The 243,034-nt window shown below is 33.0% G+C and overlaps 11 protein-coding genes and 2 non-coding genes across 21 annotated transcripts; 8 read left to right on the forward strand and 5 right to left on the reverse strand.

Annotated features, from left to right (window-relative positions):
- The first annotated feature begins 6,699 nt into the window (after positions 1 to 6,699).
- Positions 6,700 to 23,349, forward strand: LOC140046510 (syntaxin-binding protein 1-like). The gene is made up of 16 exons (XM_072091175.1): positions 6,700 to 6,850; positions 10,923 to 11,051; positions 11,619 to 11,695; positions 12,296 to 12,374; positions 12,710 to 12,813; positions 13,285 to 13,518; positions 13,908 to 14,038; positions 14,400 to 14,504; positions 15,439 to 15,502; positions 15,927 to 15,992; positions 16,315 to 16,534; positions 16,644 to 16,753; positions 16,914 to 17,015; positions 17,617 to 17,708; positions 18,696 to 18,850; positions 20,168 to 23,349. The coding sequence occupies exons 1-16, from the start codon at positions 6,823 to 6,825 to the stop codon at positions 20,230 to 20,232; spliced, it is 1,761 nt and encodes a 586-aa protein (XP_071947276.1). The 5' UTR covers positions 6,700 to 6,822; the 3' UTR covers positions 20,233 to 23,349.
- A 602-nt stretch (positions 23,350 to 23,951) lies between these two features.
- LOC140046511 (uncharacterized) lies at positions 23,952 to 50,672 on the forward strand. 2 transcript variants are annotated; one of them, XM_072091177.1, is made up of 16 exons: positions 23,952 to 24,036; positions 25,326 to 25,388; positions 28,437 to 28,464; positions 30,309 to 30,432; positions 33,163 to 33,264; positions 36,042 to 36,179; positions 40,272 to 40,367; positions 41,092 to 41,325; positions 42,678 to 42,826; positions 43,191 to 43,289; positions 43,703 to 43,769; positions 44,069 to 44,153; positions 44,600 to 44,724; positions 45,208 to 45,258; positions 45,741 to 45,934; positions 46,341 to 50,672. In XM_072091177.1, the coding sequence occupies exons 4-16, from the start codon at positions 30,319 to 30,321 to the stop codon at positions 46,588 to 46,590; spliced, it is 1,704 nt and encodes a 567-aa protein (XP_071947278.1). In that variant the 5' UTR covers positions 23,952 to 24,036; positions 25,326 to 25,388; positions 28,437 to 28,464; positions 30,309 to 30,318; the 3' UTR covers positions 46,591 to 50,672. The 2 variants fall into 2 exon arrangements, with proteins under 2 accessions (XP_071947278.1, XP_071947277.1); XM_072091176.1 differs by lacking the exon at positions 28,437 to 28,464.
- A 1,614-nt stretch (positions 50,673 to 52,286) lies between these two features.
- On the forward strand, positions 52,287 to 118,925 carry LOC140046512 (rap guanine nucleotide exchange factor 1-like). Of its 5 annotated transcripts, none has more exons than XM_072091180.1 (20): positions 52,287 to 52,470; positions 92,593 to 92,807; positions 101,769 to 101,829; positions 102,206 to 102,317; positions 103,523 to 103,789; positions 104,624 to 104,821; positions 105,134 to 105,750; positions 106,541 to 106,767; positions 107,152 to 107,261; positions 107,876 to 107,996; positions 108,292 to 108,364; positions 110,212 to 110,383; positions 110,733 to 110,915; positions 111,283 to 111,367; positions 111,829 to 111,923; positions 112,142 to 112,220; positions 112,443 to 112,544; positions 112,915 to 113,012; positions 113,659 to 113,790; positions 114,114 to 118,925. In XM_072091180.1, the coding sequence occupies exons 1-20, from the start codon at positions 52,458 to 52,460 to the stop codon at positions 114,247 to 114,249; spliced, it is 3,096 nt and encodes a 1,031-aa protein (XP_071947281.1). In that variant the 5' UTR covers positions 52,287 to 52,457; the 3' UTR covers positions 114,250 to 118,925. The 5 variants fall into 5 exon arrangements, with proteins under 5 accessions (XP_071947281.1, XP_071947279.1, XP_071947280.1 ...); XM_072091178.1 differs by lacking the exon at positions 52,287 to 52,470 and adding an exon at positions 71,711 to 72,642; XM_072091179.1 differs by lacking the exon at positions 52,287 to 52,470 and adding an exon at positions 91,309 to 91,505.
- On the reverse strand, positions 88,535 to 91,002 carry LOC140047966 (uncharacterized). 3 transcript variants are annotated; one of them, XR_011845005.1, is made up of 4 exons: positions 90,659 to 91,002; positions 90,041 to 90,211; positions 89,844 to 89,912; positions 88,535 to 89,730 (listed from the first exon to the last, which is right to left on the reverse strand). XR_011845005.1 is itself a non-coding variant. In XM_072092996.1 (3 exons), the coding sequence occupies exons 1-2, from the start codon at positions 90,965 to 90,967 to the stop codon at positions 89,871 to 89,873; spliced, it is 351 nt and encodes a 116-aa protein (XP_071949097.1). In that variant the 5' UTR covers positions 90,968 to 91,001; the 3' UTR covers positions 88,535 to 89,730; positions 89,844 to 89,870. The 3 variants fall into 3 exon arrangements, 1 of the variants encoding a protein (XP_071949097.1); XR_011845004.1 differs by lacking the exon at positions 90,041 to 90,211 and having other exon boundaries at positions 88,535 to 89,084; positions 89,329 to 89,730; positions 90,659 to 91,001; XM_072092996.1 differs by lacking the exon at positions 90,041 to 90,211 and having other exon boundaries at positions 90,659 to 91,001.
- Positions 118,926 to 118,968: 43 nt separating the features above from the next.
- Positions 118,969 to 127,451, reverse strand: LOC140046514 (STING ER exit protein-like). The gene is made up of 7 exons (XM_072091183.1): positions 127,303 to 127,451; positions 125,077 to 125,191; positions 124,126 to 124,167; positions 123,491 to 123,632; positions 122,983 to 123,072; positions 122,736 to 122,825; positions 118,969 to 120,054 (listed from the first exon to the last, which is right to left on the reverse strand). The coding sequence occupies exons 1-7, from the start codon at positions 127,421 to 127,423 to the stop codon at positions 119,989 to 119,991; spliced, it is 666 nt and encodes a 221-aa protein (XP_071947284.1). The 5' UTR covers positions 127,424 to 127,451; the 3' UTR covers positions 118,969 to 119,988.
- Positions 126,539 to 126,693, reverse strand: LOC140048156 (U8 small nucleolar RNA). The gene has a single exon (XR_011845062.1). It is a non-coding gene; the product is annotated as a U8 small nucleolar RNA (small nucleolar RNA).
- Positions 127,452 to 129,199: 1,748 nt separating the features above from the next.
- On the reverse strand, positions 129,200 to 129,356 carry LOC140048154 (U8 small nucleolar RNA). Its single transcript, XR_011845061.1, has one exon. It is a non-coding gene; the product is annotated as a U8 small nucleolar RNA (small nucleolar RNA).
- A 4,808-nt stretch (positions 129,357 to 134,164) lies between these two features.
- LOC140046769 (sodium- and chloride-dependent neutral and basic amino acid transporter B(0+)-like) lies at positions 134,165 to 140,091 on the forward strand. Its single transcript, XM_072091491.1, has 12 exons — positions 134,165 to 134,297; positions 134,717 to 134,848; positions 135,151 to 135,502; positions 135,978 to 136,110; positions 136,684 to 136,818; positions 137,231 to 137,334; positions 137,655 to 137,779; positions 137,976 to 138,088; positions 138,636 to 138,764; positions 139,060 to 139,275; positions 139,565 to 139,729; positions 139,912 to 140,091. Exons 2-12 carry the CDS (start codon positions 134,743 to 134,745, stop codon positions 140,089 to 140,091), a joined length of 1,758 nt encoding a protein of 585 aa, XP_071947592.1. The 5' UTR covers positions 134,165 to 134,297; positions 134,717 to 134,742.
- Positions 140,092 to 143,464: 3,373 nt separating this feature from the next.
- Positions 143,465 to 150,019, forward strand: LOC140046519 (zinc finger MYND domain-containing protein 19-like). Its single transcript, XM_072091189.1, has 6 exons — positions 143,465 to 143,628; positions 144,409 to 144,468; positions 145,156 to 145,327; positions 145,517 to 145,650; positions 146,546 to 146,662; positions 147,432 to 150,019. The coding sequence occupies exons 1-6, from the start codon at positions 143,578 to 143,580 to the stop codon at positions 147,573 to 147,575; spliced, it is 678 nt and encodes a 225-aa protein (XP_071947290.1). The 5' UTR covers positions 143,465 to 143,577; the 3' UTR covers positions 147,576 to 150,019.
- A 2,886-nt stretch (positions 150,020 to 152,905) lies between these two features.
- LOC140046515 (uncharacterized) lies at positions 152,906 to 174,999 on the forward strand. 2 transcript variants are annotated; one of them, XM_072091184.1, is made up of 7 exons: positions 152,906 to 153,029; positions 155,348 to 155,568; positions 159,760 to 160,031; positions 161,889 to 162,189; positions 162,417 to 162,573; positions 172,756 to 173,206; positions 173,940 to 174,999. In XM_072091184.1, the coding sequence occupies exons 2-7, from the start codon at positions 155,444 to 155,446 to the stop codon at positions 174,158 to 174,160; spliced, it is 1,527 nt and encodes a 508-aa protein (XP_071947285.1). In that variant the 5' UTR covers positions 152,906 to 153,029; positions 155,348 to 155,443; the 3' UTR covers positions 174,161 to 174,999. The 2 variants fall into 2 exon arrangements, with proteins under 2 accessions (XP_071947285.1, XP_071947286.1); XM_072091185.1 differs by lacking the exons at positions 152,906 to 153,029; positions 155,348 to 155,568 and adding an exon at positions 158,639 to 159,376.
- A 524-nt stretch (positions 175,000 to 175,523) lies between these two features.
- Positions 175,524 to 183,729, forward strand: LOC140046770 (uncharacterized). The gene is made up of 6 exons (XM_072091492.1): positions 175,524 to 175,675; positions 176,289 to 176,548; positions 177,404 to 177,704; positions 177,787 to 177,943; positions 182,715 to 183,165; positions 183,509 to 183,729. Exons 1-6 carry the CDS (start codon positions 175,524 to 175,526, stop codon positions 183,727 to 183,729), a joined length of 1,542 nt encoding a protein of 513 aa, XP_071947593.1.
- A 4,517-nt stretch (positions 183,730 to 188,246) lies between these two features.
- Positions 188,247 to 196,794, forward strand: LOC140047967 (26S proteasome non-ATPase regulatory subunit 5-like). Its single transcript, XM_072092997.1, has 7 exons — positions 188,247 to 188,422; positions 191,634 to 191,778; positions 192,245 to 192,487; positions 193,261 to 193,513; positions 194,669 to 194,857; positions 195,413 to 195,522; positions 196,223 to 196,794. The coding sequence occupies exons 1-7, from the start codon at positions 188,247 to 188,249 to the stop codon at positions 196,616 to 196,618; spliced, it is 1,512 nt and encodes a 503-aa protein (XP_071949098.1). The 3' UTR covers positions 196,619 to 196,794.
- A 15,346-nt stretch (positions 196,795 to 212,140) lies between these two features.
- Positions 212,141 to 236,939, reverse strand: LOC140046776 (uncharacterized). Its single transcript, XM_072091504.1, has 6 exons — positions 236,785 to 236,939; positions 225,517 to 225,746; positions 215,636 to 215,936; positions 215,129 to 215,285; positions 213,881 to 214,328; positions 212,141 to 213,654 (listed from the first exon to the last, which is right to left on the reverse strand). Exons 1-6 carry the CDS (start codon positions 236,937 to 236,939, stop codon positions 213,434 to 213,436), a joined length of 1,512 nt encoding a protein of 503 aa, XP_071947605.1. The 3' UTR covers positions 212,141 to 213,433.
- Between the last annotated feature and the right edge of the window lie 6,095 nt (positions 236,940 to 243,034).

Here is a 243,034-nt window from a genome sequence, read left to right on the forward strand (position 1 = left end):
GCATTAGTGGTTTTCGAGATATAGGACAACTGTAATTTTTTCCCCTTATTTGCATATTTTATTTAAATTGTACTACTAATTTGCATACTTTTGAGGTGTGTGACAAAGGTGTGATTTTGGGAATTACAAAGTGATCCTATGCTGGTTATTAGGAACCTATGTCTGGGTCATTTGAGGGCAAAATAAAGTCTCTACAGACATTTTAGTCACATTGTATATGCAAACATTGGGAAATGGGGTCGAAGGTCAAATGTTGTACTTCCGGTCATTTTTTCGTAAAATGTTTCATTAGAGTAAATATAAATATATACATTTTGAATAGATCAGTGAAAATATCAACTCTCTCGGACTAGTAGTTTTTGAGATATGGTAACCCTGTAATTTCACCCTAATTTGCATATTTAAGCTAATTTGCATATCATCGGGATGAGTGACAGAGGTGTGATGCTCAAATTTTGATCTCCTCATCATATATGACCATTTAAAAAAGAAAAATCTCTGTTTGCAATTTGTTTCACTTTGGGCTGTTTTTTTTTGCTAGATTGACTAGCCTATATCTATCTATTTACCTATTATTTATCATCGTTTTTGGTTGGATCTTTATTAATTTCTTTTGTTAATGTTTCTAAATATTTAAACATGTAGAATGTACATTGTGCCCTTAATTTAGTGTAACTTTTATAAACTAACTGACATATGTTTACGACGAATGGTAAAGAGATTTCTATTGTCAATTTCTTCGTCGTCGTCGACAACCGTTTACAATTTATAATTGTGGAAAATCGAGAAAAAACTTTTATTTATTTATCTTTTTTTTTTGTGTTTTTACCAATCTGTAAAATGAGGACTTTAAGGATTTAAAATAAAATACAATTGTTGATGTTTTTAAAAATGTTTGTTTCGCTCGATGGTGTGTTGTGTACAAGGATGTCCAATGCTGTACTGTACCAATTAAATATACAAAGGTTCCGATCCCTTTTACAAAACTAAAACATTGATTACATTATCAAACCTTATGTGAAAAAAAAATTTGATGTACCACTACCATATTTAAGCATAATCACTACCATATTTGGGAACATCACACTTGTTTTTGTCAAACTAGTTTGATAGTGTAGACAGAGCTTTCGGTATAATGCATACAAATATACTGTAATGTATAAAGGCTTTGGTGGAACTGTGTGTTAAAAAAAGTGTGATGTGCCCAAATATGGTAGTGATATGCTTAAATATGGTAGTGATATGACATCGTCATGTTCATATACGGGCACATCACATTGTTTTGTCACATAAAGTATTATAGTGTAGAGAGAGCCTTACAGTGTTTTTACCTAAAATCTTTTGCGTCCATAATCTTGATATTGACTTCTGTCGATAGCTATTGTAGTGCCCTCGGAAATAAATATACATGAAAATGAAGAATTATAAAATCATAAACAAAATATAACGCCACGTATATGTAAATAGTTGGTTAAACTTTCACTTAGCTGAAATAGGCTTATAAGTGATATTACTTAACAAAATGTTGACAAATGGTGCTTACGTCATCTTGATGTGTAGTTCTGGTTTGACAGTGGTGGCCCTCGGCAAACATCAAAAGAAAAAAAAAAGAATTACACAAGTTATAAACACAACCGGACAAAGGTTTTGGTGAAATAGATAGAATAACGCTCTGTCTACACTATCACACTTGAACTGAAGTGTGATAGTGTATAGACCGAGCTTAAGACTATAGTTGTACAGGTGTGATATCTTACCTAAATTGTGATGTTGTTGATTTCTTGTTGATGTTTGGTAGCGCTTTCGTCAAGTATTCATAAAAAGGGAAAATAATTTATCAGAAATAACAAAATATAACGTATAAACGATGTGAAAGAGTCAGTAACATAGTAACACAATTGTGATTGATCGTTCACCTAAAATATGTTGTTGGAACATCACCTTAAAGGAAGATATAAACAAAATAAATATATCCATTTTGGTGGATAAGTTCTGGCACAACTTTATTGTTCTTACCTAAAAATTAAATTAAAATATTACTAACACTATCTTCATGTCCAGTTGTAAGTCGTCGTACAGTAGTGCCCTCGCCAATAATATTGATGAAAAGAAAAATGAAATGATTTAGAATTATACAAAATGTTCACTACCAATACCTTATTTATAAAAACACAAATTGTATTAAAAGAAACTACTTCGAAAAAGCTAAGTTTTAGAAGCTTTGTTGTTATCTCTATGATTAGTAAGGCTTGGTTCCCACTAGCGACGCCACACAAGGACGTAACGCAACGCAGGTGAATTGACCAATCACAAGCGATGGCTTATTCGCTTGTGATTGCTAACTGTCTATAACTTCGCTTGTCATTGGTTAAAAGTACGCTTGCGTTGCGTTTACGTCCTTGCCTTACGTTCTAGTGGGAACCAAGCTTAAGTAATTATTGTGGTTGAATGGTCTTACCTAAATCATCTGAGCATATCAGTCAGATTCGTGATGAAATGAATGGTAAAAAAATACAGTAATTTAAAAATAAGGTATTTCTCTTATATAAAAGTATACATAATCTTAAAAGTAAAAACATATTATCTTAAATACAATACAATTAATAAATTTACTTATAATGGGTTAAGGGATTGTCACTAGTTCACGTCATTTTGGTGGCAAACCTTAAAATAGAGAAAAATACAATTGTGTTAATTAGGAAAAATATTAATGAGGTTCTTCAATAGAAAGTGCTTTTAATGTTTCTCAGACAAATTACAGCTATTAATCATTGAAATGTTATGAAGAGTTATAGAAAATCAAATTTATAGTCGCGTGCAACGCAACTCTACAGCTCACTATGTCGGGCGGTCGGTTGGTCGGTCGGTCGGTAAACACTAACTTGAGCACGCGACTGCAGCCATGTATATATGGCCTTGTTAACTAAATATTGTAAAAATTATTTTTGTAGTTTCAATTCATTAAATTGAGAAATTATACCAATTAATTAACAAATTGTGTGTACTTACTTTAATACATACTTACCGTACCAATAGCAACAAGTTCATTTTTAAAAATATTTTTATTTTTACATATTATTATGCGAGTTTATCATATTTATTATTAAAATTTAAGTAAAACACACATAGAGAGACGTGACACAAACAATGATGATGTTTTTATTTTCATGTTTTTTTATATTATTTATTATGATTTTTATATTATTACTATATAGGCCTATTATTCGTTTAATATTATCAATCACTATTATTATTAGTTGTGTGTGTGTTTGTATGAATGTTAATAATTATTAACTGGTCTAAAAGCTCGGCATGTTGGATTTATCTTTTCATTTTCTATAATGGTGTTCAAGATGTTGATTACACGATCTAGAGAAAGTCGATCATCCGCATCAAATGCTGCACACGCTTCTCCAAGGTTAATCATCTCCCTGCTTCTAATTGATAATGCTAACATCTTCATAACATGACCGACGGAATACACGTCACCCTTGACTGAGTCGCAAGCACCATCAAGGTACTTTTCTGGTGCTACATCTGGATAATCTTGGTGGAACTGTAGGGCCTCGGCCACCGATGAAAACTTTATCTGCCTATTTCCTCTTGGGTATTGTATTCTGCATGCCATCCCGAAGTCTGTAAGCTTCGCTCTATAGCTGGTTCCATCATGGTGGACAAGGATGTTTCTAAGCGCTACGTCATTGTGAAGAAGTCCTCTTTGGTGGATTGTATTGAGGGCGATGACAACTTCTAATGTCATAGACATACATTGAAGCGCACTTAAAGATGGCCGTCCAGTTCGCAATACATGCAAAAATGTTGTACTGGACATGTTGTGAGTGTTTCCAATAAACTCCTGTACCATACAGCATACGTGACCTTGACGAAAAACGCCAAAGACACGAGGAACAGAAGGTAGATCATCTAAGAACTTCATGACACGTGCTTCTACCACCATCTTGTCCCATGCTTCATCAGGATTGTTATAACTGTTCAAAAAAGCCGTCTTAACTGCGACGAGGTGTTGATGACCTGGAAAAAGATTGGATAACATCAGGTCAACACGACCAAAACTTCCCTGTCCAAGACGTATGGGATTACCAAGGTCGGAGACACTTCCGCTATCCAGTAACCTCACAGGCGGCAGCATTTCCGAAAGTTTTGCTATAGGATCTATATTGTTACGGACGGATGTTGGTGAAGTGGTGGTGGTGTTACTTGTCGATGAAGTCGAAGAACCATTGACGCTACTGGCAGATGATAATGGCCATTGTGATGACGAAGGTGATGGCACACTACAAAAACTATTCTTTTCTGGTGGTATCTCACCGGGTGATAACGTGGATGTTGGTAGTTTTAAAATACGCTGGGCTGGAGAAACGGTAGGAACATGTTGCCTTCTTGGGGGAAAGACCTCTCCTCTGGGTGTTACTATCTGGCCAGGAGAATGTGCGAATGTCGATGACCGTGGCCACAAAGACGATTGTGAGGTTGTTGTTGATGATGATGATGATGATGGCGACGACGACGACGATGACGAACTTAAGTTGCTATCCGTTGATGATTCATCACTTCTGATACAAAGAAGATGAAGCACTGCTGTCCAAATCCTTCTAAATACTGACTTTCTTCTTGTTTGCTTGGGTGGTGCATCTTGTTGCGAGCTACTTAAATCGAAACGTTATAATCATGAAAATAAATACCAAAGATAAACGACTTCAATAAATAGGCCTAACTTATACTATAGAAATAAAATAAGTCAATAATATTATATGTAATGTGCTAAATTAATATAGATATTAATTTGGAATAAAATAATACTGTGTAATATTAATTCATTCATTCATTCATTCAATCTTTTATTTCGGAATCTCTGGTCCATAGAAAGTAAAAATTACATATAAATAAACTAAACAAGACTAATTAGTACTACTCATCTCAGGATGGCATTCCACCCGGAGAGCATCTTCGACTTAACTAAGACGTTGCTTAATAAATAATAAAGCCTCATTAATTATATAATTATTATTATTTCTGTTACTCCTCACTTGACCAAAACAATATAGCTAGTAGAGACAGGGGAACATTTCATTTTAAATTTCCTGGCTCTCGTCACTAGTACTAGGCCTAGGCCTTTTTAAAATAAGGCCTACTACTATGTAGGGCCTACTAACTTAACGGCCCAGTTCTATGGCCTCCTAAGTAGGCCTATACTATTTATATGTAATACAAAAAAATATGCTAATATTTTGTGGCCTACCCGGCTCCAATTGAGTGGTCCTTCGTCGTAATGATGTCTTGTTGAAGCTCAATCGATTTGTTAGCCATGTTTGGTTCCAGTCACTTAGTATAGTTTTCGATTCGAATTCCGTGCACGCGTTTACTTAGCAACACAATTTGCGAAGAGCACACACAGTGTAAAAAACAACTGACAGAGAGAAATCTCACAGATTGTTGTCGATTTTTAGGTGGCCGATGCGCTGCTTATATAGATAATTTTAAGCGCGCGTGCGTGCACGTTCGAAATGCATCTTTTTGTTCTATGCGTGGTGAAAAGAACGGTCGGAATGTTCCATGGTTGCCATGATACACTTTTCGAATTCCATAGATTTTCATGTCGGAGTCCTGTCCACATTCACATTTTAAGCCAAAGCACAAGTGGTTTTAATGTTCATATTAGGCCTATGGCGTTAGGCCTATGTAAAAAAATGGATGGTATCTTTCAGGTTGACTTGCTGACTAAATTGAACATTTCAACAATTGAAAGAAAGGGGAACATTGATTTCTCAAAAGAACCCAGATAAAGCCCCTCCCTCCCACATCCCGCCCCCGCTATATACTGGTAAATAATTTTTTTTTAAATCACACTCACTCTCAAATTACGGCCGAAGCCTAGACCACCCATTTTTAAAAATTAATGTTCTAAATAATGATCACTCGTCTTATATAGGCCTACCAACTCTATCAAAATATGTGGATTTATCGGAATAACGCCGACTTATTGTGGAAGGGACATCGCTGCTATAAAAACAATTAATGGAAGACAATTCCACAATTATTTTCTTGCGTTTGAGAGAACCTAGAAGTGTTCTCATTCTTCTCGTTGACTTGTTTTACGTCTATACTTAATATTTCGTCTTTTCCAGATCGTTAACCCATGAACCTATTAGTATAAATTAATTATAAATAAATAGGTCCATGGTTAACCCATGTACATGTATATATTTTAATGTTGACTACCGTACTTTATATTATCCTTTAATTTCTATTGAATGATTAAAAAGAATGCCACCAAAGTTGGCCTCTGTGTTACTATATAGTTACCGAATCAATTACAGGCCTCTCGGGTCAACGAAAATGCTCGGTGCTTATTAAATCGTTTTGATTTTAATTGTTGAACCACTTCAACCATATAGGCCTATATATCTCGACCGGATAATAATAATAAAAACATTTTCAGCAACACATGACAATAACCCACATATCATTATTTAGACTTTTACCATTCGCATCATTTGGTCCATTGTTTGGTGTAGAGCCCTTATTTGAAATACGATTTTTTCTGCAAAAACGAGAACGATATCAATCATAGTTTTCTTATATAATATAAAACAAAAGACGTTAGAAAAGTTTTCAATCTTGTTTGATAGTGGGTGCTTAAATTTCCCTTTCGCAGCATGCACGATCTTAAAACCCGGGTTTATCTCTAATTGGCATGGTGTGGTGTGGACGACAATGCCCTTTGGACGAAAAACACATTGTGTGTTAGAACGCCCTGTTTATGAATAAACATAACGGTGTGCCCATCCCCAGCCTAGAATCATGTCGCTGAAAGCGGTTGTTGGAACGAGTAAGTATCATTTAAAGAACGTTTCTGTTATGTATTAGTATTGTTAACATCTAGTTTATAATCTTAAATTGTTTATTGATAGGTTGTTGCAATTTTAGCCATTTTAGAAGTTGCAAAACTAGATAATTTGTCCATTTACATGAGGTGATATTAGCGCGTTACCGCCCTGTCATAAACATTTACCGATTCGTGTCAGGCGAGACGACGCTCTCGTTCCCCGTGATTATTCTCAACAACCTGCTTACAGCGATTGAAGACTTGGGCCTAGGATAATTTGACATTTTAAATATACATGGATATTGATAATTTATAAAATAAATAGCAAACAAATGTTGTTTTTTCATATATTGTCTCATATTATGCATTAATTAAGTTAAACTGCACGTTGTATAATGTATTGACTGAAAATAAAAAGGGACAAAATAGCCTAGTTTTAGGGCCAGGCCTAGCCGAGCCTAGGCCTAGTACATTCAATTAGCCTAGACTAATATTTAATGCCTAAGAAAGGCTTATCTACCTAGCTACAGGCAAGCATAGGCCTTATAATTTACTATTTTTTAGACCTACAGTAGACATAGAAAGTAGTAGCCTTAATCTTTTACTCGCCATCGTCAATCTAAATCAATCAGATCTACTAATATTAATAAAGTAGGCTACTACAGTATAAAATAGGCTACTATGTATAAAATGGCTAGTTGGGTAGGGTGAATTTCAAGCCCTTTAATCAACATTGTAGTTAATGTAGATGTGTATTTTCTTATTTTCATATTATGCTTTTTAAATAACTAGGCCTATCGAATAACACTACATTATGAACTTTACTGTTTAGAAGATGTAGTTTTGGTGAGCTATCTATGCATAGCTCTCAATGTTTTTCTTGATTTTCTACACATGTATGTATTCTCAATATTAGTACTGAGGATGTACAATAAAACAGTAAAATTGGATAATAAAAAACTTCATTCAAAAAAATCAAACTGCTGTAATCAGTCTACAGTACTGTAATCAGATAGGATTACTATAAATCTTGTTGTTTATTGCTGGTACTGTAGGTTTGTACAGTAGACAACATCAAATAATCTTATTCAATTTTAGTCATAGCAGATCTATATACTAACTGTTTAACTTGTGACTATAGTAGAATAAAATAATTGGGGTTTGAATGAAATAGAACAAACTATGAAAGAAACATCAGTAGACATCTACAGTACCATAATGTTAATAATAATGTATTCAATTAAATAGCTTAAAATAAAAAGGATTCCTAGACGATCTCATCTATGAACGCAACGGTAACGAGGCCTAACGTTCCTTTACTTCGGTGATCTGGCGAGAACCGGTGTTTTAAAACAATACGGTATCCTCAGCAATAAACTGATTGCTAATGTAACCTTTAGTTTATTATTACTGAGAATGAATTAATGTTATTGAACTTGATGGTGTACCTGTAGATGTCTAAAAGACATTTTATTGTTTGTCAGTAGCGTGCGTTCTCCCTCCCATTTTGACAGCTAAAATAAAATTATGACATACCTTTCGATACTTTTGACAGACTATTTTATGTTAATGCTTTTTATTTGACAAATTCTTGATCCGACCTGCTTGTTTATTACCATACAGTATAGTACCCAGGGAAAAATTTCATCTTAAAATTTCGTTTAGCAATATTGCTAATAAAACTGATGTTTGAGTCGAGAAACATAGTTTTCTATAGTATATTTTGCTACACAATTGTAGAATTGTGTAGCAAGAAGGTTGTTTTGTATAGCTTTTTGCTTTGCTACACTGGCGAAATTATTCCCTGGTACCCCAATACATATAATGGTATAGCTTCAAAGATGTTTGTGATTTTGCTTTATTACAACTCACTGTAGTGTAAAGTTCTAGTATATTCTTCTCAAGCCATCCATTTGGTTTTATAAAAATAAAGGTTCTTGGAATTGTTGCTTTTAAAACATTTTTAAACCAGAGATTTAACCAGAGATTTAACCAGGCAATGGTTTGTACTGTATATACATAATTGTGTAGACTTAGAAATATTGCTATGTAATGGCTGGCATATAATTGACCTGTGTATTGATGTGATATGAAATGCTAATAAACTTGACTCCAATAGACATTAGAATTATGTGTGTCTTTCGTGGTCCGCAATATTTACAGAAGGGTACCTATAGTAAATATTTGACCAAATAACAAAAAACATGTCTAAACTGAATCTAACAATCTGCATATAAAGTCAAAATATGTTCCCAAAGGTATTCACATGTACAGGAGTAATATAATCTTATTAAAAATTCCAATATTTAAATTATTATTTGTTGGGATATCGTAGAGTATTGTCGTCGATGGTAATTAGATAGCCCGTGGTTTGCTATGTTTTTCTTACATTCGCCATTCAGCTAGCTTAAGATGAAATATTGATCTGCTCGCTGCTGCTGCACATTGAAGTCGCTCAGCCGTGACTGCATTTTAACTGTAGCAATTGTGCCAGTACATAATAATATCATCTTGAATAATCATATTCATCCCAATCTCATTGACAAATTCACTGTAGATATTATAGTCGTGATAAGTTAATTTTTTTATAAAATGCTCAAATTGATTTTTTAGTAGTACAGTATACAGTAGATTACAATTAATTTCTGTCTACTCAGCTAATATTTGTATACAATGTACTGTACAATAATTGAAGCAATAAAATTATATTCATTACTGATTATTATTATTAATTGAATAAGATGGTGTGAAGTGAGGAAAATTTGGATTGCTTTTATGATAATATGTTGCAGCTCAGTCTATGATATTTTGCTATTAATAATCAATTCAATATTATCTTTCCCAGTGTGGGTGTGTGAATATTTTTTATTTATTACTGTATGGTATGATAATATATTTTTAATTAATATCCAAAACTCGCCATGAATGGTAGATAAAATATCAATCATAAATATAATGAACTAAGTTTCAGACTGGAGAGGCTCGGAATTGATTATCAGTAGAACTAGAAACAGTTACTATTTTTTTATTAAAATTTTTCAATGACCACAACAAGCAATTTACAATATGTTAAAATTAGAGAAATTTTCATTTGTGAAATACTGTACCTGTATTGTTATGAAAAAAGTTATAAATCTTAATAAAAATCTTAGTTATTAAGAATGCTTTTTGTTTTTACTAAATTCATTTTTTGTGGCTTAATTTTATTCAGTTAATATAATAAATTCAATAATATTCTATTTTGAGTATATTAATTTCAGTTTTTTCCCCAACTTCTATGGAAAAAATTGATTGATTGATTGTTTGAAATGTAAATTGCATTACCAGACTTTATAGCTGACTGTAATTTATCACCTACAGTACTGTGTGTAAAGTAAATAAATTACATGACATATATGGTTCATAATATAGGCATATACACTTGCTAATTAATGGCGAGATTATTCGTCCTAGAAAGTTGCAAGCCTGACTGAGCATCCCCTGGTTGGGGTGGCACATTTTTATGACGTTTTTTTAATGCAATTAAGTTGGTGTGAGTTTAGTTAGGTGTTTTTAATTCAAATAGTGACGTATTCATATGATTTAGATGTGTATTACACATAAATATAACACTAACAGTAACACATGGGTGAGGTCTTACTACCACTTTGGCTTACAGGCCTGAATAATCTTATTTTATTCTTAGTCTGTATACTAAGAAGTGGCATACTAGCAATGATATAATGTTTCTACAATTACTTGTGAATGAGAACCTATTTAGTATTATTGGTTTTTTTTTTTTTCACAATTGTACTATCAGGATTGATTTAAAGTGAATAAGCATTCCTAGACTAAGTCTTGCTTTAGGCTTAGGGAGTAAAGAAACAGTAGCGATTTACGACCCTAGCACTAGAACAGGATTAAAGTTAACCCAGGGATTATGGAAGGCAAACATGTTAAACAGTAAGCTACTGTACAGCTGTCAGTTGGAGGACATCTAGCCCCCACCTTCCCCCCCCCCCTCTCTCTCTCTGCCTTGATCCATCCCTTGATTGTAATTGAAATTTTAAAATATTTCCTATTTTCTGTTTTATAGATATTCTTGAAGTGATTAAGTCGGTGCGGAAGAATAAAGAATGGAGAGTATTGGTGGTGGACAAGCTTGGAATGAGGATGATATCCTCCTGCTGCAAAATGCACAACCTGACAGAGAATGGAATCACCAGTGAGTTACAGTTGTACCTAAGGTTACTAACAGATGGCTTAAAATGAATAATCCTGTCCGCAATTGATGTTTTAATTATGTAGCCTTAAGCTCTGTCTACACTATCATACTTTATGTGACAATTACATATGGACACGATGATGTCATACAGTATCACTACCATATTTGTTGTCAAAATAGTTGATGGTCTAGACTAGGCTTTACAAAGAGCAAACAAAATGAAGAAAAAAATAGAATAACTAGGCTAGGCCTATGGAATCTATTATTTGAACGGGACAAACTTAGTTTTTAAGTTGGAAATTAATGTACAGTGCAGTATGTTATCCTTATCATGTACATTTTGAATCATTCACCTGTTCTGACAACACTAGTTCTTGCAGTGTATTTTAACATACATACAGTATGATTCTCTGCTATAGCTACACTGGTCCACAAGTGTAAACTTTAAATAGCTCCTTTTAAACACAAATACTGTATTAGTTATCAGTGATTTAGCAGAAATACTATGAAATAGTAATATTTTCAGCTCTTATACAAATCTTTAAAACTTGTGTTGCTTGTTTTTAGTTGTTGAAGATTTAGCTAAAAAGCGTGAACCACTGACAACAATGGAAGCCATATACCTGATACAACCAAATCAGAATGTAAGTTATATTATTTCACTAAATAAAATTGTATTAAATCAGGATGAAATTAATAATATATTATTTCATTTATTTTTGTCAGAAAAGAACAAATACATTACAAAAACAAAAGAAAAGAGTTCAAAATCCAAATGACTGGTTAACCAAAAAGCGAAATGAATCACTATCAAGTGGCGAGCACCAAAAGGAAAAATTATACAAATACAATAAAAATTCCTAATAAAACATTTAAAATCTAAATATATGTCTTTTTAAGCTATTATAAATAAACAAACATTAAAAATCTAGGAATAAAAAGGTTTATATTTTTTGACTTGCATATAGATATTTAAGACTCTTGATAAAATGTTTAAAATCTATGAATAATTCGCCGTGAACATCAACAGGTAACAAATCCCAAAATCAAAGTTTTCATTCTAGAACAGTAGAGTACTATTTTTATACAGTATGGTCATTTCCTCTACGATAAACTTCCTACAGTAGGAGTGCTTGATTTATTTATTTGTTTTGCTAATACTGTATGTCTATTACCTCATACTGTACAGTACCTGCTATGATGATGTTGATAATCGCTAAAATCATTACATTTTTTCCCCTCAGTCTGTTGATATACTGAAGAAAGACTTTGAAAGCATTCGTAGCCTACAATACAGGCTTGCACATGTCTTCTTCACAGAAGGTAAATTTAGTAGTAATAAATTAAAAGATCTTCTTTGGTAAGCAAATATTCAGGGGTCACCACTATTAAAAGACACATTTTCATTACAACCCTACTCTATGTGGACACTTGAGTGTTGGGTCATGAAGGGGTTTAATAAGGTATTTTACTGAATCCATGGAAATATTCATTTTTTACCTAATTTCAAAAAATCCATGTGTAAGGTTGGTCATTTCTGTAGACAAACTCTATACATGTATGTGTTAAAGGACAACCATATTTTGACAAAGTATTAGGGATGTACCTATGATTTCGCCGAGCGCTCTTGCCAAATGAGTTTTCACTGTTTTTTTTAGCTTGTCCTGATGACTTGTTTACTGATATCTGTAGAAGTCCTGCATCAAAGTTCATCAAAACTTTAAAGGAAATCAACATTGCTTTTCTTCCATGTGAAGCTAAGGTAAAAGTATACAGTAGGACCCCTTCTTCTGTATTCCTCTATTCAGGGAATATCCCTATTATTATGGGACAATTTCCTGTGAAACGAACAAGGAGCCATGTGTTTCTACCCTTCGGCCAAACTCTATTCAGAGGACACCCCTAATAAGTGAACACTTGGGTCAAAGACACTTTTTCATGTTTTTTTTTCATAGCACCCTCGGCTCACACTAACAAAAATATTGTTTCGCCAATAAACATAGGCCTAGCTTTTTGAGGCATTATGGCTGAGATGCCAATGATACAAATGAGATGCAATAACACTAATATTAAGGAGTACATTTTGTTAGGTCCCCATCCTGAAGATGTCCCCTTAATACAGGTTCTATTGTAAATGTATCATGCGCAACATTTATCCAATAATCTTGCCTCAGGCTTAAATGGGTTTAAATGAAATTCGAAATTATTTTGGGTATTTTTTTTTTTTATATAGATTTTCTCTTTAGACAATCCAAGCAGTTTCAGCACACTGTACAACCCAGCCAAGACTAGCCATTGTGCTAGCACTTTGGAGAAACTAGCCGCACAAATCGCCACGCTCTGCTCAACTCTTGGTGAGTATCCAAGTGTGCGTATACGAGGAGAGTTTGAGCACAATGCTGAGCTTGGACACATCATACAATCAAAGCTGGATGCTTACAAAGCTGACGACCCCACCATGGGAGAGGTAGATCTTTTTTAATTATTTACTGTCTGGACATTTTTATGTCTCTTTTTCTTATTTTGCTAGCATTGCGAATAGAAATCATCCAAACATGCCATTCTCAAATTTGTAAAAATAATTATTGTCTGTTTAAACTTCATTACTAACTGTATATTTTTTTTTTCTCTATATTTATGTATGTATGATTCTTATAAATTATTCAATAAGTAGAAATGATTGGGCGTATGAATGTAGGTATTTGTTTATATTAAAAATAAAAACATACTCTTGATTTCAATTCTCTTTAAATGAATAAATATTACATTTGTGGCACTTTAGTAAACAATATGAAATTGATTGTAAATGAAAATATTGATTATGATATTAATATTACTGCTTTGTTTTTCTTTTAGGGAGTTGACAAACATCGTTCACAGCTGCTGATCATCGACAGAGGATTTGACCCCGTGTCACCACTTCTTCATGAGCTTACTTTCCAGGCTATGGCATATGATCTGCTCCAGATTGAAAATGATGTGTACAAGTAAGAGATTATGTCAAAATTATTGTACTGCAGATACTGCAGTACCTACATTGTTTTACTGATATTGAATGATTGTTTCAATGTATATGTTTATGAGGTAGTCACTCCAATAAACATAATGTACATATATTATCTTTAGTAAGTGAACCAAATCCAATTTCATATAGTATGTTTAAAAATATTGTAATTTCTGTTCAGAATATACCAAGGATGACACAAGAAACTGAACTAACAAGGGTAGAGGCATTAGCTTGAGACAGCTATCTTATTTTGTGCTATTAAGCAAGAAGCTAAGTCTCTCATTGCACCCCCCATAGTGGTTTAATGCACTTATAATAATGATATTGAAATTCTTTTAAAGGTATGAAGCGCCCTCACCAGACATGCCAGACAAGGAAGTATTGTTGGATGACAATGATGAATTGTGGGTAGAGCTGCGTCACCAGCATATTGCTGTTGTATCTCAGTAAGTTGATACAGTATTGAAGATGACAATGATCACACTAGTAGGATATAGGATCCAGTGATGATGAGTGACCACATAGGAGTATGACAATGACCACGATAGTAGGATACAGGATCCAATGATGATGAGTGACCACATAGGAATATGACAATGACCACGATAGTCATCCAATGATGATGAGTGACCACGATAGTAGAATATATGATCCTAGGATGATGAGTGACCACATAGGAGTATGACAATGACCACGATAGTAGAATATATGATCCTAGGATGATGAGTGACCACATAGGAGTATGACAATGACCACAATAGTAGGATATATGATCCTAGGATGATGAGTGACCACATAGGAGTATGACAATGACCACAATAGTAGGATATATGATCCTAGGATGATGAGTGACCACATAGGAGTATGACAATGACCACAATAGTAGGATATATGATCCTAGGATGATGAGTGACCACATAGGAGTATGACAATGACCACGATAGTAGGATATATGATCCTAGGATTATGAGTGACCATGTAGGAGTATGACAATGACCACGATAGTAGGATATATGATCCTAGGATGATGAGTGACCACATAGGAGTATGACAATGACCACGATAGTAGGATATATGATCCTAGAATGATGAGTGACCACATAGGAGTATGACAATGACCACGATAGTAGGATATATGATCCTAGGATGATGAGTGACCATGTAGGAGTATGACAATGACCACGATAGTAGGATATATGATCCTAGGATGATGAGTGACCACATAGGAATATGACAATGACCACGATAGTAGGATATATGATCCTAGGATGATGAGTGACCATGTAGGAGTATGACAATGACCACGATAGTAGGATATAGGATCCTAGCATGAATATCCTCTATGAATATATATTTATTATCTGTTTTTTTCCCATCAAGGGAGGTGACATCAAAGTTAAAGAAGTTTGCTGTTGATAAACGAATGAAATGTAAAGAAGATAAGGTAACATTTATTTAATTGTTTTGTACTTAAAATATATAATTTTATTTTATACTAGAGAAGAAATTCCTGGCCTCGAGTACCTCTTCCCCACCCTACTTCACTCCACCAGCTTTAAACTTTCCCAGTACAAATTCTGGTCAAGTAGATACCACATCAATCCTAACCCACAAACCCTTTGTGGCTGTTTTCAAATGTAATGTGTAGAATTTTGGACACCAGTTTGTCCGCTCAAATGTTCAAATTGCATATAAACATTCCCAGTACAAATTGCAGTCATTTTGATACGCCATTTTTATAAATCCATGCTGTAGGATAAAAAACTGTATAATAATGTGTATAATAAAAAACTTTCTCTCTTAGTCATATTCTATAGTTAATGGACTGTTTTTCAATATTTATAAAAATGTATTCGCATTTATTTCAGACTAGTGTCAGAGACTTATCAGTGATGTTGAAAAAGATGCCTCAGTATCAGAAGGAATTACGAGTGGTAAATGTTTATTTTAAGGACATTAAATCATTTCATAAAACATCATTTCAGTTCAAATGTCTATCAACTGTCATCTAACACTACATTTTTTACATATACTTAAATAGAAAGAAGTAGGGCCTGTTTCTCCTTCAAAAAAAAAATTATTATGACCGTATGAATAAATTACCCCAATTTCTATACAGCAGAAACGGGACAAACTTTTAATAACCAGTGAAGTGACATCAAGTGTATCATATTACACGAATTATTTATGGAAAAAGAGCATGTTACTCCGCAAACGAGAGCTTAATTGATTATTACTTTTATTATATTTTATAAGTATTCAACTCAGTTGCGATTGGCTGAAGACTGTATGACCAAGTTCAAAGGTAACGTGGAAAAACTTTGCCGTGTGGAGCAGGATTTGGCTATGGGAACAGACTCTGAGGGAGAAAAAATCCGTGACCACATGAGAAGTATTGTTCCAATTTTACTGGACCAAAACATAACTTCAATGGATAAGATTCGCATTATTTTGCTATACATCATTGGCAAAAATGGTAGGTATTTATTTTAATTAAATTTCCACCCAGACAATTACCATCCAGACAATTACCACCTAGACCCATTAGAGCACTACACTTTGTTCATTTTAATTTATTTCTTAAGGAATCAGTGAGGAGAATCTTGCTAAGTTAATACAACATGCCCAGATTCCTGAGCCAGAGAAGAATATTGTGACCAACATGAAACGTCTGGGTGTACAGGTCATATATGATGTAAGTGCTTATCGAAAAATACTAGCACCCTTTTACACTATTTTTATGTATTCACTTGCTAATCAAACACTTGTACCCTTTTCACACTATTGTCAATATAATTATAGCCAATGTAGCCTCTTTGTATTGACTCGTATTAAATTTGTTAACATTTTCACAGCCAAAATTCCGGAAGCCTAAAACGATAGAACGAAAAGAACGTGTTTCGGAACACACTTATCAGCTTTCACGTTGGTCACCTTTGATTAAGGACATAATGGAGGTAATTCTTTTTTTTTTATAAATCAAACTAATTTATTTCTGAAGCAGAATATGTAATGATACTATAGGCACTGTGTGTTGAATTAATAATAACATCCATAGTATCATGGATATAAAGCTAGGATCGCAGTACAAAAATAAATACTGATGAATATTGTCCGACAAGAAATTGAATCATCAATGTCGCAATGAATGCGAAGCATGAAACATTGTTGAATATACGTCTATATGCTTACATGGTAGGTTACCACTTGTGACGTGCAATGTTAAGTTCTTATGAAACTTTCAACCAATATGTTATGTCTACGTCCTTGCAATGCATCCTAGTGGAAACCAAGCTTATGTCGAAAACTGTGTAAGTGCCACAAGCAACTCAATGCAACTGTGACTAGTTACAATCAGTTTATGCCGACCTAAGCGTTTGTACACTGAATCGTTTCACTTCAGTTTGACAATTTGCTCAGCTAAATGTATCCCTATGAAATTTTAATGGCAATTCCCCTCACCTCATCAATGTTGATTAGTATGTAAAACCATGCCTTTATTGTAACCCAATTAAAGATTCAATTTAATCAGAAGTTATTTGATTTGTATTTTACCAGGATGCCTGTAATGACAAGTTGGATCAGAAATTGTTCCCATATCTGTCGGGTAAACCAGCATCATCCGGTCACAGTTCATCTGGTACCAGAAGGTTAGCTACTTTATTATCTATCATATAACTAAAATTTGTTTTATAAATGTAGTAAAAAATAAGTAAAATACAGAGTTGTTCCATTTCATTTTGTGTGGACATTGCTATTGGTATCAAATGGCAAAAAAGGTTTTTTTTTTGTAACATGATTTGCTAGTATTATACAAATAATGAATGTTTATGAGTGCAATGGTACAAATAATGGCACGAGGTGAATGATGAAAGGTTATATCAACGAGGCAAAGCCGAGTTGATATAACCTTTCATCATTCACCAAGTGCCATTATTTGTACCATTACACGAATACAAAACATTCATTATTTGTTTTATATAACATCTAGACGTTTTTTTTTCGTACACAAAAATGTTTCAAAAAGTACTATTTAACGATCGTTGAATAGTGCGTACTATTGCACGCCATGTGACCCACATTCGTCCAATCAAATGACAGGAATTTATATAGGTGTTATATAAAATTTTATATATAGTGGGCCAATATTCTATTAAAAAGATCTAGTTAGACAATTTACTGTGAGTATTATGTAGGTTTTTTAGAACCAATGCACTATTTGTTGAATATTGCTGAGAGTAGCATTTAAATACTTTTGACCTAAAGAGAGAAACAAATCAATAATAATAATGGTTCACAAAATGTCAATGCTGCCAATTGTAGCACTCTCTCGTCTGTCCAAGACAGTGACTGTATATATCCAATATACACAAAAGCATTTTGTGTATATTAAAACTGGTTTATAGTCCATATCCGTAAAGACTCATTCTTCAGTGAGCCTTGAACAATTGTCGATGTTATGGCTTACGGTTACACTTTCTTAACTGCTCGGCCACTGAATGTGTCAAAATTTTTACAGCACTTCTGTTTGTAAAATTCACAGAACTTATCTGTATCACTAATAAAAGCAACCGATTTTAACACATTTCTATTAATATTGTCAGTTATGTAATGTTGAGTGATTTCTTTATTTACAGTGCAAGATATGGGCATTGGTCAAAAGGTCCAAGCCGTTCAGAACATCGCAGCGGCCCACGTTTGATTGTATTCATTCTTGGTGGTATGACTTACTCTGAGATGCGTTCTGCTTACGAGGTCTGTAGAGAGTTTAACACATGGGAAATCTACATGGGTAAGATATTTCATTTGCCTCTACTATTCGTCCGATGATACTCATATGCCTTTTTCTTGCACTATAATACTCTATTACTTTTATTATTTTTCTCTCACTATTATACTCGTAATATAACACTCGTACTATAACATTCATACTATAACACTCGTACTGTAACATTCGTACTATAACATTCATACTATGATTTTCATACTCTAATACTCTCACTGTTATACTCTTACTATAACACTCGTACTGTAACACTCGTACTGTAACACTCGTACTGTAACACTCGTACTGTAACACTCGTACTGTAACACTCGTACTGTAAAACACGTTGTGTAACACACGTTGTGTAACACACGTACTGTAACACTCGTATTATAACACTTTTACTAAAATACTCTCATTATTATTCTCTCACTGTAACACTCGTACTGTAACACTCGTACTGTAACACACGTACTGTAACACTCGTACTGTAACACTCGTACCGTAACACTCGTACCGTAACACACGTACCGTAACACTCGTACCGTAACACTCGTACCGTAACACTCGTATTATAACACTTTTACTATAATACTCTCATTATTATTCTCTCACTATTATATTTGTACTATAACACTCATACTATAACACTCTTACTGTAACACTCGTACTGTAACACTTCGTGCTATAAGACTCATGCTGTAACACTCGTACTGTAACACTCATACTGTAACACTTCGTACTATAACACTCATACTATAACACTCGTACTGTAACACTTTGTGCTGTAAGACTCATGCTATAATTCACAAATCATGTACTTGCACTATAATAGTGGATTATGCAAGAGTTGACTTACCTGAATTATAATCTAGATTATGCTGTGATATGCATAATGATTCAAGCCGAAGGAAGACGAAGTATAATATTCATACTATAAAACTCAAACTGTATAACTAACTAACAGTGTGAGTGAGTGGCCAAGCGGTTAAGACAGTGGAACCGTAATTACGTAGCCATAACATCGGCAGGGGTTCAAGGCTCACTCACTCCATGGTTCTGGTGGTAGAACGAGTCTTCTCGGATAAGGACTATAAACCGTAGGTCCAGTGTACACATCTAGCTCGTGTGCACTTTAAAGAACCTAGTACATCTTTCGAGACGAGTAGGGGGTTACCCCGGTGTATTAGTACATCACAGCCACTGATTACCAACTGGGCCCTCTGGGAGACCAGTCTTTGACTGAAGAGGTTGCCTAGTATAAATATAAATTTCAAATTTCAATCAACACTTGTATTATAATAACTGACAATTTAATTGATTTATTCCCTTTTTTTCTTTCAGGCTCAACACACATGATCACACCAGAAAACTTTCTGTCAGAGCTGTGTGACTTAAGCAACAGTTGAACATTTACCAATCATGAACCATGATTCTGACCAATCACCTTCATTGGTTTTCTAAATTGTATCTTTCAAATCCACCAATCAAAAGATGATTTACCACCTTATCATATGGTGTATATTACATACATATATATAAATATATACACATTTATTTATGAATAATTCTAATTATTAACAAAATTGCATTTTCGTTATTCCTCTCTCTTCCATTCCAGTTTTTATTTACTATTTATAGTTGTTCTATGAATAATTTTGTTATATTAAACTCTTTATTATATTATAATGTTTAATGACTTTAATAGTACAGTAATTAATTATATTTCTTTGTTATATTATAATATAGTATTATAATTTTAAATCTTTCATGTTATTGCATAATATTGACACATTGAGCCATTTTTACATGTCGATGATTTATTCACAATGATTAACGAAAACTACTATTGTAGCCATGAGTGAAGGACGTGATTGGCTGAATTCATTCCAGTATTAAATATGCGTTGGATTGGTTCTATGTGTCATTAACTGTTAGTTTTAGTATTTTGATTAAACTAGATAATGTAGTCTATTATTGACTATTATATAAGAGCTATGATTTTAGACCAGTTAAACTTAATGTGCAATAGTCTTCTAATATAAGAATGTTCTGTACCATTAATATACTGATTATACGATGTGTTCTTATATTTTTCTCTTCATATGTAATTCTAAGAATTGATAATCTTTGTTAAAAATGACTAATTGCAACAGTACGTAGTAATAAGTAGTCCTGTTTTTTCTTATTTGCCAATGATTTTGTAGTCTAAATAAGATGTTTGATACTTGTATGTAAGTGTAAGCAAATGTTATATGGACAGAAAGTTTTAGTTTTATTCTCTTAATAGACCACCTGTTAGATGTGCTGTATCATGTCTAGTGACAATAAACAACCTGCAGTATCATGTCTGCTGCCACATGGACTACTGTGGGACTGAGAGAGTATTTAAAGGGTTGGTGTAAGTTGATATTTAGTTTTTATGGATGTGCCTGTTGCTGTCAGCAGACACGATACTGCAGGAATGTTATTGTCACTAGACATGATACGGTACACAAATCGGCTGTCATTTAAACTGCTTTCTTTGTACTTCTATAGTATATAAATATTATAATACGCAGATGGAAATATTAACACGTATAGAAAAAATTGTTTCCTATACAGTAACAAAGAACACTGTTACACAATCATCTCACTTTAATACGACATAGAACTGAATTTTGCTAGAAAGTCATGAAAAATTAACTTATAAACCCTTTCATTGCAATTGACAGGGATAGTAAGCATCGTAAAGGTTCCAATTACTTTAAAAAATGAATGAAATATCAATACATGGATATTAGTATACAGTATGTGAAAAAAGGTATGCAGGTTTTGGTTAAAAGTACTTTATAAATGAGTACTCACTATGTAAATTATTATATAAATACACAAGTGATTGAGAAATGTTTTTCGTGATGAGAAAAGAAAGCTCTTGTATTAAAAGCAATACTTTAAATGTTCTTAATATTGGTTAAGGCATGTTATTGTTTATATACTGTTGCTGTATAGAAAAATGTATATGTATATACTCAAAATAATATAGTAAATTGTACTAGTCTCCTTTTAGAATAGCGTATTATATGCTTGTAACTGTGTTCTACAACTGACAAATATTGATCCGATATATAATTGTAAACTCTACAAATATATAATAGTAATGTTTAATTTTTACATTTACTTTATTCAAAATATATTAACAATATTATTGATTGATGTTATTTTTTCATTTGTTTTGAGAACATTTATGTAATTTCCTCATTAAAAGTTTGACTTGTGTATAGTTTCATTAGAACAATTTATATGGAAACACAATTCATAGATTTTAGGTATTAAATTGTAGTAAAAATTCAAATATTTAAGTTCAAAGGTTAACATAAATAGAATATATTGTCTTATATTGTTAGTATAGTGTCAAGTCACAGAAACTGTATATTTTAATCGTGACCTAATCACATTTTTCCAACAGCATTTCTTCAAATATTCATAACTTGTATTCCACATGTGGAACAGTTAAATCACTTTATGAATATGCAAATTATATATTTGAATATCTGCTTATATGCAGATTTTTTTTTTAATATTGATCTTTGAATAATTATGAGATAAATGAATTTTTGAAGAGGTGTTTTTCAGTAGTTTGTCAAAACCCATTTTCGCAAATTTAGCTCAGGAGTGGCGGAGCTAGTTAAGCGGCCCAGTACCAATATGTGAACGTACTATTTCCGAGCATTTAGATGTGTAAATTTGACCAGATTTTCTTACCTCAACAAAAAGGGCAAACTTGTTTGGGCTGAGGTTTTTGGAGACTCCTCATGCTGTTCCAATCGATAAATGCCTCCGCCACTCCTTTACCTATGTATTGTAGGTAGGTATGTATATCTCGGTTTACAACTAGACAATTTAGAATATCTCTTATGTCTATCAAATTTATATAGTATACTGTATACGGTTTATAGTTTAAAGTATTTGTTTACATTTCAATTTTTCAGAATTTCAGAATTACAAAATTATTGTCTTTGTGAAAATGCTTTTATTGTCGTTACAACCTCAACCTACTCTGTGGCTATGTTAAACAAATCAAAGTATTTGTCCTCTGTATTTAAATCATTCATGAAATATAACCACTTGTTGGATATTAAATATAACCACTTGTTGGATATTAAATATTTTGTAGATTCTCAATCATAGAGGAAAGTACAGAATATTTTTGTTTTATATTATAATATATTGTGCATTTTAAAATTTCAACAAAATCAGCAGTGAAGCTATTAACGTCGCTTTTTGTCAAATCTGCATTATTGCGCTGCCACTAAAATATCATTGTTATAACTTATTGCATAATACAGCCGTAAGATATAATATGTATATATATTATATTGCATCTTTTAAATATTTCAATTATTGTTAATAAATATGTTTAATGAAATTATGCCCTATAGGAAATCCAAATACACAATATCTGTAAAGATATTAATTTAGATAAAGAACAAATTGAGTGTAGTACTTAATATGCAGGTTGCTATTAATAAATGTAGGTCATTGAATTTTGTTCTTTTTTTTTATATTGTATTCATTCGCATATCACAACATAATTATGCTGATATACAATTGGCGTAGGGCCTGTTTGATTGAGATTTAATTTGATTTTTCTGACGTTCCAGATGCCAATTTGGCTGGTAAAAAGGCATGTAATTTTTATTGTAAATTTAATTTTGTTTCCAATTTTTTTACAGAATATGACCTTTTTTTTCAAATAGAAAAAAAAATTATGTGGCCTCAAATTTTGATGAGCGAGTGTATTTAAAAATGTTTTATTCGACCTAATTAGCCACACTACAATAATAATATTACAGTATTGATAACATGCCTATCATGATTTGGTTTCATTTTTTCAATTACAATTCCTTGTATTGAATTGAGTTATTGAATCAAGTAATATTGATGTCTATGTTATTTCTAAATTTTATAAATCAAAAACTTTAAAACATTGCAAACTTAGTATAAAAATACAATGATTCGCCTATTTATCAATCCACACTCTATATCAAATAGTGTGTTTGACTATATCAAGGATACCGCCCCCACATTTGAAATCGTGACCAAAAAAATGACACAATCGATCGAATTGCAATTGCATTGAACTTTTCACGGACGATCGACGACAGGCAGCCGGGGAAGATATTAGAGAATTTGTTTGTCTTTAAAATTGTTACCACCAGGTTGTTTTAATTGTAAGTTATGGTATTTTATGAATCTATTTATGTAATACTTTTAATGCAAACATATAACATTTTTACCTTGTTGAAGAGGCACGGACGCCATTGATAAACAAAAAGGTCACACTCCGTGTGATCTGACTGAGTGAGCAACCAGGAAGCCTACTAGCTAGGCCTAGGGCCCAACCTGGTGAATCTAACTGCCGAGGCTAGCAGGAGACTAGGCCTAGGTATGTTTTAGAACATTATAAACGGAACACTATTAATGTTAGGCCTAAACATACACACACCAGACCTAGTTGGCATTTGATATATACATCTAAATCTAGTATCTATGATATCTGCCTAGGCCTACCTACTAAAGTACTAGGCCTAGACTGGTAACTAGCTAGAGACCTCTTTTCGGTCTAATCTTTACCCAGTAGGTAGGTCCTAATATCGCCAGTTTTAAGCCTGTTTTCCTGTCGTTCGTTAAGTTGCGTTGAGTTGCGTTAGGTTGCATTGAATGGCTAGATTCGATTTTACAGGAAAAGAGGGTAAAAAATCAATGTTACAAATCGTTGAAATCGTTAAAGTTGAAACCAGTTCAACCTTAACGTTACGATCTTTAAAACTGACCAATCAAATGGTCCACAGATTACGTCATTGCAGTTTGTGAAAAAATAGGTACGCGCTGACAAATTTTTACAACGCAACAATGTTTTTCACCTTTTTTGTACACTTTTAAGGTCTAATATTAAAAAAAAACAAGTGCATGTCAAATTAAATTATAATATTAAATGTCTTAATTAAGATATCAACGAAAGCATGTCCTAGGCTGGGTTGAAGCATCAAAACCTGTAACTTTTTCAATTTTCACGCGGGCCCGGCTGCGCATGGCCGGCCTTGGTTTTGTAATACTTAACGTCCGCGTGTCCCAGCAACGACTTGAGGTAACCAAGTTACTAGAAACAAGTTAAAATCGGTTAAAATATTGTTAAACTTTTCATTGTCACAACACGTCAACAACAAAAACATCACTTATCACAGATGGCGGTCTTCATTTTCAGTTTTTTTATATTAAAAAATTAATAAAACGTACAATTAAATTAATTAAATATCACAATAACATTATATATTATTTAATGCTATTGTTACTAGTTAGCCATGTACCTACTGGCCGATACTGGCATGACCCGAGACCTTTAGTAGGAGGCTACTAATTGAAAATTAATGCATATGTGTGAGCTGTACAGTAGGCCTATGTTTAATTGACGGATCTCAAAACTCAGCAAAATATTAACGTGATAATTCTTTTTTCTCAGATTTTTCACTAGATACCTTTCAAATGTAGGCTGTTGAAACACAATATTCCAAGTAATGATAACGTAAGTAGAAAAGAAAAGAATCTAGACATCTTTGTTTGGCAAAGGTGGAGGTAATCATTCTCCACAGGGCTGTCATGAGTTTTTTTACTCAACCTAATTAATTTCAGCGTCACACAACCAAGAAATCGATAAGTTACAGACCCTTACTGTACTTTTCGTTTTGGCAGTGTATTATCAGTACTACAAATGTCTTCTTATAAACCTTTTTTAAAATATGGTGCTACTGCATTTTCATACCCACTGTACCTACTACTAGATAATCTTAGGATTAAGTTCAGTTAAGAAATTGCAGTATTTAATTAAACGTTTTCTAAAGAAATTACATGTATTATTTCAGTAGATTTCTTATTTTTATTTCATATAATCGCAGCCCACGAAATTCAGAAAAAAGAAGGTCGGCAAAAAATTGCCGACCTTAAATTCGCCAAGGTCGGCAGTCTCGGCAGTTCTAAAAATAGAAAATTCACCCCAACCAAGGCCTAAACCTCTTGCTAACCTAAAAGGCCTAGCTAGGCCTAGCCTCCCTAGCTATATGTTATGCAAAAAGAACTAGCAAAATTAACTAAAATATAAAAACCTAACACTAAAATCTACAAGATAAATTCTATTTGATAATTAATTGCTGAACATCATGGTTCTGGAGCTAGCCGTACACAGAGCATAGTTGCTTGCTTGGCATGACAGGGTATTCCCCTACACAGGTCTGTGGCGCGCAGCGCTGTGCCCAGCAGCCAGCTTGGTTGATAGGAAAGCATGCAGCTCACACACAAAATGATGTAATGGTTGAGTGAATTCAGGGATCATCTTAATTCCATGGTTTGTTAACTAAACACAACATGGTGGTGAATATGCCTGTTAAAATTTCAATGATACGATCCCTTAAAGTACCATGTTGTTGCTAGGAGGCTTGAAAGGAGGGATCTAGCCTAGTTTCTAGGTCGGCAATCTCTTGCCGTCCTCTGACAATTTAAGGTCGGCAATAAGGTCGGCAATTGCCGATTGCCGACGTGAAATTCGTGGGCTGTAATCGGCAAAAGGCATTTGAATCATCAAGACTACTTACATGATCTTTTTAGCGATTATTTTCCCTTTTCACCTTCACAATACATTCACTATTTTACAATTAAATAATTAACAAGTTGAAATCAGGTTTGAGTAGTGTAAAAATAATGTAGAGTGCTGTTTGATAGTGTGAACTACCAAAGTTGTAACATGCGCGTAACACCCCAAGTATAAATGAAAGGCCCGAAGTCTGTTTTTTTTTTCTAACTAAATATTATAGTCGGTCAAAAGAGGGAGAGCATGGCTAAGCGCAACCAGGGTGTCATTACCAAACTTTTGCTAGGCAATGTGAAAAAGGGAGGAGATAGGTTTTTAAATTTATTTTTTTCAGTTGTACTGTAGGTTATTTCTTTGTGTTGAATATTTCAAGTCTTTAAAAAATATTTGAAGAGATATAAAGGAATACCGATGATAATGTTCTGGACTTAATTATTCTTTTTTTTTTAGAATAGTTTTTTTTATGCTTTATGGTAAAATCACTTTTTTTTTTAAACTATGTAACTATAGCTCCACATTTTTGCTTTTTGAGTAAGTACTATAGTAGTGAATTAATAACAATAATACTGTAGATTACTATTATTATTATGCTATACTTGTGACTATGATAGTAGTAATGAAATATTATGGTGTACTGTTGTTCATTCAAAAAGGTGTACTTTGAACCATATTAATAGATTACACATCTATCTTATCAGGCAGATGATGATAGTTATCCCTTATAATAACACCGCGTGATCACCCCACACCATGCTTACAAATTAATGAACGTGCAGCATTACTCACACCAAATTATACCCTGCTCAGTACTGATTTGATACAGTGTGCCAATACTGCCATGCTACTTTACTGAGATACTCAAGAAGTTATCTTAAGTATCACTTATTACTAATTACAGTACTGTAGTGCTCATTTAATGAAAATATGGAACATTGTGCCACTTTCCATAGAAGGCCTACTGTAGTATCACTTTCCTACAGTAATAATAGTAGTGTGCCACTTTGCTTAGCATTGTGCCACTTTCCTTAGTAGTATGCCACTTTCCATAGTACAGTAGTGTTCCACTTTTCTTAGCATTGTGCCACTTTCCTTAGTAGTAGTGTGCCACTTTCCAGTATTGTGTGCCACTTTCCATAGATTAGTAGTATCACTTTCCTTATAATAGTAGTGTGCCACTTTTCTTAGCATTGTGCAACTTTCCTTAGTAGTAGTGTGCCACTTTCCAGTATTGTGTGCCACTTTCCATAGATTAGTAGTATCACTTTCCTTATAATAGTAGTGTGCCACTTTTCTTAGCATTGTGCCACTTTCCTTAGTAGTAATGTGCCACTTTCCAGTATTGTGTGCCACTTTCCATAGATTAGTAGTATCACTTTCCTTATAATAGTAGTGTGCCACTTTTCTTAGCATTTTGCCACTTTCCTTAGTAGTAATGTGCCACTTTCCAGTATTGTGTGCCACTTTCCATAGATTAGTAGTATCACTTTCCTTATAATAGTAGTGTGCCACTTTTCTTAGCATTGTGCAACGTTCCTTAGTTAGTAATGTGCCACTTTCCAGTATTGTGTGTCACTTTCCATAGTAGTATTACTTTCCTAATAATAGTAGTGTGCCACTTTGCTTAGTAGTTGGCCACTTTTTTTTACTGTAATTTATTGTGCCATTTTCTACTATATTGTTTGAAACTCAATCATTAATCTTTTTTATTCTTTTCTAAAAACATTTTTCTGTTGATTGTTCAGAACATAGAGGCGCCCTGCATTTTGTGCTATTTTATGAACTTATTATTTTATTTATGCTATTGTTCTTGTACAGTAATGTCCTTCTACTAGTAGAAGAAGTACAACTACTTGCTATACAGTAGTACCATGACCTTACTAACCATTAAATAATATGTACAGAAGAAGGAAAAAACACACATTATAACTTTCTATACATGAACTTCTTTTTCAATCATTTTACATTGTTTTTTTTTTACATTCACTTTAGTCCATGGAAACCAATCATCTTGTAATGAGTAAGATTTTATTCATTTTTTTAAAGCTTGCATTTTTGTTTTCTTTTTTAGGGGAATCCCACTTTCATTTCCACTTTCAATTTATAATATACAGTAGGTAAAATCAGTGAATACAAATGTTTCTATTTAAAAAATATTAGAACTTAAACAAGAACTTACACTTTAAGTCAATCTCAATCATTTTTCTTTCACATTAGCCCATTTCTTTTTTTGCTATTAAATTGCTAAAAATCGTCCCAAACCACTGTTTATTTTTGTATACTTTTCTGAAGAATTAATTAAATAATAATACATGATTTATATATTTTTTTCATGATGACTTTTGCATGCTTTAGTTCCTTCAACCTTTACAATCCTTTTCTACTGGAAACATTTTACTGACGCAATGTTGCTTTTTTTTACTTTTAAGCTTGCTTAGCAAATTAGTCTTTTTTTTTTGTCTTTTGTTTCATTTAAATAGTACCTATTCCCAAATCTTAACTGATCATTTCCTTTACACAAACCTATTTGTGGAAAACAATACATTCATATGGTTTTTGCAATGCAGGAATAACCTCTATTTTTACAGATAAGACTATTGACACAGTCAATTGTATGTCTAATGCCGTGTTTTGCATCCACAACAACTATGCTCCTTCATTTTGTTGTCTTATTGGCACAGAAATCTACTGTAGGCCCAATGCTGATAGAAAACGTTAGATGCATCATTAACCATGCCAATATAAAATAATTGCATAAACTGTTAAACATTTATGCCATTCGCAGGGTTGGCTGTGCCGATAGTCACAAATCCTATGTTAGTAATTACCATGTATTAATATAATCACAATTGATTGTAATAAAAGATTTGTTGAACTTTAACTCTATTTTAATACATACCACAACAGGACCAAAATGTTGTGGATGATCCGAAATTAAAATTTTAACTCACTCAGCAGTGAGTTTTAATGATCAATGCTTCTGCAGATTTGCGCTTCTGTACTGTTTCAAATGTTGTTGCAAATTACTGTACGACTTTTAAACAGAATTTTTCATTATCGTGATTTCATTTCATGTCGCAGTTTAATTATTTCAAACATCTGAAAATGAAAATTTCAAATTGTTCATTGTTGAGGTTTTTATGAAACAGATGGTTTTTTAAATGAGTAATTAAAAATGTAAAAAAAATGGAATTATTAATATTTAAAGAAGATGAATTTAATTCAGTCACAGTTTTAGTTTAATTGACTGACTGAATGACTTGAATGACTTTAGTCTGTGTTAAAACTATTTACAGTAAAGCGTGGTTCCCACTAGCGACGAATTGACCAATCACAAGCGATGGCTTATTCGCTTGTGATTGCTAACTGTCTATAACTTCGCTTGTCATTGGTTAAAATGCTTGCGTTGCGTTTACGTCCTTGCGTTACGTTCTAGTGGGAACCAAGCTTAAGTAAGATAGAAAATCTAACATTAAAGTGTGTGTATAATAATAAAGGTTGTTAACAAGACAATTTTTGGCAATTTTTTTCTCAACTCCAGATACTGTGTGAATTGAAAATATGAACAGAAACTGAATTGAAGTAATAGATTTAATATACTAACTATACATCTGTACATTGCTTAGTGTAAATATTGTGTTTAATACCAATTGTGTTTAAGCATTTAACAACATTAATTTGGTGTACAACGTTGTTTGCACCGTATTCAAATGAGCTGTTTTATACTCAACCATTTTACGATATCAGTAAATCTGTAATTTACAATTACACTTGACAAATTTCCCTAATGAAATCTATTATTAATATTATAATAAAACAAATGTAGTGAAAACTAATGAAATATTTATTTTAATTTGTTCATAGGGTCTCAAGAATGTGGGAGACAATGGATGCCTTAATGGCAGTATTCACTACAGATAATACATCAGGTTGTCCAACGAATTGCTCTGGTCATGGAGATTGCTTAGACGGCGCATGTATTTGCATGGTAAGTGACCTAGTGCCATTATGCACAGTGTAAATGTAATTTATATCGCCCAGCGAAAGTACAGTAAATAAATTGTGTAAATACAGTAGTATAGTATGGTAAACGTATACTCTTTCGTATGCGTACAGTACAGTAGGCCTACAATTGAGAAGTGGGTGAGAAAGTTGTCATCGAAAGTAATAAGTCTTCGTTTTTTCAAATTTGCATATATTATTTTTACCGTTGCACATTATTATTCATATTTATACATTGTCCATATTGCATCTTTTCATTGAATTTGTATCCAAATCTTGGCTCTACAAAAATACAGATATTTACTTGCACATACTGTAGAACACAATGCATGCAGTAACTAATGGAAGTTGTAATGTTATAGTAATACGCTCTGCCTTATATTGAATTATTACTGTAGAATATCAATGTTACTGTACATCATCGGTGGCTGTGTTTACGATGAAGATTGTTATAAAACTACTGCACTGTACGTACCTACAGTACAGTAGTAGTACAGTACTTTAGCAGCCCGGCCACAATGCTTCAATCAATATCTTGATTTTCTAGGCTTACATTAGGATATTCGCCAGCAAATAAAATGAGAATGCTATAGGCAATAAGACAAAATGAAATACACAGAGATTTTCAAAATACATTTATATTTATTTAGTTAAAATTGATTAACTTTAAAAAAATTTTAGTTTAAACTGAAGAAGCATTCTAATGGGTTTTATCTGTACATTAAAAAAAATGAAATTAAGTAAACACATGCATTGAATTTGTATTATGCACATGACATTGTGTATTTGTTTATTATTTCACCATAACCACTTGGTATTGGCTCTTGGCCAGTAAATGTATTTTTCGCCTACAGAGACGCCTGGCTGGCAGGCCATTTTAATAATTTAAATACTTAATTTTACTGTACATGACTTTTTTTTCTGTACTTTGAACTACTGTAAGAAGTCTGTTTACATTATTTATTTATTTTTATGTTCCTCCTACTCAAATAATTGAGGCTAACTTGTTTAACAACCACTGTATAGATACCATTTTTATTTTATGGATTAACATACTGTAGGTTAACCAGGGAGTTGTAAAATAAGAACTCCCTAGGGCCCTGTTTCTGCTGCCAAGAAAATACTGTATTTTATACGGTATTTTTTGAATACCGTATATATTTATATACCGTATTTTTTTGGCAGCAGAAACTGCGCTCATAAAAAAAATACCGTATTTTGTATACCGTATTTTCCCCACAAAATTTGTGGATAAAATACGGTATTTACAATAAAAAATACCGTATTTTTTTTTACCTGTGACATGAGGTCAACATCGTGCTTTTATTTTCTGTCGCTGTCAGCTGTTTTACACACGTGTATAGATATATTCGGCGAAAATGTGGAGCAAAGACGTCACAGTATAAATCTGTGTGGGGAAAGAGGGGGTGGGGAAGCTAAAAGGTAATAAAAGGGACAACCACATTTATAAAGACATTTTTAAAAATAAAGCAGCAGGAGTACAAAATAGACTTGTCTCCAAAGCAAGTAAATTCAAAGCTGAAGAGCCTGCGAAGCAGTGCAACATTGCAAAAGACAATAACTCGGGGAGGGAACCAATTACTTGTCCCCATTACAATGTTTTCTGTGCTCTCACAACATCTCTATCACTAGGGCTAGGCTGTTGAAAGTGAGACGTAAAACTTCCTTTATTGCGACTTTTAATTATCGACCAAATAAATGAATGGCAATTTGGATAAAAAGGATGAAATTTAACACGACCACCCAAGAAGTATTGTTAGCAGAAACGGGGTACTAAAAAATACGGTATCAAAAATACCGTATTTTTATACTGTATTTTGAGCAGTTGCAGCAGAAACAGGCCCTAGGTTACATTATTATTTTTTATTCTTTTGTATGTTTTGTGGTTCACCAATTTAGTACTTAATAAAAGGAAATGGTCAATATCTTTGACTTACTGTATACCATCTCCTCTTTAATGCAATTCTCAGTATTAATCAGTTCTTAACAAAAACCAAAGTGTTCATTGTACTTGTAGGAAATTGATGGTAATAAAACTAAACATATTTAACTATACACAGTAGATTATAACTCCTCCAAGAGAACCTTTCCTTTAAGACACATCTACTAAGAGAATACTTTCCTGTTCAAAGAACAAAGGGAAGACAAATTACTTTTTTGGGGTCCTGAAGTACAGTATCCCCATAATACTAATAGTGGTTAGTGTATTTACTGTGCACTCTTTGTATGTACAGCAGTACTGATTTGATGGTAATTCATTTGTCACAAAAGGTAACATGTCTAGTGCAGTACCCACTGTACAATAGTCATCAGTTTAGTGGGTTAAAATAAACAATCTTGCCTAAACTCTTGTGTATTAAAAGGTAGCATGCATTATTATTTTGAGATCTTGTTATATTTTCAATAATTATTGAAAAGATTGCCATTGAAGCAGAATAAGATGATTGTGGTTAATACATTATGTTAAAAGTTCACTCTTTTATAATAAAATAAAAACCCACAATCAACGACAACAGCAGATCTAACCCTTTGGTGAATGTTTTTTTGTGTTCTTTCTCAAACCACTCAATGATATCATGATTGCTTTTTCACTCTCAGACTATGAATTGAAAGAGATTATTTCTAAAAAATAAACACATGTCATTATTTACAGTAATTTTTTTAGGTAGTTTGAAAAATTATTTTTATCTTTTAGGTTCAATACAAAGGAGGTGAATGTGAAAATGTTAACAGAGGTTATTTCATTTCCTTTGGTTTTATTTTCTTTTGTCTCTGCTTAATTTCCACAGTTCAACTGGTAAGTGTATTAATCATTTTACTTGCATCCAACAGCGTTGATGCCAATTACACAATATAACATAAACAAACATAAGAATACAAAAGATGTCGATAGCAACTACAACAATGCATAAACCGTACAAAATATAAATACATTAAAATCTCAATACAGTGAGGACCCAACAAAGCCCAGAGGGGAAGCAGGTTTAGATAATTTCAATGCAAAATATATGGCATAATGTTAAGTTTTGGCACCTAATTTTTCGGATGGGTTTAACTGAAAATGTCAAATATAAATTTATTTTCACAATAAAAAAAAATCATACAGATATATATATATATATAAATTTATGTAAGGGCAAAATTTGGTAAATCGCGCATTACTTAATTAATTTTTACTCGATTGGTATTTAAAGTTGGTTTGTTCGTTCGGTACTGATTTTAACCACCTAACATAACCCTAATTAAATGGAGTTAGATAATTAGTTATTTATTGACAATTAAAAACTGGTACAATCGCTTCGCTCGTGTATCATCTAGTAATAAGTGCAAAATTTGGTAAATCGCCCATTACTTAATTACTTTTTACTCGATTGTATATAAAGTTGGTTCATACGTTCGGTACTGATTTTAACCACCTAACATAACCCTGTTTACTACTTAAATTGAGTTAGATAATTAGTTATTTATTGACAATTAAAAACTGGTACTCTTGCTTCGCTTGTGTACCATCTAGTAATAAATAATATAACAAAATTGTTGTGCTGAAAGATAAGGTTAGGTCACACATTACAAACAATTATTTTAGATTCGTAATAGTGTCTATTCCTTCCGCAGTAGTTCAGAGTAATGAAATAGGACAGCCCTGGTATAGTCATAGTAGTAGTTCAAAGACCTGCAGTAATGCCACCACTCAATGTTACACCTTATTCTCATTAAGAGTGCAATATTAAAAAACCAACCAAACACTCTGTCTTCATCCTATACCTACTGTATTAATAGCTATAGTGATAGAGAATTCTCACCTTTCATTCCCATGCCAGTTAAAAGTACATCAACTATGTTAAAGTTCATTTAGTGTTCAAGGGCTAAAAACCAATAAATTTGGCTTCATGTTCATTGTTATAAAGAGGCATGTTAGTATTTCTTTGTTCCAATCAAACAAAAGAATACACTGGTAGATAATAAATTTAAGATATTTTTAAACAAATATTAATAATAACGCTTTATTGTAAGACTATTCTATTCCCTGACTTTTGTGCACAATTTTTCAATTTGCACGTCCACATGTCAACTGATACCATATGACATAATTTCTATGATGCACATGCGAACGTCAACTGCCAAATTTGAAAACTGGACTAAAAAGTGGACCTATGACATCATAAACCAACATCCCTGTTTTGTTGTGTAACAGTTAGATACTGTAGAACCAAATAAAATAGTTGAATACAGTTTACTGTACCTGTACAGTATTTATAAAGTAACAGTACTCGGCTGGTATACAGTATGACACTTAAACTGAGGTGGTGCATACAAAGTACAATTCATATACAAAGGTAATAAACATATGTGGTATAATAAAATTCATTAAAATCTGCAACAGACAATATTACATTAGTTAGCTGATAACATCTGAAATCGTTTTCTTCTATCTTCATAATGCTATAATATAAAACTTGATGTAAATTAGGTCAAGTTAAAGGAAGCAATGTAAAGAGTAACGATCATTTGATTAAATCCCTTTAATGATTTTACCATGGTAAAACAGCTTTAAAAAGCCATGATGTACAGTATTCAATGCCTTATGCAAAACAGACACTTCCTTTTACTATATTTCCCCATATTGTAAACCAATCTGTAATGTGCAGTAGAACACCTCATTTGAGACACTACTATTCAGGGGACCCATTCCCATGAAACAAACGAGGATGAATTATGTTTTAACAATACAGCAAACCCCTATTAAAACCCTACCTTTGGGGCACTCCTATTAATGGAACAGTTAATATATGTTTGAACACTATGGCCAATCCCTATTTACACTTTTGTGTACATAATTACTCTTTAAAAGATATTTTCACAATGACCGTTTTTTTATGTATTATTCAAACTGAATGAAGAAAAAATGCAATCTAAAGCTTTTAAGTTATAAAATATATGGCCTGCTATGATTGTTATCTTTTAATGGTATTTAAAATAAATGTCAAAGTATACATAGTATGTACTAAGTGAACGTTGACACATGAATGTCCGTATAAAAAGAATTAAGGCAGTACAGTATAAAAACTATTTTTCAATCATTAATTACCCTCTATCAACAGTTTATAATTGAGCAATTTCATACCTGAAAGTATTGGTAATTTGTCATTTGTTACAAAACAGGAAAATCAATACATCTTATACAGTATAAATCAGACAGAAGTTTTACTGCTGAGTTGATAAAACTACTACTATACTGTGTCATGTCAAACAAACATAGATGGTTCTCTGCAAATGACAACACATGCCAGTATCATTTAGTGCATTAAATCTTATTCAAGCAAATTTAAAGTATTACAATCACTCCAGAAGAAGCTCAATAAATACAATATTTACAAATATCATAAAATGTAAAAAAGCAAAAATTTATATATACAGCATGTTATTGTTACGCATAAATTCAAAATAAAAAACAATCTTCTCAAACTATGTGTAAATAAATATACTACAGACAGACTAGTGTAATAATTTAGATTACCAAAGCAAATGATTATTACTTGTACTGTAAAATATGTAATTTATTTTCTTTTATAGATTTTGTGCATCAAAGCAGAGTATGAAAGATCCAAAAATCGGTCACTCGCCAGTGCTTGTCGTGTTACAACGCAGAAATTGTTGTATCTCATTGTAATGATAGCGACATTAAGTCGTGGTCTATTCTTTAGCTTACAGGTAAGATTTTGTGTCATTTAAATAATTTCCGTGCCCTTTTAGAAAAGGGTTCCTCTTTTAGAAAAGGGTTCCTCTTCTCCAATTTGGAAAAGTCTTCACCTATCACAAGAACAATAAATAAACCAGGAAGGTTATACCTCCCTGAATAGACATTCATATACCAGAACTGTTTTAAGCAGTGGCATAAGGCAGAGAGAAAATGCCCCTAGATTAGCACTCCAAGGGGCCCTCCAACGCTGGGTAGTTGCATTGTAGACCTACTCTGGGGTACTTTTAATTCTGGGACCCCTGGGTTTATCCAGTGAGAGATCATAGCTGTTATTCTCTTTTCAATGTGTAAAATATAGTATAGCAGCTAGACTATCCAGATAAGCTCCACAACAAGTGTTATTAGTACAGTATTTATGACAGGCAAAAACCTCCTATTAACTGACATGTTTTTCACAGAAAATGTCTTATTTTGTTATATTTTCGATGGCCTGTATAAATTGAATAGGGTGCAAGCCAGTAATACAGTAAAATTGATTTAACAACCCTATCGTCATGTTAAGTATTGGTTGATGGAAAATCTGTTTACAGCACTGATAGAGTTTTTGACCAATACCAAAATCCAGACATATGGCTTCTATACAATCTTTCCTTGTCCTGGTTTAAACATGTTGGTATCATGTACTGTATCATATTTGGTAACACAGTATGATGCAACAAACTGTCTTTAATCATGTGGTTTATACTAGGATGACATCATCGTAATTGATATGACCATACAGTAAGTAAATATTAATAAGTTACGCCATTGGAAGGAATGAATTAAATCAATCAAGTGGAACCATAACGTAGACACCACCCACATAACAACACACATGTTGTGCCACCCCCCCCCCCCCCACCCCCCCCCCCCCCCCCCCCGCTGAAATGAAATTATGAGCTACAGTACTGTATTTTTGGCAGACTATTTTTATGTTGTGCACCTCATTTAAAAACATTATGGATCTGCTCCTGATAAACATACAGTAGTAGCCTACTCATTTATTCCATTAAAAAATTAATTAATCCATGATAAAATTAAGACTACATAATGAAGAAATCTGTTATATGTTTAAAATGGCATAATGTGTCCAGTGGTTGATAGGCTAAAGGACTGAATTACATTCATACAGTAATTTTTAACACAGCTTGGGTTAACCACAGATTTTTCTGGTAATGGAATAGGAACATTGTCTTCTCAGAAATGACTGACTACACATCCTGTATTGTACCATAGAGATATTATAGTTCACTATAATATCTCTATGATTGTACATTAGCTATAGGCCATCACTATCATACTGTATCTTTTTTCCACTCTCATTTAAAATGTTGTCTTAAAATTGTATGTTATCAACTTTGATGCAAACCTAGGACCTTTGATTGCCTTATCATCATCTAATATCTATTCAATTTCAAGGCATAATTGAGTGATGTACAGTGTACAGATATACTTTTATGAGCTTGATGCAATACTGAGAGGTTTAGTCAGTTTCCTGACCATATTGGTAGGGTTCCAAATCATATTAAATTGTCGTTTTAAAGATCCTGGGATAAAGTAGGTTTATCAGAAAATGTATGCGTGAACATTAATCCAATGTTTTCATGTATACGAGTAAAGTAAAATGGATGCTTCCAAATCATGGAGTACTTCAAAATGTGTACTGTAGTTAAGTACTAGGAAAAGACTATAGAAATGGAGCTTATGCAAACAAGGTATTTCAAGAGAATTAAGTACTCATACACTTTAACATTAGAAATAGAAGACAATGGAATTAAAATATGGTACTTACAAGAGAATAAGACAGAAGGGGAGCCTATCTAAAACAGGCCATTTTGAAGGGAACAATAGACAGGGGACTTTGGAACTACTGTATGTACTGTTTGAACGAAAGAGTTACTCAAAGCTTATATTTAAAACATACAAGAGTAATATACATATAGAAGAGCGTGTAACATAATATGCCCCGATGGTACCTCGTATGCTGATACCCGCATATACCTTAACATCATCACTCTATCTGAACGCCGCGAGAAGTTGTCAAGAAAATTCTTTGATAAAATGAAAAAAGAAGATCATATATTACACTCTCTCTTACCTAAACCTCCCACACACAACCATCAGCTCCAACGCGTTAGATCGTTCACCCTCCCCAAAGTCCGGACACAACGCACAAAAAACTTCATTACTTTCCACGGAGTTTTCAATGATTGGGGAATGATCAGTAACTGAGTTATGATAAGCAAATTGTGAACCTCTATTGGTTTGTGTTACTGGATGTACTATGATGGCCATTGAAAGACTGATTTGTGGACTGTGTTATATTTTAGTATTACTTGTTTGGACTGTGTTATACTATGTGTTTACATATTTACTATTATATGTATGTCAACTTCATCACTGCTTACTTGATGCAATAAAGGAAATAAATAAAATAAAAAATAAATACATAATTTAGCTTTAAACAGTGGCAAGTTTTAGAGAATTTAGAGAAAAATCTGCTCTTTAAAATATTCATTTGTGAATATTGTATTTCAATGGCTTCTGTTCCAAATTTAGAGTATAGAATTTAACTCTTCAAAAAAGCCATTATTTGATCTCCTCAAAATTTGAATTACAATTTTGTATGTAATAATGTACAGTATATTTATGCATGAATGTACTAGTAGAGAAATGAGTTGGTGCATAAAAGTAAATGTATTCTTAATACTGTACGTGTTAAGCCATTACATACAGTATTGTAAAGTATGCATATGTGGTGTGATAATATTGTGTATGTAAGCCATTCTGTTCCACTACCACCTACTACCCTACAATACATTAATGAAGTAGGCTTCACAGAAAGCTATAACGTATGGCTTCTTACTGTATTAAATTATATTTCTTTTTAGTGAACACATAATTGTTAATTATCAATAATTATTGGCCCGTATTCATGAGGGATTGTCTTTAGTTGTGGGTTGTGTTTTTGCTGCAAAATAATAGTTTTTAATTATATTAATTTAAACAGAATTTCTGCTGCATTTTTTGCTCCCCAAATAACTAATATCCGTATCATCAGGTACTGGGTGTAATGATCCAAATAAGCATACCAGATCTTTTACATCCTACAGTACAGTAAAGTAGTTTTTTTATTAAACGTATTGTACATAAAAATTACATAATTTTGCCTAATTGTACCATTTACACTCTCTTAAAAAAAATTTAATTCAACCTATTATTTGAAACTTTTGTGTCTCTGCTGCTAAAGATATAGATAATTTATTCACTCACTATTTAAATTATGTATTTGCTCTCAATCAAAACAGGCCCCTGGATTTATAGTTAATCCTGTTTTTATTTTAATACCTGCAATTGAGTTTCCACACAGTTATACTATTGGCCAAAAGAGAAGGCCTAATTAATTGATTTTCATCAGCCTTGATCATTTTAATCTATTATTACATAATATTATATAATGAATTAATTCATGTCTATAGCAACATATACTAGCAGCTGCACTACAGTAAAATACATCCTGTTACTCTAGCTTTACAGTGTAGGCCTTATGACTGACACACTTATTATAAATTTGATATTTTGTCAGCTCAGACGGAGCAGTCAACATAAAGGCATTTTTATTTTTTTTCATCAATGAATTCTCTCTACATTTATTTGTGGTTGTGTGATCATAATGAATATTCTTTGTTAATTGTTCAAACATTACGTTTTTTCAACAGTTAGTTGCAAAATCAGAGTAAATTTTCAGAATATACTTCCTCCTCAACACAAACTTTTGAAATTATTGATCTTTTTTTAACACATCTAATCATGGGATGGAATATACTATAACATGCTTATAAACTAGGTTTGGTCTGTTTTCAAACTTTTTAGAAAGTGGAGTACATTTAAACAGTCGTAAGTTACAACCCTGGCAATAGATCTTGATTGAACACTGGACCTTGGGATTGGAAGGCAAGCATGTTTTTCCAGCCAGCTACAGTTCCAATTTTAAAATCCACTGCCAAATATGCTTGGTTTCATGTTCTTTTGCTTAAATACTAATTTTGTAATTTCTTTTATAGAACCATGTATCTATGCAATGGGCCAACAGCATCATGAACATATATTACCCTTTGCTCCTATCTGGATGTTCATTGGTCGTATGTTTCTGGGCAGAGGTAAGTTTCTCTCTTTAAACCAATCAAAATGGTGGTTAAAAGAATGAACAATCTTGGTCATATGTTTTTCTCTCTTTTTCTATTTCTCTGATGTATTATTGTACTGTATGTACATTGAGAACACTAGGCCTACAGTATATGAAAATATTTGTAAGTAATTCTTAGGTGCGACTGAACCCCACCACCTCCATATCACAAAGCCTCACCACCGAACTTGCACTGATGGCTAGGGTTAAATTTGAGCCCAAGGAAGGCAGTTATACTGAATTAAATTGGAATTGTGACACAGGAAAGTGTTCCCTAATAATAGGGATTCCATTGAATAGCGATGTTCAAAAGAAGTAGTATTTATGTTAACTTCAATAAAATGTTGTTATTCATTTTAGTTGATACACTAAGAAAAACTTGTTGATATGAAAAATTCACCTTGATTTTTTCATACTTTTTTTATTATTATTAAAATTATCTTGTTTTTTGTACTGTAAATGTGTTTTATGAGTGTTTTATATAAAGATGTTCATTTGTTAATATTCAAAAAGATAAATCTATAAATCCTCAACAAATCCATTAAGTGGTGAATCACATTATGTTTGCTGTTGAAAGCAAAAACGATTTTTTTTTTACTTAATGGAGACAAATTATTACAATATTCCTTTTTTAAAATGTTATTTAACTTTTATTATTGAATGTATGACAATGAAAACTGATTTGGTTTTTTCCATAGGCTTTTCACATACAGGATAAAAAGTTCAACAAACCCAGCTTCCTAAGCCGGTCATTTGTAGCTTTTATCATTTTCAATATCGTACTGGCTATATTACTGATAGCTCAGTTACTGACCACACACCTGACGGAAGACCCGCAGTTCTTGAGTGGCGTGTTTAGCGCTTGTTTTGCTTGTTTAATGGTCATTGTAATGAGTTTCTTCCTGTTCTATGGAGTGGAAGTATATTTTAAGGCAAGTTGTTTTTCTTTCCTTGTTTTAAAGATTTTACTTTACCTGTCTAAAGTCTAAACTTGGGAAAATATCATGTATAGCCCAGAGCTTGTGAGATCAAACAAAGCTCAGCCAAGCATGACGACCACGGATCGAACATGATCAGATGGTCCTACTGTAGCTCTGTCTCTAACACAGATAAATGGGACCGGTGCTTTTTCTCATCCTTTTTTTTCATGTTAAGTGGCAGAGCTGTTAAAGCGCTGAAAGCCATGGCCTTAAAATAGTGACAGGTTGAAGGCTTTTCTTGACCATAGTTCTGCTGGTATCTTCTCAGATAAATAGATAAATATTTAAAACTGGAGGACCAGTGTATACATCTGGGTCATGTGCACTTTCAGCAACCCAGTTCATCCTTCAAAAAGTTTGGGGTTACCCTTATATATACTTGTCCACTGTTGTGTTGCGGACAGACGAATGAATGCCGTTTTCTAGCAGCTGTATGACACAAAGGGACACAAATGGAGATAAAAGATGTATGTGTCATGCACACCATTTTCAGCCCAGTTAGACTGCAAGGTTTCACATTTAGACTACACAATTTTTAAAATAGAGACAGCGACCATATTGTAGGTTCTCTCTTCTAATCAATCATTAAATGTACTATAACCTAGTCTGCTCTCTAGCCTGCCTATTCTGTTATCTCTATGTCTGGATATAATCAACATTAACAGCATTTATCATGGTTTATCAAGTGCTATTAAAGGCTGCCTAAACGCTACTGAAATGTACAGTACATAATGTTATTTTAATTAAACAAAGTCATCAAGGTCATTGCTAGTCCATCAACCAATTAGCATAGTAGATGACCTTAAACCCTATGAATAAATTTGAGTATAATAACAATCATGAATTATTGAAGGTTTTACGCTAATACTATGATGGCAGTATTAACAGATTTATTTATTGGACAATGTGTCACAAGAATGTGTCTTTATATTTCTGTTTTTTAAAATTTATTTTAACCTTAATTTTAATTGTATTACAATACTTTGTTTTACAATAATATATTGCCTCATGGGAAAACATATGCAAAGATAAAGATTAATTATAGTTTTGTGTTGTCTGTGTATTTGTACTAAACTCAATTACAATAGAACCACTTCTATTTAAAGGACAACCCCTACTAAAGGGACACTTTGTTGGGTCCTAAAGGATAGGAGTACTACTGTATATCATTTAGGTGGTGGATGGAATGTCTAATGGTATCTTTCTAGTAAAGTCTCTTCACCCTTGGATGTTGAAGTCTAGGATGACGCTGATATTTCAAATCGTCCTCCACAAATACCAATATGTTTTCTTTTAATCCACAGGTTAAAGGTGCCTTTAACAATGCAAGTCAGTCTCTTGACCCTCGGACATTGCACATGTCTAGGATAGGTCTGGTGTTTCAGGGAGCCCTGCAGTTGTTGACTGCCCTATTTCTTATGTTAAGTGTGATTGATACACAGATAATGGAAGGGTATGTATAGTATTAAATATTTAGCATAGCCTTTTAGGATTTGTTTGTAAAAAGGTCTTAATAGACAATCCCTATTAACTTTATTGATTAAAAGCGATTTTGATATTGTCACACAAACTTATAATACTTTATTTGAAATGAAACCTTTATATTGGTGGCACTCATACACTTAAAAGAACACAAAAACACAAAAATTACTTTGCATTTTGCAGCACTCAGTTTGGTTTATTTCTTTAGTTTGTTTTCATCATTTCATGTATGAACAGCTCTAGCCAAAAACAATCATGCATTAAACTGGATTTAGAATATTCACTGCTTATCTTGCTATTATAAATGATGATAATTGTTATAATTTTATTTTCAGGCTCCCAATGTTTAAGAGGAATTTCTATGATGTGTTATTCAGAGTGGTTGAGCTTGGTGTTGCTATGTGGTTTCCATGTGTACTGTGGAACTGTAAAAGGTAACAATATATAAACACTTGCTGTTTACATACAAAGTGTCTTAAAAAATAAATGCAATGATATATAAAATCAGGCGCTGATGTATACGAGAGATAACCAGGCTTTAACTAAATAATAACTTTAAATAAAATAATGACTATTTTATTTTTCTGCAACCCGACGAATCGTTTTTATAATTTAATCAATATTTAGGCCTCTTTCTATAATGCTCGATCTGCCCCTGAAAATCATAGACTCTCTTCTCCCAGACATGCTTTGGAGTTTGAAAATGGCCAGTCCGAGTTTACAAATTCCAATTTTTTCAGCCTTAGTAAACTATAAGCTTCCATTTGATACAGTCTCTTTGGCTGTTCCATTTGATAGATGCAAACAAAGGTTATATTGCAAAATATTTTTGTCTCGATCATTTCAGCCCAGAAAAATTATGGATACTAAATCCAACAAGAATATTACGAAATGTTGAAGATGAAGAGAATGCGGTGAGTACATTTGAAAAAAAGAATAACATTATTTGATTAATTTATTTTATAAAATGATCTATCTAATCTCTATGCATGATTGGTTGAAATGGCACCATGTGAATAGATCTGGGAAGTTCGAAAAAAGATTATAATACCCTAGAGGGAAATATAACTTTAAAAGTGACTAGTCTTTGACGCCACCAGAATTCACCCTATAGTGCTTCTTTTATCCATTTTTATGGGCAATTTCACCTTTTTAGATCATATCTGTTTTTTAAATTAAATGTATTTTCTGTTTTTTTTTTTTTTTTTTAAAGAACAAAGATTCTGAGAAAACATCATTATTGCGGTGTCGAAATAAGAAGACATATGAATCAACTGATGATAGAGTTATTCCTTCAGGTAAGGTTTTGGAAATTGTAAAAAAAAAACATTTTTTAGGATTAAGGAATATAGTTAAGAATAATTAAATCGCGAAACCTGTGTCTTTCAGCCTAACTGGGCTGAATTGCGCACAGGTGTGTCATAAACCTACCATCAATTGGCGTTCAATGGTTTTTCGACAGAGTCTGAAATGGACCAGTACCCTGTGGTAACCACCCTACTCTTCAGAAGTGCACACAATATGAAGGCAATCACTGTCAAATATACAATTACAAACATAATGTATTCGCCAAAATATACAACATACGTGCAGACACATGTACAAACAGACTTACTGTATTCACTGAAACCTGGCCTCCCAGTTTTAAAGACTTGTTCAGAACCATGGTTGAAGAGAGCCTCGATTATTTGACTATGGTTTACGGAGGCCCTGCCTTAACCGTTCATTTTCTTGTTTTTTTTAGGCTTCGATTGCTGGATTTGCTATGATCCAGACAGTACTAGCAGTGGTCCCTTAATACAACCGTGCAATTGTAAAGGTGATGTTAGATACGTACACCATGAATGCTTAAGAAGATGGTTAGTTGAGGTAAGCAGTAAACTCTAATGAGCAGTTTTAATTTGCCTAATTAGGGAGTATTTCAGTATTATCTGTTTTAAATGTTATTTATAACTCCAAATAAAGATCTTTGTACAGTAGTATATTTTGATACAAGAAGTTTGAAGGACACCATACATAATTAATTCTGAAAAGAACTGTTGAGTTTCTCGACGTTATATAATTTTGATCGTCCTCAGGTGTGAGAATGCAGAAAGTCAAGGATACTGGGAATATAAGTATATAATATATATTTAACACCTTGAAGCCTTTTCTGGTTGCATCCCAATCAATTTATGGCACTATTTCTGACCTCATGTAAAGATATTGAAAGCTAGGCTACACTGTGTCCCTATTAAAACACACTGCACTATTTCAATGTTTTGGATATGGTTAACAAATGAAAGGGATTGAAAATTAATATAGGAATAAATCTGCCTTATTTCATGACGCTTAACTTATCTATTTTATTAGACTATGGATGATGATGAAGATTCCAAGAAATGCAAAGTCTGTAAAGCACAGGTAATTATTTGTTTGATTGTTATTTTTATTGGAAATTAGAAATATCACCTCTCCTGAAACCAGAATCCCTGAATGTCTTCAACTCTCCTAAAGTAAAATCAACATTTTCATAAGCTTCCAAATTCTTTCCTGCATTTTAAAATTAACTAAACTTCTATAGAAAAACAGACAGTTTCAGATATTTGTTTTTAAATAGTTGACTGAAAAGAAAAAAAAGAAAATACTCGGGCACCATATGCAGCTGCCACTAATATTTACATATTTAAACCAATGCTCCAATATTTTGGCAAATAAAGTTTGGGATCTTGAAAATTTGTTTAAAATCAGTTTGTTGATGGTCGTCGCCGATTAAGCGTCATTACCCAAAATGCAATGCATTTAAACGGTCAATAACATTATTTTGGTCCTAGGTTGGTCGTCGCAAATTGAAAGCTTCCTAATATTTCAAAGTCTCTGTACTAAAAAATGTTTTTCTTCTACAGTACATATTAGAAGATGGTAAAGTTCACCTCTTGAAAGGATTCCAGAGAAAGCATGCCATTCTGTCTGCCGTTACAATGCTAATAATGTTGTTAGGACCAATCTTGGTCCTCCTCATCTTTCAACGGCACCCGTCATCACCCCTGAATGTTGTTAGCATTGGGGTATGCATTCTGGTGGAAATGACATGTCTAAGGTAAAATTCATCATCCTACCTGTCATAATATTGGTATTATCGTAGGCAAATTCCTAAATACTGTGTCTTATCTGACATTGCTTCTATGCTTAATTTTGAATATGATGATACAGTTGTAACATGTGACAAGCATGTGACACTGTATTACAGAACTTTTACAAGATACAGAACAAGTTAAGATAGAGTATCGGGTGAAATTCATTGTAAACACTGTAGATGCTGAAAATTACTAAATACTGAATTGTCTTTAGTCTTAGGATATGACCTGTTTTTTGTTTTAGTCGAATTTGTTGGGTTGCGAAATTTATTTTAATTAAATTCTGATTAATACAAATTGTTGTAATATCAGGTGTTATTCTATTACAGTTCCAGGTAATAAACACAATTTTAATTCTATATATTTTAGGTATCTTGGATTTAGCTTTACAAATGCCTACAACAGAGCTAAGGTAGGATCCATGAGCATAATCGGTAAGCAGGTGTCGATATCGCATCACATCTACCAAACGGAACAAAGCAAGTCAGAGATTGCAGTAGGCGAATCACCGACTAAACACGTAGACTCGTCAGAGTGTCCGGACGATATCGTTGCGGCAGAGGTGGTACCACGAAGCCGAACAATCAGTGAGGTAACTGTACATGCTGAAAGCATCTAATCTCATTGTGTTGTAGAACAATTAAATTACTTATTTATCATCTTTACAAATAAACATTTCTCTTTATTTATGTGCATATAAAGACTCTTTTTCAAACTAGTCAAAGAGAGCATTATATTTATACATACATAGGTTACACAGTTCAAACATAGGCAGTGTATTCATATATGATTTCTTAGCGTTTTTGCTCAGTTAATAATGTTATATGAAATTAAAGAGGTAAATCATTGTAAATAATATAGTAAATATCTTCGGTAATTGAAGAATAATTTATTTTTGTGTTAAGGACTATGTCGTTATTCTACTGCAGTTACTGCAGCAATTACATGTTGTTAAACTGTTATTAGAAAGTTTATTATTAGGGTTATCATTATACACACTGTTGCAATGACTGCCCCATAAATTTCTCTATTAAAAAATAAATAAAATCACACGTTAGTGCAGTAAACCAACTGCAGTAGAATAGCAATAATAGAACAACAGTGTTCCCTATGTCTATATTTGAGTCTTCAACATTCTTTTTTTTTTATGAAGCTTCTAGTTATACTTAGCAATCTTTTTATATGAAAAAATCTCAGTTTGTTATAAAGTCTGATTTTAATGTGGACATAATACTTTAGTTTTATTGTCAAATCTTCCAAATTCTTGAAAAGTCAAGCAACCCTAAGAAATGTTTTGGGTTGATCCACTGTGCATCCTCTTGAGTTTACTGTACAGTATATTACTTTTATTAAAAGTGGTTGAAGGTAAAGAAGATACTTTTGAGCATTTTGATAATGACAGTTGTTCAGATTTTTTTCAAACAATCTTTTTAGACATTAAATACATATTTTAGTTATTTATTTGTTATCCTTTCTGAACAAAGACTGTTCTCTCTGAGCACTCCGTACCTAACTTGCAGAACAATTAAACGTAAAAAATTAAACGTAATTACTTAAAGCTCTTACTTTAATTACAGTAGATCCTCTATTAAGGGGACATCTTCCCAACAATGTGTCGCTCATGTTAATAGCAAGGTTTTGTTTTGGGGCGATGGATGTATCTATACAAAAGAAAGGACTGTGCAAGCATATAAAACCACTATACTGTATACACTGTTCCATTCATTATGATGACTGTATGAAGTTGAGTTATCGTTAGTCCTTCTACCAACCAAAACAAAAGCTCACTATTATAAACATGTTAAATAATATTAAAACTTATTAATACCTTGAATCGTAGTTGCTCTTAAAGTTGTGTAAGCAAGTAAAATGCAAGTTTTGATATGGAATATTTTAATTTTACCTGTGATATAAAATATGAATATGACAAATGACATATTAGATAAAGCAGGAGGGATGATTACAGGTTGACTATAATAGGCTCCGGCCACAATTGGCATTGCCATGCGTTTATTGGTCAGTCGTCCTAACACACTGTTTTACTGCCATCTTTTGATTTTAAACTTGATGGCACTCTGAGCGACTAGTAGTCGTCATCCTATCGTCCTGTTTGCGTAAACTCACTATTAGATTTTTCCAACTCGAGTGCAATTTAAAAAATCACAGATGTGAATAATCTTAATATAACATTTCTCACCACCTTCCTTAGCAGATGGAGCTAAGATGCTCTGAAGCTCTTAGCCGATTTCTGTGTCTCAAAGCTTGTTTTCCACTATGCGAAAGTATTGGCATGAAAGTGTGCAGCGGTATAAAAAGCGATATGAAAACTGATATGATAAAAATTTGCTTCATGATTTTTTGTTTCACTTCTTCAGGGAGATTACTACAGTCAACTCTCCTAATACTAGACAGCCTTGGGCATGCCTGTTATGTCCAGTTTTTTCTGAAATTCTGGTATTCAGAATGTGTTTCTAATTGGTAAAAGTAATTTGGGATCTTTTGGACTGCCAGAAAATTAAAGAAATGTTTTAAATCTACCGAATTGTATTTGGAAATGTTTCTACTTTTGTAGAAGCGACCATACATGAAATCAAATCTGATTCTAAAGCTCTGTCTACACTATAAAACCAGTTTCACAAAAAAAAGTCTGATATCATATGGTAGTGATGTCATCGTGTCCATATGGAGACATCACATATTTTTGTCATATAAAGTTTGATAGTGTAGACAGAGCTTTAGTAATTTTTATACAAGATTTTTATCTCAGTATTTTGATTTTTAGACAGTGGTTTGCTTTAACGGTGGAAAATTTAAAAAGGTGAATATTGGCATAATGGAAAACAAGCTTTGTTAGTGTTCTATTGCATTCTCTCTATCTGTACTATGCACGTAACAATGCAAATATTGTGTTAATTAAGTATTACAGTAATGTATATAATTATAGAAGTTTAGTGATTCAGTTTGAATAATAGAAGCAATGTTAAAATATATGGACATGTTAATTATTAACTAATTATTAATTGGTCGTAATTATTAATTATCACTATGGTATAATTAGCCTTCAATTTACATACTAAGTTTCGTTCGCACTAGGACACAATCCAAGAACATAAGTGCAATGCAAGCGAGTTGACCAATTAAGTAAGTAGTACTGCATTTCAAAATGATCCAGTTGCAAGTTGTAAAAGTAATTAAAGTAGGACAAGTTGCTTACATTTATACATACAACTTTCAACAGAAAAGTTTAGCTTGGTTCCCACTAGGAAGCAATAACGCAACGCACAATGATTTGTCCAATCTCAAGCGATGGATTACTCGTCACGTGTGATTGGTCAACTCACTTGCGTTGCGTGTACGTCCTTGTCCTTACGTTGCGTCCTAGTGGGAACCAAGTTTTAAGACATATTTTACTTAGGAATTTGAAAATTTGCCAATGGTTATATTCCCTCTGGTACAGTATTGCCATGGAGGTGATGTATTGGAAATATAAGCGATGATTGAAAAGTGAATATTAAACAACGTCATGTATATATTTTAATTATGCTGTAGGTTCATTTACTAGACTTAAATAATTGTTTTTGGTCATATGAGCACTACTCAATAGCCCCGTTCGTAAATTCCCCTTTATTATTAATAATTTAGTGGTATTTTAGTATGGGCTGGTTAGTTTGTGAAATTTTAGCACACTTTGCTTACCACCAGTCTTGGAATCCTGATTCTGGACAAATACTTGGATTTCTCATGGCCAATTGCCAACCTACCTGTCATACTCCTACTTTTATTTATTAAAACTTCAAATTGTTCCTCACGGTAACGATCAACGATACTGTATTATAGGATACCTACCTAAGTCTAATCAAACGACGTAGTAATAGTTAAGAGCAAATGACGTCATTTGATTGAATTAAAAAAATACTAAAATTGTTATCCTATATAATAGTTCTAGAATGAAAACTACTATATTAAAACATCGTTATTTATTGTCGATACTAGGCCTATTTGTGTAGGTAGAACCTAAAATAAACAAGTTACTAAAGACCCTCTCACCAGATCTCGTTTCCCATCCCTTCGATTGTATCCTGTTTTCGGGCCTCAATTAATGTTTACATGACGCCCATCAACAACAATATTTTCAAGTGCGCGCGTTCTTACTGACGCGAGTAGAACATGATGAGTGTGATTCATCACATTTAATAATGCCAGTAACTGTCCTTTGATCAGATTTATGATGGAAAATTGTGGAATAAAAATCGAGGTGAAGGAAGATAAAGGTTTATAGTCACGTTTGCATTTGAATAAATATAATCAATTCTTATTAATAATACCGACACGTGTTTCTAGAAAGAAAACAAAAATAAAAAAAGAAACATTAAATATACAAAAAAGCATGCTTCGTTATCGTTTGAGTGTTCTGTAGACGTGATAAAAAGATTACAAGTAGTTACTTTAATTAAGAGTAAACATTGAAAAAATATTATACGACTAGGTCTATGTCATTTAGATTTAGATGTATTGAACCCGTTTAAATAGACAGACGTTGAGCCTGACAATGTCTATTTATAGGCCTACTATTATCATGGAGATCTCCATGCTATTATAGTGGTATAAAATGCATCTAAAGTGAAACGAAATGTAAGATTTCAATCTCTCTATGTACGTATTTGAAAAAAATAAAAATAATAAAAACATAGAATTCATTAATTTGTTTGTATCTTTTGTTTCATCGCGTAAAAGGGGAGAAGGCCGCGTGCTATGTTACTTATAATGTATTTCTTTCATTCAAACTTCTCCAATTCACCCAGCTCTTTTCGCCGCAATATACGCCACCAATGCATCTGCTGCCTTCCACCACACCCCATGCATTATTCCGCTACCACCCCCACCCCCTATATTCCGCCACAACTGCCACCAATGCATCCGCTGTGTCCTATTCCGCCACACCCCCACGCACTATTCTGCCATACCCGCCATTCCGTCACTTCCATTGACATACTCAATATTAATCCCACCTACTCTTATTCCGCCTGCTCATTTTAAAATATTGATGGAGGATGGAACGAACATTCTAAAGAACTAATAATGATAATACAAGGAGGAGAGAGGATTGCACGAAATATAAAGATATAAGGCCTGTTCTAATAGCCAAAGTTCACAACACATTAATTCAAGGGACACCATTTGTGTTAATTGTGACCTAAATTACTGTAGTAGAAAGATGAACAGAATATCGTTAATATTATCCCGTCCGCCGCGCTGCGAAATGGATGTTTTTTAAATTTTTATTTTAAATAATTCTTTTTTTTTTTCTTATGGGAATAAACGAAAGAAGGCTCCGTCCGCATGGGTTATATCCCCAAACCCTGCTTATCATGAGATACATTAATGATTAACAGTAATCATGCTAAATTATACAAGTAGGCCTAGGCCTACATTCGATAAAAATTGAACCGAACTGTTTTGAAAAGGCACCTGTTCAACACGCATTCAAAATTGACAAACAAATTTAGCCACCTATTATGATTTAATAATACTCAAATCATGCATTTTATTTTAGGCTTGCCTACACGAACAAGGTGTGGGTACACTCCTGGAAGAAGGAAAAAACAGAAATATTAAAACATAATTATCATCCACTAGCAATCGTATTCCTACGATAGACGGTTTTTAAAATATTTTTAAAATTGTATTTATATCCAAATTTTGATATAACAGAGAACGGTGTAGTTGTACTAATATGTTATACCTCCATTTTTTGATCATAAATTTTAAAAATACTTTATTCTGTAGTGTAATTCAAAATTGATTAAATAAAATATTTTTTGATAATATATACGCAATTATGGTATTTTTTTATGGACCAGAGGTTCCGAAATAAAGATTGAATGAATAGTAAGATATCAAGATATTTCATTAGGTACAGTAAGTTTATTTTATTTATTTATTTGTTGACCATTATACAACTTTGTATCAGTGGCACTCACAATGTGCGGTGCGGTCCAGTAAGATAAGCCTACAGTAGTTGGATTCTTACAGGCAAATGATAATAATACAAACTAAAAACATTTTCGAATAAACAGTATATTTTGATCAATCAAAATCAATTAGATATCACTTATGACACAACTACCTGACAGATCGGTTAATATTTAATCATTTTTAATAAATTAGTATAGATTATATCGTAGACCGTGCACCTCCCACGCTTGAACAATTTTGAACCATGATTGAACCAAACTCTTAAAAACTTGGGGGCAGTATGCAATAAACGTGTGTGTTGGTGGTGTGGACTTATCTTTCACAGTTCAGCAACTTAGCAGCAGAGAACAGCGCAGCAGTATTTTGGTGGTAATTTTTACACTGCAGACGAAAGGTTTTGTTAGGAATTAAATCTGGTGTAGGGAAAGGAATACTACCAGTTTGGACATTATATACATTTCATAAGGATGTAATATATTTGTAAATATTAGTTTTGAAAAACGAAGAAGGATGTCGGAAAAAGGTATGTATTTTTTAGCTCATTGATTGAATCACTCAGCTGGGCCAGGTTGATGTTGATTTTGTACTGGTGGTGAATGATTTGTTGATAAGGACCACACTGAAGAAAGGCCTTTTGTTCCCGTGGATGTGGTTTGCCGTCTCTAAAATAGAACAGCCTAGCCTAATTGAACTGATTAGCCCAGGCTATAATTCAAATAGACCACGTCCACGTATATCCAGGCCTATTATGACAATGCATAGTAGGGTTCATGCAAGTTAAGTGTTAACACATCTGAGGAAATAAAAAACTAAACAATTTCAGTAGTTTTTACGCTTAACGTCAAACAGTCATTTCTGGACATGCGTACAGTACTTGCATGTTTATGCGCAGAATGATTTTCGCACTTGGCAGTGCATTATAGTTGCTTGTTGCGGTAAAAACGAAAGGCCACAATGCCGTGTTTTAACACACGTGCGACGGGGAAAACTCCGTAAGCTTGGCTTTTTGCTGTGTCGGTCGTGGTTTTGTCCATTATGATTTCGTTTTGCTGGCTGGGGGTTCCCATAATTTAAGGCTAAACTATAATTTTCCGTCGATCATGTGTATTGGTATATTCATTTTTGTCCATAATTGAGATGAATTTCCGTTGTCTATTTCGTGCTTAGCTTACCTGGATAAACCAACAATAGCCCCTTCTCCTCGAAGAGTGAGATATAACTCGAAAAGTGGATGTTTTCATTGAATTCCCCTCTCCACAAATGGTATAGTCCATGAAATATGCCCTCAAGTGGGAGCCTGCCCACAAACCACCATCATCATTTCTTTTCGAGACATGAAAGAGTTAACATGTCTTCAAAGAGCTTGACACAGTTTTCTTGCTGTTGCAATTGAGTTTCAATACTGAGACTGCTGCTATATGAAGCTAAGTAGTTTTTCTTGGTTACAGAGATTCATAGAACTTTGAAATGTCAATAAAATGACTTTTAGCAAGCATTTTTGTGAATGTTTTCGCTTAGACCAACTGGCTAAAATGTTTGCGGTACCATAATAGGTTTGTGTAGTATGTACTGTTATTATTATAGACTTTCCGTAGTACACACTGAACACTGAATGTTTGCCATTTAATCTTGCTCCTAATTTTTTTAATACAGTCATTGGATAGAACTTTGATATTAGAGCTTTTAGATACAAAAACAGTACCATTTAAAACAACGAGACAATTTTTCCAATAAAAATATCAAGGTTTAGATACTAAATTTTATATCTTAAAATAGTTAAATTTCATGTTAGGCCTACTCTGTACTGTACCAATAAAGGTATTTGACATTTTAAATCAGAATTTACTGACTTATGACAGATTTCGAATACACTTTAGCCAATTAAAGAAAATGGCATTTTTTCAGTTTAATAATGACAAATGATATGGCATTTGTCAGGATTACTACCTAAGGTATACTGTGCAGAAATATATCTAGCAAGGTTAAAAGGATTTGAATTGTAACAGCAAAAATCAACATTTAGTTTGTGGCTTTGTCAGATTCATGATGGCCTTCGTGGAAAAGCTTTTTATCTTTGTTAAAACGAATTAGTTATTACTCATCAATTTTAATTGTTTGATTACTGCTTGGTCTAAAACAATAATCCATAAAATTTATATAGATTATTTTTTAATTTTTTATAATTTAGTTGGACAATGGACAATAGAGAAATAAAAATAAATCTTTATGATAACACATGATCAGTAATAGTTTACAGTATTGAACATGTAACTGTAACATACTGTAACAGTACAAGTACTGTATGTTTTACAAGCATGTTGGCCATTAGTATTGTACTTCTATTATACAGTATTAATTATTTCAAGTGATTTAATAATTGATTTTATTTTGTTATACCCCCATTTCATAACAATAATAATAATAATAATAATATTATTAATAATAATAAGATTTATACAGCGCACATATCCACTAAAGTGCTCAAGGCGCTTGTGAAAAACCATGAAACATATTAACCTTAAACTAAAATACAATTGTTAAATTTGACTAAAACCGAAAAAAAATAAACAAGACCAATCGAACCCACATCACTGCTTCCGTTTACCAGCAATTTAAGGTGCATAGACCAGCCAGTACATAACTCACAGGTGTTCTCAGTGATGTGGGTATCTAGCTAAACAAATTAAATCTTACAAATTGTCAAAAGCAGTAGACAGCAGCATTGAAAACTTCTTCAACTTGCCGCTAAAGTTTGTCTTTGAAATAAAAAATCATTACACTATTATATTTAATACCCATATGTTTAGACTGCTAGGCCGCTCAGTATATTCACTGACGTATTTTAGGTTACTACAGTATTAAAAAGAAAAGTTTTGTACCTGACTGAGAAACCTTAAAAACAAGTCTGATTAATATCTAAGTTATCTAGCAAAATGTAAGACACTCAAAACAAGTATTACACCAATTTTGGCAAATTACTGTAATTAATTCTTACAGTTACAAACAGTTGAATAAAAATTGGCAGATCAAGCCTGAAGTAGAGTACCTTTGCTAATATGCTAAATAAAAGAGTAAGACCACTGTATACAAATTATAGAAACGATTTGACATAAATAAATTGATACATTATAATTTTTATATTATTTAATTTTATTTTCCCTCAGATGATTCATACCTAGATAAACTGTATTTTATATTCAATCTATTTTTGGTTAATAGTAATATCAATTGAAGTCAATATAATTACTTGGAATTACAGTATTTGACTATCCCATCCTTTCCGGAATATATTTTAAAATGTCTTGATTCATACAGTACATTAACAATATTACAATCAGTATGTTAAAATTGAATTGAATTAAAAAAAAAAATAGTAAATAGTTAAGACCTATATTTTATGTACAGTACACAGATTTTTCGTTCCATAGATTGTACTCAAAGTGTACATTAAATTACCAATGAAATAATCATTTTTTGTAATTTATTGCTTTATGTGAATTTTCCGGTCATTATCATCATTTATTTCGCCATCAACAAATACAAAAACGAAAACAGCTTAAACAAAGGTACAGTACGTACAGGTAAATCGATGAGGTAGGATCACCTACAGTAAATGTTAATGTCCCAAAGGTGTCTGGTTTTTTTGTGTTTTAAACACTGTACAAAACAGTCAGATATCTAAACGTCTTGACTCGTCGGTGCAGTCTGAGATAGTGTACCGTAGGTATAGGTTTTTAGGTCATCAAGAACTTCAGGGCCTGGTTATACGATGCGGCCTGAGTTGGCATTAATACTATCAAGCAAGGTTTACAAGTTCAATTCTGGGGTTGGAACGATTTTGTTTTGTTTTGTTTAATTCATTTAAACTTTATTTTAACCATAGAGGCCCAGATCAACACGCGGTTGCTCTTTCCTGAGGTTTGTGCACATAAAAAATACAAATACAATTTCAACAATGTTTTAACAATATTATGACAGTACAGTATATTTAATACAAGTTTTGATGAAGTTATGTTTAAACACCTTTGGTTACCTTCTGTTCTGTTTTTATTATTTTTTTAATGATACAATAACCTGAAATTAAAAAAATGTCAATAAAAATGATATGTTAAATAGATAAAAAATTATGTAATGTACTGTATCCCATAAGACAAGAATGGAACATTCAATAGTTGCAATATCAAGAAATTTATTCATACATGGCAACGGTCGACATGATGACAAGCAGTGAATAATCAGTATTAAATAATCAATACTAAAGATAGAAGTAAAGTGCTGAATGAATGTACTGTACAGTTAGGATCCAAAATCCATTCTTTTCAAAGAAGGATATTGTCAACCAGTACGTCATACGATACATGTTAAGTACTGTCTGTTGATAGTTAGTAGATTTCTTGATTTTATTTTTAGTTTACTTTCCTGGAATACACAATTTACTATTATTAATCAAGTGGATTAAATTACTGAAATGTGAACGGCTACTAAAAAATAGCAAGGAAGTTATACTTTAGTTTGAAATCAAAGCAGATCTTTGAATGTTTTCGTATGCGGTTAAGTTAAAAAACATGCATGATGTATAGTGTACTAAGGGTCTGTTTTTGCTGCATAGCGCCGAATAAACCGATTATTTAAAAAATGTAATTTTTATATTGACTGCATTTCTGCTCAATTTTTTGCTCCAAAATAACCATTTAAATCAGTGAGTGGTGGTTGACAAAAATTGTTAGATTTGCCAAAAATGCAATTGCTCCTGGCGGTTAATTCAAACGTTAGTGCAGTGTAGTTGATTCAAGGTCAGCAGCTGTCAATCAAATAACCGTTATTTAGTGTTGCGGCTAAAAGTTGCTCAGCGATAACCAGTTAAATGGCGTTCTAACACCGAATTGAATGGGTATTTTTAACCGGTTATTTTGCGCTGCCTTTTAACCGTTTACCACAAAATTGTCCTGTTTCTGATTCTAAGAAAATGAAGTTAATTTATTCACACCGTTTTTAACCAGTTATTTTTATACAGCAGAAGCAGGCCCTAATTTTGCTTTTAAATGAACTTCCGTATTAAACATAACAGTAAATTTCAGGAACTAAAGTCTTTAGTAATTAAACCAAAGGGATCTACTGTATGTGTAAGTCAAAATATATTATAGGTACTGTAACAAAATCCAAAATTAAAAACCGGGAGGTCACATGGTATATTTCAGCTGCGCCCATTATTTATTATTAAGAAGTACAGTGTGTGACGTGACAAGCGGTATCACGTGATGGCTATGTGAGAGGAATTTCGACCGCAGATGGTCATACAATGGTTTAAATATCGTAAATTTGCTTGTGTGTAAGCTTTTTTGTTATATTTTTTAATGCAGAAACATATAGGCCTACAGGTACATAAAAATTCAGTTATCTTTGTAATCCTGGAGAAAATGTGGAAAACCGGAAGCATGACCATAGGCCGGGAGACGAGTCTAAAATACGGGAGTCTTTCGGCCAAAACATGAGTGTTGGCATGTGTGCAGTATACCAGCTACTGTACTGTGTCCATGTTTACAGCTGGTCGTGAAGAATTTCAATATTGGCAACTTTAGAATGGATCCCAAATATGACTTGAATTTTGTTGAATTAAATCTATAGGAACAGCTCTCCATTAAAAATTAACAAAAACATACAAATCATTTTTTGTTTATAATATTAAATCATACATACAGAAACTGTACTGTAGTTTATTTATAAACAAGGAAATAAATATTAATTAATAATAAATAAATAATTTCTCCATATATCATATGGATCTAGCTACTGTATGGTAAATAAAGCATAGCCAAAATATTAGTAAATTATTTTAAAAAATTAAATTGATCAGTCCAAAATACTCTATTGTCAAGTCAAGTATGCAATGTTTGTTCTTTAGGCTTTTATCTCTGCCATTTATTAAGGTTCAACGGTCTTGTGATAATAAAATGCCACCAATTTGCCTAATCCATTGTGAATGCTATGCAAGCTACTTAGCGGCAGTTTTAAATCAGCACAAATCAAGCTACATGTACAGTAGCTAGCACTTTCAAAATGGAGGAAGTTAAAACACCAAAACTGAAGGATATAAAATTGAAGATAAGAACCCCTAAGCTATTGAAGGCTAGGCTTGGAGGTGTGCAAACCCCCAAACTACTCAAAGACAGGCTAGGAATCAGAAGTGTTCATACTCCAGTAGGAGGCAGTTTGAAGTGGCCTAGCAGGAAACCTGATCTAGTGAAAATATGGACAAGAATGTCTGAAGGTAGGATGTCATTAGGGACAATTAGATGTGACATTTCAGCTCTTCAAGTTCACATACCAAGCCTTTCAGGGGTAGCCTCTATCTACAGTATGTGCATATAAACCTCATTATCATCAGATCCATTTTGTCGGGATACTATTGGCAAAACTATCATTCATATTCATTTGTGAAGAAAACAATTTTCTTTTTGATGTACTAACTGTACACTATTGTCTGTACACTAAAACAATACTGTGACACTACAAAAACAACAATTCTTATAATAATATTAATATTATTAAAAAAATTGTACTTTTTGTACTTTTTAAACAAGTTGAAAACAAGGCACAGTATCACAGTTTAGGTAATTAATAATAATAATTAATAATATTAAAGTTTTGTAATAATATATGAGATCGAGCTAAAAGACATTCGTTCCATGTTACTGTTGAGATTCATCATTAGGGACTTGAATGAACGTGCACGACATTCATGTCAAAATGTCAAATCAAATTTGCCAGTCGCCTAGCGCGTGCATATCATAAAAATGAGGTAATAGGCTAGCAGTCGGCATAGTCGCAAGAAAAGTACCTATTAAATGTAATGTACATCAATACCTTAATTCAACCAATGGCTCAATGTCCTATCTGAAGGATGAGGCTAGAAGAATAGAAAGTTTCTTGTATAATGACACAACAAACAGATCTGAGTTTTAAACTCTGCCTTATCACATTCCAATCCAATTTACCTTCCATTGCACCATACAGTTATAATTTTACCCAAAACAAGCTACTGTATGAAACGTGCCAAAAAATATTCCACAGAGGTTTGTTGAAAAACGCATTCACAGTTACATAGTCCGCATACTACTATTAAAGTATACATTAATGTTATCAATTCATGCACTATTTTTGAATATTTAATTAAATAGAATACACTTTGTTGGTTGTCTCAAGCAACATTTAAATTAATTAATTAATTGTGTAGACCATAAAACTATTGCTATATTTAAATGTTTCAAAATAAACTAAATTATCCAAAATTAAAACTAATATCATCCTGTTAATCAATTACATGACAAAGAGCTGTCAGAAATAAAGACTTAAAGTGGTATCTAACATTCTTTTCTATTGTCAAGTGCTGTATTTATAATCTTTTACCAAAGACAGAAGTACCAATGAATTGTATAAATAGCAAATGTATTGTAGTAAATTGTAATAACAAAGGACCTAGGAATGCTGTGTTGTCTGTCTCTAGTTGTAAGGCAAGGTTTCACTTTTGTTAAACAATAATGAGAATACAATAGTACTGAACATGTTTAAAAAAAAAAGACTGGGTTAAAAAAAACACTAAAATTGCTGGAAAATTTAGAACAAAGTGAAAATAAAGGCCAAGTGATAAATTTTACAGTCTATTTCATGCTTAGAACATAAACAGTTGTGAAAGAAATATTTTATTTAACAAAGTCTGAAAAATTTAGTACATTCCAGTTATTTTGAAAGTTTGACAAACTGTAATCATAAAGAACAGAAAAAAAATGTTGAGGATAAAAGAAAATCATCTGCAGGGCAATTCAAATTTTAAAAAGTGTAACAAAGAGACATTTTAATTATTTTTCATTGGCGGATCCTGGGTGTTGCGCTAGGAACACACTCTCCTCCTTTTGACAGCTCAGTTTGTTAGTGTTCCCCATTAAACAAACTCGACACTGCATGTATCATTGAAATATTTCATAACACTACTGACTGTATAGTGAAAATGACAAAGAATAAAACACATTTATGGTTAGAACAATATTTCCTGTTTTACGAAATACAAAAAAAGAAGCAAGACATTTAGTAAACAAAGGATTGCATTGTAAAAACTGCAATAAAATTAAGCTACAGGTATTAAATATTAATATTAATTGAATTACAGTATAAAATATGGAAATTGGACAATAACCACCAGAACAATACATATACCCATTATGGCCTGTACCATGTTAGAGTGACAATGTTAGGTGTCGGCTTGTTTTTAAAATCAATCTTTACAATTGAATTACAGTACATTTGTTAAATAAGTATAAGTTAAATAATATAATATCTATCTATACTATTTTATGAAAACTACAATTAAGTTTTAAGTATAGTCAGCAGTCATTGTTTACTGTAGGGCCTGTTTCTATTGAAAAATCTTGCCGCTTTTATTAAAAAGATTCCGTTGCAGTTAAAAATGTTTTCATTTTTTAAATCACTACTTGACGATCGAAACCGGAATCAAAATATGTGGATCCATTTCTATTGGCAAGAAAATACAGTTTTAAATAAAATATGTTATTTATGTCGGTATTCTCTTGCGCAATAGAAACGGTCTCTTAGTGAATCTGTTTGGACAGTAGTCTTTACCAATGTTGAAAATGTGTGTTTGATGTGAAGTTGATATGAGATGTGTGCGGTATACAAATTAAATGTCAAACCATAAAATGGCAAATTTGCTAGTCCTGATTTTAAGGACTGAATGATGCTTTTACCTGTTTACTGAAAGATAATACCAATACTTAAAAAAATATTTTACATTAGAATGAACTTTAGAGTTATAAACTGAATAATTCAGTGTGCATTTTGTACGGGAAATAGTTCAACAATTGAATTATTATACAATTTGTTAAATCATAACTGCGTAAATTATGTACAGTTTATCAGGTTCAAGTGCAGACAAACTACAGTATACTGCTTATTGTTTCAACCATAAACACATTCACAATTGATTTAAAACCAGAAACATCAATGGTCATTTTTGTACAATTACCACCATGCTCAATACTAATATTCAGCACTTGACTCTCTGATTTTCAATTTCAAAATTTATATTTAAATACAGAGAGACTTATTTGAAACGCTGGCCATGAGACCTAACGATTAAACTAGCTGTTTTGTTTCTGCTGAAATGAACAACAATACAAATTCAAATCACAGTTGATTTGGTCATAATGGTACAAGAACAATTAGGTCATTGTTACTGTACAAGTTAAAATGAAATTACTAACGGTATGCGAGACACTTAATGACTGACTGCTATGTTTTGCTTTTGACCGTTGTGGTCCGTATCATGGCGATAATTGCAATCAACCAATGGGGTGCCACATTTGGGTTTGATTATTTTTCCAATTTGAGGCTAGCACTTTACTGTTAGTAACTCTAACCATAGAGAAATAAGTTAACTTATTTCTCTATGCTCTAACATTAAATGTTGGTCTACTTAATTTTACTTTTTACATTCATTTTCATATTTAAAAAAAAATATCTTACTAAAAAGGAAAATTAACAGTTAGTAGTAAAAGATGAAAGTAAAAAAAAACAAAAAAAAATATTTCTTCATAGTATTTTGAAATGTTTTTTTATTTCTTCATATTTCTTAAGTGATCATTATAATAAGCATTAATCATACTTTTAGGATTATTACTATTAAAATGATTAAGAACATGTAAAGGATATATCAAATACCACAAATACTAGTGATTAATTAATAAGTCACTTCATCGAAGGTCAGTTTGTTAATCATAATTATTAATAATAGTGGTAGTAATATTATTAAGATGATGAAACATTTTAATTGATTACTTCAATTTGGGTTATTTCATCTTAATCGTGTACTTTACACTTGAATTTGAAAATGTTATATTAAGAGACAGAAAGACAAAAATTATTAAAAAATTTACTGTAAACATATACAGTACTACAGTACAGTAACCTTATATTCATTTTCAATTAATAAAAGTAGGCAGCATTTTTAGAAAAATTATTAAAATAAAAAGACTGTCGGAATATATGAGTCATAATGCGGTAGCGGTCAATTAAAGAAAATGGAATTAGGTAATTGGATAATAAACATATGTTAATAATACGAGATGTGATGTTGCTATGGAAACACTTATGAAAAGATAGCTGTTATGCCTGTCCTCAATTTTATTCCGACATAGAACTAGTTTATTTTTCCCATTTAAACGATTAAATGCTTTTTTCTATAGTATTATTTTTCACGTTAATGTTAATATAATTCTTGAAAATGTTTGTACCAAATTACTAAAAATAATGCAAATCTATTTAATTTGTTAATTCTAAACTAGATGTGGGCAGATAATGAAGATACTTTCAACACACCTGTTTGGTGTAAGCAAAAAAGCTACAGTATAGGTATCACTGATTCTTTTCAGTCCATTCATTCTTAAATTGTCAGCTACTTTGTTGCTTCAGGATGAATAGAAAAGTCTGATTCACCACTACACCGTACACGCATTGGCTGTGATGTCATCGGTTTGTTTTCAGTATGTGCTTAGACACTGTACGATCACCGAGCGTAGTAATAATTAAGTCGGTAAAATGTGCTACTGTATTACTCGAAACCATGGTACTTAAAGCCTTTTCACACTGGAATTGAAAAATGATAAACCAAGGTAACTTTACGCAAGGTCTAAATTTGATCTTTGTTTGCACTTAGACAGTTCTATGATGGATTGTCAAAACGTAACCATGACGTTAAAAACTATGATTTCCTCGCATGGTGCTAATGTCGAGTATTTACTTGAGTCGCACTTTTGAATTGGACTATTTACCAGCATGTTTCGTTTTACCAAGATGGTAAAGTGGTCAGTAAAAACCATTGGTCTTTGTTAAATTAACCCTGAGGTTTTAACCCCCAGTTAATTTGACCAATCTATTAAAAATTGGACAAACTACAGATTATAAATTGACCCACATTTGTGGCCAGGATTCAGTCATAGATGAGCTACTGTACCCACATCAACATGATTTCTATAAAAATTATTAAATTAATTTAAATATGTTAGAAAGTTGAAGTATGCTATAATTAGTGTCAATGTACATGTAAAATGGTGACTAAGTGGTGTATTTTGTTGTTTTCCCTCCATTGGGTAGTTGCATTGGGGCTGCTCATGTTGTGGGACCCCTTAAGCTCTGGGGGTTAAACAGTGAGTGCTCAAAGCTGTAACACCACTAATATAATAACCAATTTATGTCTCATGTAAAATAAATTGTTTCTCCTGCTTGCTACAAAATGTATATGTTATGTTCTTATAAAATGGCTTTACTGATAAAAGAGTGTTCATGTCAAGAGCAGCACTACAGATTGCTAAGTACAGTACATTGGATTGGAATGTATACACAATTGCCTGGTGGAATATTTCATAATAAAGATGTTTACTATTAATCATTGCATTGGTATTTTAGACCCTCTCACTGTATATTATCCACTTAAGCATAGTGTACCCTTGAAATATGGATATATTGAACAAAAATACATGTACTGTTAAATGTCAATCATATCTTTATTTCTATGGGATTATTACCAAATAAATAGGCATAATGCAACGGTAATCTAAATACTGTATATATATACGGTATATATTTTTGACAGCAGAAATGGTGCTGCTCACAAACATTTAAAAAAAAGCATGTTAACAGGACCACCCAACCACTGCTTCTAGCAGAATCTGGATATTCAAAATATGGTATAAATAAAATATATATATCATATTTTATACTGTATTTTTTTATACCATTCTGAAGATGCAGCAGGAACAGGCGCTATTCAGGCTTAGAATTTGATGTAGTACTTTTGTTTCATTTTTAACCCTAAAGGCTACTAACACACTATTGTAGGACGATATTAACGATTAATGATAAACATACATATTTCTTTACACAAAAACAAAAGAATTTAGAGAAGTTTTCATTTTAGGACAATATTTATTTATGATGTCTTTGATAAAAATAATATTTTTTAAATTGAATCAAATGATGTCATGATCAATAAGAACAATGCAATCATTGTCAGTGATAGAATTAGATGAATATTAAGCAGGTATTTTAATTTTTCCTTGAAAAAATCATCATCTATGTACCGGTCGTGTACACAAAAGGTGGCGTGACCAGCTCTCTTTATTTCCTCATTTATTTTTCTTCGAAGTAATTCAAATAAAATTGCCTGTATAAAATGTTATTTTATTCATATTTTCCCTCAATCTGTTTGTGTTATCAGAAAGTTTTCATTCCGGTTAAACTCGGTCACTAGCAAACATCAGATCTTATTGTAGAATTCAATTTACCGAGTACACTGTTATAAAAAATGTTGGCAGAGGTATGTTTGGATGTTCCCATTTAAGGGAAAGTTGGAGGTAAAGACCCTATAGTAGTCTACAGTATTATCTTGTTAAGGGCTAAAAAGAAAATTTATTGAGATACAATTATGCATTGTTTGTTGATATTTTTATTATATTGTATATATTAATATAATTGTTGCGTTTTATGGCTTTTTAGGATGTACAGTATTTACCAATATGTATATTTAATGTTTAAAATATTTGTAAAAGATATTTTGGTTAATGATGATCTGTGATTGATTATTATTCAATAGTTTTGGATTGGCTTCTGAAAGAAATTTATTAGGTACTGTATGTTTGATTATGTTTTACTGTACATAATTAGTTTGTATACTGCATCATAAGTCTTTACTTATACAAGTACTATAGTAAACAACTAGTCAGCAATGTACTGTTCTATAATACTTAATTGATGTGGCCTAGTTTACTACAACTAGTATACATTTGTTAACGTTCTTCTTCATCTTCATCTCTATACTTGGTACTTGGTTGGTTTGTTTCCTCCTGAATCTTCCACGAGGGAAATTAACTAGGAGGTCTCAGTGAAGTGGTGGTGCTGTTTAATTTGTTTGGACAAGGTGCTTGCTAAAATCTTCTTTAAAGTTTGCATGTTTTAGTTATGTTAACAATAGACTGCGATATAGTAGGCCTGTTAAGTGACCCAATCCTTCAAATTGTGATAACATTCTGAAACTTTGCACAGTTATTCATTAGGGTGTCAAAAATATGAAATGGAAGGGTTGCACAAAATTTGGTCAGGGGAAAGCCGCCATTTTGGATTTCAAAATGGCGGACCCAAATTGTTCACTTTTCAGGTATATCTCTGCTAAATAGGCACCTAGAGTTCTGAATTTAGGTGCAAATAATATGGTAATGGGGTCACCAAACATATTGGTATAACTAACATTTTAATTGCATGGCGGCCATTTTGGATTTCAAAATGGCGGACTTCAAATTTTCACTTTTTAGGTATATCTCTGCTAAAGAGGCACCTAGAGTTCTGATTTTAGGTGCAAATTATATGGTAGTGGGGTCACCAAACATACTGGTATAACTAACATTTTGATTCCATGGCGGCCATGTTGGATTTCAAAATGGCGGATTTCAAATTTTCATTTTTCAGGTATATCTCTGCTAAAAAGGCACCTAGAGTTCTGATTTTAGGTGCCAATTATATGGTAATGGGTAACCAAACATATTGGTATTTAACTGACATTTTTATTGCATGGCGGCCATTTTGAATTTCAAACCTACAGTTATAATTTTAGGTACAAAGTATAATATAGTATTGAGGTCAACAAACATATTAGTATAACGTCTTTGATTGCATGGCGGCCATTTTGAATGTAGCTCAACCCGTACTGGCTTTACACTATTTGTTTATCTTCATAATTACATGCATTTAACACGGACACTTATTGTAGGTCACATTTTCCCTGGCAACCACACAGCTCTGTACATCGTAAATCACTCTTTCTGCATTTACAGCATCCAAGATCACAGTCGGTGTGTCCACAGCGAATTAAAACCTTTCTGACATCTGAAAGTTCCGGCAATGAACTCCAAGCTGGACTAAATTTTTTGCCGTCCTTCCTCTATCCCCAGTTCGCTGGGTCCTGTTCAACTCTGAATGCATCTAGACAGTCGTACCACTTCCTGGCTTCCGTTTCAAATGTTCTCTTAATGCCGCAGATGTTGGGGGATATTTTCAATAGTCTTTCTCTTGTAAAAAGATATCGTCTTGCATCATTAAATGTTCTGCAGTAGACATAGTTACAACAAACTGTTCTAGATAATCTGTGTCTGTTTCACTAACATGTCCTACAGACAATGACATCCTCTCAAAAACTGGAGTCATACATGGCATCTTTTTCAAGGTCTCGTTAAATGTAGCTTTACCTTTTCCTTAAACAGATGAAGTTCTATCACAACCGCTAATGGCATGAAAGAACAAGTAAGCGGCTGATGCTTGTGATCCAAGAGAAGAAGCAATCTCGTGTATTGGGATGTACTTCAAGTGCTTCCCCACTCCAAACTCGATCCGAAGCTCGTGGATGCCAGGTATTCTGTGGAAAGCTGACAACAACATCACTGTGTACAGTCTTGATAATGCGTGGAAAATTTCAGCGGCAAGTTTAACGTGAACAAACATACGTTCATCTACCTCTTCTATGTTACATGGCATCAGCGATTGTATATTTACTGGTTTGTTACAGCTCTGTCTCCCAAAGACCCTACAAACATTCCGTGATTTGTGCCAATGTTCTCTACTACTTCAGTTACAATAAATGAAAACAACTCTGATTTGTTGTCATCAAATCTAAAAAATGTGGTCCAATTGTTGGGCATGCTCCCGCTGGCTTTAACGACCCTGCTTACACCAGAGACGCGGTTTGAACGCGTACCAGACTTTAAACTGTCGTTAAAGTATCTATCGTGTCACTGATCAAAGTTGATGGTTGTATGACACTTGATATATACTCAATGAATGTCTTCGAATCATTGGGTCTGAGCATATTGATTATTGCTGGTCCATCTAACACCTTGGCAGCAACTAATGGTGCTTCATTTTGTCGTACAACCATATATAGACCATCAACTTCGATCAGTGACGCGACCAGATTTGGTTTTCGATAGATAGTTTAACGACGGTTTAAAGTCTAGTACACGTTCAAACCGCGGCACTGGTGTAAGGAGGGGCGTCAAAGCCAGTGGGAGCATGCCCAACAATTGGACCACATATTCGAGATATGATGACAACAAATCAGAGTTGTTTCATTAATTGTAACTGAAGTAGTAGAGAACATTGACACAAATCACGGAATGTTTGTAGGGTCTCTGAGAGACAGAGCTGTAACAAACCAGTCTGTAAATATACAACCGCTGATGCCATGTAACATAGAAGAGGCAGATGAACGTATGTTTGTTCATGTTAAACATGCCGCTAACATTTTTCCGCGCATTCTTGTCAAGACTGTAGACAGTAATGTTGTTGTTATTTCATTGTCAACTTTCCACAGAATACCTGGCATCCACGAGCTTTGGATCGAGTTTGGAGTGGGGAAGCACTTGAAGTATATCTCAATACACAAGATTACTTCTCTTGGATCACAAGCATCAGTCGCTTGTTCTTTCATTCCTTTAGCAGTTGTGATACAACTTCATCTGTTCAAGGAAAGGAATTTGAGACGATGTCATTGTCTGTAGGGGATGTTAGTGACACAGATTATCTAGAACAGTCTAGATGGATTCAGGGTTGAACAGGACCCAGCAAACTGGGGATGGAGGAAGGACGGCAACAAATTTAGTCCAGTTTGGAGTTCATTGCCGGAACTTTCAGATGTCACAAATTAGGTTTTAATTCGATGTGACACACTGACTGTGATCTTGGACGCTGGAAATGCAGAAAGAGTGATTTATGATGTACAGAGCTGTGTGGTTACTAGGTTTGAGCTACATTCAAAATGGCCGCCATGCAATCAAAGACGTTATACCAATATGTTTGTCGACCTCAATACCATATTATACTTTGTACATAAAATTATAACTGTAGGTACCGTACTGAAACATTTTGAGCTTGCCATTTTGAAATTCAAAATGGCCGCCATGCAATCAAAATGTTAGTTAAATACCAATATATTTGGTGACCCATTACCAGTTGCACCTAAAATCAGAGCACTGTGTACCTTTTTAGCAGAGATATACCTGAAAAGTGAAAATTTGGGGTCCGCCATTTTGAAATCCAACATAGCCGCCATGCAATCAAAATGTTAGTTATACCAATATGTTTGGTGACTCCATTACCATAATTATAATTTGCACCTAAAATCAGAATTCTAGGTGCCTTTTTAGCAGAGATATACCTGAAAAGTGAAAATTTGAAGTCCGCCATTTTGAAATCTAACATGGCCGCCATGCAATCAAATGTTAATTATACCAATATGTTTGGTGACCCCACTACCATATATTTTGCATTTAAAATCAGAACTCTAGGTGCCTCTTTAGCAGAGATATACCTGACAAGTGAAAATTTGAGGTCCGCCATTTTGAAATCCAAAATGGCGGCTTTCCCCTGACCAAATTTTGTGCAACCCTTCCATTTCATATTTTTGACACCCTAATGAATAACTGTGCAAAGTTTCAAAATGTTATCACAATTTGAAGGATTTGCCTAAAATATGCACCTTAACATGCCTACTAATAGGGTATTCCATGTTCTAATAGTTCTCGGAAAAAAAGATGGCTGGTAGACTGTGGATGAAGTTTGTGGAACTATTAGCTGTTTGCTGTGGTCTCTATCTATTTTTCCTGATTAAATTTATTACGGTATTCAAAGAAGCACAGAAAGTTTCAGTAGGTCTGTTTAAAGACATCCCAACTCTCCCGATAACGGCAGGATTCTCTCTGCACTTTCTCCCAAAAAAGTTTATAATTTCTACTACTAGATATAGAAAAAACATACTACTATGTTATAGTTTAATATTCAATTCATGCATTGTTTAATAAGTGAAATAATGAGTTGGCACCGTATTTTCTGCCTTTGGCATGTCTGACATACCCATGTTTGAGATGCCAATATCTTAAATTTTTTTCTTTTTTATAGTGCCCTCTATGGTGTGATTTATAGCGCCCTCTATGGTGTGATTTATAGCGCCCTCTATGTTTAGTTTGTATAGCGCCCTCTATAGTTTCATAAAACATGATATTTCATTTTTTCAAAGTTGGAAAATCTGTATTTATATCCTTCATGTTCAGCTTCACTCTATTGAATAGTTTTTTTGGTTAATTTCTCTCTCTTTACCAACTGTTCCCACATCCAGGGTCTACCCCTACTCTATGTATTGTCAGGTAAATGAATAGGTTAATTGGATTATTGAATTGTAGTGTTTCGTTGTTTTTCCTCAGTTTTGTCATGCCCATGAAAACAATAGCCCAGGCCAACAAAAAAGATTGATAGTTTGGGGCAAAAAGTCAATTGTTATCCTGAAAAATCAAGACATTTTCAATCAAAACGTTGCTAATTTCAGTAGGCTCTTACAATTTTGTTGTTGAGAGGACAAAAAATTCAGAAATATTTTATCATTTCTGAGAAAACATTCAGTGGAATTTTCCTGGAACTGATAGTAGGTACAGTACTGTAGTCTGAATTCCATTAGAAATCCTGGAATTTGTCAATATTTGACAATATCGGAAAACCACCACCATAACCACATTTACATAGTATCAACAGTATATTTGGCATACTAAAAAGTTCTATATAACCAGTATACTGTTGGAAAGTCTAGACTATTGTTTTTATTATTAAAAAAAGTACAATGTATATGTTACTTTCTAAAGGAAGGTACATTTTTTTTACACATTCACTTGTCCACTTGTTTGATGCCCTATGTACCGAAACATGGCAGCCAAAATGATATCAACATATGATTGAGGCTCACTGCTGTACTGTTAATTTTTTTATTGGTTGCCCATCAGGATTAAGCATTTTAATTTTGAGTTGTCCTACAGTACTGTCGTATGTACATTTCTGATGTGTGTATTTTTATCTAATTTGGCTTTAAAGTCATCACAAAGGAAATTGTTCATCCCACCCACATCGACAGCCCATAATGGTTTAATGCGGACACTTCACAAGATTATAAGCAAATGACTGATTTTTAGAAATATGGTATCTATCTGTATATTGCCAAATACTATTAAAATCAAATCCGCAAACATGAGCATTTAAATACAGTATTTTATTTTGGTAAAAACCTACAGAATTAAACTACTCTATTATTACTGTGCATGTCAATATCTTTTTGTCAGCAGTTTAAACATGCCCTAATTTATTATTTATAAGCACCATTTCTGCTGCCAACAAATATAGTTTACTGCACTACAAAAATACTTTATACAGTAAATGTGCATCATATCTTGTTGGCAGCAGTTTAAATAGGACCTAACTTACTGTACTTGTAGAATAGGTACATATTTGGTACTGTACAGTAGGTGTATTGACTGAGTTCCAACGGAAGGAAGGAAGGAAACAATGTGTTAAACTCAATAGGTACAGTATCTTGCATCAGGAATGAGTCCTGTTGCTTAATAGTATTTAGTGCAAAAGAATATTCAAAGAGTTGTCAGGCTTTTCAATTTGCTACTGTATAGAAATGTCTTTTAAAAGGCCTGTTTCTGCTGTGGAAAAATAACCAAATGATAACTGCCAAGAAACAGGACAAATGCCCGGTTTAAAATAACTGTTAACAGCAATTCAAAATAATAGTTATTTGATTGACCGCTGTTGACCTTGAGGAAACTATCATAGCATCTTGAAAGTTTGATTGCCTAAGCGCATTGCATTTTGGGTAACATTGGAAACCACCCACTGATTAAAATTGTTTTTGGGAGCGAAAATTAAACAAAATGCATTTCAAGTCAAGACACATTTCAAGTCACTGTGTTTGACTAATGAATTAAATAGAATATACAAAATTTAAAAATATAAAATAATTTACTATTTAACAACAGGAATTACAATTACATAGTATTAGTACATTTTACAAATGATTTATGATGTAGATTGTATCCTATTTCTTAATAATAAGACAATGATTAATACCATCTTGGCTCAGTTACTTAGTATGCACTATCTCAACATAATTTGTGTATAATTGTATAAGTATAGTATGAAGTGACAGTTTGAATATTGAATATTTCAGTAGTCATTGCTGACTATGTCCCTTGTGTGTTATTTATACTACTTATGGAATGGATTTATCGCAAATTAATGTACGATTATGGAGGTGATATGTGCAGTATGTACCTTTAGATGATGAATGCTAAAAAAGTCTCCCGTATGAGTTGAGTATTTGAGCAATGAGTCCAGATAAGCAAAAGAAACAATAATAAAAAATCAACATTTATATTTTTTACGATTTATTTACAAAGTGTGTTTACTAGAAATGTTCGCGATTTGCCAGATTTTGTCAGAAAACTCATGACGTAAATTTTGCGATGCACCTGTGACGTCACAGCAATTTACGGTGACGGCTGTACAGCGAGAGCATGCGGAGATATCATTAATTTTTGCGATGGTTCTTAAATCATATGCACATCCCTAATACGTTGTTAAAATATGGTCCTGGGTCAAATTCTATAGCAGCATAAGACTTAAAGCTGAGGGTTCAGTGTACAAATCTGGATGTGCACTTAAAACCTAGTGCTCATTTTGAAAGGTTACACAGAAGAGTTAACAAATTGGAAATGCCAATTAACTATATAAACTAAATACTGAAAAATTAAATATTTTTAATTTGAAAAATGTAGTCCTCTTAAAATTGATTGACTTATAAAATATGTTTCACTTTCTGTTACTATTATGAAATATAAATATTTAAAGTATGAATCAATTTAAAACAAGTAATGTGTTCCTTGCCATAGAGTTTGTCAAGTAGGCCTACTACAGCATTCAATTGTTTAAATTCTGAATTTCCTGGGTCTCCTAATACACTTGTTGATAGGCCCTGAGGTGACCCAAAGTTCAAACCACCAAATAGAAACTTGTCAATCAGCCAATGAGAAGCTTTGTTTAACAACACATCCTGTAGAACACTGTACAATACTGATATAGGATCATATTCTAGTATTTATTTTGTGTTTTTATGGGTTCATAAGATCAGAAATTGTAGAAAGTTTTGTGGCGTTGGAAGTGGCAGTTATACTACAGCAGTTTCAGGATATATATTATTTGATGATATTTCTATGTACTGTACAGTGTATGTTCCTGAATCCTTGACTAATATAGGAGTGGTAAATACAAGTAACAAAGTACCGGTTTGTTTTAGCACTCAGTCATTGCTGTTAGAAGATATAGGCATTCCTTTACACTTTGATCTTTTAAAACAATCATCGTACTGTACTAAACACTGGTGCAGAAAGTCTACAGAAAACAATCAGTGACTGAGAGTAATGTACTTTATTGAAAGTACTGTTCTACTAAACATACAACTGATTCTATTGATTGATTGAAGTTGCTGTGTTGTATTTGTTTCTATAGAACACACTGTAGGCCTACAGAGCAGGACTAGTACTTAGCTTAGTAGGCAATACAGCTGTATTACTTGTTTTCTGTAGTACAGAGATACTAATTGTACTGTAGTAGGCCATTGGAACATATAGTCGGAACTTGCCATGCTGCGTGATTTACTTATATCAGTTTTTGGATAAAAATAGAATCAAAATGTCGACCCTGTTTGATTCGCTAATAGCTGAGGGCCTAGGAGTAGCCACCAGTGCCATTGGAATAGGTAAGTTTCTGCTTTGATGATGAATCAGGTGATAAGTTTTTCAGTATATGGGCTTAGACTGGTCCATTACAATGACGCATACAAGACACATTGGTTGAGACTGAGGCTATTGTTCTTACAGTACTATAACAATAACAATAAGAATTAACATTATAATATTACATTATTAACATATCTACTTTCCCACTTGCTAAGTGTATCTTTTAATAATGATAATGATTTTCACGCTGCTGCTCTAGCCCGCTACGTCCCATTAGGACTACTCAATCAGAAGCTAAAGCAAGCAGCAGTTATAGTTCTAAGGACAGACAGTTTTGTGAAAATGGAAACTCCACTATAATCTATTGATTCCAGCTGCTACAGTTGTAGACCCAAAAAACGTCTGGGAAAGAGTCTATTAGGACATGTCATGCTAAAATTACAAATCCCTAAGCATTTCTGGTATATTCACTGTCAGATATTCATTGAATTATTATTGAAACAGTCCATTAAAGTTTGTGTTTGAAATAGGATACTTCACAATTGAAATATCTAGGGTGATGAAGATTTGACCTTAGCAATAAAATTAACCAAAGTGACAGAAATTGAGTATTCACTTCTGTAACAAAAAAATAATATTTATTCACATATAAAAAAAGAAAAGAAACCCAAAAACCATTTTCTGACAGACAATTTAAGTATTTGTTGCTTTAAATTACATTTTTTTCAGGTAAAATAACTATTATGTGACAATAAAATGACACATTCAAAAACATTTGAAATAAAAAATATTTTTCAATAAGCGAGCAGCGTTTTTTGTAAGAAATATTTCTTGTTTAAACCATAAACTATAAACTGTAGAACGCCCTTTTTTGGGACATCATTTCCCTGTTAACACTTTGACTGCCAAACACGAAGATCTTCGTGTTTGGAAACACAACGCTTGACTTTTTTTACGAAATCCCCGGTAGATAGGTTAATTGTTGGTATATACTATAAATATAGACACTATATTCGGTCTGGACCGTCAGTATTTTACTATTTGAAAGTAACTAATCTGGTTACGAACGACTGTCAAAATGGTTACTGTCATTCTTGGTACCATTGTAAAGCTAAAATCTTTATGATTATTTTAGTCTAAATTACATATAAATCAGATCACATACATAGTTTCTATCAGCTTTAATAAAAACATCGAATTAGGCTAAAAACGCTGGCGGTGGCAGTTTCTAACTGGAAAAACCTCTGGCAGTCAAAGTGTTAAGGGGATACAGTACTTTCCCATGAAATAAAATAGGGACAATAATATGTAATGTTACGGCCACCCCTATGCTATGGCAAGGCCGTAGCAAGAGGGAAAGAAAAAAGACGGCAAAGATGCTTTAAATATAATTATTATTATAAAATATGATGATCTGTGCTGAGGGATTGGTGTGGGTGGTGAAAAAAAACACATTTCAGACGAGGCAATTGCCTCATCTGCTTCATGCTGGCTACGGCCCTGCCTATGGTCACCCCTGTTAAGGGAACACTTTGTTTTGGGTGTACTGTAGTTGACTATACAGGTATGTCTCTATTGTGTTTACAAAAAATAAAGTTTAAACCAAACAATTACAAATATTATATTTATTAGTTATTATACATATCGAACATTAAAGTTACTGACAGTCGAATTAGAAATGCTATTATTAATTCTTTGTTGTTAAAATTAGAAAATAGATGATTTGACAAATTCAAGGCCAATAAAATATTCTAATTAAAATTATTTTCTATTTGCTGTAATTAAACTGTAGAAACCGAAATTGTACGTGTTTTTTATGTCAGTAGTTTTAGTTTCAATAGTTCATCAAATATATTTTTAACATATGAGTTAAGCGTGCATAGTACGGCTTTAAACTGATCCAAGTTATATCCGAGTTACAACTGCTGAAGTGCTATAGTGTGATCGTTCAGCCCTCTTTTACCTCTACATGTTGTTAGAGTCACTGCTCACAGCAATTTAACCTCCCTTCAGCTTTATTGCTTGTCAGATCACTGATCTGAAAAGTGAAAGGTCATTGTTTGGTAAAAAACATTGGCCTAAGTTGTGCCTAGGCTAAGTTTACATAGTTCACTCTCTGCGGGTGAAGTACGTTATTGCAGGGTAACGCTCTTTCACTTCGTAGTCTAATGTATTTAAAGTCATTCAGACCATGTGTTTGAAGTCATGAACAAGTCAAGAACACTCTATATCGTTTGCTAAAAGGAAAAACAATTATTTATAATAATATTTATTAGTTACTTTTTGTTTTTATTAATAAGAAAATAAAATGAATGAGTGAACATTGTGTTTATGCAAATTTACTATCCCATTTCCAGACAATAAACAGGAAAATTTTAAAATTCAATAACCAAACAAGGTGATTAGTTTTTCAGACTATATTACCGGAATTCGTGTTGGTGGACAGGAAGGCGTGGACCTTGTCTCACCTTGCTCCACTCTACTGTCTGTCCCAGCAGTAGGCCACTAGATATTATTTTTGAGAACCTTATAGTCCTGTAATAATATACTGTATACTGTAGTTTTGTATCATTACTCACATTTTTTCTTTTAAATTGGATTAATTTTTTCATTTCATTTATTCTTTATTTCGTATTCAAATGTACATACAGCATTTACAGATACAAAGTTCTTTAACTTATATACAAAATTACATAATTAATAAAACAATACAATAATAGTACAAAAGCCCATGGACCACAAACTGGTAATACATTAAAACTCTCGGACTCGGAGTAAAATTCCCCAGTTAAATAATAAATATTCTGTTTTGTGCTAAAATAAAATAAGTTTCAGAAAATAAGTAATTTTCGAGCCTTTTTGATTTATCTGTTAGATCAGTCTAATAAAATTAACTTTTCGTTTAAAAATTTTATAAAAAATTGTATAATTAGAATTAATTTGAATTTATATTTATTATCAGAGTTACATGTCAAAAGAAAAACAAAAATATATATATATATATTTGAAAGGCATGATTGAAACTCTGAAGCAATGAAGACCAAGGCCCGGTTTCTGCTGCCAATCCCAAATATACCGTATAAATATACCGTATAAATACACCGTATATATACCGTATATGAAATTCGTGCACCGTTTCCGCTGCACATACTTCGTGGGTGGGCTGTAAAAAAAGTTGGCTTTCATATACCCAAAATGCATTTTGTGAGACGGAAGTATGGATTGACCTAGAGTCTCGTGTAGTGAGGTTACATGACAAAAACAAAACAATTATGGTTTCTCAAAACGTCTTAGCATTGCTTTCTATTTTAAATCTAATGATTAGAAGTGGCAACGAATTTACATCGCACAAACAATCTAGAAATGTAGAATGGGCATTGACTACATTTATGCAAAGAAGACGACGGCGTTTGCCGATAACTTTGGCGTTATTAAGTCTACCACAAATTCTGCTTTTATTTTGTTTGAGATACTTTTGTAAATCTTGGTATCTCTTCTGTTGCCATGTAGTCTCCCCCCAACCTTCGCTTCTCCCCACAATTGAATTGCAAAAATAGTTATTTCTTCAGTCCACAGTGATATTTTGATCTGTTGCTTGCTTATTATACACGTGTGTGTCAATGCAGCAGAAAAACCAAACAAACGCGTCACGCTCTGTTAGTTTTTGACCTCGTGTCATGGGCCGGGTCACATATACGGTATATTTTGAGTGCAGCAGAAACGGGGTATGAAATATACGGTATATTTTGGAATATACCGTATAATATCCACAAACGATGGGGATATTTATGCGGTATATATACCGCATATATTAGTCTGGGCTCCAGACGGAGTTTTTTCTTAATACAGTTAAGTATTAGTAAAAAAATATAAATATTTTTGCACATATGGCGTTTCATACGTGTATTACTTGAGTTTGGATACTCCGTCTGGGGAAACACGCAAAAGTCACGTGGTTTGACACCAAGAATTCTTGGTGCATAGATTATCCGGTTGACTAGTTTCAGCTGCATGCGATTGGCTATTCACTCGTACACTGTTTTAATATTCATGTTTCAGAATTTCAAAAGACTCAACAACTAAGAAGGTACGCATGCGCTATGTTACGTTTAGACAATGTGTACTTGGGTACATTAATGAAAGTTTCTGAAGGCTAGAAATGATTTTATACCGTATGCCTAGTTAGTAGTCTGGTAAACATTTGATGGGATTTTTCCCAAGAAAACTCGTCTTGCTTCTCCGCAAATCAAACATTGAATGGGTCATTATTACGCGGAGATAATTTGATTTAATTCCCACCCAGACCCTGTCCTGTTCTGTGTAGTGGTGTACAACTCTCTGGACTGGTGTAGCCCTGTCTGTTGTGTGTGAATCCTGTTGTGTGCCGGTGGTGGTATGTAGGCCTACCTTATTGGTGTTTTATTTGGCAGGTCATACGTGCGAGTTGAGTAGGACCTACGAAGGAGGCTTAGGCTAAGGACTAAACAATTAATAAACAAAACAACTTGGCAACACGATTTCATATTTCAACAGTCTCGATCGTACATTAAGCACTGTACGTACTCGATCTTTTTCATTTTGAAACAAAATGATCATTGGTTGATTCGAAATCCATATTTACATACCGCCCGCCCCATATAGCCAAATACGGTATGATAACCTACGTCATTCTTATTGGATGTTTGCGGTCTGCAAATCGATTTCTATACGTGTTTCACAAGTCTGTATTTTCAGACAAAAATCACGGTCGAAATAAAAACAAATAAATAAAAATAAAAAACAATACAGACTTGGGGCAAGTCTACGCATATATATACGGTATATTTTTTATGAGACCCATTTCTGCTGCCAAAAAATATACCGTATATAAAATATACCGTATATATACGGTATATTTTTGGCAGCAGAAACGGGGCCCAAGAAAGTTTTTAAGAAACATATTTCCATTGGAATCAATAATCAAAATTGTACAAAATTAATTAGTTTATTTAAAATTATGTTTAAAATAAAAACAAATTGTGCTATTTACAAGGTTTATTTCTGTTGGAGCTGAAAAAACAAGAAAAAAGAAGGAAAAGTTTCTTTAAAATTCAATTGGATTGGTTTGGAAATAAATTTAAATTTGTTTACAACCTTGAAATTTCAAGGTTCTGTAGGAGTTGAGACATTAAACCAGAAAATACAGGAAACAAGGAAAAAGTAAGGCACAAATGACACTATAACCACAATATGAATAAACAAATATAATAAACCATATATCACACAGTATTGTTATTTTGTTTAGACCTTGGTGTACTGTAATCAGGTCTATTATATATGTTTATGTTGTAAACACAGTACAGGAAAATAAAGTGAACAAGGTATAAAGAAAGCACTCAATATAAAATAACCACATAACTACAATTATATCCTGTTATTATCACGAAATGGTACTTATAAACATATCAAGTACATTGTCCATATAGTATGTGGCGTGCAATCATTTACATGTATATGCAGTACAGTATGTAAAAAAAATGGATGGTGTTGCCTAGGCAAATCTCTAAAAAACAAATACACACTAATATTTGCCACAATTTATTTGAAAATATGAATTGATCAAGAACGTTTTCAATTACAGTGAGTACCTTAACTCACCATCCTGGTGACGTTCAAGATATTTACTTCACAAAGTGTTTTGAATTCCTCATTTTTAACAATTCTTTTTACATCAAGAAGGCAACAAAAGACTGAGTTTCAATTGGATATGTAAAGAGCTGTTGAAATTCACTGAGATTATGACCAACAAGTATCTAATTAAAACTGAATAACAATTCCGCACGATAAAGCCATGTAAAGCACCAATTTAAGTGGTAATTTACCAGCTAGGATTAAAATAAAATTAAGCATCTATCGAACTTGTAAAGTTGAAGGTGAATTTGTCTGAATTGCTGTAAATATTATGCTAATGTTATACTGTACTGCAATTCTTGAAGCAGACTGTATTAGTTTGACCTAGCGTGACCTTTTATTTAAATAGCATCAATCAGCTATACATTATGTATTACATCAATATAACATGATTCAGTATATACTTTATTTATACATTCAAGATGAGTATAGTTTATTAATATAATAATTTGATTGTGTGATGACTTGTATCTGTATTTTTAAACCATATTTGAGGCTTTGAACAGGAAAATTGCCAAAAATTTTTTTATTTTTTATGGTATTTAAAAATAAAGATACAATATTTGCATGTTGGATGGTAAATAGCATAATTATTATGATGAACAATTAATATTGTTTGGCTTCAAAAAATTAAATTTACCTTTTTTCTTTAATGATTCTTCGTTTCGATACCCTTGATAAACGATTTTCATTGACTTTACTGTAGGTATTTCATAATACTTCACACACGCAGACCGATTAGTTTACAAGATGGATGGAGCTTGTTCGTTGCATGTTGGAAAACAGCGAGTTAATGTTTACATGCATGCAAAAGCTCCCTAATTTCAGATTCATAGTTAAATTCAAGTTAGGTTGCTGCAATGCTATACCAAACTATACCAAATTAACCAGTTTTAAAGAGTTACATTTTATTAAAGTATTTGATTGTGTTATTTCATATGCTTCGCTTTACTTTACTGAATACTGTGATTTATTTTAATAATTTATTGACAAAAACAAAAATTCCTTAATAATATATTCCAATGACGCAATTCAATGATCGATATTAATGGGTTACAGTGTCAGAGATTTGAAATGTGATGGCAAAACCTTTAAACAAGACTACATCCCGGTGACATCTACCAATAGGCTCTTAATTATATTACTAGTATTAAAGGCCCCTTTTGGTTTGATGGTAGAAAATGCATATCCAACAGGCATGTACTTTTATGTCATGATGCTTAGAGTGGAGTGCCTGGCATACGTCCCATTGTTTACAATAGATGTTGATGCCACATTTTGTTTTAATAGCCCCCCCCCCCTCTCAGGCGCGATAGGTGGGGGAAGAACAGACTTCAGCCCCCCCCCCCCTAGTGCCTCCCCGCCCCCCTATAATTCTGGATCCTCCCCACCTGTACGGTTTGTTGTATTTTTATTTTTAATATAGTGCCCTCTATGGTTTGGCTATAGTTTTTAAAATGTACCTCCCACTATTACATTTTTTTCAATTTAGGACCTATGGTGGCACCAACTTCATCATTCATTGAAACAGACCCAGTACTGGCATTTGAAAGACCAACACATGTCTCCATGGCATTGTACAATCGCAACTTAACCATTACTATATACATAATCAAATACATGTCATCTCATTCTAATTCCATTTGTTTCTAATTATAGTGCATATTTAATTCTGCCTGAGGAAAGGATTGATTTTAAGCGTGTTAAATAATCGAAGCAGAGAATATCTGGACTGGAAAATTACAGTTTCCAAATAGGATGGATGTTCAGAAGAGATAATGATTGAATTATAGATGCATAGGGGTTGTGTCATTCAATTGAAATGCTCTCATATTATTATTGCATTTGTAATGAATTAATTCTGTGATCAAGGTGAAAGAATTAATGTACTTACTGTACATAGCCATTTTAAAAAGAAAACTATACTTTTACAATAGGCTCCTAAAGATTTGTTTATATATTCATGGAGTAAAACATTCTATGATACAGTTACAGTACCTGATAAAATACACTAGGAATAATTATACATATTATCAGTGAATTTACTGTTGGCCTGAAATTGAAGTATTTCTCTTGAATCTATTGAATATAATGCTCATGTTAGGTACGTCAACATAATGTACAGTAGCTAATCATAACTACAACTTCTAAAAAAAAATATGTATTGTGGACGTGAAACTAACAATTTTTTATTTTCCTCATGCAAGTCCAACATAAGTATGAGTGAACATTTTAGGATGAAATTTGGGGGAATAATCAAGATAGAGTGGGAACCAAAACAATATCATATTTATAGTTTTCTGTATATTTAAATGATGATGATATTAAACTACTGTACTGTATCAATTTATACTAGTACAGTTTAGTAACTTGATACATGAATACATACAGTACTCATGTGCTATGCATTATCCTGCAATGTTAAACTTCCTAAAACTACATACAGCTGAATGTTGTTAATCATCAATATGTTGCAATGTCCAGTATTAAGCGCTGTCTACACTATCAAATTTTTTTGACAAAAAAATGTGCCCAAATATGGTAGCCATATTCCCAAATATGGTATTTATATGACATCATCATGTCTATATATGGGCATATAAAGTTTGATAATATAGACTACAGAGCTTTAGCATAGAGCATTGCTTTTCATGATGAAAGATATTTTAATAAATAACTAATAACATTATTTTAATAAATAAATAATAATAACATATTTTAATAATAAATAATAACATATATTAATAACTGAATACCTTTGTGATTTTACCACGACCAAAATAATTTCCCCGATTGTGGATTAGGTTTATTGTATTATACTGTATGGCCTGCAGCCTGACAATTGGTTAGAATGCAAGTCTGTAATTTGTCATTAATTATTTCTTGTACAAATCATTAATTAATCACTGCGAATTATGCTACTGTACATTCCTTATTTACAATTTCATTACTCTTATAATATTTCAATGATCTATACTTTAACAATGCTGGCATTTATCCAGGGTACATAGAAGTCCAATATTTATCTTTAGTTTATCACCTACTAGGCCTATATAAAACCATATTAAACACACTACAGTATATTCCTTCATTATAATTTCAAGAAATTTTTCATAAATTTTTTTTTTATTTTGAATGCTTGGAAAATAAATAGTTTGTTCGTACAACACAAAATCCATTTCACATGCACAGTGTCTGTAGTCGCGTTAGTGGCGCCACGTCGGACAGCATTAAAAATTAGAATTGAATTTTATAATAAAAACAAATTGGCTTTCATTAAAAAATGTCTATTCATCTTCAATACAAACTTTATCATATTACATCTTGCTAATCTGTAATAAACTGGAAATCCACTAAACGTGTTTGTTAAAAACAATGTCATTAACTCCAATTTGTCATTCTCCAATGACATGAGAACATTAAACACAATACTTAGCAGAAACATTACTTCATATTTTACCCTCTATTCCCGGTTGACAATTAAATGTCAACGGCATATAAATTCTCTCACCAATTGATCTCAGTTAAAATGTTTTAAATATTTAGAGCAATTTATTTTAATGGCGTGATATTTATTATTAGGATCTTCTGTGATTAATTGTGACAAATGTTCAGCATTTTTGCTTAGGTTTTGTCAAATGAGCGAACCACGCACCATTTATATCAATGGCATGACGCATCCAGTTTTTTAAGACGGTACAGGAATTTTAACGTAGCTCTTAAAAGGTACTCTTGGGATAGCAAAAGGTTCTTAAACTTCCGAGTATGATTAAAATACATAAAACGTATTAGTTTGGTTAGTATCGTTTAAGGTGCAGATGATTGTATTGAATACAACATTCAGTACAGTTTTGAATGTTTTAAACCATCTGTGATGCTGTGTACCGTCGTATAACCGTATATAATCCCATGCTCATTATAATCCAGTCTCCTAATTTACATAAGGTTAAATTGGGGAAAAAGGGGAAAAAATTCCACCGAGTGATAACCCCTATCCGTAATTGTCATAACATTTTGTACAAAGACCCTGGGACTATACATTGACCATAAACATGTACAGTACAGAATTCTTTACAACTACCTAATATTAAGATAGCCTAGGCAGTCCTACAAGGACCCCATGTAGCCCATGTCTCCCGAAAAACAACATACACATAACCCGTCATGTGACCATTATTAAAGTAGAAACTTGGCCATGAAACCAATGAGTGGAAATATATTATATTCAGGGTCCCAAGTGCCCCTTAGAGGTACAGTATACTGTAACCTTAATTTCAGAACATAATCTACTTATCTATCCCTCTCCACCCCTTCCTCTATTTAAAATTTACTGTTCGATACTGTATGAATAATTTTTAAAACAAGTAATATTTCCAAATAATTTTTTCTCTGCTGCTGAATATCTTCTGCTTCTTCAAATCTAACATTAGCCAACCAAAATCAATAGTCGAAGAATTACATTACCTTTCTGTAAAATGCATCTCATTTTCCATCCAATTTTGTACGTCAGTATGACTTCGCAAAAGTCATGTACATTACTCATTTTTTTTCTTTACATTTAAAATTAACTAGTAATTTTTAAAAAGAACATATGTGCTAGACTGATTGCTCAAAACCCCATTTATTTTGTACTGTACATATTTAGGATTTTGAAGCATTTTCAATCCAACACTTCAACTTGTTTTAACATCCAATTCTCATTTTTAGAAAGAGGATGAAATATCGTTTTAGCAGGAAGCTTTTTGTTTACATCTCCATGAATTTAGGTACGGTAGTTTAAAAAAGTCTATATGAATTTCATCCTTATAATAGTAATCAGAATATTATAAAAGTAAATTTTTGAATAGGACCGTTAGGATTGCAAACAAATAAAAATACTCTCTCCCATTCAGTGAACAAAATGTTCACACCATGCAATTAATTTTCATTGTGTCAGACTAGTACATAAATTACTACTTTTCTTATTAATTCATTCTAACAGTAATCAGAATATTATAAAGGTAAATTTTTGAATAGGACATTCAAATTGCAAACAAATGAAAATATTCTCCCTATTCAGTGAACAAAATACAACCATAAAATTGATTTTCATTGTGTCAGACTAGTACATGAATTGATACTTTTCATTTTGAGCCAGACTTTACAGTGCGTACACTTGTTCTGGGATGGTTGAGTCCTCCCTGAGGCTGAAAGTAACCCAGAATATATGTCATTAATTTTTTTTCTGCTGTGTTTTTTAAATTTGATTAGTCTATAATTGTATGCATTAGATAATGTGATTTTTAACGAGGTAATTTAAAATTAATGGTATAAAGAGCGTAGTAGATTAGAATTAATTTATGTCAGGGGGTTTCTGTAATTAATGCGTACTTTCATACATTGTACAGTAGATAGCCTTACTACGAATAGCTGATAAATAATAATACACATTGTTAAGCTGTCTGTAGTACAGGTACTGTATATACAATATACAATGAATATATAACCATTCAGAGCTGAGGAAATAAGACAGTCAGGCTTGCAAACGAATAAAGATATTTTCCCTATTCAATGAACAAAATGTTCACTACCATACATTAGTGTTCATTGTGTCATACATAGTACATGCTAATCCATGCTTATTCTACTGTACAATAGAGGAAAGCATAGAGAAATGTTTAGGAACAAAAGACTGGAAAAATATACAAAAAAAAATGTTTCTCCTTAACAGTTTTATGGAAATCTATAGATAAAATATATTAAATTTGGTTATTTTCAGTACTTTTATTCTTTACTTTTCAAAGCCCTACAATACTATTAGTACTGAAGCCACTATCAAAGTGATTTAGACTATAAATGGACATGCGCTCTGCTACCCTGTATTTCCATGGTTCAATAACAAGCATCATCATACATAATGTACACACTCCACATTTTTTACATGTCACTAACCCCCTTGCTTATCCTGAATGTTCCTGCATACTACGTCATACCATCGCCACGCGGCCATGTGGCGAGCTAATTCTGAATGTTATCTTTACTACGTCAATAAATGGTAACGATTCACAATTCCACTTAGTACAAAGTATGTAGAGTACTATACTGTAGCTTAAGGTCAAAAGGCGTACTTCAACATTATGGAAGTAAATCTTCCCCCCACCCCTGGCAGCACCCGCTTTTCCCTATCCCCTTTTCCAAAATGTGGATGCTGTAAAATGGTCATTTTTATGATTCATCTTGCCAGCCATTGTTGAAGTAGACAGTGCAGTTCGTTCTTGGTTTAAGTTCCTTTTGTTATTAACCTAATATTTTGGTGCATTTTTCATGATCTACTGTATAACAATTACAGTTTTGTATACAATGGTTTCTGTGTACCATGATATAGGAGAAAAACATGACATGTCTATTTACCTAATGACTAGTAAAAGTATACAAAGTGGTGAAAATCAGGAACTTGTAATTCTGCTGATTTTATAATAGTTTACTTTTAACTGTAATGTAAAGAGATAGCTTCTTGGAAATCCAATTGATTGTTTAGTGTCAGTTACTTTAAATGAGGCATTTTTATTTGGCTTCAGTGGTACTTACTGACAATGAGTTAAATAAACCTGTGGCTGTGCACGTTCATTGTATTTCCACATACTGTAAATTTTTGCACAATAAATTTATTTCTTTCCTGCTTAAAATTGTTGTTTACAAATATGAATATTGGTTTATCAGTTCTAGGATTTTCAAATAGAATATGACATACTTTGTAAATAACAGTTAATTACTAAAATGATAATTTACCCAACTGACATATTTGTACTAAAAAACCTTCAAATTCAAATATATTTAGTTGCAAAAAGTTAGATGTTCTGCCCAAACTGACAATCGTAATGTTATTCCCAATCAACGTAGTACTTATAAAATAATGTTTGACGTACAGTAATTTTATCTAAAAAGTTAGGAAGATGATGTTTGCTAAACTGACTTAATTACACAGAATACTGCACATACTCATTACATTGAAAATAGAACAAAAGAAAAATAACATCGTGCAAGTTGTTCTCGGGCTGGATTTGAACAAAAACCTTTTTGGTTATAAGTTGTCATGATGTTTTTACACCTCTGTTTAAAATGGTATAACAGTGTGTTTCTATGTGTTTAACCTCTATTGATCTTTGTCATACTCCAGTCTACTAAGTGTTTTCATTGTCTACATAATTTTGTTGCTAATATTTGTCAGTTATTTAAATGCATTATATAGTGCACTAATATAGTCAACTACCTGTAATGATGCAGCATTTCATTTAATGTTCAGCAAATGAAACTTTTAGTTATTAATGAAAAAGTATAATCCCATTCTCGAGTTTAAATTCCTTGTCTTAAATGTACGTTTTATTGTAAATTATGATAAAAAGAGGGATGCACTACCTAAGTAGCTCGCGGCGCGTGACCTCTCGTGGACGGTCTTTAGGCCTAGTAGGCTTAGTTTTGTAGGCCTAGCTGGTAAACATCGGTAACGTACAAACATTGTACGCTAGCTATATACCTAGCCTGAGGTTGTGTAATTGCTGCAATTGTCTTTCTATTTTTTGTCAGATTCCATTGATACAAATTGGGGAAAACCCGGTATTTTCGCTGAAAAGTTTGGAGTCTTCCATTTGTTTTGGTCTCACGATCGATCGAAAAAGTGGGTGAATTACAGAAGAAAAACAAAAATATAAATCCGCGCGCAATGCATTTTGGGATTTGGGATGCAATAGGACCATATAGTATTATACATTAAATATAGTTCGTAATCTTGAATTAGATCTAAAAAACGTAGGGAAGGTGTCTTTAATTTTATTGTTAAAGCTTTCATTCAAAGATGTAATATTTAATATGATCTGCATCAAATTGATTAGGAAAAACATTTTGGGTTTTATTTAGATTCTGTAAATTTGCTGTACTGTATAAGGTAGTGACTTCTATGCTGGAGCTATGGAGTCACTAACCACACCCATTCATTTTGCGTAGTTTTTGGTTTCAAGGCTAAAAGTTTTGCTTATTTTCTTGTATCGGACAAACTGTTTGGGTTTAAATTTTAGGTTCTGTATTTTGTGGTATAGTGACTTCTCAGCTGGGGCTTAATAGTCACTAACCACACCCATTAATTTGTCATGGTATTTTATTTCAGTGCTTTAATTGTTTGTGTTTTCATTAGAGGTATATTAGACTTTAATTAGAAGTTTTACTATAATAGAGCTATAGCTTTGTAATGTATACCAGCTAGACATTAGTATAGTATGTACACTTGTCCCATTAGAAAACATTTATCCAATTAGAGCAAGTAACCCATTAAAGACATTGACATTGTGTTATTGATATGGCTTCTAAAGTAGGTTGGTTGACATACTATAACCTAACTACAGTGTAATAAAACTAGGATCTAGACTCCAGCAATAACATCATATACACAAACATAGCAGGAACCATGAGAACAAGAATGTAGATAACGCTGCAAGCAAAAGAAAGTCACGAAGTTGGCTGTTCGGCTCACAGGTCAGGTTCTTAAGTGCAAATTGTATTTTCAGTGAAGCTTCAAAACTAGGTGACTATTTGTATTCTATTCAGACAAATATACAGATACGTTTTTTTGTTGTCATATTTTGTTACATTGCCGTTTTAATCTACCTAAAAATTAAAATCTTAAAATATTAACATAAAATCTAAAATTAACAATCACACACAAAAAATACTGATCAAGATTAAATTATATTTTATTATAACATTTCTTGATTATTGATTAGATGTTAAAAGTTGAAAATATAGGCCAGTATAGTTTATAATAATTTCATAAGCTACTGTATGAATACTACAGTTATAAGAATACGATTGTTTTAAAGCGTTCAGTTTTTATGAATAGGAATTTCATATTGTATTTGTTGGTTCTTCTCACTATTGACTTTATGTAATGAAAAGGTCTAACAGTAAATACAGAAAAGTTTCAAATGAATCACTGGATAAATTGTTCATACAAATAAACAAGTTCTCAATATTGTGTCTAAGATTACTGATGAATTAACACTGAAAAGAAACACATTGTAGAAGAGCTACTAAACCATGAACCTCTAGATTACTTTCTGCCTGACAAGCCATTTCTTATAATACCATATTTATTATTTGAAGAGTTGTTACTGATATTTGACATGTGACACCAATATAGTTAGTTTTGTCACAATTCACCAATCCAATAGCCCACACTGTTTCCTTGTGACTCATCGGTTCTATTATTGTTCATGCTTATCTGTTTGATTGTACCTGAACGTTTTGGTTATTATAGGCCTTACGGCGAAGCTGAAATGATGCCTGGAAAAGCAATCCCGTTCCTCATCAAGCATAATACTTTTTTACCACATATACTGTTCTAAATAAATACTAATAGTACAAAAAGTAAAAGTTCCACAAAAAAATACCTGGCGTTTGGTAGAAAATTACCTTTAAAGTTGGTAAATATGCCAACGATTTCTTACGAAATAGCGAGGCTGAAACAACTGGTGGCGCACTATAACTAGACTGTACTATTATTATCACGGTTTATAAGAAATAAATAGGCAAGTTATTTATTATCAAAATAGATTTATTCTTTATTTTTTTAAATAAATTTGGTGAATACAAATTTATATTAACTCTAAAATTGAAATTTAGAGTTAATAATTATCCCCCGACATTAAAACATTTATAATTACAAATGGCTTCAACTGTTCGTATAATGGTTTCTCCCGACAGGTAGGCTATTAATAGCAGTAGAAATACAGCAGCAATAATGCTAAGTTTATACCGTAGGATGTACATAGTGACTGATATGATTTAACTGTGAAACATATAGAACACATATTCCTAGTAATAAACACCAATGCAATAGTAAATTTAAATTATTAAATGAAATACAAACATCAAATATTTGTTTTGTTTCAATGTAATTGTATTTATTCTCATGGTTAATATTTTTCTTTATATTCTCATGGTTACACAATTTCTTTTAATGGTTACACAATTTCTTTATATTCTCATAGTTACTATTTTTCTTTATATTCTCATGGTTACAGTTTTTATTATTATATTCTCATGGTTACATTATTTATTTATATTCTCATGGTTACAGTTTTTATTATTATATTCTCATGGTTACAGTTTTTATTATTATATTCTCATGGTTATATTATTTATTTATATTCTCATGGTTTCCATTTTGTTTTCATTTTTTTTAAATCTTTTTTTTTATTCACATGCTCACAGTTTCTGTTTGCATAACCATGGTAGTGTTTCACATTGGTTATAGTGTAGGCCTATTACATTACAGTTACTTTTTATGATGATTTTGTTGCATTCAAAACCGTATAAACTACAGTATATTTCATATTCATCTTCCTCATATAGTCTAATTCCTCATAGTCCAATTCATCATAGTCTAATTCATCATCTTCAATGCCATAGTCTGGTGTGTCTTCTTTTTCTTCTTCTTCTTCTCTTGTCCTGTTTTCACACTCATCTCATTCACACTCGAACAGTTAATCCTAGAGCAAGTGACTTTGGAGTCTGCCTTCTTCCTTTCCAAGGTACAGGATTTCCTGGCATATCGATAAAATTTTCGTTCGAGTTTCTTCAGTAACATCTGAAAATGAGGTTTGTATAGTATCTTCTGCAGCACCAACACACTTTGCGATTAGATTAAACAACTCATATGGCACACTTTCAGATATGTCAACATCATTAATGTCTGCTGCTCTTGGAGGCCATTCACTCTGCATACCTTTGTTTGATTTGATGGCATTATTTACTATCGTACCTGCAAGTATATTTTATAGCATTCGATGAATGAAACATAGTAATAATAAATTTATATAAAGCATATACTGTATTGTGTACAGCATTTATGATCGACACCACTTACTATCATAACAGTTTTGTTTTTTGAGTGCATACAGCTTTCACCTCTTTGATCCACAGCATTTCCTTAATTATGCAATAACATTTATTGTTGTTATTTAAAAATAAACCAATATATACAAGTTATTGTATTTTAACCGTACCTGCAAAATATAGAGTCCTTAGTTTGTCTCTATTGTCACCATCAGTGGAGATTTCGTGTGTTGTAGAAGTAGTTGGAATATCTATGTCTGAATTTTATAGTTTTATCTAAATTTTAATAGAATCCATGTATTATTCATTTTATGTAAGTATTTCGATGTGGAGAGCCTCTCGACGGTTATTTTTATTTGTAACTTTTAGGTTATCCGGCCTCATTGACTTACTTTTGTATTGTTTTTTTGTACTGTTCTGTATATTGGCGAAATAAATGATATGATATGATATATGATATGTCATACTCTGATGATTCATCTGTCTCCGTTGTACTTTTTCCTGATGACAAAAATGGATCAGCCACAAATCCAGGGGATATATTGCTAAAGTACACCAGAACTGATTCATTTCTAATTAAGAAAAAATAAACAAAATATTTAGTTTGACCAATCCACAAAAAGATTTTTTTTAAAATTATCCCTGGTGAAATAATCATTTAATATAAACACACTAAGCAACTAACCTTCTTGTGGGTGAATGAAAAATTAGGTTAGGATAATCCATCCTGAGCTTCTTCTTCAACACGTCTGATCTATAAATAACAGATTAATTGATTATAATTAATTGTAACACAGATACAATGAAGAAATTATTACAGCAACTGGATCTCAAAAATATTACAATTATTTCATCGTTTTTAAGAAGGGATCGACAGCCTACCTTATAGTTGACAAGTAAACATTTTCTGTTTTTTCAATTGATTTCATGAAAAGCTTTTGGAGTTTTGCGAGTCTTGGTATCTCCTGTCCATACTGTAACCGTTTATCAATTACATCTCTGCAAAATACCTTATAGCTTTGCTTATATTTTAAAAAAACACTTTCCAATTCCCTGTAAAAAATAATAAATATTATTAAAATATATTTTAATATTTTATAGATTTTGGTGTTTAAAAATTCAACATTTAGACTGAAGCAAATAAAAAAAAAAATTAAAAATGTAAATTCAAAAAACCAACAAGAGTTTTAGAAAGTTACGTTTTACTCACTTTCCAGAATATAGAGCTTATATTGGTATTTAACTAAAATTAATTGTGTAGCCTACTGAATAATATATACTGTATAATATAATATGACCTAGGGCCTAGGCCTACGTAGTAGTACTGGTACTACAGTAGTAGAAAGCCCAATCAACAACCAAGCACAGAAACTCTAAGGGCACAATATAGATCTAGGCCTATCTATAGATATATAGATCAGTAGCACCCTATATACTGTATCATTTAACTATATTATTAACTCTTAGAGTATTCTGATAATAATCGAAACCAAATATTACCTTTTTTAGTCGAGATGTATCAGTATATCGCCTGTAACAGGTAGCATGAAAACCTAAGCCTGGATGCTCGCGTACGACATCGTCAAGCGATTTACCTTCATCAGACATACCAAGAAGCTCCGTCAAATGTATGGCGATTTCCTTGCCGTCTCCATCTAATTTTATCCAACTCTTTGAACAGAGCAACACTTTATTCCATCGAATCTCAGTAATTGGACTGATAATTTCATTTGAATGCTTGTAAATTTGGAAAAAACATTTCAACTTTACTTTGTCTGAGCGAGAAGATCCTTCCTCGTCGGACGCCATTTCGTGTTTACATCGTGTGGTTTTGACGTCTGCTGCCTAAACGTCGCGTATGATTGGTTTAACTGATGTCATGTGATACAAAATGGCAACTGCGAAAATATATTCTTTTATACTTTTAAAATCAAGATTTCTTTAAAATGTCAGGAAAATTTTCGTGGAACTTTTTAATACGTGATTAATTTATTTTTATGTATATGAATCAAGAGAGTTCACTTATTATGCTTAATGAGGAACAAGAAAAAATGTTTTCATCTTCACCGTAAGGCCTATTACAACACTTTAGCTCCACTGGTGGTGGAGTAGGTTTGCTGTACTTGTAATGCTTGGCAGTTCATTTCTTTTTGGATGTTCAGAACTTTGTGATGTTTCTTTGTGAGTTTGCTGAAGAAGTATCCAGAAATATTGGAATTATATACATGTAAAATCTGTGTGGAGTTGTATCAGTGTCAATGAGACATACCAAAGTGTTTGTTTGTTTAAAGTGTGTATAATTGTATAGCACTGTAGACTACAATGGGTTGGTTAGAAGTAATCAGAGGTAAGGCTTAATACTGGTCTAATTTAATAAGTTTTGACTTACTTAAAGTAATCATCAGCAACTATTGTTAACAGTTCAAGTTACATATTAAGACGTTTAATACTTAATAGCAAGATTAATGTGTCTTTAATATGCTATGGAGACTTGGTCTTTCTATGAGATGATCTTTTAAGAGCCCCTATGGTCGCATTGTGGTTTTACCATTTTATACATGGTAGACATTGGACTTTACCTATAACATTCCTTTTTAGCAAATTCTTTTTAACTTGAAGAGGAATGTTTTACTTATTTTTCACAAGCAACTATTGTTACATTGTTATTAATGTGTAGATGCATTACACAATAATTATATATATTGTTTCATTTTATTATGACCTGTTTGTGAATTTATATGCGTTGCATACTCGTTCTCACCGTCTTTTTTTTTCGTGAAAATATTTTTATGACGATCATTGAACCATCAAGTTTGATATGATTGTTATATCTCAATTGAGTTGAAAGGGTACTTTTTTACAATATACAAAGACATCAGAATATTTTTCTCACAGGTTTACAGTTGGGGGAATAAAATGCTGTAGTATATAGAAAATTGGAGTACTGTTAGTTAAAAATGATGGATTTTCCAAGTTGACGTTTAGTTGTAGTTTGGGCGTCATAAAATGAAAGGCAACTACTGTAAGCTAAATCGTACAGTACGTACTCAGAAGGATGGCTTAAAATGGTGTTTTGGTTGTTTTGATTAATTATGGATGTTTCATACTTCCATATGTTCTCACTATATGTATATTAGTTTGTTTCAATATAGTAGAAATGTATTGTACTGCAATTAACTGGATCTCTATGACTACAGAACATATAAATATTGTATTAAACAAGTTTGAAGAGTATCAAAATGAATAAGTAAAGCAAGGCCATAGCCACCAGTAAGATTGGTAACGTTTCAACCTGACCACTTTACGACAGAGGTCTTTCACAAATCTGTAGTCAGTACATAGATTGTTCCCTTTTCTTCTTGTGGCTATAGCACTGTGCAGTAGAATTATTGAGACATGGCCCCTAAATATTATTTACTCTTTTCTATATGTAGATTCGAGCAATAGCAGTTATGCCTCGAAGACACTTCCATCGACATTCAGCAAGTCTGGGTTTTATAGAACCATGAAGAAGAACTTCACAAAGCAGATTGACAGTCCAGACAGAATGAAGCAGAAGAGCAAGACATTAACACGCAAACATAAGACACCTAAAAGTAGTAAGGCCACATCCTTGGACGCTGAGTCTCCTAGAAACTCCATGTTAAAGGTAAGGCTGTTTGTCTTTTGGGAAAATACTTTCAGGATACAATACTTAGTAACTAAAAATAAAAGGCTCAAGGCAAGTTTGACCTGGAACTAAGAGCAGCTGAAGTGACTATACCTTTAGTTTAGGTTCTAGTGGTTAAAGATAAATATTTTGGCACACATGGCCTTTCATACATATAATAAACATAAAAGACAATAACTAGCGACTTGGCAAGTCCACACCTTTTTAGTTTTTATTTACATACATTAATAAACACGTACACTACTCCTAATTTTCAAAAGCTGGGTTTTCAACAACAAAATTGAGCCAGTTAGCAAATTGTGTTGCTTTCAGTTGAGTTTTTTAGGTCAGTTGTGCTTAGTCAAGACCAGTTCCTTTCAGTCTGAGTTCAGTTCCAGGTCAACAAAAGTCGCTTTTTAAAAAAAATTTTAATTTCACAATTTTAAGTGGATTCTTCTGTAAAAATGTTAAAAAATTGTAGTTGGTGAAAAAAACACATTAAAAGCACATTATTATAAAATCTTTTTTAATAGTACAATATGGTCTCTGATGCTTATTCGGTAAGTTTTAGATTAAATGGGTTTTACTGATTTTATAGTTGATTTGAATGATATTCTGAGGATTAAATTTTGGCTTGAAATTTGTGCTCACTGATGTTCTGGGTGTGTATCGCTAATTGGAGCATGTCAGGTTGCAGTATAAATACTTAACTGGCGTGTGTACTGAAAGAATTGTGTGACCGATAAGTGTGCCTAACAATTTTCCACTCGAAGCATTTAGGAAACAACTTTCATAAAACAAAAATACAATCATTATATAATTTTGATGAAAATTACTAAATGAAAGTTCAGGTAATCATAATTTGCATAGATGCTCAATATGTTGTTTGAAGTATGGCAAATATGGAATTGAGCAAAATATGAAGCAAAATATAGTTTTCTATAGTAAAAACATTGCCAATATAATTGACGTAGTTTTTAACAAACTTCTATCACTAATTTGCAATTACTGTAGAGTTGAATGCTAGAAAAGTTTGCATGGCTGGTTGCCTTTTGGTTTGTAGTTTTTAAATGCACTACTAGTACTATACTCAAGTTTTGCTAATAATAATTTTATTTGGTCTGTTTGTCGCATAGCCATCATATTATGGCTAAAATCAGTTTGTCGTATAAATGAAAAAAACATCTTATTATATTTATTGTTTCTAAATTAATTAATTACCAGTATGTCACCAGGCAGGTTTACTGTAGAATTTGTGTACTGGTAATTTATAAAAAATAATAAATATTTTTAAAGTCAAAATTGCTACAGAATTATACTGTAAACAGTTTAGAATCTCCAGTATTGATTTTGTTGTTGTGTTAATACCAAAAATGAAGTTTTGACCATCTGAAATTAGTCAAAAGTAAATGGTATTCTAGCCTTATTCATGTGTCTCGTGACCATGTCTGATATACTGTAGTCTACATCTGTACCAGCACTTAAATGGTATTAGAAGAAATGTTTTAGCTGCATGCAATTTTAAAAAGAGTTAAACTGACTTATTGATTGAAGTTAAATTGATAAAAGATAAATGTTTCTAAATTTTACATTTACTAGAGTGCTTGGTTTTTAAAGTGCATGCAATTGTTTACTGTACCATATATGTACAGTGTATAAATACCTAATAATACCATCCGAATGATCCAGCAACCAATAAACGTGTTGGCTGCAAACCTGCTGTATGCCAATGTTATAGCTATCTATGGTTTTATGATGTCTCAGTCTTAACAGCTATTTACATGCATAAAATGTATGTCTAGTGTGAATGTACACAGTACTGTGTGTGTTTAGTGCATTAGGGTAAATGATAAGTTGTATACATAAAGATGTGATGTATAAAAAGAAAGACACAAAATGTATTGCGTGTAACAGTACAGTATCGGTACATGTATTTGATATTTATGTGGCATACATATATTTTTTCTGTCTGGATACAGGCTGCGGATCAGATATTTGAACTTCATAATGCTATCTTGTGGTGCATCAATGATTTTCACGCTAAAACCAATGAACAAATCAGTAATATACTGTATGATGGAACTTGAATTTAAATGTTGTACAATTTGATGATAAGGCATAGGAAAGTTAATTATCTTTAAACATTTATGTTTAATGCCATGAATATAATGATTGTTAATGTTACACCTAGATTTAGATAATAAACCAAAACACAACCAGGCTGAACATAGCATGCATAAGGAACTTTAAACTGCCATTCTCTTATTTTCTATTTTATTTCATTATTTAACATTTATTCTATCTATATATTAGCTTATTTTGCTATATTATAATATTGTTTTGACAGTATTGACCTACTTCCACTAAATATCAGAGTATTATTAGTATGGCCATTACATTAACTGTGCATAGGAATTTTATCTACATATTTTGGACAGGATTTAATTGGCTTATTATATTTCTGGGTTGTTTTATATGCTATGGATCTGCAGAGGCTATTGAATTCTCTGGCTATTAGATTGATTATTTTCACTGATTGACAGCAGTACCATGGCAACGAGGGTGTAATCATCATTTTTATTAGTCCAGAGTAGGGTTGTTATAAGCACAGCACATTTCGCTAGTGAATTAAATGTCATCGATGATACATTAGTTGTGTATGGCGTGCTATTCTTTAATCATTACAAATATTATTTGAAGACATTGTATGTCCACATCTGTTCGCCACACTCACTTGCCATTTGCAATTTTTAGTATGATTTTAAAACTGTAGACAATGACTAGACAATAGACATATATGACTAGACATGTTTGGTGGTAAATAGTTATGATTAATAATTATAAATGAGTTACTGTTTGGAAGTTCATCAAGCTGTGTTTGTTTATTCAATTTGTAAAGTTATTCTTGTCATCATTAAACTTTATCATTGACATTAAAAAGCTTTGTCATAATTACAATCATTCCATGTTTAACCCCGCCACATGACATACTGGTATACTAAGTACATTACTATTAATACTACACAACACCAACTAGTGTAGATTTCTATCCATCATCCAGTACTGTCTGCACTAAAGTGCTTAATGTGTGATCAGTTAATTCTTTTATACCATCCATGTTAATTATGAAAACTCCAATGAACCTCTTGATAGGTATCAGAATGTAACTCCAAGACAAGCTCTTCAGATCAGGGGTATGTTGGATGTTTAACAAGTGTATGTTTACGTTTAATTTTAAAAGCTATACTGCAATGATTCAACTCCAAAGGCCGATATATAAAGAAAAGTGGGTTTTCATCAAACTACTGATACAACCAAATATGGTAGTGATGGTATGACATCATTAATGTCATATATGGGCACATTTTTGTCACATAAATGTGATAGTGTAGACTGTTTAGATAGTTTATACCACACCTACCACATGATATCATTTATTAATTTCATAGAATATAGAAACCATAAATATCATGGGGTGATTAATAGGTCAAGGAATTGAAACTATTTTCTTATTTAATTTTTATCTGTTACAGTGTTGTTACTGTGTAGTGTATTTTGTTGACAGATACTGTAGCTATGACTAATAATATTATAATGGTGATTTTTATATCAACTAGCTGCGAGCGAGGTATGGTGACTCAATGCTGTAATTCTGATCATGCATAAAGATCAAGCTCACTGATGCGAAATGCTGATTAAGTTTGTAAATTATTTACAATAACTCTAGGCTTCAACTGTTGTGTGCATTCATTTTACTAAAGCGCCCTCTACTATCGAAGTATTCGAAATCTACAGTACATATCGATTATTTATAAACAACAACCCATTTCATGCCAGGTACTCATAGTACAGACTTGTCTGTTTGAAACATTCTCAACTGTAAATATCAAAAATTTCAATCCATTACAAAAATTATTTTTAGAAAGTACACCAAATCTACTTAATCATTTTTTTTTTAAATTCACATGTTTATTTTGATATTTGATTGGGAATTTTGAGTTACTGCAAATGTGATGGATAAAAAAAAAGATAGTCAAGCCTTGTTATACAAGGGTAACTCCCACACATAGGTGAATAGAAGATAACCATGCCATCCGTATCTCCCATTGCCAGGAACAGACCTAGGGTTTTCCCTACTTTTCCCCATGGTTTTGATCCTATTGTTGTATCTGGAATAAGTTTTGAATAAACAATATAACTAGAGTGTTGTGTCAATCTACTGCAGTACTATAATGTATATTATCAGTTCATTGTACATTTAGTGCTCTTTCTCTTTTTGGTTTATAATCTTGAATTGAACTTTCTATTGATTCAAGTCCTAAAATAAAATTATTTAAAGGTTTCTATCATTTAAAAAAAACATTACTTTACAGGGTAGTATCGTTTCTGTAGTATACTTTGTAACAATGAAACTTAATACAGGAAAATTTGAAAAACAATTAAAAATAGGCTGAGTGCATTTTGAGTATTAATCAAAAATAAAAGGGAAAATAAAATACATTTATCTTGAAAATATCTTTATGTAATATTGTATGAAGTTGATTTTAATAGCAAATTGTGTCATTGTATTTCAAACACTTATATTCAGTATTTTATTTCCTTGTGCATTCATTAACCCATTAAAAATGTATTACGGTATCCCCCAAAATCATGAAAAATTTAAATTAATTAAATCAGACTTTGAATACGTTATTTTGTAGTTTTAATAAAGTTAATCACTTCCATGGAAAAAAAATATGTTTTCACCAATAAATTGACAAAATAAATGGTTAAATTCAACCAAAATCCCACTGGCTAGCAGCCAATTTGGCTGTTTTTTGCTTTAAATTAATTTTTTTTCAGGTAAATAAATACATTTTTTTTCGATCAATTTTTTGGTCAAAGTGGATAACTATTATGTTACATTAAAATGGCATATTCAACAAAAATGTTGTTAAGAATTATTTTTTCGGGGTGACAATACATCTTTAAAAATATTTTTAAATTTCAAGAAACTTAGCACAGAACTTAACTGCTTTAAGACTGTGTTAAGCTGACCAAAGTCAGTCAAAATCTGAGCTCGCAAAATCCTCAGCCCGTGTGACCAAAATATACAGGCTAACTAAAAATTAAAATGATCTTGATGGGTAGGCCTACTTAAGAAAAAAAAATGTTCTTTAAATTCATATTCGTACTGCTTAATAGAAACTGGCCCTAAAAGAATGGAAGGAAATGAAGTCATTGTACTAAAACTTGTATTGGTATCCTTGTTGATTGAAATCCATTCTATCACCTTATAAATAGATATCTGCTTCTTCAATTAATAAACTACAGTATTTACAATATATAGTGTTGTGATTGTTTTTTAAGCTTGCTTGCGGTACTTCAAAATAGAACCTTACTAAGATTAGGATATGGACTTATGTCTGAGGACCACAACTCATTGTTAAACTATTAAATAGTATTATACATACATGTGGTGATTTACTATAACTACAGTAATTCTGTGATGGCCAGTATCCATGGGTGTGACATTGCCAAATAACCAGGTTGATTTTGTTTTAATTTTATTTGGAATTCTTTTTGGCTTGCCAAATATTATTCTGTGATATTGAAGAGGAGAAAAAAAAGTTACCAACAAGTGAACCTGGTTCTTCTTACTCCGCCCCCCCCCCCCATTCCCCAACATTTCATTTTGCAATTAAAAGACTTTACAGAGCAAAATTAAACCTGATCAACAATTGATTGGTTCTTTTGAACTCTTGTTTTAAGAATGCCAATTTACTGATTACTTGAAGTTTGCTTTTGAATTGAAAGTAAACATGTTATTATTAATTTATTTACCCTCAAATTTTAACCAGTTATTTCCTTACAATAGAAAGTACACTCAAGAGTTTAGTTTATGGTTGCTCGAGCACCATTAATGTTTAGAAATAACCAGAGGATATTGAGGAAGAAAGAAAACAAAAACCATGCAGATTCATTATCTCTTGAACATAGAATTTCATAGGGAACTTTCCCCGTGAAGTGACCTATGACCTGTCCATTCAACCCAGAATCTGCCAAAACTGTGTTGAGGATTCAAGCAAGGAAACACATCCCAATATCCCTGCATGTGCACAATGACATAACTAGTTCCTAGGTCGTAGGTCGTCACAAATTAAAACCAGCAAAGGGTAAATGCACTTTTAAAGGAGGTATCATGATTCAGTGCCAGAGGTTGTATCGAACTATAATAAATTATCAAATTAAAATTGCAACACAATAGAATTTATGAGATTTAATTAATTTATATTTCAATTACTTTCATAAAAGTAAAGTTAACATCTTGAAATTATGACCCAAGGCAGAAGTAGAGTGTAATAATTTGCTATAGTTTCTGGTTAAATTACTCAGAATTGCCTATTCACTGAGGAACATCAGCCCTAAGTGAATAGAGGCCTATAGTAATCGGAATAACCTACACTCTAAATTGGCAAACTCGAAATAGGCAAAGTATATTTTTGATTATAGCTTTTCTTACAGTTTACAACAAAATATTGCTATACGATTGCTACTCATGTAGTATTTATTGTTTGGTTCAATGAGATTTTTGTTTTTTCTAAATGATGTTATTGCAATTGCATTGTTCATAATCCCGGAAGTTTGTAGTTTCTATTTCCCTTAACATATGTATACAATGTTATTATGTACTGCAATAATAATTGTTTTAGTACACAGTATGTATTGTTTGTCTCTGTTTTGTTTTTACTATTTTTGTTACAATACAGATTACTGATTGTGTTTTTGTCAAAATGTTCATACGGATCTATTTTTAAGATTACAACCGTGATACATGCAAAAACTGGATTAAAATATAATATTACCAAAAATATAAATCTACTTGTTCCTATACTTTAAAATGTTCTGTGGTAGAACCTCCTTTGGGGAGGATAGGATACCCCTATTTCAGGAGACAACATTACATGTTTTAAAACTATAGTGGTCAAGCCCTCTTCAGAGGAAACCATATTGGGATCCTTTTAGGTGTTCTACCAACAATTAAGTTAGCTGAAGTTATATCTGCACAATGTAAAAAAAAACATTATTTCAGTTACAGAAAGAATGTTTTTTTTTAAACTACAGTATTGTTTTTATTTAAATGCCATTTCACATTGGTCCTGTTTACAGACAGACTAACAAGAGTATGTCACAGACACTAACGCTAAATGTGTCTGAGCATATACCCTTAAAATGTAAACATCAAGTCAAAGTTACAACACATTGCGAAATTGTGATTTTAATTTAGACATCAATCTGTAAAAAGAAAATTGTGCAAAGTATTGAATGTCGTTCTATAAAGATGCGGGTATGTTACTCATAAGCAAATGCATTAAAGGCTTTTATTACCTCAGCTGTAGGATCAAGTTTATTGAGGAATTATACTTATTCGCTGGTTAGACAAACCTAAACACTCGCTATTTAGCTTTGAGTGGTGAAGGTGTATACAAAGCAAAAAAACCTGATTAATTTATTACTATTTTCCAAGTATCGACAAAAGGTTATTTATATATGTTTAGGAATTCTGAGATTCTATTATTTTGGTTTGCTTCATCTGATTTTACTGGAAAATAAATATTCAATTTAATATTGACGGCTGTAAATTTGTCCAAAGGAATCGTGTAAACTCGTTGTTTCTGAAGATTTAATGTCCATTTTGAAGTACCCCTGTACCATCACTTGAAAAGATTACAGAAGGTGTTTGACCTTTGACCTACAGGGCTTCTACATTGATGAAAATGAGCAAGTATTATAGTACCAATAGTTATTTATACTTCAACGATTCAAAGTCGCTTAAGTTAGTATAAAGACGATAATATAAGTAAATGTTTTCTACCATCTCTATGATGATCATGGATACAAAACTTAGATGTTTCAGCGATGGTTCATGTTATGTAATCTTTTTAATCCGCACGATTTCCTTTTTACTCTACGCAACAGAATTTGATAATCCGGCTACACCTCTTCCTTTAAAAGTCGTTCCGGGATATTTTTACTAGAATACTTATATCTACCATTCATTTCACACTTCTGGGAATTCAAAGGAATACATCATTATTCAGAAATTGTTCTCCAATGAAAAAGCAATGATATAACGTTTTGTACAATTTGAGGAAAATATTGGAATACTTGTTTTTTATTGGATCACCATGTATCATTTTGAGTATTCACAACTTGTGTCGAGTATTGTGACGCTGCAGAGGAATAAGGTTAAAGTTTTAGTCATCGATGAAAAAGTAATTTTTTTGTTTTTTAAATTTGTATTCTTTTAAAGTATTATCAAGCCTATTTGTTTGAAGGTTAATATATGTATGTACCATGACTGTAGCCACGAGAAATAAAGTGGTGTATTGATCGCAAGAAAAGGGCCACAGGGTTATGAAATTGTTCACCTTGTTAAAACCTTACAAACCCTACTGGTGGCTATGGCTCTGATGTAGAAAGAGTTTGTATGGGTGCCACAGATACAAAGGTCTTTAGAAAGAGTTACAAGCTCTATCAATAAACATAATAATTTGTATTCAAATCTTTCATACTGTGTTGTAATTTTCAGGTTGAGAAAAGTAGTAGTAAATTGAGTTGCATGAAATATGTCTTTATTGGTGCATGAGGGGATTTTGAATTTAATGATAATAAAATATTATAACAAGTTTTTTAATGTTCGTTTTAAATATGTCTTTATAGTGCATGAATGGAGTTCAAATTTAATAATGATAAAATATAATTTTTTAATAAAATAAAAAACAGTTTTTAATGAGTTGTTCAGTACCACACTGGTGTACAAGACTGGTGTGGTTTATTTCAAATGACATAAATTTGCTGTAATTAAACAACGCTGTAATTGCATTTACCACTTGATTTAAGAAAAAGGATATTAAATTGAAAAATTGTTTTTATTAATTAATATTGCTTATTTATATTATTTTTATTTTCCTATTGTAGGATGTCGACCGTATTCGAAATGCAGAGAAGCAAGTAACGCTGGCACTGAGGTGGTTTCAAAGTAAGTTCTTTTAATAGTAAGGGATCATGTCAAAGTTATTCCACTGCAGTTACTGCAGGCCTATTTAGAAAGCATTTTATCATACATAATACTGTTTGCAGTGACTGTCTCATCATCATATACAAAAAAAAACTAACATCATATGTTGTTGTAGTAAAATAATGTAGTTACTGCAGTGCAGTAAAATAATTGTTTATATTTATATATAAATACCTGCACCAGAGCTGGTGGATAGGGCTTCAACATGGCATCTGATTTAAGACAGCCATATTGTGAAGGGACTTTTAATGTGTTGAACTTTGATGCTATTAGAGTTTGCTATTTACTTTATAACATTTTTTTTGAAATGACAATTATGATTTGTTTACATTTACAGAGGTTATAGATAAGGAGGTGATGACCATGCTGTCAAACACTGCCACCAAGGTGCTTCAAGAAGTCATTGAATTGCATACAATACTTAAAACAACATTAAACAATGAAGACAGGTTAGTGTTATTTTGTTTTTATTAAACAGTATTTTGCACAGACTCACCTTAGAAGGCGAAACGGCCTAGCTTCAATGTGATCTAGTTCTTTCTAGAGAGCATTTGTTGTGTACAGCACTGTTTCTAACCTCTGGTAGGGGACATCTTTGGGACCCAACATAGTATCCTCTTATAAACAAATAAATAAATGTTCATTCCCTCATTCCTTTCTTGAAAAGTGTCTCCTTTAAAGCATTACAGTTAATATGGATGGCACGTTTTTGAACTGACTCCAGAAAAGGTGATGATTAGCTTAAATTTAAAGAGTGACAGGAAGTGTAATGATACTTGGGTCTATTCAGACCTTCAGAGATTTCCAGAGGTTTAAAGTGCTGTAGAAGCCACCTCTTTCGTTCACTGCAAAATCCTAATATACAAAATGAATGGATGTAGTACCTCAATTTCTGACACAATATCTGAACTTTGTAGGTCAGATCATACCCTTGGTACAATCTGTATAGCCACATCCAGATTTAGAAACAGGTATCCATGGGTGTAGGTGACAGAGATGCCAGTTTCAAGCTGTCATAGGTGTATTTCTTTTTGCTTCTGGCAGTACTGTAATATGGAATTATTATAGTTATTATCTTTTATTCTCTTATTATTATTCTCCTATTAAATGTCACATTATTTATATAAAGATTAAATCTTGGTATTGAATAGTCTAAGCATTCCAGACTTTGTAACAAGACACCAAATTACAGACTGATTACATGTCATTACATGTGTTATGTCTCACTGAAACATATAGAGTACAGATAGAGTACAGATAGAGTACAAATAGAGTACAGATAGAGTACAGATAGAGTACAGATAGAGTACAGATAGAGTACAGATAGAGTACAGATAGAGTACAGATAGAGTACAGATAAATAATAATATTAAAGTAAATACTCTATGAAGGAGTTTTATTCGAAAATACCCTTTTTTGTATTTATGTTATACTATTAGATTGCCTATAAATAGGAAAAAATACAACGCAATTAATAAAATTTAGTAAAAAACGTTTAATTCCAAAGGATTTTCTATGGGGGCATTTATTCAACATGGGGTGTTTATTTGAATAAATATGGTGAATTTGTTGTGAAACATCTATACCCTTCTCTTTGAGGAGGTTATTTCTGTGATTTATTTTAAATAATTTTTGTTATCAATTCATCTTCTAGCACAACTGTAATGTCTGAACAGAGCAGAGTTAATCAGAATCTAGCCAAGTTGATTCACTGGGCAGACAAGGAGATGCTCAATGGCCACAAAGACATTGATAAGGCCTCAATAAAGATCATCACAAAAGACATGGCCGAAGGGGTGTCTGATCTCGTAAAACTTACCGTCACAAAAATTGAAGAAAAAGAACAGTTACAACAACGTCGTCATTCTGAAACGCAAGTTACACCAAGGATTAAGCGCTTATCTTCATTAGACCCGTCGGAGTAAGTTTTTCTTTAATATTGTGATGTATATCATTTATGCAAATAAGTATGGAAACACAAGTAAACAAGTATGTAGGGGTAAGAAGTCATGAAAGAAAATTATAAAGGCTTGAAGTAGAAAGTTCAAACATTCCTAATGTTTAAATTAGTAGGCCTACATTATTTATTGGACAAACAGCAAAACTTAAATGTTGCAGATTAGATTACAGAATTTAACAAGCAACTACAGTAAATTCCTTGAAATTCAAACTTGAGAATACTAAAGTCCAGGTATTTCCTGATAGGAATGTTTTGTAAAAACCTGGTATTAGCTTGATTTTGATAGTACGTCACCAAGGAGATATTGAACAGTATTAAAAATAAGAATCCAATTCAACATTTTATTATTTTTCTTTTTTTTTTCATAAAAAAATATTTATATTCATTTATTTATTCAACAATAAAATAAATTATTAAAAAGTACAATAATATATAAGTAGTAGTGTAGTATTCAGCAAGATAATAAGTTATTTTATATATTAAACTATTACATCTCTTGGTGACGTACTATCAAAATCAAGCTAATACCAGGTTTTTACAAAACATTCCTATCAGGAAATACATGGACTTTAGTATTCTCAAGTTTGAATTTCAAGGAATTTACTGTAGTTGCTTGTTAAATTGTGTAATCTAATCTGCAACATTTAAGTTTTGCTGTTCATAATTGCAACAATTTATATTTTTTAAATAAAAATAAAACACCTAAAAATATTTTAATTTTTAAACATTTTTTCTGGTGAAAATATAAATTTAAATATTATTGTATTAAACACTTTTGTCATTTTGTGATTTTAGTATGTCCAATGACATATATGATACACCACCACTAAGTCCACGAGAACGAGAGATCCTGGAAAAGACTCCACTGACATCATGGCCATCAGATGGTGATATTCATAATGGTTGTCATAGTGATCCAGGGGAAGATTGCACCCCTCCCCCAAAGCCATTCCTACCTGAAAACCGAGTTATAATTAGGCAGCAGTTGGAGATGTGAGTACAGTATTTTTTTTTTTTATGTTGCCAATTTTGTCCCCAATGATTTTGAACCAACTCAGCCGATTCTCAATACTGTATTAAATTTTTTCCAGTATTGTTGGCAAATTCTGGTATCACATCACATGTGTTTCATACCTGTATCATAAGGTACACTGTATTAGATACATAGTGCACTATATTATGAGATTTGCCTATGATACGGGACAAACATTGCCATAATGTGGAGATTACAGTACTGAAAATCAGGTGGCAGTTTTATTTATCACTGTAAAATACTAGAAATAAAATTATAAAATTTCTTTTCAGGATTGATCCTATTCCACCCGCTCTACCACCTAAGCTTCGCTATTCAACATGTGATCACTCAAATTGGACTGACCCAGGAAGGGACTTAAATCGTTCAATCTCAAGTAGTTCAGGCTCATTGATGAGTCATCAATCGGACATAAGTAGCTCTGGAAGCTCTGCCAGCCGTACTGACTCGAAACGAAGCAGCCAAATATCTAGTACTACAAGCGAGGATCGTGTCTCTTTAGAATCTTCGCAAATATTATATGATAAAGAAAATCGAAGGCCGTCGCCAATTCCTGATCATTTAAGTATTCATTTGCATCCTGTGTCGGCGAATTACGATACAGGTTCGGAAACGTCTGATACCGGTGTTTTGAGTGATACACCGCCGGCGTTGCCTGAAAAAAGGCGGTATTTTCTTGGTCGTAAGCTTTCCGATTATGAGAATGTACCGGATGAGCGTAAACTTTCTGATTATGATAATAATACGGCCAATGATACTCCGATTCATGAACGCTTAGTGATTTCAATGGACGATGGACAATGCCGCTTACCTAGGGATATGGTTTTTGATGAAACCCCTGTTGATACAATTGATGGCATTGAAGATGGAGAGGAAGCACCTAGTCACAGTGAGTATAATCTGGAATGTATGATACTAAACTATAATTGCAATTCAATTTATTTTCCAGAAAGACATATACATTCTATACATTGTTTTTTTTTTATTTCGAATCTTCACTATGTGCAAAATCAAAACAGATTTATGACGACATAATTAATGAGAAGAATTAGTTTCAAAAAGATGTTGCTGGTGACACTTTTCTTGCAGATTTTAGAAAATTGATAAATTCTCAGTAAATACTCTTAATATACACTAATGCAATGTAGACAAAATTCTTGTGATATCTCTTTTCTTCTCCATTATTCAACTTTGATTGGTTAAAATATAAACACAAACAAACCAATGTACAGAACAAGTGATCAAGTACCTTAATATCTATCTATATCAGGAGAATATAAATTAATACTTGCAAGCATAATGTACAATATGAATTAACAAGTACGCTTTGGTGGTTAAGATGTTTGTTTCCAATTTGAATGTTCTTGGTTCAAATCCAATCTGGGTTCATGGGGTCAGGATTTGTACTTAGACTTGTTACCACTCTCGGCTGAACATGTTCTTGATCACTGTGTAATAAAAATAAACCAAATTGCAGTACTCGCGCACATATTATGACATTGCACTCTCGATGATGTCATCAAGAATACAACAGAACATTTATTTAATATCATTTGACCCACAATCTTCCAATCAAATTTACTTTAAGTCTGTTAAAATATGAAAACGACAATAAAGCATAGGGATATGTATGGTAGGCTTATATTCATGAAGTAATACATTTTATTCATTTCTTCTAGTCAATAATTATCTTGGATTAATTGATGGATATACGGAACAGCATTTTCAGGCGTCTTTTGTCACTAATTCAATTAACACCTGCAAACCTGGTGAAAGGCGATCGTTGGATTTCCTTATATCATCGTTTCCAGACGAAACACCACCTTTTCCTTTAGAGACATGCGATTCTCCGAAGGGGAACACCTTACCTCCAAAGCTACCAGCGAAAATGAAGGATGCTCTAGGAGTAAGTTTTTTTTTATGGAACTTACAAACTAACTATAATCACATTTCATATAAATTTTTATTTAAAATTTGAGTCGACATTTTTAATTCCTTAAATTATTTAACATTTTATATTAGTATACTTTAATTATATATAATACTTTTATTATTATTATTGTTTGAAAGGGAATGTCTTCATACATTGGTTTAAGCTCATCTATTGACATCTTTGGCATTTTGTATATACTTTCTGTGTACTTTCTAATTTTTGTTTTCATGCTGAAATTAAATAAACAGTAGTAACAGCACTGAAGTATGAGGATATGCCCTCATCTACTTAGCCGCAAGCTTTCTAATATATTTAAATCAGATGAAAGTTTCAACATTCATAATTATATTTTTACAGCAGGAAAGGCAGCGGTTATATTCTACTCCAGAAAGATCTCGGGTTCAAAATCCAGAACTCAAGAAAAAATCGGATAGTATGATATATAGTAGCGAAGATGTTAAAACAAGGTACACCTGCAGTAATCGTATTTACATTTCTATCTACCCACCAAAAGACTATTTTAATTTTTGTGTCAATTAGTAACTGGTATTTTTAGACCTTTGCTACCATGTATCAAAATAACTGTAATGTTTAAAGATAACATGATTTCTGGCTTGTTTAAATTCTGAAGTCTTCTTTAGGCCAAATAATAGTGTTTTCAATTTGCAATAACCGACGACCAAACTACGTCATTTAGTTCATTTTGAACATATTGGAATATTGAGACTTGGAATATTGAAACATGTGTCCTCACCTCAACATATTTTGATGGTTTTTAGAACAAACAACAAACAACGACACATCATCAATGAACCTGACCTAGGTTGGTAGTTGGCCCTCAGCCGTTACAAATCGCAAGCTCCTTAATAGCAGTTGTTGACTATTTTGTAATTTAGCTTTCGTTAAATTTTACATCAAAATTGCTTTATTACATTCATCAAGCATTCTTAGGTGTGAAAATAGCAATTTTAGACTCTTATACTCATGTTTAGTACATTACAATAGCTAATAGCTGAAATAAAATTTTTTTTTCTGTATTATACTTTTTTTTAAATTAAAATTACTTTATTCTTTATTGTAGTGGGTTAGAAAACCCTGCATCTTATCAAACTTCGGACACAGATATCGATGATGAAGGCCGAGGAATTCTTAATAAAACAGATGTATCCGAATACCTTGTAAGAAGTGAAGAAACTCCATCGGTAAGTTATAAATGCACAGACTCCTACGCTAACCCAATATTATCCTTTAGAAATAATGCAATTAAAGGTATTGTTTCACACAATACAGTAGAACTCCTTTTAGAGAACATCTCCAGGATCAAACAAAGTTCCCCTTAATTGAGGTGTCCCCTGAATAGGGTTGGCCGTAGTGTTGATCGATTGCGTCATGATTGGTCTCTCCTTTGCATTGCACTTTTAAATCATTGCGATGCGTCCTTGTGAAAACCGAGCTTAACTATGGTTGTAATGTATATCATCATTTTTTTCTAAACAGGATGGAAGTCCTCCAATTCGAGGTGGTCCAGTTGATGCCCTAATTGTGTATGCTGCTGACATGGACAAAAAGGGTAAGAAAAATATATCATTTAATTCTTTGAATAAAAGGCCACTGCTGTAAGAACTACTGAAGCTCATTGCTTGAAAATCACCGTAGCAACTAGCAGGTTTTTCATAATTGCTACTTAAAGTTTATGTTGACTGGTTGTAATTTTAGGAAACTTGGTCTGAGGCTAGATCTGCAAATTTTTTCAGTTTAAGAAACTTGCAAGTTTATGTATTTTGTGTTAATTTATCAAAAATTGTCTTACTTATTTGCAAGTGTTGTGTTTTCAAAGGTTTGCTAATGTATAAATGCCCTAAAGCTGTGTGTTTCATGAGATATGATTAAACAAATATCGATATATTTTTATAATGTCAGCGTTATAAACTGAAATGATAAACACTCTAATATCTTGGCATTTACTAGGCTTACTCAGATTCTGAATAAATTGAATTGACTTTTGATATTTATTTGTACTTAATCTATCAGGGTTTTCATTATTCCCTGACCTATTTTCCATTACTATTGATTCAACATTGACCTCTCATAGCTCAGCAGATCAAGGTTACTGTCAATTTGTTCTTAATAATAAAAACTTGTTAAATCTCACTTATAAGCTGTTGACTTAACACTTATACTGCCATCAGCCTATATGTATTTCATATACTATTGGACTGGAATAGCCAATTTACAAGAGGATAATAAGAAACATTATAACACACTTAAGTGTATCCTTAACATCTGATTGGTTAATTTTGTATCACATGCTATTCGGTATTAGTTCTAATGCACATAAACGTAATATTTAATGATTTTATTAATAGTTCAATTTATGCTTAGCAGTTTGAGAAATTTGTGCCACACGAGGCTTGTGAAACTTTTTACTCTCGTGCCAAAACATTTTATTCATGCATTTTATTCTACTGTAGTAGGCCTAACTATATATTTATAGTTAAATATTTGCATAGCCAGGTTAAAGAGTAAACAAAATACAGTTTACTGCAGTAACGCTATCTCTTTCTTGGTACATGTTATTATACAATTCATGTCATCAGTGTATTTTCTTGTGTAAAATCACAACATGCTTTAAGCAAATAACTATAACAGTACATTAAAAATAATTCTTAGCATATGTTGCCTCTCTTATTTCTCGCATATCATGATCTTTAGGCATTATTTATTAGTTACCCCAGATTTCAGCAGTATTGAGCGCACTTTTGCCCCAGAGGGAGTATATTATATTGCTGCAGCTGGTAATCAGTGTCATTGGCATTTTAACTCTCAATTTGGAAGCAAATTTATACTGTATTCAATGTTTTTATGTGATCATCTTCATTTTGATGGATGAATACTAAACATTCTAGGAAAAGTACATAAAGCATTGCAACACATATTGCGATCATCAAGTTTAGACTAGTTTAAACTTCAAAAGCTGCCTGATTTTCTTACACAAATAAGAAAAAATCATGAAAGCCTCAGGCCTAATGTACAGAATACATGAACAGAAGGTTTGAGCATTAATTCAGTTGATGTTTAAACTCTCAAAAATGTTTTGTATCTTAACACTAGTATGTCAATTCATCTGTTTATTTTGGGCACAGATAGTATAGATTTTATATTATTTTATTTATTTCTCAATGTTTCATTGGGGAGCATTCGATTTCCGAAGACCTAGGAACAAGGAACAAGTTAGCTTGCTTCCTCTCTTTATCCTTGATACCGTTTTGGTGGTTTTGACGACAAATCAATGCATTTATGACTTGATTCATCTGTCGTCATAAATCGAAAGCTCTCTATTTGTTGGGCCCTCTGTATATAATATATCTCTTGTAGTATATTAAAATTATTTATAATTTGTACTTTTTATTATTTCAGATTTAGTATTCTACGAGGCATTCTTAACAAGCTATAGGACATTTATACTACCGAAGAATCTCATAGATAAATTATTATATCGTTACCGTAAATTTCGTAATAAACCCGACACAGCAGCTCGGTTAAGCCGTAACGCATTCTTTCTTCTACTACGAGTCGCTGGAGATCTCATGTAAGTTTAAAATATAATTTCAATAAATTTTTTTCCAAAAATGGCAAAATATTCAGAAATGAAATGTATTATTAAATGTTTTATGGTATTGATCAGTGATAGAAGTTGTAATTTACTAAAATCTATTTTTCTATGTTTTTTATGCTGAATAATAAGAACAATTAAAATGGCCTGCCAGCCAATTATGGTTTTGATATGTTTGAATAGCTTTTCATTAAACCCGAGAGGAACATTATATTGATCTCTATTGGTTGTGAAATTAAATAAAGATATATGTATCAATATTAACTATCCACATAAACTGTTCAAACAAGATATTTTATATTTTCTAATATAATCTTTTTTTCAGAGGTCAAGTTGATAATGAAATTTTGAAGAACTTAATGGACTTAGTTTTCCAATTACTATGTGACGGCGACTTAAGTTTAGCTAAAATCTTACGTGAGAAAATTTTATGCAAAATGGAACACAATAAAGATTTAATATTGAGCACGGCAAAAGTGCCCGTATGCTCACTGCCATCTACCATCAAGTAAGTGAAGCTTTTGATGTAAACATAAGCAAAACATAGGAAGCACCATATAATGTTCATAATGTCGACAGTCATAAGAATTTTAAACACTGAACCAGGAAGTTTGTGAATACTGTCACTGTCACTGGTACTGATGGTTGATGATTTCAAAGTTGAGGGCAGTAGTACTAAAACAATGAAGCTCATTTTGTTTGTAATGTCTGCAATATTTAATTCACATGACAGTTCACAGTTTCTCTGCTTCTTTCTTATATAAAATAATATTCATAAACTCTTGATTTTGGGCCCCATTGGTTTAACATTTTTATTGCAATGAAATGAATGTATTATTGTGTCCTTACTCATTACTCATTGTCTGTATTTTTAGGCGTGCTTCAATATTTGAATTCAAAGAATCTGAGATAGCACAACAGATGACAATTTTAGACTCTGAGTTATTCTTAAAGATTGAGGTGAGTTGAGATAGAAAAAGTTCTTAGTTTAATTTGCAAGCTGGGGATACTTTGATTAGGCCCTATAAAATCTCATAATAGTGAGCTTTCGCATTGGGATGGTAAATGATAGGGGAAGGTAGATATGAAAAGATACAGTCAATTATTATAAAATGTTAATCTGCGAATGCATATAGTCCCAGTGTACTCTATTCCTTTCTCATCAGGACTATATAATAGGTTGATTTAATGTTTGGTCCAATAGAGAGAGCAAAGTTTATGATGTCATTTTGAATGCGTACTATGTCAGGAGGGGAATGACTGTCATCACTTGTGACCATCACGCTTGATTAATTATTGCCTCCTTCCTTCCTGGTGAAAAAGCTCCCTAATATATAGCGATCAGGACACTGAGTGAGGGTTAGTTTTACACTACAGCTTTTTGTTTTCAACACTGTTTGTTGTTTTTTCCTTCACTGTAGATTCCAGAAGTATTACTCTGGGCTAGAGAGCAGTCAGAGAAATTGAGTCCAAATCTGACAATATTTACAGAACATTTTAACAAGGTGTCATACTGGTGAGTATTAATAATTCATATCAATACAATAATTTGTATGTATGATTGTTGTTAATATCAAAAGGAAAATTACATTATGCTGTTTCTTTTGCCTATAATATTTACGATGACAGGTTAGATTAAAAGCCAACAAACAGCCAAAGTCTACCTAGAAACACAGAATGTATTAACACCACCGTTATACCGACATAACTAGAATTGTTTCTTTCATTTTTCAGGGTACGTTCACTTATCTTGCAAGAGAGCAGAGCTAGTGATCGGGAAAAGTTACTTTACAAGTTTATCAAGATTATGAAGGTTAGTACAATTGTTGATAGTAAAACATCCCGTAGGAATTTAAAAAAAATAATCCTTTATAAAGAGTCAGTAATGTTTGAAGACAGGTAACATACCAAGCCATACAGTAACATTAATAATATGACCTTCCCTATTACAGCAGAACTCCACTAAAGATGTCCCCCTTAATAAAGGTTCTACAGAATTTATTTACTTAAATTATACTATTTTTCCCCTCAACAGTATTTGCGGAAACTGAATAACTTTAATTCATATTTGGCAATATTATCAGCACTTGATTCAGCCCCAGTCAGGAGGTTAGACTGGCCTAGATCATACGTAGAGGTAAGCCTACCAACATATACAATCTGTTTCTGTACTTTTGTGTGGTTTTTTTTTATAATTGAATATGTTTATGCCACATATTGAGATTTGAAAAAGGACTTTATATAGAGCTTTACTATTAGCTATTGTGATGAACCAAATGCAGCTCCAAACTGTGGTAAGGTAGCGTGTTTGTTAATACAGCCTTATACTCCATTAGGAGACATGGATGAACTATGTACCATAGCAGTGGGTCTATATGACAAGGTGGGCTGGTGGACACATCACTCAAAATCAATAACTAATAATTCCTTTTTCCACAACCTCAAAGAGTATTCTATTTTAAAACTATTCCTTCTTATTCCATTTAAAACTAATCTTTCTTTTTCAGGATCTTAAGGAGTATTCTATTTTGATTGATAGTACCTCATCATTCCGTGCTTACAGAGCAGCTTTAGCAGAAGCTGAGCCTCCATGTATTCCATATCTGTAAGTAGCCTACGTACTGCCTACAAATATTGTAAATCATTTCGTATCCTTCAGTATTTATTGTACAGTATGACTATGAATCATAACCATGTAGATGATTTCTCAGAAATAACATATTTTATTGTACCAGTACCTAATAATATTATTTCATTACTCTTGACTTGCATGTTTGACTATAACTAATCTTTCTTTATAACAATCTTGATGTTTATGTACATCTAAAAAATTATTAAATTATCAGTACAGTATATGATGTACTAAACTGCAGACCTTTTAGACTCTAAAACATCTTGATTATATTGTTAGAGTACTATGACGTACCACAAACCATCACCATCAGCTCCCTTCTGATAACTGAGCCATTGGAAAAATGTACAATCAAACTTTTAAAATATTGAATATCCAATAGACAAAGGTAAACAACAGTAATATTCTGAACAGTGGTGTAATGCAGATGTCTGAACACTAGTGGCTCCCAAGGTGTTTTGAGCCTTTTTCAACATATTTTAATGCATTTTTTACCTCCAGGCCTTATAATCTCCGGCACCCTGGGTTTAGCCATTGATTGCTCATTGAAAGTTAAAATTGTTAAGATTGTTGGATAGAAATTGAAAATTAAATAAAAATATTACCTTATTCTTTGCAGGGGATTAATTCTTCAAGATATCACATTCATTCACATTGGTAATCCAGATTCTTTGGAAGAAGGAATCATCAACTTCACTAAATGCTGGCAACATTTTACAATATTGGACAGCATGCGAAGATTTAAGCAATAGTAAGTAGTACAGCAAAGGTCTTGGCTGTGGCTAGGATAGTATTTTATTATATCAGTGTCATGTTTTGTGTGTTCTGATATACATTGCATTTAATAACCGTGTGTCACATAAAAACCAACAACATACAGTAACCCTAACTGTTCTTTAAACTACATTGTGATGTCATATGTTAAAGTTAGGTTAACGTGTTCCATTTTTGAAGGATAACATGCTTGCTTATGTATATAGACTTTTAAATGTTACTTTTAAGGCTATAACCTAAAAAAGGTATACTTTTCATTACGATAAACCACCATTTACAATGACACTGTTTTCTTTGCAGCCAATATGATAATCTGGGGAAGAAAGAAAACTTAATATCATTCTTCAACGGATTCAATGACTATCTGGATGAGGAGGCTATGTGGCAGCTCTCAAAAGCCATCAAACCACAAGGTGGAGGAGGCGGAGGCAATTAAACAGAGATAGATAAACAAACGTATTTTATATGCTGTGTAAATGCATTGATGGTAACTGCCAGCAGATGGTAACACCTGTTGTGTCAACTCGGGCAGGTGGCAGAACCACAACTCCAGCCTAAACAGGTGTCTCAAACACCAGTGGCTGACACTATTCTTCAAGTGCAACTGTTTTAAGTGTGAAGGTATAATGTAAAACAATCTTTTCAACGAATTCACTTGATTTTATTGTCGAACGTGACATCATTGAGTCAGTAATTCACCTACATCTGGGCATGTGTCAACATTAACCTTTCGTACAGGATGGATGGATAAGATATTATATCTGAATACAGAAAATATATCCAAAATGTTAACAGTTAACCAACTCTGCCTCTCTGTCAAAACTGTCATCTGTTAATATAAAAGCTGAAAAAGAGAACATACTCATTTATCTAAAACATGGTCGCTCTAAACAGTGCTTTATTTGAGCCACCTCTAGAACCATCCCATTTTTTATCTACCTCCAGTATCTAGCTGCTACTAGTTACATGAAGTATTGAAGAGATCTGAAGAAGCTGTTCTGAAAACATCTACATAATTTGGAACAAAGATTATGTATCGCAAACATGCAATAAATGCCTGTTTCTGTTTACTGTTAGATAGGCAAATGCACTACTATTAAATTAGAAGACCACTAATATCTTCTTAACTGAAATATTTGCACATATTTTGTTCTAATAATGTGCAGAAAATAGATTTTTGAAGCTTGCCACATTTCTCTGAAATACTAAGAAGAGAAAAAGACAAAACCACTCTCAAAGAGTGTTATTCAGTTTGTTGCATCAACTCTCAGTGTCTAGAAATAGTTATCAAATTTGTTGAAGAACTGCGTTAAACTGGACAGTATAAGACTTTTTGAAGTATCTTAACACAATATTCATTAAGAAGAGACATACCCTGGTTAATAGGCTCTATTATAGTCTTGTGAAATATAGTTTTATTCGATAAATGTGCACATTTTCATAATTTAAACAGGTACAGAAATATATTCTGGCCTTTGTAGAGTTTTAGGTGCTTTTGGCATGTCTATACAACAACAGGGTAGTAGTTTAGGATTTTACAATTCATTAAATTAATAATGATACTTTTGTGTGGTCAGACAGTCACTGACAGACAGACATATATGACTTTTGATTAGTGATGACCAACAACTTGGGGACAATTGGGTGGAGAAGTTGGGATGCGATTGCTCGCCACCTTTGTGGTTTTTTAGGGGTCTGTTTCTGCTGTATAGTGCCGAATAAACTGTTTATTTAAAATATATAATTGTTAGGCCAACCACATTTCTGCTCAATTTCTGCTCCAAAATAAACTGTTTAAATGTGTGGTTGGTTATTAATAACAATGTTAATGTTACCCAAAATGCAAGATACTACAGCTATCAATCAAATAACTGTTATTTTGCGTTGCAGCTGAAAGTTTCACAGTGATAACCGGTTATTGAAAATATGTCCTATTTCTGTTACCAAGAAATTTGGGTTACCGTACTTTATTCATATGGGTTTTTTTTCGCAGCAGAAACAAATCCAACGACCGACTACACATAAATGTGTACAGATCCTAAATCACAAATCAGTGTCAATCCTGTGACATAACAATGTGTGATGTCATAATAAAACTATGACATCATACATGACATGATGTCATTATGTAAAATATGATGTCATATTTTATTGCTAGTATTGCTAGTATTTTGAATAGCAAATACTGTTTCTTCCATGTTGATATTTGGTGCTGAAAAGTTTAATATTAACTAACAATATATTACTGGACCATTGTGTATTTTAACCTTCTGCGGAGGTCACATTTTACATTTAATAAACTGATTGCAGTAGCAATATTTATATCTTTTTTATTAATTATAATATTATTTTATTGATTTATTATTGATTGACATAAGGTGCAAACAACTTTATTTATTAAAGTAAGTTAAAGAAATGTAAAATATACTGTAATTAATTTTGGTTACAGTAACTCATAGTACGGTATAGAATTAATTATTCTGTGATAAATTTAAACATTTAAGAGCATGGGGGAGACTTACAGTTCTTGTACAGTACATATTCCTTTCAAACTAAACAACTTTTAATTTTATTGAATGTTGATTGAAGCAGTTTAATCTCCAGTTTAAATTTAGTTTTGAAACATTGTGCTGCATTTTGAATTTAAGTATTTTTAAGGGACCATGTCAAAATTATTCTGCTGCAGTTACTGCAGTAACTACATTTTGATTACTGTGTATACTATTATTATTATTTAGAAAGAATTGTTTGTGTATTCATACACTGTCTATTACAGTGACTGCCTCATACTTCTACATTGAAACAAGCTAAAACCATATATTACTGCAGTAGAATAATTCTGGCCTGATCCATAAAGTTGGGAGTTTTTATACAAACGAATTTAAATATACAGTATCTCTTAATATAAATCAATTTATTCAATATGTAGATATACATATTTGTTTTGTATAATGATCACTTATTAACGTTGAAAGTATTTCATATCATGTATAACAATGTGATGTAGCATGTGAGTTTTATAATTATTTCCTCAAACCTCAATAGAATGTGTTTAATCCAATTCATATGCTGAGTAAAGCCAACTGGTTCTCCTTTCTTTATCTGGATTAGATATTATGTATATAGGCAAATTCCATAATACTGATTCATTATGTGCATTACATGTGACTTAGGAACATGTCAAAGATACAGATTTTGCTTTTTGCTTAAATACAGAAAATATTCTATATATCAGTCGATTTAGCTATTTTGTAACAAACATTCAAATGTTAATATCAGTTGGATAATGGCTGGGGAAAATACTTCTTAATTGAATAGTTTTTATTACATTATTAACAATTTTAGCTATAAACCTACTTATAAATACTTAATATCATCAGTACCTCATATCATACTGTAAAACATAGAGTATATTCACAAATTTAACAGTACATATTTTTACAATGTTACACACTGATTCCATTTTTAAGTAAAAAAAACACTCCAACCCATTATCATTCCATAAAATCATAAATGTCATTAGTACCTGCCCTGGTAATACCTTAGTGCTCTTGAATTTACATAATATTTTATACCCTAGGATTGGTGCTCTAGGATTAGTGCTGTGGAATTAGTACCCTGGGATTAGTGCTGTGGAATTAGTAACCTAGGATTAGTACTCTTGAATTAGTACCCTAAGATTAGTGCTCTGGAATTAGTACCCTAAGATTAGTGCTCTGGAATTAGTACCCTAGGATTAGTGCTCTAAAATTAGTACCATAGGATTAGTACTCTTCAATTAGTACCCTAGAATTAGTGCTGTGGAATTAGTAACCTAGGATTAGTACTCTTGAATTAGTACCCTAAGATTAGTGCTCTGGAATTAGTACCCTAGGATTAGTGCTCTAAAATTAGTACCATAGGATTAGTACTCTTCAATTAGTACCCTAGGATTAGTGTTCTGGAATTTTACCCTAGGATTAGTATCCATACAGTACCACAACATGCCTTTCCCTATTTTTGTTTAACTATGCAAGCAATGACCAAGCAAGGGATTATTTAAATTTTTTACATACATTTGAGATCATGTTACGCTTACAGTGTAAACATTTAAAATAACATAGCTTATTTATTTCTTTGTATTACTTATGCATACTACAGTACATTATTTTTTTAATAGTTGTTGGTTTTTCAATTACAAAAACTCCTATATTCCGAAATAATTAACCAAAAATATATGTGTATGTACTTATATTTTATGCAGTGTTTTAAAGGTCCAATTTTCAACAACTTACCATCATTATTAGTTTAGTGTCCTTTTACATCACAATTTACACTAAAGAGGCACTAGAAGCCACATGTAAACAATTGTGATGAAAGCAATGGTATGTGTCTAATATGAAACAAAAACATGTCTTGGGAAAGCGGGTAGATATTACCTATACTAGTATATACCGTAGACACTACTCCAGTAATAAGTTTGAACCATGAAATTGGTGAAAAATTGATATGGTTAATTTATACATTTGAATTTGGTATAATGTATTCCTTTTCTTAACCAAGTAATTTGATATTGCTAATATTAAAAAAAAGCAAAGAAGTTCTCAAATGAAATGTATTTAATGTAGACATCTAATACATTTGTACAGTAGTATATGCTCTGATGTTACTAATACGGATGTACTGTATAATTTGGTAGTTACTTTACAAAAACGTAAGTAATTATCCTGTAAAAAAAACTTGGTATATTATTTTATAACTATTTGTATAGTAGACCTATGACCGACACATTAATATTGTATATATTTTAGACTGCTGTGTATACAAAATGATACAGGAAAAAACATATTTATCAATATTAAGATTTCCTTTATATATTATTGTTTTTTTTAACCTTTGAAAGGATTCCTGTTTTCTTAATATTCATTATTTCTAATGCATATATCATGTAAAACATGGGTGCAGACCTGTAATATACAGACCTGTAACGGTGATCTGCGCCCATGAAATTATTAGTGACTTTGTCACGAACAAAATGTTTGAGGTATACAGTTAGAGTAATCTGAAAGAATTTGATTTAGAAAATAAAGTCGATATACAATTACAAATAAAATAAATATGTATGATAAATTATTTCTAGTTTGTCTATATTTTGTGTAATTTGTTGTAAAAAACTTCCTGATCTATCTATATGCCGAGAAAAAAAATCCTAACCCTTTTATATTATGAAAACTAAATTGTATGAGTTGACACCATAGGATAATAATCTAATACATGTGCACATTTTAGTGCATAATTAGTTTCAGGATTTTATTGAAAAGCCCAAAGGTGTTGTTCATTAAAGGGCGCGTGTCGCAGTGTGTTGGATGTTGGACGACTGATCTTGAGATAGTAGGTTCGAATGCAATGCTTGTCGCGTTGCTTGTATCCTTCGACAAGACACTTCTGTCCACCCAGGTGCACTGATTACTAGCTGCTTTTTGGGAGTATGTTTCCATACACGTTTGATACAAAATGACTGGAATAAAAAATATGTACAGCGCTACGATTTCAGAGATAAATAATAATAATAATAATATCCTGGATTTATAAAGTGAATAATATCGTGAAGCGCTAACAAAGAAGAAAAAGAAACCCAAACCGAATTATGGAGATACGCTCTCATCGATAACCAAGGTTTGGTCTAATGATCCTGACAGTGTTGAGGAATTTGACATAAAGAAATGGATAATACGTTTTGACTTTTTTGCATTAAAACATCAACATACACATAGTAATATTAAAATATTTACACATTTATTTGACAAAGAATGTATAAAAATACATGCTGAGTGTTAGACCAATGTTTCACAAATCATTTATATATTACTTTCATTCAAATGAATAGGAAATCTTCATTTATTCATTTTGGCGCTTTGCAGTGTACAACAAATGGAAAATTCTTCAAATTGTACATTGACAAATGCTGATAAACTGCTGCTGAAACTGAAAATTGAATCTCAGTACAGTATTACTGATAGTGTTACTGTTTTAACATTAAAAAATAGTTGTTACATAGTTGTTTTCTTAATTGTACAACAAATCATATTTATTAAAAAAAATTTTTAAAACCCGTAACACTAAGAGCAAAACAGAGTCAGGAAAATCGCTAAACTATGCTTAATATCTCTTAGGATAATGATGTGCTCATTCCTGATCATTTATGCATGTTGTCAATTAGCGTTCCCTTTGGTTTGGCTTTCTTTGCAATTTCTCTTGCAGCCTGTAAAAAAAAACATTGATAGTTGAAATCAGGTACTAGAATCACCCTGCGACATTTCTCAGGGTGTCTTGCAAACTCATTTCACACTGTACAGGTAGTTGAGTGAAGGTTACATTTACTACTACAGAAAGAAACAGTAACATCATAATGCGATACACTATGATTTAATATGGATGTCATGCTCACATATACAGTCACCGTAACATGGATGCCATACTATGGCATTTATACACAGTAACATAGAATAATGGCATACTATGGGCATGTATAGACACAGTAACATGGATGTCATACTATGGCACTTATATACAGTAACATGGATGTCATACTATGGCAATACACACAGTAACATGGATGCCATATACCCACAGTAACATGGATGTCAAACTATGGCAACACAGTAACGGCATATACATACATGAATGTCATGCTACTGTATGTCAATACACACAGTAACATGGATGTCATGCTACTGTATGTCAATACACACAGTAACATGGATGTCATGCTACTGTATGTCAATACACACAGTAACATGGATGTCATGCTACTGTATGTCAATACACACAGTAACATGGATGTCATGCTACTGTATGTCAATACACACAGTAACATGAATGTCATGCTACTGTATGTCAATACACACAGTAACATGGATGTCATGCTACTGTATGTCAATACACACAGTAACATGGATGTCATGCTACTGTATGTCAATACACACAGTAACATGGATGTCATGCTACTGTATGTCAATACACACAGTAACATGGATGTCATGCTACTGTTCAATACACACAGTAACATGGATGTCATGCTACTGTTCAATACACACAGTAACATGGATGGCATGCTACTGTATGTCAATACACACAGGAACATGAATGTCATGCTACTGTTCAATACACACAGTAACATGGATGGCATGCTACTGTATGTCAATACACACAGGAACATGGATGTCATGCTACTGTATGTCAATACACACAGTAACATGGATGTCATGCTACTGTATGTCAATACACACAGTAACATGGATGGCATGCTACTGTATGTCAATACACACAGGAACATGGATGTCATGCTACTGTATGTCAATACACACAGTAACATGGATGTCATGCTACTGTATGTCAATACACACAGGAACATGGATGTCATGCTACTGTATGTCAATACACACAGTAACATGGATGTCATGCTACTGTATGTCAATACACACAGGAACATGGATGGCATGCTACTGTATGTCAATACACACAGTAACATGGATGTCATGCTACTGTATGTCAATACACACAGTAACATGGATGTCATGCTACTATATGTCAATACACACAGTAACATGGATGTCATGCTACTGTATGTCAATACACACAGTAACATGGATGTCATGCTACTGTATGTCAATACACACAGTAACATGGATGTCATGCTACTGTATGTCAATACACACAGTAACATGGATGTCATGCTACTGTATGTCAATACACACAGTAACATGGATGTCATGCTACTGTATGTCAATACACACAGTAACATGGATGTCATGCTAATGTATGTCAATACACACAGTAACATGGATGTCATGCTACTGTATGTCAATACACACAGTAACATGGATGTCATGCTACTGTATGTCAATACACACAGTAACATGGATGTCATGCTACTGTATGTCAATACACACAGTAACATGGATGGCATGCTACTGTATGTCAATACACACAGTAACATGGATGTCATGCTACTGTATGTCAATACACACAGTAACATGGATGGCATGCTACTGTATGTCAATACACACAGTAACATGGATGTCATGCTACTGTATGTCAATACACACAGTAACATGGATGTCATGCTACTGTATGTCAATACACACAGTAACATGGATGGCATGCTACTGTATGTCAATACACACAATAACATGGATGTCATGCTACTGTATGTCAATACACACAGGAACATGGATGTCATGCTACTGTATGTCAATACACACAATAACATGGATGTCATGCTACTGTATGTCAATACACACAGGAACATGGATGTCATGCTACTGTATGTCAATACACACAGTAACATGGATGTCATGCTACTGTATGTCAATACACACAGTAACATGAATGTCATGCTACTGTTCAATACACACAGTAACATGGATGTCATGCTACTGTATGTCAATACACACAGTAACATGGATGTCATGCTACTGTATGTCAATACACACAGTAACATGGATGTCATGCTACTGTATGTCAATACACACAGTAACATGGATGTCACGTTACTGTATGTCCATACACACAGTAACATGGATGTCATGCTACTGTATGTCAATACACACAGTAACATGGATGTCATGCTACTGTATGTCAATACACACAGTAACATGGATGTCATGCTACTGTATGTCAATACACACAGTAACATGGATGTCATGCTACTGTATGTCAATACACACAGTAACATGGATGTCATGCTACTGTATGTCAATACACACAGTAACATGGATGTCATGCTACTGTATGTCAATACACACAGTAACATGGATGTCATGCTACTGTATGTCAATACACACAGTAACATGGATGTCATGCTACTGTATGTCAATACACACAGTAACATACTATAAAATACTGTACACATGTAATTGAGTTTTCAAATTGTAGGCTTACCTCCTCCATTTTCCGTTTTGTTATCCCCTTTCTTTCCAATTGCTTCTCAATCACTCTTGCATTCTGTGCATAGGAATCTGCAATTTCTCTCTATATATGCAATTAAGAAAAAGATATATAAATTTCAAAGATTCAAAAGGTAATCTCACATGACAAAGTCAGAAATAAAATAAACTTTATAAGCTGTAGAACTTTAAAGCAATCTCTCAATGGTTACCCTTAAATAGAAGAATAAAAAAACACTGACCGCTTCAATCTCGTCCTCTTCTTCATCAATTGTTGAGACAGTCACTGAACTGTATTTACCCATTTCCTTTGTTCTTTTTGTGACCATAACCTACAAAGCAAAAAAAAAGCCTTACATTATCTTATATTACAGCCTTTTGTGACATTTCTTTTCATGTGACACTTTCCTGTGAAATGAACGAGGGTCATTAACACTATGGCCAACCGGGGTTCACTCTTAATAGTGGTTCTAGTATACACTGTGACGGATCTTTAATAGAATGGACATGCTCGGGACCAAGACAACACAGTCAAAGATGTAACGCAGAGGTCTGGTTTAGGGACACTAAGTGCCTCAGGCGTCTTTAGCTTTTTAAATTTTAATGCCTTTTTGTTCCTCTGGGCCATTGTGTTTAGCCAGTGAGCACTCATAGCCGTTGTGCCACTGAACACAGCTAGGCTGGAAAGGATGGGGTGAGCTAGTTGATGAGATGAGCAATTTTTAGTATATTATAATTGTAAATTCTAACCTTTTTATTACGCTTTAGATCATCTTTGACAGGTAGTGGTTTCAGCGCTGGTCCCTCACCACTAGTGTACACAGCTCCATCTACTACAAACAATACACTGGTGTCTTTCTCTTTGTGGTGATAGAACAATCGTAAACCGCATCTACGATAAATAAATAACACTTTGGAGTAAAAATAAGGAAATAAAGGACCATCAAACCACATACATACTATAACAGAACAAACCATGGGGATCAGTATGGAGGCAATGCATTCTGGCAAGCAATGGATAAAGATTCTCCATGACCCACCTGTTGGTACAGTACAGTACCTACACTCACCACATCTCCTAATGAAAATATAGAATATTGTTAAAATCACCGACTGCTATTGAGCAACAGATTAGGTCATTCATTTACTACCATGTCCATCTAGTTAGAGGATTTGGTTCACAGAATCAGATGATAAACAAAAAAGTGGTAATGGTGGTATTGTGAACTCTATCTTGGATGCGTCCACTGGAGGATGATGGATAGGATTATTAATATTGTAATAACAGGTGGAGTACTACAGTACCTTACTGATGTCTATTGGACCATATGAGATAACTGTAAAAATTGACTATTAATATGTTATCAATAATATGTTATAATTACCTTTTACATTTCTTTCTGTATTGTCTTTCAACTCCTCCTGGTCTGCAATGAAAAGGAAGATGGTTGTTTGGAAAGTCACTGTCTTTTGAGTGTCTCCATATGAAATATTGTTGTAGTATGGTCTATTGTGTGAATGAATGTACTGTACTGTGCTCAAAATGGGAAACATTATTTAACATAATGTTTGAAGGTTTAAATGTTGAAAACCAATGTGATATGTTGATGTAAAGTTTGTGGTACACCGTGACCACGTATGTAGATAGTGCAGAGGACAATCGAAGCATATTGATCGAAGCCTATACAGTAACTATACAGTGCAACTGTAACTTTATGTCACTGCACTTTTACTCACAAGCAACGTATATTAATGGAAATGTCACGTAACTAATGTACATACATGGTGTACCACAAACTTTACATCAACACAAAATATTATATACAGATATTCCTGCTTAGAGGTGACATATAAGATTTGACATCCTAGAGGGAATGATATTTAGCTTGAGAGAATATATATATTCCTTAAGCGCTGATTTAAAAGACGATATCTGTTATATTATGTATATTTATTGGAATATCTGCTAAATTGAATAATTACTAATAATAATAATTCACCTTCTTCGAGACAAAATCACTGGATATTCACCACGCCGCAATGTACCAGGTTACTCCTGTGAGTATTGACCAATGACAAACGGTCTAAATAGTTTAGTTAAAATATTTTGGGAAGCAAATGGTCAACGTGGCGCATCGTGTGAAACGTTGTCTCGTGATGATTCACAAGTTTTTACTCGAAGAATTTGCTGGATTTTATGTATGTTTAATGACAGTTACACAATAATCGCACAAAAACAACCAGTCAATGTCAATGTCATCGTACAAATTACGTAGTCATGTGATGCAGTTTCAACCAATCATGTATTTACATAGTAATTTTGTAATATTATTTACCTTTTCAAATGTACCATTTCATCGCGTTCACATGTCGTCTTGTACACATGCTTGCTTGCATCAACGACTCGAGCACCATCACGTTGTCGCAGTGGTAATTTATCTAAAGTGCAATCTACAAAAGACATGATAAAGGTACTGTATGCTAACACTTTTTTGCAGTTATTCATTGGTAAGTGCAAAGAATATAATATCACAAGAATGAGTAATCCGCGATTTTCCCTGTAACAGTAATATTGTCTATGTGGTAGGGCACCGCCATAAGTGAGGATGTATCTGGGATGTATACAACTTTTTGTGACAGTTACACTAATCAAAGGCTGGACCACCGGTAGTATTTTCATGATAAAAAATGCTATCAACTTGTTTCTGGTAAAACAAATGAATGTTAATGAAATTTGTATCCTACTGTATTAATAACATGTGTTTTATACTAATTTATATCATAAAAACAATACTTAATCTACCGGGCGTAGATTAGTATGCGGCAATAGTTTCGTTTCGTTTATTTATTTTTTCCACTCACTTATAATTTACACAACATATATTAAATGTGGGTGGATGGAGGTCACAGTAAGTTCACTGAACTTTAAGTCGTGACCCCCGTATGCCTATAAGTATACTAACATTGCTACAGAGTAGACTAAAATATAAATATATAATAGTGAAAGTACATAAAATCAAAAATAAAAAAAATTTAAATTATAGAAGTTAAGATAAACCAGGCAATTATATAATATAATGATAAAAGGGATAATGATAACAATTAGAGTACAATATGAAATATAATTAAATATGGTATAATTAACAAGTATAACGATACAATGTAGCGGAGATTATTGAATACCAGGGTGAAAGATTTAATGCCATGTATCACCACCAAATAAATAAGGATAAAAGATCGGCGAAAAATTATGTAGCATATTCTGACACCATTTTGTGTTTGAAATTAGATTTAAAACTAGAAAAGGAAGATTTCTGTTTAAGTTCATTTGAGAGTTTATTAATGGTAAAGAATAGGCCGTGCTCAGTAACGCTTCGTTGTTTTTTGGTGTTGCTGTTAGGCCTTTTTTGTGAACTAATTTAGCATGTTAGTAAATAAGTGTCTGTAGAAAAATGAATGTACACTAGTTTGTTATTAAATATGTATTATAAAATGGTTTACAATTGCTAAATATATTATCATAATTCTATTTAATGTGACATGTATAATATCTATTAAATCAAGTCTTATTTAATCTGTCTACATCCGCCCTTATGAGGGCAGCCTCACTCTCTGTTACAAATTTGTCATGGAGAAATCGCAGAATACTCATTCTTGTTATATATATTCTTTGGTAAGTGTCAAAAACAATGACAAATATCTAAAACTTTTAACAAATCCAGTATTTGACTTGACATAAATTAGATATGTCGACAATAATATAATAAACATAAAGTAAAAAGCATTATCCTCACCAGAATCAGAAGTGGATTAGGAGGAAGGTCGAGAACCTCCAGATCCAGGGCGTCATAATTCACCTGAATCATTAATCCCACATTCATCACATAGTATAATCCATAAAACTGAAGCTTCTCAAAAGAAAAGCAACAGATCAGGATTACCCCAACTGATGAGGATAATCTAAATCTATTAAATACCTAAAATGTAGTTCTGTAATTATGTTTTGCTATAGGTGTCGTTTTGTAAAAAAATATTTTTTCAATCGTTTACATCAATAATCTAATCTAGTCTGGCATGTATTAAATATGGTTTTACAAAACCAATGATTTTAAATCTACATTTAAACAATATAACTAATAAAAAACAATTAAAATAAATAATTCATCATCATACATAGAGAGAGAGAAAACGTAGCAAAAATCTCTTTATACAAACGATAGAGGGCAGCATGGCATAAATTCGAAACAAATTCTTAGAGAGTAGTAATCGTAAAGTAAATCTAATTTATGAATTATAATACAAATAACACGATTTTCGCAAAATATTACACAAGAAGTGTTAACCTAAATGTTATGTTAAACAGATCACCTATTAGATTTTGGATACAAATATTTGATTTCGAACAATATCACTTTAATACAGATACATGTAGGCCTACATAACAATGTTATTGGCAGTGACAAGTCGCCAAGAAAACTGCCTCGCATAGGCTTTACAATTCCAACTTCAACAGAGATCGGGACTCCCTAGGCCTAGGCATGTCTACTTTAAAATAACCTCACCTAAAATCAAAACCATTTGCCCACACATACAATAATATGTTAGTAGAGGTTTTTCCTGCTTGTATTCCTCACGATCTTTGGTGTCTGATACAACAATACTTCTTGTCACAACCTTTGGCATCTTTTATAACTTTTCGACGACCAAGCGACGTTACGGACAAAAACAAAAATGCTAAAACGACCCAAAGTTGGTCAAGCGTGACTTAATTTAAATAATGAATATGTATATTATTATATAATTAATAATAAAGATCCATTTATACTAGGATGATAACGATCGACGATTTGATTTGATTTGATTTATTCAATATCGGCTCATTACAATTACAACAGAAAACATAAAAATATATAATGAAACAAAAAGCCAGGATTGTCACAAGCGAACCCAATCGCTGTTTAAAGACTTTCCTTTAACATAAATAAAATATAATATAAATATAAAATAAATGACGAGAAAAAATAAGAGACATTTATGTAAAAAAATACAGCAGGGACCAGGTAAAATCCAAAAGAAATAGTGTTGGCGAAGACTAGTCTCGAATTCTCGAAACCTGCCAAGGAGGAGAGAAAGCTCACTTAATTCAGAGGGAAGACCATTCCAAAGTTTACAGAATCTAGGAAAGAGATAATGATACGCATGTATTTTTCTTGTATGAAACAAAAGGAATTTAAGAAGTTTTCATCCTATACCTATAGGATAACCATCTATGCTTCTTTTGATAAAAATTATATTTTCACACGTCAAGAGGCGTCGTGATTTAATAAGACCAATAATATCGTGACAATACAACGATTTTATTGTTTTTATTAATCATGACGTCATTTGATTGGGTTTAAAAAATATTATTTTTATGAAAGACAGCATAAATGATTATTCTATAGTTATTTAAGAAAATGCATGCTTATTTATATCGTCGATAGTTATCGTCCTGGTGTAAATAGGCATTGAGTCGGATGCCTCTCATCCTCTCCACAAAGTGATCATAGACCAACTTAATCCAAGTGGTAGATTGAGGCTCCTCAGTATGAAAACAAATCGATATGCCAAATCCTTTATTCCCTCCGGTATCATCCAGTACAACAGGAAGTCAAGAAGATAATGTTATCTTGTAATTTTTTAGATGTTTTTATATGAATGGTTTTATGCTATATTTGTTTTTATAGTGTTTTCTTTGTTATTATGACGAGCAATGAATTTCCTTTTTGAGGATCAATAAAGTTATCTTATCTTATCTTATCTTATCTTAAAGCATAATATCATTTTACATAATAAGGTTCATAATTAAATCTTAAAGATGTATTGTCCCTTGAAACACAAGAAAATGAAGGTCAAAATATTCTAAATTTAAATTGGTCATATCAAAGTAATATTAAAGTTATTCACTTTAAGTTGAAAATTTAAAGCTTACGTAATTAACAAGTAAATTAATTTGATTACATTTCGTCTGGAAAATCGTCAGGAGCGAAAGTAAACAAAGATTTCAAACCATAAGTATGCATTATGCATGATGCTAATTAGGATTGTTTACAACTTGTCACGGTTGAGAAGGTCTTCACACAGATCGCGATGATGTTTTATGATTATGCATACAGAGTAGCCAAATAAGCGCGTTGCATTATAAGATATGTTTGATCGGAAACTTTGATTGAAAGTCAAAGTTATTTTTTGAACCAAAATATTTTATTTTTTTGGAATTAGTTAAATGAACAATACATCTTTAAGATTAGGTGGATTATTTGTTTTTATTTTTTGTGAACAGATCATAAAAATTATTGTGTTAACAGAAACGTTATTAAAAAAAATATACAGTCGATTTGTAGGTCGTATAAATGCTTTTTAAAATGACCACTTCATAGAATTGAAAACAATTTTTTAAAAAGCATTATCCTCACCAGAATCAGAAGTGGATTAGGAGGAAGGTCGAGAACCTCCAGATCCAGGGCGTCATAATTCACCTGAATCATTAATCCCACATTCATCACATAGTATATAATCCATAAAACTGAAGCTTCTCAAAAGAGAAGCAACAGATCAGGATTACCCCAACTGATGAGGATAATCTAATTTTAGTGAAATACCTAAGATGTAGTTCTGTAATTATGTTTTGCTATAGGTGTCGTTTTGTAATGAAATGTGTTTCAAGGTTTACATCAGTAATATGTATATAACACTAATATGTATATAACAGTAATATGTATATAAATATATTTGTGATAAGTAATCGATGGTCATCCATCTGAGACAGCGCCAATAATTAGTTTTATCTAGTCTCTACCGACATTCACCAATCAGTAAAATGCGGATATTCCCGTTAATACAGATTTCAACATCCGGAAAATCTTCGTACTTATCTGCCCTTGTTGTACTGAATGACGTTACAAGATGTGGGTCGCTGGTGTCAAATTTAAAGTAAACTTAAAGTAGTCGTCAGGGGTTTCCCCAAACACTATAATATAAGTAGCCTAATCTAATTTGTCAATAGTTGTCACAGCAGCTACACCACCACAGTCGCTTTGTAGGCATGCGCACGGGTGTTTTTTTTTTCTGGCGCAGTCTAGTCTAAGTGCTGCGTAATTACACAGTAAACCACAATCAAATTATACAATCAGTAGTTTATCTTACTGTACAAGGTTCTCTATTAGTAACAATATTTGTATTGTGCGTATCTCTACGGTTAATAAATAATTATTTAGAGGGCCATGAACTGTACTCTTTGTGTTTTGGATTATAATAATATTAAATTCAATTCATTTGATTATAATAAAACTTGTTATAATGATAGGAGGCCTACGCAACCGGTAATATTCGAACATCCGCATAAACTGAATATTTTGAAGATAAGCAAATACATTAATCCCTTTTGTTACCTTGGTCTCAAGAATATTTTGATGAAAAATAAAGAATTCTAAAAAAATAATTGTTGAGGGAAAAGTGGTAGAGGAGACATTTGCGGTAACGATATTTTGTCATTCAGCTGTTAAAAGCTCGGTTGGCACTCAGAGACGCAACCTAGGCATAGTGAGTTGACCACTAAGCGCAGCACAGGTGACACAGCTTCGATGATCGATCGCGTCGTGGTCAAATTATAGAGACGCGCGTGCATACGTGAGAACCAAGCTTTAATTTTAACTTGTTGTACTTTGCTGGCCTAACGATGAATAGTACAACGTAAATTAATGAAGACTTTGGTGAGACAGAAACACTCAGACTAAATACGAGTAACAATTGGAGAGAGCCACTAACAATCAGCAAGTCTTAAAATTCATTTATATTTATGACCTCAATCATTTTACTGTTGTGTTTGTTTCCATACCAATCGTATTATACAGCCCCTTGTTTACACACTTGTAAAAGTTATTATCCTGGTCAGTTGAATCTATAGAGGAAGGTATTGTAGTTGACAAAGTGACACAAAATAAACAATTGTCACCGTAATTGTCATGTTGGGATTGGTTGGATTTGTTGACCAAACAAGTTCCTAGTCATATAATTATAAAAGGGAAAAACTTAGAGCCCAGTACATATTATGCAAAAATATTACCTTACAAGATGGAGAAGAAGAATGAAGCAATTGTAAGTAAAATATTATAAAATTTTATAACAAAGTTATAACAATTATTATTATTTTTAAAGTAATTATATTTATGCTAAACATTCCGCGTTAATAATTTGACAAATCGGCAATTTCAATACGCTGTTAATTGGTTATTTCAAGTTGATATTTTTCATTATAAAAATAATTGTATGTTAGACGGTAATTTCACGTTGACAAAAAAGAAAATTTCCCTTTTACAAATCGGTAATTTCACGTTAATTTGACAAATCGGCAATTTCACTTTGACAATCAGAAATTTCACGCTGACAATCGGCAATAAGAATTGATTATCGGTAATTTCACGTTGATAATTAAAATTGTATTGGTAAGTTCTCTAATGGTAGCATTTAAATTAAGTTCTTGATGTATCTTGCCTTTTTTTTAACTTAGTGAACTTATATAATAGTATTCTATAGATCTATTAAAAGTTAACATGTGTCATTGGCCTTTCTATGAAATGAAATTTGAAAATTGTAATAAAGATTAAGCAGTTCTTGTTATGCTACTTACTGAATAACTTATGGAATTCTCTCTACATATTCTTGTTTTTCTTGATTGAAAGATTTATAACACAATAATCATGAGTAGCTAAAAGTCGACCCAGTCATATTTCTGAAATTATGTGCAAACGATAAAGTTAACAAACTCCTCGCAAGTATAGAATAATTACTCGGAATCTTAATCAAATGGAATATTTTTAATTATCGGAAACATTTAGTTTCTACGAAAATGTCTAGTTTCTTCTCGATAACAAATTTTACTTTGAAATTAAGAAAGAAAGAATACTAAAAAAATGAAGATAAAATAAAAAATGAGAAGAAAAATGAAACATAATGATGAATGAAACATACGGTAATGAATACAGATTCTTGGTAACAGACTTTATGTGACAATAAAATGTGATGACCATAGGGCAAACTAGTTTGGTAGTGTAGACACAGATTAAACAGTCCTTGTAAAAGATAGTAGTTTTTACTGTCACTGATTTTCTCATCTTCTATATTCATTCATCTACATACGGTACTTATTTATAATATTATTCCCTTATTACAGGGCTCTCTTTCATGGTTTGTTTTATTTTATTATTAAATATTTTATGTAAGCCAAAGTAGTGCGAACGGGTAACAGTAGTTTGTGCGTTAAACCTTATTCACAAACGAGTATTTGAATATAAATTATATATACATTACTCTTCAAACATCTGTTTAAATATGGTTTTCTAACTCTCCTTTTCAAACAACACGTAGACGATCAACTTAAATAAAGTTCAAAAAGGTTAGAGAAAATAATTTCGATGTTGTAGCAGTTTGACCGATGGGATATTATGCATTTGACTCCTTATCGAATATTTTCTGTGGAAAAACAATTGAATAATAATATTCTGCTTTTTAATACATTTAAATGTGCATGATATACGTAAGAATAGTGGTAATATAAAATAAGATTACCTTTATTATTATTATTATAGTATCGTTGTTTTTTAATTTTCATTGCACTATTTTTCTGGACGGTTTTTTACAGTTTGAGTACAACGCTTTGAGATTTGTGATTTCTTTACAGAAAGAGAAGCGATACATGTACCTGTTAATATCTGCTTGGTATTTTATAATGCTTTATGATGTAGACTAGATCTGAACGGTGCTTTGATCTATTTTTAAAGAATGCCGCTATAAAAGTTTTATTAACATTCTCGAAAGTGTTCAGTAAATATTTTTCTTTGTGAATTCCTTTTACCACCACTACTTAAGAATGTTTGATGTGCTATTGCTCAGTTTCGTATGTTCAGCAAAACTGGTGGCTGAAATTGATGATATGTATTTCTATTCATGACTAATTACATTTACTCGACAATGACCGCAGGTACGACTACAGTTTTATCTAATCTGATGGGCCTTGAAATGTTTGTGACCGATAAGAATCGACTGCCTACTTGCTTCTGAAATGTTTTCACGATTAGGCTTATAATATCAACATTCTAAACAATTGTTTCTTGTTTTTTGAACAACAACATTCTTTAATTTTTTAAGGGAGTTATTTTTTGTGTAAAGTGGTAATTGTATAGAGAAATGTATGTCATTCGATTATCATTTTATTACTAGCAAAGTAATATAAAAACCTTGATTTTATAGATTTATAGGTGTAATTTAGATTCCTACTTGATTTAGTAATAAAGTATAGGACATTATTAATTGTGCTATCAGTTTATAATGATTCTCACTTTATGAGAATATCGATATGGAGGTTTTTAATAAAGTAGATATAGTTTGAAGAAATATATGGGAACTGTTATGCCAAATGGATGCAATGTAAGGACAAATGCTACAACTCATACTAAAAAAACAATGATAAGTTCAGCCATTTTACCAACAAAATAAATAAATGAAGAAATGACATGGAGTTAAGCAGGATACCTGACATAAAATTAACAATAGGTGGACAAAAAATGTCACAAAAAAAAATGGGGAGAGAAGGAATCAAGACAGGACTTCGAACTGGATTAGATTTAGAAGAAGAAATGGAAAACATTCGAGGGTATTCAGTTGTGGTGTGACATACCTTATGATGATGATATCATACAGTACCTCCTTCAAATTGACCTTGTGCACATTTTTTTTTCTATTTTGTAGCTTTTTCAATATACAAATAACGGGTCTATAAACATTCCGTTTATGTATGATTTATATCTTGATGAGCATACTTATAACCACATTCCGTTTGTTATAAAAATGGAGAATAAACTGATACTATGGTGGTGTAATAAAGATGTTGGCATATACATAATTAATGAATGACACGACTTTGTAATTACCTATTCGATATTAATAAAAAAGATCGTTAGTTTTTGTTGACTTTATAAAAACATTTTTAGAATAATCTTTCTTAGTTTCCAACCAATCGTTATGAACGGTAATCACACTGTATGTAATTTTTCTATCGAATAATTGTTGTTGTTTTTTTTAATTCAAGCCAGCCCATAATAATGTTATACCTATATATCTTTATAAGCTACATTAGATATTAGTAAATCTTCAGTTTCACAAATATTCTATAAGCATATATAACATGTTTTACACCTATATAAAGTAAAACTCTGTAGATAATAAAATTCGTCGAAATATTCCCTCACACATTTTCAGAGTTTGTTTTATAATGTAAAATATACATTGTAATATGTAAAGTATATAAAGTTTCTTTTTTGTTAAACTCAACTTGTAAGATTTAAAGCAAATTTTCTTTGACAGAGTACAGCGGACTTGGTTAAAGCTGGATCCGACGAGGAGCCAGAAGATAGAGAGCATTGGGGAAGCAAGGCTGATTTTCTACTTTCATGCTTAGGCTATGCTGTGGGTCTTGGAAATGTTTGGAGATTTCCTTATTTGTGTTATGAAAACGGAGGAGGTTAGATTGCTGAGCTTACTTTGTACATTTCATCGTCCTTACTAAATATTTAATCTTATTTTTCTATTTATTATCTGATTTTTTTAAAACTATACACTTTTTCTTTTGCTAATAAATTGTTGATTGAGTTGTTCAAAAGTTTTTTCGTAAATACTGCAATAAGAGGTACTGTAGTCTTAGTAGTTATATGATTCACTACTTTACTTGTTTTTGTCGAGAATAGCGTGACATTCACACCAAGCAACAGTAACTCAATATAGCCTACATTTAATTGTTTATACAATTAATCTTGGAAATTTAAAGTATAATGAGTGTTAGTGTTACGGCATGAATCCCAATTGATAAACCGACAATTCTCCTTCTAGATAGATCGAGATACATAAGTGCAAAATATATTTCCTATTTGTTTATTCCCACAGGTGCATTTCTTATCCCGTATGGCATTATGCTCATATTCGCGGGCTTACCCGTATTCTTCTTGGAGGTAAGCCTTGGCCAATACTCCAGCAGTGGCCCAGCTACGGTATGGAAAATATCTCCGATGTTTAGAGGTAAGATTGCGAATTATAATGTTTACGTCATGCTCGATACGTTCAGTGTTCTTCATTTTTGTTTAAGATATATTCAAATTATGTAATAGGCTAAAATATTCAAATTTAAAGAAAAGATAGAGAAAATAAATGATCAAAAATGCTCAAAAACCAAAAAGTGCTATAGAAAAATGAAAACATTAGAAGTGAGAGTAGGCGTGCAAGCCTCCGGGAATGTTTAGCAAAATATTCATTTGAGGTGTTATCGGGATCATGCCACGATAAATGAAAAACAGTCACATTTTAATTCATTTCTTGTTTAGGTATCGGTTATGGCATGGTACTCGTGTCGGCTCTTGTTGGAATATATTATAACGTAATCATAATGTACGCTATATATTATATGTTTGCATCCATGAGGAAAACTCTGCCCTGGACGGCCTGCAACGAGGACTGGAACACGGATTACTGTTATGGCTTGTACACAGATTGTATTGATCTTGGAGACAGTATAATGATTGATAATAATACTTGTGCTAATGTCTCTTCAATGAGTACAAGCCAAATGGAATACTATAACGTAACGTATGATGGTAGTACAGGCTTGGCTGACATATCAGAATATACTGATCCATTGGCGTCAAAACGTATACTTGCAAGCGAAGAATACTACAGGTATCTAACTGTCTCTCAATGGCTACAATAACAATAATTAAGTACTTTATACTTTAGATTGGTCTTAAATTAGAAATATGCCACTTTCGTTCCGATGACGCAAGCAGTATAGGCCTACTATTAACCGAGAGTGAAGGCAACTCTAATTGCCGTTCGTACTCCAGCACTATACCAGCTGTGTTTGCAAACCCTTGTTTTTTTGTACTACTAGTATAGCAAATAATGTTTGCTATAGTTTATACTTGATAATAGGTTAAAACACGTTAGCTGTGAATTTTAACGGTGCCAGGTCTAATATTTTGTAGTAAACTGGCTGCACCGTCAGAACGAAATGTGCACAAAATGTCTATAACTGCTTACATTCAAGACAATATAGAACTATCAGTTCAGTTATGGCTACTGCCTAATAGATAAAAGGTAATTAATAAATAATGTAAATAATGTAAGTTTGTAAGACTTGATGTTTACTTTTTAGAAATCAGGTTTTGCGTGAATCGAATGGTATTGGAGATGTAAACAACATAGTTTGGCATTTGTTTGGCTGTCTAATCGGAGCTTGGGTCATTGTATTCCTGTGTCTTGTGCGTGGCATTAAGTCATCAGGAAAGGTAAAGTAGTGTAGTCAACTTATCGCAACATACAGTATATAGCAAAATGTCTAAATGTAGAGTATATGCACAATGCCACAAAAACAATATATTAGAATCTTACTTGTATAATACGGTATATCACTTGTGAGGTGTTTGCGAACAGGTTGATTATAATACAAAAAAGTTCGTTTATTTTTTTGAATGAAAAAAATGGAAGTACAAACAAACAATAAATTTGAAACGTTCACTAAACGTCCATTATAAATATAAAATGGGTTCACATATCAATGTCTTGGCAATATAAGAAAGTTACGGTTATACAAACATTCATATCATCACGTGGTTTGCTGCTCTCTTAAAAAATATTAAAGAGCAAGTCCACCATGTGGTGATACAGAGCATTTCATAACAAAACAGTTATCCAGAAGATAATTTCTCAACTTTACTATGTTACAGTTTGGAAAACGCATGATGTTACCCCAAACCTGAATTCTGTAATTCTTAATATAACCATGAATAATATGTTTAAGCATTGATTAATAATAACGAATTAATATTTTATATAAGCTACCAATATCTATCTCATTTCAGGTTGTCTACTTCACCGCTACATTCCCGTATGTCGTGTTATTTATCTTGCTTATACGTGGACTAACTCTCGAAGGACATCAGAAGGGTATCGAATTTTTTATTACACCAGATTGGGACAAGCTATGGGAAGCTAAGGTAACATTTTTACAATTTTTTAAACATTATGTACTAAACATTGTACATGTGTGCCAACTCATATGCTTATTAGTAAAAAGGTTTATCTGGATCTCTGTATAGTATTCAAGTAAATTTTCTTTTGGATGATCCATTATGATTAGTTTAAACTTATATCAAAATATCTATTTCTGTAAAATACTTCTGTAAAGTTAAATTATAGCAGGGTGGTACATTGGTTATAGTGCATTGAAAGCTGATTACATACGACGTACCTTTAGCTCCAGTAGAATGGAATGTTGAAGAATGATTAAATTTCTTGCCCACAAGATTTCAACGGAGGTATCACATCAAAGCGTGTAAACGCAACTTTAATTAAGTCCTGTACTTCTGTCTTTCCATTAGCAAATTTCATTTAATTTCTATCTTACAGGTTTGGAAGGATGCTGCAATTCAGATCTTCTATTCCCTTAGTGCAGCCTGGGGAGGTTTACTGACTCTTTCATCATACAACAAATTCCATAACAATTGCTATTTGTACGTGTACTTTACATTTATTTATTTGTTTACATTTATTTTTGATTATTGAAGGTCATTATTACAATAATTGTGTTTGGATATAAGCTACGCTTTTGATTATTGGATGCATTATTGAACTCCATCTCGGTTGCATCAGTATTCAATTGTATAACATTATTCCTTAAATTATAACAGATGGAAACATGATTACAAGATACATAGGCGTAATTGTAACAGAAAAACAATTGTAAATGACGCTTACGAAAGTTATCGTACTTTAAACGTTTAAAAATTCTTCCCTCTGAAGTGTTATAATTATTCCTTTCTTTAATATGCAGTGACGCCCTGTTTGTTTCAATCGCTAACTGCTGCACTAGTATCTTTGCTGGTTTTGTGATCTTCTCAATTCTTGGATACATGGCGAATGAGCTTGGAAGAGAGGTTGACGAAGTTGTTGATCAAGGTAGGTATTATTAATGATAAGAGCAAAATAACAGAATCTCTAAAATGTTTAGGCCTATATTCTTAAGTAGGCCCCTTTCGTATTGTGTAGTAGACTAAAAAACAACTTATCATCGTGTATCATAAGGCGTACACACTTGAAGGTGTCACATGTCTACTGAAAATACATGAATTCTAACTTTTTCTTTTACTCCCAGGCTTTAGTCTTGCATTCATTGCTTATCCAGAAGCATTGGCAAGGATGCCGGCAGCACCGCTCTGGGCCATTCTTTTCTTTGCAATGTTGGTCACACTTGGACTCGACAGTCAGGTTAGCATCCTATTTCTATCTTCTATACATTTTTAAAGATTAATACCAAAACGCATTCTATCCCCCCCCCCCCCCCCATAGGATTGGTTTAAATGAAATAGAAAAGTTACATCCTTCAAGAATCAGATTCATCATAATATTAGTATTTTTCGAATAAGGTAGAATTCAGCCATCTTATAGAAAAAAATTAGTACGGAGATGCAAATTTTACCGATATAAATTACTGATTGTAATCAACCAGGCTATATTATATTTTATGCTATTTTAACTCCCATTTTTATATTTCTTGTAATCTTGTTATTGTATACTTTTTCTTGTATTAATTTGAAATTGAAATTAATTTTGATCAAATAAATTTGAATGATAAAAGGAATAGTATAATAGGCCTACTCTATAGCCAACAATTTTTCTTTCATATAACATATAAGCATATATCGGGTATTCCACATTTAATTCATGCAAAGACTCATATTATTTATTTATCATTATACCTGGTTTGTATTCTTTAGCAACCTTTGTTCTATTTTACACTGTTTTTTGTTTTTAGTTTACGATACTCGAAACGTTGGTAACATCTATCACTGATACCTTTCCTAAACTGAGAAAAAGAAAAACGTTGGTATTATTTATATCCTGTCTGGTTATGTTTTGTCTCAGTGTCATTTGTGTTACAGATGTAAGTAGTTTTAATAAAGCAGTATAACACAATAGTTGTATGATACACTTATATGATTTTGATAACGATGTCATCTTTTACAGCATGTAATATCGGCTTTTCGCTAAATAACAATCCTGGTGAAAGTCAATATTTTGGTAAATGTATCAATATAATAGGAGGATAGGTTTATTGTGTCATCATCTTTATAAGTTACATTCTCACAAAATGGCAAGGCCAATTTCAAAACAATCAAAACAGATATTTATTTATATTTATAATTAGTATTATATTTTGATATATCATTTTCTTGTAGGCTGGTATCTATTGGGTGAACCTGTTAGATTTTTACTCCGCCAGCTTTGCGCTGTTGACATTTGCAATGGTTGAATGTCTTGTCATATGTTGGATCTACGGAGTTAAACGTTTCCGCAATGACATACGAACAATGATTGGAGATTCTTGGGTGGACTTCCCATTGTTTAACTACTGGATCGCAGCATGGTCTGTACTTACGCCATTATTACTATTGGTAAGATACTTTAATATAGTAGTTTTTTAAATCCTGTTTTCCACTAGGCGAATTTGTTCGCCTTTTACCAAAGCGTCACTATACTATACGCATGCGTATTCATAGGTGTCCATCTTTCAAATCACTATCTGCGACGAATTCTAGTTTCTTGAGTTTTTCGCTTTCGTGAAATTAGTAATTAAAACAAACAAAATACTGCCGTTATTGCTTATTTATTTATCAAATGAAAAAAGTTAGGCCTATATTTCTACACCTGTTTGAAACTATTTTTTACCACTGCTTTCTCTAGGTTGTTCAAGTGTACAGCTGGGTCGACTGGTCAGCACCCACTTACAATGGACCTTTCCCGACTTGGGCCAATGGACTTGGTTGGGTGATTATTACAGCCTCACTTATCCTCACCCCAATATTCATGGTGGTTGAGTACACAAGAGCTTCAGGAACCTTTTTTGAAGTAAGTCACAAAATATTTATTGCTGAATATTGTTTTCTATTTATTTACTTTTTCTTGTTTGTGTGGTAAGTCTTTAAGCATTCAATCCCCGAGTAGGATGTTTGGATCAAAAATAATAATAATAATTAAACATATAGTTATGATTATACGTACTTTACGTTATAATGTATTTTTCTATTTAGCGCCTAACTCTGATAAGCAAGCCAATCCCAGAATTCGGACCATCAGATCCAGAAAACAGAGAAGAGGCAAAATCAGTGCATATGAGTCTCGGGACATGGCTAGGCCCAGTCGAATATAAAGCATCGTACTCTATGAATGGTGTGGATAATGTCAGTTTTGAACCTGCTGGGGTTATTTAAAAAACTTGACTGTTTTACGGTGTAAATGTTCATAAGACGTTAACGATCATAAATAAATTAGAAAGGTTATTACAGTATTAATATTATTCTTTTTTCTATATATATAAGGCGACTTTTTCTCATTTTACCAGATTTCTCATCTTTATCGTTTCCATTTAATTAATTAAATTTCAGTATATCACCTGGCTGTTTAGAATTCATGTTCTGTGCCTTTTTATATATGATTAAACATTTATGCTGTCTTTTGTGAAAATAATTATTCAAATGACGTCATGATTGTAAGAGCACAAATGTAGTCGATACAACGATGTTATTGTTTGTATTAACCATGATGTCATTTGATTTAAAAAACATAATGGTTATTAACTGTAGTTTTTATAACGTTTGTTCTATTATAGAACGAAATTTCTGTTTTTGTTTTATGTAATAACAAATGTAGACCCTTTTATCTATTTATCGTTGAACGAATATCGTCAGCAGCCTAATCTTTCAAAACAAATTTTATTTATTACAATGATAAGCGTTTACTTTACAATTGTAAAACTAAACCTATATGAGTAATCAATCTATGTATTAATGTAAATAAACTAACTCTACGCACTATTCTTATTCTTTGTAGATAGGCCAGATTTTTAGCTTAATAGAAATGTAGCATGGGACAGTTCTATTAAACAAACTGTGTTTTATGTTTATCTTCTCATTTTATTTGTTTGTCTAAATGTGTGGTTAAATGTAACACAAAAGCAATGAAATCATATAACAAATATATTATATATTCGGGTTATAAAACAACATGTTCATCTTCTTCTCAACTAAATTCATCACCTTTGCTTATAGGTGATGATGCAACAAAAGTCAACAAAAGTGTGGTATGATCGACCAAAACATCTTGGTCAGACAAATTATAAGTATTGGAGAGTTCATTCAAGTACATACACAATATCTTCTAATGTTGGCATTTTAAGATGTGGTGTTCTTTCCACAAGGAACGAACATAGCGCTCATATTATAGATGATGGATGCAATCGCAAATTGCATAGAACCGGCTCGCTTTTGGTTGGTGAGATAGAGGCCTGATTCAAGTAATACACAATTAACTTGTCCTTATAAGTTATAATAGTATATCTAATCTGCCTTAAAGGTCCGAGCTATCTCAACTATTGCAATGCTGATGACTCAGCTTTTAATTACGTCAAGGAACAACTTATTAATGGTATTGTCAGGTTGGCTCTACTGATTAGTAAGAATTAGATGTACCTTCTCAAATCCGTATAACTTGGGTTAATTGCAAAGAACTAGGCCTACGTGATGCCTAGACCAGTATGGTGTTGTTAGCGTCCCTAGACTAACTTTAAAACTACATGATTGAAATGATCACCTGTTGTGACTGTTACGAATATTTTAAAATTGTAATTCGTTGTGTGAATCAACGGTTTCAGTCCTTCTTTTTGTGTTATGTTTAATTATCAATGTTGTTTTTAAAATAAATTATACCTGAATATATATAAATGAATTTTACAAATACTGTTACCGATTAGACTACGAGATGTCCCGGGTATAATGAATTGTGATTGATATGTCACATTTTTATTACATTTCGAATTTTTAAATAACCTTATAGGCCTAATTAGAATATTATTAGATAGTACAGTACTACAAGTGTACAAAATGATGAATAAATTATTATAATTATGAACAAATTGCTTTAAATAAAATTATATTATTTCAAAGTTACCTTCATTTATTCAATTTAAAGTGGAGCTACACTCAGACTTTCTCAGCTTATATTATGTTTAAGTATGTTTAATTGAAAGTGATTACATAAAAAAAACAGAGAAAACACGGAAATATTTTTCAAAAACCCATTTCTAAAAAATCGGTTAGAAAATAGTGTTTTTTAATACACTTTTTCAGTAACTTAGGGGTTATTAGTTTACAATACGTCGCGAAACGCGTTACACTTAGCGACTGACGCGTTTTAGTCGCCGGTGAACTGTCTCCCCTTTGGTAAATTATGTGTCGAAAAATGGGGAATAAATTTTATACACACAATTAATACGATTTGTTTAGGCCTAAGTAATATTTCCGATAAAAATGTCAGTATAATTTACATGTATAACCTCATGATTTGCAATGTACAACAACAGCATAATTAATCTTATCAGATTGCTTATTAACTTTAAGCTAGGCCTAGCTAAGCCGTCTCTGCTCAGCCTAGCTAGCCTTGAATTTTTGTCTAAGCCTATGGCATTCATGGGTTTGAAAATGCTTGGTCGTTTCGCCCCATTTATCGTTCCTGGGTTTTCTCGCACATTCACAAGAATTGTGAAACACAAAATCCTATACAGAACAAGAGTAGTAAAGCGATGACCGATGTGGAAGCTTAGGCCTGACTGAAAAGCAACTTTTCAGGCACCCTATCATGGCCCATGGGGTAGGCCGAAGTTGGGTGTCAACAGAACAAACTTCACTGCTGTCAGCCTAGCTAGAGGCCAAACAGCATCGGTACATACCTACACTCTAGTAGGCCTAGGCCTAGCTTTATTGAATATATAGCCACGTCTTTCTCAAATCTCGTTAAATTTGACATTTTAGTAATAGTCTCATAATCACATTATTACACTGTGAAACATGATAGGGTCACATTCAGAATGTTTCAATATACTTTTCGCCCGTCAAAAATAACATCGCGACAAAATAACAGATCGCCAGCTCTGCAGTAGTGTGATTGTGAAAATTGTCACGTGATCAGACTCCCTAGCAAAATAAAAAACCCAATTGGACCCGAACGGGGGAAAGTGTCTATTTACGCAAAATTGCGCAATGTATACGCGATAAAAATACAAGAAATAGAAAGATCTGGAAAAATTACATAAAAAAACTTTTAAAATTTTTTTTTTAGTGAAGAAATTAATTTTTTAGGATTATTCAAATATACCCCCCTTTTGCATGTAAAAGAATAGGAAATTACAAGGTATCCCCCCAAAACTAAAAAAGGCGTGATTTTCAAGAAAATCGTACTCATTGAAAAAAATTTCAAAAAAATATGAAGTATGAGGGATGATATTTTTAAATAATAGTTGAAATGTATGAAAAATAGTAATTTTCTGGGTGGAGCTCCACTTTAAAACCATGTTTCTTTATTTACAGAACGGTATATTTATGCTAAAAAAACAAAACTAGTACTGTATTAATTTAAATACCGACACGCACCATTGCCTCATGCATATTCAAATTTTATTTATTTTTATGGGTCAAAGGATAAAATCCTATTTATTCTAGTGATTCTATTGGATCAACGTGTTTATCATATGCACGTGTAGAGAAGGGAGAAAGAGCGACATCCGGCTTTCGTCGTCGTGCGCGTGAGCGGAGACCGGGAGATGTGTCATCTGTGGAGGAGAGAGTGAATTGAAGGACCGTCTTCCTTACATGACCATTTAAGCTAATATTTCATAAATTGATCTGTGAATTTGACCAACATCAATGTCAGCATTTAAACTAGGTATAGTGCGTCTTGGAAGAGCCGCTGGAAAGGTGTGTGTGTTGTTTTTTAGCAGTTAAAATGCATGACAGCATGTGTGACTTGTCGTTCCTTCTTTGTCCTTTATATAACGAAAGCCCTTTTAAATGCTTGTCAAGCAGACTACTAGGCTAGTCTAATGATACTGTGTAGCCTAGCCTCGTGGTTATTTTCTCGTAGTAGGCCTAGGCATAGTAATGTGCATTTTATAATGGTTTAAACAAAGTAATTAAATCCGGTATTATTATTAAGCTTCGCCTACTTATAATATTATTAATATATAAAGAAAATATAGAATATGGCTAGGCTAGAGACGACGAACAGATTTAATTTAGCTTTTTAGTAGATAGGCTAGCTAGGCCTAGGCCTAGACACTTATTAGCATAGGCCTATGCCTAGCACTAGTGGCCTAGGACCTACTATCTAGGCCTAACATAGAAGAAGGTCGTGTGGAGCTGCTAGGCCTAGAGACTAAATATTAAGACTACTGTAGGCCGGCCTAGGCCCCTGTGGTAGTGGGGTGAAATGAATATATAATAATAATAAATAAGGTAAATTTAATGATCAATTTAATTACAATAACAGAGTGCACGCCTTGAATTTACCAAATTGTTGGTGTCCGAAATGGTTGACCTCGTCTACACGGTACATGTGGCTGTAAGGTATTAAATAGGCCTACTGTAGTAGTGAATGTTTATAGGAGGAGGTGCTCCACCTAACTATGTTGTAATAGTCGGTGCATTAAGATATTAAATAAATTGCAAAATAAAATATTTGAATTTTATGTTTTTCAGACAAAATATTCATTACTAGATGAACAAGATATTTCATTGGTGGACCGTTTTGCTTTTGAGGTACAGCAACATATATATTATAGATGAAAAGAAAAGTAATTTTTATGGAGTGACCTTAAAAAAAAAATCAAATTTTAACATCCATGCAATCTGGCAAAGATACTGTATCACTACAGTACTACGTAGAGTGGCATATGGTGCAGTTGGCTAAAATGGTGGTACTGTAGTCAATGTGTTTCCTTTGTCCACGATTCAAATCCCATCGTTGCTCTCGGTGTGTTCCAACTGGCGGGTTGGAATATGGATGAGACATTAAGTTGTTGGTCCCATGTGCAACATGGTTCATATGCACTCTTTGAAAAAAGTAGGGTATCGTTTCCCGATGTACTGCCCAGTTTACCATCAGAATAACCACCGGAAGCAACTCTAAGGTCTAAGGACTTTTTCTTGTCGATTTGAGAAAATTAAAATGAGATTCTGTTACGGTAGCTCGGTGCCCTATATAATACTGTACTGTTCAGAAATCGCGTTGCCTGTAACTGTACATGCTTGGCTTATAACTGTTTTTAGAATCACTATTCTTTCAAAATAGGCATGAGTGCAAACGCCTGAAATTTTAAATTTTCACCACCACCACCACCCCACCAATTCTCCAGCACAGATCGTTATATTTCAACATACATCAACATAAAAACAGGCTAAATTTTATGATTTTGACACCAGTATAAAAATGATTTTTTCTTAAAGGCAAGAGTAGACATAGATAAAGATGGGAATGGTGCTCAAGTGTATGCATACGCTTACGATATAAATAAAGGTCGAAGTTCAGGTCGATATCTACATGACCTACTCTGGGAAAAACACTGTGGAGACTTAGCTCCAGGATATAAAGTAGCCCACAAAAATGCAGTAACAGTAGGTATGTGATATTAAAAAAATTGTCGATTACTTAAGGCTTGCACAGCCAGTGCGATACAGAATTGTATATTTTTGGTCATACCTGACGTGCAAAAAATTTGAATTCCAGACCTGTGTTAACAGCAAAAGATATTTAACATTGAATTGATGTACGCTCATCACATATCTCAGATATTTATTTACTTTACAGATAACCGACTAGAAAACCTCCATCTTGTTACTATAGATGAATCTGAAAAAGACCAAGAATTGCTCAAGAAAAACCGAGAACAATCCCTATATTGGGTTGCAATACAACAGTTACCCACAGATTCTTTCCAAGAGGTAAATTTAAAATGTTTTTTTTAACGAGGATGTATTTATTTGTGCTATCTATTAGGTTCCTCTCCTCACTTCACAAAATAAAATCTATTATCATTCAACTCTTTGACAGAACATTTTAACTCTAGTACTAAGTTTAAATTATTATCATTATAAAACCCTTCGTCTTTTTAAAGAACAGATTTAATCGGATTCCATAATTTAAATTACAAAATGATCAGTAAAGTACTTCTTTTTGAATATCTGAAAGAATAGAATACCTAAAATGTTCACATTGGGATATCTACTAATAGTACTTTACAGTTGAACCTCTGTGAGCAGCCACCTCCCTTAACGGTCGCACTTTCAAAAGCCTGTTGTTTACTATCTAATTAGTGCATTTCGTACCTTCCGTAAGCAGTTGGGCAAAAAATTTGTATTGACTTTTGACAACAAAAATACAATTTTAATACTTATTGTGCTTTATATATTATGGTTAAGTAATAAGTGGTTTTAAAAACATTTCTGTGAAGAACATTCCTGTGTTTTTTAGATGAGATGAGAAAACTACACAGATTTAGACTGACCATTTTGCATATTATAATAAAAGCTTTTAAAATCATAAATAATGTTAAACAACCTGATCATAAACTATAAAATACAATTAGCTAGAGAATTTCAAGGCCTGTTGCGTTAAGAACGTAAATATTGTGCATGGGCAGTGCACAATGTTGGCCCTCTATCGATCACCTCCCGTAAACAGGAGGTTTAACTGTATCTAATATTTTTGGGACACCCCTTTTTGGGGTTCTGAAGGTGCCCCCTTGATAGAGGTTTTACTGTAACAGAGTACGGTATATGTTTTGAAATTACTATTATTATATTATTATTATTATTATATGGTTATTTTTTTTAACAGCTCCCTGTGACTTCACAACGATATTATAATGCTAATGGTGAGGTTATAGAAGGAGAAGATGATAGTATAACGTTTTATGAATGTCATTATCCACCATGTTCACAAATTGAAGCCGAGGTTAGTATGACAATAATTCTAAATTGCTATTTTTGTTTTTGCTTGACATTTATATGTCTGGATTAAGTATTCTGGATTTATTTAGAACATTGTTCTTGGTTGCTGTGACCAAAAGATCATAAAATAAAATACATTATAATTTCCCATGAATGGCCAGGTAGCCATAATTTAGCTAGGCCTACTGTAGTCAGAATTTACCTAGACCTAGCCAGAATTTATCTACAGGACTAGCCAGAATTTATGCTACAAACACCACACCAGAATAGAGGGAGCCTTCAAAGCACATCCAGAAGTGACACAAATTGAATCTGGAAGTAACCGTAAACATGTGTGGGGATATCATTATCATTGTAGTGATTGAAAACCCTTTACCCTTTTTGAGACAGATATGGAACAACTACTGTTAAGGTTCTGAATCGAATCGACTGTATGTTTTGTGGAATATCTTAGACAGCTATGGTATATTCAAAACAGTTGTTTTCACAAAGCTGTTGTATCCAACTACTTTATTTCAGAATGAATATAAGCATGATTTCTATAAATATATACTAATTGCCAGATGTGGCCAAAATTGTATTTTATATCATGATAATATGGGAATTCACAGGTGGGACTTAAACACATGACCATCAGATCACTACCCTGGCGTTCATACCTCTAGACGACTAGAATCGGTTTTTTATGATTTCACACCCAACCCGAAAGTCTATTTCGGATTGGTACAGTATTTTATCCTATTAAGGATTAATGGAAAACATTTTTTATACAGCTACGAGAATTTAGTATTTGTGGAAGGTGTCAGGAAGTAAGATACTGTGGTACTGCTTGTCAACAACGCGATTGGCCAGTTCATAAGAAACACTGCAAAGAACGAAAAAAAGCTAAACCATATGAACGTCCACCGGATCGATGATTGCATTTTGTGCTTTTTTCTATTGTAAATAAAATAAAGTTTATGTTATTTTCTTGTGAATGTGTAAAAGTAAAATTAACTTGAGTTGAGAATAACAATATTCAACAAAATGAACCATGTGTAAATTAAATTATATTTTTTTTGTTGAGAAATGACTATTCATACCCACCTATTTACTTATTTATTGAAATTTTCTTTTTTTATAATTGAACAACATCAATGTAATTGATTGTTGTTTATTATGGCTTTCTAGAATCAATGAGAAGTTTAAAAAACTTGCCACGACCAAAAAACTTGTAAATAATTAAATCGTAACATAAATATATTGCTGCAGCTAGTTAGTCCTATTTATTACAAAACTTAAAATCAAAATTTAAGGTTCGAAGTTATGAATTAAGGCCCTGCACTATATTGGTAATTCAGTTTATGTAGGTACAGTACCTGTAAATGGTATGTGCAAAGAGTATATATAATTTACTAGAGAGTAAACTAGGCGATAGCAAAGTGATGGCAACAGACTGGGAATCTTTAAAATGGCCATCATGATTCATATATCTGGTATGATATAAATATTTAATATACAGATATTTATATAATAATATAATAAACAGTTTCTATCATTGTAGCAATAACATAATTTATTGGTAAATGTCTGTGTTGACTCTCTAGTTATTTATATAACCTCTTTGTTGCCACTGGCCTATTTTATTGGTTAGTTGTATCATGTGCCATCTTGCCTTGAATATTATCTCATTCAATAAGTCACATAAGGTTAAAACTTATAAAAAAAATATAAAGATATTTTGATGTAGGGCCCATTCAGGCACCGATTGATCATTGACAAATTTGTGTTACTTTCATTCTAAAAAAAATGAAGTAAAAGTGCCTCATTCCAAAAAATGACTTTCACACAGTATAACTGACCTAATATAGGTTTTGTACAGTGAGCTTTTAATAAGTTTTCAAACTTCATGAAAAAAATCTTGATGCTGTATAAAACATGGTACTATTCTCTGATAATATACTTGAAAGTAGTATTCAAGTTTATTTCACATGTAAGATTAGTGGGGTTACAGGTATTATCGATGTTGAGCTGTAGCTGGACATTGGTGCCTCCAAATTCATTCTGTGTAGTTGTTTATACTGCATATTATTTTAATGATCCTTCCATCCATCAATCTTTCAATTCCAAGGTGCTGTATTTATTAGACCGCCTATTATTGCTCTACATGATATGATATCTGATGGTCTCCATTAAAAAACATTTTTTTTTTATTTTCTGTTTTTAGTATATAATTGAACACTGTAATCATTCTTTACCAGGCTTATGTTCATGTAGTATTGATATGCCTGATTGTAAAACTTTCTAAACGTCCTAATATGTTGTAATCCACCAATCAGAGGCTCGTATGTTGCGATTCTCACTCTTTAGAATGACTACGGTATAGTTATTCTATGGGTCCAATTTGTTTGTGCATTTCTCTACAGTTAAGAAGCAGAAATGCAGTACGTGTTTAGATTTGTACTATTTTGTACTTTTTTATTTCATGTTTCTTACTGATAACTTAACATTTTCATTGGACAATTTAATGTGTACAGTAATAAGTTGACCATTCCGTCTATTAGAGGGTTTAAGTGGGGTAGCTTAGTACTACTGTTTTGGTAACTAGAACGTCTACCACTTATCCATACCTTTGCTGCTTTGCTCTTCTCTAGCCCCGTTGACACACGAATGTTGATCCCACATTGCTCCTTAATGCGGAGCAGTGTGGACCGAAATTTGTCACAAGGGGCATATCCAATACATTGTTTTTCATTTAAACAATAATCGAAATATTTTGATTGTGTGCGATTCTGTACACAGATTTGAACAAGGCAAAATAATTTACACTCTTCCTCAAGTTTACATAGTGATGTATACTTATGAATGGACAGGGTTATATCCAAAACAATATTTGAAAATGTTTGTTAGTTTAAGTATCAACACAGCTTCTGGAATATAGAGAAGCAATTTTGTACCGTTTGCATGCATACTGCTTTTGTTTATGTTAAAAATGAATTGTTTAAGTGCATTCACTGTATTTTCTGAATTAACATTTTGGGGTGGTTGCAAGTGGGGAGGGATGGGGAGCGCGTTTGTGTGGTTAGTTTACATTAGTTAATGTAAAGTTTATAAAAAGTAAAACTGAGCACTACTATGAACCTAGCTTTTAAGTGGTAATGAAGGAAGTTAATATAGGTTCAGTATTTTTCAGTTGTAAGATTATTACAAACCTGGTTCATTTCGGGAAAGCAGGGGTAATTTAAGGTGATGGCTTTTACCGTCTATCATCCCGAATGAAAGAGCGCTATTTGTTAGGAAACCAGACAAAAGGTACTTAGTTACTACGTTGTGTCTACTGTGTACGCCAAAAAAGAATTAAAAAATAAAGTATTAATAACAATGTGGTTACAAATACTGTACTACAGTATAAAGTGTTTTTGTTGAGTATTATAGTTTTGCATGTAAACATATTCGCATGGAAATCAACATTGTAGGCTTTTCAGTGAGGTAACAACCAAAATTGCAGTTAGTAGAAAACCCAAACTAGCCAGTGTTCGAACTACAGTAATGCTGCGTCTCGGCCTTTCAAAGACGCATGCAGAATGTAACTGTACATGTAACAAATAGATGTCTTTAGTCATTTTAAAGCAAAGGCGTATTGTGACCAGTCGTATCGCATGCAGCTTACAAATCTAGATACTGAAGATGTGCAATATTACTGGAACTTAATTTGGCAAGAACTGTACAGACAACTTTTGATGAAAATGAAGTTTTATTGGCTGGTCAGATAAAAAGCCGGAAGAAAGTGAGAAATATATTACAGAACGAAATACAGTACAGTAAAGCAGTACATTTGAGTTTGGAAGATCCAAGATGTTGGAGCCATCGATTCAATTAAGTTGGCAACCTCGTTTTTAGTAACATCAACAACGATTTCGAGCGTAGTTGCATTTTCGTAATCGGAATCTGCAGAATAGGGACGTAATGATTGAAGAAATATACTGGAAGGTACCAATCCTCCTTCAAAACACGTCGGTTGAATAGAGCTATCTGAACATTTCTACATGTTGCTTTTGGTGGACAGGATGTAGATTGATGAACTATGCGTTTCGGTGAACCAAGCAGGATAAACAATAGAAACTTAAAGGATCCAATTCATTTCTTAGTGAGTTGAGTGTATATGGAAGCCAGCAGCCAACAAGAGACGTTGTGGAAGACGGTACCGATCATCCTTCCAAATACATACTTGGTTGGTGAGTTTGAATTGTTTGGTTGGTGAGTTTGAATTGTTTGGTGGGTGAGTTTGAATTGTTTGATTGTGAACTTGACGTAGGAAGCAGGAGGTTGATGTTGATGATGGTTGAGTCGCTTTCGTTTTTACGATGATTAGAGACAATCTTTAAGCAGAGGATTGAGTGACCAAGATGGTGCTCAGCCCGCTAACCACCATCTTGGTCGCTCAATCCTCTCTGCTTAAAGATTGGTGGTTAGCGAGCTGAGCACCATGCATAAGCATAGTGATATGAACATTGCATGTTCCTGGACTATGAATAATTCTATTCCAATGTTTCGCACCGTTTCGCATCCATGTATATGTATACTTGTTTGCTTGCATGAAAATGGTCATCTCTCCTGCTCCATGTCTTCGAAGTGTTCTTTCCCATTGATCGTTATCCAACCCACTTTTAGGTTGAAGTCATTTGATGCAAAGTTCATCATAATAATTGCCCTTTATATGAGATCGTCATGGTTGGGTGTATACACTGATATTAAGTGTGGCATAGATTATGGCTTGCTGAGAAATCCGAAGCTTCATGAGGCTCTCGTCGATTCTAGTGGAGAGATCTGATAGTAAGAAGGAGACGAATTGCGCATCCTACTCTGTGAATTATATTATTTTTAGATTTAATATTCCAGAAAAAGTTTTACTATATCCACTGTAGAGCTCCGGTTGTCTCTGGCCTTGAGGGTACGAATATTAATGCTTCAAGAAGAAGCTTCATTTGCCTTCGAACACCAATAGGACGATCTTTCAATCGCAGTAACCTGGTCAGAAATAAAGGGCAGGCATTGTCTGGGCCACCTTTTCTAGGGCGTTTGATATACAGAATGAGTGATGCTGCCCGTACACCGGAGCAATCTTTACATGATGGCGTTTACATACGCCTCAGATTCGGTGGGCCATGTGCCAAATACGTGTGCCATCAGTTTCACCGATCACGAAACTAGATATTTATAACGGCCACCAACGGGAATGTTGTGAAATAAGACTTAGAAAAAAGAGGCTATAAATTCTCCGAAGGTAATAATATCAGCCAATTTGCAGTTAGAGAGGAGGATAGTAGGATTTTGTTGGGGTGGGGTGAAATTATTGCAAAGGAACGAATGAAGAAAGAGACAACTGCTAGGAACCCATCTTTAAACTTTACCCCAAACTAAAGATCGTATGAAATGCATGATACTTCTGTCATCACAGTATCGTAGGAAGACGTCATGTTGTCTTCAGATCTTCAGTTTGTACAATATATAGCTTAAAAAATGTATACCTCGATTTCTTCATCGGATTTGCCTCGTCTACTTCTGTTTATTATTCTAAAACCTACAGACATAGGAAAAAGCATCACGTAGAGATTCGCAAACGTATCTGAAGTATATAGTCTAAAAGTCGCGAATGCCCTGCTTATAAATGCAGAATATTTACAGTACCAACATTTTTAGTCGCGTGCAAACGCGACTTTATCTCACAGTGTCGGTCGGTCGGACGGTAACCACTAACTCAAATTTGCGCACGCGACTGCAGCCATGTATATGGCCTTGTTCTAGGTCTAAAGGGCAATCGTTTACAAATGTGTGTTCAATAATAGGCCTATACAGGCATACTGTATGCCTAAAAAGATGTAGTACATCAATTGATTTATTGTATATTTAATCTGGTTTTCAATACATGCACCCTATCTAGACCCAGTCTGCAATTCTTCATTACATTCTTTTATTTACAGTGTGTGTAAGTAAGTGTCGTCAGAAGAATTCTTCGAGACATTACACATGAAATAGTAAGTTTATTTTTTGAATGCTTCATACCAGTACTCTCTGTGCTTTGCTGTTTAGTGCGCCCTCATTCATAGGTATTAGCGATGCAGAAATCATGTTATTTTCAATAATTACGGTCCACTCCTCCTTCAATTTAATATTCATAATGCGTGACGTAAGAATTGGCCTAACGACAATTGGATGATGAAAACGCTTTCCGCGTCAAGTCTTTGTGTAACTGATAAATTAAATTAATGTGTACTTTCATGTCGAATAGTAGGTGAGGATAAGATTTGAATAAGGATACATTGTAAATATTGAAGCTATAGACTGACGAGAATTTAAATCGTATAAAGTTTGATAAAAACTGATTCTACAACGTGAGTAATACAATTTGTGTTAAACCTACTTAGATTATTATTTAGCTAATATGTATTACGTAATGTAGGCCTATCGTAATGTTAACAGGAACAGATTCCATTTTGGCGTTTGATGTCACTGGATTCGCGCGCATAGGTTCGCCTAGTGAAAAACAGTCTTTATGAGGCAAATGAGTTTGGATTATTATTTCATTCGAAATGACTTGTTCTTGTCAGCAAGTATATTGTCCACAACCTCATCTTTATTGTCAAAGCAGTCTTTGTTTACTTTTGTCTTTGGTCCCAATACACATTTGGCAGTAGATATCGTCCTGTTCTCAATAAATGCAAAATGAAATCAGACTTCATTAAGAAACTTCAAGTATGCTTGGCTAAATGTTAACACAGAGAAAAACGAAGTTATTGAAAATATTATGAAAAGTACACATTAATTCCTTACGTTACTGTTATAATGTCTCAGTGTCAATAGAGCAAAATGTAAAACTAGAAAGAAAATAAAAATTCATTATTATGTATAATTCAAACGTTCAGACGATAACGGTATACGTTTTTAACAGTATTTTTATATATTTTTTTAATCGTTTTGTCAATTTTATAGCTCTTTTGCAATTTGCTGCAAATCTTGCATTGCATTTGTTATAGAGAAAGAAAAGAAAATTGATTACCATTTTTAAAGAGCCTTTAATGGTTTTTACATTAAGTATATTTTAAAAACACGACATCTGTAAAAATAATTATAAAATTTGAGTTTTTAAATTCAGCCTAGCTCTCAAGCCCATTTCAATCACGTATCAGCATAATTTTGTAATGTATGTAAATATACTTTTCAAGCGTCTAAAGCATTATCAAATGAAATCATTGTTTTGCTGCTGAATTATTTATGTAAAACATGGCAAATTGATCTTTTCAAGCAGTGACATATGTAACTAATCTTTATACGAACATAACAAATTATCTAAAATATAGTTATTGTGAGATAAAAAAAAAGAGAATAAGAAGAAAAGATAATATTGGAAAAGACAGAATTTTAGTGACCAATGACATTTGAGATTGGCTAAAAGAAATGGAACCAGGAAAATCGATACACAACATAGGTACGGGCATGGAAAAAATAGAGAATACTCAAGAAACACATGGAGAAGATGGGATGAAGAATGCCGATTATTACAACTTACAATGCTTCGCCCACAACCATAATACTCATAATTGACTGAAAACTGACTCGGAGTGTGGCAAGAAGTGGTTGTGGCCTGAGTACCACTTCACTCGTCAGTTTACAGGCAAAGGTTAAAAACTTTGTTTGCTTTCAAGAGGTCAAAGTTTATATCCTGTAGTGTGTTTCACTTTCAGATCTAGTTTACATCATTCATATCATACAATAGGGAAGTTGTAAAAAACACATTATTTTCTTACTATTAAAAATAATAATATAATAAATAAATATAATATTATTTATGCTTAGGCCTATTAAATAAATTGCATAAAAAGAACACTACAGAACGCCTACGGAAGTGAGTTATTTCTTTATTTTAAATTTAGAATATTTTGACCTTCATTTTTTGTGTTTCAAGGGACAATACATCTTTAAGCTTTAGCCTAAAGTAAAGAAAGTAAATTTTATTTATCAATCTTTTCAAAGAAAACTAAGAACACTTTTTGTTAAAACTCGAACTAGATAATTCACAGAAATGATTAACAATGGATAGACCTTTCGATACTTTTGTATTTCCTGCAAATAAGACTGTAGTTACACGCACTTCTTCTTCTATAAGACGAGGTAACATTATTCCTTGATAACGTTGATAATTTTTTCAGATTGTTTGCCATTATTTCTACAACAGGTCAATTTCAAATGTCCTTATATCCTTTATATATAAAAACTGTGCAGTAAAATTAGACACATCTAAATATTCACATTAATCATAAAAAAAAATGCTTGTAAGGCCAGCCCCAACGTATATGTCACATTTTCGATTCAAAATACCTCATTGCTGGCACATTGTTGTTATAATTATATTTTGTTTTAAAGAACTGTCCAAAATTAAACTCGTTTAACACGTTGAAAAACTCTTTATCGTTTGAGTAAAATGTTTATCTAAAATCAAGTAAAAACATTCCCCTTCAATATCTTCTTTAACCATATAATATAGGAGATTATCAATTATCCTAATGTTTTCTTCATCAAAACCGATACAGAAATTATTTATTGACAGTGCATAATAATAAAATATACAGGGGAAGATAATGCTGATTTATGTTTAAAGTGATGGTATCTTTTTTAAATAGTTAAATATCTTTAAAAAACTTTTTTTTTCTAGAAATAATAATAATATTTCTGGCATAGTCAGATATTGAATGCACTTATCATCGTTGTTCACCCTACTTAAAAGCTAGATGATAAACGTCGGATCAGGATGCAGCTGAACAAAGTATTTGGATATATCATTTTCGGTATCGCCGGCTTTGTCCTAGGTTCTACGTTTACACGGATATATAATGCTGATGAAAGGAAGAATTTTGACTGCGAACAGTTGCTGAAGTAAGATTATATTTTTTTATGTATACATACTATTACTGCAATTGAATAGCCATATGTCGGTGTAGCTACAATATGTAGTTATGTACATTGTGATAATACAAAGATTTTATCATGTAATCAAATACTGTACACAAAGACATAATTATACGTAATTATACTGGTACTGATAATTTATCTATTGTCCATTATTAGGCCCTATGAATAAATTCATTTTGAAACTGGCGAATAAATAAATCAATAATTTAATTCAATTCCTTATTAATAGTATAATACGTCACAACAAATTTGATAAAATTAACATCAAGAAGATAAGCAACTAAAAAAAAAATCCAGAACCAGAATTTTCAAAAACAATTAATTAGGCCTATATCTCCTAAAAAAAAGCGGATTTAACATAATTAATAACATGCAAAATAATATCAAAATCATGCGGGCCAATAAGAAAAATGAATTTGTCATTGTCATTTAAATATAGTCCATCTCTAACATTGCCATACAAATCATAACGTAGGCTTAAATTTGAATAAAATGAGCATTTGATTAACAAATGAAATTCTTTTTTATTCTAAAAGGTATAACATAGTCTATCAAAGCGCAAAGTACGAGTATGGCGCCCCTTTTCAATTAGTCTGGGTTCCAGACGGAGTTTTGTCTTAAAATTAGTTAAAATATAAATATTTTGGCACATATGGCGCTTCATACGTATACTACTTGATTATGGAAACACGCACAAGTCACGTGGTTTGACACCAAGAATTCTTGGTGCATACGATTATCCGGTTGACTAGTTTCAGCTGCATGCGATTGGCTACTCTCTCGTACACTGTTTAAATATTCATATTTCAAAATTTCAAAGACTCAACAACTAAGATGATGCGCATGCGCTATGTTACGTTTAGACAATGTGTACTTGGGTACGTTTATGAAAGTTCTGAAGGCTAGAAATTATTTTATATGCCTAGTAGTCTGGTAAACATTTGATGGGATCTTTGAAACATGAAAACTCGTCTTGATATATGATAGGCTAGCTTCTCCGCAAATCAAACATTGAATGGATCATTTATTACGCGGAGATAATTTTGATTTAATTCCCACCCAGACCCTGTCCTGTTCTGTGTGGTGGTGTAGCCCTGTTGTGTGCCGGTGGTATGTAGGCCTACTTCATTGGCGTTTTATTTGGCAGGTCATACGTGCGAGTTGAGTAGGACCTACGAAAGAGGCCTAGGCCAAGGACTAAACAATTAATAAACAAAACAACTTGGCATTACTATTTTATATTTCAACAGTCTCGATCGTACATTAAGCACTGGTAGGCCTACGTACTCGATCTCTTTCATTTTGAAACAAAATGATCATTGGTTGATTCGAAATCCATATTTACATACCGCCCGCCCCATATAGCCAAATACGGTATGATAACCTACGTCATTCTTATCGTATGTTTGCGGTCTGCAAATCGATTTCTATACGTGTTTCACAAGTCTGTATTTTCAGACAAAAATCGCGGTCGAAATAAAAACAAATAAATTTAAAAAAAAGATAATACAGACTTGGGGCAAGTCTACTTTTCAATCAAAATTTTAGCGCATCTCGACATTGAGTAGGCCTAGTCGTCAATAATTTTCATTGACAACATTGTTTTTAAATAGGTAATAGGTGCGCATCTTTGACTGATTGTTGTTGATATCATTAAGCCAACAAACGCCAGATTGTTCATGTAACTGGTCATTGACTGTTCTTTGTAACTGACACTAAGTGTATTGGGTTAATCTAGATGGCAAAAATTAGGTAGAGAATTTAAACCACTGGAACAAGTAAATGAGACCTACCATCACAAAAGCGGGGCAGAGTCGCAACACTTTTGAGATACTTAGCCTTGAAGTTCAGAATGTGAAAAACGGCCTAACCTATCCATTTTAAAATTTCAATAAAAAACGATACTATAAACACTTATCTTTAACATATCAAACTCTTGTTCATAAAAAGAGTTTTATTGCAAATTTCTGTTATCAACATCGAATTGATTACCAAAGATTTAAGTGCCTTTCATACAACTATCATTGAGATTATGCCAATATTTAGCAGATAGCAAGGACGGCATTGTTCGTTGTCCTCTTTTTGACACCCGTAGCTTGACCCAATGCTATGGATGTTTTGGCATTCTTTAAGTTCCTTAATAAATACCGAGACCACACCTCGCTTGCATAGGACAAGATTGGTAGAATCAGGGAGTCAATAATTTGATGGCAATATCCCTGATTTCTCTATGAATTTTAAAGTATGCTTTAGAAGTTTCTGTCGTAATGTTTTTATATCCGTTACAAATGAACCAGATAGAATAAAGCTAATACATAGGTAGCTGAATTAACGATTTCAATAACATGATTATTGTACTTAAATGATTTATTTAACAATCTACCAGTAGAGTTAATTATCTTAACTTTGTATTTGTCTATATTAATAGTCAATTTCCAATTATTACAATAAGTGCCTAATTTATCGAGAATCTTGAAGTTTAATAAAGAGAGTATTGCGTCAAACAGTATCAAACGCTGACCGAGAAGTCCACATAGACATATAGGCCTAGATAAGCTTTTTTATTTGATGTGTTTATCATTTATAATTTTTCTAGATTTCAAAGTCAAAATCTGGTCACTTTCGAAAACCAATTTGATTTTCGAGTATAATAAGATTATTTTGAATAGCCTATTAGTAAGAATTGAACAGAATGAGTTTGCATAAATAATATAACAAGAGAAAACCTTAATTGCATAATCTTCTACTTATATTAAAATATTACTAGCAGAAAATAATAATGCTTTGAAACAAATAACCGAATATTTTAGAGTTAATTATTAACGCTAAACTTAATTTAATGTCACGAAACTAAACATAATTTTTCTACTGTACTCACTTTCTATTGGTAAACATTATTAACATACTAGATTTTCTTATTGAAATAATTTAATTAAAAAAATTAACAATAATTCGGGCTTATTAGCGCATTATGCAAAAGAAGTAACTGTAAAATAAAAGAAACAGTGTCAGAAATAATGTGAGTTTCAAAGCAGCCTTAACAAATTAATAAACAGTTGAAGCTGCCTGACTATAAAACAACTATAAAAACTCTGAAAAAATAATGAACTTACTTTCAGAAGGAAAATTATGAAACGTAACTGGTAATAAATCCTGACGTGTCACTCATTATAGAACGGACAAATTAACAGAAAGTGCAGTGATTTTATTTACTATCTCATTCCTATAACAACATTTACATATTCTTTTTTCTCCTAAAACCTCATACCATCTATCCCTTTCAATATCAAGACGAAAAAATAAATCGCGTCCGGTTTTGGATATGATGTTCATTTGGAATTTCATTTCACATTTATTCAATTACTGAAAACTTAAACAATATAAACAAAATAAAGATTTCATTAATTATGATCAGACTAAGAGGCCAAGGCCTGTCTCAGAAAGACCCAACAAAACATATAGCAAAATAAACATTGATACAAAAGGTAAAAGTGGCATAATAATACATTTATGAATGATAATTTTCCAAATAATTAAACTTATTTTGATGTCTGAATATTTTTGCATTTTCACATTTTTTTTATTCTCTTTTAAGTTATTCCATAATTTAGGTCCATGAATTGTAATAAAAAATTGGCTTTTACTAAGTCTTACAAAAGGAACATAAAGTAAATTTGAGTTCTTAAGATAATAACTATGGACAGTCTTTGGTTTTTTAAATAATGAAATTATGGAAAATGGAAGTTGACCTTTAACATATTGGAACATAAAAGTAAGTATTTGTTGTCTATGTAAATCTACTACTTTTAAGATATTTAGTTTTTTAAACAATGGTTCAGAAGTTGAGGCAAATGGTGCTAGGTTGATTATTCGAACAACACGTTTTTGGAGTTTTTAGTAATCTATCCATGTTTGAAGGATAATCACTGCATCAAATAAGGTTGCAGTATTGTAAATAAGGAAGAATAAGAGAACTGTATAATGTAATTATAATATATTGCACCATATCAACCAGAAAAAATGTTGTAATTTGTTCTAGGTTCACTCTATTTTTACCTTTACCATGGACTAGTTGGAATATCTGGCGGCAGAATGTGATTGTTCACTTGTTAGGTCTTACTTTATACTAACATTGTTTTTCTGTTAATATTTAAGGGACATTAGCAAAATGGTCCGAAAGCCTGCCATGCAATACTCAAATCAAATAACATCCAATGATGAACATATTAAACAAGGCTCGGGGAAAAAGATACTTCTGGACTGCGGAGCCAATATGGCGTCCACCGTGGAATTATTTCGAGAAACCTATCCACAAGGAAAAGATTTCACAATTCATTCGTTTGAAATTGATGACCGGCTTGCACCTTATTTTAGTCCGTACAGTAATCATTATCTGCATTGTCCATTGGGAGTTGCAGATACTGATGGTGAGTAGACCTAATAACTTTACAGTAGAACACCTCCTTTCGGACACCCCTCTATTCACAGCAAAAGATGTTGTTAACACTATGGCCAAACTCTACTCAGGGTACACTCTTATTAAGAGGATAGGGACACGTTTGAGTGTGCCAGGTGTGTTTTATTCAACCATTACTAAGAGGACAATCAATTAAAAAAAACACAAATTATTAAATTTAATTTATTTAATAATACTTTCTCTGGCATAACAGTTTTCGTTGGCTGCTAAAGTTTTATTTCTACTAATTTTCTTGAGTCCAGATAAATTGATGTTTGTTGTGGTATATATAAATGTTTTCCCCGCAAAAAAACCTATCAAAGGGAAAGTTAAGTTTTTAAGTTTTGGTAGCAACCCTTATGTTCATTGGGTATGATATGAACCCATGACCCCTGGGATCGTTAGAGTACGTAAGCGAACATTTAAACCACCAACTGCACTCCACATATATTTAGCCGTTTTATAGAAAGGCTATTTGAACATCAGAAAAATGCATCCGTAGTCAACGATTCACTTCACACTCGATTAAACTACTATAATGAAGGTGGTTGCGCTTACACGAGCAATTCACCTATAATAGGGCTATTATAGATCGTTCTTTTAGTCGAAGGATCGTCACTTACAGCCTAGGTCAAATATGATTAATCAATTATTTATTTTATTCTGTTTGACGATAGGCCTATTGTTTTAATAGCCACCACCTTTACTGTTATAGAACACCCGACTAATCTCTTGATGCTCTATCGATTGCTTGCATTCAGCCTGCTTTTTTTTTGTGCTACTTTCCATTTCCAATGTTACAAACCTCGATTTTTTACACAATGACATCCTGCCATTTATTTTTACTTTCTCCTTTCATTTACTTTTTATGTTTTTATTTATAGCCGTTCAAAAGCCTTGTGTTTCACCGGTGACATTTTCTCCTATAATTGTTTATACTATTTCATTTTAATCTCAACATTTTGATGAACTTAATTTTGTTGTGTGTATAATAAGGTATATAAACACATCAGGTAAAGAACATTAATTCTAAACCGCCCGGTGATATACTGAAATTTAATTAATTAATTTGAAACGATAAAGATGAGGAAATCTGTGAGAACCAAGACTCGAACTCGGACCGTCTGCTTGATGCAGCTGTCCTAACCATTATGCCACTGGAGCTTTCATGGTATTGTTCGAACTCGATTGGATAGCAACTCTTCTCGGCGTGGTACGGCGGAACAGCACTAGTACTTTAATTGTACGCACGCGCACCCAGCACCAGAGATCAAATTGAAGAAATGAATGTTGTCTTTATTCCATCCGATTTTACTGATGGATGATGTTTGCAATAAATTACAAACTTCTCATAATATATTCCGATTTATTAATACATATGATTGATTTGGTCGTTCTTATTTTGCAGTGTATTCGTATTCTGCAACTTTGTGACGACACAAACAATAAAGCCATTTATTCACTTGTGAATGATAAATAAATAAAATAGATACCTGGATCTGAAGTTGGGTCACTACCTGAAACATGGGATACAAATGACAACCGGGAAAAACGATAACATTCGTTCTCTTTTACCATATATACTATTGTTTAATCTTAATATATTAATATAATATGACAGAATTTAGCAAATCACCATGGGCACCAGACAAAGGTAAAAACAATGGAAAAGACATGCTTTCTATTCTTACTCATTCTTTTCTTTTTCTTCATTTTTTATTCTTTTCTCTTTATCATGTCTTCTTTTTTGTTTCTTTTTCTTGCATAGCTTAATAATAGTCTGTTGTTTTGTTACCAAAAATAATGATATATTAATGTTTAATCCTAGGAAATATGACAGCATTTAGCGAATCACCATGGGCACCAGACAAAGGGGAAAACAACGGGAAAGACATGCAATGGGGAGGGGGGACGCTTTATGTTGACAAAGATGAACTTTCGAATACAAACACAGGTGGAAGAAGAAAATTATCATATCGCAAAAAAATTCCAACAGTGGACTTATCAAAATGGATTCAGAAAAATACACAAAGGGAAGATTATGTAGTATTCAAATTGGACGTTGAGGGCGCTGAATTTAAAATTCTTGAAAAAATGCTGAAGGATGGAACGTTTGAATGGATTGATAAGTGAGTATGGTACTGATAATTGGGAGCTTTATATGAATTAGTTACGTCATATATTTCAATTAAGTTATGGGTGGCTTCTATATAGGTTAAAGACGACGACCAAAGACACAATATGAACTGGAAGCTTTTAACAGGAAGTAGATGCTAAACAGTTACGTAATCGACCCTCATAGAATGTTATTAACACACGCTTTTTATCCGAATATTTTGTTTCCCCCGAAAATCAGATATTATGGTGAATATCATATAAGTCAACCGGTGGGAATCGATAAAGTTGAACGATTAAAGATTATAAAAGATGTAAAAACAAATGGAAAAGCAATGTTAGATTGGGCAGGAGAGCAAAGAGATTACGAGGATTTTTCGACAATTCATCCATCGATGGTAAGTACTAAACATTTAAAGATGAAGTTCATCAGAAATACACATAGTAAGCAGAAGTTGATTTAAAATGTTTTTGTATGCAGATATACAAAAAAAGTGTCAGTCAGTCTTTCCAATTAAACATTCCTTATTATTTTTCTAAACAATTACCTTAATTTAAAAACAAAGTAAAACTTTTTTGTTGTTTTTTTGTGACATGATCCACCACTTTTTTTCTTTTATAATAATCATCATGATTAATACATTACAAATTATTCAGTGTTAAGTGTTAAACCATGGAGGAAATAAATAATAATATTACAAAGCCTAAAATTAGCACCCTGAGAATTAATTCCGAAAGACAAACAAAATGAGACCAATTGTTTGAGTTGAATTAAATAAAAAGAAGTGGATGGGTGCAAAGAGAAACAATTTTTAAATAGATTCTTTATCTATTTTACAGATAATATACCACTAAACACAGTAAAACATTTAATACTTTGTTGAAACTGTCATTGTCATAGTCGATTGAAATAGTAAAGTACATGTAACGATACACCACTACACGGCGTTTACATTTTGTTGTAATTACAGTATTGATTAATACAAACGTTGAAAATCAACTGTCAGTAATAACGTTTATTTGTATAGTGTTAATATAATGTAAAACACCTCTATTGGGGTGAAAATCGTAAATTCCCTTTAATTAGTAGGCCTAATGGTTTTCAATTGTTTCTTAGATCCAATCCATACTTAAGTTGGTTCCTACCCACCAACATTGTTCTGCGTTAGGGCATGTGATCCTTCGTACTGTAGGCATATCCTAATTTGTTTAATTTTCTTAGAGCCAGCTCATATGGTACGTTATTTACACGGGTAAGTTGGTTCCTACCCACCAAAGTTTGCGGTAACTGCTCATGAAAGCAACAACTCGGGTTTAACTATGCCTAAACAGGCCCTTCATGTGATACCGCGGTTTTGGTAAAAGCGATGTAGTAAAACAAATTGTAATCGTAAATAAATAATAATCTAATTTAACCTAATTAGTAGGCCTAATGGTTTTAAATTGCTGATACAATTTAGTACGGATATACTGAATGTCCTTAATGCGAATACTGTATAAATAAAACTAAACACGTCCTATAACAAGGCAGTATACATGGCTACAGTCGCGTGCGCAAATTTGAGTTAGTTTTTACCGACCGACCAACCAACCTACCGACCGACATAGTGAGCTGTAGAGTCCTCCAATTGCCCAGATGGCTCTCGAATACAGGAACTTTTGGCGTTTATAGCTGGAAATTGTAAAAATGAACACAGAGCGAATGAATACAGTCAAACCCGATGTAATCTGTAGCCAAATACCATTGCCATCATGAGAATTTTAAATGAAAAATAAACTTTAGACTTGAATTGTCTGTATTGCATGGTATCGACCTGCCACATTATTATATCTTCTTATTTATAAAATTCGTATCAAACATGGATTGTTTTTTTACAACAACGTCTTGCAATACTATATAATATATATGTGTTGTACACTACTGTACATCTACTGGTTATTTGCATTTTCAGTGTTACATAATAATTATATATTTCTACTGTCTGATCAATTGAAATAAGTACTTGCACAGCGCTACCCATGACATTGAGGGGGAGGGGTGGGTGGTGTGGGTGGTGGTTGAACTGCAATAATAATGTTGATTGTACCTCTCTGCAATCACTGATTGAAAACAATGGATCGACATTCTGTTGTGCATTGCGCGTACTTGCCTTTGTGTTATTACGACGCCTGAGGGAATAGACACTCGTGTAAGAGAGATTGGAACTCATTCATCGCAAATCATACATTTGTATAAACGTATATCAAAATAGTATTTTTAAAAGAAAATCGGCCTGTCTTCAACATTATGATGCTGTACTCGGGCTGTTTAACCGGTTTTCAGCTATCAAAAACAACTATCGTAGAAGGAGATAGGTAAATGCGAAGCATCCTCGTATTATTGTGTGAGGGTTGTGAAGGAAATTGAGAATCTCCTTTTCAAAATAAATTCGGAAAACAAAATATGTCACATTATGGGCGATTTTAATATTAACCTTAATTAATTCATTATGATAAAAATGATAAAATAAATGATTTTATAGACATTATGTTATCAAATTCGTTCTGCCCCTTAATATCAAAACCCACTAGAATCTCAATATCCTCTGCGACACTCATTGATAATATTTTTACAAACCAGATAGACACAGAGTTCACTACAGGGGTTCTAATATCTGATATTACTGACCACTTACCAATATTTCAAATAAATCGTATTGAACAAAATATTAAAGTATCAGATGATTCTAGCAATGACAATTGTTACCAGTTCAGGTATACCATCAATGATGAATCAATACAGAATATCAAACATGAAATTAGTTTAATGGACTGGACCCCTATTACACAAGAAGAAAATCCAAACACTGCATATGAACTCTTCCATCAAATTCTTAAAAGTATCTATGATAAACATTTTTTACGTAAAATAAAAATAAAAAAACATAAAGAAAATAAATTTAAACAACCATGGATGACAAATGATCTACTAAAATCAAGTAAAATAAAACGTAAACTTTACAACAAATATTTAAAAAATCGAACAACAGAAAACAAACGAATTCATGATACGTATCGGAAAATATTTAATAGTGCTTGTCGTTCAACCAAAATAAAATACTATTCTGATAAATTCTCCCAATCAAAAGGCAACCACAAAAAAACGTGGGATGTGATAAACTCGGTGATGTCAAATAGGAAGGCCATCCTCCCTGATACATGATGGGGAAGACATTACAGGGGAAGATAACATCACTTCTTCATTTAACAAATATTTCGTAAACATTGGAAATAACCTAACTAAACAAATAAACTGTTCGATTAATCCATTAGAATATATGGGTAATTGCCAGCCAAGTTCATTTTTCACCACACCTGTAACGGAACAAGACATATTTGACATTATAAATAACATAGACAGCAATAAAAGTCCAGGGTACGATGATATATCCCCTCGCGTTGTTAAAGACATTACAGATTATATAATTGTTCCCCTTACACATATCACAAACTGTTCTTTCGTTTCTGGTATAGTGCCAAACAAACTTAAAATTGCTAGGGTAATTCCAATATATAAAAAGGGTAAAATCAACGAAATTAAAAATTATCGTCCTATATCAATCCTTCCAGTCCTATCCAAAATCCTTGAAAGAGCAATGTATAATAAACTATACACCTACTTAACGAAATATGCACTCTTAAACCCCCACCCACCAATACGGATTTCGAGGTAAGCACTCAACATCCCACGCCATACTTGAACTAACAAAACACATAATCACATCTTTCGAGAACAAGAAATACTTAATTAGCGTATTTATGGACCTATCAAAGGCATTCGATGTAATGAATCATGATATTTTGCTTAAAAAGATACATCAAATTCAAATTCAAATTCAATTATTCTTTATTCATCCTCAATCATGAAAATATACAACAACAATATATGAGAACATAAAAAGATGAAAAGGAAACACATAAAAACTCAAAAGAGCTTGATTAGTTGTGTCCCCCTACGTCCCTAACTAGCCTAAAAAACTAAAACATAAATAATACAAAAGCTAAATCCTGCAACAAGTATTATTTTTAAAATTATTTGTAAAATGATAATAAATGTTCTTTAAACAATGATTTAAATATATATATTGATTTGGTACTTTGTAGTTCGTAATTCAAGTCATTCCACAATTTGGGTCCCACACATGACACAGTAAAACTAGTAGAAGTACGATTACGTTTTCTGAGTCTCATTTTGTCTTTAGATCTTGTGTTATAATTATGGTAAGAACCATTTTTAATAAAGAGCGATGAAAAACGCACGTCCTGATTAGTAGTAACATTATACATGAAAAGCCCAATTTGGTACTTATTGATATCCGCAATTTTAAGAAGTTTAAATTTATAGAAACATTCAGTCATTGAATCATTAAACTTTAACCATGTTATAGCTCGTAATGCCCTTTTCTGGAGTTTCAATAACTCATCTAGATAACTTGGAAATGTACTACACCATATTATGTTGCAATAATTTAATACTGGTTCAATGAGTGATTTGTATATTGTCTAGAGAGCATAGGTTGGTAAAAAATGTCTTACTTTATATAGTATGCCTACATATCGAGATATTTTCCTAGCTGTAACATTGATGTGGTTCTTATATGCGAGAAATTCATCAATATGTACTCCAAGGAATTTAGTCGATTTAACTCTATCTATTCTTTTATTGTTGACATAAATATTACATTCTCTAAATTACTTGGATTTCGCTGATTGCGGAAAATTATGTAATTAGTTTTTTTAACGTTGATTGATAGTTTATTGCACATGAACCAATCCGAAACATTTTTTAGTTCACCATTAACTAGTTCTATGAGCGTATCCAAGTTTTCGTGAGATGCAGATATGTTTGTGTCGTGTCGTCAGCAAATAAAACAAAAGATAACGAGTTTGAGCAATTAAATACATCGTTAATGTACAAAATAAAAAGTAGAGGCCCCAGAATTGAACCCTGTGGTACACCGCAATTTATATCCATCAAACACGAACTTGTGTTATCAACAGACGTAAATTGTTTCCTTCCACTAATATAGTTTCTAAACCATTTAAGGGCCGTGCCTCTTTTGCCATAGTGTTCCAATTTTTTAAGAAGTATATCATGGTTGATGGTGTCAAACGCTTTTGACAAATCAATAAATATTCCGATGGTATTTTTTTTTCTTATCAAGCGCATCGGTTATTCGTTCAACCAGATCTATAACGGCCATAAAAGTAGAACTGTTTTTTCTGAAACCATATTGTGCATTATTAAGGATGTTACACTTTGTGATATAATTATTTACTCTAATTTGAACAATTTTTTCAAGAATTTTTGAAGCGGTAGGCAGAATAGAGATCGGCCTATAATTACTGACGTCACTTTTATTGCCAGATTAAAAAATTGGAACTACTCTAGCTACTTTCATACTATCAGGGACCATGCCTGTCTCAAGAGAGAGGTTAAAGATATGTACAAGAGGAGATGCCACAGCAGCAATAATATGTTTTAGAATGCGATTACTTAAGTTATCAACACCTTCTGAATTTGAATTTTTGATTTGACTAACTATTTCAATGACCTCTTCTTCATTCGTAGGATTGAAAAATATGGATTGGGATTGACTCTCTTTCATATATTGTTTAAAGTCAGAATTGTTTACATTTGGTATTTTGTTTGCTAATTCATTTCCAATGTTGGAGAAGAAGTCATTAAAAGCGTCAGATGATCACATACCAAAGTTTTATTACTATGGTTAATTACCTCAATTGGCTTAACACTCGATTTTTTTCTATTTAGAACTTCATTTAAAACTTTCCATGTTTGCTTTGAATCGTGTCGAGCTGCATCCAGTTTTTTTGGAATAATACTGTTTTTTCCGAATTCTAATTAAATGAGTTAATTTATTTTTGTACTTTTTATATATATTTTTTTAATAATTGTGTTGGGTTTTTAAGGTATTTTTTATAAAGTTTATTTTTCTTTTTTATTGAAATCAAAATTCTTGTTGTGATCCATGGTTTTTTCTTTGTATTACCATTTGGCTTATTACTTTTTGTAGGTATGTTATTATCTACGCGATTGGATAGTTTTTTAATAAATAGGTTATATGATGCATTGGTATCTGTGCATAAATATAGTTCACCCCAATCCTCATTAGAAATAGCAATAAGCAAGTTATTTAATGTTGTATCATTAATTATTTTTTGTTTTGTAATTGGAGCTTGTGTGTTAGTATTTAATGACAAGTGTGTTGTCATGAAAATGGGTAGATGATCGGTAATTGTCAGTGACTATTACTCCACAATGCGAAATGTTATCATTTGTAATAATATTATCTAAAATTGTAGCAGAAGACGATGTTATTCTGGTGGGTAAGTTGATTAATGGATTAAAAGATGTTGAGTAAATAATGTTTGTGAATTCCTGTGTTGTTTTTTGAATGTCATATTTTAATAAGTCTTGATTAAAATCTCCTAAGATATAGCAGTTTTTGTTTTCGCGATTAAGTTTATGTAAGATTTCTTCCAGATCAGAGTTAAATGAGTTGACGTTTGAATTTGGTTGTCGATAACATACCTACAATAGTATTTTTGCCGTTTGTGTTTATTATTTCTAGAAAAAGTGAATCAATGGAGTTATCATTAAATACAAAATCATCACGTGTTACGGTGTTGATTTGTTCTTTTAAATATAGACAAACTCCACCACCGACTCTAACTTCTCTATTACAAGTGTACATATTGTCCATTGATATTTAATAAGTCAATTGGCGTGTTCTTAGTTTCCGAGAAACCAAGTACATCAAACGCATGACCTATGGTATCTAACATAATGCTAATTTCGTCGAAGTGTTTTGGAAGACTACGTGCATTCATGTGTAACGTTGTAAAGATACCATTGTTATCAATTTGCACCTGTAGCTCATTTAGTTGTGTTGGAGTGAAATATTTGCATAAACCAGCCTCGTCACTTTCAAAGCAATCTATGGAATGTGTAGGACTCGATTTATTTTCATATTGAGTCGTGCTCATAAAGTAGTATTGGAAAAAGAACAAAATCGAATCAATTCACCAACTGTTAAGCAAAATGGCGTTCAACTAAATGACTAAAAACCGGCAGGTTAGCAATACAATAATAAAAAAAAAACACAATTTACAATAAAAAGAATCACAATAAAGCGCACACACACCAAACAGTTAATGCAGTCTATAATGTATACAATAGTTAAAATTCTGGTTTCAGGGCAAAAACAAGAAATCTCACAATTTCACATTTAATGTAATACCACACGGTAAATTAGGTGGAATGCAGTTTGTTGAGATCGGACAATTTTGTTACGACAATCTTCTTCTACAGGGAGTTGTGGTTAGTACATGTATGCGTCCATCTTGGGTCCAGACTGCGGTCAAGGCGGAATTATGCTGGGTTTTGATGGTTCTTAACAATTTCATCCTTTTCATTGTTAGGTTCTCGTGTATAAAGGTATCGGTACCTTTCAGTTTTCTTTTTGCTTTATAAACTTCATTTCTTTTATTGTATTGAGCGAACTTCACAATAACTCACCGGGGCTTGCCGTTACTTGGTTTCTTGGGGCCTAGTCTGTGACTCCTATCAATGTCATTATGATTCACCGTAAGGTTCATCTTAGAACTAAATAATTGTGTAACAATATTATCGGTATTCTCACCTACTTTCTCCTTCAGTCCGTGTATCACCAAACAGTTCCTCCTGGAATATTGTTCACTTTCATCCAGTCATTCGACTCGTCAAGTTCAAATCTAAGAGCATTCATAGTGGCTTTACTAACAATTTGCTCATGATCATCGATGTTATTTGTTTCGCTAAGTTATCCAATATGTCCGATTTGCCATCAAATAAGAGTTTCAATTCAGATTGGATAATGCCAGCGATTTCCTTAGAGTCTATGTCGCAATTGGACTTATCTAACTTATCATTAAGGCAAGGGATGCCTTTTCCTTCAGCCTCTTTTTGGTTACGACGTGGCCTGGCTGCAGGCGAATCGTCCCTCTGTCCTCCTTTTGGCTTATCACCGCCCATGTTGCGGGCAAATAAAACACTGGAATCGAGTAAACAAAATTCCTTGAGGTAAATGAACAATAGTAAACGTAGGTTGCGACTATGTGTAACAATGCATTCAGCTGGTGTGACACGTGAAATGTTTGATTTCCAGGAGCGATTATTCGACACGTCTTACTCGCATCGCTTCTCGATTGTGTCAATAAATGGCGGCGTGCGCAAATTTAACTCCCGAGTCGTAAACATAAATTTTCTAAAGTAGGCCTAAGGCCTAAGATTAGTTTGTAAAATAATTGTCTAATTAAAGGAATAATAGTCAATACAAATAAAGTTTCCTTTATTACTTTTATTTATTTCCTTACTCCTCCATTTCGCCATTTTCCCGCTACAAATCGAAGTTTAACTCCTGTCTGGAAGAGCCTGTGAACTTCGCGACTCCATTTTCTTTTTCAGCCGAATCTATGGGCGTAAGGTCGTCGACGATAAAAATCGGTTCGTCTTTAAGGACTTGCCTTCGGTCTTTCATGATGGAAACCTTTTCTCTATATGATAGGAGTTTCACTAACATATGTTGGATTCCATTTTTTTCAATGCAGTTTTCTGCTTCTTTCTTCTTTAAACCAATAATTCTTATATTGTTTCTTCTGGAAAACCGTTCTGCTTTATTCGTTTCAAGCTTAATCCTTTCTAGTTCTCCACTTACTTGCTCTCCTAGTTTGACTCAAATTCATTCAATTTCTTGTCTTTAACTGCTTCTTTCTTTTCTAGTTCCTTTATTCGTTTATCGTTAAAGTCTATAGACTTCGATAATTTAGTTTCTAATGCTTCCTGTGACTTTAAAATCTCTTCGAGGGACTGTTTCACGAAGCTTTCGAAGTCGATGTCGTCCGGTACAGCTTGGCTCGCATTCTTCCTTGTTTGTCTAGTTTGGTTCATTGTTATGTTAATGCTGGACTCGGGAGCTAAGAAAGCGCGTGACCGTTCACTCTGCCGTCATCTGATTAACTGCTATTGTTATCTTCTTTTATATAACATTTTTTGAAATAAAACTAAAGTTTTTTGTGAATCAACACTTGCAAAAGTTAGATTAACATTTACAAAACCTAGAGAAAAATGTCAGTAGGCCTACAGAAACTATCGGAAATCGGATTCTGTATATTAGTCGGTGACCTAAATTAAATGGTAAAATGTAGGCCCTAGTCTCTAGTTCCATTGTATAATTCGAACACATCTTATTTGACTATTATGTTCATGTTGGTATAATATTATTATTATTATGCTACATCTTTTTTCTTTCTTTTTTTTATTCATTTCAAAAAATACAACCATAACACAAAATCACTTAAATATAAAGTAATAAATATCAAAATGATATGAACGGTTAAATAAAGTAACTTACAGTGATCAAACAATATTAAAAACTATAAGTTATTAATTCCATTTTTTTAAAGTAAATAATTATTAATTAATTTGGTAAATGCTGTATTTTTCACAATTAGGTAACTAATCAAACTGAATATAATTTTGTTAATTAATTAACCAAATATATACATTTAATAACATATTATTTTTTTTCCTCTTTAACATAATAATAATAAATGATAGCCTACACATATAAACATACATTTTTTGTTTTAAAGTAAATAATTAATTTGTTAAATGCTGTATTTTCCACAATTATGTAACTAATCTAACTGAATATAATTGTGTTGTGTCAAATTAGCCAGATATATACATTTAATAACATATTAATATTTCTTTTCTCTCTTTAACATAATAATAATAAATAATACACATACACACATACACACATACACACATATTTATATATCTTAAACTGTATTATGACCAAGGAACTATAATATAATTGTGCTAATTAAAATCAGATACATACATTTAACAACATAACCATTTTTTTTTTTAAATAATACAAATATACATACAGTATTTTAATTATCTATATTGTAACCAAGGAACTAATAGTATAATAAATATCTAACAAGTAATAATTTCTGGTTTACAATTTAATTTAACAATTTTACAATAATAAATAGCAAGCGTAATAATCATACACTAAAGTAAGTCATATCCTCGAGTAACAGTATCATTAAGTTATTAAATATAATCTTCTATTAATTTCCACTTTTGTATGAAATTATACAATCTAGGCCTACTTCTTTTAGAAGCAATGTTTTTTTCTACTTTATAATTAAATTTTAACCGATTAATAAAACCTGGAAGACTGGCTGTTTGTGGGTTAATTTGTAACTAAATATATTTTTCTTAATCAACAAAATACATAGATTTAATAGCATATCAGGGTTTTTTGTATTGTAACCAAATAATATGGAGTTCTTATCAAGGTTAATCGTTATGCTACATCTTAGTCTAATAACATGCCATTATCTTTCAGTTTATATATTATTTCAAATGTCTACATTGTATAATATAATATAACTAGTAGTTTAATAATTTCTTTTTGGCATTACATTTTTTGAAGGAGGGAACGTCTGTGTTTGTTTTATAGATTCCGGAAACGGTAGTAGGTAGCGCTGGAGCAATATACACAAAATGTACTAAGCCGATGTATACAGCTTTAGTGTTAAAAATCGGAATGAGCAGAAAGCAAGCAGTTAAAGTTATTTCAACACTATCGTCGTACCGAATAGTAATTCCAGTTACATTGTTTGTGTATAGTGAATTTGTCGAAGAATGGCCAGATCTTGTGAAGGAATGGACGAAAGTTTACTCTATCGGTCTTCGTGGAAATCATCCATATCCAACTGGACATTTTGAAAAGATGTCTCAAAACTGGATTCGAGAAGCTGTAGTTAGTTCTGAAATGCGTCTTCACGAACACGGAATTATTCCCATATATTATCTACATACATTTAGAACAGACGGAAAAACAAATTCAGTTTTGAAAGAAAGAGGATTCCGTATTGTAAAGGCAAAATCAAGTTTCCCACCAGAATCTAGTAAGTACATATACTGTATTCATTCTAGAGTACACATGTAAATACATGTAAACCAAATATAGTATGTTGGATGTTGTTGGTAGTAAGTGTATTATTATTATTTAGGAACTCGTAATTGTCTGACTATAATAATCAATGCATACATTATTCATATCTTCATTACAACAACATTGATGTATTACACAACACTGGTCGTTTTCCATTACGAATAGCCTGAACAGCTGTTTCGACATATGTTTCTTTTATCGTATTATTACATTAGTGCAGTACAAATATCGAATAGTGTAGATGCTAGAAAAATGTATAAAATTTTTATTTAGTTGGATAAATCTAAGAATGTGTAATAGGAAGTGAAGAAGAAAACGAAGAAATGAGCATTCTTTTTGCATAGCATCGTATATTTGATTTAGAAAGATAGAACATTGATGTCGCCACGCGGTCACTTATCCTATCATAATAATCATATCCAGTGTTCCGACGGACTATAATAATGAACCGCCATTTCTTCTTATTCTTTTTTCTTCAACCGGAAAGAAGCCTGTATCCTTTTGTAGCGTTGGAATTCCATTGATCGTTTGCACTATTTTCCCCACACATCTTTTACAGAGTGTCCAGCAAACTCTAGCCTTTTCTTTCTTCTTGTTATTTCTGGTACAGTAGTCGTTCTCCATATTATAACTCATGAATATAATATAATAAATATGTACTATGTTACTTTTTATTTACTTTTCAGAACCTTTATTGACTGTTGAGAATTATTATAATTACCGTGATGTCGAGAGAGTACCAAAGGCTCTGAGAATCATCTATGGACAGCTTAAGAAAAACAATGGCGGAGTACTAAGCCTTGACACCGATCTCCCCGATACATCAATGATACTTGTTTTTTTGTTAGATTACCTTGTAGAAAAATCTGGTTTTACACCAGTTTCGCTTGGTAGCTGCATAAGTTAAAACAATTATTTGTTGTTGCCAATTTCTTCTTTTTTTCATAGATTAGCAAAAGAAAAAATACTAACAACATTTATTTAAAGCTAAATTACATTTTTCGAGTTAAGAATTAGTATGGAGAACTATTTTTTGTAAGAAGTGTACTCAGAATTTTTTAATATGTATTTAAAGCTCTGTTTAATAAACTAGTTTGACATAAAATGTAATGTGCCCAGATTTGGTAATCATCGTGTCCATATTATAGGCATATCACATTTTTTGTCACATAAAGTTAGATAGTGTCAGATAGCATTATAGTTAAATTTAAGGTATGGCGATAACAAAAGTTCACGAAAAAATTGAATATACACCAGGAACAAATCACTGGTTATGCCAGCCAGCCAGCCAGTCTCGCTACTCATTTATTAATTATTATTTCAAAATACATCCTTGATGATTAAATTATCTTGCCCTGAAAAGATTGTAATAATGCAATATATGACCCTTTTATATTGTAGTTTTATTATATTATTCTATTTATGAATACGGTACATTTTTAATAGCTAAAGATCTTACACAGAGAAGATTATTATATTACGGTACAGTAAAGTATTATATTACATTTTGTTTTCCCTCAATGCATACTGTACTGTAATATAAAATCTTCTCTGTGTAAAATCTTTAGCTAAACAGAGCTTAAAAGGAGGAAATATGTGTATGTATAATAATATAATATTTAGATTATAGTTAACTGTTTTAGATTTATAACGCCATTAAAAACAAAAGTAAGGATGTAGTCGATGAGACTTTAAATATATGTTTTTAATTGTTTTCTGTGTGCTTATTGTATAAAAGGCCTTTCAAACTAAAGCAAGCCTACTTCAAACAGTTTGAACTTCTGCGTACAGTATGTTCAGAAAGAATGATGTTTTGTTAAAAAACAGATTTGTTTTATCGATTTATGAATTCATTATTTCCCACTATTTTTTAGTTACGGCTCTTGCTATGCCTCGTGCCATCAACAAGGTCAAAAGTCATGCCATAATTAATTATGCGTTTATGATGATTTCTGCCAACAGTGCTGCCCGGAACTATAATAGAGATCAAACAAATAAACATTTACAGATATTCAAATCCAGTATGTTGCAGTTGTTAGACCCCACATGCACTACTGTAAGTCATTATAACTTGTAGCCGATACCTAATTAGCCATTCTATTAGGCCTAGTAATAATGTACTTTGAACTCACACAAACCAAATCAAATAAAACATATTTATCTAATACAATATCACAATAAAACGATACGTTTACTACCGGAAGGCCTCTGTACACGCACAGTGAAGATTTGAAGTGAAAAATCACCAGAGTAGGCTTTAGAGAAACCACATGGCGTCACGAAATAAATGTGGTCGTGAGGTTATAATTTTCTGTTTTGGATTTATGATAAGCAGTATTTTGACATGGTTGGCTAGCAGTAAAGTTGCTGTTCCACTGGAAGACATACGGTATGAAAAAACAGCCGGTGAAAAGATACTCAGGTAAACTTGTGTTGTGTTCATTCTTATGAAGCGATCATGCATCAGCGTGAGCCAGAAGGAAGACATGTTCATAAATTATAGTCTGCAGATAAAATACGATTTCATGCTTTGCTTAGTTACCCGTTTTCTGCATTTATTTTACTAATATAAGAAATACGCGCTTTATGTTTCCCCTACAATGAATATAGGGCTTGGTTCCCACTATAGAGACTCAAGCGTCGCAAGTAATTTGCCCAATATCAAGCGAAGGATTTTATTGCTTATCATTGTTATTACACTTGTTTTACGTCTAACGTTGCGCTTCAGGTCTAGTGGGAACCAAACTTTATACTGGTTCTTCTTTTCAATCACATGTCTAAGTTATAAATCTGAGCTTCCGTTTCAATTGTTTGTTCTGTTTTCCATGAAGGAAATCTATATATTTCCTCCATGATTTTTCCTAGTGTAAAATAAATAAATTAATTCAATAGGAAAAAAATCTTTGATATCTGATTGGTTGACGGTTTTGTTTTCGCTACTACTAAAAGTAAAAATGTTATGGTGATGTTGAAGACGATGTTCACATGTTTGATTTATTTATACCGACCAAATCTGTTTCTTTCTTTAATTTAAGTCATGAAATGGGTCGCAGCCGCACATCTAAGGTAGCACAGGAGATCGCACACAAAGAGCCCAACAAGTATTCTCCCCGGAAGATACTACTTGACTGTGGTGCCAATATGGCGTCGACAGTCAGCTTATTTCGAGAAACGTATCCAGATGGAAAGGAATTTATTATTCATTCATTTGAAATTGACGACCGTCTAGCTCCTTACTTTAGCCCATATAAAAACCACACACTTCACTGTCCGCTTGGAGTTGCAGATTCTGATGGTTAGTGCACTCAACTGTAACTGTATATCACACATTACATTATTTGTGACAATGAAAATAGTTTCCAGTAATATTTTAAGCAAATTATTTCATACACGTTTATCACGCTTGACATCGTATTCCGTTACGGTTAGGTATGGCTTATGACCTATTGTACATGCGCCGCATGTGATACATGTGACACTAAGTTACAGAAGGTTGCCTATAATACTAGAAAATAGATGTAATACCGATAATTTAGTATTTAATACACTAAAAATAACAATAATTTGTATATTTGCAATTAACTTTCAAGAACACGAAAATGTTATAACTATAATGTCTTAGGCGTTGATTAATAAGATAGCCATATGATTACAAGTTATATTTCGTCCGCGGAAAAACTGCATGCGTAGGGTAGATGTTCTGTGGATGGTACTGTATTACGATTTGTAGAATTATCACCGCCAAACTGACAGTGTTTTATAATTGTAATATTTTACCATTATTATTATAATATGTACACAAAAACTTGGTTCTAAAGAGTATAAAACTTAAGGACGTAATTATGCGCTTAATGCATGTAATGCTTTGTTCCCTAATTAGGACGCACGCAAGGACGTAAGCGCAACACAAGCAAGTTGACCTTTGATAGGCAAAAGTTCGGACAATCCATCGCTTGTGATTGGTCAAATTACCGTACTTACGTTGTCCTTGCCTTGTATCCTAGTAGAGGAACCAAGCTTGACCATTCACAAGCGACGGATTATTCAAACTGTCGCTTTTGGTTTATTAAATAAATGGGGTGTGCTGCTACGTCCTTGCTTTGCATCGTTCTGTGTTGGGATCCAAGCTTAAGAAACTTTTTTAACACAGGAAACATGACCGCTTTCAGTGAATCAGCATGGTCTCCGGATAAAGGCAAGAACAATGGCAGAGATATGCAATGGGGAGGGGGAACTCTTTATGTTGACAAAGATGAACGTGCTGATACAAAGTCTGGTGGACGAAGAAAATTGTCCTATCGTACCAAAATTCCAACAACTGACTTGTCGAAATGGATACGGGAAAACACAAAGAAAGAAGATTACGTCATCCTGAAACTGGACGTTGAAGGCGCCGAATTCAGTATTTTACAGAAAATGTTAAAAGAGGGAACCTTTGCATGGATTGATAAGTAAGTATAGTTATTTTACTAGTATTTTAAAAAGCAATAACAATTCTCTTCAATTTAGAACTCTTATTTCGGTTTTTTATAGGTATTATGGTGAATATCATATGAGTCAACCAGTAGGATTTGATTTAAATGCAAAAAAGAAGATTATAAACAATGTTAAAACTAAAGGAAAGGTGATGCTGGAATGGGCAGGAGAGTATAGGAGATATCAAGATTTTGATAAACTTCATCCTGTAAAAGTAAGTTTTTTTTTCTTTTTAGTGAATGTGTCCCACATTATTCTTTCTCATAGAGGTATAACACACACACACACACATCTACCAGATAGTTGCTTATTTTACAACTCCCTGCATCTACTGCAATGTCTAATAAATACTCTTTTAATTTTACTAATTTGTTTTGTAATATTTAGAATATGTTTTACCAAATTATATACCTGCTTACATAATAATTATTATTTTAATTTGTTGTCTTGACTGTTAATGTGCATTATTTCATTTGTTACATTTTTCACTTTTAGCAATTTAGAACATAAGACACATTCAATATCAATTTAACATATAGTCCAGGAGTATTAGACTTTGAGGTAGAAATAAATATGCTAAAGCTGAATTTTAGGTCCCTAATGTTGTCAGAAACAAAATATTAAAGTCCCCGGGTTTCCCCGTTGTTCTTCAATCCGATTGGGCCATAATAAAGGTATTTCAGACAAATTTTAGTCATCCTTTGATATCGCGATTCGAATTGAAATTTGTTTTGAACATGCGCACAATCTTACTTACTTCAGCAAATTTGTTTTCCTCCTTCATTATATAGATTCACAATACTTTTTTTTTTCTAATTCTAATTTACATTCGTTTCAAAACCGTACAAAGGTCATATTGTTTCGATATTCAAAACTGATAAAAAAAAACTCCTGAACTCAGATTTACTTGAATAGTGAATTTATTGTGTCCCAACTGGTTATCTCAAGTAGGTTGTTCGAACCTATAAATAAAATACAATACTACGTAAATCTTAAAACGTTTAACTTTTAACTCAGTAACAAATGTATAATCTAAGCTATTGATAATTAAAATTAAAGTTCAGCTCATGGTCAAGTGTATACTCAAACTTACACTTTTCGACATCCAAAACTCAACAAATTACTCAACAGCTTGAACATCGAAATGTTAAATATCACCTAAAAAACACAAGAACGTTTATACATTCCGTAAAATTGTAAGCCTAAAACTAATAAGAGCTTAGATCAAATCAAAGCAATAAAATCTCTCCTTATCTTTCTATACACAGAAACTTCTAACCACAAAATACCATTAATCATAGATCAACATTCACGAGCCGAACCCCAACCTCAGCACAATAGAAACTCTAAATGATATCGATCCGCGTTATGTACTTGTGCAGAACTTTAGGCTAAAAAAAATTAGTTTGTTTGCCCTACGCGCCCGCCTCTAAATCGCCGAAATCTAGGGGCGAAGTTTTTAAAAAAGTTTTTAATGAATTTCGATATAGGCTTAGTTTTAGAGCTAAAGCTAAAGAGGCCAAGCCTAGGTAGGCTACTAGTAGTAGGCCTACTAGGCCTATTATATTATTAGTAGGCCGAATACCCAGTAGGCCTATACTATTGTTACTATGAAAATATACACATTCATCGTTTAAATATCCACAAACAAAGCATAACACATTAATATAACAATTTCCGTTTTGAACTCCAATGTTTTTATTTACCTACGAACGACGTTGATTATTCTTATATTGTTACTAAACCTTAAGAATTCGGATAAATACACAGAAAAATAGCGAAAGATACAATTTTCAGTAACATTAAAAAAAAGAAAACACTTTTTTCCACCCGCCCCTCCTTAACAATTTTCGGGCATGGAGGGAAACAAACTATTTTTGTTTGGCCTTACTAACATTTTACTCTTTTACTAGTACATATGCCATATCATTCAATCCACAACTTAGTTCAACTATAAGCTATAATGTTGATTAAGTAATTAAGCATACAGTACTAATTTCCTTTCAAACTTTAAGTTCACCAACTATCTATACTGTTACCGTATTTATAGACTATGATTTCGGCATTTAAATTATTCTTATAATATAACTAATACTTTTATAATCACGTTTTATTCAATAAAATAGATGAACTCACCGACGATCGTTTCTTAAAATACTCTTAAACAGCGGTGTTAATTTACTCAATTATTTCTCTTAATACTTTCACGTCTTTGTAGAGCGCGTTAGTTCCTTTCTCTAATGAAACACAGAAAGACAATTTTTAAAAACTGTTTCAAATAGACACCGTAGAATACAAAATAAGTAATATTGTAATATCTCTAAAGAAAAGCTCCAAAGGATTTACGTTACCTTATTTATATCGGCATATAGAAAAGCTCCTAAGGATTTACCTTTACGTAACCTTATTTATATCGGCATATAGAAAAGCTCCAAAGGATTTACGTTACCTTATTTATATCTTATGACAACTCTTGGACTTGCACAGTGTATGGACTGTAACCTTACGGTTTTCATTAAATATATCATTGCATGCTATCATTCTAAATATCTAACTTTCAAACTTTTGCATTCCTCTTTTTACGCCCGTATTCTTAAACCGGACTTTAGTCGTAGTTCGAGCTAAAACTAAAAAAATGACGTCATTTTAATTCATAAACCGAACTTCAACTAAATCACCGACTAAATCAGGCCAACCTCGACTAAATCGAGACGGATTTTGATCGATTTTTTTAGTCCTGGAGGGGGCAGACTAAATGGTCGACTAAATGGTTTTTAAACGATGTTTATAAAAAACGTAACAGTCATTGAGTTGTTATATTGGCCAGATATTGAAGAATGAAATATCTATATTTATATTAGCTTAATTAAATATACATTGGTATAAATTATAATAATGAAAATCATCTTTATTTACAACTGTATACAAATTACATTATTTTCTTCGCGCAAGTCCGACTTGAGCTACGTGACGCCATAGCGACAATGGGAGATGCGGCAATTCACCACGCGATGGAGTGTTTAGGGGGCCTAGCGCTTTCTTGTCACGCTATGAAGTGCGTGGTTCGTGGCGATCATACTTTGTTGGGGGCCTAGAAAATATAAAAGTTACCGTACCGCCATGGTTCCTAAATATATTTTTAAGATTTTATTTGTTGTTAATCAAATATACTTCACTGTTAAATTAATACTGATATTGTTCTAATAATTAACGATTAAAATTATTTTTCATGTATATAGTCCTGATGCGTAAAAAGTGTTGTAAGAAATGGAAAGTGATATCAATGCGCAAAATTTCGTCTGCTCCTCAAATACTCTCTTGTCATTGGCCAATGTATAGCCTTTGTTACCCAGACGTGTGCAACTCGACTAAAAGCTCGACTTCATTAAGTCGAACTGCGACTACTTCGTTTTTTAATCGAATTTGAAGTAATAGCTCGAACTACGACTTTTCCAAGTCGAACTTCGAACTACGACTAAAGTCCGGTTTAAGAATACGGGCCTTAGTCGCGTGGAAGCGACTCTATAGTTCACTATGTCGGTCGGTCGGTCTGTCTGTCGGTCGGTCGGTCTGTCTGTCGGTCCGGTATCACTATGCGTTTTATCGCTTTCTGATCTTATCTTGATATCAGTTTAATCTAGCTAAGTCAATTTTTCACAGTATATTCCTTATGGCCAGGAATCGATGTGGTTATGTTTTCACGGTGCGCAATAAAAAATTACGCGGTCTACGCACGATTTAACGAAATCACGTTTGTAATCATATCTTCACAACCATGAATCACAATTAAATAAATAAATAAATTTCAGGGCATAAATCATCATATGGCAATACAATTACGTGCGTAGCGCATGTAACGCATGCGTACGCGCGCTTAAAATTTTCAAAATTTATTTTCGATGAAATAAGAGTACGTTTCAGGTAATTTTAAGCGTTTACAAAATTGCCATGAGTCACAAAGCCACAAAGTTACGCGCGCACGCGCATTTCAAATTTTAAAATGCGCAAAATTCATTTTTAATCAACTTTCTACGCGTTTCTTGTCATTTTGAGCATGTCAAAAATTTCCATACGCGTGCAAATTTTTACGCGCGTGGTGCGCACGTCACGTAGCGTTAAATACATACTTTTTTCGCGTGATTTATGTTTTTGCAGCCTTTTCTAATAATTTTACCATCTTTTAAACAATTTCGACTTAAAATTACGTCATACGAGCACGTCGAATTGGATAATTTGCGCACGTTTTTGATGAAAAAGTTAAAAAATTCGTCAAAATTATGCCTTTTTAGTCGCGTGGACGCGACTATAGTTCACTATGTCGGTCGGTCTGTCTGTCGGTCTGTCTGTCGGTCCGGTATCATTATGCATTGTAGCACGCGACTTAATGGCTGTTGGCCTTGTTTCATTTCATCCTTTTTATCTTGGTGAAAAGGGAGGATACTACATTTTCCTCCCCTGAGTTTATAGCCTCTCTACTCGAACACAAATAAGATCACAAATAAGATAGTTTAACAAGAAAATTTTAATCATATATTTTACCGCCATTTTTCATTTTTACATTTTAATTAACATCGTATCTAAAATTGTAATGAAAACAAATATGGTTAATACTGAATTCAAGCATCTTATTATGTAAATATACCTGTATTTTAACTACTTTAAACACTTACTTTTAATTGTCACAAATGTACTTATATGTATATAATATATTCACCAATGAGAATTTAAATAAACGTGAGATGAACTCACACAAGACAAAAAAAAAACCTTATTTATATCGGCATATAGTTAAAATATTGCTATCAGAATAATTTGGTTGATTAATTTTCAAGCAATATTCATCATTATCTATTACGAAAATGATGCCACATGTGGATAGTCCAAGCTAACCTTCTCATGATAATTATAACTTTTAAAGTTTTGACAGTAAAATCTACAAAATAAAACACATTGCAGTTTGTATTTGTTTATTTTTATTTTTCTAGGTTCCTACAACAGCTGCAGGAACCGCAGGATTATCATACAAGGAGTGTAATACACCAACATATATATCTCTTGTTATTGAAATTGGAATGAGCAGAAAGCAAGCTGTAAAAGTCATGGCAACACTAGCTTCGTACAAAAAAAAACTTCCAGTCTCTGTGTTTGTGTACAGTGAATTTGCAGAAGATTGGCCAGAACTTGTAAAGGCTTGGTCTACAGTCTATGACATTGGTCTTCGTGGAAATCATCCATATCCAACTGGACATTTTGAAAAGATGTCGCTAAATTGGATCAGAGAAGCTGTAGTTAGTTCTGAAATGCGTCTTAATGAACTTGGTATAACACCAATATTTTACTTACATGCATTTGAAGAAGATACAGAAGTCAAATCAGTATTAAAAGAAAGGGGATTTAGAATCATAAAACCAGCAGCAAGCTTTCCACCCAAATCTAGTAAGTGGGCACATACAATTATTTAAAATATAATACATATAATAATAACACATTTATATAACGCCCTTTTCATGAATACTCATGCTCAAAGCCGCTTTACAAGTAATATTACCAAGGCCATTTTTTTTTTATCAAACACGTATGGAAACATACTTCCATAATGGGAGTGGACCTACACCGATTTGTTTTCGGTTAAGCTTGAAGACAATAGTATATACATTTACATTAACCGTTAAGCTCTATAATCATAATAGCCTTGATATAACTTACTGTATAAGTTTAGTTTATGACAAATTAACAAAAGATGAACATGCTAATTTTTTTATATTCTTTGTATTTTCAGAACCTTTTTTGACTGTTGACAATTATTATAAGTATCGAGATGTTGAGAGGGTACCTAAAGCACTTAGATTAATCTACGAGCAGCTAAAGACTACAGATGGCGGAATACTAAGCTTAGACTCAGATCTTCCAGACTCATATATGAATCTTGTATTTTTACTAGATTATTTAGTAGAAAATTCTGGTTACAAATTTGTTGAATTAGCTAACTGTATAATTTAGTTTAAATTAAAAAATATGTAAGCTTTTCGAATTGTAGGTCTAAGATATCGAATGAGCGTTATATTCTTTCAGTACGGTTTCAGTGGTAAAACTAGAACTATACCTGGAGGCGATCAATTGATGACTAGTAGTGGGAGAGGGGTACAGTCACCTTTCCTTCTTCATATTGCCTCCACTCAAATCATTTCGTTTAATTTCTTTTTCATTCCTTTATTAATTTCTTGGGAGATGGTTGTTTACATAATTGTACATAAGTACATATAAACAATTTATCATGAGTTATGCAAGTGCATCAACATTACCATTACTGCTTTGTTTAAACGTTTTCGTTCAGTTCTTTTTCTGTGTTTTTGCTTTTTCATTTCTTTGCACATGATTGTGGTTTTATTTATAGATGCATAGAGAAATGTTACTGTATTTATCATGCATAAGAGAAAGTGTATCATTCATCATTACTGTTCATTACAATTTGTTTTGTTTTTTTGGCCTATTTAATTTTAGTGCGTCGGGCTCTTATCAGTTGATCTCAATCTGCTCCCTAACACAGTGGTGTTTAATGAACCATGTTGGGTCGTTCCACTTTACTAGGAGGTAACTTTCAGACAGTTAACAAAAGCTTTTAATAAAAGAAAACAATACAATAGGTACAAAAGAACAATGTTAGAGTGCTAAGAACTATTTATTAGGAGACTACTCCCATTAAAATAACTATGGTACATTAACAATAAGTATTGTGTAGAAAAAAAAAGCCCAAAAGGGCGGAGGCTGATACAGAAGGTAATAATAGAATATCATACTGAACTACGCCCGATAGGTAATCTGTTCCATAGGCATAGTGCGTACACTTAATCTGTTAAATATATTATATTTAAATTATTTCTATTTTTGTAGCAATCTTCAAATATTGCACAAACAAATAAAAGTAATAATAATTTTAGTAGAACCAATGGTATACCAACTCCCTGTGTATACAATTCATTGAAAAATCACCAAAACAAATTTTAAGTGCAGTATAACGGTATGTAAATGCTAACTAGTACAATATGAATATATTATATATTACATAGAGATACTAATAATATAATATTAATTTGACATTAGAAAACAGAAATGGAAACCATAAGGTCAAATTCAACGTTTTGTGCTACAATCCTTTTCCTATTAGTAAAATTAAGTTTTAAAACTACTTATATAAAAAATTCTGTTGCCTTATCTTAAATACATTTACATATTACAAATAAGGGATAATAACTCTTAACTTTCGTGAAAAAATAAAGCGTTTTGGATAAGTAGTTTTTCAGCAACTGTAATTTTAGTTGTAACGTTACGTTCTGACTGCTCAGGAAAGGTTGGACGACTTCGAACATTTTCGCCTATCCTTTAACACTAGCCGGTCACTGACAAACCAAAACACTGCTTCAAAAAAGGGGCTGTGCCGACGAAGTATCTGAACCAATCACATTTTACTTTAGGTCATTAGAAAGCTTGATTGATTAGCTTTTGCATGGTGGAACAGCCAATATCATTGGATAACTAGGTCAAACGTTATGAACGATCTCAACAATAAAGATCTCAACAAATTAGCAAAACAAGCCTATTCTTTAACACAGGGCAATTTTCAAATCGTCTAACTTTAAAAATCAATGCCGACGACGTTTTAAGTTTTTTTAAATTAAAAATAACATGACATCGTAGGTACTTAATTAGGCATTACAATGTCGAAACAGCCATAAAAATCGGTCAATTAATAACAAAGTTACATTGAAAAAAACTCAAAAAAATAGTTGTTTTTCGGTGATTTCGTGCCGTTTAGCGGAAATCGCCCGGATTTTTGGGTACATAAAACAAATTGTAATGAATGTGTTCATTCAGTTCTTCTACTTTATTTTAATTTCTCATTCACTTTTTGTTTTTCTTTTTCTTCATTCTTTTGCGCATGTTAAAGAGCATATTTACTATATTTATTATGCGTTATACAAATGTACTACATAATACTATTACTGTATTTGGTAATGTGTCAAGAAAGTGCTTTTTTTTATTTATGCGCACCACCACAGGATTGCAATAAATGTTTTAGGTACATTATATTATTAATAGCAGTATCTGTCTAGACTCTGGAGTTGGTAGGCCAAATAAAAGAATATTAACTATTATAGTCTCTCAAGATTGGTTCATATAGTAGCAAACAGTGTTTTATCACCAACTAACTTAACAATCAACCACTAATGTAACATTAACCTCTAACGTAACAAAAATCAACCACTAACAAGAACTCGTACATTATATAATTACTAATTTAACAAACCATAACCACTAACGAACAGTTTAACCACTAACGTAAGAAACTTCATTACCCACCAATGTAACAAACTTTAACCACTAACAGTAGAAGCTCCAATGCGACGTTTTGTCCAAAACAGTAGAAAATGTTAAAGAAGTATTGTCCTTTAAAACACAAAAAATGAAGGTCAAAATATTCTAAATTTAAATTGGCCATATCAAAGTAAAATTAAAGTTATTCACTTTAGGTCGAAAATTCGAGCCAAAAACAACAAGTTTAGGTAATTAATAGGTACATTAATTTGATTACATTTCTTCTGGAAAATCGTCGCGAGCGAAAGTAAACAAAGATTTCAAACCACGAGTATGCATTATGCATGATGCTAATTAGGATTGTTTACAGGTCTCGAGAAGGTGTTTTCACACAGATCGCGAGGAAGTTTTATGATTATGCATACAGAGTAGCCAAACAAGCGCGTTGCATTATGAGATATGTTTTGATCGAAAACTTTGACTGGAAGTCAAAGTTATTTTTTGAACAAAAAAACGTCTGTATTTCAGTTAAATGATTTTTTAAATTTTCTATCCTTCAAAAATAAAATTGTTCTATTTCAGTAACGACTAGTCATAAAGATTAAAATCGTTCAGAATATGTGTTTAGGTAGGTTCATTCAAATAAAACATTTTGGCAAAATGTAACCAGAAATAGCCTTTGACCTGGGTATTTTTGTATCTCAATAACTATATCGGTGACACAAAGAGGAAATTTTGCTTAAAAGTGGTCAGAGCACACAATGTTCATTGTCATACAGTATGTTGATATTTGTTTGTAATACAATTTTGTGTCAAATGGTGATTATCATTTGACATATTATTAATTGATAAAAAACACACAGAATTAAAAACGAAGTTCAACAAAGTCAAAGATTTCTAACTTACATGAATTTTCCACACAATATATTCTAAGTCAAAACATTTTCTACTGTTGTTACGACCTTTTTTCAATTGGTTAATTTTTGTTACGTTACTGGTTAATGTTACATTAGTGTTTGATTTTTTTACGTAATTGGTTAATAATATGTTACATTAGTGGTTGATTTTTTTTACGTTACTGCTAATTTCACATTAGTGGTTGATTGTTACGTTACTAGTCAGTGTGAGTCTGAATTTGAAATGTGATTCGTAAGCTCCCTTCTGAAAGAAAGATGCATGTTTACGACACAGGCTGTAAAATAATGTTGTGTGAAGTGCTGCTACCCTACAGCCATTTACGGTGAGCCAAACACAAGTAGTTTGACTGTGTTTACGATAAAAAGAGACTAAATTTATATTTCACCACTCACCTATTAATTATTATCCCACTTAACAGAAGAACCTATACTTTATTACCACTTTGATCAAGGCAATGAGTGAGTGGCCGAGCGGAACCGAAATATTATTTAATCTTCATTTCATGTTTTTTGGGAGACAATAAACCTTCATTTAAATTCTAATGGATAATATTTGTTTAGTATATAGTTCCATTTTCGGGCACCACGGGTCCATATTCCTAAAATGATCATTTCATAACATAGCATACTCCAAAAAACCGTTCTATAAGAGTGCCATTTTTAGGCATCTGATGTCCATATTCCTGAAATATTAATAAACCCCCAACCATGATGAGTCTGAGGTGGATACGACCGTCATGTTATCTACAAGAAATTAATTCATAGTATTATAATTAAATAAATATTATAAAATATAAAATATAAATAAATATTATAAAGATATAGTAGTAGGCCTATATGGATTATTATGATTTTGCGTGTTAGGGTTTTTATTCACTTTTTTTTTTCGTTTTGTGTGTATTTATGTATGTGTTCTTGTTATATAAACATATACTGATACACTTCGGAGGCCTACGCGGGTATGTCGTAGATACGATCTATGTTACTGTATTTTAAAACCGTAAAAGATACATATTTGTCAGGGAAACTACACCTCAATGAAATGCGTTATTTAATTTCGCTGAACTCGCTGGTTGTTAGTCTTTAGTTGATCATGATATGTAAATATTGTGTATTGTTTTATTTGTGTTTTCATCAAAGAAACAATTATCATTGTACTATTATATGAAATGACTTAATACTGTACATTGAATCGGAATAGTACTGTATTACGTACGCACGTATGACCTCCGCCCCTTTTTGGTAGTTAATGTGTACACCACACAACAGAGGGCGTTAGTTAAAAAGATGGCGGCTATCATAGTTAAACTTGTGAATGATTTGTCAAATAATTCTGTTGAGATCAGAGAAACCCTAAGCCAAATCAAGACGGCCGTTTACAGTCTACAAATAAAAGAGCTACGGGATGTCGTGAAAACTTTACCACTTACTAATATCTTTTTGAAACTTCATGTTTCTGACAGGTAAGCCTACTAGCTAGGCTAGGCAGGTAAATCGGATCCATCCAGCGTGATCATGCATGATGATGGCATGGATGGATGGGTGGTGGAGTCCAGCGTCGCCGGCTAGGGTCTAGGTAGGCTATCACCACATCAGTTTTGGGTTAGCACGGTTAGCATAGTCCTAGTCAATAGCTGTTCTTTGTTGGATGCTGAAATTTATGACCGCAGATGGTCGTACAATACATGGCTTAATATCGTAAATTTGCTGGTGTAGGCCTAGGCTTATAGGCTATCTATAATTAAGCCTAGGCCTAGGCTAGGCCTAATATTAGTTTAGCTCTTTTGTTATATTTTAATGCAGAAAACCACATATAGGGCCTACATTAAAATTCAGTTATCTTTGTAATACAGGAGAAAGTGTAGAAAAACGGGAGCACAACAATATTTGTTCCCGGCCAAAACGGAAGTGTTGGCATGATGTATGTGATAGTCAGACTCAGTACCTGTACTGTTCTTAAATCATCAGTCATCTAAGATAAATATTTTTTGGAAAACGACAGATTTGCTAACAAAGACTATAGTTTATTTAAATTTTGTATATGTGATTTTCAACACATGGAAGTGGATTACACTCTTAAATTACTCCTGTCTCATAGACTGGGTATGTTTTCATACATTCTTCTTTAACTTGGAAATACATTAGCAGTACATGGTTTTGCCAGTTTTTTCCAATGTTGTGCAGGAGACATAATATTCACATTACCCAGAGAGTAATTACACAAATAATTCTGTAACAAACTGGCATTCTACTATGATGAATGATCATAGTTATACTTCCTTCCCTCTTTGCTGTACAGTATGGACTATGTGTAACTGGTTTTAAATAAAAGTCATTGGAAAAGAAGAAGAAAGCAAACAAATTAAGAGAAAAGGTGTACAGGTAGATTATGGTTTGGAAAACCTAGGCATGTAGTTAATTAGTTTTACTACAGTCCTACTGTATTATTATGGCGGCTATTTTGTAATGGAATACTTTGTTATGTTTAGTACATTGTTTTTTACCATTCATTTATTCTCTTATTGTGTTCATTCACTGTCCTCCTCAAAGGTGGAAACCCTGTTTACAAGACAAACATATACACAAGATGTTCTACGCAAAACTAAGACTTTCTTGGAGAGTAGAGACTGTTTATTATATTATCATACAAAAACATAAATGTGTAAATATGTGTGTACTAAAGTAAATTACTTTGTTAGTTGTCTTTGAATTAATTATTATTATTTTTTTTAATGTTTCTCTACTGAACCACTTTCGAAATCAATGCTTTAGCACTGAAAGTGTCATTCAGTATAAAAGACAGAATAAATTAATATAGCCACAGATAAAATACAGTCTAATTGAATTGAAACTGTAGAATTATTAAATTAGAAATTTCAAAATTAACTGAAACATGAACATTGATATGCCTTAAATTGAATAACTCTGGGAATGATAAACAAGTACGACACACCTTTATTGAAAAAAAGGACTAAAAACACTTAATTTAGATTTCAAACAATACGTTTTCTGAAATTCATTTGAAAATCCTTTTGTTCTATGTAAAGTACTTTTATTTTCAGGCCCGTAGCCCGTAGGGGTTTTTTTTATGGTTCGGGCGAACCCCCCCTTTACAGCGAACCCCCCCTTTACAGCGAACCCCCCCCCCCTTTACAGCGAACCCCCCTTAACCGACTGCGAACCCCCATCCTCGACATGCCCAATACCTCACCCTCATCTCTGAATCCTCCAAATACGTGCCCCACACAGTACAAAAGGTTATTCGTAAATTGAAAAATTCGTAAACTCGTTCATTGAATAACTCGATACATTCTTTGCTGTATGAGCGTACGTTGAGCGATACGTGTCTGTAAATTACCAAGAGTTGCAAATGAATTGCCGATCCTGGTTCAGACCTATGGAGTTGTACGCCGCGTACAATACGAAAGCAAACGCCGCAGGTCTGAACCTTGAAATCCCTGGATGTATCGTACTCATACAGTGAGCTGGTGCACGAACGATTCGTACAAAGGACACCGCCAGACAAACGCGTACCTACTGTTTAGATCACGGCAGTCAGCATGCATAAAGTAGGCCTATTCCGTAAATCTTCTAATTGTAACCCTGGGTTATTATTCTTTGATTGTTTTTTAAGGGTGGGTAACTATTAGAAGGGGATTACTATTAGAGTAGTGGGTTACAATTACTCATCTTAAATTAGGCACCTGAAAATAGTAACCCACCTCAACTATTCCGGTCAGCAAATCATAGCAAAATAATAAAACAGTACGAATAATTTGTTTGAACTCTAACTTTATTTTATAAACTCAAAAACACTCAATCCTCCCCACTCTCGAGATCAACATGCATTATCTCCTTATTTTCAAAATACGGCTGCATCATAAACGACAAGTCTTCAATTCATAATGTAATTTTGTCAATAGTTTTTGTGACTCTAATATCAACCCCATGTGGGTTACTATTAGAGTAGTGGATTATTATTATAGATTGACTTATAAGGTGGGTTACTATTAGAAGGAGGGTTACTATTAGAGTGTGGGTTACTATTAGAAGATTTACGGTATAGCCTTCCGACGGACATAAAAAATGTGTGGCTATGAAGTATAGTACGTGTATCAACATCATAGAGGATTTTATATAACACCTATATAAATTCCTGTCATTTGATTGGACGAATGTGGGTCACATGGCGTGCAATAGTACGCACTATTCAACGATCGTTAAATAGTACTTTTTGAAACATTTTTGTGTACGAAAAAAAAACGTCTAGATGTTATATAAAACAAATAATGAATGTTTTGTATTCGTGTAATGGTACAAATAATGGCACTTGGTGAATGATGAAAGGTTATATCAACTCGGCTTTGCCTCGTTGATATAACCTTTCATCATTCACCTCGTGCCATTATTTGTACCATTGCACTCATAAACATTCATTATTTGTATAATAGTGAATATTAATATATTACACTATAATATCTATGGTATCATGTACTGTAGTTTACATTATAGCATCTGTATCAATATCATCTATTTAAATTGATTAACATTTAATTTCCTCAACAAATAATTTGTGTCCCAAATACTTAGTGTCCGAACCCCCCCCCCCCCCCCCCCCCCTTGACAGATCCTGGCTACGGCCCTGATTTTACCAACATTTTTTTTTTCTCCTAGGGAAGAATTAAAACTGTTGAAAGAGATATTAAATCGTTTGTTGGAATGTTTAGAACCTGAAGTTATACACTCACAATTTAGAGATGAAATAGAATCTGGACTAAACCATCAAGACGAAGAAATTATGATACTCTGCTTATCACAGGTTATTAAACTGTACCAATCAATATTTTTAATGATTTCATTTTTAAATTTATTTTTCCCTATTTTCTTCCCTCGGTTTATACCAATTCATTTAATTCACCAATTCATAACATTTTTTCAAAATTCATACAGTACATCTTACAACCTATTCAATCGCCTCAACATTTCTTCATTCATCCAATTTTTAGTCAATTACAATAGTTGAAAATTAATTTTAGAAAAGAAGACTATTAAACAAAATATATATATATTATTTATAAAGAATGGCCAATATAAAATTTGTAACATTTTACTGAAACAAAAAGTTTAAAATAAAAAATAAACATGATTATTTATATAATTAAGAAGAAGTTAGTCAAGAGACAAGAATTAGAAGAACTAGGCCTACTTTTGTCAAACTAGGTTGATAGTGTAGACAGAGCTTTATTTTAAACATATTGATAAATTTTATATATGTTTGTCTTAAGATTAAGAGATATTCAAATTGCCATGATGCAGTAAACAACCTCACAACAGATATCCGTCTTCTCCAAGCAGTTATACGCTGTCTAGGTAATGGCACCCTTGCTGCGGCTATGATTTCCAGTGATATATTAAGCACAGTTGGAAAATCAACAGTTGCCACTGAGGTCTTGTTTAGTGGTGCATTACTGGAAGAGTTCAAAGAAAATATGGCAAAGAATGATATTGTACGGTACAGAGTATATGAGGTGATTTTTATAAATGTTTTTCTCTTTCCACACATACAGGGAGAGCATTTATTATGTTAAGACCTGTTTCTTCTGTGAAATTTAACGTTAAAGATGTATTGTCCCTTGGAACAAAAAAAATAAAGGTCAAAATATTTTTTTTAATTTAAATTTGCCATATCAAAGTAATATGTTAATTAGGATTGTTTACAACTCGTCAGAGTTGAGAAGGTGTTTTCACACAGATCGCGAAGAAGTTTTATGATTATGCATACACAGAGTAGCCAAACAAGCGCTTTGCATTATGAGATATGTTTTGGAAAAAAACATCTGTATTTCAGTTGAATGATTTTTTTTTGGACTAATTTTTGGTGAAAGTTAATAACTATTATGACTACTATTTTTCAAAATCTTTAACAAAAAAAAATTTTTGGAATTTGTCAAAGGGACAATACATTAATAATTGTGTGAATAAATTACAACCAATTTATTGGCAGCAGTATTTTTGAGTAATGTCAATGTTTTTTGTTGATCAATTGATTTAAGACATTTATGGCAAACAAAATTAGCAACAAAATATTAAAATTTTCTTTTTTAGTCTGTTATCAAATAAACTGTTAATCACCATTATACAACAGAAGATTCCTTATAAATTAGATGGCATTTTGTTTTGCCATAATATTTGTGGTTAATTTTAAACTTCACAGAAACAACAAAAATATATTCAATCCATTTTTTTTTAAATATAAAAACATCCGTTTTTAAACATTTTATTTATTTTCTTATAATTTTAGGTGGTTACAAATATTTCAATATCTAACCCTGAAGCTTTAAACAATACAAATGTTTCAGGAATTCTCCAAACACTGATGTCAGAGGTTACAAAAGATGATATTCTTGTTCAAATGAACAGTATTGAGATGATAGGTTCATTAGCTACATCAAAGCATGGCCTAGACTATCTTGAAAAACATGGAATTGTGTGTAAGATGGAAGAAATGCTTGAAGCATCAGAATCAAATCCTCTTGTACATTTTCTCATGCCAGGTACAGTATGTCTATAGTATTGTATATAGGCAGTTAATAAAATAAATGTCTGTTAAGTTCCAAAAAAATCATACAATCTTAGAAAGCTATTCTACCCTTAGTAATTATTAGCCCAGAAAATCAGATGTTCATTTTAAATCTTTTAAGGAATATAGAACACTTACTGGCATTTTTTGACATTTTGTAAAAATGATGCATATATATAACTTTCAAACATTAAACCAGGTCATTCCTTGTCTTAGATATATGTTCTATAGTTAAAGACACCTTCCCTACGTTTTTTAGATCTAATTTAAGATCACAAACTATATTTAATGTAAAAATAATACTACTGTATATGGTCCTATTGCGATAACTTTTTTTTGTCTTTAAATGGTTAAAAATGTGAAAAATAAGTTGATTCTAATAATTATAGCGGCCCGCTATAAATCCCAAAATGCATTGCGCACGGATTGATATTTTTGTTTTTCTTCTGTAATTTACCCACTTTTCGATCGATTGTAAGGCCAAAATAAATTGAAGACTCCTAACTTTTCAGCAAAAATACCGGGTTTTTCCCAATTTGTATCAACGCAGTCTGGCAAAAATAGAAAGACAATTAATGCAGCAACTATACAACGTCAGGCTAGGTATATAGCTAGCGTACGATGTTCGTACGTTAGGCCTACAAAACTAAGCCTAGCTAGGTTAGGCCTAAAGACCGTCCATGAGAGGTCACTCACCGCGAGCTACTTAGGTAGTGCATTGTTTCTCACTTTTATCATAATTTACCATAAAACGTACATTTAAGACAAGGAATGACCTGGTTTGATGTTTTTAAAGTAATATATATGTATTATTTTTACAAAACATCACAAATTGTAGGGAAGGTGTTTTTAATTATAATAAAAAAAGTAAAACAATGCACTACCTAAGTAGCTTGCTCTGACCTCGTCCTATCGCAAAAGGCTCATGTAATATTTTTTTACATAACATGCAGTTGGTGACCTTATTAAATTAGAAAAAATGTAGGTAAAGTGTCGTAAATGAAATCGGGAACATCAACATTATGTAAACAAACTCTGGCTTCTGAATATTCCATCAATGTAATCTGACTCTCCACCTGAAATCTTAAATCGATATTTTTGACAATGTAAATAATTTGTCTTTTAATAGCATTAATCAAGTTTTTTGGAAGCTTGGCATGTCATGATCCAAAGGAAGTTTGTGAGAAACATCGTGGTTTTCTAAAGTCTACATTTGATCTACTTGGAACAGACGATGCTGTTCTAAGAGGTGTCGTTGTTGACACTATAGGTATTATTGCCTCAACTGTTGAAGGAAAGTTAGCTCTCAATAAGCAAGGTAAGGCTTTCCTGTTTTTAAATCAGTGTCCTAATAGTGGTGTTATTTACACAGTAAGCAAGATATAAAAGCTAAAATATGATTTTTATGTCCTGTGGATTTAATTTATCTTTTTTTGACCAAAGTTATTGGTAATGAAATCATGAATAAATAGTTATGCACAAAGTGACCCTTCATTGCGGTCAATGTGGATTTGGCCATCCATTTGATGTAGTATGAATTAAACTATATTCTGTATATACAGTATGTACAGTATATCAAATTGAAAAAAATGCATTTACTATGGAATTTCAGGGGTTTTTTTCTAATAAAAATTTTTTCTCTTTCTGTGAAAAAAATTCCTGGCTAATAGTGATGTGGTTTAACAAGACTAGCTCTCTCAGTACCTTCCTAAAAAAACAGATGGAGGGTGCTAGTCACCCAACATTTGACTAAGCCAGATGATGATAACATCAAGAGAAACAAATTTTTCCATCACTAAAAATAACTTAAATTTGAGAGAACTGCATACAATGCAAGTAATATGAGTTTCTTGGTGTTTTTTTTTAAATATAGGAGAGTACATGAAAGATTCAATGAAACATCTTTGTAACATGATAACACATCCACCAACTGAAGTAAAGAAAAGAGCATTAATTTGCCTTGTGAATATATTTAACATTAATGTGAGTATAATAATCACATTATTTTTGACTAAAGTTTTCTATTCTAGCAATGTTCATTTCCCTTGCAAAAGGTACAGTTACTAATCTTTACATTTCTAAACAAATTTACATAAACAGTTGCTTTGGAATACTATTCATAAAAATGCTTGTGTTTTTCACTGTTTGATATAATACAGGTCCACTGGCCAATCGCTAGTAAATCCCATGACAGGCCGGTAAAACTTTTGAGTAGGTGACTCAATCAATTTTATTAAAATAATTTTCAGTAAAAGTTTATTCAGGCCATAAATATAAGAGGTCATGGATAATAATTGGGACTTTTAAATTGTCACGTTGACGTGATTACATCATGTTGCCTTCCTTGTTCACTAGCTGTCTAAGGCGAATATGGATTTGCCGTACATCTCAAAACAGGTCAACATGAACGGCATCCACTTTCACAACATCTAAAAATCCCTAATCACAAAGAAAACCCCTGGTTTATGCCGGTCGTCGTAATTCTGGTCGAATAATAGAATAAAAAGAATGTATGGAAAAAGATTAATTTTAATTGGCCTTTTACTTTGAATTAATTGTACAGTAGTTGGTTGAATTTTTGGTATTGATTATATAACCTTTGTGCATGTTGTATATTTTACATCACTTGCATTTAACAGCAGTACCGCTGTTTGACAGCCAATTTGATGTTTGCTTTTGACAGATTGAAGATCAGACTGATGATGTGTTATCGATGTTGGAAAACTGGTTTTCTCTGATTTGTTTTACACCAGTTGACCTCATACTAACAATATGTCAGCAACCTTTTCAAGAGCTTCGCTGTCCAGCTCTGGCAATTATCAATTCAATTGCAAATCAGAATTGGGGTCAATTGTTGCTCAATGCACAACCGGGTTTCAATGAATATTTACTTAACAGATCCACAGAAAATGACAAATCTGGCAAAGATGCGAAATATAAAATTATAGAAACACTAGTGGATTCTCCAACAACTAGTACACATTTTGGCGCACCATACTTGATCAAGCTCAAGAAATTTAAGAATGAAGGCCCTTTTTATGTGCAAACTGAAACTGAAGTGGCTGTTGAGAGAGAATGAAATACTGTACATAGGGTAAAAGACATAGTTAAAACAATATTCTTAGTACAATTAATAACACGATTAAAAATACATTCATGGTAAAAATTATTTTTAGTATAACTACTGTACTATTTATATTATTATTATCACCACAAGGTGCTATTATTACTATTATTATATCACTGTTTAAAAAATGAAATGGTTTTTCATTTAAGATGTTTTTATGTGTTACTATGAGGTATATATTCTTCCAAATTTGTGGCATTTTCTATCTCCTTACAATTTTCGGCTGTAACTGTTTTAAAATTTAAAATAATTTTTAAAAATGCATGTGCTACTTCAAAAATGTAAGAAATCTCTTATAATACAATGTTATATAAGTTTAAGGTTATACACATAGGTGCCAATTTCATCTCACTAATTTTAACATTACTAAATCAATACTGCATTACCTAAACAGTAATTATATCACCATCATGTGCCATCTTCGATACGAAGGTTGCCCACTATTGCTTTCAATCTAATGTAGTACCATGCTTGGCATTGTCTTTCTACGTTCTCTGTAAAATACTGGGTCTCCGATATCCTGCAGAGAATGACTTTGCATCACTGGACAGATGCGATGCCTGTATACTGTATACACCTCAGATCAGTTACAGATCCCTGACCTGTCAACCTAGTCATATTGATGTCAGTGTGCCAACCTTGGTGAAATCTTTGAAGAAGTTGAAGTTGCGACACTTGTTTAGAGTTGGATTAGAACAAGCCTCTATCTGGTAAAGTATGTTACCAGCTTCATGTGACACACAAGTGTCACACTGGTCATTCTTAAGCCTGAAGATAGACAAGATCATTTTGACAAACTCCTCGTAAAGTAGTTTTTTAGACAGTGATGTTTGTCCGTCGGTCTGGTGTGGAGACATAGTATGAGTAATATAAATTGAGTCTAAATGTCTCTAAATCCGAGTTCATGTTGATCGGATCGACAAACCGATTGGCAACCACCAAAGAAAAAAATAGATCAGTTAATATAGATAACGATGTTGTACCACGCGTTCTATATTGCAAACATCTCGGTATCATAATAGACGAACATTTATCATGGAAAAATCAGATTGAATACATTCGAGGTAAAGCTCTAAATGGATTGGGTATGCTTAGACGATGTAGCTATTATTTTCCACAAAACATATTAAAACATATTGCAAACTCTATTGTAATACCTTACTTGAGCTATTGTAACATAATTTGGGGAAATAGTAGTCAAACGCTAATGAAAAGAGTTCAAACTATCCAAAACAGAACAGCTCGAATCGTGTGTGGTCTAACATGGGACACACCTAGTAGTGAGGCACTAAGGCAAATTAATTGGTCACCTTTATTTTATCAAGATAGATATGAATGTTGTATGGTTATATATAAGGTTTTGACAGATAATGCCCCACCTTACCTAAATAATGTATTTACATTCAATGATATAAATTATAATCTAAGGAACAGTGATACACATCTATTCATCCCATGCCACTTCTTACGAATGACCAACGTAGGGAAATAATTTGTCATCCACTTCCTCCAAAAGTTATCAGTTAAACATTTCGCATGCCCCTTGTGATCACACCACCGATGAAGCACGACCTAGCAACAAATCGTTAGTACATATATAACTCCTGTCTTCAGGGTTGGTAGGATGTCTACCTATCGTTCTGGTGTTCATTATGTTTTCAACTTCGAATAACATAGTCTGTAGTTCTTCAAACGTCAATATCTGTTTGCTCACCACATGGTATTTTAACGTTTCTCTATCTCGTTGTTAGCGGGTTTGGCGTCGGTGTTGTTCTGACGACGATAAGTAAGCAATATGATGTACAGAACCACAAACTACAATCTGCTACGATTACTCAGGGGTGTTTTATTTTCTCCACTTTTGATGATACAGTACACATTAGGAATAATATTAGTTGTTGCCTACCTAATAAATATGTGTTAACTTTAGGTTAAAAATAATTTCTATCGTAGTACGAATGGGGTCAGATAATTTCAAGTACTATGATTCTTCCTGTTTAGGATTGAAGCTCCACTGCCTCACATGTGGGTTTCTTCCTCCTTATCTTACAATTTCACCCCCAATCGGCAGCCTCCTATGCAAAACAATAAGGGGGTATCAAAAATCGTTACAGTATAATGCTTTTTTCACGCCTTTTATCAAGCTTTCTGTGACACCACTTTGCCACGGCGAATCTAGTGTGGAAAACTTCCATGTTTAAATTCCGAAGTTCTGTAAACTCTCTTTTGCGGTAACTAATTGTGTACCGCAGTCACTAAATATTTCATTTTGGTATTCTCTAATAGAAGCAAATCTTTGAAAGGCTTTCAGGAAGAAATCGGTGCTGTAATCCACTGATAGTTCCAAATGTAATGCTCTAGTTACTAAACACGTACATATAATACCATAAGCCTTCCCTCTAGTACGTTGCTGGACTTCCCCTCTCGTCACGAACGGTCCAAATAAATCAGTACCTATAAACGACCACGGGGGTGATGGCTTTAAACGTTGGATCAGCAAAGGTGCCATCTGTTGATTGACTGTCCGACCCTCATATCTCTTGCATCTGACACAATTATGTCTTATATGGCTCACCAGCTTCCTGAGTCGCACCACCCAATACTTGGAATTCTTGGTTCACCAGAACTTGAAGTTGATTGATATTACACAAATCTTCATTTTCACAACAATCATATGACTACCGCAGATACAAGTTCCAAACCGATTTTGTTCCACTTTCATCAAGGTTGCTGCTGCGAAACGGCTTATGCCAACTATTCATTCCCTCCAAAAAAAAACTCCGGCCCCCTAACCATTTTTTACTTGTTCGTTGTCCTTCATGTTAAGGCCTCGAGATGTCTGCCGAGTTTAGCTTGCCTCCAACGTGCCTCCACTGCTTTGGACTTGAGCCTTTATAAATAATGCTGATCATGTTTGCAAACAATTTGCTGAACCATGTTATTATTTATGTAGTTCAGGACCAGGACATTATTAGTCCAATAGAAGATTTCAGTGAATTCTCTTGTTATTAGATCAACGCTTTTTACAGCTAGCATAGCGGTAGTCAACTCTAGTCGAGGAATGGTCTGTTTCTTCAAAGGTGTTACACGTGATCTGCTATAAAGTATGTCACATTATCCACTCCTGTCCTAACATATGCAACCACTCCATATCCACTTTCACTTGCATCTGCAAAGATGTGCAATTGATACTCGTCACCATAGCCGATGCCTAGTCATCTTGGTATTTTGATAGCTCCATGATAGGTTGTCCAATCACTGCTTCAATCGCTTCAGCAAGTCGTCTGGTATTGAGTCATCCCATCCTTTCACTCTTTTATGGATTGTTGTAGTACAAGCCTCGCCGGAAGAATAACCGGGGCCACCAGGCCCATCGGATCGAATACTGAGCTTGAAGTTCCTTTAATCTACGTTACTTTGGAATAGATTCGATGACTTGTTTGTCACTGCTTGACCATTTTGTCAAATTAATCCGCCCTTATGACACAGGTCGGTTACATCTTTTATCAAGGGAATAGCTTCATTAGTGCTTCTGACACTATGTCGTTGACATAGACGTTATTCTTTATCGTCTTGACAACTTAGGAATTTCTGCTATTTTTGCCATCTTCTGCAGTTTGATTCAGCGCTGAATTGGCACATGCAGGGGAGGATGCCGCTCCAAATAGGACGTATTTCATATGCTTATTATTGGGTCGTACAACATCTCTGTGGCGAAATGGTAAACCAATGGTATAGTGAATATCATCGTCTTCTTTACATATAGTTTATGACACTCGTTTTAGGAATAACTTATCATCTACCGAGTGGTGGAGTTTACTATCTAGCCCCTTCTCAGGAAAGTCTATCTCCGTTGATTTATGAACGCTTCTCAGTAGTTTGCTCTCCTCGGTCCTAGTCGCATGCGGCGTAACCACAGGTCCGGTCTTAATCTTAAGTTGGGTGTAGGCACCACCGACCATTATACCAATTAGCAATTCAACATCTGCAATTAATTCGCCAACCTTTACACCTTTGAGGTGTGCCCACTGGTTCTCGTAATTTTGGAATGAAACAGGTACTATGAATTCCCTGCCCCCTTCTAGGCTACTAATTTTGAATTCCTTAGTTACTTCAGTTTTCAATTCCTCCCTTGACGTGATGGTTCCCAAAGGAATCTTATTAGGCTTTCCTCTAATGCCTAACCTTTTGATTAATGTTTGAGAGCAAAACGATTGCTTGTTGTTCTATGGATATTGTATCAACGGATTCCAGTACTGCAGTTTCAGGGAATAAGATCCACATCTTTCCAAATAGCTGGTTTTCCGGAGTTCGTTGACGATGCATCATGATCTGTTCCAAACATGAGATTAAATGGTGCGTATCCGATTGTTTCATGAACAGTGGAGTTGTATACGAGTTAAAGTTAAATTAAATTGGTTGTTAAAGTAAGTTGATCATTCATAAATTTAGCATATGTGAACACAGGAAAAGTAACAGTCAGAGAGATGGTGTAAACTTCAATGACAAATTATTTATTCGCATGGGAACTAGAAATACTAAGACTTTAACCGAACTGGAAAACAGTCTTGAAAAACCCCCAACTTGACCGGACAATAATGCCAGCATACGTCAAGCTGAACTCTCGGACAATCCCCAACTTTATTTATTGTCGTCCCTGGCAACACCAGTGTATCATGGTATAAAAACTTTAATTGAGCTGTCCTGCAAGCATCTGTGCTAAAGTACAGAAAATGTAGTTTTAAAATTAGAAACCAAATATCTCATACAATATATAAAAGTCTCTTTACATATTTTCTTACAAGATTCTCAACTTAAACTTGAATTTTTATCATATATGAAGGGGGTCTGCCCAATTTGGTTAACCCCTTCCAATTTTGGACTTATCTGCTTTTCATGAAAAGTAGATCAAATTCATGTGATTGTTCTTGTACATACAACACATTGAAGGTACCTGTAGGGGTGGGGGAATATAATATATCTAAGTATCAATTTCTTGTGCTTTTGTCGGTGTGTTAATATTAAAGCAAAACTGAACAACGGACGGAACACTACAACAATAACGTATCATATCATGTCATTGTTTACAAACCATTCAGGGCCGGCAGGACAGTTTACGTGATAAGGATATGGGGGTGTGATTGCCCACCTAATCTTCATTAAAAAGTTCTGAAGCAGAACTTGAACTGGCCTGAATCCCAGCAGCGGGAAGGTTGTCAAAAAAAGCATGATTACTTGGCTTACATAGCTTCTTCAACACTTGCAGATCATCATACTTGGCCTTTTTTAAGGGAAGTAACTCGGTGTATGAACGGGCCAAAACTGGTTCTGCTCGTCGTCCCCTTGCCTTAGATATAGGTTTGCGAAACACTGCCGATTCTAATGGACCGTTCCAATAATGACTTGTGGATTGGTGCTTTCAAATTTAAGCTCCCTTATTGGCAGTGTTGGGGCATGCTCCCCTAAAGTTTTCATTAAGAAAAGTTGTGAATACAAAGAATGAATCTTGGCCCATTGCTATTACATTGAATAGCGATGTTTTTTTCCTCGCAGAATGAAACACATCTCTCCATTCCTGTGGTAGTTCTACATCAGCATTAGAGTTAAAAATGATCGCACTTCCGTGTCAGAGGTTGGACTTTTTCCAATTTTTGACGGCTTCTACTCGAGCAACACCTTCGCCACTGAAAATAAAACATTTCTCTGGTTTTACCTTTAAATTCTGTGCTCAAAGGCGTTGTAGAACCATGTCTTTCTAACGTTTCTTCCTAAGTCGACCCAAACACGAGGATATCATCTAGGTAAATCAGTACAGATTGAAAATTCTGATCACCAAACACCAAATCCATAAGGCGCATGAAGGTAGCAGGTGCGTTGGATCAACCAAAAGGCATATGTGTGAATTCATATAACCAACCAGTTCCAGTTCTAAAATCTGTCTTCTCTATATCACTGTCCTCGACCGGTACCTGGTGAAGTCCATGAGCAAGGTCGAGACTGCATCTAAAGCTTCCTCAATTCTTGGCAATGGGTATGCGGTGGAGGCATCTGTGATGATAAAATAAACGGACGGTTACAGTCAGGGTGACCTAAAGTTATATCCTGAGAAAGGGCTTGTTTTAATTTTTCAAAGGCATCCTCACAAGCAGCGGTCCTGTCACACGGTTGAAGTTTGCGAATGTTATGTCTTTGTTTCTCTCTGCTTGCAAGGCATAGTGCCGGATGTAAGATTAAATAAGGTTTTGCAATAACTGAGCAATCCTTGATGAAGTGCTGATAATACACTACCATTCCAAGAAAGGAATGAATCTTCTTACGACAAGAGCTCATTCCATTTGATGCTATCAGGACAGCCTTACTAACGTTGAATATTGGTTGCACTTTATCTAATTCAGTATGAACCCCAGACTCGTCGACAACATGTCCTATGAATTTGACGCTGCGACGTAGAAGGTGGCACTTATTAGGTGCTAATTTCAGACTACTATTTTGTTAATCGTTAGAATACCATCTGAAGCCTTTCCAGAGCCATTTCATCATTTGGTGCAAATACAAGAAGACCATCTAAATAATACTAAAATGCTTAAAAGATCCCATCATGATTCGCATGAAATCAGCAGATGAATTACAAAGTTCTTGAGGTAGTCTGTTGTACTCATAGTCCCATTGGTGTGGTGAAGGCAGTGTACTTCCTGTCGTCCTCAAAAACTGGGACGTATAGATCCATTGTGGAGAACAATGAATTACATCCGAGTGCTGTAAGAGCAAGAATGGGTGTCTTTCGTTGTTTTTGCATTGAGCCACCGGAAATCTGTACATATACGCAGGTCACCGTTCTTCTTCCAGACCAATAAAAGTGGGATGCCCACTCACTCGACTTTCGAATGATATCTTTTTCCTCCATCTCATCGAGGACATTCCGAGGTTTTTGATAGTCTGTTGGACTTACCCTTCTATAAGGGAGACGAAATGGCCGGTCATCGGTCAACCTGATACGGTGTTCACTGCCTTTCACCTTCCCGCAGTCGAGCTTGTCCTTCGAAAAAAGGTCAGCCAATCGGTGTTTGTATGAGTTGGTTACTTCACTTGAGTTTGGAGTCCCTGTTTGATAGCGACAGTGGCCCATACTAAATGTTCAGATCGTGGTTGCAATATAATTTTGTTCGGGATTGGTCCGGAGTTCCAGTTGCCAACATTTGATTCCAAGTCTATATACTCATCTCGGTGACCAGACGCGGTTTCTACTAGAGTGAGCTTGAGTGAGTTGATGAAAGTTGTTATTACTGCCTTCCATCAGTTGAATAAGTTTCCAAAGACGTTAGAACCAATCATAACATCATCCACCTGTCCGGGAACAACTAAAACGGGAGCATTAAAGTTAAAATTATTAATGATTAATTTCAGTTTTCATATATTTACATATTTATTTGTGTTTTGGATCCTCCACATCCAATGATGGTATCATCTACTGCCTCGCAATCTTCTAACTTGATTCGTTTCTTTTGTTTTAGTCAGCTCACTGCAAGGTCACTAATAGTACACCCAGTCGAACCAGTGTCCAGCATACCACTAACTATGTGGGAATCAAACACGATTTGTGCCTGAGTTGCGTGGCACATTCTGAGTCAATTGGATCGTTGGAGCATTCGCTGATTTGTCCACACCTTGCTTCCAGGGGCGCAGACTTATTATTTTTCCGATTTCTTTGTTTTACTTGGGCAGTTGTGTCCAATGTGCCCTTCTTGGAAGCAGCGAAAACAGTTTGTTTTGCATACAGTGCGACCGGGTGTTACGTTGACCATCATCACACACTTTACATACAATTTGGTTTAAGCCAACACTGTCACCAATCGGTCGAGAATTACGTCTCGTTTAGTTACGTCTCGTTTAGTGGCGTCTAAAGCTGTATTTTGATGCACCTCGCTCGCTGTGTGGTTGTTAAGTGATATGCAGATTTCCGACCATTTGACCCCGACTAACACACATAAATAAGCACAAGGCTAAAACACTAACTGTGTATGTAAAATATTTTTATTCAATGACAAGTTTATACCAGGCACTCTCATTTCGTGCCTCTGTAGTAATACCGTATAGTTTAGTTGTCACGGTAGGAAAGCATAAACTCTGATCGAGTATAGCATTATAACTACTACAGTATACAATTCACCTCTGAGCATCTTATCTAGCGCCGTAATCATGGATAAAAAAACATGGTAGAACATAAACATTGAGAAGCATAAACATATTAAAAGATACTATACATATAAAAGAAATGAACTGCACTCTTATGCAACTTTTGTTCTAACTAAGATAACATTTCTCTTCCCTTAATTTACCTTAACTACGATTGTTCCCTTTACCCTATCGGCGCGTTTATACTAGGTCTGGGTGTCTCAGGTCTCGGTGTCACACGCCCCGAACACACTAGGCGGACGTTGGAGATGGTTGGTGGGACAAAATAATCTGTTCTGTTGTCTTACAATCCGGATTCAAAGTTTCCTCAATTGTCTGATCACATGCAATTGAGGCAAAGTGAAATCTGTTTTGACGCTCTACTGTCCAATTTCCTTGTTGACTTATGTGTTCATAGATGTTGGGATGAGTTGTCTTCAATTGTACCATCCCTGCCCCAAAAAATGAAGTTGCCAATCTGATGTTCTAGTAGCTCGTAGAAACATAAGCAACAACGAAATCATGTCGATAAACGAGCTCCAGAAATCAAATGTATCATTCGCTTCTCTTTTTCTTTTAACAAATTCTTCATACATCCTACAAATAGTATCGACATTTTTTCGTGGCCACTATTTATCATCATCATTATGTTTGTATGTTGCTCGTCGTCAAGTGATTCGAGGAATGAATTCAATCTTAAACCTTGATATGCTTCATACATTATTTTGCAAGCATGCATTGCTCGATGGTGACCTGTAATGACACCATTTATTGAACAACCTGCAATAATTCCAGATTCCACAAGAACATCTTTAAGGCCAGCATCTGCAAACCTTTTTTCCAATGACTGAAATATATGACATACATGTGTAAAATTCACCCAGACGAACTACTAACTTTTTCTTTAAGTTTTTATCTGCCCATCTGATCTCCTGAACCTTCGCATATACTGCTTGATCAAACACACATACAATTTGAGTCAACATGAACTTGTTGACCATTTCAAGGCTCCTATGTATCACTGTTTTTATTGTGGTCAAATCAGTAGCTGAAGCTTCTATGAAAGTCAGGTAATGCATTGCTGTTTCCCTTGATGCTGTATATGTGACTCTGGATATTGTAACCGGTCCATCCGGGAACATCAGTGTCACCATAAAATATATCCATCAAAAAGACAAAGTCAGCCATTTTTGATGAAGTAAGGTCATCGTTCCACCTACCGATAGTTATCGACATCCGGCGTTCATCCAAATTGCATAATGGTCCTGCACGTTTCACACGATGGTATTCACTCAGTTCTATGCCAACATGTTGGAACCTGCATACCCCTTTCTTGGCGGTTTGTCGTGTTTTCATTTTAGATGGCTCTCCCTTCATTGACTGCAACAAAATACCATTAGTGTGATGGGTAGTACCATGGCCACTTACAGTTTCCTCGATGTTAATGTCAATGTTATCCCACACCAATGTAACTGGTTGTCCACTTTTAAACCCATCAGGAATTAGGTGTTGTTTGGAAATCCGATACATTACTAAACTTGTTTAGTAAGACATTATAATATCTGGCGAACTGCAGTGTCCAAACTTGCTCATAATACGAAGTAGATGTGTCATGAGTCTGTCATGTGTCTTGTAAGACCCAATGCTAATGATGTTGTTTGCCATCTTTCTTTACTTGCAAGGTACAACGTATCTTGACAAATGGCTTCAATTTTACATCTCCCATTATCGGGAACACATGCCATGGTTGCATCAACGTGTTCGGTTACTAAACCAGTACAAACTGCTATTAAATTAAAAAGCTGGTACGGAATAATGTCGGCCATTATGATGTTGTTCACATCACCTGCTCTGGAGGTGGAGGCCAACATTCCATGTGCTTTGAAGATTGTATGGCATTCTTCAAAATTACACCTGAAAATATTTAACACAGTAGGCCAATCAAAAATGTATCTTGTGTGATGATCAATGTTAAAGTGTTAATTTAGTTTCATATTACCAGCAGCCACATGGATTGTATGTAATTCTTCTTGTCAATTGTCTCTACATTGATGTATATAGATGGAACATCATCAGATGAAAGGCTCTTGTCTGTGCTTATATCAGTTGGTTGGAGTTGTTCAGCAATAAGGCCAGCAGATGTTTCAGAAAAATATACAAAAGCTGATTCGTTCCTAAAAAAAAGTTATATAATATATTTTATCAAAATAAACATCACATGCACAGAACGAATACTAAACCGCCCGGTGATATACTTAGAATTAAAGTAAAGATGAGAAAATTTGTATGAGTATAAAAAAGTATTAATAAATCGTAAGTATATCTTTGTAACGATTTGTGTACAGAAGAAACAAAAATAAAGTGTACAACAAATGTAAAAGAAGCTTTAATGTCTATTTATATCATGTGAATTCCAGTAAATGCTGTTGTATGAAAAACAAGTTCAGGATAATCTTCCTCTATTTTTTTTTCACCATAAATGATCTGTTAAAAATAATGAATCAAATAATTTGAGAAATACAGTAAAAAAATTAAAAGTAAAAATAAATCCAAATTAATGTTTTCTTCTTCAGAAATGTATTTGATAAGGCACTTTATAACCTTGTTCATTCTCATAATTTCTTGATTGGCTCTTAACCGTTCCTCAATTACTCTTTTGCAAAATACAGTGTAACCCTTTCTCAAAGAATGTCTGACCGTAGATATACAAGTTATGGCCCAAAGGTTTCAGAATATACATTTATATTTCGTATAATTTGTTTATTAACCTATACTTTTATGTATTATACACTATAGCAATTCCATAATGCGACGATTAAATGTGGAGGAAATACGATGTTTGCATAAAAATACATAGAATACCTATTTGTATTAACTGTATTGGATAAAAAAGTTTACTAAATAAAGAATTTAAAAATGTAAAAAACACCAGCAATTTGAGGTACAGCTATCTGTATTGGGTCTTAGCACTGTGTATTGGCAGATGTTGTCATTTATCCATATTCTGAGATGACCCACTTGTATTGATACAGATCTTTAATTATATTTCTAATTGATAGTTACTTCGTTACTAAATATTATACACAATTAGAGTTCTATGAACGCAAATTAAATTCATAGGTCATATTGCAGGTGTAGTAATTTTCAGTCAAAATGTCTCGTGATCTCTAAAGTTGAAGACATTGTTATCCATACCCCTAAGTGCTTGGTGTTTTGTAAATCTTTCTTCTTTAGGTTAATGATAGATGTAGGGTAGGCTGATGTGCACTGCTTCTCTATTAATGTCATGGCTGCTTCATTAATTGATTTAATACTGTATGTTATCGATGTGGAAGCACTGTAAATGCATTATATACATGTAAAGTATTTTTTTTGTGCCCTTTATACATGGAATCCAGGGATGTGATACTACATCCCACCTATCCGGTATAGAAAAGGTGTGCTTACAAACTATGTAAAACCAAACTTCTCTCCAAAAAAAGGAAATTTGAATTGGTATAGCTATATACTGTATGGAGGGAACTAATGAGAATTCTTTGTGCCCTTTACATGGAATCCAGGGATGTGATACTACATCCCACCTATCCGGTATAGAAAAGGTGTGCTTACAAACTGTGTAAAACCGAACTTCTCCAAAAAAGGAAATTTGAATTGGTATAGCTATATACTGTATGGAGGGAACTAATGAGAATTTGGATAACCTAACGTTATTGATAGTTGGGGAGCCAGAAAGGGTTTACCTGCACCCTCTAACAAACTATGCCAACAATGTTTTTTTGCTTCCTTATATCAATACAAATACATTTTTTGCTGTTGGGCGAAAAAAATTGGGATGCTTGGTCAGTACAGGGGCCAAAAGGTCAGTATGGTCAAAGGTAAGACTTTGCGTAACTTGGTAACTACTGGGTGTATTGGAATACCAAACTACTCAGAAGACCCATATTTCTATTCACTCTAATAGGAAACTTTTGCCAAAAGTGGCCACTGGTCAATACATTGGCCATATGAATATCTAAGCAACCACTGGTCAGAAAGTGATAATTGTGGTCTCAAATTACTCGCATTATACAAGTATATTTGTTCTAATGTAATAAAAATCATAAAACTTTCAATAAACCCCTAATTTTTACAAATAGCCGGCACAAATATTTTTGGCTTGGAGCACACTTTTCATATCACAGAAATTGTTGGGCGGATATGGTCATAGTTGGTGTCAAAATACTCTACTTTATTTTTGACCATTGGTCAAGGAAATAGCCATATCAATATCTCAGCAACCACTACTCAGAAAGTTATAATTTTATCTCAAATTAATCGAAAAACATATATTTATATTTGCTCTAATACAACAGAAATACACAAAATGTTAAATAACACCTTATTTTGACATTTAACCTATAACTTGTACAACCAATATTTGCGTAGAGCACACTTATATTTTAATAACTAACGAATGTTGTCTTTGCTTAATATCAAAATAAACTCATATTGATATCACTCTAATGAACAAGTGCCAAAAGACATCATGACCACTGATCAAGAAAAGGACCATAGAAATATTTAGCAACCAGGTCACAAAGTGATAGTTTTGGTCCCAAAAAACTAGGAATGAATAATGTAGTATGATGGTTTACTATATGCAATGTTCAGTTATTTTTTTGCTTCTTAAATTATTAGTTAATCCAACAAAAAAGGAGGTTGAGTAAATAACAATAATGTCCTTTAGGATTATTATAACATAGTCATACTACTGTAGTGACGGTTTTCTTTGATTTTCATAATTTTAAACACAAGCAAGAAAGAAACTTGGTATAGTTTTAAGTGAAATATTATTTGGTATTATAGCATAATGATTTGAGCAGTATATGTGTGTGGAGACGGCGTGACTTTCCCTATCCCTAACAACATCAGTGTTAAAGAATTGAGAAGTTTGATACGATTGTACCAACCAAAAGATCAATGTTTCCATTTTCTTACCTCAGCCCCAACCATGATGGGACTGAGGTGGTGCAGAAGACCCATTCACTTATCCGTCCCTATTCATTCCTAGTATTTTGGGACTAAAATTATCAATTTGTGACCTGGTTGCTAAATATTTCTATGGTCGTTTTCTTGATCAGTGGTCATTATATGTCTTTTGGCACTTGTTCATTAGAGTGATATCAATATGAGTGTATTTTGATAAAGTAAAGACAACATTCGCTATAGTTATTAAAATGTAAGCTTCACGCAAAAATGTTTGTACCAGCTATAGGTTAAATGTCAAAATAAGGTGTTTTTTAACATTTTGTGTATTTTTGTTGTTAAGAGCAACTATAAATATATGTTTTTCGAGTAATTCGAGACTAAAATTATAACTTTCTGACTATTGGTTGCTGAGATATTGATATGGTTATTTTCTTGACCAATGGTCAAAAATAAAGTTTTCTTGGTCATTTTTGGCAAAAGTTGTCCATTAATAAAGTGAATAGAAATATGTACCTTCTGAGTATTTTGACACCAACTATGACCATATCCGCCCAACAATTTCTGAGATATGAAAGTGTGCTCCAAGCCAAAAATATGTGTGCCGGCTATATGTCAAAGGTCAAAATTAGGGGGTTTATTGACAGTTTATGATTTTTATTACATTAGAACAAATATAAACATATACTTTGCGAGTAATTTGAGACCACAATTATCACTTTCTGACCAGTGGTTGCTTATATATTCATATGGCCAATTTATTGACCAGTGGCCACTTTTGGCAAAAGTTTCCCATTAGAGTGAATAGAAATATGGGTCTTCTGAGTAGTTTTGTACAAAAAATATTTCAATACACCCAGTAGTTACCAAGTTTCGCAAAGTCTTAACTTTGACCATATTGACCTTTTGGCCCCTGTACTGACCAAGCATCCCAATTTTTTTCGGCCAACAGCAAACAATTGATTTGATGAAATTCTCATTAGTTCCCTCCATACAGTATATACCAATGCAAATTTCCTTTTTTTTTTTTAGAAGTTTGGTTTTACACAGTTTGTAAGCAAGCACACCTTTTTCTGTACCGGATAGGTACAGAAAATACTTTACATGTATATAATACATTTACAGTGCTTCCCCATCGATAACATACAGTAGTATTAAGCAGCCGTGACATAGGGAAGCAGTGCATGTTACAACCGCTAATGTAGAAAACGCCAGTTAATGTCGAAACAACCGTTAATGTAAAAAAATCCACCACTTATGTAGTAAAACCTCCAGCTTATGTAGAAACACCAACAGCTTATGTAGTAAATACTGTAAATAACAAGGCCAACAGCCATTAAGTCGCGTGCTACAATGCATAATGATACCGGACCGACAGACAGACCGACAGACAGACCGACCGACATAGTGAACTATAGTCGCGTCCACGCGACTAAAAAGGCATAATTTTGACGAATTTTTTTACTTTTTCATCAAAAACGTGCGCAAATTATCCAATTCGACGTGCTCGTATGACGTAATTTTAAGTCGAAATTGTTTAAAAGATGGTAAAATTATTAGAAAAGGCTGCAAAAACATAAATCACGCGAAAAAAGTATGTATTTAACGCTACGTGCGCACCACGCGCGTAAAAATTTGCGCGCGTATGAGAATTTTTGACATGCTCAAAATGACAAGAAACGCGTAGAAAGTTGATTAAAAAAAAATTTTGCGCATTTTAAAATTTTAAATGCGCGTGCGCGCGTAACTTTGTGGCTTTGTGACTCATGGCAATTTTGTAAACGCTTAAAATTGCCTGAAACGTACTCTTATTTCATCGAAAATAAATTTTGAAAATTTTAAGCGCGCGTACGCATGCGTTACATGCGCTACGCACGTAATTGTATTGCCATATGATGATTTATGCCCTGAAATTTATGAGTACCAAATTTTATTTAATTGTGATTCATGGTTGTTAAGATATGATTACAAACGTGATTTCGTTAAATCGTGCGTAGACCGCGTAATTTTTTATTGCGCACCGTGAAAACATAACCACATCGATTCCTGGACATAAGGAATATACTGTAAAAAATTGACTTAGCTAGATTAAACTGATATCAAGATAAGGTCAGAAAGCGATAAAACGCATAGTGATACCGGACCGACAGACAGACCGACAGACCGACATACCGACCGACCGACCGACATAGTGAACTATAGAGTCGCTTCCACACGCGACTAAAAATCAACACCAGCTAATGTAGAAACAGTCAACAGCTTATGTAGTAACGAAAATTGCCTCCCAGCTTATGTAGTTACGATCGGCAGCTAATGTAGAAAATGTTATATATTTTACACAAATGCATCGATCTTTACTCTTAGCTATCAGTCTTTCCACCTCTCGTAAGCAACCTTCTATGGTCAGTAGTTATCGAGATAGGCCTGTAGCATATCAAGGTCAAAGGTAAAAAATCGTTCCTATTTGAACCAACTTAACAAAACCACAAAACACTTACACTAAGATTCAAGATTCTTTATTACTACAACTTGACATTCTGACTTTACTTTGGTGTAATACATAAGTACAAAATACATAAAAAACATCAACAAGTGATTAAAACAGATAAAAATGGTGCTAGGCCTACAAATAAAATTGATGTTAAGATGTTATAAAATGTTTTTTGAAAAAGTGTTGGTACTACAGTATTTTTCACATATACACTCTTGTGACGAATTGCGATATTTTCTTGAATGACGAATCCGTGTATGCATAATAAAAATAGGCAGCGCGAAATTAAGGCTATTTAACTGTTACTATGGCCGTTAATTTGCCTTTGTTCATAAACGTTTTATGCTGACGGTATTATTATTATTATTGACATTTGAATTTTGTGTTTGGTTAAACTTCATTTTATTGACGTTTTCCCTATCGTCAACCGCCTCATTTAGTATTAATTTTTGGGCGTCCGTCGATATCCAGTAATGTGGATATCATGTACATCTAAATATGCCAAGCAGTATTTTGCATATAGATGCTCACTGAGAAGTTGGGGTAGTACTATTTTATGTTACTGTCTAAGTGCAGATGATGTTGAAATATTAACGTTAAGACCTCTACTTACTTTAAATTACTTTTAAAAAAAAATGTATTTTTTCCCATTATTATATTTTACACCAAAGAGTACACATCTGCGTTTTGAAAATCTAAGAACTAGTATTTAACCTCACTACCATCACCTTACAAAACGTACTTTAATTAAATTCAACCATAATGTTTAGAATAACATGTAGTCCTAAGACGTTTATTTTAATCGTATTAAAATCAATTTGAACTCCTAGTTATATTAACGTCATTGTATGTACACTACAGTAACTATAATACCAATAATACATACGTTCCATATTCTGTCCTATGGAAGGCAATCGCCATTAAAAATGTCAATTACAGACATACAATGTATTCGTAGAAATACACAAGGTACTCGCGGAAACGTACAACGTAGCCTTACTCGCGGAAACTTACAAAGAAATGCACAAAAATACATTGTATGTTTATAATCGTATTTTTGGCGGCAATTGCCTTCCATAGTACCCACAATCGCAAAAAGACTAGATATTCTCAAGTTCTTCTTTCCTACCCATGTATATTTAATCTAAGCATTGGTTTAACGATACCAAATGATAATCAGAATTCTCAACTAGATAATCCAGCAAGAACACAAGATTCATATAAGTATCAGGAAGGTCTGTATCTAGACAAAGTATTCCACCATCAGAAGTTTGTAACTTTTCTGAAATTATTCTCAGTGCCTTTGGTATACGTTCAACATCTCGAAATCGGTAGTAATTCTGTACAGTCAGTAATGGTTCTGCAAAATACGATCATAAAACCTACTCAACACTTTTGGTAATACAGTAATAGTAATAATAACTAGCTAACTCGGTATTTGTTTCTGATTTGCTGAAATGCTCCCATTAAAACTAAATTCTATATTAAATGTCATGTTTTGTACAATTTTTATTGAGGAATAATACCCTTTGTTTATTTCTTTTTTATATATTAGGAGTTCTCTCAGTGTCGGTTATTGGCCTTACCTGACTTTGGCGGAAAGTTAACAGAAGGTTTAATAATACGGAATCCTATGCTTTTTAGCTGTTCCTTAACTGAACCACCGTCTTCATCAGGTGAATAAAACATCGGTTTTAAATTGAGTTCTTGAAGACGCATTTCAGAACTAACTACGGCTTCTCTGATCCAATTTGGAGACATTTTTTCAAAATGTCCAGCTGGATATGGATGATTTCCACGAAGACCAATAGTGTAGTCCTTTGCCCAAGCTTTGACTAGTTCCGGCCATTCTTCAGCAAACGCACTGAACACAAACACAGTGACTGGTATTTCTATCTTATAAGACTTTAGTGTAGTTAATACTCTTACTGCCTGTTTTCTGGTCATACCAACGTTCACTGTAATGGCTAGATTATTGTCACCATTGCATTTGTTGTAAGTTTTTCCCGCTTCACCCGGAGCTGAATCTGGTACCTAAATAGTATGATATATTTAATCATATAAAGTGTTAGGTGACATTGATCGGTGAATTAATTACAGTCAGTAACAAATCATGCAATGGACAATGAGTCAGTAACAGTAAACGTTTGGTCGATCAATTTAGTTGTATCGATAGTTCATGGAATGGACAGTGTGTCAGTAAAAATGTCGTCGGTCAATCAGTCAGGATGTCGTCAATCAGTCACATGGAATTTCTGTAATTGCCAGCAATCAGTGAATAGTCATTAAGCGTCAGCATGTCACTAAAAATGATCAGCCAATTCAATCACCTCGTCAGTCAGTGCGTGTAATGGTCAATGAGGCAACACTTAACAGGTCAACCATTCACCTCGGCGCAAAGAATGGAAAATGAAACAACAAGTTAGCAGCCATCAGGTCTCAGTGAAATAATCACTGAATACGGGTAGGCCGTCGGTAAGTGCATATAGCTAGTAAAAGATCTGCACGTCTACTAGTCAAACAGTTAATCGATCAATCAGTTACATCGTCAGTGTGTGCATGGGATGGTCAATGAGACAACAAGTTATCAACCATTACAACCTCAGTGAAATAATCACTGAGTACGAGTAGGTCGTAGATCAGTCCGTTTGCTACTTATCGATCTGCACGTCTACTATCTACTAGTAACAGTTAACATGTCAATCTTTCACCTTGGCACTTTGTGACTGATCAGTGCTATTAGCACTGATCAATCGAGTCTTTGTCAGTTTCAATGAGCAAGTAACCAAGCAGTAATTAAGTCTGTCAGTCGTATTGCAGATGATAAGACTTGCCTGTATTGGATGAATGGTTGCAAAATCCGCATAATTTCTACTTTCTGCACCCCAGTCGAACATCTTTCTCCCTTTAGTTTTAACGTTTTCAATTATGTGTGACATCGCAGATCGAGAGAGACCCACCGGCTGGTTCTTATGGTATTCGCCATAATACCTATAAACCAAGTTTTTACAGTAATGTCATGATTTGTTTTCAGCGTTAAATCGACTGAAATTGCGCTGCTCTCATGAATACAAACCCCAGACGCAGGGGCACATGCCAGTATATATGATAGCAATTATTATCAGTTGCGTTAACGTACTTTATCGTTTTATTTTGATTTCGCTTCAAGACGGAAGCGCACGCACCATACACTGCTCGCATTAAACACAAGTCAAGGATGGAATATATTCTTTTGTTTTAAATAAAAACACAAACAAATTACTTACGATAACCTTTGGCTAATGTTTTTCTTTGAAACTGTTTTTCCGAAATAACATATTATAATTATAAAAACAACTTACTTATCAATCCATGCAAACGTTCCGTCCTTCAGCATTTTCTCAAGAATTCGGAATTCAGCGCCCTCAACATCTAATTTAAAAATGACGTAGTCTTCCTTTCTCGTATTTTCCTGAATCCATTTAGATACGTCTACAACTGGTATTTGCTTACGATGAGACAATTTCCTTCGTCCTCCAGTGTCGGTATCTGTTAGTTCCTTTTTATCAACATAGAGCGTTCCCCCTCCCCATTGCATGTCTCTTCCGTTGTTCTTGCCTTTTTCAGGGGCCCATGCTGATTCCGTAAATGCAGTCATATTTCCTAGAAAGATAATTCCATTTCGTTTTCTATTAAAAACAATATAACAAACAGGAAGAAGGGCACTGTCAATGCACATTTTTAGAAAGAAAGTAAAGTTTAAATCCAATCAATATACTGTACTGTACTATAGTACATACAGTAGCCTACAATAACGTCTAAATGATCACATACATTTGTTTATTTGTAATCGTTTATGTAAGTTTTCTATGTTCATTCAAAACTATATATAAACAAAATATAGACCAATAATCTTCAACAATCATTTAATTTAATTTGGTATATTTTTATCTCTTTTTAGCATTCCTTATATTCTTGGCTTAAATCTTATCATAAGTTTTTGTATTTGTAATTTTTGATGACCAATCTGGTACTACTGGTACTGCCTAAAACTCCCAAAAAATAAAAGAAAATCCAGCTATAACATAACATGTAACGATACACCACTACGACATTTATATATTTTTTAAATTATTAATTAATACAAACGTTGAAAAGCAACTGTCAGTAATAAAATAATAAAGTTTATTTATTTGTATATTATGTGTTTATAATCTAACAGTTGGGCCTACCCACACTCACAGTAATAAAGTTTATTTGTATATGTGTTTATATTATACCTAACAGTACCAACACTCACAGTAAGAAATGTTCGATTCAAATGGCGATCAAAAGTGGTTAATACCTATTTACAGTATTGTACAGCATTGCAATACTATTTATGTTTATTCTCCATTTATGTTTTTCCAACGATCGGAAAACACCCCTATTTGGGGAAAATCGTTTAACCTAAATTTGTTTTAATTTTTAATAACTAATTATCTAACTCAATTTTATTAGTAAACAGGCTTAAATCAGAACCGAAAGTACGAACCAACTTCATATACCATCGAGTAAACATTCTAGAAGTAACGCGCGATTTACCGAATTTTGTCCTTACGTAAATGTATAATATATAGATTAGAGAAAATAGAATCTGTTTATTTAGTAATACTGGTGAAATTAGACCAATTGCATTTTTTATTTAGCTGTTCTTTATACAACAACATGAGACAGAAATACATTAAGATCAAACATTAAAATATATATACCTATTTGAATTATGTATTTAAAAATAAAAAAGAATTAAGACTGTTTGCTATATACATTGAAAAAAGTTTTAACTTAAGGAATGTCCAAATCAAGAGAACTAATTTTATTTTAATGTTTTAGAAAGTGCTTAAGTTTAAGAAACGACCGCCTAAATATTGATTCATGTTATTATGTAATATAGGCCGAAGGCCAAAATTAAGAAAAGAAAGAAAGAACCGTTGATATATATAAAGTTTGCTGTATATTGTTCTAAAACAAGGCCATATAGATGGCTGCAGTCGCGTGCTTAGTGTTTACCGACCGACCGACCAACCTACCAACTGACTGAAATTACTGAACATGTTTAAAAATGTTGAAATGTTTAAAAACAGTTATATTTTTTTAATTTACACGTGCGTAGCCTGTCACTTTTGACGTGCTCGTATAACGTAATTTCGAGTTGAAAAGTAAGTCAAGAAAACAGAAATCGGGCAAAAAGAGTGCGCAATAACATTTAACGCGCAGTGCGCGCGCAAAAATCTGCGCACTCATGGCAATTTTGTAAACGCTTGAAATTGCCTGACACGTACTCTTATTTCATCGAAAATAAATTTTGAAAATTTTAAGCGCGCGTACGCATGCGTTACATGCGCTGCGCACGTAATTGTATTGCCATATGATGATTTATGCCCTGAAATTTATGAGTACCAAATTTTATTTAATTGTGATTCATGGTTGTGAAGATATGATTACAAACGTGATTTCGTTAAATCGTGCGTAGACCGCGTAATTTTTTATTGCGCACCGTGAAAACATAACCACATCGATTCCTGGCCATAAGGAATATACTGTGAAAAATTGACTTAGCTAGATTAAACTGATATCAAGATAAGGTCAGAAAGCGATAAAACGCATAGTGATACCGGACCGACAGACAGACCGACAGACCGACCGACCAACCGACATAGTGAACTATAGAGTCGCTTCCACGCAACTAAAAAGATAATAGCAATACAGACTTGGGACAAGTCTAAGGCAGCACTTGCCAGCTTTATACTATGACGTTATCCAAATTCCTTCACTTGCACTGATGAAGGGCTAGTGTTGCCCGAAAGCTCTGCCAACTTTTCTAACTGTTTTACTTCTTGTTTTGATTTAGCTTTTCGCTCTTATTTTGTATCTCCATTGAGATCCAGCCACTGATACCCACAGCATTGTCATTTTTTCAGTAATTATATATATATATATATAAATCCAAAGGCAGATTACTGAAAAACTTACTTTATATCGACATTTGATTTAGCCTTGCAAACCTTACAATATACAAATAATATATGACCTTCAATTCTTAGAGTAGGTTCCTCGTCTTTTCCTTGAATAACTTTACACTAGGTACAGACATCTGGTAGGGAATCCCATTTATCCACACCACAATTTGCAGAGAACTGCTTTCCAACATCTTTTCATGATATTGTTCTTGTATAAATTCCCAGATTGACCTCTCAAACCTTCAAGGTTAGGAAGGGAAAAATATACTTGTAGTGATTTATTTGTATGTTTCCATCATATCAATTTCTCAGTACCTTTTCTAAGCGGTTTATACCTAGTTTTTGGATTCCCAACAACCGATGCATGTTCTAAAATTGGTCTTGCTTTAGAAAACCCCTAAAACATTTTTTAATGATAATCATCTGATTAGCCTTCATGCAAATTTCTTCATGACGAGTAATTTCAAATTTTTCGATATTAAAACCAAGATATTTCTTGTTAACAACTTTTTTACATATTGAAGAAAAGCGTGAAATCTTAAAATTAAGTAACCATTGCTTTGACCAGGATGACAGATATCTAAGTCCTTCTGTCACAATCATCATAGCTTTTGATTTCTTTTATTATTTTAATATCGTCCGTAAACGTGTTGGTAGTTGCTTCTCCGCCATTCTTTATTCTTATTATCATTCTTTATTTCCTCTCATTTTAAAAATGTCGTCACCATTTCATACCATTTATTGTGCAAATGTATTAATAACGAATTTCAACACCTTAATAGATAGCATATACCCTAGGCCTATATTTATTTTTAATTTTATGTTTGATATACAAACAAACGATAAAAAGCGTCAATGAATGATATATATTGTATTTTGTTATAAACAGTGATAAACCTAGCAATAAAAACTGCAATAACATAAACTAGGTAATTTTAATAAATAAGATTTTAAAAAAGACAACTCAACCTCCACTACACGAACACACCACTGAAGAATGAACGCTCATTGTCGATAATCATTTGAACTTTTCTGTAGACATATTGTATACCATTTTTTTTAATTCGAATCTATTCAGTACATCATACATAACGGATAAAAATATCGATTCTTTTGTGTCACGATTATTATAATATTCTTGGTTCTCTATTGACATATTGTATACCATTTTTTTAAATTCGAATCTTTTCAGTACATCATACATAACGGATAAAAATATCGATACTTTTATGTCAGGATTATTATAATATTCTTGGTTCTCTATTGTTCATCCAGTATAACAATGATATGCTGATGACACATCTAATTTTTTTCCTAATAAACTATCTGTATGATGAAGAACTTAAATTAATATAATAATAAATTAAATATGTCGTTATTTTTCCGGCAATACACTTTCTAATAATTTCAATAAATGAAATGCTTTATGGACGAAACAAGCTTATAGAACCTTTCTAAAATGTTTAATGACATTGAGATTCAACTGGTAGACATGTGCGCTGGGCCATCAATGGGATAGCACCCGGAAGTTCTGACAATATTATACCAGTAGTAGTTTTAGTCACTTTTAAAATGAAAATCTTTGAAACAGCACTCAATGTATATTGTTTTATATTAGGAAATATCCCGAACATGGCCAATCCTCCCCGTTGGGGAGAGGGAATGGGGGGGGGGGGGGCGGCGGACATACTCACCTCACCCTTCTTATATGATCTTCCATCCCTATACCCCTCCCCGCTGGCACCTCCAATGTTGTAATATATTGTTATAACAGTACAAATGTAAATGAACTGATTTTTAGACACCATAGTCCTATGCATTAAGCATAGGACTGCGTTTCATATATTATAACAATAGGGATATATCTAGATACTAAACATTTGTTTTGCGGCCATTTTCTAATTAACAGCACTTAAAATAATGTGTATATGGTAGTTCAGATCTTCGAAACTGTAAAGAAATATAAAAAGCATTATAAAAACTGTTATAAAGTGGTAATTAGATCTATCATTTATGTTTTTTTGTCCTTTTTAGGCATTTTCGCCTTTGCCGGCCATTTTGTTTAAAAACCCTATTTCCCCAACCTGGATTTTTCTAGACTTTTAATATGTTCATATAGGGACCTTATAGAAATGCATTGTGGTGAAATAAATTCTGTTGCAATTTTTAAAACCATATTTTATAGTTTTTCTTGCTAATGTCGGTCGGTTGGTCGGTAAACACTAACTTGAGCACGCGACTGCAGCCATGTATATGGCCTTGTTTAACATACGAAAACCTAACGAATTTTAAAATGATAATCGACTTTCGGAAGAATAATTACATGAAAATCGAAAATGATAAAATTTGGATTGTGTCTGAATAAATATTTGGGTGCAATTTTAGATGATCAGAAAGACAAACGCATTATGAAACAGAATATCATCACTGACAGAAGGGCGTGTCGGATTACTGAAATGACCGTAGTCAATTTTATGATTTCATTAAAAAAGACCAAAACAATATCAACCAAAGAATACATATCTACTACAAAAAAAAATACAAATTGTGTGAACATAGTTATTTTAAGTTTTATTTATTTTTAAATATAGTGTACAAAAAAGAATTTATGATTTTATTTGACCAAATAAATGCTATGAGAGCAGTTGACTGAGGGTTATTTATTTCGAAATGTTAGTGTACAGAAAATAATTTATTAGACCAAAATGTATGTTATAATCTATCTGCACCAAAGTGGTTACTGCATAGTAAATACATGAAGAAATCTTTCTTCAGCTTTTAGTCAGTTGTGATCTGTGCTCGCGTCTCATTCAAGGTACCGAGATCGAGGCTCACCTTAGGAAACGAAATAAGATTTTTTAATTTAATATCCGTATTATTGTTTGTTCAATTTTATTTCTTTGTGTATATATTATACGCATGATTTATAATGAAATCTAGTGAATATCCTTATGTCTTTGTTATTGTGTCTTTAATCGGATTGTACCGGATATTGCATTTGCTAATGCCTTTTAGATTGTGCTTTTGCAAAACCAGCACAATCAAATGATTTCTTGACTTCAAGTTTGACTGTTTAGTTGTTGTTTCATAACTCTGGAAAGGTTAAACCACATTTATATTGTGTTTAAAGTATATAACTACTGTTGTAAAGTCGGATCAAAATGCTCAAAATCAGTTTCTAATCATATTGGAAGGACGATTTAGGCCATTTTAGTGTTAATGATTTAGACATTAATTTTGTTTCGCGTCACTCACAAATTGTATTGCGAATTTCTCGTACGTATCGTAGAACGTCCGTTTTTCGCACTAGGTGTATGTTCTGCGTTATAAATGCACTATATAAGAAACACCTTCCCCAGAGCCGCCGATGTATCTATCCAGTAGTAGTAAATCCTTTCATTATGGATCTCTTGAACTCCCTAAAGCTTCAAACCGGTCTTAACGCTCATTCACAGCGGTACTCACGCTGCTTTCGCACCGTCATTTTGTTAAAAAACGGTCATTTTTGTTTTTACATCGCCATAACTCAGGAACTATTACTCCGATTAAAAATTGCCTCACACTACACTAAAGTTTAAATAATAGTGGATATTATGATTTATACTTTAACTAAATCAGAGAAAAAAAAAACCCCGTCAAATTATGTTTTAAAACATCTACTTAGTCAACCGCTGACAGCGTAGAGGCCGTATTTTGGTCGTATTTTTGGTGAGGCCATGCTTTAAATTCATCATTATCGTTACTCAAAGGCTACATACAAAAGATTGCCTCCCACTACACTAAAGATGAATATTCATAGATTTTGGTCACGTAATTTTTGTTCTGATTGGTTGGAAAAACCCCCATCAAAATTATGATTTGCATAACTGAAAATTCAACATAGCGCGAAGATTTAGATGATTTGGAATCCACCATATCGTGAAGGGCTGAATATGTTTGCAGAAATGATATCTGTTATTTTGCGTATCCGGATATTCACCCCCTGGACATTTACCCCCCGGACAACTACCCCCCGGACAAGCACCACCTGGACCACTACCCCCTTAGGACAACTACCCCTTTAGGACAACTACCCCCCGGACAAATACCCCCCGGACAACTACCCCCTTAGGACAACAACCCCCTTAGGACAACTACCCCCTGGACAACTACCCCCCGGACAATTACCCCCTAGGAACAATTACCCCCCGGACAATTACCCCCCTCCCCCCGGACAATTACCCCCCGGACAATTACCACCCAGAAAACTATCCCTTTAGAACACCCTAACCACCCAGACCATTCAACAACCTGACTCTGCAACAGTGTATAATAGGAATTAATAACTATATTTTAATTCGTTACTTTGACGAATTACTATTCATTATTGTAAACAAAAGTAAAAGATTTAACATAAATATAGCCTGGTATAAACTGAAGATTGTCACACATGATCATAGGATAGTCGAACGTATTATATAGTACTCCCTGTATTTACTGTAAAGACTGGGTTCGCTAATAATAATAATAATTTTTGCGTCAGGACAATGCTTCGATAACCACTGGTCTTAAAAAAATTAATTTTTGTCTCAAATTTGTCATATATGTATTTTTGTACACTTGAAGAATAATATCACTTTTGATATTTGACCTCAATGTTCACTCACCGAATAAACGTCGATCTTTAAATAAATTCCCCTCAAATAAACGGTGACCATGTCACTCCCATGAAACATCATATGGAATAATCGGCGTCTATTTCCATTAGATTATACCCCCTCCCATTGAATAAACAACTTTCTTCCAATAAATGTCCACCTAAAAACCACCTAAACAATAAACGGCCCAGGCCGTTTTTTCAATAAATACGGTACTTTAAATCTAGCACATCTAGGGTCTAGCGTGCTGTTAAACAGAATAATCGGTTAAAAACGGGTGTTTCGAAACTAGAGACCCGAGACCAGAGACCAGACCCCCGAGACCCAATACGAAAAGGGAGACCTAAATATACGAAAAGGGAGACCCACGTACGAAAAGGGAGACCCCACTATACGAAAAGGGAGACCCCACTATACGAAAAGGGAGACCCCACTATACAAAAAGGGAGACCCTAATATACGAAAAGGGAGACCTAAATATACGAAAAGGGAGACCCAATTATACGAAAGGGAGACCCAAATATACAAAATGGGAGACCCAAATATACGAAAAGGGAGACCCACTATAAGAAAAAGGAGACCCACTATAAGAAAAGGGAGACCCCACTATACGAAAAGAGAGACCACACTATACGAAAAGGGAGACCCTAATATACGAAAAGGGAGACCCAAATATAGGTCTCCCTTTTCGTATTGGGTCTCGTTTCAGGTCTCTGGTCTCGGGTCTCTAGTTTCGAAGCACCCGTTAAAAACAGATGATTTCATTTTTACAGAAACCAGTCCTATATATTTGTCTACTTTTGGATGGGGGGGGGGGGGGTAGTTGACCGGGGGGTAGTTGACCGGGGGGTAGTTACCCGGGGGGTAGTTACCCGGGGGGTAGTTATCCTAAGGGGTAGTTGTCCTAAGGGGGTGGTTGTCCGGGGGGTAGTTGTCCGGGGGGTTGTTATCCTAAGGGGGTAGTTGTCCTAAGGGGGTAGTTGTCCGGGGGGTAGTTGTCCGGGGGGTAGTTGTCCTAAGGGGGTAGTTGTCCGGGTGGTAAACATCCGGGGGGTAACTGTCTAGGGGGTAGGTGTCCTAGAACCGTTATTTTGTAGTGCGCAATAACTTTTATAATATATATGAGAAACAATTTGTTTGAATAATATTTACTGCGACCATGTTTTCAAATTATTTGAACACCAACTGTTTTGATAAATGTCTTGTTGACCACATTCTACCCATGTTATAATGGACGATTCAAGGCCCTTTCCCAGTGATGACTAATTTTTAGGGTGTCTAGAAAACTCAGATCTCAGATATATCTGAGTTTTCTAGATCTAGAAAACTCAGATATCTGACTTTTTTATATCTAGAAAACTAAGATATCAAGATCTGAGTTAGAAAACCTAGATCATCAAATGGATCATTCCATTATTACAGGGTACGGTAGCTTGTTTGAAATACTACAGTATTATGTTTTCTTACTATAATAATTATTGTAACTTGTAGTAGCAGCCTTAACTTAAGTCATAAAGAAATACTGTATACACCTTTTAAAATGTAGGCTTAGCATTATAGGCCTAGCCTAGCTAAGCAAACTCAATTGAAGGCTCAACGTGTGGGCGCTATCGCGATGTATCGTGAAGAGTAGGCCTTGCCCTACTAGACTAGGCTAGAAGTGGTCAACTCGTACCCAAAATAACTCGTACCTATTCCCAACTTGGCCGGCTAACTCATACCTCAACCAACTCGTACCCACACCAACTCGTACATACCTAATTTTTAAGCCTACATTTTAACGGTAACGTGCACTGTATTTTCTTTATGATTTAAGCCGTAGGCCGCTTAGTCTTCTACATGTTACAATATTAGTAATATAACGTAGGCCTACACAGGAATCAGTTTTAATAATTACTCTAGTAGGCCTATTTCAAATGATCTACCTTCTCATTAGTAAAGGAATGATCCAAATATTTGATGATCTGAGTTTTCTAGTTCCAACTCAGATATTGATATCTGAGTTTCCTAGATCTAGAAAAGTCAGATATCTGAGTTTTCTAGATCTAGAAAAGTTAGATATCTGAGTTTTCTAGATCTAGAAAACTGAGATATGAGTTTTCTAGATCAGAGTTTTCTAGACACCCCTAATTTTATGAAGGATTAGTAAATTGAGTGATAACGGTGGGTTAAAGGCTAAACGAAATTGTACTGTTTGGTTAAAAATAAAGGGAACAGAGATCCATATGCACTGGAAATGTTGATATCCCAATACTCTTAATCATCCACAGCAACTCCTTCGTAACGGGTTTCAAATGTAGGTCTAGTTTATAACATTCCCCGTACAATTACGGTACTTGTGATACCTTTACTCCCCAGACATGTCCTATTTTCATCCAAATTTTAAATATTAACAATCTCCTGTATTTACAGTAGTAATTGGTATTACTATAAACAGACAAATTTTGAGTAATTTTCTTCCAAATTTGTAATACTGTAGTAAAACATTTTACTGTAATTGCAAGTACAGTAGAGGAAACAATAGTGTAATGGGATTATATAGCATGTTGATAACCATACTGGTGAATAAAGGTAAAATATATTTTAAGGTGATGATAAATCACTCACCGTCTTCTGAAGCTACTCCAACAGGACAATGCAGATAGTGTTTTTCGTATGGACTGAAATATGGTGCAAGGCGTTCATCGATTTCAAATGAATGTATTATAAACTGTTTTCCATCAGGATATGTCTCCCTAAATAACTCCACCGTGGATGCCATGTTTCCTCCGCAGTCCAGCAAGATTTTTCTGGGTCCGATTTCGGTTGATTTGTGATCGTCATCATGTTGCTTATCCCTTTAAAAATAAATTATCAAATCATATTTTTAGGCTTTAGCGTTTGTTAATGTTGTTATAATGCATTGGTTATTCTTTGATAAAATATGTATAATTGAGTTACCTCAAACTTAACGTATACGATCAATTCAAATGACAATGAAACAATTTTCTCTCGACAAAAGTAACATATTAATTTAACTGAAAATTGTAAAATATTTTTAGTCGCGTGGAAGCGACTCTATAGTTCACTATGTCGGTCGGTTGGTCTGTCTGTCTGTCGGTCTGTCTGTCTTCGGTCCGGTATCACTATGCGTTTTATCGCTTTATGACCTTATCTTGATATCAATTTAATCTAGCTAAGTCAATTTTTCACAGAATATTCCTTATGGCCAGGAATCGATGTGGTTATGTTTTCACGGTGCGCAATAAAAAATTACGCGGTCTACGCACGATTTAACGAAATCACGTTTGTAATCATATCTTAACAACCATGAATCACAATTAAATAAAATTTGGTACTCATAAATTCCAGGGCATAAATGATCATATGGCAATACAATTACGTGCGTAGCGCATGTAACGCATGCGTACGCGCGCTTAAAATTTTCAAAATTTATTTTCGATGAAATAAGAGTACGTTTCAGGCAATTTTAAGCGTTTACAAAATGCCATGAGTGCGCAGATTTTTGCGCGCGCACTGCGCGTTAAATGTTATTGCGCATTCTTTTTGCCCGATTTCTGTTTTCTTGACTTACTTTTCAACTCGAAATTACGTTATACGAGCACGTCAAAAGTGACAGGCTACGCACGTGTAAATTAAAAAAATATAAATGTTTTTAAACATTTCAACATTTTTAAACATGTTCAGTAATAATGTCGGTCGGTCCGTCTGTCTGTCGGTCTGTCTGTCTGTCGGTCTGTTTGTCTGTCGGTCCGGTATCACTATGCATTGTAGCACGCGACTTAATGGCTGTTGGCCTTGTTAAATAATGGTTAAGTAAAGTATCCTAGGTTTGAATATAGTTTCTCTACCAAGCAAATTTGATGAATTATTGTTACTTATTATTAAGTATCTACTAAACAACAATTCTAATGATATCATAGCACTCAACAGATACAGATACAGATCTTTTATTGTCATACAAACCAAAATAGTTTGTCTTCTTGTTGCGAAAAAGGATACACTCAATTAGTAGAAAAAAATTTAGAACACTTGCAAAACAAAGATTTTTCCAACAATGAAAATTCTAATTATCTTATCTAGGTTTGTTTTATTAAATACACTGACAGCTAAAGGTAGAAAGGAATTCCCAAATCGAGTTGTTTTAATACGCATCATTCTTAATCTACCAGACTTAACTATAAACTCTCCATGCAAGGGATGCGTATCATCAGCGATAATAGATTTAACTTTCTTATTTACAAGATCATTGCACATGTTTTCTAAGGGGTTTAAGTTTACGTTTAAAATGTTGCTAGCTGTCTTCACCAAATCTTATGGACAAAGGTCTTTTATGTTCTCTGCTGCTTCTCTTTGGAATTCTCTCCCTCGTCATTTTACTAAATTAACCTGTATTGCTATTTTCAAAAAAGAACTTAAAACGCATCTTTTTAACATCCAATTTAAGCGCCTTTGATTTTTACTTCGGTTTAGTTGATTCTGGCGCTATACAAATACCTAAATTATTAGTATTATTATTATTCAGTCTATTGTTATTGGCTTTGGTAATACTGTTACCCCAAAAAATGCAGCAAAAACAGAGTACAGATTGTATAACAGATTCATAAAACAGTTTTATCAAAACATTACATATACATTTAACTTATTCATATTTCTTAAACAATAAAGACGTTGGTTACATTTCGCAGATAATTTATCAGTATTGGGGTTCCAGTTTAATTTATTATCAATCATGTTGCCCAGATACATACATTGTTTAGATAATGTAATTAAAGATGAATCAATACACACTGATGGCTATGATATTTATAGAAATGACAGAAATAGGGAAGGGGTTGCAGTTTACGTATATAGAGGAGGATTTTTTACTTGTAAACTAAGAAATTATTTCATGAAAATGAAAAATCTAATAGTGTTTGTGGAATCTCTCAGGGATCAATATTAGGACCCTTCTATTTATCTTGTGTATTAATGACCTACCTAACTCGGTTTCCCATATAAATGTAAGCATGTACGCAGATGACACTGTGTTACATTATACATATAAAGACATACACGATATAATATAATATATATATATATATACAAAGTAAATACTGATCTAAAACACGTACAACTATATTTAGCAAGTAACAAAAAGTCTAAACGTTAAAAAGACTGATTTTACGAACACATCAAAAATTAAATAACTTTATTAACATGGATATTAATATAAATATATATGGTACAAAACTTAAAGAAAAAAATAAATAACTGTAAACATTTAGGTATGAGTATAGATGAACATTTAAAATGGCATAAACAAATAGATCAAGTGAAAATAAAGTAATATCAGGTCTGTACTATCTAAAAAATGCAGCAATATTTTTTCCTCAATTAATAATTATTCAATCATTAATGTAGCCTACTACAAATCTATCATAGCCCAACATTTTGACTACTGCGATGTTGTATGTGTCGTTGTAACCAAACCCTCAAATGTAAACTCCAAGTACTCAAAAATAAAGCAGCCAAAATAATTACACATACATCTAGTTATGACTCTAGCTCACAGGCGGTCAAATATTTAAATTGGCTTAATTTAGAAGAAAAACAATATTATAACGAAGCAGTCACAATGTATAAAATAATGAATAACTTAACACCATCCTACTTAAGAGACAGATTCTATGAACGCAAACAAACATATAATACTAGATCAAAAGATATTCTAAGTTTACATAAGGCAAACACTGAGTATAAATTGAAAAGTTTCTCGTATTCTGGCGCAAAGCTATGACATTTTGTGAGCAATTATGTGTTTCCACTGTAATGTATTTTTTATTCAATTTATGTCCACTTTCTTATTCTATCTAAACTACAAAACACCCAAAATATTTTACTGTTGTTAGTGTCTTCGCGCATCATCTAATTTTGACTACTACTACCTTTTTTGTGTTGATTTCAAATTCGTAAGCAGCTGTAGTTTTATTATTCCAATACATCTTAATTCTATGAATTACCAATGCATATTTTATCATTGAAATCTTTTAAACTGCTGACTGATTGACAGAGTTAAGGGTCTTTCACACCTGTTCCGGCAGCGATTTTTTTTTCGTACATAAGTTGGGGACCCCTCATGAAACGTCACAAAATAAACATGAATAATTCATCAGTTAAATTTGTTGTTCCGTGTGCGTATAGCAACAAGAAGTGATTACACAACTGCGATACGATACTTTCTACAGTAGGCCTAGGATTCTAAGTCAATTCACGTGATTGCCTTCGCGCACTCTTCTTCACACAGAATGTGTCGAGTCGAGGCTAATCGACAGCTAGGCAAGACATTAAACTAAGTAGTAATTCATTGGACATAGCCCAAAGAAAGCTTAGACCCACAAGAAAAAAGAATGTGTATAATTTGTGTACTGTATTTGTTTAATTCTGCTATTTTATTATCAAACAATATGCATGTACTCAAAGGAAGATTTGACCCACAAGAATAAAAAATCTATTTTTGTGTAATGTTTATTGTTTAATTTTGCTGACTTATTACTCGGATTGTGTCATACCAAAAATAGTGTAACTATCTTTGGTCATACCTAACACACACACGTCACACACACCCACACAGAATAGACATGGGTTTAGAGACTAATAATGCCTAATAGTATTAATAGAAAATATAATTTTAACACGTAATTCTTTAGTAATAAATTATATTAAAAACACCATAAACTAAAGGCTGATTATTTCGACAATCCACACAAAACGCCGCTATTCTTCTATGAAATCGCACGCCGCAACAACAGCGGAGATAGGCCTAGAATCGTACCGCACTTGTGTAATAATCACTTCTTGTTGCTATACGCTTGGGTGCACACGGAACAAGAAAATTTAACTGATGAATTATTCATGTTTCTTTTGTGACGTTTCATGAGGGAGTCCCCAACTTATGTACGAAAAAAAAAATCGCGTTCCGGCACGGTTCCGGTCCGGCGCCGGAAAATCCAATCGAACGTCAATGTTTCGTTTTCACGCGCATACCGATTGGCGCATAGCCACGTGAAAACGAAACATTGATGTTCGATTCGCCGGACCGGAACCGTGCCGGAATAATATTCACACAGCACAATTTTTCTTTAGCGTCTTTTACAGTCAAAAGTAAACTCTAAAGTTTCATGTTCAGGATCGCTTTAAACTTTTAGTGGCGTGCAATGCAAATTTACAGCTCACTATGTCGGTCGGTTGGTCGGTCGGTCGGTCGGTTGGTCTAACTTGAGCACTCGACTACAGCCATGTATATGGCCTTGTTAGCTCACAGGTATTTCAAAGTGAAGGGATAGTGTATAACAAAATCAATGGTCGTAAATAGTTTCGAATTTTATTCTTGATACAATTTGTTTTTATTTTGTCAAATTTTATTCATTTATTTTATTCATTTTATTATACTTACTCCTCCCATGCGAAGTTTTACAAACACAACTCGCAGATGACCTGTAAATGTTTTGACTTGGTATATAGAGTATATAAATATATCTTTTCAGTTGTTATTTTCAGTTATTATTATTATTATTATATTATATTTACTGTTGTTATTTATTATATTATTAGTATTATTTATAGTATTACTATTTTTAATTATTGTTTTTTACTACGTAATTTTTTGTATATCGCTGTTACCGACTACAACAGCAGCGATCGTTTTATTTATTATATGATTGCCAGTTAGCAAGATAACAAATTAACATCAACATAATAGACTATAATACATTAACATAACACAATACTGTATGACATGAATTATTAAAACTAGATGGCACGCTCGCTTCGCTCGCGTACCATCTAGGTGGATTGCCATCTTTTTTTCCACATCTTGCAGTTCTTTTTATATAAGGTATTATTTGATGTTATCAATATATTTAAAAAAATAAAATTATTTATTTATTTATATATATTTACACAGTGCTATGCAACACAATTGATTTGTATATATGTATGTGTGTGTGTATGTATATAGCTCTGCTAACTTTTCTGGCTGTTTACTTTATCGTTTTGATTTAGTTTTTCGCTTTTTTTGTATCTCCATTGAGATCCAGCCACTGATACCCACAGCATTGTCATTTTTTTCAGTTATTTGCCTTTGGATTTATATATATTTGTATATATATATTTATATATTCTTTGCCTGATTTGTTTATATATAAATATTGTATATTTATATATATATATATATATATGTAACTGAAAATAGTCTATATAGGCTATATATTTATATTATATTTCCTCATCTTTATCGTTTCAAATTAATTAATTAACATTTCAGTATATCGCCGGGCTGTTTAGAATTAATGTTTATTGTCTGATGAGTTTGTGTGTATGTATGTATGTATATATGTATATATACATTTATATAGGTGTGTGTGTACATATATGCATATATATACAAATAAATAAAATAATTAAATTAATGTTAATGTTCTTTGCCTGATTTGTTTATATATATAAATATGTATATTTATATATGTGTGTAACTAAAAATAGTCTATATAGGCTATATATTTATATTATATTTCCTCATCTTTATCGTTTCAAATTAATTAATTAAAATTTCAGTATATCACCGGGCGGTTTAGAACTAATGTTCTTTGCCTGTCGTGTTTATATATTATATTAATGAAATGTATTATTTGTAACTCGTACTTACTTTTTTTAATACCTTATTCATTTGTTTTAGTATTGAATGAAAGAAAGAAAATAAATGTTTACGTTGAGTTGAGTTGAGTTGAGTTGAGTAGGTCGTGCCCACAGATGGTTCTCGAATACACAGTATTTTCCAGCGAGAAAAAAATGGAGATTTCAAATGTACGTACTGCAGGACTATAATACATTGTCGTTTACAGAAACGAATAAATATACACGATGATTTATGTAGTCAGCTAAAATTAGCACCCTGGGAATTACTTCCGAGAGAGAAACAAAATGAGTCAATTTTTTTTATTTGGACTCATTTAAACAAACCCAATTTGTGTTTTGTATGTAACATTAAGGGTTGAGAGATGGGGGAAGAAGATAGGTACAAAGAGGAAACATTTTAAAATATATTCTTATACACTCAGTAACGAAAAATTGTTTTTAATGTTTTATAGGCCTATAAATAATATACCACTAAATACGTTTATATATTTTTAAATTATTAATTAATACAAACGTTGAGAAGCAACTGTCAGTAATAACGTTTATTTATTTGTATATTATATGTTTATAAACTAACAGTAGGGCCTACCCACACTCACAGTAAAAAAAGTTTATTTGTATATTTGTTTATATTATATTTAACAGTACCAACACTCACAGTAAGAAATTTGCGATTCAAATTGCGATCAAAAGTGGTTAATACCTTAACAGTATTGTACAGCATTGCAATACTATTTATGTTTATTCTCCAAGGGGGCCCATAAATCTAAATCTATACCTCTATGGTTAAACCAAATAATTTGGAATGTTCCATTCATCACAAATCAATACATTTGTAAAAACGTATATTACATGTATCAAAATAGCATTTTTTAAAGAAAATCGGCCTGTCTTCAACATTATGATGCTGTACTCGAACTGTTCAACCGGTTTTCAGCTATTAAAAACAATTATCGTAGGAGGAGATAGGAAAATGCGAAGTGTCCTCGTATTATTGTGTGCGGGTATTTTTCAAATTGGACATCCATTAGACAGTGTATACCACGATAAGGAAAACACCCCTATTTGGGGCAAATCGTTGAACCTAAATTCGTTTTAATCGTCAATAACTAATTATCGAACTCAATTTAATTAGTAAACAGGGTTACATCAGGTGGTTAAAATCAGTACCGAAAGTACGAACCAACTTTATATACCATCGAGTAAACATTCTAGAAATAACGCACGATTTACCGATTTTTGCCTTTACGTAAATTTATATATAGATGAAATCGATACTGAAAATAAAACTTTAGAGTGGCCAATTTGAATCTCTTTCTTCCTGTGGGGTTTTTTTCTGAATTAATATTTCAGTGTTGGCTCTAGTTGTCAGTACTTCCTCATTTGTGTGTGGGTCCATACAATTTTAAGTATTAATCGTACAGAACACATTAATGTTTTTAGTTATTACTACTTAATTTACTATGTAATTGTTTTGTATCCCTGTTACCGATGACAGCAGCGATCGTTTTATGACATGATTGCCAGTGGCAAACTAAAAAATTAATTAACATCCACATAATAGTTACCATAATACATTAACATAACACAATATAACATGAATTATTTAAAACTAGATGGTACGCTCGCCTCGCTCGCGTACCATCTAGGTCGTAGATGGTTCTCGAATACACAGTAATGTTAGCGTTAAAAAAATGGCGATTTCAAAACGTACCGCATGACTATAAATATATTTTTCAGAAACGAATAAATAGACACAATGATTATTAATGTAGTCAACTAAAATTAGCACCATGGGAAGTAGACCTACTTCCGAAGGAGAAAGTTGTTTAAAAACTTATTTCAACAAATCCAATATGTGTTTTGCATATAACATTCGAGTTGAGGGATGGGGAAGAGGATGGTAAAAACAATTTTTAAATATATTCTTTATCCACTCAGTAACGAAATATTGTTTTAAATGTTTTATAGGCCTATCAACAATATACCACTAAACACAGTAAAACATTTACGATTTAATACTTTTAAAACTGTCCCTGTTATAGTCGATTTATAGTAAAGTGCATGTAACGATACACCACTACGACGTTTTTTATTTTAATTATTAATTAATACAAACGCTGAGAAGCAACTGTCAGTAATAAAGCTTTTATTTGTATATTATGTGTTTATATATGTAATGGTTCATGATTTTAGGCACTATTGTTTATTTAACTCAATTACCCAAATTAAAGGAATAATTAATGGAACATCCTAAAGTGGTATATCCTATTGGACTGTCCAACGGGAAGGGGTACTTGAGAAGCCAAGCCAAGTAGCTTTTATCTGTCTCTTTGTTCCAAGCCATTGTCAAGAGCAGACATATAGAATTTTAAGCTGATGTCTTTATAAATTCAAAGCCTTAATATAGAACTATTATTATACTGTATCAAGCTTGGTAATACCCGATCTATTTAGACAAATGATTTGCCATGAACTGAGGCAGGCTATGATAATTTTGTACCTCTTTACAGAGGCTGTTTTGCCTGCCTGTTTTTGGTGCCGCCTGTTTATTTTTTAATAAATGTTATGCAATCAAGACGAGTTACATGTTGTCATTGTACAGTACGTGTCGACCGTTACGCCACACAAGATAGGGAGGTCAGAGCCTTTTTCATATATCCAGCTGTAGAGCCTACCCACATTCACAGTAAGAAAATTTCGATTTAAATGGCGACCAAAAATGGTTCATTCATTCATAATGGTATATTTATTAAATTAAAATTATCTTCACAAAAAACGAACTGAATTGTGACAATGGTTTACATTATTAAAAGGTACTTAAAATATTTAAAATGTTTTAAAAAGATAGCATAAAATAACATAACAAATTGAGAACCACACAATACATCATATAAAAACATAAATAAACGAGTAGGCCTACAACATCAAAACAAGTAAAAATCTAAATGACTGGCCAAGTGAATTGAAAAAATGACCAAACATATTATATTTTATTTTATTCTTTTTACTTTTTTTCAATACTGTAGTAAAATCAGTTGAGGTTCCACTGCCTAATCATGTATGGAATGGAACTGTTACGATATCTGACAGTCCGGCAAACAGGGACAGTAAGTTTGTTTGCGCTTCGTAGGTCTCTGCCATGAGACTCAAACCTACTGAGTGGAATACACTCATCTTGGCTTGAAATTAACGAGGCAAAACATTTGCTACAAATTTCATTACGACGAACATTTAATTGTATTAAATTACACTGATCAAGAGCTAGATTATAGTGCGAAAACAGAGGCCATAGAATAATTTTACAAGCTCGCTTTTGGATTCGCTCTAACATATTTGATTCAAGTTGGGTAAGACCAGAATGCCACACAGGAGCAGCGTATTCAGTTAAGGGTCTGACATACCCAGTGTAAATAGTTAATAAGTCAACAATTGGCATTGTGAATCGCTTAAGGACTTTCAACAAATATAATCTACCATTAGCTTTGCTAAGCACTTTAGTCATATGAGAGCTCCATTTAAGATCAGAACTAATGTTAACGCCTAAGATTGTAGTATTATTCACAATGTGCAACGACTGTCTATCAATGTTGACTACATGATTAACATTTTCTCTAGAGAAATTTACACTCATAACTAAACATTTGCTAGGATTAAGTTTAATATTATTAACTGTCGTCCATTGCGATAGTTCGTTTAAGTGATTTTGCATAAAGCTAGGTTGCTTGCAAAGACGGGGTACAACAATGGTAATATCATCAACATACTTAAATACGTCAATCGGCTTATCGTAAAAAGCATCATTAACCATGGCAAGGAAGCAGAGGGGTCCTAAGCTGGTACCTTGAGGGACACCTCGAATGTATTCCCATTCACTAATGCTGTCTAGAAATCTAACACATTGTGTTTGATCACTAAGAAAACTAATAATTCATGTAATTACAGATGGACGGACTTGAAATTTAATCCATTGTGGTCAACATAGTCAAAAGCTTTTTTAAAATCAGTTACCACTACAGTACTTTCACTTTGTTTCTTATCAGCACTTCTATAGAGAACAGCCATAAGCTTAACAATATAATGATTAGTAGATATCTCTTTACGATTACCATACTGGTTGTGGTCAAGGTTGGGATTCATTTCATCTAACAACAACTTAGACATGAAAATTTCTGAAATTTTTGCAAAGTAGTCAGTGAGGGAAATTGGTCTAAATTTACGTATTTACAATATTGTTAAAGTATTACAATATACTATATATCAGTTTAAAGTTTGATGATCTCCAAGGGCCCATAAATTTACCTACTTGTGTTAAACCAAGGGCTAATAAATTTACCTACAAACTGGGAGTCTGAGAGATTGAAATTTCAAATTTATCGCAAATCAATACATTTGTATGTATATTAAATCTAGACTATCAAAATAGTATTTTTTAAAGCACATTATGATACTGTACTCGAGATGTTCAATCGGTTTTCAGCTATTAAAACAATTATCGTAGGAGGAGATAGGTAAATGCGAGGCATCCTCGTATTATTGTGTGCAGGTATTTTTCAAGAGGACATTAGTACAGTGTATACCACGAACGGAAAACACCCCTATTTGGGGCAAATTGTTGAAACTAAATTCGTTTTAATTGTCAATAACTCAATTTAATTAGTAAACAGGGTTACATCAGGTGGTTAAAATCAGTACTGAGATTCTAACCAACTTTATATACCATCGAGTAAACATTCTAGAAATAACGCACGATTTACCGAATTTTGCACTTATGTAAATTTATATATAGATGACATCGATACTGAATATGAAACTTTAGAATTTACTTTTGACTGTAATAAAAATAATATTATTATGAATATTTGTTACTATGGATAATTTTGTTGATTGTTCAGTTAACAGAAAAGGAGTGGCCAATTTGAATCTATTTCTTTCTGTGGGTTTTTTTCTGAATTAATATTTCAGTGCTGGCTCTAATTGTCAGTATTTTCTCATTTGTGTGTGGGTGCTCCATACAATTTTAAGTATTAATCGTACAGAACACATTTCTGTTGCTTCTTATCTTTTGTTCACTCTTTTGGACATGTTCTACCATTCAGATGCATACATTAGTATTTACATATCCACTTAAATAGGCTCGCAAACATCTAGCGTGTGTACTTTTCAGAGTTATAAAAGAAATTACAAAAACTACATTACCCGTGCGATCCAAAATACAATGTGCTTACTACAGGTTCTCGCCTATTTTCTTGTAGAACTGTATTGTTTGTAAAATCGCAATGGATAGCTGTTAAAACAACTCCAATAGTAAAAGATAATCCGCATATAGCAATAATTTTTATTCCGCTAGTCATATTGACAGTTTTAAAACAAGTAGGAAAGAAAACCATAAAGGCTAGGTTGTTATAATTTTGAACATAAGAGGGCGAAATTTTCTCTACTAAACACGCGTTAGACACAACGATCAACAAATTGATTATAATTGTTTTGAAGGGATATTTTTGCTTATTTATGGACATATTTGTTTGTTTTTTTATTTTGTATCAGCAGTAATAGAAAAGATAAATTAATTTAGTATTTTTTTCATGTGTGATCATTGTTTTTTAGTTAAATAATTACATATTGTGTAATTTTCCACTGCAATTTGGAATGAATTAAATATTAATTTAATTCATGCAAATGGCAATTACCGGGCTCACACATTTTCAATTTTGTCTTTTACTTGGAAAAAAAAAATGCAGACAGTGCTGCAAAACATGATCTTTTCAAATTGATGCATGTGAATGTCTGAACAATTTGAAATTTACTCAATACAACTTGTAATTAATTATACATTGTTTGTGCATTCAGATCACTGGTATGATGACTCGAAGCCAACATTTGGACTAATGAAGACCATAAGTTGACCTTTCCAAACAACTAAGTTTCAGAAGAGACTTTATGTCCATACTGAAATCCATGGGGTTGAAGGAACCAAAGATACATTTGACAACCTTATTAAACAAGATAAAACGTAAAGCAGCAAAAGTTGAGCAGACTGGTGAGTGGATGGAGTTGTTCATGGAAATGACTGATTTCTTAGAGATGCAGGCCATTATTGGTCCGGCGTCTGAGCGAGAAGGGATAACGCCGCATTGGCTTGAGCATGGAACTCCTGTTTTCCAAGGCCACAAAACAAGAAATGGAATAACTAACCATTTTAATTTTGCAATCTTGTGCTGAGTTTGTGCATGTTAAATTAAATTAAAGGGGGATTGATTTCATGTGACAATTATGTTCTTTTAAAAATGACTGAGTAATTTAAACAAAATCTTAAACTATTCTAATAGGTTCAATTCAAATTGTGTTCAATTTTGGTGGTCATACATTATTTGGATTTTGAATTAGAGCTTGTCAAGGTTTACGCATATTTAATGAGGCTATCAAATGCCATATCATACATGTTCTTGCATTTCATCCATTTTTATGAGTATAAAATGCATTAATAAATATAGTTATGGTACATAATTGAATTAAGCATGTTTTAAGGAATTCATGCGCATTGAAAAAAAATGTATAGCCGCCACCTAATTTGCATATTTGGAATTTGCATATTTAATGACCTAATTTGCATAATTAATGAGGTACTTACATAAGAAGTAAATATTTTGATAGAGCTTGGAATACTTAATCACCATACCAAGTTTCATCACTGTGCTACGTACACAAATCTTCTTCAAACTATATTCCCCGACAGAGCCATTTCGGCCCAAGAAGGAAAACGTTTTAGACGGCTTGCACCATGGACAGACGTATCCCGGCCGCGAGCCTTAACGGGTCACATTAGATAGACCACAAATATTTCTGCAAGCTTACTCAATAAAACTCGGCTATCAGGATTTCACTCAATTTTAAACAAAAGGTCTTATCATCAGATCTCCCTATGTAATTTTATAATACTATTCCCCACAATTATACTACGATGTTTAAAGGCGTATATTTAATTTGATCTTTATTAATTTGCAGTATAATTTTTATTTTTTAACTGCTGTACTTTTACACGCGCGGTCCGATCCGAAAATTAAAAAATAATAATTGGCTATAGCCACTAAACGGCCAACTTAGTTGAAACCAGGAAGGTGCAAGGTGAACGCGTGAACTCATCGTGAACCCAGAAATTACTTCGACCGCGTGCAATTGAAATTTAATTGACAATCTAAGATAAAAATCAGAAATTATGTTATAAAACCCTTTATGATATCTTCCTAAGATAGAAATATACAACAATATCGTAATAGTGAAAACTAATGTTATCAAATTTACATTTCACGGTACATCTGAGATAGATCAGGTAGGTATCCAAGACAGAGATTTGTCCCGAAGTTTTTCCATTGTGCTCACCTATGTCAGAATTAACCATAATTTATATATAGATATACATCGATTTCATGTTGCTCTATATACTAGAATTATTTAAGATGAAGGAAAGTGAAAATTCTGACATACCTGCGCAGCCATGTATACTCGCATTCTCAAAGGAGTAGATGAAGATGCTCGTATGATATATTATGTAAAGGTCGTAACACCTTTCTAATCCGATGTCCCATTAATATAGATCTAGAAAATGTGACCACTTGATATCTTGCTTGTTGTACTACAGTATAAGAGAAAGAACTCGCATATTGTTTCATGTCATTTAATTGAATAAAAACAGAAAAGAACTAAACAGTTTAGTCAAGCGTACAAGTACTCTTGAAAGACTAACGATTAAAACTCACAATTGTGTATACCAGTGTTAACATTTGAATCATAACGAAAACTTATCTATGGTAACAGATGTTTTCTGAACTGGTATAAAATCAAAATTCTGGATATTAGATCTTCTAAGATCATAATTGGAGCTAATTTTTGAGTAGGCCAGTGAAGACGACAGTGTTTAAATTTCCCTCCGTTCATCAGCCGAGCGAAAGCATTTTGGTAAGGCTTATTGTTTACCCTAACAACGGGCCTTCTTTACGCAACGCTCCACTGATCACCATTATTGTTATAGAGACCGCTTATCACCATGACGACACCAAACTATGCTGAACAAAGCGTCAAGCCCGTGTTCGTTGAAGACGATGATATTAGAAAGAAAGAAGAAGAATATGTCAAAGAAGAAATTATTTACTTTGCTCTAAATGTTGTGATTAACTGTGATTACCTTATTGGAACACAAAAAGTTAAAAATCTTTGGCGCATATATATCAATGGTCACAGAGAACGTGTAAAAGTTATAACATCGGGGCTTAAAACATATTAATGTACATGACATTAACCCGTATCTTAGTGGAGGAGAAAATACTATCAGAATACTGGTGAAAGATATTCCTTTGTCAGTAAGAAATGAAGAGATAACGGATGCTCTGAGAAAACTAGGATGTAAAATTGTAGGTCCCGTCCAATTTGTTAAATTCCGAATTAATGGAAAACTCTCACGTTTTCTGAATGGAGACCGAGCAGTGTTCGTAGAAACTTTTAAGGATAGCATGCCAAGATTTATCAAAATCAACAACTTCAATGCTAGGCTCTTTCATAAAGATCAAAAAGATGTATTGAAGTGTTTTGAATGTGGTATAGCTGGACATAAAATAAACGAACGTCCAGAAAGGCTTGCGAAAATCACATGTCATACCTGTAATAACACGGCGCATATCGCAAAGAACTGCAAAATACTGCAGTCGACAGAACAACTTCCATATGAGACTGCTGAAGAAAATAGTGAAAGTGATGGAGAAGGAGAGAATACAGAAGATGAAATAAAACCTAATGGCATTGATAACGAAAACAAAGCAATGGCCAGCACCACTAAAACAAAAGAAGTGATTGAAATTATTGAAGACCTCTTAAATAAACCTAGTAATCCTAGGAATGAACCTGACTCCGTTGAACTAGAAAAGAGAGTGTAGACAATCATGAAGGAAGCGATTGATAAAGTAAAATCTCTAAGCGGTGATGAGAATTTGCCTTCAGAGAACCAAGGATCTCAACGCTCTAAGAAAGAGAAGAAAAAGAAAAAACAGCAAGAGAAGAAAAATGTAGAAAAGATGAAACAAGAAAAGAAACAAGGAGAGAAAAGTAAACTAGACAAAAGCACTAAAGGAATTAGACCTATCACAGATTTCGCTACCACTGCGAAAAAAGACACACTTGGCTCAGATACAGCGACAGCTGTTAGGCAACAATTCGCTGCAGGGAAAAGAAAGAAGATGACAGAAAGTGGAGACAAAAATGCGGAAAAGAAAGAAAAAAAGACTGACTCCGTAAATTAAATACACAATTATCTGATCGACTGCTCTTTATGTAAAGAAAGAAAGTTAAAATATTGGATAATATAATGATATACAAAAATTAAAAAAATTTAAAAAAATGGCAATAAAAAGAAAAAAAAACCCTCTTCATTTAATCTCATTAAATGCTAGAGGTCTTAGAGATAATATTAAAAGGAGAAAAGTATTTAACTGGCTAGATGAACAAAAAGTAGATATCGTGTTTCTTCAAGAAACACACTTTGATATAAAATTGGTGAAATGCTACGATACGTTATGGAAGGGATACACTTTCCATAGCTTTGGAACGACAAATAGCGCATACCTACACCGACATAATTGTAGGCGCTATTGTGCTAACAAACAAACAAAATACTATACTTAGCAAAATTATTTTGCCAAGTAATAGAATAAAGAAATATAGCGGAAAGTGGGGTGAGAGGAGGGGAGAAAAGGTGTCTAGTGTGGAGCCCGAATCTATCTCTTTTAGTACGGCACACTGTATACTAAGTGCTGCACTGTAGTACAAAACTGTTCATACGGTCGACCTGCTCGCTTTTTAGCTCCTGATATTTTGTACTCTTACATTTGTATATTTTTTGTTGATTTATCTTGTCTTGTCTTCTGTGATTTGTACGTTAAATGTCGGTAAACATGTTAATCTACAGATTTATACTTAGATTTTTGATATTTGATATTTTGGAGCTGAATTCGGTAAGCCTACACAAATAATGTATACGCTCAATGATGATTGTACGTGCAATTGGAATGCATTTTTACAATTTTTAGTCGCGTGGACGCGACTCAATAGTTCACTATATCGGTCGGTCGGTCGGTCTGTCAGTCTGTCTGTCGGTCCGGTATCACTATGCGTTTTATCGCTTTTCTGTACTTTTTGAACTGTTTTGATGTACAGAAAAGTTTTAAAGTACATTACTTTTTGAAAGTTCATTTTTTCTGAGAGCACGCGACTTATGGCTGTTGGCCTTGTTTCAAGTTAAAAAACTTTTGATAGCAATTTCATTTAGGTCAGCATGTGAAGTATCACATTTTATATTAAGTATTGGTTTTTAATTTCGTTTTTGTAGCTGGTAAATTCTATGACCGTCATCATAATAAAAGACCAAATTGTGCTTTAATAAATTGGTTATAATATTTATTATTTACCTCTTATATCCCCAAAACACTTATTTGCCTGACTTTGAACTCTAGATTGAGTGGTGATACCACTTTCTTCTGCCACTGGATATATTATGTTTGTATTTCGACCTTACTTGACCTCAAATTACCGGGGTTTTTTCAACGTTATTAGATATTGTTTCAGTGTTATGTAATCAATTGTAAATTGTATTTATTAAAAACCTAATTTTAATACGGTAATTGTTTAATTTTCCTTAGTTATGCATAGCAAAATTTGCTATGGTAACACTATAGGTAAAAATGAGATATTTAATATAAATTTAATTAAAATTAATATTAATTCAAATGTAGATTATTAGCAGGCATGCCTTATTTGCATTTTCAAATTACCATTTTACAAGGTCATATTTGTCAGGGCTTCCTTCTGTGATTATTCTTATTCATAAAAACCCCATATTTTATTTATTAAAAATATCCTTAGTTACACATAGAAAGAGTAACAATTTGCCCTAATTTGACCTCAAATTACCCTTTCACATTTCAAGATGTAATCATAAATGTAATCAATTATTTGTAGTCATAAAAACCCCTTATTTTTAAAAGTTGTCCTTATTTATACACATAAACAGTTGCTAAAGTAACACTAAAGGTAAAATGTTGACCTTATTTGACCTCAGATGACGTAAAACGCATTCAATTATTTTCATTCATGAAAGCCCAATATTTTATTTTAAAATTATTCTTAGTTACGCATAGAAACAGGTTCTAAGATAACAATAAATCTTTCACAAGATCAGATTTATCAGGATTTTTTTCTGTGATTATTATGATTCAGTAGAATTAAATTTGAAACAAAGTAGAAAAGTAAACTATGTAATCATACGCCTTTATCACGAAACGGAATACATCTTTGATCGATAAGATAAGAAAATACTTTTGATAACTTCCTTATAATGCATATTGCTATTTAAAACCTTAAAGATAGAAAAACTAGCTCCACCAGATGTTTGTTAGCAGTGTCT

Source organism: Antedon mediterranea, chromosome 4 (genome assembly GCF_964355755.1).
Source record: "Antedon mediterranea chromosome 4, ecAntMedi1.1, whole genome shotgun sequence".
NCBI lineage: Eukaryota > Metazoa > Echinodermata > Crinoidea > Comatulida > Antedonidae > Antedon > Antedon mediterranea.

Coding starts and splice junctions, on each gene's coding strand:
- LOC140046510 (XM_072091175.1), top strand. CDS start 6,823: ATGTCGCTGAAAGCGGTTGTTGGAACGA. Junction 15,503..15,926: donor TGAAATGTAAAGAAGATAAG/GTAACATTTATT, acceptor CATTTATTTCAG/ACTAGTGTCAGAGACTTATC. Junction 17,016..17,616: donor TGATTAAGGACATAATGGAG/GTAATTCTTTTT, acceptor GTATTTTACCAG/GATGCCTGTAATGACAAGTT.
- LOC140046511 (XM_072091176.1), top strand. Junction 40,368..41,091: donor TCGTATGTTTCTGGGCAGAG/GTAAGTTTCTCT, acceptor TTTTTTCCATAG/GCTTTTCACATACAGGATAA. Junction 41,326..42,677: donor GAGTGGAAGTATATTTTAAG/GCAAGTTGTTTT, acceptor TTTAATCCACAG/GTTAAAGGTGCCTTTAACAA.
- LOC140046512 (XM_072091178.1), top strand. CDS start 72,576: ATGTCGACCCTGTTTGATTCGCTAATAGCTGAGGGCCTAGGAGTAGCC. Junction 111,924..112,141: donor TTTAACAAGGTGTCATACTG/GTGAGTATTAAT, acceptor TTCATTTTTCAG/GGTACGTTCACTTATCTTGC. Junction 113,013..113,658: donor CCTCCATGTATTCCATATCT/GTAAGTAGCCTA, acceptor TATTCTTTGCAG/GGGATTAATTCTTCAAGATA.
- LOC140047966 (XM_072092996.1), bottom strand. CDS start 90,967: ATGGCGTCCGACGAGGAAGGATCTTCTCGCTCAGACAAAGTAAAGTTG. Junction 89,913..90,658: donor ATACATCTCGACTAAAAAAG/GTAATATTTGGT, acceptor TGTTATTTATAG/ATCAGACGTGTTGAAGAAGA.
- LOC140046514 (XM_072091183.1), bottom strand. CDS start 127,423: ATGCCAAAGGTTGTGACAAGAAGTATTGTTGTATCAGACACCAAAGAT. Junction 123,073..123,490: donor ATCTAAAGCGTAATAAAAAG/GTTAGAATTTAC, acceptor TTTGCTTTGTAG/GTTATGGTCACAAAAAGAAC. Junction 122,826..122,982: donor AAGAGGACGAGATTGAAGCG/GTCAGTGTTTTT, acceptor TTGCATATATAG/AGAGAAATTGCAGATTCCTA.
- LOC140046769 (XM_072091491.1), top strand. CDS start 134,743: ATGCTCATATTCGCGGGCTTACCCGTATTCTTCTTGGAGGTAAGCCTT. Junction 137,780..137,975: donor TGACGAAGTTGTTGATCAAG/GTAGGTATTATT, acceptor TTTTACTCCCAG/GCTTTAGTCTTGCATTCATT. Junction 139,730..139,911: donor CTTCAGGAACCTTTTTTGAA/GTAAGTCACAAA, acceptor TTTTCTATTTAG/CGCCTAACTCTGATAAGCAA.
- LOC140046519 (XM_072091189.1), top strand. CDS start 143,578: ATGTCAGCATTTAAACTAGGTATAGTGCGTCTTGGAAGAGCCGCTGGA. Junction 143,629..144,408: donor TTGGAAGAGCCGCTGGAAAG/GTGTGTGTGTTG, acceptor TATGTTTTTCAG/ACAAAATATTCATTACTAGA. Junction 145,328..145,516: donor CAAAAATGCAGTAACAGTAG/GTATGTGATATT, acceptor TTTACTTTACAG/ATAACCGACTAGAAAACCTC.
- LOC140046515 (XM_072091184.1), top strand. CDS start 155,444: ATGCAGCTGAACAAAGTATTTGGATATATCATTTTCGGTATCGCCGGC. Junction 162,190..162,416: donor ACGTTTGAATGGATTGATAA/GTGAGTATGGTA, acceptor CCCGAAAATCAG/ATATTATGGTGAATATCATA. Junction 173,207..173,939: donor AAGTTTCCCACCAGAATCTA/GTAAGTACATAT, acceptor TTTACTTTTCAG/AACCTTTATTGACTGTTGAG.
- LOC140046770 (XM_072091492.1), top strand. CDS start 175,524: ATGGCGTCACGAAATAAATGTGGTCGTGAGGTTATAATTTTCTGTTTT. Junction 177,944..182,714: donor ATAAACTTCATCCTGTAAAA/GTAAGTTTTTTT, acceptor TTATTTTTCTAG/GTTCCTACAACAGCTGCAGG. Junction 183,166..183,508: donor AAGCTTTCCACCCAAATCTA/GTAAGTGGGCAC, acceptor TTGTATTTTCAG/AACCTTTTTTGACTGTTGAC.
- LOC140047967 (XM_072092997.1), top strand. CDS start 188,247: ATGGCGGCTATCATAGTTAAACTTGTGAATGATTTGTCAAATAATTCT. Junction 191,779..192,244: donor TGATACTCTGCTTATCACAG/GTTATTAAACTG, acceptor GTTTGTCTTAAG/ATTAAGAGATATTCAAATTG. Junction 192,488..193,260: donor TACGGTACAGAGTATATGAG/GTGATTTTTATA, acceptor TTATAATTTTAG/GTGGTTACAAATATTTCAAT.
- LOC140046776 (XM_072091504.1), bottom strand. CDS start 236,939: ATGACTAGCGGAATAAAAATTATTGCTATATGCGGATTATCTTTTACT. Junction 214,329..215,128: donor CAACCATTCATCCAATACAG/GCAAGTCTTATC, acceptor CATACTATTTAG/GTACCAGATTCAGCTCCGGG. Junction 213,655..213,880: donor TAACTTTCCGCCAAAGTCAG/GTAAGGCCAATA, acceptor CGTATTTTGCAG/AACCATTACTGACTGTACAG.